The sequence below is a fragment of the Protomyctophum parallelum genome (genome assembly GCF_964188405.1).
Source record: "Protomyctophum parallelum genome assembly, chromosome: 4".
NCBI classification, from domain to species: Eukaryota; Metazoa; Chordata; class Actinopteri; order Myctophiformes; family Myctophidae; genus Protomyctophum; species Protomyctophum parallelum.
Window position 1 is genome coordinate 41,611,112 of NC_139700.1, and position 282,500 is coordinate 41,893,611.

General features: G+C 40.7%; 1 protein-coding gene across 1 annotated transcript; it reads left to right on the forward strand.

Annotated features, from left to right (window-relative positions):
- Nucleotides 1-59,004: 59,004 nt before the first annotated feature.
- Nucleotides 59,005-232,427, forward strand: LOC310857829 (chemokine-like protein TAFA-5; the record flags this gene model as incomplete). Its single annotated transcript, XM_083763757.1, has 5 exons — nucleotides 59,005-59,116; nucleotides 169,970-170,119; nucleotides 203,023-203,150; nucleotides 210,664-210,768; nucleotides 232,295-232,427. The coding sequence occupies 4 exons, from the start codon at nucleotides 59,005-59,007 to the stop codon at nucleotides 210,676-210,678; spliced, it is 405 nt and encodes a 134-aa protein (XP_083619883.1). The 3' UTR covers nucleotides 210,679-210,768; nucleotides 232,295-232,427.
- Between the last annotated feature and the right edge of the window lie 50,073 nt (nucleotides 232,428-282,500).

A 282,500-nucleotide genomic window follows, 5' to 3' on the forward strand; every position in this document is an offset into this window, starting at 1 on the left:
AAGGCTCGAATATGATACGATACGAATACGAATATGTTGAAATGAAGAAAATGCCCTTTTCATACAAAATGTATTTACCTCTGACGTTGATAACGAAGGCGTTTGGGCCTGTGTGGCCTTCGTCAGCGTCAGTGTTTCTCTTTGTGAAAATACAAGAAAATAAATAGAAATACATCACCTTTAATTCAACTGACAAGATTGATTATTTCTGTGGCCAATTGTACACAGTAAATAAGTACATAGCATCCACACATGGTGGTGCAGTGTCACGGCCTAGAAAGAAATCGAATCACTAATGTGAATTTGAGATGTTTCGCCACTCATTGAGAGTGAAAATGCTATTCCACATAGTACATTCATTCACGTAATATTTGGCCTTATTTACCTGTCGTTGCTGTCAGGCAGTAACCCCCTATCTCCACATTGTAAATGAGCACCCTACTAGTGTCAAGCAAAAGTAGCTAAAGTAGCAGCTCTACAAGTTCGAAACGCGGCTCGAAACATGGTGCAGAGCAACACATTTTGAATTTGAATTTGAATTTGAATTTGAATTCTGAAAGGTTTTGGACATACGGAATGAGGTTTCCACCTGACAGAGACGAGGTGAACTACTTTGTTAGTGTTGGTGTATATATACCCATGTACACACACACACACACACACACACACACACACACACACACACACACACACACACACACACACACACACACACACACACACACACACACACACACACACACACACATTTTGCTGCGGACACCATGGTACCCTCTCAAGTGCCAGGATCTGTCAGACATGCATTATTTACAGCTCCATTTTACAGTTGACAACAAGACATGCTTGTCAGCATAATCTCGTGATTGACTTACTGAATACAAACACATTTAGCTGTAAATTGGGACACAGGGATAAAAAAGAAGCTCTGAATAATTGACACGGTTGGGACGCTTCCAACCATTCTGTTCACATGACGTGCTCTGTCATTCCCGTATGAAATCCAGTGGTGGAAGAAACACTCACGTTTGTTTCATGTAAAAGTATCAATGCCATGCACAACAGTGCACAACAGTGGATAAAAAATACGAAATAGAAAAATACATCAGAAAATACATCAAAGTCACAACGGTATAGGATTAAAAGCAGCTTTATAAAAGTGGGTCTTCGGGAGCAGGATTTAAAACGAGCCACCAAATCGGCGAGCCTGATCTGCAGGGGCAGGGCATTCCACGGTGCTCGGATTAGAGCCTTGCCCGAAGATCTCAGCTCGCGGGCGCGGCTCATAAGGGTCAAGTAGGTCCAAAATGTAGGACGGAGCAAGGCCGGACCTGCCTTGAATGTAAAAAAGTTGAATTTTAAAATTGATTCTAAAAGAGATATAGGCAGCCAGTGGAGGGTGGCCAGAATAAGGTGTGATATGATCAAACTTTCTTGAGCCGGTTAGGAGGCGGGCTGCTGCATTCTTGACCAATATGAGTGCAGTCGACCAATATTGTAGCCTGTGGATGGATTATTTTTGGAGAGACAGGAGTAAAGGGAATTGCAATAGTCAACGTGTGAGTAGATGAAGGCATGGATAACTTTAGTTAAGTTGGGGTGTGAGAGGAAGGGTTTGATTTGATCTATATTGCGAAGATGGTAGACTGAGGACAGCATGGACAACGAGCCAAGGTTGTTTTCCAGACGCGCTCTGTCTGGTGGGCCATATATAAGGACTTCGGTTTTGGATTGGTTGAGTTAGAGCGGTCCTCTTCAATTGAATTGTAAGAAACATCCTAATTGATACTCCTATGCAATGATGTTGTCTAATAAACTTGAAGTTGAACATTAGGAATTGACCACGTCTCAAAAATATTTACGTTAAAATTGACTAATGGACGGCCGGACCATGGTCACTATGAGTCAGACATGCTGTATGACCATGAACAAACCCTATGGACAGATGACATACGCACTATGACTCAGACCAGAAAGAACCTGATAATACCAGATTATTGTGTTGTAGTGTTTGAATAAAAAAGAAAACACATTATGTAACAGGAGAATAGAGTATACTGCAATACAATAAGCCCAAGATGCATGCACAGTGCACACACACGCAAGACACACTCACACACATACTGTACATACACACACACATGCACGCGCACGCCTATGGACGCATGCACGCACGCACACACACACACACACACACACACACACACACACACACACACACACACACACACACACACACACACACACACACACACACTTTCTCAGTGTCATCTTAGGAATAGGCCTAAATAAAACTTGAATGAATTAATGATTGAGAGGTACAGTAGCGTTGTTGTTTTTTCAGGGGTATTGCTTTTCAAGCATGCATGGCCCCGGAACAATTCTCTATACCAAGCAAGACAACACTTGAAGAATAAATATAACCAATACAATACAAAATAAATAAATGCATTCATTATTTATGCTTTGCCTTGTGACACTGCCACATAAATGTGTGAAGAAATGTATTTCCTGTCCTGGCATGAGTATTGAAAGAAAATGAAACATACCATACTGGGTAATAGCAAGGGAATATATTGGTTAAATGATGGTTGAATATTCAATCCCGAAATGTAGTGTACGGAAATTATGTTTTGTTTTGTGTAGTTGGTCATTCATTTTCTGCTGACAAGGTTTGATCATAGGGGGAGCTGTGGGGAAAAAGTACAGTATACAGTATATAGCTCCAGGAAGTCAGGTATCAGGAACATCTATACAAGTACAGGAAGTGAGGTGACCAGGGGTTCCATTTTAGGTATCACAAAGAGTGTTTGGTGGTGGTTAAGAGTCTCCTTTAAGCCTTAACCCATTCTGAATGGGAATATATAAACCATAATCAGAAATTGATAAACTAGAGTAGTGGGGCCGGTAAACTTTGAGATCTGGAAGAAGACAAGTTTGGTGAAGGAACATGAGGGTTTAGCTCTGAATCCCTTCAGAGCTTTTGGACAAAGGGGAACTTGCTGTGGTCTCCTGACTTGACGCTTGGGTGAGGATCGAATATTCTTTTTGCCCTTTCTGAGCAATGCATTTCCTTTGTATTTGATGACTTTATGGATTACTTGATTTTTTGAAAATAGAATATCTACAATTTTTAGAGTTACTGACGCAGGTACAGGGCCTTTGTTTCTTTTAATTCTTTAATATAACCCAGACTTACAATTGTATGGTTCTGATTGTTATAGCCTGGCATTTTGTATTTATTGTGGGAAGTCACATAGAACTCACAGGGAAGTGCAGTTTATACATTTGAGACATTGTTTATTCTGCTGGCTCCATTTATGGTTGCTATTCTCAACTCATCACGACACACAACGTATCTGTTCATACTGCTCCAGCGAGCCTCCATTGTTCTGTGTGCCTATATGAATTAAATACTGTTGGAGGGAACATATACTCACCTGCAATGTGTTTTGTTTTGTTGACCGATCCACTGAATCCCATATTATGATTCCTTGTGCCACTTTGCATTAAGTCATCATGCAAATAGTTACTAGAGCTTTTGGGAGACAAGAAACACTTTCCTGGGGTTTTTACATGGGTATGTGTTGTTGTTTTTTTTAGTATTTCAAAGTGGCCATGACATGCTGTATAACCATGAACAAACCCTATGAACAGATGACATACGTACTTTGACTCAGACCAGAAAGATCCTGATAATACCATATTATTGTGTTGTAGTGTTTGAATAAACCAAAAAACATATTATGTAACAGGAGAATAGAGTATACTGCAATACAGTAAGCCCAAGATGCATGCACACACACGCAAGACACACGCACACACATACATACACGCATGATGTCAGGACACTGGGCTCACTTCCTTTCTGGACTACAATTCCCATAATGCTTTGGTCCACTGTTCCTCCTTGTGGATAGGGGGAGGGCTGTCTTACTGAGACAACATGTAGTCCAGGAAATAAGTGCGCCCAGTGACATCATGGAGCCACTTTGAAATACTGAAATATCTAAAAACACATATTACCCATATAAAAACCCCAGGCAGGAAAGTGTTTCTTGTCTCCCAAACATCATTAAAATAAGATCTGGTTGCAAAAGGGGTGAAGTGGCCCTTTAGGAAGTGTATTAGTAGGCTGCACAACATTTAGGTATTCATTTTTGTGCAAGCTCCATCGTTTTTGTTACAAAACAAAAATAAATAAAAAATACAGTAGAATAGAGTCCAGAGGGACTCCGCTCAACCACATCCTTAAGTGGTTCATTCTCATCTCCCCCGAGAGGAATTCCACAATCACACAATGTCTGAGTTATTTCCAGAGACAGGTTGGAGTCAAAAGGCCTGTTGTCCTTTTCCGCTGAGGCCTTGGCTTTGACATTGCCAAATAGTAGAGGTATTAGCGCTCGTTGATTCGTTGGATATCACTCTCAACACCCCTGCGTTTGCACATAATGCAGGAGGCTGCAGGACGTTGCTTTACTGAAAGTGAGCGCTTCCAAACTCCAACACTTATTTAAAAAAAAATCACAGAGGAAGATATCACATCAAGCGTTCTGGGGGCATCCATCAGAAAATGCAGCAGACAGGTCCTATAGTGTCCTCCCGTTTAAGAGTGTATAATTCCTGTTGATGGGCTGTCATGAAATATCTCATTGGCCAGATGGTGTCTGGGAGTCTTTTTTTCCTTATTTTTCTGGAGTCATTGGTGTTAACCTCTCAGTATAGGAGCAGGACTGAGTCAATGGGCCGATCACTCTTGAGAGGAGAAAAAACATCCTTGGGGCTCTGGTGGTTTGTTTTTGTGTCTGCTTGCATTCGACTGTGTCCGGCTGTGTTCTCTCATTTCTTCATTTTACTGTTCTGTCCATTTATCTGATAAACATCACTGCCAGGATTCATCTGGACCACACACAATTATTATCACCTTACACTTGCAGGGTCATTTTGTCCTCCACTGGCAATTTGACCTCCACTGGCAATTTGGCCTCTGCATTGTCGCGACAAGAATCAAAACGAGACCTATACTTCAGGCATCAGATGCCTATATATAGTTTTGACAAAATGTTGCTTGAATAAGTGTTCCTATTGTGCAAGTACAGGCGGTGTGCGGGTGACTTTATTCTTATTCTCTACTATGCTCTACCACCAGACAAGACAAGACAAGACAAGACTTCCAGCTCGCCAAAATAAATGACCCCCCCACAGTTTGTATTTTTACTTTCTTGTAAATATCCTTTGCTGCTCCTACAATGTAAACAAGCCGGCTTTTTGTGTTGTCCTTTTAGCATTAATGTATCATTGTATGTCTCTCTACTGCAGTGGTAGAGGTATTTCCTTATTTATACATTTACTTATTAAGGTTTTTTTTAGATAGTTTCCAGATTCAACTGGTTGGATATGAACGTACATTTATATTACTGGCTATGAGTACCCCTATGCAATCTGAGAATCCCATCGTCAAATATTCGGGAAAACAGCGCCTCCCCTGTTGTTCCTCGAAACAGTCTGTCTTGAGAGACTAACCCCTATGTAACCCTAGACGTATTTGAGAAACATGCTCTACACATGAACCATGCTGGCCAATGAGTAAGACGTGTTTCAGATATAAAAAAATCCTTAAGTTGTTCCTTGTCTGTAACTCTGTATTTCAATATCTCAAAAGCACAAGACACAATCAATAAAGTTATATGCATCGTGCTATACTTTATTTGCAAAAGGTCTTGGGATCACTCAATATTATGTTATTTTCCACTGGAGAAAGTCGCCTGCAAATGTCGGTCAACACTGTCAATCAATAGGGCAACAAACGTACAGCATGAACTAAAGTTTGTATTGATTCCTGTATGGAAATCCCTCCCCTGCATTTAACCACCATGCCCTGTTCTAACCCTTACCCATGGGCACTAGCAGAAGTAGCCTATACAATATGTCTCTTAAGGGATATTCAGACCGCAGTTTTTCCCCCCTCCCAACAGAGAGGACTTAATTAGTGTTATTGCTTTCTGACATGTAGCAAAAACTAATAACGTATTAACTTGGCAGCATTAGTATAAACTCATGTTCCTGAGGAAACAGTGTGTGCTCACTGTGATATCATTGACATTTACATAAAATTATTTCAAAAACTATAAGACATTTCAGAAGGTTCAAAGAAGCGTAACATTGTAATGTCGAATGATGTATCTAAGGTGAAAGTATGAAGGAGTTACTCCGGTCCAAAGGTTTCTGCATGGGAATAATAATAATGCATACAATTACATATACTGATAAATAGTGGAAACTTGAGGTCACTGCATTATTAATAACCTCTAGCATCCACATTCGTAAAAAGGCCTTTGCATCTCATATCTGTGTGAATGAAAGGACCATGTACATGAGTAATTGAACCAGCAATTATAGATGCAAGAAGCAGCAGGAGTCAAACCGTGACAGACTCCTTGTTCCATGCAGCGCTCAGTAAACACAGAGAGAAGGCTCATCTGCTTGGATGACGGATCTGTCAAAAGTTTACCTGCAATTAAGTGCTTTTCTCCATTGAAAGATGTTTGACACTGGATTCTTTCAAAATGTGTCTGAAAACACTTCAATCGGGAGAACAAAAGGGGAATCATTGCAATCTCTTTTGTACAGTGTTTTTATTTGTTGATGACATTTATTATTGTGTTACTTTTGTGTGCTATGTTGATCAATTGAATACATAGCAAAGTAAGGTCTGCACACTGTGGGCTCCATTTTCGTCACCGCTAAACCCCATATCCCTAAACTTTTTTTTTTTACTATTTTGAATTTCTTTTTTTTAATAGTTCAACTAGCCAATCTACATTGACACGTTGTGAGCTTGTAGACTGGCCATTTTAACTATTCAAAAATGTTTTGCAAAATAGTAAAAAAAAAAAAAAAAAAAGGCAAAGAAGTTTAGGGATAAGGGTGACGAAAATGGAGCCCTGTGTCTTTAGCTCCCAGTAGAAACATTTATTTAGTTGTCGTTTCAACACTATCTATTAAATCTACCATATGAACATTTCTATATACTGTGGCGGCCCCTGCTTCATCTCTCTCTCAGCTAAGTGGTCCTTGGCCTGACAACATTGAAGACCCCTGGACTATGGTACTACTCCAAAGAACCAGTTTGGGTCAGTTGGCACTTGGCATCTACCTGTAGAATTGTTTCTGCATCTAAGAAGAGGTGGTTAAATGTTCTGCACGCCATACAAACAATCACTCATGATTGATTGATGAACTTCCCGGGAGACACACTGTGGGAGTTGTACTTTTTGTTTTGTTTTTGGCTATTTAACCATTCCATCCGTCTGTGCTGCTCTAGCATGAATATTGCATCTTACAACCATGTATATATAAACACAACATTCCATACAACAAGACCAAATCAAATGCATCACTTCTCTGACAGTCACAGCGGGGAATATGGTGTCCTCCAGAGAGAGAGAGAGAGAGAAGGGGGAGAGTAAACCACTCCACACTGCTGTTTCCTGCTTTAGCTGTGCCCACTTCCTAAGCTGTTCAACAGCAGAGACATTTGTAGATCTGGTATTTCCTGCAAAGACATTAGGTGTAGAAGGGGGGGCCCTGGGAACAATATCAGGGTGCCTTTTTAGTAGTGATGCACGGGTCAGCCCGACCGCTACAGGAGCACAACCCGCAAAACAGCATAGCCTAGTAGCCTGAGCTAATGTGTTAGGTTTCTGGTCTAGAGGGGCGGGTCGCGGCAGAGATTTGCGCACGACCTGATTGGATCTCACCGATCTGTCCGTCACCCCAGGACCCTCCTCTCCCCCACAGTGCAGCGCTATGTCACATAATTTTAGCGACGCCCACCCGGAAGGGTTGACTCCCACTTCTAGACCAGAGCGGCCAATGCGTTCATCCAGGCTTTCATTTTTTGCGCCGACGAAAATGAAAGCCTGCAGGTACCGAGGCTAGTAGCCTAGCAAGGGGATGACTGACTGGGACATTTTCCCAACTATTTACTTCTGTGCAGCGTTTCGTTCATAATGTTCCGACCGTCGTAACTCACGTTTTGAGCCTTACGGAAGCATCGCAGGTCTAAAATCTGAGTTCATGTTCAATGCCATCAGTCAAGCCATATTGTAGTAGGCTCAGTCAACAGTAGCCTGCTAATAGGCTGCTTATGAAGTCTACAATGAAATGATCAACAGATCATGCCCTGCACTTGTCGTTCCGTGGCGATTTTTTATCCAGGGCATCCTTTAGTCTTTTGAGTTTAACTATGTTCAAAACAATGAAAATACAGTACATTAATTTCAAAGAACAGCTTCTGCATCATCCACTCTTATAAACCATTAAGCACAGTCAGAATTTACTATCAGTTGGGAAATGGGAGTGAACGGAACAATTCAGCCCGGTACAGGTTTAGCTCAGGATATACAATTCATATATTCCCTGTTCTTTATAATTATGCAGACTACGTAAGAGAACCTTAAACAAACCTCACTGTCCTGTCCTACAAGAATATTACATGGGAAATTCAAATAATGTTGGTGGGTATGGGTATATCAGGATATCATTAGAGGCAGATTAGGAGAGGGAGAAAAGGTACCACCGGAGAGGACCACGATAATTGTTCTGACTGTCCGCCCGCCCCGCGGTTCTCCAGGCACTCCAGGTACACATTTTTACTGTAGATCCGAGAAACGGTTGAAAAAGCATTTTCTTGTGTGCGTCTGTCTGTGTACAGTACACATACACAATATGTGTTCCATGTATGTGCTTATTGTTGGTTAAGCATGTGCAAGGTCATACGTTTTACTCCGAATGTATGTGTGCGGTAGCCTATAGTAACCACCAATGTTTAATGCATGTGCGCGTGACTTTGATTTTCCTCCTGCGGGGCCCACATGTTGCTGGATCCGTTGCCTGGCTCACGATGTGCAGCGCTCATCGTCTCCCGGTGGCTTGGCTCTCACACGCCTTGCATGATGAGGAGGAGGAGAGGAAGAGGATTCGGCCTGATTGTACTAGCTATGTCGTGCGACATTGTCGTGAGCCGAAAATAGCCAACATGCAAGCTCAAAACGTCACATCCGCGGCACATTTTGAGCTTGCAGGTCGGCAATGTTTGACGCACAACACTAAGGGGGTGCAGCGGTTCGCTTAGCCCACGGTTCGGTTCGTACTTTGGTTTTTCTGTTACGGTTTAAGTTTGGCTTCAGGTAGTATTAGCAAAAGTTAGCCTGGCGCCACTGAATCGCTAGTCACGCCCTTTAAAAATGTGTTCTGTGCGATTCAGGTCTGGTGACTCTAGTCTGTGGCCTCGGTTAAAAATCTAATACCTCGTCTATTGCCAATCAGTGCCGTTTCAACTCGATGACATCAAACAACAAACATGGCTGCCCCCACTGTGTTAATTGCGACCATATCAAGCTGGCTATTAAATTGCGCTATGATAAATAGTTTATCTACAGAAACAAAAACAAGAAAATCATCTGACATATTTTACCGTGTTTGTTTACATGCTAGTGCTCGTTGCCTGTGTTTTTTTGGTTAGCAACTGGCTTATAGCCACATTGACAATGACGTCATTTGCTTTTGCTATGCTATTTTGATTGGTTGGTGCGAACCAATCACCAAAGACGGCCGCTTTGGCAACACCCATCCCATAAACTGCTGCCTTGGGAAGGGCTTTCAGTCCTGGAGTGAAACAAAATTAAAATTCAGTGTCAGGCTATAAGCAAAAGTATTAGATTATGGATCTGCTACTTTTGATGCTTTCGTGTGACGCTGATGTGATGTAACGTGAGGAAGTAGGATGTTAATTTTACTACAAGTTTAGATATAAAGATTGGTTGATTGATTGATTGATTGATTGAAGTATTTACTAACAGTATGCAGAATAGGTACATTTCAAATGAAAGCACAACTCAATACAAAAGCTGTTACTGTGGACGAGAACATAAAGCATTACACTTGCTTACAATAGGGTCCACCATTTTCAGTTCATCAGAACGATAAGAGGTTTCTGTCTGAAAGCAACGATAGAATAGATGACAGCATTCTACTAGCATGGGTTCCAGCCTGATTTGTTGCGTTCCCCGGATGTCACTTGACATTTCACATCTGGGGAACGCAGAAAATCAGGTTGGAACCCAGGCTAGCATTCTACGACAGAGCATACATTAGGTTTTACGAGAAAAAGTGGAAGGGGAAAAACTTGACGTTCACGTGTGGCACAGCCTCGGGGAGCTGACCTGATCTGGTTTTGTTTTTCCAGAAGTATCAAAATGGAAGGATCTGGACTCTCTACAGCCTGAGGATGAAATTCTGTCAGCAGTATTGAACAGATTTTTTTTCCGCAAGAAACAAGGGGCTAGGTCTACGAAAACAACCCCAAAATAATAATATAAATTTTTTTAAGTGGTTAGAATCTAAAGTGACAAGGGTGCTTTCCCAGTTTCAATGGGATGTGGTGGTGGAGGTGGATGGGAAAGTGTGCTCGACGCAGGCCAGGGAAGGTTGCTACATTTGTTCAGCCCGGGTGAGCGGCGCCATAGACATTTAGGTCGAAACAAATCCCTGTGTGTCTCTGAAAGCTACTGAGTGATGTTGCACTTAAATGTCAAGGTGGCCCCACAAGTTCAGACACACTGTAAGGGAAAGGTCAGTGGCTTGATCCGCCCCCCGTGCCCGCGCACACATGCACGCACGCACACACACACACACACACACACACACACACACACAGAGAGAGAGAGAGCGCAGTCTTCATCAAGACCCATGTGTGTCTTCATCAGAGCCCTGTCAAAGAAGGCCAACCTCCCACCAGGTGGGAAAATAAGTGATCTTTCAGTAAAAAAGGGAAGGTCACGACTTATATAGGGAGCTAATTTGTATGCGTCATAATGCGTGGTTAACGTTGAATTAATGATGAATAGCAATGATTAACTTTAATATACATCATGAATTTGTCATTCATTCATCATTAATTTGTTAATGGTGAAGTCACTATAGACTCACGTAATTGGTCCTCACTAATGCTCATTATAATATGGAACAATTTTTTCTACTCACTCTGTTTCTCAGAGGAGCGCGGTGGACAGTTCAGAAACCCGTCTACCAGTGACATCATCGATGGGGAATCCAAGCTAATAGAACCCGCAAGCTTTGTATTCCTGGAAAGGTACAGTAGCATGCTATAATAGAAGCCACTGTTCTTGTGTTAATATTAATCTAAATAGAAATAGAAATAAATATGAATGCCTAGACTAATGATGATTACACTGGTAATGTATTGCTAATTAATTTGCATTTGAATTTTGTAAGTAAAACTAAAACTGTCAATTGTAGTGGACTAAAAAGTACAATATTTGCCTCTGACATGTAGTGGTGTACATCTAAAAATGGACTTGCTGTAGGATACTCAAGTAAAAGTAATACCTCAAAATTGTATGCATAAAGTGGCAATACTACTATGTAACCTTTTCCCCAGTATGTATGTTAATACAATACTTATACAATTGTGGTGGTTGTATTTTGTCTCCCTGCTCTTTATTGAGGCATTTAGATCTGACAGGATCTGACATAAATTAGGACCTGAAGGTCAAAATTAAGTTCATCCCCTGATCAAGCAGGCAGGCTGTATTAGTTCAGTGGTAAAAACAAAACAAAACGGCACTTGCATAGGAAGCCAGGTTAAAATCCAGGGTAGAAATTTTTAAGATTTGTTTTGGGGCTTTTCATGCATTTATTGATAGTGAACAGTATATAGACAGGAAAGGGGGAGAGAGAGAGATGGAGAGGGACACGCCGCAAAGGCCGCCGAGCTCGGGAGTCGAACCTGCGGCACGCCGTCCGGCTGGCTTGGCAGCCTGTAGGTGCCCAGGCGGTTGAGTCCGGGCCAGGAGAGGAACAGTGTTTGAGTAAATGTACTTATTTACTTGCCACCCCTGCCTCCTAGCTGCTCACATGTTGTAAATGGCTCTGGGATGAGGGTGTCAACTCGATGCGTATGAAACGTTAAATGAGTTATGATTCGTCAAATGATGGATTGGGTTCTAAATTGGCCTATTTATGTTCTAGGACCGGTGATCCATCAATAGCATGATCAATGCTTAAAAAAAATTATATCACGCACACACGGACACATGCACACACGTACACATGCAGCGGCACTGCGGCACACATGCACACACATCCTACAAAAGGTTTCTGAACTTCCTCTGAATGAATGTAACTTGCTTTTACACTATTTGTGAATACAATGATTGAAATCATTTAAAATATGTTTATTTATTGACACTCAAGTTAAATTGTTTGTTGGTCACCTGTCCTCTCCTCTGCAGGGCTGGCAATTGAAACCTATTGATCTGTAAATGAATTGGGCAGGTGAAATATAGTTCAGTGTTTATAAATTCCTTTTTTATAAATTCCTCTAGTGGTGTTGGATTACTCATGGGCCTTAGTTATCCAGGGGTGAGTTAATTGCGTTACGCATTACTGATTACTGGTATGGTTTGCCCCACCTGTTTAAAACGCAGGCATGCTACAGGTGAGGGAAGTTCTGTTTGGCTTGGGGCTTGCAGGTGACAACACCAGGGAAGAGCTGACCGGGTCCTTAGATGGAAAGGCCATAGCCTATGTTTCAGTTTCTTTAACCCATTTTGGGCGGGTGCTATTGAAAAATAGCAGATCTCCAAGCTCATAGCTCATAGCTTGTAGATCTGCAAAAAAAAAGATTATCGTGAAAATGTGGCACAAATCTTTGAATATATATTATTTCAGAGCGAACGTTTAAATCTTTGCTTCTGGGGGGGTTCCTGGAACAACATATTTTCAGATGGAGGGTCGGCGGCCAATTACATATAATTTTTGGGGTCCTTGACACTAAATATTGAGCATACAGAAACATAGGTATTTCAGAAAACTGTCAGAATTTAGAAGACATTTCTTAAATTTCTACGTCAGGCTAAAATGGGTTAAGTCGTGGTTTCTTGTTTTTCCGAGTTTAGCCACCAAGCCATATTCATCGTTATAGTATTCTAGGGTTAAGTAGCGATAAGGAACTTTACCTCTGTGTTCCCTGAACGGACAGATGTTAGTGCTCATAGTGCCTTGCTTTATTCATTGACCTACACCGCCGCAACGTACATCTATCCATTCACTGTGTCAATCTCACCACCATTATTCTGAGTAATTGAAGCGACTGCACGTGAATGAGTCTTTGCCACAGCATGACACATCTGTGAGAGCCATCTGTGATGTCACGGGGTGACATTATCCCTATGTGAGAGCCCGTACCGTACGGAATACCGTAGTAGGTTCTGCAGCAGTCCTGAGGCTGACTTGAAGGGTGAATGGGTACGCCGACGGCGTGGAACAAACTCCCACTGTACCTTCGACAGGCAGCCTCTGTAGACATTTTTAAAGCACAGCTCAAGACCCACTTCTACACTTTAACTGATCTTTTTGTTATTCATGTCCTCACTTTATTGCATTACTGCTATTATTTTTAAGGTTTATGCCTTGCTTTTCTTTTCTTTCTTTCTCCATTGCTCTGTAAAGCACTTTGAGCTGCATTTCATGTCATGAAAGGTGCTATACAAATACAGTTGTATTATCAAAATGAGAAAAAGAGGTTGCGCATCAGCAATGGCTTTCAGTGGAGTGCCAAACCCAAATCAAGTATACATCAAAAAATAGGAATTAAAAATTCCAAAAAGGTAGCACATCCAAAAATTAAACAAGCGGGGGACAAGGTACTCACATTTCCATTTCTTTATTGGCACACACCAAAAAGGAACGCTAACGCGTTTCGGCTATGCAGCCTTCATCAGAGCATTCGCATCAAGTGAATTCAAGTCAATTTATACAAAAGGGTCAGAGGCTGAGCTCACCTACAGCTGAAATCTCAAGTTAATCAACAGGGTCCAATCACAAACTGATTTGAATAAACATTTTGAGGCATATATCTCAGTTACACATTTTGAGGCATAGTATATATATATATCTCAGTTACACATTTTGAGGCATAGTATATATCTCAGTTCCACATCCAGGCATTAAAGCCAATCTTAACCCAGAAAGCATTTTAAGCTATAGTCATCATTCAGTCCATTGGGTGTCATAGTATTGAGTGTGTATATCCACTGCATTTCTCTTTGGGCTAGTCTCTTTAGAATATCACCCCCTCTGCTGGGCATCTCAATTCTCTCAATCCCACAGAATTTTAATGAAGAAGGTGAACCATGGTTTGCTTCAGCATAATGTTTTGCAATGGCATAATCCATATTTCCTGTGCGGATTGCAGTTTTGTGTTATATTCTCTGTTTGAGGGGTCGTTTAGTTTGCCCTACGTATGCCAGACCACAAGGGCATAGTAACATGTAAATCACGTGTGTCGATTGACGAATAGGAATTTTCTTTTTTCTTTTTGGTGGATTGGATAGAAGTTCAGGACGGGAGGCATTATTAGAACATTGTATGGCTTTCTGAATAGATTTTGAGGAATAGCCTCTGTCTTTAAAACGAGTACTCATAATGGTTTGTTTGGAGTGAAAATCATCAAGATTTGAACAGTTTCTGTGTGGAGTTTGCATGTTCTCTCCGTGTCCCCTAGGGTAGGTACCCTCACAAAAACATGCAGTAATCCTGGTCTCTAAACTGCCAGCAGGGGCGCCTGATGGAGGGGAATGGAACTGGTTGGAATAACGTGTTCCTTCCACGCGCTACGTCCAACCAGGGAAACTCCCCCCTGTCAGGTGTAAAGGAGCAACTTGGACACTCAGGCATGAAGGAAGCATGAGTTCAAGTCCGTTGCTCTCCCCAGGTTGGCGGAGGGTGTGTAGAGCCCAGGATCACATTAGATAATTGACACAGGGGTGAAAAATGGGTTACAAAATCGTGGGATAAAAATTATTTAAAAAAAAAAGATTTGAACAGTTGCGTTTTAGCCTAAAAAATTGACCTACAGGAATGTTGTCCTTAAGGTGTCTTGGATGGTTACTGGTAGCATGCAAAATTGAGTTGCGTTCCATGTCTTTTCTGAAAATAGATGTGTGAATCATTCCAGTTTCATCCTTGGATATGGTTAAATCCAAATAGTTAATTTTGACCATGCTTTGTTCACAAGTGAATTTCAGGAAACTTGAGCTGTTGAGATATGATACAAAGTCTATTAGTTCAGTCTGTGTCTCATCCCAAAATAACAGGATATCATCAATGTATCGTTTGTATAGTTTAATTTTTGAATAGTAGGGATTATTATTAGGGTCATTGATAACATTTTCTTCCCATTTTCCCACAACCAATCCAGTACAGTTGTATTATCATTGTTGTTATTATTATTATTATTATTATTATTATTATTATTATTATTATTATTATTATTACAATTATTATTATTATTATTATTATTATTAGTAGTAGTAGTAGTAGTAGTAGTAGTAGTAGTAGTAGTAGTAGTAGTATTATTATATTTATTTAAGTTCTGTACTATACAATTTAAAGGTACTTTACTTGAGGGTGTCCATCTTCAAATACTTCATTTCACATTGTACATTTGTGACCAGATTTGACTGAGAGACTGCCATCGCGCACATTCCAGCTTTTCACCAGAGGAGAAAAACTTCACATACTAGAGCATACTAGAGCATGTCTGAAATAAGTGTCAAAGCTGAAATTGACATGTAAATATGAAAAAGATGCTTAAACATGTAGCTATTGTAATGTTAGAGACCACAGAAGTGAACCTTTCAAGCCTGTTTTCTCAACTCGCTGTTTTCTGCAAGACATCACTCTATAAGCCATATCTCCAAAACTCGTGGGTCAAACTGAACAACCATGTCAATTTGAAGCTATGATTCCCTGCTTTGATATGAAATGAAAAAACAAAAATTCAAAAAAATCCAATGGCAGTCTCCCAGTCAAATTTGGTCACATTTTACGCCACTACAAACATTTGAAAACTTTAGTTATTAGTTAATTTGTACTACTATGGTATTTAATGTTTTGTCTAGAATAGCCGCTCCTCAAGCACAAATTGTGTGATTTGATGCGTTGCTTTACTTGCTTACATTACTTACATTTACGTCATGTGTTTACTTAGACGGGACAATGCACATTTATGAACATTCAATACATGAACAAGAATTAAATCTGAATATGATCTCATGTCATCATCATCATCATTCGAGTGCCCTCGAGATCTGCAGGACAAGCTGCTTCCACATGGTCTCTGTTTCTCATTGCCACACCAAGTTCATTCACAGTTAGATGTGTCCCTATCCTCAGAACATCTGGAAATGTGAGTGATCTCACAGATTAAACTAGAAGCTCATTTCCATCCGTGAGTACCCCATGCTGTGAACTTCAAGGCATGTAATAAAGATTTGGACACCAATTGTGAAATGGGACTACCTTATGTTACGTTTTCACTATTGGTACTTTGAGTATATTTCGATGCCAGCTATACTTTTGCACTTTTTCTCAAGTCAAATCTTGACTGCAGGACTTTTGCTTAATTCTGCTTCTTATCACCTGCCAGGGGCACCTGGCAGGACGTAGCGTGTGGAAGGAACACGTTATTCCAACCAGTTCCTTTCCCCTCCTTTCTTCATGTCGCTGGTTTCATTGCAACATAATGGTAGCCAGGTAGCTTTGTATTTTCATGTCGCTGGATTCCATTGTGGTAGCCTGTAGCTTATATTCATGTCGCTGGCTCCCATAAAAAATGCACGGTATAGAGCGTCGCAGTCCCGCCCCCTCGAGAGACCGGGAAAATAAATCCCCGTTCATTTTCCTCATAGACTTTTCAGAAAGTATTTATTTAAAGACGTTTACGCTGCGGACAAAGCCAACTCTTGTCGTGACAAATCATGATAACAAACAAAACAATTCAGGCCAAACAAAGAATTAGAAAGTAGAAAAAAACGGCAGGTTACAACACTTTTTTTGTTGGTTTTCTTCTTTGTACGACGCTTAAAAGGTCTTTAAATAAATACGTTTTGAAATGTCTATGGGAAAAATGCATTGGGATTAATTTCCTGGGCCTGGCGTCGTCATGAAAGGGGGGCGGGACTGCGACGCTCTATAGCCTCTAGCTTTGTATCTACATGGTGCCTACAAGCTAGGTTCTTCCCATTGAAAATGAAAGATAGCTGTAGCTCTGTAGCTTTGTACCTTCATGTCTCTGGCTTCCATTGGACATGAACGGGAGCTTGTAGCTTCACAGCTGCCAGTGTGAACACTTGACACACTGGCATAATCTGCTACGTGCTATTCCTCTCCTTTGCAAACAAATCAGCTTAAAGTCACTAGAGAAATAAATGGACAAAGGAAGACTCAGTCCTTAATTTAATTTGTCTGAGTGAAGGATTTTCCTATTCTATTATTTCCCTGGATTGAAAAACAATCTCTCACCAATGTTGAGGACAGTAAATCTGCATTCAAATTAGTTTTAGCTCTTGTGTTCCATGTAAACCCTCTATACGCATGATGCACCCCACACACACAACAAAATAACCTTTTTAAGTGGTTCTTAAAAAGGCTAAACCAGGTGTCTTCATAACAAGGACCCCTTAGCAGAGAGAGGAAGCAGGTGTCAATTATGAAAATGGGTGACGTGGTCCTTTAATTAAAAAAATAAAAAATAAAAAATCTGATTACTTCGTTAAATTAAATGCCAGATGCGTTAACAGCATGGGGGAGGGGTTGGTTATGGCCTGCCTTGTAATTAGACCAGTTGGCAAATATCAAAAACACAGACAAAATCCACAACGCAGCACAAATCCTCCCACTCCACATGGTCTTGGAAGGAATGTTATCATCGCTGTCTCGTGGAAACCTTGTATCATGTCCAAAACTGTTCATTTTCAGGAAATGAATGAATGAATGAATGAAATATTTATAAAAACCACAGACGCACTTAACCACTTTAACTTTTAAGATTTATTTTAATGAAAATAGCCGATCTCCAAGCTCATGACGTGTTGCAATGTGCAGCGTTGTGAACTATATTCGGTACACTGAGCATTCATTTACAAATTAAATGAAATATGAAGATAAAAGGTTCCTGACGGGCAGTGAATACATGTTTGTTCTCCAGGGAGAACTTTTCTCGTGACGACAGCATCTCTCGGAAGCCACGGGGCCGACTTTTAAGCCAAGTTTCCATTGGCAGACTGTGATCTGCAGTCTAAAATTTGTTTGGAGTTTCTCACTGACTTTTATGGCCTCTGTAAGTATAGTGATATACGTGCGTGCCAAAAAAAACAAAAAAACAGCACTCAACATATTTTCTGGCACTCCAGATTTGTTTGCGTTATATAGACGGACTTGGAGGAGCAATGCTGGAATGGGGGTGGGGGTGGGGTGGTGGTGGGGGGGTGGGGGGGGAGAGGTTGGGGGTGAGTGAAGACATTTGAAGAGCGGCAGAAATTGGATTCTCTTTTCTCTCCCCTCGCTGTGTTGTGGTTCTGTTATGAACCGCATCTTGAGAGACCCACGGAAATTGATCACGTCATGAATAAAACATGCTTTTTTTCTTTGGTAGAACTTTTTAACCCATCAAATCTGCGAAAGTGTGTGTGTGTGTGTGTGTGTGTGTGTGTGTGTGTGTGTGTGTGTGTGTGTGTGTGTGTGTGTGTGTGTGTGTGTGTGTGTGGCACATTGGTTCGCTATTCAAACATAGCGGCTATACAAGATCATGAGCTTGTAGATCTGCTATTTCTGAAAAGAAAACTCTTTGCTTAGATGGGGTACACATACAGACATAATACATATCATTTTGAGGGATCCTTAACTTGAAGAATCTGCCCCAGGTCTTAGTAGTTAGTTGGTTTTATAGCCTATAAGGCGAGGAAAGTGTGTGTGTGTGTGTGTGTGTGTGTGTGTGTGTGTGTGTGTGTGTGTGTGTGTGTGTGTGTGTGTGTGTGTGTGTGTGTACACACGTGTGTGTGTGTGTGTGTGTGTGTGTGTGTGTGTGTGTGTGTGTGTGTGTGTGTGTGTGTGTGTGTGTGTGTGTGTGTGTGTGTGTGTGTGTGTGTGTGTGTGTGTGTGTGTGTGTGTGTGTGTGCGTGTGTGTGTTTCATTGTGTGAGTTCTATGTCAGCAGCAAATGTATAAGGCACAAAGGCACTCAGACATACTTTAATATTTGTTTAATTATCGCTAGACATATCGTCATCACTATATCCAAGAATGGTATCACATGATTTCCCAACATTGTGCAGCCATACGCATGCATGATGATCACATTTGCTCTCGAGGTCAAAGATGTAATGGTTGTAACCGCTATGTGTTTTGTTGGCTGTGGTTTGGTCTTGTTTTGTTCTTGCCGTTTACATTTCCACCAGGCTTGTAATTTCTTCAGCCTTAAATTGGTTTTAAAACACCCCAATGCCATGGAGTGCGGTTTTAATTAGCTCTGGGCATGTGTTGTTGTTGTGTTCAGGACACTGCCTCTTGTTGCATAAAACAATCTGCTGGAGTAGAAGTATAATTATTTACTGACAAAACCTCCACATCTTGCCGCTGAGTTATGCCATTGCCACTAGTACACATGTCCACAAGTAACTAACTTACTTTAGTGCAATTTTGATGTAGTTTGACTATACTTTACTTACTTACTTACTTATTTAAACAATTATTATACTTTCTAAACTCCACTACACCTCAGAGGCAAATTGTGTGGTTATTTTACTTGACAGAGTTTGACAGCTTTAGTTACTGGTTACAATTCAGATGTAGATCAACTTCAAATAGGTTTGTATAAGAAGGACCCACCTACCAGTGACATCATTTTCATTTAATTTGGATTATTATAAGCACAAAGGCTTCTATTTCAGCATGCTAACTTTCCGTGAAAAGATATAGGCTGTAGTATCTATTAGCTTGGATTCCCCGTCAATGATGTCACTGGTAAGCATGGTGTCTGAACTCTGAACTGTCCACAGCCCTCATTTGAGACACAGACCGAACGGAACAACATTTTACCTAATGAGAATTAGTGAGGACCAATTATACGACAATAGCGTTTGAAAATGGGTTAAGTGGTGCTTTGTGTCCAATTTCTTCCACTAATGCAGGTGCACCTACGTAGGTTAATGTATGTCAGCTGAATGTGACCTCCGAGGCTATGGCAGCGTGAATGCACATTGTTTAAAAGACAGCCGTTTAAAACGCCACACTCGGTGGCCATTGTGCTTCCTCCAGCTAAAGACATTGAAAGCTCTTCTGCAGTAGCTACAGATGGCTCCCTTTAGGGGATGCTCTAATAAAGTAGAACACTGCATTAATACACTCAACATAATAATGTTTTGAAACAACACATCGCATTATAGAGTACCTACAAATAGTTTGTTTCTGAATGGTTCCTGGATACTCACAGGAGAGCCTGCATGCATCAGGTCTTTGTTGTTATATAAGGAGGTATGATTTTTTTCAAGAAAAGTGTACAGTATTTGTTAAAATGTTGTTTTTATGTGGGCACGCCCACCAGTTCATTAAGTATGCCTGGTTTGCCTGGTGGGTGGTGATGGGTGGTGATCCACCAGACATGAAGCCGCACCTACAGCTGTAGTTGTATGATAAAGGGGGAGGGGTTAGGGGAGGGGCTGATAGTGTGATGTCACTATATTACTGTTTATTTTATTGGCTCGTTTGACTGTCAAGGGTTCAGCCTCCAGGAAGAAACCCTACCCTACACTAGGGTGTCTAATGTACTAAAGTACTGTCACCTCATAGACACATGGAAAACTGGAAAAATACAAACATTGTGGCACTCCCTCTTCAAGTATGGTACAATGTTTTGAGGTTTAACTTTTCTTGATAATTTCATTTTTTTTTATCCTTCTACTCTAGCAGATCCACAAACGCCCAACGTGTTATGCACTACTGTATATAATTGATACTTTTACTTGTGTACTGTCAGTATAATCTTTTGCCAATACTTGTGTAACCAAGCCAGATTTTGAATACAGAACTTTTACTTAAAACTAATATTTTAGACCCATTTAGACCTGAGGCTGATTTTTATCACCTCACCTCATAATGTCAAAAACTTACTTTTCAGGATTCTAATTTAAATATAACAGAAATAGCAGATCAACAACCTCAAACCTTCGCTCTTAGATCTGCTTCTTTAGGTACGTTTATGTGATGCTGCATGTGTGATCAAGCAGGGCATTAATTTACGAAAAAATTAATATGGGATTGGAGATACGCGGTTTATGCCCGACAAATTTCTGAAAGATTTACCGTACATTCCTATATAGCTAAAATCTAAAATGACACAGATGCATTCCTGGATTGAAAGGTATAATATACTGTAAACACATAGGCTTTCCATGGGTCTAAATGGGTTAAAGCTTTAACCGGGGTAAAGCACTAGATGTGCTTTTAGTTTCTAATGGCTTACATCGACACTATGCAACTATGTGCTCTTATTTTATAAAGGTTTACCTCCACAGTATGCTACTTACATGTTTCTTTTACTAACTAATAATGTGGGGCAGGCGCTAATCTCAAAGGTATTTTGATTAATTTTGAGATGTGCATTTTAGTGGTGGGGACTCTGCTGGGTATTAAACCCCCGGAATTACATTATGTACGCTGCAACCGCTCAACCAGCGTGTGTGGCTCTCTCATGAGAGGTTAAGTGCAGAGTAATTGAAACTATACATTTGGAAAAAGGAAAGGAAAATGGCAGAGTAGTGAATCTGTTGCAACTGTAACTGCTCCAAGGTCCAATTTTTTCCATGCAGGCAAGCACATTTTTTGAGGGTACTAAACAGGGACATTTTAATTGCAGTGATATTAAACATAAAGTTGCCGTGTGAATATTAACAAAATGCATGTCCGTGATTGTCACTTGGTATATATAAACATTTGCTGTCTGTGGAATACTTGCCTTTTCTTGCCTTGTCTTTTCCCCCCTACCTGTATCTCTTCCATGTAAGTTATGTGCCCTTTTCTGTTAATAATAACCCCCCTCCCCCAAAAAATAAAATAAATAAAATTAAGCTGTTTCTCAGGCTTCTCAGCTCCTATCCCGTTCCTGAAATCACCATGAATGACAAGCTCTTTCTCAAAGGTCTTAAAAGGAGCCCATGACCTTCTCCACACCGCATCGCATCTCCAGCCTCTGCTATGCTGCCTGAAGATGAATGTTCTAGCTAGCCAATGGAAAGGCAGTAATTGGACCGCTGTCCTGTCTCCTCCGTGCATCTGTCCTTTGGCCTGCCATATGTGGGAAGTGTCATCAATACAAATGCGGCTCTCTCTGTGTGTGTGTGTGTGTGTGTGTGTGTGTGTGTGTGTGTGTGTGTGTGTGTGCCTGCCTAGTCCACCTGTTCATTGCTTATTTTAAAAACAGGGTTTAAAAAAATAGCCGTCTGTATGAAAACACTAAAATATGTCTCATCGCAAGACTGTCAACTGACTGCCTGTCAGCCTGTCAGCCAGTCTCACATGACAGCCCACACTGCCCAGGAAAAAGCTTCTGTGTTCTTTATATAACCAAATAAAATTATAGTGTGGCAAAAAAACATGACATTAGAAACTGTAATGTGACTCGATATTCAGGCTGTTACTCTGCCTTTTAAATCCAGACCTCTATTGCGCTGATCAGAGCAATGGTCACAGAGTTATGGCCGTTTGAAGTGTTAAACATTACTGTAGTGCCCCATAATATGTTCAATTTAGCCCCCAGGGAGGCCCCTTTGGTGTGCTCATGCGGCCAAAACCCCTTAACGGTGTTTGTGGCACGTTTGGTGTGGATTAGAGCAACGGTGTGCCTGTGTCCCCCAGGTGTCCCCATGTGTGCCTATATTCAGAAGGCAGTACCCTGAACGTTTTGTCACGATGTCACAATCCCCATCACTCACAATCCCGGGAATGTCCCTGTTACTGTATATGGTCACGCATTGTGATATCACGTCTAATCATGTCTCCAAGACACGCTATATATGGCCATGAACCCTGGCCATGAACCCATGGTCATGGCCATATACTCTCACGGGGGAGACTGCGACGAGCGGCAGCGTTGTCTGGCCAGGGAGGGGGAGAGAGAGAGAGAGAGAGAGAGAGAAATAGAGAGAGAGAGGTTTGAGCATAGTGCAGAGCTGTCTGTGGCTGCTGCCCATGGTTCTCAGCAGTTGCTGTCCATAGGCCTTGATTTGTCTGGTTTCCATGGCCTTGATGTACAGTAATTGTAGTTGCTGTCCATGGTGCTGAAGTAAGTCACTGCTGCTACTGCCTATTCGCATGACAGACCTCTGATCAGTGTCTTTATGCCATGTTTGGTGTGGATTGGAGCCACAGTGAGCCAGTGGCACCCAGGGTGCCCTGAACAATGTTTGTGCCAAGTTTATTGCAGGTCAGAGCAACGGTGTGCCTCGGCGAGTCCGCATGTTACGTTTGTGACATCCGCAGTTGACCCGCCCTCTAGGCCATTTCAATGTAAGTTCGGTGTTTCATGAATCTGAACTGATTATTTGACAAAAAGTTGTGATCATGCAAATAGTGTTTACCGGTATTGCTCTTGTCCACTAGCCTGCTCGCATTGACGTCATGGCTCCTCTTTGTTTCCCATGTGCCAGTGAAGTGGTGAAACATTGTGAGCTATTTTTTTGACAAAGATTTGGTGCAGACCGAAGAAAGCGGTCAAAGTACTGTAACTCATGTCCAGGTTCTCTGCGACTAGAGGGTTGTTAAGTGTCAAATGTCGTCTTTGGATAACGGGTTTACATCTTATGAGGCTTGAAAGCAGGAAATCCCATTGCCCTCCCCTCCCCTCCCCTCAATGATGAACGTAATTAATGTGTTGCTGATTATGCTCATTATCAGTTATCATTGCACTCGCTCCCAGCTAGATTGATGGAAAAGGGGCTTGAGTGTGCACGTGTCAGGACCATTGTATTAAAGTACGATTAAATTCAAATTGATTTAATTATCATGCTTGCACGAGCACAAATAAAAGAAAAAGCCCCGCGAGATGAGAATCAATTTGGGGGGAATGGCGTCGGCATGTTTTCTCCTTCCTCTGCCGCCATCGCGTGTGACCCAGAGCTAAAGAAGTCTGCCGGCTTAAACGGATTTAACAGCAGGGAGTGTGACATAGAACTGAATGGGATTTGTTTACATTTAGCTGAGCTGCTTAAACATGGCCACAAATGTGTTTATGTGTTTATTTAATTTTCTTTGCCTGCATGCATGCGAGGAAGGCCTGGCTATTTGAATACCGGTACTTATACGTGTGGAGAGACGTTACACAAGTGCGTGCGTCACGTGAGGAGATCAGCAGGTATCTTTTTAGAGTTGTCAGGCGTCGGTGACAGGTCCTTTGACTTAAAAGCGTTCCTGTGTTCCCTTTCTGTTCGCTGAACCCTGCAGCATCGCTGTTCTCTAATGATGATGATAATGATGACTGACTGCAGGGTGTACGAGTCGTTGAAAGAAAATAACATGCTGTTTAGCCTAGAACTGGAGGACTAGAACTTGGGGTCATGTGATCAGTGACATCACGCCGGTGTGTATTTTGCAAGATAAGGTTGGTGCGTGTTGTGTAGATGGAGGAGACAGATGGGAGGTCGAGGCCAATGATTTTTTACGCCGTGCGTACTACCCTTTCCAGCTGTCTCCTCTCTAAGACTGTTGTGTTTCCATACCACACTGTGACTGAGAAGACGAGGACACTCTCCACAGTGGCTCTATAGAAGTGAACCAACGCCTCCCCAGTCACACCGAACTTATTTAAGAGACGCAGGAAACGAAGCGTCTAATGGGCTTTGCTCAGGATGTTACTAGTGTTAACTTCCCATTTCAGGGAGCAGCATATAGTGGTGTCAAGGAATTTAAAACTGTCGACCCTTTGTGGCAGTGGACTCAAAAGTACAGTATTTCTAGTATTTCTATTAAAAAGTAGTGTATAGTGATCACCTTGCAAAAACAAATGGAAAAATATCAAAATGTACTCGTTCTGTAACGGTTGTTTATTTCATATTCTGTATTTTATTTTGAAAATATGTGAATTAATTGTTTCCTATGGCAAGTAGTGTGTCTTTAAAGAATACAGGAAGTAGGCTTCAGTTTTGTCATGTGACACATGTCATGTGACCTCTTTCAGGAAGTGCACTAGATTTTATTTGCAAACAATTCATGACACTGCAAACATCTGCTCAAATGTTCTCCCAGGTGTAGCATCGTTGGTATGTATTGTGATCTTTTCACCTGGTCAATCATTGCTTTTCATTATTTTTTTGTATGGAAGATAGGTTTTGTGAAGTTTGATGTAAGAGGCCTATCTAATTATTCTCACCTGTCTAAACTTACCTGTCCATCTGTGGTTGAATTACCTGCTGTAAAGTTGTTAACCCTTAGCCTGCCTGGTTCATTTCAAGTTGATTCACTTATCGTAGTTTGTTGTACTCCTGCAGCAATGACTGTTTTGTTGTGCAACAGTGTTTATGCCAATGGGACACATTTGTGTTTTGTACTTTAATTCTGACATTAGAGTGCCCTGTGCACGCATCAGTAGCATGTAAAGTAATTACTAATACGAATTTAATTTGTAGAATGTATGTGTAATGTGTGTGCATGTGCATATGTAAATGTAACAGTTACACGAGTAATTTCATTTTCATAAAATGTCATACACTTTACAGTAAGCATAGTTTGGATTATGCTTTTGTCCACTTGATGTCTTGATGAAGGGAAGGTGTTTATGCTCACCGCCAAATTATTCACTATATAACGAGGGCGGCACAGTACTTAACCCATTATACCAATCTAAGCTACACCACGTGGTTAGTCAGGGACGCCACTTTTCACCCTAGAGGAATGGATTGTTAAGACCTGAGGCCGATTCTACATGTCTTCTAAGTGCTAACAGTTTTCTGATTATACAGTATATTATATATTTGTTTTCTTTTTCAAAAAATGCTCATAGCATGGCACAAAGTGATGCCAGGATCGTGTCAAACCTATGGTCTAAATGTCTCAATGGAAGAGCATGCGGGGACCAAATACAACCACCCCAATTGTATAAGTGATATTGTATTGTACAGTACAACATACCTTATTATACAAGGCATACAAGAAATATTCGTCTTTTGACTCCAATACATTTAAGCGGCCGTGCAGCGGCTTATGAAGTTTTATGGAATGTCTTTAAATAGATTTTATGGGATTTGTTTTTTACATTAATAGTACAGGATGTGTTTTTATTATTGGTATTGTGGGGTGTGTTTTGAATTGATATTATGGGAGGTTTTTACATTGATAGTCGTACCGCCTTAATGCCTGGCTTAGAGTAGGATCATTCATTACTTACATCAAAAGCACCACTTGCATTTTATTTGTGTTGTTGTTTGTATAGGTTGCATGGCTCTTCAAAGACAAAACAATCTCCATCCTTTATTGTCTCACCCTCCTACCCACTAAACAATGTGTCTGATGTTACGAGAGGAAAAAATCCACCCTGAAAAGCTCCATATGAACAAATACAAGGATACGCATATCATCTATTATACATAATACAGCGAGCAACTTCCAGAGCATTGCAAGCATATCTGATTTTGCACGCTAGACTATTTGCAATGTATATTTTTAGGCCAATATTATACCAAGTACTGTCGAATGAATGAATCCATCTTGATTCTCTGTGGATTCTTGATTCTCTTGATTGTCAACTAGCAACTAGTTTGGTACAGTATACGAGTAGCAGCAACTACTTTGTGATATCATGATTCTTCAAGATGGAGTGCCGTGATTTTTGTACTTTTTCTGTTTTGCATGTGTCTATGCAGTTGGCTCAGGGGTAGATTAGCCGGATGGTAAGGAAGCAAGGTTGCCAGTTCGAACCCGGGCTCCCCCAGAGTTAGTGTCCTTGAGCAAGACACTGAACCCCTAATTGCTCCTGATGTGCTGGTTAGTGCCTTGCATGGTTTCTTCCGCCATCGGTGTATGAATGTGTGTGTGAATGGGTGAATGTAATGCACAATCTATGTAAAGCGCCTTGGATAAAGGTGCTAGGCTATGTACTGTAAATGTACCATTTACTCTAATAGACCCCAGGTGTGTTAATATACAAATGTCTTCCCTGTGTATTTTTGGTTTCTTCAAGTCAAAAGGCCCAATCGAAATTACACCATTTAGTGACATCATAACCCTAATCCCTCCAATAACCCCTCCCACATTATCATGCAACAACGGCTGTGGGCGAGGCTTAAGTTCAGGTGGGTGGGGCTAAGGTGAAAACCAGGTATACTTAATGAAACACTTTCTGCACTCTTTCAGAATTGGACTGCTGCTTTATCAGCATTTATGAGAAGTTATCTCATTTGAAGTAACTAGAGCGGTGCCTGGGGGGGGGCAGTGCCTGTGGGAGCCTGGGCAGAGGACTTTTGTGGCGTTGTGGACAACCATGGGAAACTATAGGGGGGACTACTATTTACTATTCCCTGCCTGTCAGGACGCAACTCGAACGGCGCTGAGTCTGCTCTGGTTGCCGTCGCAACACTCTGCATGGTGACTCGCTCGGCTAGGGCCTCGCTTGCCGGTGCCTCACGTAGGGGGGGGGGGGGGGGGGGGGGGGGTTAGTTGTCTGGGCGTCACTGGCTCCTGTCTTTTCTGCATTTTCTGCAACGACAGTTTTAACTTTTAAGTTGTAAATCAACACTCTTTAATTCACAGTCATCTCACCAGGCATTTCCTGCTCTAGCAGACGGCTCATGCTGGGTTTGTTCTGTGATGTATATAGCAGCATGAGCTGTGAAGTGTGTGTGTGTGTGTGTGTGTGTGTGTGTGTGTGTGTGTGTGTGTGTGTGTGTGTGTGTGTGTGTGTGTGTGTGTGTGTGTGTGTGTGTGTGTGTGTGTGATCACACCCGTGTGAAGTGAGGGGCACTCTAATTATCGTACATCATGATGGTGGTACATCATCATATCATTGGCCAAGGGTTCCCACCGACATACCCAGACGATTTGCTCAGACACATATGATGTAACACATTCATTGTCAATGAATTAAACATTAAACACTATAGCTGTTTATAGGAGGGGCTAGCGCCCCTCAAAACGTTGCACTCGGTTTCACCATCAGTGGCATGATGCCTCCGATGGCGAGGCACCGCCGAGTGAGCTAAAGTGAGCGTTGTGAAGTCACCTTCAGTTGACTCAGCGCCGTCGGAGTTATGTGCCGATAGGGACAAAGTCGTCCATCGAAATTACATCTCTGAGATGTAATTTCTTGAGGGGTGGAGCGGGGGGGAGTGAACTCGCAGAAAACGAGCACACCTTTTTTCAATTTCACCGTTTAAAGAAAGTTGTACTATAACACGCTCTTGAACACTCGCACACATGAACGCACGCACGCGTAGACATGCATGCACGCACGCACGTACACACACACACACACACACACACACACCACAAATAACCTATACTAACTCTCTGTTGCTCATGTTCTGTTCTGTGTAGTATGTCATCAATAACAAAGCACAGAGTAGTAAGTCTATTTTAGTGTGTCTCGCAGAGATACAGTAACTCCTGGTCGGTAGAATAGTATAACCGTTACATTTTTGATGAGGAGGATTCAATATTTATTATGGTAGTTCCCAGGAAAACAATATTCTCTCTCTCTCTCTCTCTCTCTCTCTCTCTCTCTCTCTCTCTCTCTCTCTCTCTCTCTCTCTCTCGTGCGCGCGCGTGTGAGAGTGTGTGCTGGGAGCATGGGTGGTAGGTTGTGAGTGAATGCGTGAGTGAGAGGCCTGAAACTCTTGGATTCTACTGTTTCTGTGTGGCTTTTTCTGTTGTTTTTCGCATGAGCAGGTGAGGTTATCCTTTTCTTTATTTTCGCTGGATTGTGAAGTTATTCGGCTGTTTGGCGTGACTTGGGAAGAGGCTTGGGGGGGGAGATGGCGTCCCATGGGACGCCGTCTCTGTCCATTAAGCATGGAGTTCGGCTGGTACCGCAGCCTTTTGTTACGGTGGAAGAGGTTTTGTTGGCTGTCGGAGAACTGATTGAGCACGTTAACCTTGAATATGCATCGCGCATGAATAAAGGTGTTATCGTGTTTGTTAAAGAGGAAAGATATGTGCATCAACTTGTTGCGAGCGGTGTGTTCATACGTGACCTGTTTGTACAGGTTTCCCCGCTGTATGCACCCTCTACGAGAGTTATAGTTTCAGGTGTACCGCCGTTTATCCCAAACGAGCTGTTAGAGCAAGAACTCAAACGCTTTGGCAAGTTTTCCAGCCCACTCAAGGCTGTAAGTCTCGGGTGTAAAGACGCGAAGCTAAAGCATGTTCACTCGCTTCGCAGACAGGCATACATGTTCCTCGATTCTCCTACGCAGGAGTTGGAGGTGTCATTCAAAGTGAAATATGACAATAGTCACTATATGGTCTATGCTAATGGTGGCAACATGAGATGTTTTGAGTGCGGGATGTTTGGACATAAGCGTCTTGCGTGTCCGCAAAAACAAAGTGCCGAGGCTGCAGCAGAAGGGCAGTCTGTAGCCAGGGCACCGAGGGCTAGGGTTAGGCTGAGGGCCCCGCCCCTTGATAATGACGATGATGATAGCGCAGCAGATGAGCAGCAAGTGATAGAACAGAATGGTGTTGTTAGCGCGACAGACGAGCAGCCAGCGATAGAACAGATTGATGAGACAAAAGGATCAGCAGATGAGGCTGAAGTTGTGAGTCAGACTTCACAGTTGATATACTCGCAAACTGAAGCAGACGTGGCTGATGTTGGCGTTGACGTAGGTGCCTCTACAAGCTCCGCGGGGGAGGGGCCGTCAATGCCTAGTAGTAGCCCAAGTGACACAGTGACAGGTGGAGGTAACACCTCCCTGTCTAACAGTCAGCAGAACAGTGACACAGTGACAGGTGGAGGTAACACCCCCCTGTTTAACAGTCAGCAGAACAGTGAGATGGAAGAAGAGGAGTATGTTGAACTTGAAAGTGAGCTACTGTAGAAAGTGAAGCTGAAAATGAAACCAAGGGGGTGAGGCAAAACGAGGCTTACTCCTTGCATGAAATAAATGATTTTCTGAATGAGACTTTTGGGAAATCTGTCAAAGTAAAGGACTATTTTCCTAATATAGGGAAGTTTATAAGGAGTGTCAATGTTTTACAGAAAACAGTTGGGACTGACTTATTGGACGAAAGGAAGAGGTTTCGATTGAGGAAGTTTGTAACTTCTTTGAAAAAGGCAGAGGAAGCACCCAGTAAGAGGGCAGGAAGGAGGGCTGCTGCCCTAAAAAAAAAGAAGTAAATAATGATGATTATGCACCACAAGGGGTCTTGCTCACTCTCGAGCTGGTTTATACTGATCTCTATTTTTCTGCACTCTTATTTTCTGATGGGGGGGCTTAAGATAGGTTCTTTGAATATGAATGGAGGGAGGGACAGGCATAAGAGGGCTCTAATAGCAGAGGTAGTAGAGCAGAAGAGAATTGATGTGCTTTTTTTGCAAGAGACTCACAGCGATGAGGATAATGAAGTAGACTGGGGCCTGTTTTGGAAGGGCTCCTTTTTTCTAAGCCATGGCAGCAATGTCAGTGGAGGCGTTGCAGTTCTCTTCTCAGATAAGTTAAATGTGAATATTTTGTCTAAAGAAGAGCTTGTAAAGGGGAGGGTGGCAGTGGTCAGAGCAGAAGTTGAGGGGTGTGTGTTCTGCTTTGTTAATGTTTATGCCCCTAACCAAGGCTCAGAGAGAATATCTCTTTTTAATAAATTAAAAGACGAGCTGGCCTCGAACCAGGACCTCAAAATTGTTTCAGGTGACTGGAATTGTACAACAGACTTTACTCTTGATCGTATGAGCGAGGAGCCGCACTTACAGTCATCTGTCAGTCTAAAAAACACAATTAGTCATCTAGAATTAATAGATGCTTGGAGACTGAAGCATGATAAAGCAAGGCAGTACACATGGATTAAGGTAGTGGATAACAGGGTGAGTGCAGCTAGACTGGACAGGATATATGTATCAGAAGGGCTCAGAGGTCAGCTGACTAGCAGTTGCATTAGTCCAGTGGGGTTCAGTGATCACCATCTAACCTCTGTATGTCTGAGTCTTTCTTCTGGAGAGAGAGTTAGCAGTTACTGGCATTTCAACACAAAACTCCTGCAGGACACAACCTTTTGTCAGAATTTTAAAACTTTTTGGTCAATCTGGACTCAGAGAAAAAGTGATTTTGAGTCACTGAGCATGTGGTGGGAAATGGGGAAAGCACAGATCCGTGTTTTTTGCCAGCAGTATACATCATACACAACAACTAACACTAGGGAAGTGATGGAAAGGCTGGAGACTGAAATAAAGAACATTGAAAGGGGACTACACTCCGACACAAGCTCCGGCGATGAGTCTTTGCTCCAGGAAAAAAGACTGGAGCTTAACTCCTTTATGAGGGAGAGAGTGAAGGGAGCTCTCGTTAGAGCTCGCTATATGTCAATTAAGGACATGGATGCTCCAAGTGCGTTCTTTTTTAACTTGGAGAAGAAGAAGGCAAAGGGGAGGCAGATGTCCTGTCTAAGACTGCCAGATGGCAGGATTTCTACGGACTCTGGTGAGATGAGGAGATGCGCTGTGGATTTCTACACAGCTCTATTCGGAGCGGAGCCATGTGAAGAGCAATGCCAGTCAGAACTCTTGGAAGGTCTGGTCAAACTCACGCGCAGGGAGAGAGCTGACTTGGATAGAAACCTGTCGTACGAAGAACTGACCACAGCAGTAGGGCAGCTAACTGCGGGTCGAGCACCAGGGGTAGATGGGCTGCCTATTGAGCTCTACAAGGCTTTTTGGGAATGCATGGGACATGATTTCCATGGAGTAATGATGGAATGCTACCAGAACGGCTCGCTTCCACCCTCATGCAGGAGAGCAGTTCTCTCGCTTCTCCCCAAAAAGGGAGACCTAGCCCTCCTGAAGAACTGGAGACCCGTAGCCTTACTGTGCTCGGATTATAAAGTGCTCTCCAGGGCGCTTTCCAACAGACTGAAGGACCATCTAGGTGTACTAATACAACCGGACCAAACTTATTGTGTGCCAGAAAGAACTATCATGGACAATTTGTTTTTAATTAGGGATGTGTTGGAGGTTTGTAAGGCACATGAAATAAATGTTGGGATATTATCTATTGATCAAGAAAAGGCTTTTGACAAAGTTGACCATGGCTACCTTTTCTCCACCTTGAGTGGCTTCGGTATTGGGGAGGGATTCATAAAATGGATAGGTTTGCTGTACAATGACGCAAGCTGCATGGTTAAGGTGGGAGGTGGGCTAAGTCGACCTATACCAGTGAGTAGGGGGATCAGACAGGGGTGTCCCATATCCGGTCAGCTCTACAGTATTGTTATAGAACCTCTTTTATGTAAGTTCAGGAGCACTCTTAATGGCCTATCTCTGCCCGGAATGACCCAAAGCCCACCTTATGTCGTCTCAGCTTATGCTGATGATGTAAGCATTTTTATTAGGAACCAGGAGGATATAGAGGGAATAACAAAATGCCTTGACGTGTATCAAAAAGCTTCATCAGCTAGGGTGAATTGGGGGAAGTGTGAGGCCCTACAGGTGGGGCACTGGAGGGGGGAGGTGGTTCCCAACCTGCCTGGAGGTCTACAGTGGGGAAGGCAGGGGATGAAGTTTCTGGGAGTCCACTTAGGTACGGTAGAATATCAGGAAAAGAATTGGGAGGGAGTGCTGGAAAAAGTACGTGTCAGGCTGTCAAAGTGGAGATGGCTCCTACCTCAGCTATCCTTTCGGGGGAGGGTCTTGGTCGCGAACAACTTAGTTGCCTCTATGCTCTGGCACAGACTGATTGTTCTACCTCCGCCCAGGGGCCTAATAGAGGAGGTGCAAAGATTGTTGGTCGACTTCTTCTGGTCCGGGCAGCATTGGATAAGGGCTGCAGCTCTGTACCTTCCAGTGGAGGAAGGTGGACAAGGCCTAATAGACATTTCCTCGCGAGTGTCTGCTTTCAGGCTTGAAGCAGGCCAGAGACTGCTGTATGACTGTGGGGCAAGGTGGCTGGGCACAGCCAGCCTAATATTAAAGAAGGCCGGTCGCTTGGGCTACAACAAACAGCTGTTCTTATTGAACCTGAACGAGGCGGACATTACAGGACTCACACCGTTCTATGCCTCAGTCCTTCAAGCGTGGCAGGCTCTTCAGGCCTCCAGGGACCCCGGTGACGTACCTGGGATGTGGATTTTCGAGGAACCACTGTTCTACAATGACTTTTTAAAGACTGAAACGCTGTCATCACCCAGTCTGAGGGCTGCTCTACGAGAGGCAGGCTGTGTCAAGCTGGGGCACCTGCTGAAAGCCACGCGGACATCCGTGGATGCGCTGGGACAGATGGCCAACATCAGATCCTCAAGGCTTTTGTCGAGGATAGTTCAAGAGGTCTGTGGTTCCTTATCGGAACCCCTAAGAGTGTATGCTGAAAACCATGACAATTCTGATCAATGGGATGATGATTGTGTGTACAGTTTTCCATCTCTAACTGTCACTCCTGCTGTTGGGGAGTGGCAGGAGGGGGAGGACCAACTTCTCTCATTCAAAACCCCAAAACTGGGGCAATTCAGTGAGATGGAAAAGAAGAAGGCCTATCACACCTGTGTTAAGGTCTCACATGCACGCTCGTTGACGGGGTACAGAGCATCAAGGTGGGCTGGGGTTTTTGGCCCGGACTCTTCCCCGAAGGGTTGTTGGAGGTCACTGTACAAGAGGCCAATCGACAAGCGTGCGGCCGACCTCCAGTGGAGGATTGTGCATGGGGCCATCGCCACTAATAGACACCTGACACACCTGGATCCAAGCACAGGGGAGGGCTGTCCTTTCTGCTCACTGCCAGAAACGCTTGCACACTTGTTTACTAAGTGTATAAGGTTAAAAAGTGTTCTTGACTTGTTAGAATGGTGGTTCCTAGGATTAGGCGAAGGTTTTTCTTTTGAGAAATTTATTTTTGGTCCAAAGTATGCTGTAGCAAGGAAGATGGTGCATACGATGCTAAATTTCATGTCAGGTATGGTAAAGCTTGCAATCTGGATCACCAGAAGGAACAAGCTAAAGGGGGTTGGGTCTATAGATCCAGTGCAAGTCCTAACGGGGATGGTGGCTGCCAGACTTAGGGCAGAGCATGCTTACTACAAGCTAACAAACAATATGGAAGGCTTTGTTCATATTTGGGCTGTTGGGGGGGTGTTATGTTGGCCACAGGAAGAAGGAGAGCTGGCTCTTTGCTTCTAAAAAAAAAAAAAAAAAAAAAAAGTATCCTTTTCCTGTACTTGCGTAGCTGATTGAGGGTGGAACAATTTTGTTTTGCCTTTTTGTAACAAGTTGAGCTGTTTTGGAAAGCTGTGGTTTTAATAAAGAGCTTTTAAAAATCAATCTCTCTCTCTCTCTCTCTTTCTCTTTCTCTCTCTCTCTCTCTCTCTCTCTCTCTCTCTCTCTCTCTCTCTCTCTCTCTCTCTCTCTCTCTCTCTCTCTCTCTCTCTTTCTCTTTCTCTTTCTCTTTCTCTTTCTCTTTCTCTTTCTCTCTCTCTCTCTCTCTCTCTCTCTCTCTCTCTCTCTCTGCAAACTTACCCAGATGGAACGAGTGGATACATTCAAAGGAAAGATCTTACAAAAGGCAATTCCACCTCCACAGTTCCCCCCAAGTCTGTGTTCACTTGTTACACTGTGAGATGTTAAAGAAGGAGCAGTGCAGTGCAGTGGAAGAAGTACACAGATTGCCTATAAGTAAAAGTACCAATTCGCATCCATCGTTGTCGAGGGTCTATACCAGTGATCCCCAAGCTTTTTAGCCCAAGACACAAAAAAATACACGTTTGACAGGGACCCAAGCAGAAAATAGCAGATCTACAAGCTCACAATGCGGCGCGTTGTGAGCTTGTAGATCTGCTATTTTCCCACGGCTATTTTCACTGCTTCTAAAACACTTGTTTTCCAATTTATAGAATTATCTTTGATTTCCTCATGAAATTATTGAAAAAGTTATTGAATTAGTTTTTTAATTCATTCCTTTAAAAAAAGATATATATAATTGAAAAATGGTTTGAAATAATAATGATTGAAAACAAAATATAGGAAACAAAAAAGGTGTCCACGACCCACAAATTGGTCCCGACCCAATGATTGAGAATCACTGGTCTATATACAGACACATGACTAAGCCAGTGTTCGTGAGAGGGAAGTCGGGCGGGGTTGGTGATATTTGTCACATAATACTCCTACGGGCTTGGTGTTTGTCACTGTGCACATACTCCTACAGGCTGGGGTGGCCCCTGTCAGCAGGGAGCACCTGCTTCCAATGCTTGAAATCAACCCATAATCCCCAGTAGGTTACTCATCAGGACCATGCAATGGAGCTCAAGTAGGCTCCAGAGCCTAATGGCTGCAGACATTAATTCTGAAACTAACTTACGTAGTCGGTTAAGACTGAGGTTAGGGGCCCAGGCGGTGGCGTAACCGTCTGGGCACCCGACTGGTAATCCAGTCGCAGTGTGCCGTGGTTGCGACTCCCGAGCCCGACACGGCCTTTACTGCATGTCTTCCCCCCATCTCTCTCCCGTTTCCTGTCAGCCTACTGTCTGTCCCTTAAAAAAACCAATAAAAGGCGTAAGCCGCAAAAAAAGAAAAAAAGACTGAGGTTAGGGTTAGGAGACTTACGTGGCCGGTTAAGACTGAGTTTAGGGTTAGGAGACTTACGTGGCCGGTTAAGACTGAGGTTAGGGATAGGTTAGGGTTAGATTTAGGGTTAGTATAGACGGACCACACAACCAACACCCATACGTCGGACAAGGGCTGACACCAACAACGTCTTCCTTCCCTCCAGTAGAACCTACTGGCTCCATTAAATGGGCTTGATATGGGTTGATATAACACTCGAATACGTCAAGCAGGGAGTGTTGGGTGGGAGGAGTGACGGGGGCTCTACGTCCTCACAGTGGGGTCTCTCTCTCACACACACACACACACCAGCATTTAGTTAGTGTCAGCATTAACACTAACCTCGAACTGTCTAACTAATCCTAACCCCAACCTGACCCTATAACTCCTGGACTGGGAGGAAAATGGTCCTCACAACATCTATTTCTCAAATTCTACTATACTTGTGGGGACATCTGGCCCTCACAGGTATACAATTGCACACAAGCGCGCGAGCACACATATATCTGTGTCTTTTTTTCAAAAGAAATGCACACCGAGGCATGATAAGCAAGCGAAGCAAACGGTCGTGGCCTCCCTCCTCCTCGCCAGGCGTGATTCTGACGTGGTGCGAGGGATCTGAAAAGACACGAGCCAATGCAGGAAAAATGAAAATGCGTGTTTGGTTATACCTCTTTTTCCTTTCTCTCTTCCGAGGAGACGCTTTTCAACTTCTTCCTGACAGTATTAGAGCAGTGTGTGATTTCCCAGGGGCTTGGTCCTCAAGTCTTGGGGCGGGAATGGAGGGCGGGGAGTCATTGATATGGAAGTAGTAGTAGGCAGAGGCGGGGGGGAAGGGGGGAGGGGGGGGTTCTAATGCTGGGGGGCGGGCTGTGAACAGGGGCGTAAGGGAGGATCAAACCGTGCATGCGGGGGGGTCCTCGGCTGGTAGATAGGCCAGAGGGTGCATGTGTGGAGGCCATAAAGCGCAGAGGGTGGGGGGTTGTGAGGGAACTAAAGTCGATAGCCGGAAGCGGGCAACAATCGCAATATCGGAGAGCATAAATTATAAAGAGGCGCGTGCACATGTGCAGACACACGCACACGCTGTGGCTGCCCATGAGCATGCATGTCATGGTCATACTTGCACACACACACACACACACACACACACACACACACTCGCTGCTTCTGCCACTTGGTGCCTTGTGAGTTGTGGCACATAAAGCCTTCACAGAGCGCTTCCACTTTTCACCATGATTTCCATCTTGCTTCTTTTCTTTCTCAATGGTACTGTATACGCCTCCATGTGGCCTTTGGTCTTCCTTTTCTTCTCTTCCCTTCCAGTGCCAATGGCTTTGCTATGTTGCAGTCGTTGTCGTGGTCCTGCCTTAGGATGCCCAAAGGTTAGGACCTACATACAAGGGGTAAAACAAAGGCCTACCTGATGTATAGTGGAGTAGAAGTATAAAGTATACAGAAAAAGGTATACATCAAAATTGTACTTTGAGTACAGTATTTGAGTAAATGTACTTGGATACTGTCCACCACTGCACAGAGCAGTGCTCAAAATGGTCAAAGTGCATGCACACACACACACACACATGCACACGCACACGCACATGCACACACACACACGCACACGCACCTGCACACGCACATGCACACGCACACGCACACACACACACACTGCCCCCTCGGATCTGGCCTTTGTTTTGATTCTTCATCTATTGATCCATGTGCGGTCGGTGAGACTTAATAACATGTCATAAATACAGTCATCAAAGCAGGCCGGCCGGCATGCCCTCACGCAGCCCAGCAACACACAGCCCAGCAAGTCACCGGGCCTGAGTCTCCAGTGTGTGTCAGAGGCCTCCCTCCCTCCCTCTTTAATGTCCGTCTGCTGTAGGAAACATGAAAGCCAGGAAGAGATTCTACACTGAGACACAGTGCTGCCCCTGGGCCTTTCTCCCTGCCCTTCCTTGCTGCTGTGGACATAAGCTTCACCCCTGAGTGCTCCCTGGGATCCACCCAGGGAATCCAGTGGCCGGTGGATATTAGCACTGACCACCCAACACCTTTGTTGTACGGCAGTGAGTCTCAACCTTTTCTGGGTCACTTGGAATTCCACCAGAGGCAGCTCCACTGATCTCGTAGCCCCCAAATTGGCCACAAACATGGAGGTGAAAGCATTCTACTATTCTGCCTCCAAAATGTGGAACACCCAGCCATCAAACGGTGCAACTCCCTATCCTCATTCAAAACCACCATAAAAGAGTGACCATGCTGACCATGAAACTATGTTATACTGACCAGATACTGACCATGAAACTGATATGATACTGACCATGAAACTATGTGATACTGACCATGAAACTGAAATGATACTGACCATGAAACTATGTGATACTGACCAGATACTGACCATGAAACTATGTGATACTGACCATGAAACTATGTGATACTGACCATGAAACTATGTGATACTGACCAGATACTGACCATGAAACTATGTGATACTGACCAGATACTGACCATGAAACTATGTGATACTGACCATGAAACTATGTGATACTGACCATGAAACTGAAATGATACTGACCATGAAACTATGTGATACTGACCAGATACTGACCATGAAACTATGTGATACTGACCATGAAACTATGTGATACTGACCATGAAACTATGTGATACTGACCAGATACTGAAATGATACTGACCATGAAACTATGTGATACTGACCATGAAACTATGTGATACTGACCATGAAACTATGTGATACTGACCATGAAACTATGTGATACTGACCAGATACTGACCATGAAACTATGTGATACTGACCATGAAACTATGTGATACTGACCAGATACTGACCATGAAACTATGTGATACTGACCAGATACCGACCATGAAACTGACATGATACTGACATGATACTGACCATGAAACTGACCAGATACTGACCATGAAACTGACATGACACTGACCATGAAACTGACATGACACTGACCATGATACTGACATGACACTGACCATGAAACTGACATGATACTGACATGACACTGACCATGATACTGACATGACACTGACATGACACTGACCATGATACTGACATGACACTGACCATGAAACTGACATGACACTGACCATGAAACTGACATGTCACTGATTGTTACTGACATGATGACATTGCCTATCTCACCATCACTCCACCGTGTTCTCTCCATGGACTACAGTACTTGGGTGTACAAGTACTCATGGTTATAGTCTGTGATTAGGCCTCTATGTTTTTACAGCATCCAGACAACCTGGTGGCTGAAAAGTACTTGCACGGTGCTACGACCCGCTTTTATTGCTGTTATGGCAGCAATCTAACCGGCGCCAGTCCAATAGAACATTCTATCCCAAATGCCTCGCAATTGATTGTTCCTGTAGTTAAACTAGGAATCCCAAGACGGCGATAGACAGCGGTATAGTAGCGCTACTGGCTAATGTTGGACGAGGGAGGGGAACAAAAACACAGCATTATTATTATTACAGAACCAGTCGCTGGCTCGCATGGCTGGGAAATAAAGTGAATAAGTAATGCTCCCACAGCAACTGGCATTGAGATGTCCTTGTGCACAGCACTTAACCCCCCCGATGCAGCTGTTCCACTTGAGCTGCTCCACTGCTTGGCCAGCGCTACAGGAATGGCGGTTAGATCCTGGACAGCTCCCACATGTGAAGGAAGGGACCTGACTGTGAATATGAAGTACAGCACTGCTGTACAAGGGAAAACACAAGCCTTCTGTCTGGATAGATTCTTCTTCGTCTTCGTGTGCATGAGGAGTTGAATGAAAACTAGAAAAAAGTGCCCCTCGGGGCACAGGTCTCCACCAGGCCAGGCCAGATCAGACAACAACCACAGCTTGGTACAAATTACAATTGGTACAACCAGTGAACTTCAAAAGCACCTCAGTGGTGGAGTGTAATATTGAAACAGATGACGGGTGAAATGAACAGAAGATGTTAGGTTTGGATGCCATCTGGCTAATGCACTGGCACGCTTTCTTTGTTTACGTTGCAGAAAGAGGAGGGTTTGATCACAATGAATTCCCTTTGTGGCCATGTAGGCTACGGCTTCAAGTACTTTCATACTGCCAATAATAACATGCATTCTCTCTCGCTCTCTTTGAATATGCACACACACACACACACACACACACACACACACACACACACACACACTAGATATTCTCTTTATCTCTTTGAGCTACGGTTCTTGAGGCCAGACAAAATGGATAAAGGACTCAAATTTTGGTTGAATGCCATTAATCATTGTTTGGGAAGCTCTTTCAAGCACCTGTTGCTGCTTTTGAGCTTAGCGGATACATTTGTGCAAGCTAACCCCAATACATGAATATAGGAATTTGCATTGATTAATTGATGTTTCCTTGTGAACCCTTTTAGACTCCATTTAGACGCGCATTATTCCCAGGGTTCTTTGTATATATTCCAATTATCACAATGAGAGAGAAAAGGAAAATCCCGCCTCTATGTTATATTATTTTATGCTGTATTAGCAGAAGCTTCCACAATAGCTAGTCATTATCCTTCAAGGGCAGGTTACAGCTGCAAAGAGACAAAAACAAAGAATACAGGAAAGCTCTGCTTTGATCATTATAATGTATTCCAAGTAATGGGAGCAAAAATGCATGACAGACAGACAGACAGACAGACAGACAGACAGACAGACAGACAGACAGACAGACAGACAGACAGACAGACAGACAGACAGACAGACATGCTGAGATGAGATGTATAATAATCTTTTGAGAATAGTCGGTCTACATGCATTGAAAAAAACAAGTTTGAAAGTGTACTCAATTACAAATAAATGTTACTTTCCATCAGTGGGAAAGCACAGGGATATTATGCCTGTGTCCTTGACATAATGTGGCCCTCTGCTTTCCCATTCCAAGTAATTTCCTGCCCTGACATTCAGTGTGTGAAAGTGACTGGATTAACTGTAGGATTATGACGAGATAAGGGCAGTGATCCTACATAGTGTCGATGGGGGAATATACACTCCCACATGTCACCAACAGAAAGACCACGGAGATACAGTAGAGATGAGACAGAGGATGTTTTATTTTAAACCCCTTTCCAACTGGGATCCCTATATCGGACATGCTATAGGTGACGATGGTCAATTTAATAGCCATGTATGGGTATTGAAGAACACATGACATACTTGGTGATGACGATGGTTGAATTTTTTAAGGGATATTTCACTTTCAAACATGTTCGGGTCTATTTTAACTTCTATTCAAGGCATTTGTGAACACCTGGGGTGCAAGTGAAATATCCCTTAACAACCATTATTATTATTAACAATTATTATTATTATTATTATTATTATTATTATTATTATTATTAATTGTCTGTCTGGTTTTATTTCATAGGTGGAGTTGTGGGGGAAAGGTGGTAAGAAAGTTCCAGGAAGTGAGGTACCAGGGAACAGATTTAAAGGGATAGTTCACCCCCAAATCGATTAACTCACCCTATAGAGCGATTCCGTAGCGGGTCTCTGCGGGGGTAAAACCCTCACCAGGCGCATCTCTTCCACTACAGTGAACGGCAGAGTGACTGATGTTAGTTTGCCTCAAACTTTACTCTTTTACCTGCTTTTTTACTAACAATAACATTACAAAGATGCCCAGAACATCGAGATGAACCTGTGTAGTTTATGGCTGCTCCAACAGTAGTGGCAACATAAAAAATAAAATAAAACGGAATGTCTAATATCCACCGCGCTGGCGGGGACCAGAGCCATTGAGTAATGGTTGAGACGAAGCAGTGAAAGATACATAACGCCAGTCTTACCCAATACCAAATATTTCTGTTTTATTAACACAAGGCTGCTGTACTTTATACCTCATACTTTAAATGCTTAGTATGAGTATGAGGTATAAAATACAGCAGCCTTGTGTTCATAAAACAGAAAGATTGGGTATTGGGTAAGACTGAAATTATGTATCTTTCAGGACCCTTCACTGCTTTGTCTCAACCATTACTCAATGGCTCTGGTCTCAGCCACCACGGTGGATATTTTGACATTCCGTTTTTTTTCTTTTATGTTGCCACTACTGTTGGAGCAGCCATAAACTACACAGGTTCATCTCGATGTTCTGGGCATCTTTGTAATGTTAGTGTTAGTAAAAAAGCAGGTAAAGGAGTAAAGTTTGAGGCAAACTAACATCAGTCACTCTGCCGTTCACTGTAGTGGAAGAGGTGCGCCTGGTGAGGGTTTTACTCCCGCAGCTATGTCGAGTCCGCCTACAGGAAATACGTAGGCTGCGACCATGAGACCCGCTACGGAATCGGTCTATATGGAGACTTGATTGGATTTGCAACAAAAAAAGGGTGAACTATCCCTTTAAAGGTTCCAGGAATTGAGGTGGCCGGGGGTCTGTTTTTGGGTGTGAAAGAATGTTTGGTGTTGTTTGACAAAGAGAATCTTTAAAGCCTGCATTACCAAATCAGAACTCAAAACCATTGAATATTGTGGCTGATGAATGAGACAACAAAGGAATCTCCTGGAGCCTTCTGACTTGGGTGAGAGGAATATAATTTTTGCTTTGCTATTTTTCTTCTTTGAGCGATTTGAGCATCACTTGATGTTTGAACAGACAGACTATTTCAGTTTTTGGAATATATTTTCATTGGAAGCATCCAAGAAACTTTAAAGGAACAATGTCTCATGATTATCAGTAAGCTAGATGTTTTATTTACTGAAAGACTCTGTGAGTGGGATTATGAGTGACAACGAGGAACAGACTGGGTGTGGTGACGTCTGCAGAGAGAAAGGGTGGCCATGTGGGTGTTTGTTTGTGCTCTTCTATTGAGACCTTTAGATTGTGTCAAAGGTCTTGGCTCACTAGACACAGGATCTGACGCCATTCTTTTTACCCGTGGTCAAGATTACATTTATCCCCTGAGCAAGCATCTATAGTAAACAATATAGTAAACCTTTCAGCAACATAGTCTCGCGGGACAGTGGGTTCAAATCCGGGCTAGAAGAGGAAAGTTACATGGTGCAGCTTTAAGTGGTCAAAAATACGATTATAAAAGAAGCCCATCCATTTCTATGCAACTAATGTAACTCATTGTTGTCTCCACCAGGCCGAAGGCATGTGGGGAGAGTATGTTTTGCACTCCGTCCGTCCGTGTGTCCGTCCGTGTGTCCGTGTGTCCGTGAACAGCTAATCTCGGCCACCGTTAACCCGGTCGATGCCATATTTTGCACACACACTCCCTGGATGCCAACCATGAACCTCTGCCCCAAACTTTCCAGAACGGCCTGTTATAGCACCACCAGGAGGCCGCTTTGTGCAAAACAAGTTTTTCGATGCCATATTTTGCACACACACTCCCTGGATGCCAACCATGAACCTCTGCCCCAAACTTTCCAGAACGGCCTGTTATAGCGCCACCAGGAGGCCGCTTTGTGCAAAACAAGTTTTTGCACAGTACACCTACACATTTTGTCCAAACATCACGCAAATTGGTACACAGTGTCTCTAGAGCCATTCAACGAAACGGGTCTTTCACATTTCTCAGACTCCATCCTGATTGGTTAAGATTGGCTTCCAAAGTTCACAGGAGTGCTCAGTTTCAAACAAAATGCTGCAAATCATGAACACATCGCGTGATTTCCCTGAAATTGTGCACCCACATTCCCACTAGGCCCAGGACAAAATGCCACATGAACAATTTCAACTCAGCCTCAAGGTGGCGCTATAACTGGCCAAAAAGTGTTTTTACCTCTAACTGCACGGATCTGTGGATAACCTGGTGGAGACCTGTGCCCAGAAGGGCACTTTTTCTAGTTAGTTATGAATTTGTGTACCAACTGTCCAACTCTCTAGAGACTCAGCAACTGTAATGTTGCCATTTACTTACGGTAGTTGAGTTCAATGTCCTTGTGAGAGACATTTAATGTAGGAATTTAAGCCTATTCATTTTAATTTGTCATAAATTACTCTGGATAAGAGCACTGGAAAGGTATTTGGAAATGCCTAGAGTATTTATGCACTATCTGCAGGGGTTTGACAAATGTGTAGAACTCTGTGGCACAGAAAAACGTACAGGTGTCTTATGGGGCCAGTCTGATTATACTGTAGTATGGTGTGTTGGCGGTGGGCATTGACTCATATACCAGAGTTAGACATTCGGACATAAAAAAGGAAAAAAATAAAAAGAAAGTTGATCTACAAGCCCACAATGCATTGCAGCATGACATGTTGAGAGCTTGTAGATCTGCTGCCCAAAGCTGTTGTTTTCTACTCCCCCCCCCCCCCCCCCCCCCTTTCTGTTGTAGGAACGGAGCAGAAAAACACACACACACACACACACACACACACACACACACACACACACACACACACACACACACACACACACACACACATAATGTCTGTTTTGCCGATAGGTACCCAGACACATGACACATCCAAACCAGTGGAATCTGTGCTGATAAAGAGACATTAGTCATTAGTCAAGGAGAAGGTGGTTTTATTGAACAGACATCTCTCAATTGCAAGGCGTCACAGACAAAGGCCTGTGACTTCATGGAGACACACACAGCAATGACACATAGAATTATATAATGCCGACACTTCTGATGTCCCTCCTCCTGAGAGGGTGGGTCTAGTGAACTGTCCCTACTTTCTTAGCCAATCAGATTGCTTGTCCTCCTTTGAGTCACATGCTATCACACGCTGTGAGAGCAACTACTAGATGCATTGAATAAATATCCACTCAGTAAGTTAATCACTCATTCAAAATATCCTAACCAGACAAATACATTTACTAAACAAATACAGAAACTAGTTTTAACACCTTTAGTCGAAATGACGGTCAGCTCCAAGAGTATGGCACAAATACATTATACTCATGACATGAAATAGGTTAGTGTTGAATATATAGTTAAACTTCCAGGTTTCTGAGAACTGTAATCTCGACGTTTGTATCTTAACGTTTCATCCCTACAGAGTACTTTGGACATTCTAGACCAACTGAAATATTACATATGGATTGTTAAAATAGCATGAGAAATAAGAGAAGAAGTGAAACAGCTGCTTGAGAGGTGAAGAGATAAGCCACAAAGATAGGAGGCTCAACTGGACCCCTGGGGAGTTAACTGCACCCATGGACAAAATGTTCTGTTTTGGCAGGCTAATGTAAACCAGTAAGACACCTGAGGGCGAGAAGCGGCATTGCCTTAAAGGGATGCGTGCACATGACATCGCCCTAAAGGGTGATGTCACGTGCACGCATCTGCCCCGTTGACGGCAGACTGCTGGGCGAGCGCTGCCGCTTTGGCATGGGGGGGGATCAGATCGACATGGAATGAATTCTGTACTGGCCATATAAGGAGCATGTCTTGAGTGTACAGGGTTTGATGAGGTCAGATAAACAGATGGAATGCCACAAGGGTGGATCTAAATGCAGCCCACTTGAAAGTATAGTGAGTGCGATCGGAGGGGCAGCCACTCGCAGATCATAATAGTTTATAGAAGTTGTCCAAAAAACACATTCATGTGGAATGCTTACTGTGAATAATACAGTGGAAGATTATATCAAAATGAATACTGTCACATGCCTATGAGCGTATCAGGTTTGTTCATGGTTATGTTTGAGTCATAGTGACATGGCCATGGTCCTGCCTACAGTGTATATGGCCATATCGGGTTTGTTTATGGTTGAGTCATAGTGACGTGAAGGAATGGTCCGTCCTCATGCTGGCCTTTCCTCCCATTATCCAATTTTAATATAGGATTGATAAGATTACACAGACTTTAGACTAAATAAACAATAATAAAGAAAATGGTCACAGCAACCTTGCAAGTTCCCCAAAACGGTTTGACAAGAAGAGGGTATAATAAAATATTATGTTTTTATTTACTATTTTTTTCTTTACACAGGCATATGCTGTACATCAAAGCCGACATTATCATTGTTCTGCTGTCAGAGCACAGCCTGATCTGTAATGCCGCTGAGCATCCAACGGCTCCTCGCATTCATCTCGCACCCAACAATACCTTCTTAGGGAGCAGATTAGGAGGGAGAGGGGGGGTGACTGTGGAGCAATCTTCGTTCATTACAATGACATTAACCGTCGGAGCAGTCTAGTTTTGTTCACCGCCCATCGGCTAAACATGTGTGCCAGTTGACGAATGCAGTCTGTCTGCCAGGAAAGCTTGAAGAACGCACAGCATTTGAGACTCTCTGGTGATGCGAGGTTATGCGAGTGTGGCTGTGGTACATGTGAACAAACGGAGGAACGGTTGTGTTCTGCAGCCAGACAGAGCTATTTTCATCTGAATGCAGACATTATTGCAGTGGTAGAGGTGTAGTGCAGCAAGGCATAGAGGATGCAGTGTGTGTTTTAGCAATGCATGTATTTAGTATGTAAATGAGTGTTTATACTGATCGGTGCCCCACACAGCCCAGTGTGATTCCTGGGCTAGAGTGGCGAAAACAGCCCGTGGATCTGCTATTTTCCTGCCAAAAGGTTGCCCCAACATCTATCACCATTATAGTATGGTCATGTAGAGCCTTTTTGTTTGTTTTTTCCTCTGACGATTCCCTGCGCCAAAGACAAGAGAAATGCAGATTGGAGTGCATGTTGTTTCCATCGGAACTTCAGGTAGCTTATGTTAAATAAAGATATATCTGCTCAATTTCATATACACGAGATTCTTGTGACATTTACCAGTAGTGCAAGATCTGGTTTAACTATCTTCCGGTGGCTGAAGGTCAATGTGGAATACAAAATACCACAGGGTTTCCCTGAAGACCACAAGAAATGAGAGCTTTGTGGCATGTGGTTTTGTGCGGTTGAGGGCTATCAAATGAACACCTGCCAGTAGAGATGTTTTGCTGAATTGGGCTCATAAAAACCTACGAGGGGGCTTAACAGTAGATTGATTTCACACAACCCTGTACCCATCAATGGAGCACTGCATGCCCATAGACTTAACGATGACTGGCCCGGTTAAGCTGTTCAAATATTCTATTCTATTCTAAATTAACAATGGATTTTGCTGTGCGTTTTGGAACATATCAGATTATCTTATCATGCATTCTGGCTCTTCATCTAGAATAGATTAAATGGTGCATTTATATAGCGCCTTTATCCAAGGCGCTTTACAAAGATTGTGCGTCAATTCACCCATTTACACTCACATTCATACACCGATGGCGGCGGAAACCATGCAGGGCACTAGCCAGCACATCCGGAGCAATTAGGGGTTCAGTGTCTTGCTCAAGGACACTTCGACACTAACTCTGGGGGAGCCCGGGTTTGAACAGGCAACCTTGCAGTTACCATCCAGCCACTCTACCCTTGAGCCACTGCCGCCCATCAATTATTATAGATAATAATTGATGGTCACTATAGTTCTGTACTTGGGTTACTTTCACTTTACTTGAGTAGGCTATTTCCTTTATTGAATACCTTAGTTCTACTCCACTACATTTCAGAGGAAACATTCTACTTTATACTCCACTACAATTATTTTAAAACATTAGCTGTAAGTTACTTTGTAGACTTAAATTATTATTGCAAAAATGAAAACGCATAACAAATTAAGCCTTAATGTGTTGCAATGCAACACAATCACACGTATATTCGAATTTTGAAAGACTTGACTGCTTTGACTTTAGTACTGTAAGTATGATTTGATGCCAGTACTTTTGTACTTATAAGTCAAATTTAAGGACTTTTAACAGTGTCATTTTTATTGAGTGGTACTGATTAACCCGAATAGGAGGGGCCCGGACAGGAGCCAACCCACAGAGCCTAGTCCTTCCCTAGTGGACTGATCGAGGGTAGCTACTGGGACATGCAAGTCATGACTTGATCACCCCGGCTGGGTCACCTGAGTGAGGGGTATGATGTTCGAGAGACCCAAAGCCCCAATGACCTTGGGATACATCACTCAGGATACGTCCCAGGTGCATCCATGCAATGTTTTGATTTCTATGTAAAAATCGGCCTCAAGTAATGGGTAGGCTATATAAGACATCTGAATCCTTCTTCCACCACTGCTTCTGTATTTATGTCCTGATGTTAATTGGCTGTTAATTGGTTGATTAGAAAGTGCTTTACTGTTTTAGATCACTGTTGAATCCGTCCACAGCTGGACTCCTACCAGGGCCACTTGGCAACAGTCTCTCTCCACCGTTTGCTATTATTCACAGTTTGCTCTGGAAACATTGTGCTTCATTTAATGATTGTTGAGGAGGCGAGGAGCGTAATCTAGAGAGCTAGGGTTGCTGAAACAATGGAGGAGATGAAAAAACGAAAGGGCAATCAGCCAAAATTAGGGGATTTGAATGTCTTTTGTCATTAGTCTAGGTCCTGGCTAGACTAATGTCTAGGACCTGGCAGGGGACACGGTGGCACAGTTGGTAGTGCTGTCGCCTCACAGCTAGAAGGTCCTGGGTTTGTTTCCTGCTGGGGACGCTGTGGGCGCTCGGGGCGTGTTCCCTCCTCCACATCATCAGTGCCCATACCTGAGGTGGGGTTGGCGAAAGGGCCTTTCTGTATGGAGTTTGCATGTTCTCTCCAGGACAAAAACATGGGATAAAAATTATAAGAATTATAAGAAAAAATATTTTTGTCTAGGACCTGGCTAAGATATGTATTCTCATGTGGTTCAGAAGTTCTAGATAAAAACTTTTTCAGGTGGCGGACTGGCGTCCATATTTAATTTGGTCTCTATGATGACCCGAGGGTTGCTGGCTTGGGCACGGATTCATCAAACACGAGTATTCTGAACATTTTGAGCACCTCAAGTATTTCGCCCCAGTTCCCAAGTTGTTCGCGGGGGTCATATTAGCCAAGAACAGTTGAGATATTCTCTCCAAAATGAAGTGCATACATATCTTAGCCAGGTCCTCTACTACATACAGTACAGACACTGCTGTTGTCTGTGGGTCCTGGATATCTGGAGGAGAACCGTTGAGTCACCAAAAACAATAATAATATAGCTTGTCCTGAATAAGAAGAGCAGAAAAAAATTACTTGGAACTCCTTGCAACGACCACTGCAGCGGTCTCTAAAATTGTTTTGATAGAATGAGTTGGTGTGGAATGGTCTTTTATTATAAGCAAACTTACGAACAAATAGACCCTTTCGTCTCTATTCTGAGCATGTCACAATAGACTGCAAAAATAGCAGATTTACAAGTAACCAGTCACAATGTAACGCTTTGTGAGCTTATAGATTGACTTATTTCCCACAAAGTGATTTGTTGTAAAGAAATAAAAGGAGAGGACGAAGTAAACACCCCTGGGTCACACCGGTCAATTATGTAAATGTAGGTATAGTGAATTACTTAATGTATAATGCTGTGGTACCTGGTTGTTTATTCATACCAGTAGTTTGGTATCTCAGTGCAATAGTTGAATGGATCATTTCAATATATTTTACTTATTCTCACAGCCATATTCGACCTTGAAAGTAACGTTTGATCTACCGTCGCCAAACATCAAACTGTTGGAGATCTGAGGGCCTTACGTCTATTTGAATTCCAATCCACCAACAATGTCTCTGTCAGACGTCTATACCTGTAGGCGCGGGCCATCGTTTTTCATTAATGACAGGCGAGTTCCCAAGCCGCGAACAGTGGCACCTTAGCTTTGGCTTAATGAACTAACAACGCTAGAGTCCGAAACGGCGTGGAAATCAAACCCACCTAATCAAACCCAATGTGGATCTTCAAGACTCAAACTCAAATCTCCCAGGTGTGAAGAGTGAGCCTTGCCCTTTGATCTGCTTCAGAAGGCCCCTCGAATTGAATTAATCACAGTGCTGGATGAATGTGCCCGAGCCGTGCTTGAGCCATTTTGATAGTGAACTTGATCGCCTGATGAATGACAGTATAGATAAGTCTGCCACAGAGTCTAGATTTTATGTTTTTTTATTCTTACCCCACTATCCACCTGTCCTCTTAGAAGTTTTGTGTCCACTTCAATTTGAAGTGGCACAGTATGAAAGATGATTTATTTTATTCAAACCACACCTTGAAGAAGCATTGTATTTTCAAACACAGTGTAAGTGCTGACTGTGTTTTTACTGATAGAGAGCCCTCTTTATACATGCGAGTACACAGCAAAAATACACTGTCAGGGTGACATGCAAACCCCTCCACATTCAAGTTCCCTGAGCATTAGAACGTGTGTAGTAAGCTGTATTTTTATCCACTGCTTTCAGCCCAGTTTGATTGCTCTCCCCTAATATGATGTGTTCTTCTTTGAGTATTCCAGACAAATATTGAACATCATTTTTGATGACTGTCCTTACTGGAATAGTAGAGCCTTTAATTAAAATGTGAGGAGGACAGATGGTTTGTTTTGCCTAAGAAATTGGCAAGATGGGCGCCGTTGACTGAGATGCATGTTTCATCTAAATAGGGTCAGAGGAACGTTTCGCCAGCAAGCACGGCACATGTGGCTCGGCTTGAACCAAGACGCAGGATCCATTTTCCTAATCCTGCCACTGAGTTTGTGTAACCGAAAACCAGTAGAGAGAGATTAAGAATTGATATCCCGGTGCCTTGTACATCTCTGAAAATGCACACTAGCATAATGCCATATTGATGTCAGCTGCTGTATCATTCTGTGCTCGTGGCCATCAGCTTAATTCCTGGCATCTCCATATGCATAGAAAGCAAACCTTATTCTTATAACACAAACACTGTGTCAGCTGATTATGGCATGAACCTCTACGTCAATAAGAAATAAGTGATGTGTTCCAAAATATCACAATGCTGATATTGATTCATTTGATTTATTGTTACTGTATGTCCGATTATACAATAGAGGACATGCGCGTGACATCATCATCATACCAGGAAGTTATGCGGAAATGCCTACCGAGTGGCAAAATAACTACTTTCTGGCCTTGACAACCCATACATCCAAACAGAAAGTCATATTTGATTGCATTAAATTCACTTTGTCACTCACTTTGACACTCGATTTGCCACTCGATCTGCCTTTCACTTTATGCATGTGCATACCCTCTATATAAGAGTTTAAAAATATATATAAAAAAATGGCTTTCATCTCCACCGCATTGCAGAAACGGGGAAAACAATGTGGACAATAGCAATAAAAAAGAAATATAAACACAGTAAAAAATAAATACAAAATACAATGATCAACACACAATATAAGTAACCTTTTGTTTATTTTATTTTTTTCGTTCCTGGTGCTGTGCTTTTTGCTTTGCAGCTGTGAGATTTATATGGTTAAAAAATAAAACAATAATATTCTAAAAGTACGCATTGGCCATCAAACAACCATTGAAGCACTGTTGCTTGAACGGTTTATAAATCTTGTTGTTGTCTCTCTGGAACTTTCATGTTTGTCAACCCTTATAGTTCATTGAGTCTAGAAATTCCAAGCAAACCTTGCCAGAGGAATTTTTATTAAGTAGAAGGCTGGCATGCACCTGTGCTATATGGCCATGACGTAAGGGCTGATGGCATGTTTGTTTATTCGTTTGAATATCTCTGATTTGCAACCTGTGTGGTGGTATACCGAGAGCCTATAGCATTAAAAAGTTCAGTTCCTCTGTAACATTAGCATGTTGCCTGACTTCCTCAGAAAACCAACGTGTGACCTGAAGCTGAATGCCCCCAGATGATTTCGTACCGCATGCCTGAAAAGCTGAAGCTACTGTATATATCTTCTGTTCAAACCCAGGCAGAAAGGTGAAACTATCTTTGGATAGCAGGGACTCTCCCTGGGCAGTCTTCCAATGCTGGCATTCAATGGATAACGCATTGATTTGCATTTGTTTCCCGCAGGTGTTCTGTCTCTCTCTCTCTCTCAAACAAAGCGCAACAGAATACGTTTCAATTGTATGGATCTTCAATAATGCAAGCAGTCTAGTATTGAGTAGTACAATATCAGTGCTCCTGAAGAATAGGGACACAAGTGAAGAATGGAAGAGGGATGTTGAGCCACTGTGATATACCTGTAAACGGGATCAATGTTCCACGGGTTCTATGTTCACAGTACATGGTGCCTGGACCGCTGAGCCATGGCCCAGGCCCAAAGAGTGATTTCTGATGAGGGCTAGGTGAATATATACAAGACTGAAGAGACCAAACATAATTCATTCAAAAAAGGAAATTGATAAACCATTTGTATGCTTAATACCAAGCAAACAGTCTTGAGATAATCTGACTCTATCAGAAGGGGACAGCTGCCCAGCAGCATGGTGGCCCATGTTCACTGTCTCATGTCTGAGACCAGAATGAGTGAAATACCATGACCTGAGCCCGCCTTCTTCTCCTTAGTAAAGGAACACTGAACAACTTCACCTACTGCTCAAGTCATGCAAAAATAAATACGGCAAGTGGGGAAGGCATGCAGGCCCTGTCTATTTTAGCTGGGAGGTAATGCAAAGTGTGCACAAGTTTTATATTTTTGGTGTGGTGTTAGGTATGGGTATTAGATTTTCAGAAACCATTGCAAACGACTTGGACTCGCCCCCTAGTGGTCTGTTTGCAATGAATCCAATATTAGATAGTTCAGTGCATGGTTGAAACACAAAATTATTGATGAGATTTTTCAATGGATCATGTTACTATTGGGTATGCTAATAACATACTAAAACTCTGTTTACAGTCTAAAGGTTTTTCTCCCGTGTGTATTTTCAGGTGACTTGACTAACTGAAACTCTTGTCACAATGTGCTTGAACCGCATTCATGCCTTTTGATATTTGATACAGGATCATTTCTGGGCCAGTATATATTTCAGTGTTCTGAGCTGGTGTCCCTGGCATGGAAGTGGCTTCGTGAGAATATTATTGGAGGCAGACTGAGACTGTCATGGTGAAGTGCTTACATTAAGGAACGGTATTTTTTATGGGTGCTATATACTGGTTTAATGTTTGTTTTTAGTTCAATGTTTGTTTTACATCATCATGTTGTAAGATGGATAAGAGCGCCCCTCACTTCACACAGGTGTGATTTTTCAATAATGGAGAGTTAGACCTTCATTCAGCCCAGGAAATTTGTAGACAAAACTAGCTAATGGATGTACATAGAAGGATAATTCTTTCTTTGGTGTAATGGACAGCAGACACTCAGAACTCAGAAATAGCTACAAAACAGCAGAACTACCGGTACTTGAAATATGCATTATTCTGAAAGTAAAGAGAAGTAGACAACATGTCTGGCTGTTCTGTTTCCTTGTACCATGAAAAGGTGTGTGTGTGTGTGTGTGTGTGTGTGTGTGTGTGTGTGTGTGTGTGTGTGTGTGTGTGTGTGTGTGTGTGTGTGTGTGTGTGTGTGTGTGTGTGTGTGTGTGTGTGTGTGTGTGTGTGTGTGTGTGTGTGTGTGTTGTTTGATGTTACCTATGCTGCTGCATTGTCTGAAGGAAGCCAAACTAAAAATAAGTTTTATTCGTATGCACCTGTACTAGCTCGGCTGTACACAAGTTGTAACAATAAAGTACAACTTTGAAACTTGGAACATCCATTTCTACACTTGTTAAACAGAGGATTTATAAACTTCGATTTATAATCTAGGCACTGAAAGGACAGGACGAGGGCTGTACATTCCTGCTGTGCAAAATGAATCACGACGGTATACTTGCCTGGACAAAAAGAAAGAGAGAAATAGCACAAATTGCCTAAAATACCTAAATGAAGCTGTTTTGTTACTATTGTGTCAAGCACACACACAGAAGAAAACAGGCTAAGGGTTTGACAAATGAAAATGAATAGTTTAGAGGATATACAGCGTGCTCTACTAGATAAAGTACTTCAGGCGTGTCTAATTCACGCATGCTTTATTGCTGTTTTTGCGTTTTCACAGGCCTTTTCATTTTCATGTCGATCGTCTCGGAAACCCATCAAGTAATGACATTAGCCATGCTCAATTCTCTGCCTATGATGTAATTAATGGAACCTCATTCAGCAGTATAGTGTGAATTGCGCCCGGAGTCAATTGTTTGAATCGTGTTTCCCTTTTCAAATGCTTACAGCATGCGTGGTATTTGCAACAGTCATTTAGTTAAAAACGCTGCTGGCGGAAACATATTAGAGTAGACAGCTGTTTATCTGGAGCAGGCCGGTTTCTTTATGTTGTGTAACAGCTTTGCCTTTCAGCTCTCTCTCGCCTCTCGCTAGGCAGTAAAACATCCTGAAGATAAATGTTGCTCAAACGAACATCTGCGCACTTGCAGAAATATTTGGCATACAGTATAAGCTGCCTCTGTGCTAAAGGTGTGTGCGTGTGTGTGAATAGTGAATAGTGAGTTATTGGCAGAATGTCTTTCATACGTGCAGAATGAAACCCTTTATAAGCCCCAAAGTACAGAGACCACCAGGGCCACATTGTATATTTTATAACAAACCAAACAACGAACTATAGTCTTGTTTGTGTTATATGTTTTGGTTGTTGGAGGTGAATTCTTCCAGGACCAAACATGCTTATGTTGTGAGAGGACCGCAATGGAGAAATGTGTTGTGGATTATTTGCAATTCAAATAAACAAAACAAATTGGTTTTGGTTGGTTTTGGCCCAAGGGGACATTGTAGGGTCTTTTATAGTGTTTATGATCGACAGCAGTGGAGCGCACTATCTTGAATTTTGCGTGCAACTGCAACTGCGCCCTTTCGATTGCATTTTACCTCTAATTCCTTGTCCCAGATGGCATTTCTGGTCAAAACAAGCGTTATTCGGCGGTCTATAGCCAGCGCTGTTATCGTCCCGGTAGTCCTTTCTCTCAATACGACGCGTTGTGAGCTTGTAGGTCTGCTATTTTTGCTCTTTTTGTCCAAAAGTGCCCTCTTACGGGATGTCAGCCCCTGCCTCTCTAACACTCTCTGCACGTACCTGAGCGGGAGATCAACATCCGGTCTGACAACACACAGTGAAATTAACATTTCTAACATCCGGTCGCAGGTTTTGGCTCTTCAAAATAAGGGTAAAACAGAGGTAATCCTTGGCAGTGCGAGGTGAATTAATTAAGTAATCCTGGTGGTTAATGTGTTATGTGGTGGGGTTTTTTTTTTATAAATGGAAAAAAACCACAGCCCCTCATGTATTAGACAATATCAGTGACCAGAACCAAGTGTTTTCAATGAATCTAACATGGTTACAATGGAGTTTGAAGTTACACTGTGTTTATATAGGAAGGGGGCGGGGCAGCCTGTAGCGGCTCCTAGCCAGCAGAAACGCTCCAACTGATATCTTTAAGGTAGTTTTATTTTCCCATTGGACACCGTGAAAAACTGCAACACAAAAACATACAAATATTCCCTTAAACACAATGAAATATGAACTACGAATGTCCTTGTTGTAACTGTTGTCGGTCAATCATGACTTCTGGATTATATGCAAACAAACACAATGAGACGTACACAAACAATCAAACAATCGACGGAACTACAACACTGTTTACAAACAAAGAAACCAACAACATGTAACATACCTTCTGCCGATTCTTTTAGGAGCTACTTTATATTCTCTTAACTTCTATTTAAGGACGCTCTTTTTTTTTTTTTTTTTTTAAGATATTTTTTTGCGGCTTACGCCTTTTATTGATTTTTTTAAGGGACAGATAGTAGGCTGACAGGAAACGGGAGAGAGATGGGGGGAGGACATGCGGTAAAGGCCGTGTCGGGTCCGGGAGTCGAACCCGCGGCACACCGCGACTGGATCACCAGTCCGGTGCCCAGACCGTTACGCTACGGCCTGGGCAGGACGCTCTTTTTTGACGTGAGGAGAGCCCCTCGCACCCCTGCAACTCAGCTTGTTCTGCCTGAGCCAGCTCACACCGGTGCCATTAATGCCGACTCACTCTACTCACAGGGCTCTTCCTGCATGCCCTCACCAGGTCATAATATGAACAGCATTAAAGACCAGGCACCACACACGGCATGCAAATACAATGTGTACCCAAATAAACATACCTATAATGTTCCCATATTGTATTTGCCGAAAGGTAAGTAATAAAATAGAATAGAAAATAGAAATAGAAAATAGAAATAGAGAATTACAAAATCCCATTGCTGGGACAGTTACACTGCCCCCAAAATACAGTGATTTATTACTGCCTTGAGCTATTTAGGCTGTAGAAATCTTGACAATCAGGCCTAAAATGTATATCAAATATCTAATTACTGAATCGAGCAACCTGAAAGCTATCCGAGTAGACAATGTATTTTTTTCTTTCATTTAATATCCATTTAAGTGTAGGCTAGACTTATTATTTTGGCCTTGCTTCCTAATGTTGTTTAAATCTGTGATTCTTAAGCATTTTCATGTCATCATGGACCCCAAAACGTCTGGGTTTCCGTGTTTCTGTTTTCCATAGACCTGGTAGACCAGTGTGTAGAAAATGTGTAGACCAGTGTGTAGAAAAAGACCAGTGTGTAGAAAATGGGTCTGGCTGTGAAACGGCCACCAACCTAATTTGTTTGAGAATGTACGGTTAAGACTCTTTCTTCTCTCTGGTTGATTGGTGCAGGGTCCTGTCTCATATCAGAGAACTGGGTCTATTTAAAGAACATGGACCATATGTGCATGGACCTAATAATGTGGCCTAATTAGGCCTCTTCGGAGCATGGAGTCGTTGGAATATATTTTTGACATAATCTTTCACTCTTTAATATCTTTTGCCAGATATCCCATTCATCCAGCCAATAGGGAAGGGGTCCCCAATAGGCGGCAATTTGCAGCCTGCGAGGGGGGGGGGGGGGGGGGGGGGGGGTTAGTGAAAGTTTTAGGTATCGTGTATGTGGTATGAAATGTGAGTTTAGCTTACCATAATCACAGTAATCCCTAATCATATTCCATCATATTCATGGGATTTTGGACAGAAATTAGACTTCAGTCACTTTTACTGCAAATGAGAGGTGTGTGCTGTGCGTGTGTGTCCGTGGTGCTCGTTGACACTCAAGATTGTCCATAGACTACACTACTCGAATATCAAATTGCATAGAATATTCCCCTCTGTGTGAAAAATGTGAGTCTGGGGAGGCCACTCTGCCCCATTGTTATATGTTGTGTCCCATAATTCAAAACTACTGGATCAACGTCTTTAACACAATTTCCACAATGGCACAATACTTTTGTTTCAAATTACACCAGATCCTCAAACTATCATCTTTCATAATTCACCTCTCCCACCCGCCGATGACTTGCCATTGTCTTCTAAATGTTACCTTCCAACTAATTCAAGGCAGCGGGCTCCATTTCAACTCGACAGGACAACTCAACTTTTTATTTTAATTTTCAGTTTACCAAACCCACAAGTTAGTGACAGTGTGAGCGCTATAGTGAGGGAATTAACGCCATGCAGCTGCCTGCAAATTATTTGGTCTTTCATTGTGTGTGATTAACGGATTATATTAAAAAAACAGCATGCAGATACCATAGGACTAGGTAGCTATAACTGAGGGTTTAGCATGCATGGAAGGACTGGCCCCCAAGAGTACTACTGGGTGAGGTCAGTTTGTGCAACATAGGCTAAGAACCTAAGATATCTGAGTGAGAGAGACGGCCAGCCAAGCATGCTTGCTACTATGTGATTTATTTCTAACCTACAGTACAATGTTTTCACATACATCTTTTAGTGTGCTGAATGCTGATTCAGTTTGAAATTAGTAATACTGCATGTCTGGATGTCATCTTCAATTAGATTAAAAACGTATAATTTGAATTTCTGTAATGAAAATTGGAGTAATGTGCATGCAGCTATGAATCAAGATTCATTTATATTCATAATTAGGTAAGTCTTCACCACCTTTTCATTCAAAGGGAGTAATTAAAATTGGCTTTGTATTTTTTATACAAATAAAATACACAACATTTTAAATTGTTCCCATTGTTTTGGAATCTATTGATAGGTATGCCCATATGACTATAGGGATATTAAAAGTGTGAAAACGTATTTTTCAGTTCACTATGTCTTTAAAATAATTAATATAAATATTTTCGGAAATCTTTGGGGAAATGAATGGGCTTTCTATCTGTGGCACCACAAAATTAAAATGTCCGCCACTGCTATGCCCTATCCGTCACAGATTCACGAGGTTGGAATGAACAGCTGTAGGCCTATAAGCTACATTGAGTACAGTAGAGTAGACTATAGTTATAGGAGCTGTCCACTAACACGTGGTGCTGAACTGAACAGCATCGCAATGCAGTTGAAAAGAAAACGGCACGCTTGCTTGCTTGCTGCTGCTGCCTTTCATGCATATTGTTGGATTGTCGTTTGCCAGACTTGTAAAGACTATGTGTCTACACACACATATTTTTGTGACCTAATGTCAGGATAGGCGAATCAGTCGAAACCTTCTTATACAATCCCTATAGGAGCTCAATAATAGTCTATACCTCTGCAGTCACATATTGTTGTCACTTCCCCGATTCGATTGACGTTCAAAGATCAGTCTTTTCTGTAGCTTTCTTAAAACTGACATTCATTTTCACTCCTGTCCCCGACCATAACCCCCCCCCCCCCCCTTCCCTCTCTCTCTCTCTCTCTCTCTCTCTCTCTCTCTCTCTCTCTCTCTCTCTCTCTCTCTCTCTCTCTCTCTCTCTCATTCGCTGCTCACCATCTATCCGCCTATCTTGAGTCTTTCCACGTTCCTACTCTCCTCCTGCTGCTGTTGAATTGTCTGGCGTCATTCGCGCGGCGTGATCAACCATCTCACTGCCTTACAGATAGCGTTCGTCTCTTGCTGGATTTTCCCCCCACTACTTCTTCTTCTTCCTTACACTTACTAGACTTTCTCTACTTTATTCCATTCTTCATTCTTAAGTTCTCCCGCATCTCTCTCCCACTCTCTCTGGCGCTCAGACGGAGCTCTCTCTCACCGACCGCGTTCAATTGCGCCCCAGGTGGCAGCTGCCGGTTGCCTTGCGGGGAACTGTTTCCCTTCAAAAACTGTCAGGCAGCCAAACCAATTCTCACATTATTTCTCATTTCGGATGATCGAGTATTTTTAGACTGATCAGTTTAACTATCTATGCATTGGAATCAGCTGCACCATGTTGGCAAGTCTGGATTTGCTGCACTGATATTGTAACACCTATATCGCGCTTTTGGTGAAATTTTATATTTTTTTTCCCCCACTTTTCTTTTTTCTTTCCAATGTCCACAAAATGAAAGCTCCGGCACAGCGAGCTGCCTCGAACCAACGCGGCATGAAGAAGACATCCTTCTTGGGGATTACCTGCGGCCAGAGGCGCTCTCTTGAGGGGCGGCTCGACTGGTGAACTGATCGAATTCTTTCTTCCGCTGCTGCTTGCTGCTTGCTGCTGCTTCTGCTGCGGGCGAAACTGGGACCCCATATGGCCTCTTCTCGTAAGCTTGCCCGCCGGAGGAGTGTCACCGCCTGGCCGAGAATGTCATCAACTTTCTGGGCTGCGGTGCTTCTGGTCAGCCTGCTGATCATCTACTTCGGTAAGCTGCTGTTCGAATGTTATTAAAGACACTTGTTGATATTATTGTGCCGCTCGATAGGTCTATACGGAGTCGTTAATCACGTTCAGGTTGCTCTCTGTCTCGCTCAGTGTATATTTATTTGTCCTGAATTTGCTAAATTGGCATATGATTGACTGCATAGAAAAATAGCATAACAGGCTACTGTTAACTATAGCCTACTATAAATCCCCTTATAGTCTTTGTTAAAAAAATGAAAAGACCTGAACAATATTATGCAACAAATAACCGATCTACGTGTTGCTGCTGCTGAGTTTTCGGTGGTTAAAATGGTGGTTAAAAATGTGTTAAAAAGTGTGTGTGTGTGTGTGTGTGTGTGTGTGTGTGTGTGTGTGTGTGTGTGTGTGTGTGTGTGTGTGTGTGTGTGTGTGTGTTGCGTGTGCGTGTGCGTGCACCAAATTACCTTATCCATATCCAAGAAGGTGAAGCACCACTAAAGGAACACACAATTAAACGCTTTATTGTGTTCATGTACTGCAAATTATTTGAGCACAACACTGTATTTTGACACTGCTTTGGACTTCTATATAAAGAATCAATACTAAAATGAGTTTTGGCAACATGCAGACAACTGGTTTCTTTATCTAGTTGTGGAGGCATTTTGCACCATCTATGCTCCACTTCGTGGCTGGAGGCATTTTTGTAGAAGCTGTGAACTGTGACAACACTGTATTTCGACACTGCTTTGGACTTCTACAGTATATAAATAATCAATACTAAAATGAGTTTTGGCAACATGCAGACAACTAGTTTCTTTATCTAGTTGTGGAGGCATTTTGCACCGTCCATGCTCCACTTCGTGCGCTGGAGGCATTTTTGTAGAAGCTGTGAACTGTGACTGGGCCTTAACTCATGCTTAGGATGCACTCTGACCTTGTGCCACCACATTCTCACTCTCACTGCAAACCCCTCCCTTTAAACCAAGTATGGATCAATGGAGTGTACAATCCAGAGCTTGTTTCACAAGTGTATTGGGGTCTGATTTTGATTATTGCTAATTATTGCTATTATGTTATGCTTTTTGTACTTGATTGGGTTTTGGTAGTTACTAGTGTCTTTTTCAGAAAAGCCTATTGTGGACCGGTGTTGATGTTGAACACTCGTGATATACACTTTGACCTGAGATCAGATTGACAGGTTTTCTGAAAAAGCTATGTTTCTATGTCAGTCGTTCTTAGATTTTTCAAAAATAGCAGACCTACAAGGTCGTAGCGCGCCACTCTGTGCTATTTTTCAATAGCTAAAGCATAACATAATGCTAACACCAAAAGGGATTCCCGCCGAAAATGGGTTAAACAATGCATCTGGTTTGATCCAATGTGATATTAAATTATAATATTCTAATGTGTTGAAAACCAATCCACACCATCAAGAGTCACACATTATATTCAGGTATTGCAGCAATAACACATGGATAAAAGGACATTTGAAAACGGCCCTTGTAGCATTTTGTGCATGCGACCGTGCGTGTGTGCGCATGTGTGTGCAGATACTTTATATGCACAGTGGCTCTGTGCTGTGGTCCTGCCATCTAGTTATCTATTATAGCATGTAGTTAATTGTATTATTCACTTTGTGCCTAATTTGGTGGCTAGAATGAAAGCAGCAGTACACTGCAAGTTCCCTGGAGTCAACTAGAGAACCATTGTGTATAAATGTACTCACTATATTGACTCACCTAGTGGGGACTGCAGCGCCAGATTCATATTACTGCAAATGTATTGTTTCATGCGGGCAACAGTCTTTTGCTCTAGTATCCACACAGCGACTTTGCACATATTGCTTGGTGTTTCCACAAGGCCTGGCATTTTTTTCTGTAGCTATGAGTTAGCACTTGAACGGTGAAAGTGACTGCAACAAGCTGTTGGGTTCCGTTCCGGGCTGCCAGTGAAGCCGTGATAAGCTGCGGACATTGTTTTGTGTTGGGAGGTGAATTATAGATACAGTAGGTGTGAGCTGGGTAGCACATTCATTCTCACAACCGCTTCAAAGCACAGAGGCCCTCCCTGCCATACGCACCACCTGTCCTTAAAATATATAGTCTGCCTACATTTGGTTTCTCTTTCTCTCTTTCTGCAGTATAGGCACACACACACACACACACACACACACACACACACACACACACACACACACACACACACACACACACACACACACACACACACACACACACACACACACACACACACACACACACACACACACACACACACACACACACACACACACACACACACACACTCTCTCTCTCTCTCTCTCTCTCAAAACAATTATCATCGGTTTGGAAACGTGCAATTAGATGTTGCCTCTACATGCACGTGTGTGTGTGTGTGTGTGTGTGTGTATCTTTTTTTTGGGTCTGTCTGTCTGTCTGTTGAGCCAGAGGCAGCAACTTCGATTGGACTGACTCACGCTTGGTCTGCAGACACACACCATGAAGCATCATGGCTGTATGCTACCTTTGGTTTACTGTGTGTGTGTGTGTGTGTGTGTGTGTGTGTGTGTGTGAGTGCACAGGGTGACCTTGGAGTTACACGGTTGCATGTCACATTTTGATCAACATTTGTTATTCATGTAGCCTATTACAGCTTTGAAACGCTGGCCGCAGCATATGGCTGAAGCTAGATATGTCATGTTTTATGTGTGTTTAATTAAGCAGTTGAAATGCCAGCATTCATTTACACTAATTATCCTGTTTATCCTCTGTGTTGTGGAAACCTTTGCCACATCTCAAAACTATGAGAGTTGTTTTAAAATAATGACAATAATAACTTTGGGTGATGCAGTCTAGTTTATACCTCATATAACCTTTTCAGGTTACTGACATATCTTTATTAGTTCGTTCTGAGGCTTTTACGCTTTATATTGTCTGCATGAATGGAGACACTTATTTACAGCAATAACCTTTGTTGTGTTGGAAATATAACAAAACTGTCGTCAGTAGCAGCTGTAGAGCCCAGGTGTGTCTCACAGAGAAATGTTTGCAGTCAAACTTTTATCAAATGCACAAATCAAACACCTGCCCAAGAGCATACAAGGGTTTGTGCGTTATGAAAAAAGTCATTACATTTGCAGAGTTTAAAAAGCTATTGTTTGAGTCACATGCTTAATTGGACCACAGATTTAATGTTGGTTTTTCTAATGTACCATTTGCATGGACATTTTTGTGAGAATAACCCATCTATAGTTTTTAGTGGTGGGCATAGATTTTTTTTAAATCTAGATTAAAATGGCTCATTTGAACTCTGCCGAAGGCATTCAAAATATGTGCGCTACCTAAATAATGACCCTTGAGAACGGGTTTCTCAGGCCAGGTGGCCCATTAGACCAGGAGCCCTATGATAATTGGTAATGAAAATAATGTTCAATAAGATGTACGTGTCCTAGCAGTGTTTGTTTTGGTTGTGATGCATGGATGATGCTTTAGCTTCTTAGCACAACAGCTAGCAGGAGGCAGCAGTCTGCTGCTGTCATAGATAATAGTATTTAGCGCAATTTTATGTCCCAGAACCTATGGATATGGACTCATGACTCCATCGCTGCCTCTTTCTTTTCTAGTCAGTAGAACTTTAACGTGTTGCTGTTTACCGTCCTGCTCACAGACAGTCTGTGCAGTGCTCCGCCTCCTCACACACACACACACACACACACACACACACACACACACACACACACACACACACACACACATGGCCCACCTTCTGACCGCTATGCAGACCCAGCTTCCAGCCCCAACTTTGAGAATAGATTAACGACGATATGTTTTTAAGTTTTTATCGCGCGATAACGCCCCAGCAGTAATTGTTAATTTACAATGTAGGCTTGAAGGCATTTAGCAAACAATCTTATCCAGAGCGATTTGCGAAGTGTGACCGTGTGTTCCAAGATGGCCGCAGCACCAGGAGGGGGTGGCCTTACTGGGTTTGCGTTCACACATTCAAGACACCTGTCTTGTGTCTGTGTATAATGGCCGCTCCAATGCATTTCCAATGGGAGCCCATATGGTTTGACCAAACATTTAGTTTGATGGGTCAGAACACAATAACACATCCAGCAAAGCTGTGTTCAGACACAAGTCAGGTGTCAGACACAAGGCAAGTGTCTTGAATGCAGCTCAGTAATGGCATATGTTGACCCCGCCCGCCCACCCCCTCCTGGTGCTGCGGCCATCTTGGAAACTAAACGCAATATAAACAGTGGGAGAGGGGTGGGGCCGAGAAAGGCCCTTATTAGAAAGAAGGAAAAACTCTGGGACAGGGTACAACACTTTTTGTTTTGTTTTTCTATACTATCGTATATAGGCTACACAGCATATGAACACACATGATGATTCAATTTAACTGTGATTGCATACGGTATAGTGATTCAGCACAGATCTGTTCATTTAGATCAGATGCAACACAAACCATTTTAGCTGAAATTGTATTCGTGCTCAGTTTGGTTTCAGCGACAGTGTCCTGCTCATGGATGGATGTGCTATTTATGTTTCATGGTATACACTGTATTTTTCAGATTTTACGGGGGCCAGTTTCGAATTGCAGCCGTCCGTAGATGCCCTTTGAGAGCGGTTTTGAAGGAGTCAAGGGATTTGCATGTCTTAATGACTGTTGGTAGGGCGTTCCACATTTTGGTGGCATAGGAGCGAAAATTAGTCCCTTGTTTGTGCCGAATCTGGGTTGTACACTCCCTCTGGTGTTGTGGGTGTGGACTTCGTTAACATTAAGGAAGTATTTACTATTTAGACAGGTACATGGGTATCTTGGTGGTGTATCGAATCTTGTGGACCAGACCCATTGCAAGATGCTGTACTCTGTCGTCGACCCTAAGCCATTCCAGCCTGTCAAAATGGGCAGGAGTGAGGTGGGTTCGGGGGGTGAGGCCAAGAGAGAGAGAGAGAATGTTAACCACCCTAAATTGCCTTTCCTAATTGTACGCCAAAATTGTAACCATAAAACAGCCATTTCTCTTTTCTGAGGACCAGACAAAATGGTCCACTCTCTCTATTTCTCAAGTTATACTGTACTGGACCTCGCACGCCACGCACACACACACAGGCAACAGAGCCCAAGGCAGAGTGCATACAGTGCAAACGTCTTTGGTCAAAAACTTTTCCAGATTTTATGTCTGAATCGATCTTTTGCTTGTTTGCTGCGTAAATTTGGACATGTTTGTGTTTTGTGTGATCGATACGGACGTAGGTCATCGTAGACACATGGATTCAAGGCATCGGTTGGATGGGTTATTGTTTACGCCTCTGGAAATCGCACCACAAATCCTAATACAGTAAAACTATCAGTCTTGGACCATATAGTGGACAAAGTACCGGTGTTGCCAGGTCTACTTCTTATAACTCTGCTGTCGGGGAGAAACCACCTAACTCCAAAATGTAAATTTTTCAGAAAATGAAAAATATATATTTTTCCAAGAAATTAAGAAAACCTTATATTTTGAAAACAAAGCTTGACTTTATTTTGTCAATTACTAGAAGATAGTTTGAGGGTCCAATGGAGTTAAGAGGTTTTGTCCAAAGCATTTCTTACTACTCTCTATTTGTTCGAAATATATATTATTTTGTGCCAAGGACCTGCATACAAGATTTTATTGTTGATTGATTTTATTATTATTGTAATGTTTTAAAATCTTTCAAAATATGTCACTTTTATGGTCACATAGTGGAGCTTGTAGATCTTCTAAAGTGGTAATACTTGTTTTCATAGATCTGGCTGCTTGTTTCTCTTGCAAATTCTAGCAACGCTACTGCAAACAACCCACAGTACAAATAATCCTGGTCAAATATTAATCATACGACAAAGTTGATTTTTTTTTTTTTTTTCATTATATTTGAAATTGGGCAAGTGGTTAATTCATCATAATGTTTGTCTTTGTAGTGCAGTGAATCATGATTTGTTGTGTGCTTGTAGAGCAGCTACTTTTTAATTTGTTTGATAATGTTAATGTTCTCTACAATTATAGTTAGTTTCAATTACTTTGGTAAACACACTAAAGCGTTTCAGTTAGGTTTTATTTTTTATTTTATTTGGTAAACGCTTATTTTATTATTATTTATTATTTTTAATCTAGTTTGAGTTATTTTACAACCCTGGCCACCACCACCCACCATGCACCCACGCAATCCGGCACGTCCACCCAACCACCCTCTGGGTCACCACCTCAGTGCATGCACCAATGGTGGGAGACTGCCAGCCGGGCTCAAGAGTGTGTGTGTGTGATTGGAAAGTAGATGAGAGGCTCTAATCCAATTACAGAAGTCACTTGCATGAGCAGTGTCAGCCTAAGGTCTGTCCTTATTGGGATGATACCATCATTAACAATAGAAAACGGGGATTTGAAAAGTCTCTTCAGACTCTCCTTCTTTTCCTTTCGGCTGTTCCCTTCAGGGGTTGAAACAGTGAATGATGTGAATCCTCTGCCTCCATCACCCTGTCCTCTGCCTCCTCTTCGATCTCTCACACCAACTAACTTCATGTCCTCTTTCACTACATCCATACATCTTTGGTATTTGGTCTTCCTTAGGTCTCCAGCCTGGTTGTTCCAATCTTGGCATCCTTCTACACTCACTACCCCTCCTCTGGACATATCTCAGTCTGGCCTCTCTTGCATTATCTCCAAAACATCTAACATGCGCTGTCCCTCTGATGTATTCCTTGTTAGTTACTCCCAGAGAGAACATCGCCATTTTAGTCTCGGCTGCCTCCTGTCTTTTATAAAGTAAAAAGCAAAAACTGTTTTTCAGGGGTCTTCAACAGGGGGTCCTGGAACCCTAGGGGGTTGTGAGCTTGTAGATCTGAAGTTGAATCTGCAACATACAGTTTGTACCGGGGGTCCCTGTTTCACCTCTCTCAGCTAAGCGGTCCTTAATTGGCCTGAAACACATTGAAGACCCCTGTGCTATACAGCACCTTCTCTGGACTGTTAAGTCCTTAATGCCTCATCAAAAATGATGAGTCTGGGTAATTCTCTCTATGTCAAATTCCACACCGCCATCAGCACGCCTATGGCCACTAAATTCGCGCAATGTTTGGGGGGTATTTTTGTGAACAGCTCTTTCCACCCCAAGAGCCAGAATGCTTAGGTTGAGTACCTTGCTTTAGGACACTTTGACAGTGCACCCTAACCCATTTGGGGCGTTGTCGGGATCTATTTATCTTCCATATTGAACGTCTCAGCAACACAGCACCTTATAATAGGAAGTGGGCTTGATCATCTATCTCTGTTATCGCAACTGAAGCAGAGACATTTCAGTTAGAGTAACACTCCGCCCCCTCTGCCACCCTAAATCCAACATGGACTCCGTTCAGCTGTAAAAGTGTCATTTTTCTGCCGAGTACTATGGAAGCTTGCTAAACTTTTTTGGTGGCTTATCGCCAACATCTCAAGGTGCCATCTTTTCCCCCATCCATGATGCTGCTGCTGGTATATGAGGAGAGACTGCAGCAAGAAGAACCGTCCACCATTTTGACTTTATTTTTTTGTTCCCATAGACATTTGGTCTCACTCCACATCATCAGACTTGACAGAAGGGTAGATTATGTAGAACATATCACGTACAACCGGGGAACATTGCATGATTTCTCTTGTCGCTTTATGGCCCTATATATATGCCACACAAGTCGTCTTGGGTGAATGGTTATCATTCTGCACATCACAGAGACAGTGTCCTCCGCGCCAAGGACTTCATTTTGTGTCACTTGGCGATGGAACACCCCCCCCCCCCCCCCCCCTCACACACACACACACACACACACACACACACACACATACACACACGCACACACAAAACCCAGGGCCCACAATGGAAGACATAAATGAAACAGGCACAGTTCAGGATCACTGAGCAAAGATAGTGATTTCTATTTCGCACTCTTCTCACAGTGTAAAAAGGCATATTCTATCAGGATATAGCGGTACAGACAGGACAGTGGTAAACCTCTCATTATCCATTCTCATTGCTTGGCCTTTAGTTCCTGCCCATTCATCCATGGAGGCAGTGTCCACTTCAAAGGGCGCCGTTGTAAATCTTGAACTTCCCCTCCGCCGCAGACCCTCCATTGGATCTCCACTAAGGCGAAGGATCTGTTCCTTTTTAAGGGAGAGGTCCAAGGCAGGTTTTGGAGTTATAAGTCAATGCATTATTCGAGTGAGAGAACTTTCCCCATGCACACTTTATGGTCCAAAATGTCACTTTGCTTGCGAGACACGAAAGCTGTTCTCCCGCCCACCGATTATAACCTACGAGACTGAGACGGGGAAAAAGTGGGAGAATAGGTGTGACCATATCGCAGGTTTCTAGTGGAATTTCCAAAACGGTTACTTTTCAGGAAATATACTAATAATAATAATAAAACCCACCGAAACATGTAACCACTTTAACTTATATCTGTGTCTCATCACAACTCATTGCTAGCTTTAATGTAGATTGGTTATTTTTGCTACTTTCATGTGACACTGCAAGTACGACAAAATAGGGTATTAATTCACGAAAAGTTACCAAAGGTTTAAACAATTATGGAGAAATACAAGGTTTCTGAACAACAGTGACGATATAATGCAGTGAAAGAGCGTTCAGGGAACCTGATGATTAAGTTGTGAGTGATGATTGTCTGATTTCCCCTGGGGACCAAAATTATCCTCTTATTAATCATTATGAGTTATTATGTGGGCTATTGCATTGTTCACATGTCTGCCATATGTTCAGATTGAAACGAAGATGCCGACTATAATGGACTGTTATTATCATGCACTCTCTCTCTCTCTCTCTCGTGTGTGTGCGTGCGTGCGTGCGTGTGACAAACAAACAGCAATTTGCATGTCATGGCATAGCAGACGAAGTTTGTTCAGATAATGCGACTCAGTACTCCTCTGCAGAATGTGTGTGTGAACCTGAGATACTCCAGGGGGCCTACAAAATTTATGTTTAATAGGAACCTTTTCTTTTGTAATTCCTATACATTAAACACTTGAACCCTATAGCATCCATATTCTCTGGGTAACATTCACTAGAAAATAGCAGATCTAGAAGCACAGAGCATGAAGCATTGTTAGAATTAGGGGAAATAATTAAGTTTACTAGTAAGTATGGACTGTTTGAGTGGTTAAATGTCTGAAATATTATTACAAATGTGTAGACGAACAAAAAATATATATTTTAAACTGCACTGATTACAGTTCTGTCAAACAAGTCCATATGGAGCTAACTATGAAATAATCAAACATACAATTTTTACCGGTAGGTTTTCCCTGCTTCATCTCTCCCTCAACTTGATGGGTCCTTGCCCATTGAAAATGTCAAAGACCCCGGTGTGGAGGGGAACCTACAGATCCCCTGGAGGACCCCGGTCAACAAAAATGTAAAAGGTTTAAATAGGCCTATATAGTTAATAAACCCCAAGCTAGCAGATGTTTTCAAAAATGCTTAAACTGCCACGGATTAAATCATATACAGACGTAATCGGCTCAATTAACAAGAGGCTCCTCAGTCAGTTTACACGTCCAATAACTTGGGATTGCCTACACACCTGCGTTGTCATCGCGATAAACTCCTGAGAGACCACCAGCCAGCGGGACGTGTTTGATTATTATTCTGTGGCAGACCATCCATCTGCGAAGCAGCAGTAAACAAAAGAGCAATAACAGCTCGGCCCGAGATAAGAATTTGATTCATTCCCGTTTCTGTTTTATCACCGTTGCTTTACAATTACCTGGAGTCCGGCCATTATTTTCCTCAACGACGCCGGTCCTCCTTTTATAGAGCAGTTATCTTAAGCAAAGTGCTGATGTGTTGTTTGTCTCGACAGGGATTTACATGTGAGGGAGGGAAGGTGTGAGATGAAGGGGGAGATGGCGCTGCACGCCCGCGTATAACAGGCGGTGTGGCGTTATCTTGATGCATTTTCCACAATTGAAATGCCATCGTGTGTGTCGTGTGTGTGTGTGTGTGTGTGTGTGTGTGTGTGTGTGTGTGTGTGTGTGTGTGTGTGTGTGTGTGTGTGTGTGTGTGTGTGTGTGTGTGTGTGTGTGTGTGTGTGTGTGTGTGTGTGTGCAATCTCTTGCTTTCTTATAGATTATGAATAATGATTGGCTCATTCGTTCACAGACCACCAGAGCTTGTTATTATTTCTTCCCACACTGCACTGAATTGGAGAATATTAGTAGGAGTAGGATTCAAACCAACAACTTGGCTTATGTTAATAACTAGCTTATTGGGTCAATCCCAGAATTAACATTGCAAAATGGATGCTTATTATTGTGTGGGTATAGTAAAAGTGCAAGGAGAAGCAATAATTGTTTGATATAAAGTGCAATGTTAGTTACATTGATCCAAGGTATATCATGACTGATGATTAAAATAAACATGCTCTGAAAAAGTGCATGGTCAGATGGGTGGACTGCGAACGCTTTCAATATGTTCAAGTGGGCCCTGATCCAGGAAAGGTTGAGAACAATGGTCTAGGCATGCATATCATGTCCGTCGGGTGGAAACCTGTCAACAAAACTGTTGGACATATTATATATCATATTATGAGCTCATCTCAAGACATATGAGCTGCACCTCAAGCTCCAAATACGCTGCGTCACGCCGCGTTTAGAGCTTGTGGATCTGCTACTTCCTATGCTTTTGTGTGACACTGTAGGATAGGCATGTAACGATATATCGTATATCGCGATATATCAATATTATATCCCAACGATATGTATTGTTTTATTAAAAATAAAAATCGATTTTCCAAAAAAGAATATTTTTGTAATCATATTCCATCATATTCACATGCTTTTGGAGAGAAATGAGACAGACTCCATGCAGTCACTTTCAGTATAGTACCTGCAGAGGGGAGCTGTGTCAGCATGTGTCACATGCCACATTTTAACTCGAGCTAGGTTTAAACAAGAAATTACTTAATTTTTGTGCAAGAGCTGTAAACAATTGCAGTTGTTGCACAGAAATTAAGTAATTTTACATGAAAAGTAATGCTACTATTGCAATGTAGTTTTTAAAAAATGTGAAAAAAGCTTGAGGGGGAAGATAAATCATAAAAAAAAGATTTTTTGGTCATTTGTCTGGAAAATAATTGTGTTGAAAATATTGTGAAAAATCGTATCGTGAACCTCATATCGTGATACGTAACGTATCGTGAGTTGAGTGTATCGTTACATGCTTACTGCAGATGATCAAGATGGCGTTAATTTACCTACATTCGTTTAATTTAATAAAAGTTAGAATATGTAGATAAGAGGTTTCTGCCCGACAGCAACGGTATACACATTATACACACATATACATGCATAGTGCATACATGAATGCACAAACAGAAAAATGCACACAGTCATGGCACACACGCTTGAAATACATCCGATACAAGCGCGTATATAGGTGACAAATGGCCACGGTGACAAATGCATTTTAAAATGACTTGTCAGACAATGACCATATAGCGATGACTCTTCTCCCTGTGCCTCGGCCTCTGGAACCGGCGTTGGGTATACGGCACACCAACAAGCCATTACATTAATTTAATTACCTCCAAGTTCCATATTTCCTCACTAGAGGGATGGAGGGGAAAAAAATCCCTGTAAGCAACTCGCTGCTCATTAAGCAAATTAATTCATGAGTGTTGTAAATGCACAGGGAGCATGCAGGGTCTAAGAGCCTGGTCCCAGAGTGTCTCAAATGGAGCTAGAGCATTATAGATCATTCATAGCCAGTTTATGGGCCAAGTGACACTCAAGTGCAAGTCATATAAATTCTTATATACTCAACAATATTGCCTTGTGAGTATATTCGTTCTTTCTTATCAGAACTTATGTGACTAATTGGAGATAATCTATTCATCTTGTAACAAAGCAGCGAGCTCATGTGAAGTCACTGAATATTTCACAATGAATGTGTTAATGTAAGGTTTCTCAACAGGGGCACTGGAAGCACTATTCTTTATGGGGGTGGTCTTGGAGTAGTGTACTGACAATACTGACCATAATACTGGTCAGTATACATGGTTTGATAAGGACATTATACTAACAGTCCAGTTTTATATCAAATCTGATGTTTGGAAAAGGATGAGATGTTTTCTAAAATTATATAAGCATTACGGAAGGGTGCATTACGGAACCTGGATAGTGGTAGGGGGCACTGGCTCAAAAATGGTGTTTGAAATGTCATCTGGGACACTGAATTGATAAAGGCGATTGGAAGAAACAGAGGGAGCAGATGCGTGCGCAATTCAAGGTGGCGCGCTCCAATGCTATAGCACCCCAATGCTAATGTGAGTAGCATTACGACCTGATCGATCATAAGCACTATAAAATACCAATTGCCATACATCTACTGTATGGCAATGGCGGGGAGCATGGTATTTATTAATTGCCATAGATTTACGGTATTGGCAGGAAGCGTGTTAAGACCCGCTTCTCACTGTAGTGTATAGTTCACTTGTTGCTGTGTGATGTGTGTGTTTGTTTTCTTCTACTCCCTCCTGTTGTGATGTGTGTTTGAGTTCTTGTTGTCCTAGTAGTCTTCTTTGTTTTGTCCTTTGTGTTTTTCACTTTTTATCCTTTTCTCTTTCTTCAGACTGTGTCCCAGTCCAGTACAATAACGGATGGGGGGGAGGGGGTGGGGGCGCACTAAAAAACACGAACCCATATGGTTCAAGTGTTTAAAATGTATTCTCACCGTGTGTCTGTGCATACTGCCTCATGCCTAATGATCGTCCGAACTGCCACACTGCCAAAACGACCTCGGTGGAATTAGTGATGAACAATTTAAATGTCAAATTAGAGAGCCATTAAAAGGAGGAGTGCAACATATTTATGGTCCTGTCTTCTTAGGATGCTGCCGCTCCCTGCCTGCCTGAGCTCTAGTCTAGAGTGATTCATTTCTGACTGCTTTTATAGCTTTCAATGTTTTATGCCTGTGCTCTTTTTTTTGTATTTTTATGTTGAATTTTTGTGTTAAAGCAATCCTAGAACAGGGTTTTGATCTACACCTCCACTGTGATCTTGTGGGTCTGCCATTTTCACAACTTTTGTGTGTCAGTTGATGGAGAGAGAGAGAGAGGGAGAGGAGAGGGAGAGTTAGAGAGAGAGTTAGAGAGGGAGAGACACGCTTTCTGCCCGACAGTGATGATATGCAATAGGACAACGATTGCCAACCTTATAGGTCAGGACACACTAGTGGGCCTGTGTGGTTATTGCAAGTGGACCCTCAAATAATTGGAAAACCGTAACATTTTAGCAGTTTGACTGTTTTTTACGATTAACCCGCATTTTAATCAACCCCCCTTCACTGCCGAGATTGTTGTATTACCTTTAGAGCATACGCTGAATTATTTGGGCTTTTAATCCGCGAAAATCCATCAAAAAAAGCTCCCGTGGTTTGTTATGATCTGTGTGTAGCATCCACCATCTTGGTGCACCCGGAAGACGCACACAAGATTGGTTTCAATGAGGCGTTGCACCCAATGCATTTCCATTGGCCTCAATTTCCCAGAAGCCCTAGCAGCCCACAGCATGTGACGATTTCCGGTTTCGTCATCACAGCGAAGGCATCCAGTCTCATACTCCGCGACGAAGACGGATTTTCTTTTGATTCATTACATTACGGCGGATTAAACACATAAAACAAAAGGCGGGTATGTCCGATACGGCAGCGACATTAACCTGGAGTAATCCATTCCCGGCACGGAAACTGTTAGTATAGGCAACGTTCATGTTTAGGAAAACTATCATGCTATTTCTTTTGTTAAAGCCCCTAAAAATATATTGTACGTTTTGTCACGGTTTGCAGAATGATGAACCCAAATTCATGAGCCACAAGCAGAAAGGTCAAATTAACCGAAAGTCAAGCTACGACAAAAAAGTATCAGTTGCAAAGCAGTACACCAATAATGATACCCGAAACATCAACGTAGAGCAGAGGAACGATTCCGAAGACGTATGTTCTGACAGCGTGAGTGTGGAATGACTCCAGTTATATATAGGGAGAAGGTTGATTGTGGAAGTGTTCACAGGTTTGTTTTGTGGACATGTCACTGCTGGGCTAATGAGGGAGTTTAGTTGGAGACAGGTGAGTAAGACGGACAGATTCAAAGGGAAGTGGGCGTGTCCGAAGTTGAAAGACAGACAGAAAAAAGGAACAGAGGGAGAGATACAGAAAAAGACAAATAGACAGGCAGGGAGACAGACCATGACATTTTTGTATTTATTATTATAAGTTTTTGCAATTCCTTTTGGTGAGGATGGAAGAAAATGATCAAACAACTCAGGTTTGTTTTAGACTAGACTAGACTCGACTAGAAGTGGCTAAATTGGGATTCCCTGGACCCCCCTCAGCGATCCCTGGGGTGGCCTGGCCCAGTGCGGCTGCACCCCACGTTGGGAAACCCTGATCCAGGCGGCACAATTAAAAGCTATATCTATTACGCAATGTAAACACAAGGCGTACGTTGCTGAGCAGAATGCAGATAAAGCATATTTGTGTCTGTGTTTGATCTAGTTGCTTGTAACATTTCAAAGGACTGTAGCGGTGTTGTAGCCACTGTGGAGTTGAAGGTCAGCGGCTCCAAGGTGAGACGAAGCTCAAATTAAATTAGCAGACTGTTTGCAGCATTAGTAGAGACCTCTCCTAGGGATTTGAAGGCTTTGTATTTGGGTTGAAGTGGCATTATAGTGCACCCTTTCTGCTGCCTGTTTCCAGTGTAATTTTGAATACATTAAAGAACAAAGAGAATATCAAGCCACCGGAGGATCGCCAGGTCTGCAGGATTGAATCCTTTTGTCACATAATGTTCCCCTTTTTCCCTTTTATTTATTTTTTATTTATTTTTAATTCCTGCTGAGCCACAACGGCAGGGCCAACGCTATAACACAAATGTTGATGACTGACTGACTGACTGACTGACCATCCCATTATGGGATGTAGAATAGAATTGGACGGGGTCCTTTTGCTTCCATTTTATACACTCATTCAGAGATAAAAGAACAATATACGTCTACATTACCCTCCCCCAGGCCCATGACATAATCGCAAACAATCCCCAAAACAATTATTGTCATAGGACTTGAGAGTTGTACATAATATGTCCGTGCCTGCGTGTGCGAGATGGAGAGCCATGCACTTCACAAAAGCTTGTTTTACATTTAACGGATATAGGCTATTATATGTAGCAAGTTGATTAAGGAGAAATGAGAGGACCTCACACACTTTCAGCCTTTGCTCTGCTCAGAAGTCAGTCAAGCAGACAGAACATGTAGGCTGTACTTGTGCAGCCACATTCTAGTACATGTATAATGATGGTCAAATCTGTCACCCGTTTGCCATCTTGCAAATGCCAACCCACTCTCACTGTCACAACATGATCTCCAACCCTTGGTTCCGGTCTGGCTGGCTGGCTGCCGGCCTCCAGAGCATTGACATCACATCTAGGTTAGCATGCTAGACATTGTGATGTCATCACCGGGCAGTTCCATTCCCCTCTTGCATAATGACACCAACATCACTGGCTGTTGGGGTCATTTGGTCGGCCGGCCACATGTCACTGCTTCCGGGTATCCTTTGTTACAAATCTGTCCAGGGTCCAGTCATATACTGTACTAGGTTTTGACACTGTCTCATTTATTTTATTTCATTTTTCCTGGTATGGAAACACGCACGCACGCACGCACACACCTTATTAAACATGCCTCTACAGTCTACACACAACACTCTCAGCCTCCAGGAGTCATCCATTCCACAGTCGCACAGAGAGAAGGGCACCCAGCCGGCCGAGACTTTATGCAAATGGCTCCTTCATTATTCCACTGAGGCCTTCATCAATGGGTCTCTCTTCTTCTGTGACAGAAAGCATAATATGCAGGCATCATGCAAAAACCTTGTATCTCTGTAAATTCAACTTTGTCTTTTTTTGTCAATTCACACCCTTTAAAGCCCAAAACACACCAGTTGCAACTCCTTGCAACAAAACCATTTTGAGGGGACACTTCACCCTTCTTGCTAAATAATATGTTAATGACGTTTAGAAGATTTAGAACACTTTCCTGGGGGTCCTTATGTGTGTAATATGATGTGGTTTTAGATATTTTTGATTTTAGCTCACTTCCTTCCTGGACTATAAAAGTCCCATAATGCTTTGGTGCACTGCTCCTCCTTGTGGCTAGGGGGAGGGCTGTTTTACTGAAGGCTCATTCATAGTCTGGATTTTCGGTGGTGGGGTGAAGACCGAACTACAGCGTGACGTCACGAGCCCCCCAGCCCTTCTCCTTTTTACTCGCCACCACTCAACGTTTTTTCAGCTCCGGTGGTCAGCTCACCACCGGAGCGGTGGTCACCTCACCACCGAAAATCCAGACTATGAATGAGCCTAGAGACAACATGTAGTCCAGGAAGTAAGTGAGCCCAGTGTCCATTGTGCAATGGCAAAAGGAACGGTTTTGGGCACACAAGGTTTCCACCCGACAGCAACAACGCATATGGTCTCTGTCGGCTGGAAAGGTCCATAACCATTACTTTTCAGGATTCTAATTTGAAAATGGCAAAGGTAGCAGATATACGCAGGCTCCAGGCGCACGGCGTCACGTCACGTTTCAAGGTTGTGGATCTTTTTAGTGACACTGTAGTATGATCAAACTAGCATATTCATTTATGAAAAAAATAAGAAAACGCGCACACGCACACTCACACACACAGTTCAAATATTGAGATAAGAGGTTTCTGCCCCACAGTGACGATATATGAATTAAGGAACGGACGACATAAAGAACCTGCAAGGCAGTAGTAGAGTAGGGGGAAGGGGGGAAAAAAGGAGGTTTCAAATCCACTGATCTGAGCCCAGAGAATATAAACAGTTTTGACGCCATAAATAAATGAAAGGCCTGCCTCGGCTGGGGGGCTGTTACTTCAAAGACTCACGGCGAGAGGATGTGAATGAATTGTGATTTTTTTATATTAGAGATGTTGTCTCTGCTTTGCTGCCTAATGGAATGGTTGACTGTATGGAACTAGTACTGTATGTCAAGCTAATCCTATTCAGTTGGTTGCTTGCACAGCTTTACTGTATGCAAAATGCACGTTTTGTTCACTGTATATGTATTAATCAATTAATAGTGCCTGAATTTCCATTTCTCTTCCTGGTATGGTACGGGACGGGCAGATCAGGGGAATCCAGTTGAGAGCTCATTTATTAATCTCTCTCAAATCCTATTCCACAGTGAATTACCATCATACAGTATCGTTGCTGTCGGGCAATGCCTCTTATCTCCATATTCTACGGTTTTGTGTTTAAAATTAATGCCCTTCTTGACAATTTACAATTCAGGCTTTTAGCAGACGCTCTTAATCCAAAGTGATTTACAGTAAGCATGGAAAACACAAACACATCAAATGCATTGAAATAGTCATTTAGGATCATAGGTAGACCAAGGACCGTAACAGTATAATATCAAAGATCTAAATGGTAAATGGTAAATGGTGCATTTATATAGCGCCTTTATCCAAGGCGCTTTACATACATTGTGCATTACATTCACCCATTCATACACCGATTGCGGCGGAAGCCATGCAAGGTACCAACCAGCACATCGGGAGCAATTTGGGGTTCAGAGTCTTGCCCAAGGACACTTCGACATGTAGACAGGAGGAGCCGGGATTCGAACCGCCGACCCATGGATCATTGGACGACCTGCTCTACCTCCTGAGCCACAGTCGCCCCCAAAGATCTGGCATCTGTCTACATAATATGCTATCTAAATTACATTTTAGCCTGCATGGCCGTCAAGGCTTATTACAGCAGCGTCACACAAAAGCATCAAAAGTAGCAGTTCTGCAAGCTTGACTTGTGGTGCGTAACGGTGAGTTTTGAGCTTAGATCTGCTACAGTACTTTTGCTGTTTTTGAATTTGAGTCCTGAAAAGTAAAAATTTTGGCCATAATATGAGGTTTCCACCCGACAGAGACGGTATCAACTGACTGGGTTGCGCCACCAACACGGTCTAACTTTTAAACTGGATTAAATCAATGGTTTATCTAATCCTGTTGTGTCAAACTTTAAAACCTATAGTTTAAATCTAGTTTAAAACATAATTGAATACTGATTACCCTTAAACCTTTCACCGATATCAGTTTAATTTCCACCCAGATCAAATTCAAGTCAGTCATTAAGTATATTCTAAAACTGGATTAGCAGTTATATAAAAATCCCTGGATGCCTCTGTTTTATTAAGACCATCTTCACTGGATGGGATTAGAGGAAATAGTTTCTAGCTGGAACATTTTAATCTAACAATTTAGAATTTTAGAACGATAGCAGTAGAGATTAAGAAAAGAAGGTATAGGAAGGTTGTACAGCTATGAAGCAATGTGAGATCTGCTATGCCACCACTTATTTCCTAGCCTCGGAAACACAGACGTTTTTATTTCCACAGAGAAAAAAAAGGAAGTTGAGGGGGCCGAGTCCACTTCAATTCGGCATACAGTAGGGCAAACGTCGGTCTCTCTCTGCTGATTACTGATCGTATGCACCTTTAAATTGATGCAGAAATGCACACACGTACACACACGTACACACACACACACACACACACACACACACACACACACACACACACACACACACACTTCTCTCTCTCTCTCTTTGTCGCTCTAATTAATTAGTCTCATGTCGCGCAGCTGTGTCTAGTGCCTATGCCATAGAAAGCATAGGTGAGTTCCAGTCTACTTATTTCCATATTTCAAATGTTATTGGATTTGTTTTTGTTAAAGGGCATACAACATGAAATTCAACTTCTCAAAGTTTGTTGGTGCTTGTTGCGCTCCCCTACAGGTTTTCTATCCCCACAAATCCACATATTTTAACAATCAGGCTTTCTCATCATATAGGGGCTTTCATGGAAATTGCTCTCTGGAACAGCTCAACTGACTTGGTTGTAGGCCTACGCAAGATGTCATCAGTATCACCCTACTTTGTGTAATTCCTTCCCCTCTTCAGTCTTCAGTTCCAAATTTGCATTTCCACTTTGTTTACAATGTCCGCCAATAGTTGATTTTCAAGCTGGCATATGGAAACAAGCCTGGGTTTATTTAGCATCAGTATTATAATGACTCAAAGATAAAACAATTTGCATATCAGCGCCCCCACCATCTCAGGTGTCGCACAAATGTAGTGAAAACTGACGATCTGCAATAAATTTGTGCGATTAGTCACACACGTTACGGCAGTGAAATTTGTTCTCCGCATTTGACCCATCTCTTGGAGTGGTGAGCCGCAGCATGTGTCGCGCTCGGGAATCATTAATTGATTTGACCCCCAATCCAACCCATTGATGCTGAGTGCCAAGCACGGAGGCATTGGGTCCCCTTTTTACAGCCGGGGATCGAACACTAACCACAAGGCCACTGTCTGTCACTCATTGTGGCCTGCAGACTGGCTATTTTCACTATTTCTGTACGATTATTTCGTTCCATCTCCTGGACAGTAATGGCTTCGGACATACATGGTTTTCCACGTGACAGCGGTGATATTTATGCTAGGCTGTTTAGTGTTTTGTCCTCAATTACTGCCCCAGCCACTTCCAATGCGCTCAGTTAGCAAAGTAATGCCAGATGAAAAATGTGAACTCCACAATCGTATCTATGCCATCTAAACAGGATAGAAAGCCTGATAGAAAGTCGCATCTGCGACACTCTGTGTGCTTGTACAGTAGGTATTAGGCTAGGCTATTTTTGGCGTGTGACACCGTAGTCATTAGGCTTTTTTATTGGTGTAGTAGTAGTAGTCTCCAGCAGCGACCAGTCCTCTGTTCACCCTCCAAGCGCACACAGAGACAAGAGAGAGAAAACAATCACAATCACAGTGAAGCAAATTTACATTTAAATTAGCGTTCTGTTTGCTCTGTTGTGGTTCTTTGGACATATACTGTAGCTGGCATAGCTGCTGACCCTATAGAACTCTAAACGTCCTTTTTGTCACACATCACTAAACTTTGGTACTATATTTTACCCAGTGTAAAATATTACATAAAAAATACTTCTCAAAAATATATTGAAGTATAGCAATACATGGCAACTTGAGGTACTCTTCATTATGACGGATGGATGTCATGGGGGGGCCCTATCATAGACGGGCAAAATCTGTGAAAAAAATTGGGTATTATTTTAAATGTATTTCCTACAAAAATAATAATGGAGCTGGGAACTTCTCCTTTGGTACACCCATTCCTGGGACATGTGAGAATGGCCCAGTGAATAAGAAGAACAACAACAATGTGGGTGTATGGGATTTTTCTCTATCACTAAACACCAGTGAAATTCACCCAAACACCTGCCTGTAGAAAAAACAGGGATGTGGGCAGGGAAACAAACCTACCTTCTATAATGCCACTGAAAAACAGACATAACTAATGGTTTTTGAGCAAGAATGATTATCAGCGCCGGGATTTCTTTCAAAATAGCAGCTCGGGGTGCCGCGCAGATATGGCAGGTTTTACTCTGAAAGCCCCCTTCCGTTCCGTACAAAGACCGGGAGAAATAATGTTGCTTGCTTACCTCGCTATGATTACGATAAAGTCACTCGATAATCCCTCGCGTTCATATTTTAAATGAGAGGCATGTTGAAGTCAGAAATGAAGACCTTAGCATATCCATCTGGTCAAAACCACGGAGAGCTCCCTAGATTAGGACATACAAGCCTTTCTTTCTGAGCGGTAAACAGGGAAGTGAACAGCAGCATGCATACGCATGCAGAAGGAGAGGCCAACCCCCAAAAAAATAAATGATGGAGAGTTGGTAACCAAATGGAAATGATCTTTAACTCTTGAGAGTGTAACATTAACATGCACCTGGGCCGCTATACGCCAGTGGGCGCCCCAAGGAATAATTGTTATTTTGATCAACGTTTGCCTGTTATCTTTCCTATGGTGCCAACAACATTACAGCGTGGGATTGTGGTCAGTCATATCCAATGACAACACAATATTCAATAAATCTTGCTAAATCTCATCAAATTGTGGTCCATGGCTCAAATGCTGAATACATAATGGACCTGATATGAAAAGGGTTGAAAACCACTGCTCTACCCACTACACCAGGACGGACCCTATGATTATCTTACAGTAAATGTGCAACATTTCTGTACGTCTGCAGTTCACGTACCGTAAGACCGACTTTAAATTGTGCATAGGTGTAGCACACGGCCCGAGGGAGTGCATGTGCCTGCCGCCGGCGAGTCGGTCGGATAGGAGGTCATCCAGAACCACCCATCCGACTGATACTCATACAAAAGACTCTAGCTGCGGCTCAAATGAGCCAATTGATTGCCGTGGCAACCCCAGCTTGATTTGGCAAATTCCCCACACCTGGACGAATTCCCCAAACCTGACATTTGATTAGTTAGTCACGACTTCCCTGTGCACAAAAGGGACACAGACAGACAGACGGACAGACAGACAGACAGTTACAACGTGTATAATGTGTATTTCATAACAGGGCAAGGAATGCATTCCCTATTTGCATAGTTCAAACTTGCATTGTTCCCAAGTACTATAGTACGCAGCCGGCACCATTCTACAAGTAGTAACAAATGACTTTGAAAATAAGTGGTGGAAGAAAGTACTCTTCGTAATGCTAGTCGAAATAAAGCGTGACTGAGAGCGTCGATGGGGATTTAACTGTGACCTAAAACCACCTACTGATTTACAAATACAGAAGGCATCTGTAAAGAGGTTGTCAAACCTTTTCAGCTTCAGGGAAACTATGCACTCACAGTGCCATGTGCCGACAGAATATGTCTGGATCCCACAGCAAAGGTAGAAGTCATGTATTTTCCCAGCAATATTCCACCAAAGGGCCCTGTGACATGTCCTTGAGCACCGTACACTGAATGCATACCGTAAACGTAAAGTATAAATACATGAAGAAGAAAAAAGGTGTGTGTGTGTGTGTGTGTGTGTGTGAGTGTGTGTCAGTGTGTGACAGTGTGTGACAGTGTGTGTGTGTGCGCGCGTGCGTGCACAAATGTTTGAGACACTTCATTGCCTGCCTGCATGCTGGTGAAATTTTGTAATCAACAGTTAATGTTTACGGCAGACATTCAACCCATAACCTTGATATTGATGCACGAGTCACTGCACAATGTTGACAGAAGAATCTCAATCTGAAGAGACCTCACCAAGCTGCCAAGGACACTGGCACAGATCACGCCACAGCTCTCACTCTCTCTCACATGCACGCACGCACGCAGATGTCTAGAATGGATGTTTACAACCTACGTAGGGAGAACCTTCAATCACCTTCAATCGCCGGTTCCTAACCTTTCTTCTGGATCAGGGACCACTCGAAATAATCTCGAAAGTGTTCACGGTCCACCCATCTGACCACTTAACACGGCAGCTGAATAGCTGCCGTGTTAACTGGTCACATGGGTGGGCCGCGTGCATTTTCAGAGCATGTTATACTTCAATGGTCAGCCGATACATCGTGTTCTAACAAAATATACTCTATATAATATATAAGTTTATATTCATCTGTATCGCAAATGATGACTCATGTTTCAAAGCTTTGAATAAAACATACCATGACATATTTTGACATAAATTATTTTAAATATTGATGTTATTGTCATTACAAGCTCAGTCAAGCTTATTATTCAGCGGCCCGCTTTCAATCAAATGGGACATTATAATAAATGCCACTACAATATCCGAGGAACCGGCACAAGATTATGTGACCGTTTTATATACCTGTACACAACACTTAACAATAAATAAACCTTGAACGTTGAACCGTAATCACAAAATAAAGATACTTTCACCGTCTGGCTATCAGTCTGACGTTGCCCATTCATATGATATCAAAGACTAATGACACACAACACGGGGCTGAATGAGGCAATTTCACTTGATTGTACAAAATTGCAGTCGCAAACAGCGCAGGACATGTAGCCAATACGAGTTAATCTTCATGAAATATGGTCTCTCGCATATCTTATCAATCTTTTGGAGTAAATGAGATTAAAACCAAAAAACATTGGTACCGTCATTGCATTTGGCTGGTGAATAATTCCACTGTGAACGTAAAACGGACGTAAATTAATTGTTTAATCCATACATAGTTTTAGTTAAATCCTCCTCACTATAATTGATGACAACCGAAACATCAGCCATCAGGTCCCAGGAGAGTGGAATAATTGCCTGATCGCTCTACTGCAGTCGGTCCCAAACCCAAATGGTTTGGGTACTCATGTGTGGATAACGAAGCCATATGTTGGTCACTGTAAATATCCCTTTTTGGACACCTATATATTTTATTACTTATTAGACTTTTTAGTATTAGTATTCATATTTCAGAAGATTTTCCAATTTTTCAAAAAATAAATCATACTTCTTTTTCATGAATAAGTAACATTCCTATAATCTTTTCCGCCTTCTATTTCGTTTTTTTTTGTTGGAGCATTACACCTGTGATGCGTATTCCGCCATCAACATCGCTGTCAAACTGCAGTCTATAGTATGGTAACGTGGGGCACATATTTTTCAGCGGGGGCAACTACCCCTGGATCCGCCCACCGCATCTACTCTAGATCCAAGAAGAGAGAAAAGAGAGGGGAAAAAAGTGAGAAATCAAAAGTGGTATATTTGAAATGGCAGTTCTCTTTCCCACACAGCGGGAGGTAAACCTTATTATGTTCTTAAAGGGCATGTGCTGGACTCCCTGCTGCGCTGTGTGAAACAAACAACTCTTTCACCAGCAAAGTATGAACATCTCTCGTTTTATATATGAACATGTGGAATTATCCTTGAAGTGCTCGATGATTATACAGTAGAGTGCTAAGTACCAGCTAGAATGGAACAGAACAAGACATTTTTTGACCCAGCATGACGGAAAATAGATGATCTGTCCTCCGGCAGTCGCATGCTTTAATAACGTTGTCGCTGTCAGGCGTGTGTTTTTTTTTTTACCCTGTAAAAGCCCTATTTATTGTACTACAGCGTCATTCAAAGGCGCGGCACGTTTTGATGTGCTTCAATTGAATTCCCTAAATGAGTTTTGGACATATGAGGTTCCACCAGAGAGACGATATAGGCCTACTACATCATGAGCTCTGATTTGTGTAGGTGAATGTCGCTGAGTCTGGGTGGTGAATTTACACCACTGGTCAGGTGGTTTTCAATGCTGACAGCCGGTCAGCATTGTATATAGACCATATTTTAGGCCAAATAAAAACAAATATATATATACAGTATATACCACATGTCCCACTCTGTCTATTTTGTTAGGTGGTGTTCGAGTGTATTTTAATTGCTCAAGGACACTTTGACACTAACTCAGAGATTAGAACCCGGGAACGTTCTGATTTCCTAAGCAGCTGTTCTGCCTCCGGAGCCAATGCTGCCCCCAAGGGCAAGGAATTATAGGGAATTAGAATTGTGGATGGTTTAATTACGAGGAATTATAAGGAATTATGACTGAATTAAAACTGCTAAGGACCTTATATTATCCACATGAACCCTATAGCGGCCCAGTGCTGGGCATGTCATGACAGGGCAACATTGGTGAAAACCGTATATGTCAAAATTCCAAAATGACCTTTTTCAACAGCAAAAAAACATGACCTGTGTTCCAATGTAGATACAAGCTCTTGTTAATATCTTTCATTGGTTTGACTAGACCGGTGCCCGGCTGTATAGAGCACAGTCTGTAACGATGGAAGTTGGAGATCCATGCCCCATCTGGCTATGCAATACCCATTGAACCCGTGTCAGAGTACCGGTTCCACCCATCTGTCTGTGTCCATATATGGAGATTTATGTATCTCCCTTAATACCTATATATGGAGTTCTATGTCAGGCATGGCCAGATATGGAGTGTTGTGATGTCAGTACAGGCCAGCTCCATACAGTATATGGAGCCTGGGCACTGCACTCCCTGTGGGGATGTGTGTTGTGTTGTGATGTCAGAACTTGGCCAGCTCCATATATGGAGATATAGGGGTGATCAGGTTCAAAGCCAAGGCAGAGGCCTTTTGTGGTGGTAATGGACAACCGTGGGTCCGACCGACTCAACACCGGGCACTGCACTCCCTGTGGGGGTGTGGAATGCGTGTGTCGAATTTGAAGTCGTGGGGCGAACGGTTCTCGAGTTACGTGCAGGATTACAGACATATACAGTATACGTACACACACACAGAGAGATACTTGGTGCATTTTTAGAGAGATAGATGATAGATAGTTGTGTCTAAAACTTGCAGTTTTATTTTTTATTTCATGTATTTATTAGCACAATAAAAAATCTGTAGAAAAAGGTAACATCAATATAAGAGAAAAATATGTGCAGGTGAGAAAAGAAACCCTTAAAGGGTTAATACATGGTTCTCACCTAAGATAATAAACACATAATAAGTAGACAAAGTAATCAAACATAAGGTATGGCAAACAACAAATACGACAACAAATACACTTGTATGTGCAATTGAATATGTGGGTGTGTGAGTCTGAGTGTGCCTAAGTGTACAGTACATGCATGTCTGTCTTTGTCTGAGTATGCACAATAAAACTACATACGTTCGAAGCAAGTGGAGAGAGTCTAGCCCTTAATCTATCTTTTAAGGTACAGAGTGGAGATGAAGAGTTGGCAATAAGTATGTGTATTCCAGAGGAAAGAACCTCTGACTTTAATGGAGAACTGGCTTAGACTTGGACGTGGTATACTGTAGCTGAAGGGAGGATGAATATTGTCAGATTGTCTAGTATTATAATCATGAATTTAAGAGTTGGTCTTAAAATATTCCTTGAAAGGTATTGGATGCATAATTTGGAAGGTAAGTGCTTTTAACTTGTTTGCAACATGTTTGCACAAAAGTAGCAAAGATAGTTGATCTACAAACTCACAACACATTGTGAGCTCGTAGATTGGCCATGTTTGCTACTGTTGTAGTATGGCAAGTTTGGACATTAAATTACATGTAATTGTAATGTAATTATGTATACAGCTACCACAGCTATACAGCTATACAGTGTGCGTTCAGCACACTGCCAGCACTATCGCCGCTGCTCCCATAGTCATAAGGCTGCTCCCATAGAGTCATAAGGCTGCTCCCATAGAGTTATATGGCTGCTCCCATAGAGTTATAAGGCTGCTCCCATAGAGTTATAAGGCTGCTCCCATAGAGTCATAAGGCTGCTCCTATTGAGTTATAAGGCTGCTCCCATAGAGTCATAAGGCTGCTCCTATAGAGTTATAAGGCTGCTCCCATAGAGTCATAAGGCTGCTCCTATAGAGTTATAAGGCTGCTCCCATAGAGTTATAAGGCTTCTCCCATATAGTCATAAGGCTGCTCCCATAGAGTTATAAGGCTGCTCCCATAGAGTTATAAGGCTGCTCCCATAGAGTCATAAGGCTGCTCCCATATAGTCATAAGGCTGCTCCCATAGAGTTATAAGGCTGCTCCCATATAGTCATAAGGCTGCTCCCATAGAGTCATAAGGCTGCTCCCATAGAGTCATAAGGCTGCTCCCATAGAGTTATAAGGCTGCTCCCATATAGTTATAAGGCTGCTCCCATAGAGTTATAAGGCTGCTCCCATATAGAGTCATAAGGCTGCTCCCATAGAGTCATAAAGGCCTATTCATAGTCTGGATTTTCGGTGGTGAGATGACCACCGCTCCGGTGGTCATCTCACCACCGGAGCTGAAATAACGTTGAGCGGTGGTGAGTAAAAACAGAGCGAAGGGCTGGAGCGGTGGCGGTGGTTTGCTCTTCACCGCGGCGCGTGACGTCATGTTGTAGTTCGGTGGTCACCCCACCACCGTAAAACCAGACTATGTATGAGCCTTAAGGCTGCTCCCATAGAGTCATAAGGCTGCTCCCATAGAGTCATAAGGCTGCTCCTATAGAGTTATAAGGCTGCTCCCATAGAGTCATAAGGCTGCTCCCATAGAGTCATAAGGCTGCTCCTATAGAGTTATAAGGCTGCTCCCATAGAGTCATAAGGCTGCTCCTATAGAGTTATAAGGCTGCTCCCATAGAGTCATAAGGCTGCTCCTATAGAGTTATAAGGCTGCTCCCATAGAGTCATAAGGCTGCTCCTATAGAGTCATAAGGCTGCTCCCATAGAGTTATAAGGCTGCTCCTATAGAGTTATAAGGCTGCTCCCATAGAGTCATAAGGCTGCTCCCATAGAGTCATAAGGCTGCTCCCATAGAGTCATAAGGCTGCTCCCATAGAGTCATAAGGCTGCTCCCATAGAGTTATAAGGCTGCTCCCATATAGTTATAAGGCTGCTCCCATATAGTTATAAGGCTGCTCCCATAGAGTTATAAGGCTGCTCCCATATAGAGTCATAAGGCTGCTCCCATAGAGTCATAAAGGCCTATTCATAGTCTGGATTTTCGGTGGTGAGATGACCACCGCTCCGGTGGTCATCTCACCACCGGAGCTGAAATAACGTTGAGCGGTGGTGAGTAAAAACAGAGCGAAGGGCTGGAGCGGTGGCGGTGGTTTGCTCTTCACCGCGGCGCGTGACGTCATGTTGTAGTTCGGTGGTCACCCCACCACCGTAAAACCAGACTATGTATGAGCCTTAAGGCTGCTCCCATAGAGTTATAAGGCTGCTCCCATAGAGTCATAAGGCTGCTCCTATAGAGTTATAAGGCTGCTCCCATAGAGTCATAAGGCTGCTCCTATAGAGTCATAAGGCTGCTCCCATAGAGTTATAAGGCTGCTCCTATAGAGTTATAAGGCTGCTCCCATAGAGTCATAAGGCTGCTCCTATAGAGTCATAAGGCTGCTCCCATAGAGTCATAAGGCTGCTCCTATAGAGTCATAAGGCTGCTCCCATAGAGTTATAAGGCTGCTCCTATAGAGTTATAAGGCTGCTCCCATAGAGTTATAAGGCTGCTCCCATAGAGTTATAAGGCTGCTCCTATAGAGTTATAAGGCTGCTCCCATAGAGTCATAAGGCTGCTCCCATAGAGTTATAAGGCTGCTCCCATAGAGTTATAAGGCTGCTCCTATAGAGTTATAAGGCTGCTCCCATAGAGTTATAAGGCTGCTCCTATAGAGTCATAAGGCTTCTCCCATAGAGTTATAAGGCTGCCCCCATAGAGTCATAAGGCTGCTCCCATAGAGTTATAAGGCTGCTCCCATAGAGTTATAAGGCTGCTCCTATAGAGTCATAAGGCTTCTCCCATAGAGTTATATGGCTGCTCCCATAGAGTCATAAGGCTGCTCCCATAGAGTTATAAGGCTGCTCCCATATAGTTATAAGGCTGCTCCTATAGAGTTATAAGGCTGCTCCCATAGAGTCATAAGGCTGCTCCCATAGAGTCATAAGGCTGCTCCTATAGAGTTATAAGGCTGCTCCCATAGAGTCATAAGGCTGCTCCCATAGAGTCATAAGGCTGCTCCCATAGAGTCATAAGGCCGCTCCCATAGAGTTATAAGGCTGCTCCTATAGAGTTATAAGGCTGCTCCCATAGAGTCATAAGGCTGCTCCCATAGAGTTATAAGGCTGCTCCCATAGAGTTATAAGGCTGCTCCCATAGAGTTATAAGGCTGCTCCCATAGAGTTATAAGGCTGCTCCCATAGAGTCATAAGGCTGCTCCCATAGAGTTATTAGGCTGCTCCCCCACGCTGGATCTGCTATTTTTTAGTCTCCTCCCACCGAATGGTTATGAAACTGTTGGACGACCAAAAACACTAGCTGGGGTTCCTGTGTTGCGTTACATTGAAAACGGTGACCTATGAATACGGTTTTGACGGAAGCAACAGCTGTACATATTTGAAATAGTCTCGCATAGGGCCCTGCGTTTAAACTCCAGTAAATTCAATTGTTAATCCGGGCCTTATATACCGGTATAATAGTTTAATATTAATAGCTTAATATGACTTGATAGCATACATACTTCTGCCCCCGCCCCTTCTTTTATGTTCGAAATTGGAATGTTATCCCATGCATAATTCATTAATTTATCAGGGACATTTAAACCACACATGATTGTGTGGCTTTTTATCTTCTTCATGTATGAATATTAATCATGACCGTAACACTCTTGACTTTGCTTTGACTGATCTGTCCTTGTATCATCATTCCACAGTTGGTTTACTTATCCTTACAAAAGTCTTCATATTTGAAGTCATTAGACCTTAACTACACAGGATAATTAGCATAGACATGGAAGGTACTGTAGAGTATTACCGGGCAAAAACCTCTTATCTCCATTTATTTTTTTATTGTTTTTCATTCTTTATCCCACCCAGTTTTATTCCGACCAGTTCCTTTCCCCTCCATCAGGTGCCCCGGCTGGCCAGGGAGAGGTAGTTTATAGAGACCAGGATTACTGCATGTTTTGAGGGTACCTACCCTAGGGGACATGGGGAGAACATACAAACTCCACACAGAAAGGCCCATTCGCCAACCCCGCCTTGGGTATGGACACTGATGACACGGAGGAGAGAACACACCCGCTTTTGTTCACGTCGGTGGTTAAACCCCCCATCGGTGAATTATCTCCCGACAATGACCACCTAGGCAGATATTATCCCGCTTATTATATGGCTACTTAATACATAAATTAATACATTGACCCAAAACACAACAAAACAAGGCATTTCCTTGCAGTAATGAAAGTATTCCATAAGTCTCACTTTTGCCCAGCTGCAGCACTGTTGGAAAACAAGGAAGTGAGTTGATCAAATAGAATCCATTTTCGGGTATGCCTACTGCTTCGTCTATTTCGCGCTCAAATGTTTTCAAAAACATTTGAGCGGACACATAGGTGAACACATAGGTGAACACGGACATTGCTGTTCCTTGGAGTGGTTGCACCACTCAAAAAAGGTTGTAATATGGAGATGCAAGGTTTATTTTAAAACACGACAAAAAAGAAGGAGACAGGGGTCCGGGGGGTTAACAGTCTCTCTCCACGCTGCTGCATCATCAGGGAAACAGCCGTAAAGACCCCCACAACCCCACCCCCAGAGTTTCCCATGAAGCTAATCTAATAGGCACATTATTCAGCCCGCGCCTCTATTAAAGTGGGCCGTGCTTTTGGATTTATTGCCCGGCTTTAAGCCTATGGTAAAGGCTCCGCATTAGGCAGATGATATCGCTCTATGTATGGGAATGATTATGCACACACTTGCAAGAAGAGAGAGAGGGCGGATATAAGGGGGGCTTGGCTTAATTAAATGCAACGCCTCGGTTATACATCAAAAAAAGGGGCGGGGGGGGGTGTCTCTCTTGGTGCGTTGCCGTAACCCACTGGACCCCGAGTGAGGCAGCCCTACAAGAGCCACAAGGAACAGTAATGGTTTCTTAATACCATTTGTTTTCCAGGCATTTGTTTAAGTTCAGGAGGCAAATTGTATGTTTCCCTCCGTGCAAATGCTCTCGAGTAAAAATAATGGTTGCTCTCGTATTTTGTAGTTATTCATAATGGTTCTTGTTTATTTTTCCGCTGTGCTCGCAGCTTGTGCACAGTTCTTCTTGCGCCACGTTGCGTGGCACATGCTTAGAAGCTTGGATATCATGTGTCAGTTATGGGTGTCGAGTATACGGAAACACCATATTTTGTACTTTCTTTCAAAACAACATGTGTTAGAAACATATGGTGGCAGCCTCACTTATCGCTATTAGCATATTTACTCTAATGGCTCTATTTCCGTCCATGCTAAACCCCTTAACCCTAAAGTACTTTGCCTTCTTTTACTATTTTGAAAAACATTTTTGTACATCGACACGTTGTGAGTTTGTAGTCAAAATGGGCAAAATAGGCAAAGAAGTTTAGGGACTATCTACACGACTAGATATTCCGGCCGCTGCACGCTTTTTTGGGCTGTGTGTCCTCCTCAGTCTCAACAGCCCGACGTCTAGCATCCTACTGATGGCTTTGGGCATGTCGCTGCTTGGTTATTTCCTTGGTGTCTCTTGCCTGGTCCTGCCTCTTGCCTGGTCCTGCCTGTTCTGTTCTCTCTTTGTCTGGCCCTTTAAAGCCTGCATTTCTTTAAAGCTTTTATTTCTTTACTTAGAAGCTGCAGTTGATGATGTGAACCAGATACGGTTTAATGGTTTCACTTTGGTCGGGCAGAAGTAGACCTGTTTGCCACGGAAGGGAATACTCCCTGTCCTCTGTGGTCGTCACATGGTTACAGGTTCACTTGGAATGAAATAAAACGTAGGTTTATGTACGTAAACCCGGTTTTATGAATGAAAAGTGAACCTGTAATCCTTCATTGTCACTCGGCAGTGAAGGCTGGCCCTGTCATGCCTTTCCAGTCATCAGAAAAGAGGAAGAGTGTGTGGGATGCACTTATAGAGTGACATCGCACCCACAGGTGTGATTAATTAGCTATAATGCTCCTGATCCGAGGGTTATTGTCACATGGTTAGAGGTTCACTTTTCATTAAAACCGGGTTTACATGCGTAAACCTATACGTTTCCTGTTCCAAAAATATCTTTAGATGTTGGTCCGCAGCCAAATCAACTATATTATTATTATTATGGGTCCTTGACAAAATAATGAATTGCATTTTTATAGTGCTTTTATATGCACTACGTTGCCGACTCAAAGCACTTACTGTACAAGGGTTAATTCATTATTCATACATTGGGAGCTGAAGCAAACAGGAATACGTTTGAGAATCACTGCCTTACAGGCACATAAGAGCGGGAAAAAACAATTTCAGTGACAGTGATAACCAGCAATAGAAACAAATGCCTTGCCGACATATGAAGAGCCCCCCTCTGAGCGCTGTGATGGACCTCCTTTTAGAGGGCAAAGGTATCCATTGTTTTTATTTTTTATTTAATTTAATTTTGTTCTGTTACTGTACCATCACCTCGATACATTTTTCTGTAATATCGCATCACACCGCTCCCTGGGACACAATTTCACAACAGGTTAGCACGTTAAAAAGTGTTGGCTTTGTACCACCCGCAGGCTCAGAGCGATATTGTGTAGCATGGGTCAAAACGTGGTGGAACCAGACTCCCAGATTGAATTATCCGTCAGTGGGGGGGCTTCCTCTGTGAAATATATATAGAATGTGACATATATATATATTTTTTTTTTATTATGTTATATATTATTATATGTTATAAGTGTGAAGGGTGAAGTCGTCCTTTAAGTAAAAGGGTTAATAACACGTTATAGAAAACGTATTGGCATAAAAACAGTGTAATAAAATACAGTGCCAAAGTACAAAACCATTTCCAATGGGTTTTATTTTATTTTATTTTTATTTTATTATATTTTTTTTGGGGGGGGGGGTTAATAGATGTGACACATTGTGAGCTTGTGTAAAATAGGTCATGAATAGACATTTTGCTATAAGCGCCCCCCCTGGGGCATCCCTCAAGGACCCCCACTTTGAGAACTAAAGTGCTGTAAAGCACCATGGTCTCTTGGGTGCATGCCACCCCATGGCAGCATGCAGACCCTCTGCTGGTTTACTCCTGTTAAAATCACCGTAAATCAAGTCCAGCTCGATGAGCGTCAGGAGTGGCCAGCGTTCTCTCGCCCGCTGCTGAATAATGTAAAGAAAATGCTTCTGTGTCATGTTCGCAAAAAAAAGCTGCTCAGGGTTGATGTCATTTCAGGAATGCTTTCACAACAGTGACTGTACAGTACGTGCATGCGTGTGTGTGCGCCAGTCAGAGTGCATGAAGGTATGAGCAGTACTATGTAACTTTCCTCTTCTACCCCGTATTTGAACCCGGTTTCCTGCCCAAGTGCTGAGATTTTTGACCATTGAACTAATAGAGCCAGCCTGCTTGCTCAGGGGATGAATTTAATCTTGATCATCAGTTAAAAAGTTCTGTCAAATCCTGTGTCTCTAGGAGAAACATGGCCTTTAAAGGCAGCTCCAGACAGCACAGACGGTCGGCTGTCGGCCAGTTTGAAAGCGCCGGGAGCGTATCGCCAAGCTCCCATCCCTTGGCGTCTATATCGCCTTCCCGACGCGTATATGGCGACCAGATCCCAACTCACCAGATGTGGGATAAAGAGTGTGTTTGTGTGTGACAATGTGGGACACATGTGGGGTAATCTGAGTTCCCAGAAGTTTTATTTTTCGCCATATGTGGGGTTGTGTCGCATGTGTGAATAATGTGTACACAAAAACAAAAATATTTACATTTCCACCCCTCGAGTCCTCAATTAGACATTTATATCCCGTCCCTTCACATAGCATCACTGTGCTTTGCCATCTGGTTGATTCAGAAGCACATAATAGGACTGTGATGATAATAACTATAATAGAACTACTATGAAAAAAAAAACAGAACTACATTTAAATGAACAATTTACTGGACAATACAACCAACCAAACAATACAACTGGATAATACACCAACCAACCAACAATACAACCAACCAAAAACAATACAACTGGACAATACAACCAACCAAAAACAATACAACTGGACAATACAACCAACCAAAAACAATACAACTGGACAATACAACCAACCAAAAATAATACAACTGGACAATACAACCAACCAAAAACAATACAACTGGACAATACAACCAACCAAAAATAATACAACTGGACAATACAACCAACCAAAAACAATACAACTGGACAATACAACCAACCAAAAACAATACAACTGGACAATACAACCAACCAAAAACAATACAACTGGACAATACAACCAACCAAAAACAATACAACTGGACAATACACCAAACAACCAACAAGAGGCTTTGATTTGATTGTGAAGACATGAATTCCAACCAATAAGGAACCAATAAAGAAATCAAAGCATCCTCCTCCTAACAAAGCCAACTACTGCAACTGAAAAGAATGGAGTGTGGGCAGTTTTGTCACTTGGGAGTTCTTGAACAACTGTTGTTTTTTTAATGCCTTGGTACAACCACATGCCATTATCTTTGCAATATCATAGTCTGGAAACATGACTGATGAGAGCTTATTGCCACAGACTTCTGATCTGTATGGCTGGGAGTGTTGCACTGTGTGGTAAACACTAGTTATTTCAGCTGAAAGCTATTTGAAAGCTCTTCAAACCGATTACCACATAGAGGCACCCTGATCTTTTAGTCCATTCAATGTGCTAATTGGTGCGGTTTTGTTTTGGCAGTTTTGTTTATCTAAATTTACTTCCCAAATGAGTCATTATGCTGATTGCAATCCACCACAGGGCACATGTTGCTTCTAACAGGTTGGGTCTGGAAAGGTTTTTGATTGATTGCATATTGAAAGTTTCAAAGTGCTAAACAAAAAGCTATGAATAATCCCTGAATAATTGTTTCCATTGTGGTCCATACACATGGCATTAGCCGTGGTGGGCAGGCATTTAAAGGAGCATTCAGTGATTTGGGTGATTTGGAATTTGGATTTTGCAGAGCTCCTGTAAGGCGAACACCAAATCCAAGTGTTGCCTTCCAGTCGGCTTTCCTAGAGAGTGTTCTGGACGTATCACTGCCTTTGATGCCAAATTAGACGTGCGGGGGCTGCGGGCGCACACACACGCATTTAACATCGCTTAAGAAACCCCGAAACATTTCTTTTATACCCAGTTTTGTCATGCTTTAGTTATTCTCCTCGGATGTGTTTTTGCAGTAAGCCTACAGCACTTAAAATCTTAAATGAATATAGTGGGAAGTTGTATTTTGTCTCTTATCACCTCGTATCTAATAATTATTTTGCAGTAAAGCTAACACCACACACCTCTCAATACTCACCCCGTATAGTATACCAATACCCATGACTGTATGTTTCAATATACACATCTTATACCCTGCCACATCTGTCCTTGCACGCACGTCGCACGCACGCACACGCACACACACGCACACGCACACGCACACACACACACACACACACACACACACACACACACACACACACACACACACACACACACACACACACACACACACACACACACACACACACTTGTGATTATTTCATTCTCATTCACTACTCTTATACAAGTTTTTTTTATATAAATTGAACCCTAACCATAAATATTCCCTTTCTCTGAGCTCCAAACAATGTTTTAGTCAAACCATTGTTTTAGATCCATAATATCTCAGAAGGAATATTGCTGTCTGAAGATCTTTTAGTTGCCTGCTTTTAAAGCCATTGCTCATTTTCATTGCAGGTCAGGTCGCTAATGGGTCATTTAACTGTAACACACACTTAAGTCAATCTGTTCATGGAAGTTTCTCTTAAAACGCTATGCTAAAAAAAATAACTCACTGGGTAGAGTATATTTGCCATTGCTTTGTTGTCCATTACAAGATCATTACAACAGTACTGTGTCCTATGGATCTGACACAGAGCTTCAGTAAATGTTGCAACGAGTATGGCTACAGGCACTTTACTGCTTAAAATGAGCGCTTCATCCATTTTCATCTTCATTGGTCCTCACTAATGCTCATAAGGTTATATAATTGTCTACTTGCTCTGCATCTCAGAATTAGAATCATCTTCAAGTCTTTTTTAGGTGTAAAACAATAAATATACCACATCCATCCGTACAGTATGTGCATGAGGTATAGGGGTATTGGTGCGATAGCTGCTGTGTGCAAGAAGAATATATCAGCGCGTTGTACATGAGACTAAGGTGCAGAGTATCAGTGTGTGTGTCATGTTCAAAGTAAACCCATTGTCCAGTGTCCACAAAAGGTAAAGTTCACTCTAGTGTATAATTCACCGACCTGAAGACAGGCTGTGGTATTGTTCAACAGTCTGAAGGTGTTCATAAACCTGGTGGTCTAGCCCTTGATACTGCAGCAGACCGCCTTGCTTGGCCATGGTACAAACAGTTTGTGGCTGCATGGGGTGGTGCCTGTCTGTCTCCGAAACCTGACTACCAGTGATCGCTGGGGATTTCAACAAGATTTGAAACAAACATGATTTTGTATTATTATTGATGCGAGAACAATGGCTTCCATTTCAATATTTTAGCTTTCCAGACATAGAAATGCTGCATTCAGCAAAGGAGTTCCAGATGATGTCTTTGGTGAGATTCAGAACGAGGTGACGGGAGTGGTTCCATCTTCTGAAGAGCATTAGTGTCAGGAATGCATTACGGGTGGACCCAAAAGCAGGCAACAGGATGCAAAGCAGACTATCTTCAAAGTGTTTATTTCACTAAACCAAGATAGGGCAAAACAAAGGCACAGCAAAACATATACACTCACTTGACAGAGGTCTATGGACCAACAAGGACACGCTGCAAACAAAGGGCTTAAATAGACAGGGGTAACAGGACACAGGTGAACTCAAAATACAATCAACCACAGGATAGGCTAGGGGACTAAAAGGACACAGGTGGAAACACTGACAAGTAACACGGTAGGATAGACAAGCTGGTAACTAACAGTAACTAGGAAGACAGGAAACACTAGGAACAATACTACAAAATAAGATACACAAAACTATGGCAACAACAGAGTAACAGAAAACCAAAACAAGAGAGAAACAGTCAGGAATACAAGAGCAAATACATATAAATGACAGAAATACATATTATAGTCCAAACTCTAAATAAGGACAGTCAAAGTTCACGGTCCGAGGAGCGGATCGTGACAATTAGTGAGGACTAATTATGATATCATTCATATTCTGTTCATTGAACAGTACCACCCACCTGTCCGTATAGTGTTTGCAGACACTTTTGCAGTGGCAAATATCACTCTCCCCGCCTTGGCTTCCATCCCTCGAACATGGGCCTATTATGCTCGTACAGGCTATTGACGCTCGACAAAGCCGGATGCACAGCGGTGGATTCAAACCAACTACGCCAAAGCAGGCCATTGATTTTTGTTTTTGAAAGACGATCTGTGGGCCACAGTGTGCTTCCACTTCTCATAAAGTTCATGAACTGTTCAATTCATATTCGTAGCCTGAAAACCCACCTTTTCAGACTCCATCATGGCCCATAGCACTTACCCTACCCCCTTAGATAGCATTTCTGTAGACTTAGATAGCATTTGATACAGACTTATAGCATGTTATGTAGATAGCACTATAATTGCATTGTATGTAGTCATAGCACATCATAGTACAGTACATATGTATAGCATAGTAGTATAGATGTATAGTTTATATGTATAGCTTCACTATATAGATATTCCACTGTTACTTTCTTAGCTTACGCATGCTTCTTGATAAATGTTTTTATGTGATGTATTCCCATGCTTTTTTGTTCTTGCTTAATGTAAATCGCTCTGGATTAAGAGCGTCTGCTAAATGCCTAAATTGTAAATTGTAATTGTAAATTGTAATATTAAGAAGATAAGGTTGAAAAATATCTAAGCCCTATATACTTCATCATCTATCCATCTATCTATCTATCTATCTATCTATCTATCTATCTATCTATCTATCTATCTATCTATCTATCTATCTATCTATCTATCTATCTATCTATAAATGCACCAAGTCTCTGTCTGTCTGTATGTCTGTGTTTAACTCGAGAACCCACCGACTTCAAATTCGAAACACACGTTCCACACCACAGCAGGGGGTGCAGTGCCCGGTGTCGAGTCGGTCAGACCCACGGTTGTCCAGAACCGCCCCAAAAAGGCCTCTTCCCGGGTTCTGGATCGGGCCCCTGCCCAGTGTCCATATATGGAGCTGTCCTGTTCTGACCTCACAACACTCCATATTTGCCTGACACAGAACAAGCTGGCTGCATTATACTCCGTATTTGGGCATGCCTTACAAAGAACTCCATATAGAGTGTCTCAGTCCCGCCCCCTTTCATGACGACGCCAGACCCAGGAAATTATTCCCAATGCATTTTTCCCAAAGACATTTCAAAAAGTAGACAAAGCCAACTTGAGTTGTGACAACTCATGACAACAAACAATATTTTGGACCAAACAAATAATTACAAAGAAGAAAAACAACAAAAAAAATGTTTTTTCTTCTTTCTAATTTTTTGTTCGGCCCAAAAAATTGGCTTTGTACGAGGCTTAAAAGGTCTTTAAATAAATACTTTTTGACATCAGTGCCCATACCCGAAGACGGGGTTGGCGAAAGGGCCTTTCTGTGTGGAGTTTGCATGTTCTCCCCGTGTCCCCTAGGGTAGGTACCCTCACAAAAAACATGCAGTAATCCTGGTCACTAAACTGCCTCCCCCTGGCCAGCCGGGGCGCCTGATGGAGGGGAAAGGAACTGTTTGGAATAATGTGTTCCTTCCACGCGCTACGTCCAACCAGGGAAACTCCCCCGTCAGGTGTAAAGGAGCAACTTGGACACTCAGGCATGAAGGAAGCATGAGTTCAAGTCCGTTGCTCTCCCCTTGTCCCCCATATATGGGGACTAGGTTGGTGGAGGGTGTGTAGAGCCCAGGATCACATTAGATGATTGACACAGGGGGTGAAAAATGGGTTACAAAATCGTGGGAAAATAAATATATATAAAAAATAAATAAACTTTTTTAAATGTCTGAGGAAAATTAACAGGGAATCATTTCCTGGGCCCTGGTAGGGGGCGGGCATGCAAAGCTCTATATGGGCACAAAAGGGAGACAGACATAATATCTGGGTGGGGCATTAATTTCCAACTAGCATCGTTCCAAGTAGGCCAGTGCCCAACGGGCACCGCTGAAGAGGCCCCACAGGTGCCGTTCTAGTATGACAAATAGCACAAAAAAGGCCAAATTAGGCTAATCTACAAGCACACAATGTATCACATTGTGGGTGTTTTTCCTCCATGCGGTTGTTTTTTACCCCCTTTTCTCTCCATTTTAGTCATTGCATGTGTGTGTTGTCACTGCTGTTATATCCCACTGACTCACCTGCTAGTGAGGAGCCCCCACCGGGTGGATGTAGAACCTCTGTCCTACTCATGGTACCAGGTACCACCCACAGGTACCACCCACCAGTCCGTATAGTGTTTGTAGACACTTTTGCAGTGGCAAATATCACTCTCCCCGCCTTGGCTTCCTATGGGCCTATTATGCTCGTACAGGCTATTGACGCTCGACAAAGCCGGATGCACAGCGGTGGATTCGAACCAACTACGACAAAGCAGGCCATTGATTTTTGTTTTTGAAAGACGATCTGTGGGCCACAGTGCAGCTTCCACTTCTCATAAAGTCATGCACTTACCATGCACTTAACTGTTATTATGCAAACACAGTCATGCCCCAACAAACAATGCAAATGGTTATTATGCTCTTGAAAAAAGAAAAACTCATCTGTGGGCAGGTCATTTTTTATTGGTATAGCGAAAGTTAAGGGGTTTCAGTCTGTTCCCGTTTTCTGTGAAGTCTGTCCGACAGCAGTCTGTTCCATTGTGCTCTCCACCTCCGTCGGTGATGTGCGGCTGAGTGATGGACTGTGCTGTCACAGCTGTCATTGGCCGAATGATGACGGTGGCAATTTATCACCCTGGGTTTGAATTGGCTCCATGCCAGTGACACAGGAAGAGGCTCTTTCAGGGCAAGGGATTGAACACACCCACCCACCCAGCCAGCCTATACAAAAATAAAAAAGAGGGTCACAATGACATTGTAAGTGCTCCGCAGGACTGATACTCAGGGGTGAGATCTTTTCTCTCCATTATGTCTGATCGGTGCTGGACAGCAACTGAGTATATATATACTTGAGTAGGCTTAAATAAAGGTTTTAAGTATTGTTTAATTATTATCTTTTGTGTTAACATTAGCTGATGACTTTCACGTAATAGAAAATAGCTGACAATTTATGAAAAATGTATACTTCGTAATTTGTACTTGATTGTATTTGAATATTTGAGTATTTACTTGAGTATGCTACATACTGTACTTTGTCCACCACTGCTCAGGGGTGATCACTCTTTTGGAATAGTCTCGTGAGTCTGATTCATAAAGTTTTACATTTAGGGAGGTATATGGCCTGTATAGCCAATATGCACTTAACACTTATACCGCCATTGGCCGAGATCTACGTCATTTAAAGCTCATTATTTAATAAAACCCTCAACGCCATTGCTGTAGATTAATGGCAATTGCGCTTTTATAGCGCTTTCGATCGATCAAGTCATAATGCTACTTATACGTTAAGGTTGCTAGCTGGTGCTCTCAATAACACAGGATCGCGGCATTAAAATCATCGTGGCCATTCACCCATTCTATCCGTTTCTTTCAATCACCTGTATCTCCTATTCCTTGTCCCAGATGGCATTTTTGGTCAAAGCAAGGTTTATTCCAGGGCCCAGAGCAGACGATGCGATCCTTCTGCATCATGTTAAAGCAGCACCCGCGGCAAACATGGAATGATACAGCATCGTCACCCAAACCGCATCTCCCCCGCAATAATCGCATATTAAAGAAAGGACCACAGCATGTGCATAAGAGAGGCCCTTCACCTCAGTTCAGTTCAAGTCTGTTTAATTAATCAGATTTTTCATACTTTCCTGTTCGTTCGATACCGTTGCATAGAGACAATACAATCAACAATCTATATATATACCAAATCATAACTGAGCGAGTTATGGCTTAATGAAATGAGGAGTGTTCTTGGATGTTATGCATCCATACTATGGATGCATAAACAGCCAAGAACACTTATTTTTCTTATTTTTCCCCACCGTGCACAGAATCATATTATGATTCTGTGCACGGTGGGGAAAAATAAGAAGTGGATGATAGACACAAAACTCTGTATCAAATATAAATGTATTTGTAGGTAGCGACACATTGCTCTTCCATTGGCCAGATGGTATAAGGCAAGATATCACTGGGAATAATGGGTAATGGATCTGTACGGTGGTTGGTTTCATTATTGTAACGGCCAAACCACACCTATGCATAATGTGACGGCCCTGCCCCCTCTGCCTCACTGTAGACTAGCCGGCAGCTTCTGTGATGGCAGGAATGGAGCTCGTTAATTTTTATTGATAATTACCTTACCGATCAGGCTTATCGAGTCGGGTTCTTATCGAGCCCACTATCATCGAGCATTTTCTATTATTTTGTAGAAAGACTGGAGACAATACATTCTGAACAGAACCAGTATCTTTTACTATGGGGCCTTTAGATACAGTATACTTTTCTAACAGACGGAAGGCAATTGACCTTTTTACAATTAAAATAATATTAAAGAAACGGTTAACTGGTTAATATGTGTACCGTCACTTTAAAAGTGTAAGGCCTAAAAAAAAAAAACTTTGGTTTCCGATTGGCTGTCATTTTTGGGCTGAGTAGGTAGGGAATTTATTTAATTTTATTATTTATTTTATGTTTTCGTGGGAAGGATGGGTAGCAAGGATTAAAAAATATATGGATAGGCTTCTACATATTTCATATTTTGTGAAATAACTGTGGCAGTTTTAATGGTTAATACAACTTTACATTGTTTTCATTACACAGTGACATACCTGGAGTAGAGGCAGCAGGTTTAGAAAATAGGGTTGCTGATATTTTCTGCTGCCCTGTGGTTGGCTTTGGCAATTTTTTAAACAGCTCTAGTCTAGAGGCTGCGCTCCGCTCCGCGGTCAGAGCTGAGCAACATGGCGGCGCACAGAGTGCTGTGTTGACAGTGTTGTTACAAACGATAGTGGTTCCTACGTGGATTAGATTTTTTATAACGTAGGATGAGGTTGCTTGTCCCGATGGTCTCATCAAAGAGAATTTTAATGATCAAAGACCTTTTTGGTCTTGACTCGGTCGTATTCTGAGCTTTTTTTTTTCCCACCAAATGCCAATAAAATAATATGGGTCGCGCATATTTAATAGAGTCGGTCGGCAACCGGAAACCAACGTTTTTTTTTTTAGGCCTAATGTTTCCCCGGGCAGCGCTGGTTGGCAGGTATCAATACCCTTTTAGATCGATATGTTTGTGCCAGAGTGGGCGATTATATTTATTTCTTGATCGCCTTTTGTCTTGATTGTTTAATCATGACGTCATGGGCTCGATAACAGGCTTGATAAGCCCAAAGCTCAGATTTATCGGTTATCGAGCTCCATCCCTAGCATAATGTTACGGGTAGCGGAGGTGTTTTAGGGATTTAGACTGTGGCACACGATAGCAGTTTTTACTGGGGAATGCCTCTTACGCAATGCTAAATCCCCAAATTACGAAATTATGGCCTCTGACGCAAAATGGGGCCCTTAATATATTTGCCGAATGTTCACCACGGGATAGGGTTGATAAGGTTAAGCAACAAATAAAACATTGTCCCAGGCTAGAGTACAGGTGTGCATTGACAGTGGCACGTCCACAGCATTAAGCCTGTGGCCATTGTTCAATCGAACCATGAAATTAATTCAGACAATATAAAAAAGTAATAATGACACTTCTCCAGTCAGTGTTCACATTAATTGTCTGGGAAATTATTCTCAAATTCTAATAGAGGCAGTTTAGAAATATCAACCTGCAATGTCATAGTTTGAATCACTATCCACCCATGTTGAAACATAAACTAAATAGTAAACATAATAGAATATCAGCTGCAATGGCTCTCCTGCCTTAGCTTATTGCTCCCCAAACATTCCACAATACCAATTGCAATAATGATTGTATGATACAAACGTTATGTCCGGATCGCATGCCGTTTTATGCAATATTGTAAGTTCATATTTACGGTACAATAGTGAATATATATCAACAGTCCATCCTGCTAATACATAACATCCAGTTGGGTGATAAAAGGGTCTCGGATGAATTCATATTTAATCAACCAATCAGTTTTAGTGCTACTGGGTAATAACTGGCTAATGCTGTCACCCGGCCATACTTTTAGGTGTTTGGCTGCTTTTTGTTATATCCGGGTTATGTGACAAATAGCGACTGTATAGCCAAACGTCTACGCACATGCTCAGTACTAAGGGAGGTGTGAAATTCTTTGCCGGCAGACACCACAGGGGGTGCATGCAAATTATCGTCTCAGGGATGTTTATGTAACAGTATGATCAGAAAATCAGTCGGATTGAGAAGTTGTTTTCTTCGAGTTCACCACCTGTGCAACGTTCGGCTCGTGAACTATCGCTCAGCGGTGCCTGTCGTGGCTCAAGTCTCCTCCAGAGGCAGGCCTTGCCGCCGCCGGTCATTAAATAATTTTATTTTGCGACAAAATAAAAGAAATCTCCATGAATTCAAGTATTAATGGGGTGTGTAATTGATAGAAACGAATTTTCATAATATCTATAATGACATGCCGAAATTGGGCACGCCAGCTTGGAAGTGCTTAACAGACAAAGGTTTGATCCCTGAAGCAGCTGATGTGTCTGTCACTTTCTGTTCGTCTCGGTACAGTAAAATTCCTGACGTATTCAGAATCCTCATCGGCCTTGTGCTCTGACCCCTCACGGGTCGGGAGGAAAATATATTTATGAATTCCTGAAAGCATAATTTCTTTTAGTCCCACTAAGGTTTGGGTTCAAAATATTCATTGTTCCCTCTATGGAAATGTTTTTCTCAGCCATTGGGTGCAAAGTGCACCTTAGCCTAACCCTGTGTGTGTGTGTGTGTGTGTGTGTGTGTGTGTGTGTGTGTGTGTGTGTGTGTGTGTGTGTGTGTGTGTGTGTGTGTGTGTGTGTGTGTGGCAGGGCAGCTTCAATACAGTGAATGTATTTATATATCGTTCCTAAAGGCCTCATATTATGTTCAAGACTTTTCAAGATTCAAATAAAGAACAACTAAATGCTAAAGTAACTATAGCTCAAAGCACGCTTCGAGCTTGCGGATCTGCTACTGTTGATGCTTTTGTGTGATGCTGTAGTCGTGTGATCAAGTAGGGCGTTAATTTACGAAAACAACACAAAGTTAAAACATGGAGATAGGAGGTTTCTGCCCGACAGCAGCTGAAAAGCTACTAAGCTTACAGCGAGTGAAGGCAGGAGGCAAGGGTCCAAACCAAGACAGCAGTCCAAACAGGCAAACTCCTACGAAAATGGGAGCAGGCCAGAAATCTAACATCCAAGATACAAGCAGAAGTTCAAGGCACACGTCAGTAGAACAGATCTCTGAAACGATACTCCGGATACTAGAAACACAGTGGTGGAAGGGTGGCTAAGTTCATTTAAGTTCTGTACCAAAGTACAACTTTGAGGTACTTAATTTTGTTATACTTTACAATTCTACTCTCAGCTACATATCAGAGGCAAATCTTGTACTTTTTATTCCACTATGATTATAGTATTATACTTTAGTTACTTTTCAGATTTAGAGGTTCAAGCTCATCACAACACGTTATGAGCTTGTATAGATCTGCTTAAAAAAAAGAAAGAAAAAAAAACAGTTACACAAGTACTTATACTTTTGTTCAGTTGGTATAGTTTAATTCCAATACTTTTCTTCTTTTATCCATTCATCCATCTTCAACCGTTTGTCGGGAGTCGAGTTGTGGGGGCAAGAGTTTCAGCAGGGAGCTCGAGATTTCTCTTTTCCTGTTATATTTTTACTCAAGTAAAATGTTTAATTTGGCTCACTACTTTTACTCATGTTTTAAAAAAAAAAGGAACAGGGTTCAGAGAGAGAGAGCTATACACGTAATGCAGGAAACACGAGATGACAATTTACAATTTCTGCATTTAGCAGACGCTCTTAATCCAGAGCGATTTACATTAAACAAGAACAAAAAAGCATGGGAATACATCACATAAAAAGCATTTATCATGAAACATGTGTAAGCTAAGAACGTAACAGTGGATTATCTATATAATGAAACTATACATATAAACTATACATATATACTATACTATGCTATACATATGTACTATGACGTGCTATGACTACATACAATGCAATTATAGTGCTGTCTACATAACATGCTATAAGTCTGTATCAAATGCTATTGAAGTCTACAGAAATGCTATCACGTCTAATTCATGCTCCGTCTGTCACAAAATGGTGTGGCTCGGCAAAACCAGCAGACAATATCAGACCTACAAGCTTAAAACATGTTATCACCTAAAAACTGGAGTATGCATGCATGGCACTGGAGGCAGAGAGCTGCAGGGCTTTGAATAAAGGCCTAATGGCTATACTTGGCAGCTCTACATTCTTGAAGCATGTCTCTGCTATGGACAGGAACCCCCTTTTGGGGTTCTTGTTGCTATATATACAGTATATAGCACGGCCTCAGTCCTAAATGGGTTAATGAAACATGTTTCTCAGCTGAGTTAAGTGTCATGGATCTTCATTTACCACATGAACCCTGGTGTCTGTATTCTTGGGTAAATCTTCGGCAAAATTAGCAACGCTGCAAGTCTGCAAGTTAAATTGCTAAGCGGTGTGAATTTGTAGATGGGTTATATTGAGTGTAGAGGGAAAAACGGATGGGAGGTCATGTACAGAGTTTAAAGTAATGGAGTCAAATTTTAAAGTTAGCCTGGCAGGTAATTAAGAAGCTGATCAGTTGTATTATACATAATGCATTGTCAGAAATCTCCGTCTTCGTGGCATCACACTGCATTTACGGATGATTAACATTTCAAAAGGTTATCCATAAAATGTGAAAGGCACTTCCAAGTACATTAGTTAGTTATTACCATGATGTTGCTTTTAGAAGGAAAAAGAAAATGGCATTCTGTCCCCTCTCATCCGAATGAGCACTATCTAACTGTTTAAAGGTTAAAGTAGTTTGAATAAAACAAAGTAATATAGTTCCCAAATGGACCCTTATGGTTCACTTGAAGTTTTATATTTGTGATCGGCAAAATAATTCAGTGTCTTTTAAAACCTGTGATCATACTGAAAGTTGAATAAACAAATAAACATAAACTTTTACATTCTCAATGTGTAGCACATTTGTACAGTCATAGTTAATCAAAGCAATAATTTTGTCCATATACTGAACGCACGCACGCGCGCATGCACACTCACGCACACACACAATGCTCACTCATTACCCGTATTGTCCCGAATACTGATTATAAGACTAATTTGTGGATTAAAAGAACATTGAATACCAAATAGTCTAGTCCCCGATTATAATACGACCCAATGTTTTAGGATATTTCCATTGGGGGAAAAAAAACATATTCAGGCCTGTTGAATCATGTTCGTGTCAGTGCATTGCTTCAGCCCTGGTGCTGGGAGAAGAGAAGGTGTGAGGTCGTGTTAGAGCAGTGTTACTCATCCTTTGTTGGGCCCATTATCCAATACCGTGACTCACCCCCCACCTCCACCTAATTCAAAAGTATGTTTATTTGTACATGATACTTACCATGTTACTGACATGATACTGACCATGATACTACTGACCATGATACTAACATGATGATACTGGCATGATACTGACCATGATACTGACATGATGCTACCGTGCTATACTGACCCTCATACTACTGACTATTATACTAGAACATGATGATAATGACATGATACTGACATGATGCTAACTTGATACTGACATGATACTGACCATGATACTGACCATGCTACTACTGACCATGATACAGAATGATACTGACCAGTATCATTCTGTATCATGGTCAGTAGCATGTTCAGTATCATGATCAGCATCAATGCTGATCATGTTGTTCATCTGTTGATGTGTTCTTTTCCTATTGTGTTCTTCATTCTGTATAGATGGCTTCATGTAGTTAACCTTTTAACATCAACCTGCAAACAGAAAAGGGCATGTTTGTGTCCTCCATGTAGCGAGAGAGAGAGAGAGAGAGAGAGAGAGAGAGAGAGAGAGAGAGAGAGAGAGAGAGAGAGAGAGAGAGAGAGAGAGAGAGAGAGAGAGAGAGAGAGAGAGAGAGAGAGAGAGAGAGAGTCATCTGATGAGTGATTCATCAGGTATGATTTGAATTAGTTTGGACTTATATTTGATAATGGACTCCTATTCTTTTTGATTATGGGTGTTTTCCTCCCCCTTTTTGAACCTTTCAGAACACTTTCCACACAATACATGAACGTTGTAGCCCTCATTTTTAAATTATTTGGAAGAATGAAGTATAGGTCGGCATAGCTCAGTAACAGAAGACGGGTATCAAGACCCCTATTGGGGATAATGAAATCCTATCTGCGTGAGAGTGACAAAGGACCCACACATCGTCTCTGTCGGGTGGAAACCTCATTGTGTCCAAAACTGTTACTTTGCATGATTGGAATTCAAAATTAGTCAAAGTTGCAGATCGACGAGCTCGAAACGTGTCGCTTTGCATTTCGAGCTTGTTGCTGCTACTTTTTATGCTTTCGTTTGATAATGTAGTATGATCAAGTAAGCCATTCAGTTACGGAAAAACACAAACACTTGGAGATAAGAGGTTTCTGCCCGCAACAATATGAAAACTAGAAGAGTCGCTTATTTAGACCCCTCCCACAAATTTTGCTAGACAATTACAATGTCACGTCACCCCTGTGATCATGTGTAAGTAATTTGGAGGAGATTTATCCCCAACCAAAAATCATTTTTCTGCCACAAACGGTTACACTTTTTGCATATGCGGCGCCCCCTATGGATGAAAATGGAATTGCTTTTGGCTCTTGGTTTATTGTTTATTGAATTGATTGTACATGTTTATTGGTTGATTAAACCACCCGCGATATCTGATTCAAATTTGGGGTGGATAATTTGGACGTTTGGTTCATGATTTGTGGCATTCTTTTGTAAAATAGGCCCCACCCACTAACTTCGGAAGCCGATTACGGCCAAACGATACGCACTATCAAAATTATGCCTGTGGTGTTTTAATTGGATATACTAGTATGACTAAATACTAGTATGACCCTTTCACAGTACGTGATACTTTATGCTGATATATAATGGCTGGAAACCCTAAACCTGTTACTGTCAGCACCTCCCAGCTGGACTGATGGACCTGAGCAAGACACGCAAGTCACTTACATTCAGGGGCGCAGATAGCATTTTTTAACTGAAGGGGACATATTTGGGGCCTATCTATCTGCGCGCGCAAAGCGCAAGTGAAACATTTCATGAGGATAATTGCGCAGATTTTCCACGGCAAAACACTGCCAACACAGCAAAACACATGCAGCCACAGCAAAGCCAGCCATCCTTACCTGATTGTATGGAGGGGATAATCCCCCCTCCTCATGAAACTGAGGGGGTCGATCCCCCCCCCCCCCCCCTATCTGCGTGCCTGCTTACATTTGCATGTTATTGAAAATGATCCACCAAGTACTTATAAATAGTATTTATTTGCAGGTAAGAACGTGGTTTAAACATTATTCAATATTTATGTATACTGTATGCCTACATTGATAGGACAGGAAGAGACTGACAGGAAATGGGGAGAGAGATGGGGAGTGACACGCAGCAAATGTCGCCGGGATCGGGATTTGAACGGATGTCACGCTGTCAGGCTGGCATTGCAGCAACCCAGGCCGTCCTGCTTTATATTTAGTTGAAAGTTTAGATCACAAATAAACACACTTTCAACATTAATTCTAAAATTGACTGGGTAGCCAATGAAGTGTATAGCTAAAATTGGGATGGTCACATCTTTGAATGTTTTGAAGTGAGGACTGAGGATTGAGGACTCAATACATACCTGTGCAGGAATTACACTATAGTCCAGTGGAGAGGATATGAAGGCATGCATTTCCATCTCCGATTGTTTCGGAGGAGATGGAGCCGATTTAATCGGCGTCCATCTGCAATGTCTCCTCCTGTCACCGCACAGTGCTTCTGTCCCCTTTCTGACGCTCCCTCACACCCCAAAATTAGCCCCGGGAGGAGGGGAAGGAGATTGATTTTCCGGGCCCTTTGTGGATGGGAGAGTTAAGAGGAGACCGGGAGGAGTGAGTGAGTCTTATCAAATCCCTCAACACTTCCCCGGATCTGTCGCGGAAACTCCATCAAAGTTGACTTTAAGATTGTGATCTCATCCCCCTCCCACCGTCAGGTTGCAGGCCCCCATGGAGTCTCTATAGCATGCAGGGCCTCTCGCCTGGCCGAGTGATTATTGCTGATGCCTTTTCTCCTCCCCATCGATTACCCTTCCACAGGTCCGTCCGTCAATGGCCACTCATTTCATGTGGGTGGGGTGTGGGGTGAGTGAGATATCAAAGCAGACCCACCCCCCCCCCCCCCCTCAGACCTCATCTGTCGTCTTGGAAGTGCAGTGGAAATGGAACTGTCCGGCACCAGGACATATGGCCTCTATTTGCTTGGATGGAGTATCACACAGCTGTGTGTGTGTGCTCATACGCATCTGTGCGTGCGTGCGGCTCAAGGGCAGCGGTTCAGACAGGTCAGTAGGTATGCAGACGGCCGCTGCGCTCCCACAGCATGTCCGACTTGAACTTTTAATTATTTGTTTGTTGGGAATCCAATATGGTTCCCATAGATCTGCTGAGTCTGCCTTATTATACCAAGCGATGGAGTCAGCAGAGCCCACGCTGCGCCCGCTGTTAAGTCTGATTGTTTGTTGATATTGTCGCTGTCGGGCAGAAACCTCTTATCTCCATAGTTCAAACTTTTTGAACTTGTATGTATATTAACTCCCCACTTGATCACACGGAAGCTTCACACAAAAGCGTTGAAAGTAGCAGATCTGCAAGTTTGAAACACGCCGCAAATCAGCGCGTTCTGAGCTTGTCGATCTGCTACTTTTGATCATTTAAAATTTGATTCCTGAAAAGTCACAGTTTTGGACATTTTTGGACAGTTTCTCTCCCGACAGTGACTATATGGTTGTTTTTGCTGTTCATTTATAGTGTGCTGGGGTTGCTGCAGTAACATAGTTATAGTTGAAGCTAGCTTTTATTATTTCTTTATAATAACCCAGTGGCTACTTGCATAAAGACAGCAAGGTTTTCCTTTCTTTCAAATATCCGTGTGAATGGATGTTGTAAGTTTGTAAAAAATAAAAATAAAAGTTCTAATCTATAAGGTGGAAAGTTGGAAACTTCATAATGTCCAAAACGGTTACTTTTCTGAATTCAAATAATAAAATAATAAAAATAGAGCTTGAAATGTGTCGCTTTGTGATGTGTTTCAAGCCTATAGATATGCTACTCTTTTGTGTGACGTTGTGTAGTACGATCAAATAAAGTGTTCATTTAAAGGAGAATTCCATACTAAAAGGCTTTCTTACCTTTCTTTGTAGTTGTTACGTCCCCACCAAAGAGGTCCAGGTGTTATTTTGTGCAAAAGCTCCTTATTGGCTATTTCCCCTACCATAAGCCCTAAATGAATTGCATTGAATTGAATGGGAATTGAATGGGGCTATGGGGTGTTGTGCTAATTCGCTTATTTTCATTGCTCAAAATTATAATTTCTTTGTATATACTGTATCCTCTCTTCATAATATCCCAAGTGGCACACTTTACTACTTCTTTCGATGGAAATAAGCGAACTAGCATAACACCCCATAGCCCCATTCAATTCCCATTCAATGCAATGCAATTCATTGAGGGCTTATGGTAGGGAAAATAGCCAATAAGGAGTTTTTGCACAAAATAACACCTGGACCTCTTTGGTGGGGACGTAACAACTACAAAGAAAGGTAAGAAAGATAAGAAAGCATTCTAGCATGGAATTCTCCTTCAAGAAAAGATACAAAAAGTTAGAATATGGCGATACAGTGAGAGGGTTCTGCCCAACAGCAACAAACAACAGCTTGTGAAATAATAACTACATTGGAAAACAAATATTTTTTTTTTTTCCTGAAAAAGAATGGTTTTAGACATACAAGGTTTCTACCAAACAGTGTAACAATGTTTTCCAGCTGTTGTTTATTACATTGAGATTTCCACAGACATCACCTGTGCTTTGCAGAATAGTGGTATATTTGTCATGGCTGAGGGGAATGCTAGCAGGGTTTATAGCAGCAACAATAGGGGGATGCACCCAGATGCACAACTGGCTAAGCAGGTGCAATTCAAAAAGGATTTATTGACAAAGCGGGTAGTGGTTCACGGCTTATACCGTAAAAGGTAGCGCAGTCACAGGTACAACACAGGCAACAAAACAAACACAAGCAGGTGATAATCCGATATCGAGGGACAAGCCAAAATGTCAAAACACTCTCTTGTCTGGGTTTTTGTTGTCTCCACCAGGTCGAATGGGGAGAGAGTATGTTTTGCACTCCGTCCGTCCGTCCGTCCGTCAGTCCGTCCGTCTGTGAACAGCTCAAGTCACAAACTGACCTGTGCCCCCACTAAGGTGCAATATGCAAGAGAATAGAATCACTTACAGACTTAACAGTATTAAAAGTATAACGTTTACCCGTCGTCGCACGGATCAGTCAAGTGCTTTCGCAGTTCAGTTGTGTGGTGGAGCCTGATCATCTAGCTGCGTTCTGACATTGTTGATGAGATTGCTCTTGTAATCCATTCTTCTGCTATATATTTACTGCACACACGTGCTGTTTAGCGCTATGTGATTCAATCTTTGTAACTTTATTATTGCCATTGAAAAAAATGCTGCTGTGACGATGATGATGATGATGATGATGAATAATAAGCGCGCGTCGTCGTCGTGGTTAAATCCGTCTTTATATAATTGGCTCAGTTATCAAACCATGACATTGTTGTCAGAAGCTCAAACACTGATTCAGATTGTAAGTGTAGTGCAATTCTTAAGACAAAGACAGAGTTTGCAAACTAAAGTAGCATTAACACAACACCAGCGCCAAAACAAACATCCTGAGGTATTTTTTTTCTCCCCGAGTTCTGTCGGTAAGGCTCAAGGCTTTTGTCTCATGATAGCCCAGCTGATTCCCGGCATCGCATTAGGGGTAAAAAAGGTACCACGTGTATATAGCAATAATAATAATTACTATTATTATTATTATTATTATTATTATTATTATTAATAAACCATAGAATGAATTAACAGGTTACATGCAGGCATCACTTTTGGGGTAAAAATGTACCTTTGCACATAATAATCCATAGTATTAATTAACAGGTTGCCAGTCCCTTAAGGTTTACAGGTTAAACAGTTCATATTCTTATTTTTACAGGTTAAACACTTAACCATAAACATCCCCTCTTTGAGTTTTTTTGTATTTATTTGTTTTGCTATGTAGCCTACAGCAAATATCGGATCGGCAAATATCGGATATCGGGAAATTTCAAAATTAATATATCGGATCGGATCGGAATTGAAAAATCAGTATCGTTGCATCTCTAATCTGCGAGTGCATCCAACTTGGCTGCACCGCGCTCAAACGAACACAAGGTGAGTGTGTTTGCAGTTTGCATTTTCATGTTTTATTCAATTGTTACTATCACCTACATCTGAACATCTGAAAGTGGATGTGCGAATATCCTCTGCATAGATTACACCAAGAATTGTCATACCAGTAAAAGTCCTGGTGAAACTGGAATTACAGAAATATAGCTTGGAAAGAGCTTGTGTAGTGCTATTTTCGTCACATCTTCACCATTATGGTTAGTGTGGTTAACAATCAGGTAGGCTTCAGTAGTCAAATACAAATAATAGCAAAAGTAGCAGATCTACAAGCTCAAAACGTGTTTCAAGCTTGCAGATCTGCTGTTTTGATGCGTTTGTGTGACACTGTAGTACGATCAAGTATAGTGTTATATTACGGGGGGGGGGGGCACAAAAAGTTATAATTATGGAGATAAGAGCTTTCTACCTGACAGCAACCAAATCCAGGTCTGTTTGCTAATATGCCTGAACAGCTGTGCACTCAACAAGCAGGGGAGTTCACATGCTAAAAAACAGACGGCAAACCCAGGGACACCCGGCGTATACAAAAGAACACAGCAGTGCTACAGGAGGGGAAACATGACAAACATGTTGTGTAAACAAATGGACATGATGGTCCAAGACAATGGAGACAGGAAACAGAGGAGAGAAATCACAACACCTGGGAAGGGAATTGGATATCATTGTTGTCGGGGCAGTTATGCAACTTTTGAATTTGAATCCTGCAAAGTAAAGTGCCTTGCAGAGTCGAACGTAATCAACGCAAGAATACATACGCAACGGAGGGTGAGAGAAATTTCTCCCTTGCGTTGCGTCAGTTACGTGATCTGTCTCGTTCCGTCGGGTTGAGATCTGATCCCGAGCTTACGCAACCATTTTGCTTGCGTTGCATACCTTGCGTCGAGGACACCCTGCCCACCTGGAGGCAGCAGAGAGCAAGGTTTTGTTTCCTGCTCTGCTCCTACCCCCGAAGCAAGAGGGAAGCCACTCCGTTGTAAAAATAAACACGAACATGCATGGCTATCTCACATTATTTCACTGGACGCCAACATGAAAGTTAAACAGGACAACGTTGTACACGCTATTGTGTATAATTTATAGTCTCCTACATACTTCCATTTGGTGACAATGTGATGTTTACAGACACGACCAACATGTACTATTAAAAATGCTGTTTGGTTTGTTGACAATTAAGCTAGCTTGCCAGATGCTGTGATTGAAACAAGCGACTATGAAAACAAACCCAAAATAAGTAACCAGTTTCACCACTTATACACTGATTACATCAGCTATTTTCAAACATAATCATGAAAGATGAAAGCAAGTCCAAATATGCTACTACACTCCAGAAATAATCCCAAACTAAAGAAACGGGCAACTATGGATATTAAGCTATATGTACAGGATAACTAGCCCATAGTTGCTTATATTAAGCAGAACAGGCAACACTGCAAACAAGCACATAATGTTTACACTGCATTATTATTATTATTATAACACAGTACACATACAGTACATGCAACGTTTGAAAACACCAACAGTTAAAAAAGGCATGGATAAGTCAATGATAATTGTTTATTGAAATATATATTACGATGACGATAACTGCAAAGCTTTGCTTGGTACATCATGGTCTGCATGGGACCGTTGCCGTTGCGACCACATATTACACAGATGTACAGACAGTGAGGAGTTTGAATTTTAAGTGAAAAGAATGATTACTTTTAACAGAGTATTTCTCCATAATAAAGATGGCTAGCCAAATCTAGATGGCTAACTAGCCATAGCTGCTGTCACCGAGCATAGATAAATAATATACTCTAAAGGTTGTCACCTGTCTTAATGATTGCTGTTGGTCCTTCTGCTTGATCTTCTTCCTCGGGAGTTCTCCATCACAGTTTATGATGGCATAAATACTGGTGTAGTTTTGACAACCAACCATGCCATCAGCCCTTGCAAGTTGCAACAACGGGGAAAAAAAGACCAGATCTATTCACTTCCTGAAAATGCAGAGTTGCTTTCTGGGACAGCTTCATAGTGTCACAGCTTCCATCTAGTGGACGAGTAGATGCTTGCACATTACAGTGATTTATAATCCGACGCAAGAAAACAAAGACAACGCAAGCAACGCAAGGACTATGTAGGCCTATGTATAACATAACCTTCTTTGTGTCCTTTTGACTCCCCCGCGCAAGGAACAAAACGGACTATGTAGAGGCCTTAACAGTTTTGGACATATGAGGTTTTCACCCGACAGACGATATGTATAAGCTGATTGTGAAAATATTGCAGTTATGTAAACTCCACATTGTATTGTAGTGTTCTGTCGTCAATGGTGGTGTGTTTTAAAGATGGGGTGCAATGGCCTTTTATGACATTTTATTTTGAACTTTCAGTCTGAAACGGAAGTCTCTGTGTTTCTGAACCAATCAGAGCGTTGCATAAATACGGAGTAGTTCTGTAATCAAAATGTGACAGCTGTGTTTGTATAGGAACGTGCAGCAATGTGAATCAAACAGGTGAATGAAATCAAGATGAGTTTGTATTCATGCAGGCCTCGACACGCAGCACGTTTCCGTTCAAAGCAAGTAATTCAAATTGGATTAGATTGGCATCTATTGTTAGATGCCAATTGTTTTGACATAGGTATTCCCATATGATGAACACATATATGCCCTAAAAGTGTGAAAAATACATTTTGTGATTATTTTATTGTTCATATTTGCTGTATTCTGACTGTACACTTTTTAATCTGGTTGTGTGAAAGTTTTCCAATAGTTCTATTCCTAAATAAAAGGCCAAATCATGTAGTGTATTGACTAGGCAAACAGCCTTTTTTAATATATAAATGCAGGTCTTTGCCCAACAGCATTTATATAGATTTTTGTGAGTGTCCTGCTTTCACATGGATATAGGAGATTACTTTTTCAAACCTTTTTGTTCTGGTGTGTGTGTGTGTGTGTGTGTGTGTGTGTGTGTGTGTGTGTGTGTGTGTGTGTGTGTGTGTGTGTGTGTGTGTGTGTGTGTGTGTGTGTGTGTGTGCGTGTGCGTGTGCGTGTGTGTGTGCGTGCGTGCAAGGCTTGTTTCAGCATCGTTTTATTATTTTAATTACAATTCATGCAAGGCCCCTTTCTATTGCTAGGCCAAGTTTGGTAGAAGGTAGAAACTTTATCTGAGAGTTTGGTTGAGACACTGCGAAGGTCACAGCTTTGTTGTTCACGTGTGTTGATATGATGTGATTGTGTGAGTGCTGGAATTGACAAAAATGTGGACCATTTTTTTCTCATACTTAGCAGGCAAATCCATGGACACTTGTCAGTTGTCATTTATGCTTGTAGATCGGCTGTTTTTGGTGATTTGCTGCAGTGTTGGGTCAGACTTGCTCCCATTGTATTCGTTCAGCCTATATCACCACAATGGATGGGGACTCGAGTCAGACTCAAGTCCCAGAGTCGAGTGATTTATTTATGCATGCACACACACACACACACACACACACACACACACACACACACACACACACACACACACACACACACACACACACACACACACACACACACACACACACACAACAACATCCAACCATGGGTACCATGAAATATTATGTAGATTCCGAAGAAGAATATTCCACACATTACATTAGCACAGGGCATCCTTCATAAAACTGGATTTATTGAAATGAGTCACAGGGAGAGTTTGTGTGTGTGTGTGTGTGTGTGTGTGTGTGTGTGTGTGTGTGTGCGCGCGCGCACACTCGTGCGTGCATGCGGTGATGAGCACTGCAGTGTCAGCTTAGAAGTGTGTCTTTGGCCTTCCTCTGTCGTTTTGTTCCTTCTGGAGACGGCCAATTAATTTAGTGTTGGTGTGAGACTCCTCCTGATTAATGCTGTTTAATTGGCAGAGGGAGGGGGGGGGGGGGGGGGAGTGGCTGCACACAGATAAATAATGGTTCTGGTTCTTTAAAAGGCTACTAGTCGCATATACAGTATGGTTCTAGAGATTTTTTTTGTCAAAGTTCTTACCTTTAACCACAATTAAACCCAACTATCGCTGAAGAGATCAAGTAGATATAGGTTCCTAATACTACTACTACTAATAACAAACTTTATTTATATAGCACCTTTCATACATAAATGCGGCTCAAAGTGCTTCACATGCAGGGCAGAACATAAGAATAGCAAAAAAAACACAAGCAAATAATTAAAATGATAAAACCATGGCAAAGAACATAAAAAATAAAAGCATAAAAACAGAAACAGAAAATAAAACATAACATGCAGTAGAAGCATTAACATTAATAGATAATATTAAAGAACCTTTGACTGAAAGGTTCTTTCTGCAACCATAAATGGTTCTGCTATGACATGGCATCACACAAGAAGGGTTCTTGTTGCCGTGTGTGCATGCATGCATGCATGCATGCATGCATGCGTGCGCACGTGCATGCGTGTGCTGAAGCCCCTGAAATGGAGACCAATGCAGAGAGAAAAGTGGAATCCGTCCTTCTTTAACCTCTTCCTGTGTTCACCTTCCTTCTCCCACCAGACATGTCACAACCTTTTATAAGACTTCTCACTAAGTATAGTGTTAATATCTCTGTCTCTGTCTCTCTCTCTCTGTCTTTCTCTCTCTGTCTCTGTATCTCTGTCTCTGTCTCTGTCTCTGTCTCTGTCTCTGTCTCTGTCTCTGTCTCTGTCTCTGTCTCTGTCTCTGTCTCTGTCTCTGTCTCTGTCTCTGTCTCTCTCTCAATTGGTTGTCCTCAATTGGATTTTTGTGTGTGTGTGTGTGTGTGTGCGCTCGCTCATACATACGCACGTGCACACGCACGCCAGGGGCGGATTTACTGTAGGCAAAGGCAGGCAGCTGCCTCACATGGCTACGTTTCTGCCTCCCCTCCAACAAAATTAATTATGATTAAATGATCTCCTATACGCCGCCGCCTAGCCGCTACTCAAGGCCGACAGACAGTGTATCAGACATAAGAATTCACATCTATTCTCTCTGTGTCCTGTGTGTCTGGAGGGGGTTGAGTCTGAAGTCTGGTGTGAAACGTGTAGGTCAAGTACCTGCCTGCATGGCATCCCCCCCATTCACAGAACTGGTTTTCACGTGACGACATATAAACACACCACACACACACATCCAATCTTCATTTAAGTATTGAGAAAGCAGAGCAGAGACACAGCATTAGCACCGGAGAAAGACAAAAGTTTGACCAGGGCAAACTTTTTTTCGACTCGAGCGAGGACGCCTAAACCTGTAGGCTACCACCAAGGCACTGCTTACAGCGAATGGCCATCAATCACACCAGCCCCGCTCACCACCACCCGTGCTGGGGGAGATCTAGAGGTCCGTCCCTGTTTGCATCCGTTGGACTGTCGGTCTATACAGAGACAATCGGGATTCTATCAGCTATCGAGGAGCTACCAACACAGCTACTGTAACACAATTCCTAGCTACTTAAATCAAGGGAAAATTACGCGCATAACAACAGCAGCTGGTATCTTGGCTTCAATAGGCCTATAGCAAAAAACGAGACTCTGTTTTGACTGACTGGCAGACAGATTATGACGCTATTATATTATATTACGCTTTGTTTTCGTCTCATGTATAGGCTCCATTATATCTGACTGGTGCTTGTGGTTCAAGAAAGTACAAAATAAAAGTGTAAGATATGTCGCTGTCAATATTGTCATGGTTTATCATTTACCATTCATCTAACTATTGTATAACAATGTAAGCTACAGCTACAAGTTACAACATAAATATACATTGTAGGCCTATTTCGGTAACTTCTGCCTATCAATCTGCGTCGACCGAGCCCCCCCCCCCACACACACACCCCCCCACCCCCACGTGCGCGCGCTGTGTGGGGGAGGGGGGGGGGGGTGCCTACCTCGTATTGGCTATGCCTTACTCGCAAATAATTCCTGGCGCCGTGCTTGACGCATGTGCGCGCACACACACACACATATATATACACACACACACACACACACACACACACACACACACACACACACACACACACACGTCTGTATCTCTCTACATCTCTTTAAATCCAGAAAAATAATTCTGCATGCATATGTAACATTTTCAGCTATGTGTTTACGCGTTTCCAAATCCACTGCAGTGACATCACACAGTGGTGTGTTTGTGCATGATGTGTATGCATGTTTACGTGCAAACAGATAGATCATGCATATTGACGCTGAGAGCAACACAAACGGAACAGAAACTTCTATTTGCACAGTGCTTCACACTGTTTACCTTTTCGGAGGGGGACGTTTTATTGCTCATGAATAAATTACGGGGAGAACGCGTCTCGCAGAAAAAGCCACGCCGTTCATCTATTATTATACGAAAAAAGAAAACTTTTGAGATGATCCCCCCTCCCCCCCGCAAGGCAGTGAAGTCTGTACACAAGCAGATCACTGTTACTGATCACCTCACACACACTTCCACATGCACTGCATAAGAATTTACTTTAGTACCGCAAACTGTATTATTATTATTATTTTATTTTTTTACAATTCTGGCAATTAGCAGAAACTCTTAATCCATGAGATTTACAGCAAGGACAACCTGAGATATGTATTAGAAAAAAGCATAGCGATAGTGATCTTGGATCATGGGTATCATCAGTCTAAAACTCTAAATGGTATAATATCCAAAGATATATGATCTGTATACATTGAATCTATACAAAGTATAGGATTCCTGAGGTCAACAAATGAACCTGGCATGATCTGTCTATACATAGCATGCTTTTTCATGTCAAGAAACCCCATATAGGTTAATTTGATCGTTTTAATTTCAATAAGGACTCAGCATTTCCTCCGCGGCGGTGGCTCAGGGGTAGAGTGGCTGAATGGAAACCGCAAGGTTGCCAGTTCCCCAGTTCCCCCAGAGTTAGTGTCGAAGTGTCCTTGAGCAAGACACTGCTCCCCAAATTGCTCCTGATTTGCTGGTTGGTGCCTTGCATGGTTTCTGCCGCCATCGGTGTATGAATGTGTGTGTGAATGGGTGAATTGATGCAAAATCTAAGTAAAGGCGCTATATAAATGCACCATTTACCATTTGATATTGGGCCACGAAAGCTTATTTGATAATTGATACCATTTTGATCTCCGGGTCCACAGTCTATAGTGTATCATCAGTGTAGTCTATAGTGTATCATCAGTGTTAATTTTACTGTACAAATAGAACCAAATGGACAGGTCCATTTGTGCCATGTGTTCACTCTCTGTTAGAGTTTACATTTCTGCCTATAAAGTACTCAATCAGGGTCAGTTTTGGTTCCTACTGCAACTATCAATCATGTGGACTGCCTGGAACCCCTTCAAGGACCCCTGGTGGTCCCCGGACCCTACTTTGAGAACCAATGATAATTGAAGGGTTGTTTCACCCCCAAAATGACTTTTTATAGCATTTACTCATTTACTCATGAAGCCTTGGATTCATGGACATGCTGTTGTATTACCGATCCAATATTTGATTAATTAGTTAGATCGATGCAGATAGTGCAGGAATACACACAATGACTAGTCTTTAGGGTGGTTGTGTTCCATTTGATGTCCTCCTATCACAGCAGCTCACAAATCTTCAACCAGCAGATATGGGAGTTTATTATTGTCATTAGTCATGTTTTCTAAATCTCCGTGGGTGATTGTCAAATGTATCTCATGCACGCACGCACGCACACATACACACGCACACACACGTGCGCACACACACACACACACACACACACACACATACACACGCACAATACGGAGATACAAGGTATCTGCCAACAGCGACAATTATTCATTTGGAAGACCTTGGCACGAAAAGAGTTTGAGAACCACTACCGCATAATAAGCCAGTCGGCAAAGTTGGCACCATTAAGTTTGACGTGTGTGTGTGTGTGTGTGTGTGTGTGTGTGTGTGTGTGTGTGTGTGTGTGTGTGTGTGTGTGTGTGTGTGTGTGTGTGTGTGTGTGTGTGTGTTGTATTCAGAGAGGCCTGCCATTAGGAGTCCCAGATGACACAGTGAATATCATCTCTGTCGGGCAGAATAATGTCCAAAACAGTTTTCAGGTTTCAAAGTGGCAGATCTACAAGCTTTTTGTCAGGTGAAAGCTGACTAATGAAAGCTCTTGAAATATAGACAACCTAGTCATACTGAGGACCTATAGTCATACTGACGGCCTAGCCTGATTGGCTGCCACACACGCTGCCTAAGCCAATGGGAGCCAATTGCCTCCTGCCTGCTATGCCACACGCAGTGTCACGCACCCTGAAAGGGCTGATTTCAGCACCGCCGAGCGAGCTGTAGTACGACCGCAGCCTCGAAGCGACAAAAGCTGCTAGTGCTGTTATGAGCTAACTGCATGGACGGACAGCAGGAAAGCCACAACAAAACACAGTCATTGAACCACGAACAGAACGTCGCAAACGAACGCAAACAACGGATGTGAGTTTGTGACACACAAACATACTGTACACGTTACTAAAATAATACTAATATGGGGGGGGAGAACACAATGGATCCAGCGCTTTTTTCACCTGACAAATATTACTATGTGATCATTTCTTGTTTCAAACTTGCAGATCTTCTACTTTTTATATTTTGTGTGACGCCGTAATATGATCAAGTATAGGGCGGCATTCATTTACAACAAAGACAAAAAAGGAATAAATAAATAAAAAAGTTAGAAAAATGGAGATAAGAGGTTTCTGCCCAACAGCAAAGATATGTTGATGACTACAGGGATTTGGGATACGAAGATGAGATATGACGACACTCGGGGAGGTACTTGAATGCGTGCTTGGTGCTGCTTGCATAGGGCCGATCCACGCTCCGATACGGGACTGAGTTGGTTGACCTTGAAGATAGCGGGCTCATTCTGGTGAGCACGGAGCCCGGCTTTGGCGCCATAAATCCGCTCCGCACTGTAATCTGTCATAGGGACACATGGGAAGGCCCTGCTCAAGAGGTTGGGCTACAAGCAGATAAGCCCTCTTTGCTGCTGCTGCATGTTTGACGTGTGCGCGCGCGCTCGTGTGTGTGTGTGTGTGTGTGTGTGTGTGCGTGTGTGTGCGTACATGCGTGTGTGTGTGTGTGTGTGTGTGTGTGTGTGTGTGTGTGTGTGTGTGCGTGCGTGTGTGTGTGTGCGTGTGCGCGTGCGTGCGCACAGAACATATTAATGCTGCATTTACACTGGCAGATACAAAGATTTACAGCATATTTGTGGCTTTGTATCTGAAGTTGAAGCCAGTTCAACTTATTTGTATAGCTTTGTATCTTTTGCAGCAGCTACAAACGTCTGATTCGCTTTGTAGCTTCACATCGCTGGCTTCTGTCAATTGTATCTTTGGATCTGCCCATGATGTGAACGCATATCGCATGGTAGAATTCCTTGCCTCGTCGTTCCCGCTTCCAGCTGTAATAAAAAAGAGCGGACAGAGGCTTAAAGCCTGTCACTTCTTGGTATGACAAATAGCTAAATCAATTGCAGATATGCCTAAGCTGCTGTTTGTTTGTTTTTTGTGTGCAGACTCCGAGAGAGAGAGAGAGAGAGAGAGAAGAGAGAGAGAGAGAGAGAGAGAGAGAGAGAGAGAGAGAGAGAGAGAGAGAGAGAGAGAGAGAGAGAGAGAGAGAGAGAGAGAGAGAGAGAGAGAGAGAGAGAGAGAGAGAGAGAGAGAGAGAGAGAGAGAGATATTTATCATCACATAAGGAACATCAGACCGTCTACATTTCTTCAAAAGGAAATGCATGTATTTTACTCTGACCAGAAGCAGGGATATCTGCCTCCGGCCATAAAAAAAACGACCAGATTGGATATCAATTGCAGAAGCATGTAACCCCCATATGGTTGCTGAAACTCCTTTTTTTCGTTTTTGTTTTTTGTAAATTATTAACACCCTATACTTGATCACACTACAGCGTCACACACAAGTATCAAAAGAAGCTGATCTACAAGCTCGAAACGCAGCGTGAACCTTGGTGTTTTGAGCGTGCAGATCTGCTACTTTCGCTATTTTGGAATCAGAATTCTCCTGAAAAGTAACAGTCTGGGACATATGAGGTTTCCACCCGACAGAGACGATATAAACTCTGACTGTTCATCATCATGTTTTGTAAATCACATCTGGAATTTGGAAGCTCTAGTTAAATACCAGAGCTTTTGTATAAAATGTACTCCCTTGCCTTGTTTGACCCGCCACTTTACCACTAGTACAGTAGATGTGTAATAATAATTGAATTATGCATAAACTATGCGTAGAGTGAGTGCACAAACTCCATTGGACAATTCGGGTAAAAGTCCAGATTTTAATGGAGCCAAAAGTGTAATTTTCTGCTCCGACGGTTGACATTCTCCTGACACGATTACTTCCACAATGAGAGTTGTTGCTAATGATGTTGTGTGAATTCATTTGTTTTGTCCGTGTAAGCTACTGTCGTGTCCACAGAACGGGATGCAGCCAGAGCAGTTAACTGGCATTATGTTAAGTCAAAAGGTGAAGTCTGCTTCTTGTGGTGATGCGTCTTGGATGATGTGTTTGTTCATTTATCAGCCATGTTCCCCGTCCTGGCATCACGCCTGAGTCTGCTGAGGGATTTGTGTCTCTAATGGATCAGACAGCAATGAAAACAATCTTCAGGAGCCAAAAGTTTGTGTTTTCGGGGCATATATGGGCTTTTACTGTTAAATGGATTTCATATGTCTTCTGGAGTCGTCGTCGTTGTTGCATTGCTGCTGTTGGAAAACAGTGGCTGAGAGAAACAGGGTTTTATGAAACAAACAACATAATTAATGAGCTTCATACTTAGCTCAGGATGAAAATATTGTCGCTTGGGGACTATAATTAAAAAAAACTGTGAATAATTGTCCATACTACATACTACTAAAGTATTACGTTTTGTGTTTGTTTTGTTTTGCCTTCTTTAGTTTTAAATGTTTTTGCATATTTTATTTTATTTTTTTATTAATTTCATGTTATCTGGAACCTCGTGACTTGATTTGAAAGGCAGATTGTAAATCCTTCCTTCCTTCCTTCCTTCCTTCCTTCCTTCCTTCCTTCCTTCCTAATGAGTTATAAAATGCAGTAAATAGCAGTTTCTTGGGGGGAATTTCAGCACGTTCAGTAAATTGACAAAGCTTCTCCTAAAATTATGCATCAATGTAATTTTAACCCATTCTGGGAGGGAACCCCTTTTGGTGTTTGAGCTATTGAAAAATAACAGATCTACAAGCTCATAGCGCTGCACCAGTGCCGTGCTACGAGCTTGTAGATCTGCAATTTTTTAACATCCGTGAAAATGTGGCGCAAATCTTTGAATATATATTCTTTCAGAGCGAACATTTTTAACTCAAATAATTCCTTCTGGGAAGTCCCTGGAACAACATATTTTCAGATGGGGGTCCGCGGCCAAATACAGATAATTCTGGGGGTCCTTGACATGAAAAAGGTTGAACACCACTGACATAGAAACATGGGTTTTTCAGAAAACTGGTAGGATTTATAAGACTTTTAAATCGTCCTCAGTTCTAAATGGTTAATTAGATTTCACGGTCTGTGTGAACATGATTTCAATGTTGGGCATAACCCTTATAGCGGGCAAGATCCTGAGAATAGTGTTTTATTATTTATGAAAATTATTCTCATGCTTACATCATGCTTAGCCCATTTTTTATTTAGTCTGCATTAGTGCCATGATATTGAGACTTTAAATGAGAAAAAGCACAAGCTAAAGAGATGCTAATATTGTACTGTGAGACTTCATTGAAAGTCATTTCAGAGTCAGACCATAAACACATTTCAATCTTTCTTTCCGATTCAGTCAGTTAAATGTTCTTTGCTGTTCAGAAAACACAAGGGAGAATATTAGCTAACGATCATAACTGATACATGAGAAATGATCATGATAAGTTATAACTAATGCTGATATACCCATGCTTAATCTCATACAATTCCACAGAGTATTGAGAGTAATGTAATACATTCTGAAACTAAATTAAAATGCACTCCATAACAAATGATGGTGGGCTTTAACTGCCTTTGCAGTAAAAGTCGATAATAACATGCCATCTGCCTTTTAGAGTATGAAACCTTTTTTTTCTCCCCTGGACTATGGCCTCTAAACAGAGGAGACAATTGTTATTCATGCCAGAATATCCCATTGCTTGTTTTATTTTTCCTCTACTGCCGTGGTCTTGTGGGTCCTCTTGAAGCTCATTTGCTATGAAGGGTACCGATAATGCTTCGGGCTAACAGCAACTTGTACAAAAGCACTCTGACCATTCCGATAATGTACGATATATAAATAAATAAATGAAAATGGAACAAGTTGAAAGTGAAGAAAGCTCAATTTGAAGACGTGCTTCATTGACTACCACTAAATTAGATCAGTGTTGAAACTGCCTTGCAGCGTGTTTCCTGACTATTATAACATTGCACCATAAAAATGGCGAATTTGTACTGTATCTGTATGCTGCGCTTGTTTGCGAGACCTTTTCATTTGTGTGTGTGTGTGTGTGTGTGTGTGTGTGTGTGTGTGTGTGTGTGTGTGTGTGTGTGTATTTGTGTTTGCCTGTGCTCTGACTTCTAAGCTGCTGTCTGCTGGTTTTCGCAGATAAACAAAGGTCAGCCCCTCAAGGTAACTGGGTATAGACTGGTGCAAGGAGACAGACAGACGGACAGTAAACATAAATCAGGGGCCTCAACGTGTCAGTCAAACCGTTGGGAAGACACGGTTCAAGCTGTGGAACATGTGCGGAGCGTGATTACTGCACAACCGGATCCATTACAGGTGAAATAGTTGACTGAGTGCGAGAGAGAAAGATTCCCGAGAGAATGAGGGAGCGAGTGGGCTGGAGAGGAAAAGAGTGACTGAGTGAGTGTGTGCTCTCGAATATAATGATTCAAATGGCTGGACCATTCAGTCTTTTGCTTTAATGCAGGTGCTGCTTCTAATGTCGCATCTATGCATAATGCACCGCATTGAGTCATGTGCTGAGTGAGTGAGTCACCGTCCACCAGTCATAATGAGGTTGACCAGGAAGTTGTATTATATCATAGAGTACCAAAGTCCTGACGTCACTCGGGTTCACAGAATATGAGAATAGCATTGGGTCACCATATAAACGTCTGCATAAGAATTGTGGTCCAAAAATAATCAGATTGTCCCGGCGAAATTGTCAGTGAGGTGGCTCTGTATCATTGAGTCGCTCATATTTGGTACAGTCTGTTTCTGGCTAAATTGTTTTACTAATTCGTCGGCGGTAACATTAGTGTTTTCTCGCTGTCCGTTGATCAATATGAGTCAAACCGCTCATATTCTGCTCATTTATTTATTTTTGACGCAATATTAAAAGTCAATAGGAATTCAGATTGGAGGAAAAACGTGAAGCAGGTAGAATGTGTAAACAACATCAGACTTTGGTGCTCTCTAACACACACAAAAGTTACTACAAGATACTGTCAGATAGAGATTTCAATTTTTAACATGACATGTTTTGTTTTATTACCAGAATATATCACTACACTACCTTTTAATGAGTTTAATTAGTCTTTGTGAGACATGCCATTGTGTGGCATTTAGGCTACTTTTGAGTAGGCTATACTGAAATTGTGCACTCTGCTAAGAATCTTTTTCTTTTTTTTTTATAATTTATATTTTTTTGTCCCACGATTTTGTAACCCATTTTTCACCCCTGTGTCAATCATCCTGTGATGTGATCCTGGGCTCTACACACCCTCCGCCAACCTAGGGAGAGCAAGGGACTTAACTCATGCTTCCTTCATGCTTGAGTGTCCAAGTTGCTCCTTTACACCTGACAGGGGGGAGTTTCCCTGGTTGGACGTAGCGCGTGGAAGGAGCACATTATTCCAACCAGTTCCTTTCCCCTCCATCAGGCGTCCCGGCTGGCCAGGGGGAGGCAGTTTAGAGACCAGGATTACTGCATGTTTTTGTGAGGGTATCTACCCTAGGGGACACGGGGAGAACATGCAAACTCCACACAGAAAGGCCCTTTCGCCAACCCCGCCTTCGGGTATGGGCACTGATGACGCGGAGGAGGAAACACGCCGCCAGCACCCAGCGCCCCGAGCGGGAATCGAACCCAGGACCTTCTAGCTGTGAGGCGACAGCACTACCAACTGTGCCACCGTGCCCCTTCTGCTAAGAATCTTTTAGTTATGCATTGTTGGACAGTGTTTCCTTAGAAACAATACATAATTTAAGATGAGACGTATAGCGCAGTAATTGGGGCATAATGCAAAGACTGCCAGAATACAGTGTACACATGTGCACTGTGTATATCTAATTTGAGAGAAAATGTTGTGTCCTACATTGCTGCAATAATTGATGCCGGTGCCGCCAAGATTCTGTTTCACAACAGCAACAATATTTGTTATTGAGCATAATAAGCCATCCCTGTCACTATTAATAAGCTAAAAGCTTAAGAGAAGATATTTGTGTCTAAATTAAGTTTTGTTTTATTATTTGTGTATAGTGAGAATGACGTCTACAGTGCCCAAGACCGTGAATGTTTCTGTAGTGTCATTGTAGGTTTTATTTGATGAAAAAACTAAACAAAAACAACTTTTCATATTGGACATCCAGCTATTTGGCCACGCCCGCAGACAAACCCATTTGAAAATAGTCTGTGGCCCTGTGCCATAACCACCATACAAAATGTGTTATACGGTAGACCTATGTCAAGATTATTTTTAATGAAAATAGCCAATTGTCAAGCTCACACCGTATTGTGTGGAACGATTTTGCAGAAAATAGCAGTAGACGCTGTCAATCGGCTATTTTCAGTTAAAGCTTCCCCCACAATAACAGAAAACAGAAAATACACTACTAGAGCCCTGAGGGACTCTGTTCAACCTGCCACATGGGGTTTTAAGTGGTTAATGCTATAGTAACACATTTTCACTGAGGACCCCCTGGAACCCCATCCTGGGGGGTCCCCGGAGGCCCGGACCCCACTCTGAGAACCTCTGAGAACCTCTGCCCTATCCCTATGCTGTTTTGTACTCAGTCAGTTCGGAAATGAGAGACATGTGTGTCTTGTGTCTTTGACTGTCTTCCAAAGGGCATTATTTATGCCCTGTACTAGCGTGCTGCTGTGCGGTGTGCAGAGCCATATCATCAACTCATACAGCCTGTGGATTTGCCCCCGAGATGCACATTATAAACGACGTGACGTCAGGGCTTGCTTGCCTTCCAGGCGAGTGTGAAGTCTCTATGCTTCGTGCATGCATGGTGGTGGTGGCGAGGCTGCTGCGGCTTTTTAAAAAGAATAGGGGCAAGCCCAGGAGGCACGCTACAAGGCTACACCACACACTGCAGTCATCTCCATAAACGGTCCATTAATCATTTCACAATGTGTCGTTAAACAGCGAGGTCTGGACGGGGAACTATATAGCCTACACGGGACAAGCATCGTGGTCGGTGAAGTCCAGTTTGACCCGGTTTCGTCTTCTTTACTTCAGAGTTTAGACAGAGCATCAGTTAGTTGAGACTATAGGGGGGGGGGGGGGCATTTTTACGCGGACCAAAATCCCGGAGAATGCGAATAAACACAGTCTCCAATTAAATGCAGCATCAGCGCAAAAAGCTGTAACTTGGAAAGGAGAGGAGACAATAATTAAGATAACACGTAAAAGCCAGCCTCCCATACCCAGTATAACCCCCCCACAGCCAGCCTTGATGGAGAGAAGTATCTCAGGCGTAAAACACTGAGATGAATTACATTTCTGCAGTAAAGTAGTCGTGTGGCGCAGCCAGAGAGGAGCCAGGCACAGCTAGCGCACGCTGCGAGTCTCGGTCTCGCTGCCGAAGAGCCTGCCTAGTGCCTGCGTCGTCTTGTCTCGATCGGGGGAGTCAGTCAGTGAAGTATCAGTGCATGGCTGGCCACGTCGCAGCGCGCTGCATGCGTCCCTCCATCCATGGGTTGATCGAGCCAGGCTCAATGAGAAGGAATCTAATCTCACGGTGACAAGATCAAGAAGCAGCTTCATCTCGAGCGCCTTTTAATGTTTCGCTTCGACTGGTGGTGATGATGCGACGGGGTTGTTTTGTTGTTTTTTGCGAGATGCAACTTTCTCCTGCTTGATAGAATATAGCGTAATATTGTTCCCGACTGCCTGGACTTCACGCGCGGCCGGCGGGGATCTTATAGCCATTCTCTACTCCGTCTCCTTTTGAGATGATTACACCCAATTGTGATATATTTTGGGGGAACTGAAATCTCCTTTAGTTTTTTTCCGTATAACAATAAGGGACATGCCACTTCTTTCTCCCCGCACTCACCTGCAGTGAATCAAAATGGATGTGACAGTCACAGTAGTGTGCTGCTGCTGCTGCTGTTAAGCGCCGGACCAGTGCGCTCTTGTCGGGTGACTTTGGGGCTTTTTTTTATTCCATTCCCGGCGATGCAGATCTTACGCCTGGCCTGGGCTCTGACTGGAGCGGCTGTCTGCTTTTTCGTTATTCTTCTCATCCATTCTAACGTCTTGAAAGAAGGTAAGAAGGCTGCACAACAGTTTTACGTTTAATAGCCACTTAACCCCAGTATAATTTGCCTTTAGCCTGCTATTCTGGGGGGAACAGTAGCCTACAAGCTCAAAAAGTGTCGTGTGGAAAAGGGAATCGGGATTTGGACCCCATAGTTTATACTCGGGTCCGTTGGTTTTTCCAATTGGCTAGAGGATTTAAATTGTTTTAAGTCCACTGGATTTTGGGGCGGTAGAGATTTGAGAAAAGCTCGAGCCTATATCGAGTCCTCCACTCCTCCATTCGCAATCAATGCGTTTGAAATAAAGGCTATAGCTATTATGCTTCAACAGGTAATTTAGCCTATGCGTTATATTGATCAGGCCTATTCATTATTATGTGCGAGGCACGCGCGTTATGTGTTTTCCTAAAAGAGAGCAACGCCGAATTAGCCGTGTGTGTGTGTGTGTGTGTGTGTGTGTGTGTGTGTGTTTGTGCGCGCGCGGGCGGGGTGGGTGCGTGCGTGCGTCAACGCGCCCATGTAAAAGTTGAGGGGCATTTGTTAGCTCTGCCAGTTTGGTTTAAAGGTGTAAGAGACAATATTACACATTGTTTGATTTATGTAGGCAGCATTCCTCAATAGATGGCACCAGAGCCTTACTGAAAGGCAGCAGCACTGGCCAATGACTATTTCTCTTTCACTGTATAGCATAGCCTACATTTATTGCAGTGCAGACTATAGCCTGCCGAGTGCCCTGGATGGTTCACAGCATCTGTCAGCCTTTTTGTCTTATTAAATATGTCATATAGTCATAGGATTAGCTTGAGCAATGAGTAGGCCTTTTATAACGTTGATTTTCCCTTGAAGGTGATTAAGGAGATTACAAAGATAAAAGAAAGGGAACAATCCAATTGGTGCATGGCAGTGATTTGCTTTGACTGAGTGAAAAGCCTTGGTCTGAATGTTCAATCTCTCTCTCTCTACTCTCTCTCTCTCTCTCTCTCTCTCTCAATACACACACACGCACACACACACACACACACACACACACACACACACACACACACACACACACACACACACACACACACACACACACACACACACACACACACACACACACACACACACACACACACACAGTAGAAATATTCATGCGGTGTAGTGCCCACACAAGCATGCTCTTTCACTTCATCTCTCTCTCTCTCTCTCTCTCTCTCTCTCTCTCTCTCTCTCTCTCTCTCTCTCTCTCTCTCTCTCTCTCCGTGTCTTACGCACACTCAGGGGTACATAATATTCATGTTGTGTGTGTGTGTATGTGTGCAGTCTGCAAGCCTTTCAGCGCATGTCATTTTAAGAGTGATTTCTTGTGGGGGGCACGCAGGCACTAAACAATCCAGCCTTGTTCCCTGGCTGAGTGGGTAGGTCCACTGCATTGTGAAGGACACCTCCAATGAGAAAACGGGGTGACGTTTTCATCTCTCTCTCGCTCTCTCTCTCTCTCCCTCCCTCTCTCTCTCTCCCTCCCTCTCTCTCTCCTTCCCTCCCTCCCTACAGTAAAGTATAGGCTTTGTGTGTACACGCACGCACGCACACACACACACACACACACACACACACACACACACACACACACACACACACACACACACACACACACACACACACACACACACAAGGGGTGGGGGTGTATATTACTATATATTCGCAAACCCCAGCAGCATGCCATAATCCTCTTCTCCCCATGTTCCTTCCGCATCTTGGCGTGAAAGGCGGTCAAAAATGACCTATTGTGCGAGGTAATTGCTCTCCCATGCCCGCCTTCTATCTGACAGTGAGATTTACTGGAAGTTTCTAACTTTGTTACGAGATTAGAAGGCATACAGTATTTCTCATATGCGGTAAGGCACACGGGGCCTGGCAGATGTAGCCGTATATACTAACACTGTATAGAATTGCTTCTGTTTGATCCATTTGTCTGGCACAGGCGAAGCCTACGCAGATGACGCCTTGGTTTCCAGTACGTCGTGCGTCGGTGTCTCGCACAACGGAAATAGCCAACCTACAAGCCCACAATGTGCCACAGGTGCGATATGTTGCGGGTTTGCAGATTGGCTATTTTTGATTAAGTATAAATTGGGGTTTTACACTACAGTATATTTTGCTGGCAAGGACAGCTTTTCGAGCTAGTACGCATCATGCATCACAATGTGATGGAGTATAAAAAATTAAGCTTTACTGAATGTTCCAGGCTGGCACCTCTCTACACACCTCAGTGGAGCTAGCTGTCATTTGGCTGTATACTTGTGGTATCTACTGTCACTGTAGAGAAGTGTCTTATTCCTTCCTGTACATTTTTTGTTTCTTATTTTATGCTGCTATGAATCAAAATGACTCTCCACCAAAGTAATGCAGTAATATAAAGGGATTTAATGACATTGCTGCAGAGCCAATGCCGACTGGCTTGCATAGTAACACAGAGAATGTAGATGAAGGACAACAGGGCCTCCACCTGACCTGAAGTGCAAAAAGGATGTTGCATGTTTTACACAGTAGACAGTTGGTTGGTTGATTGATTGATTGATGGATTGAACACTTTATAGTAAGAAATATAAAATAGTGTGGTACGTCATTAAAAGCTAAAAGGACAACAAATCAAGACCTGGTTTCCATATGTGGTCCTATGTATTCAATTCATCAACACAGCATACGCAGTTAACACAATACTACATGTGATCAACATGTGATCAACAAATACAAACACTATCGTGTACAAAAGAGATGGGAACATTACATATACTTCCCCTTAGGGTCTCCTGATAGATGTTTTTTCAGGGAAATGTTATTAGCCCGTGTGATTAGATTTGGCATGTTGGTGGCGGAGCTGTAGAATGAGAGAGAATATGGACGAATACATATCACTCTTCAAATATTCAATAGGTTTCTGAAGGATCCTGGTACGCGTTTACATTGTTGTAAGATGACCAAAGGGAAGGGGAAGCTCGACAAAAGTCGACATAGTCCACTGCACTTGGGTAAGATTAATTGAACTCATTTGAAAGCCAGAGAGCAGTTTGTGCGAGAGTCAGTGAGCTTCAGGATTGAGGGGATTGGGTGAACAACGGAAGCCACAAAGGTCCGGAATGCTACTATTTTAAAAGGTGCTGTGAGTGATATTCTTTAGTTAAAAAGTGTTTAATATGTCCCATGGCAATTGTTATACAATGCATGTGTGTTCACTAACAGGGATCTAGATCACTGTCTCTTTAGTAAACAGAAAATACATTTTCTCTGCAATTGTACCAAAATTTAATTGTATCGAATCAGGAGAGAGTGTTAACCTTTCAACAAACTTACCTGTTTTTTCTCTCTCGGTTAATATATGACTTACACTGAATCAGAGTAATGTAGTAAGAGAGTGGTGACACGCTTTGATCTCACGGCAAAGCGGGGGCCTATGGGCGATAGTTCCAAACATTGCTTATATGGCTGGAACTATTCCATTGAGATAGAATGAGCACTTCCGCATTCCATTGTTACAATGAGAGTCAAAGGGAGTGTCATTACTCTCTTACTAGATTACTCTGCACTTACTGTAAGCCCTATTTCATAATTTGTACTATGACAGTGGCATTGTGATCTGCTATTTTAGAAAATACACAAATTCAACATGACTTGCCAAAATTAGGGATGCCAGGTTGAAAGTGGGTAGCATATGTGTCAAACACAAACCACTCTTGATCTCAGCATAGAGACATTTGTGGATCATTTCTGAGAATGCATGCACACACTCAAAGCCAAAGTAAAACATAGTACAATATGCAGAAATAAATCACATTAGTGGCCAGTTTATGGAGATTACTGCAGTAGACTGCAAAGCATAACATCCTAGGCCTGCCCCTGTTCTTCACTAATATTGTTATTGCACAAAACATCGTTTTCATCTACTGGGGTGTGTGAGGTCAAGACCTGTACCGTTACAACCACAATTTCTGGCTTACACAGATATGCTTTTATTCAGAAAACTTGTATTCTTTGTGGGGATTTTGGGGAGGCAATCAGGAACTTGCTGTGATGTTTTTGGTATAACATTTCCACAATTTCCTTTGCTGGGTTGGAGAATATCTTCGAAAGCGCAGCTTATGCTGCACAATGTCCTTCAATGTTGTGCTACAGCAGTACGGTATAAAGAGGAAAGATCCGAGCACAAAAAAATTGAAGGAGAGGTTGTGATTAAAGTACTTCAATCATTCAAACATTCAAAGTCTTTATCATGGTCCTTCAAACGTGTATTAAAATATTTTAACAGAAAAATCCACTCCAGTGAGCCATGGAGGTTTTTTCTCTCTTTGCAGGTGCAATGAAAAAAAGACCCATTTGCCTGCAGGCTTCACTGTTGAGTTATTTTGACTGTCAATCATCGTCTCTCTACTTTTGGTGCTTTCGAATTTGAAACCTGAAAAGTAATTTTTTTTCCCGACGGAGACGATTTACTTTACTTTTAGGTACTTCCATTTTTTACAATGCATGATGTACTTCTACTCCACTACATCTCAGATGCAAATATTTTACTGTTTACTCCATTACAATTATTTGACAGCTTCAGTTAAGGATTGCAACAGGTAACCGGATAGCCGGTTAGCCGACCATTAAGAAATATCTGAATATTCTTATCGGCTTTGCGGTTAATTTGCATAATAATAAATGCGTGTTCTGATCTTTTTTGTTTTTTTTTTGATATTTTTTTGCGGCTTACGCCTTTTATTGATTTTTTAAGGGACAGATAGTAGGCTGACAGGAAACGGGAGAGAGATGGGGGGATGACATGCGGTAAAGGCCGTGTCGGGTTCGGGAGTCGAACCCGCGGCACACCGCGACTGGATCACCAGTCCGGTGCCCAGACCGTTACGCTACGGCCTGGGCCGCGTGTTCTGATCTTAAATCCCTTTATTTTAGATGTTTTTTGAGTGGTGTAACCACTCCTACAACCAGCAATGTCTGTGTACACCTACAGTATGTATGTGACGTTCATGTATCTATGAGCACCAGTATAACAAGTAAGACGCGCAAACGCGTGAAGCGAACGCAGCTTGTGTGTGTGTGGTTGTGTGTGCGTGTGTGTGTGTGTGTGTGTGTGTGTGTGTGTGTGTGCGTGTGCGTGTGTGTGTGTGTGTGTGCTACAGCTGCGCCCTGTGTGTGTGTGTGTGCTACAGCTGCGCCCTCTGGTGGCGGGCGGGTGGTGTAACAGTGGGACAGACACACACACAGACACACACACAGACACACAGACATTCAGCCCTTGCTGTCATAGTAAGTGGCTCACTGCGTTCGCAATGAGTACCAGTAGGGGCGCTGTTTGCCAGAAACAGAGATGTTTTTTTTTAGTAATAGTTCAACATAACCATTTAAGACACTTAAGTTGTCACTGTCGGGATCGGAGGAGCCCAGCTGCACAGACAGATACATGATGAACAACATGGTGGAGGGTCGTGTGTCTGGTGGTGCTATCTGTGGAAGATATTGAAGATGTGTATCTGTTTGGCTTTATGATAACGGGTCTATTGCTGATCGGAGTGAGCATTGCCCTTGTGTATCGCAAAATCGGAACGATGGGAACTAACTATTAATGGGGCCCCTACGTTGCCTGTCATGATTATTGACCTGAGCAGAGCAGTAGGAGCTCAGACCGGAGCGATCGCAGAGCTGAATCGAAAGGTGGACACCATCCTGGGGGGACTTACTGCTCAAAAACCGTTGTCATGTTGCACACATGCCTGTAATTTGCGCCGCCCGCGTTGAAAACAATGTATTTCAAACTTCAGCTTGTCCCACTCCGAGTGCTGTTTTCTGCCCCCTCAATGGCGCAAAGATCTCTGTCATTAGTGTCATACTTCAATCATGGCTCTGCACATGCACAACGGTAGTTTTGCGGTTGTCAAAACTAAAAGCGAGTGACAGACAGCGATGTCGACCGTATCGGTGTATCAATGAAGTGGAGAGACCTACTTGGTATGAATCCATTACTGGCCTGGAGAAAGTTTACAGCCGCCGCCTCCTCCCGAGTCCTCCGTCTTTCTGCTACTGCTACAGTATCTATTATGTTTACCAGACGAACTGAGAGAGGTTTCTTTTCTCGTCGTCAGCGAAAAGTCAACAAACAGCTGAACACGTTGACATGCATGTTGATCTTCCCTAATAATAGTACAAAAAAGGCTTAGCCCAAGCGGCCAGTGGCTTTATAGGTAGAGATAGCCAAGGTAGCTTGCTCAGATATGGAATGGACATGACAGCATTGTATTTATTTATGTTTTGGACTTGCGGATGCATGCGTGCAGATCAGGATGCGTTGTTTATTGATGATTAAGCCTAAATAATTTATTTGTATTGTTAAATGTTGCTTTTTTTGTTTGTCTTTTAAAAGGAGCATACATAAATGTATACCATTCGTTTACCAACGTTAATTATGTACATACATGCACCGTTAATTAATTAACCGGATAATGCTGTCAGCCACCCGGCTGGGGAATTAACCGTTACCGACATCCCTAGTTACAGTATAGTGACTTTGCAGATCATTAATACAAAACATACATTAACTGATCAATTATGATACCTAGTAAAGTCATACAAATCGGTCACACCTTGGCTTATACAGTTAATGCATTGCTAATTACATTGCTACATTCTACATAGGACTTTGACTTTCAAAAGGGTATTACTACACTGTGTTATTGCTACATTTACTTAAAGCTAAGCTCTTCTAGCCCGGATTTGAATCCGGTTTCCTACACAACTGCTGACATATTTACCACATAAAGTCAAAATACTTCCTTAAAGGAGAATTACATGCTAGAATGCTTTCTTATCTTTCTTACCTTTCTTTGTAGTTGTTACGTCCCCACCAAAGAGGTCCAGGTGTTTTTTTGTGCAAAAACTCCTTATTGGCTATTTTCCCTACCATAAGCTCTCAATGAATTGCATTGCATTGAATGGGTATTGAATGGGGCTATGGGGTGTTATGCTAATTCGCTTATTTCCATCGAAATAAGTAGTAAAGTGTGCCGCTTGGGATATTATTTACATTATGAAGAGAGGACATATACAAAGAAATTATAATTTTGAGCGATGGAAATAAGCAAATTAACACCCCATAGCCCCATTCAATTCCCATTAAATTCAATGCAATTCTTGTAGGGCTCATGGTAGGGGAAATAGCCAATAAGGAGCTTTTGCACAAAATAACACCTGGACCTCTTTGGTGGGGACATAACAACTACAAAGAAAGGTAAGAAAGCCTTTTAGTATGGAATTCTCCTTTATTGCCAACAAAGTCCACAATCACAACACCAGAGGAAGTTCAACAAACTATGTGCGACCCAGATTCGGCTCAAACAAGGGGTTAAATTAATTTAGCTCTCTAACTGTATATATGATGATTTCCTTTTTTTCCTTTTTTTGTCTTTAAATGTTCTGATGAATTGAAAATGGAGGACCCTGATGTAAACAAGTCTTAGGTCAGATTCTCACCTAATACTTCGGTAGACTCGGATGCGTATGGGAGGGGAAATTGAGGTTCTTGCATATTTATATGGCTGCGGTTTGCCTTCACACTGTCATTCGCAGCAATTGGAAACGCAACAGGGGGGACCTTTATCAATGTGTTCCATTCATAAACTAGCCTACACAGTGAAATCTATGTGATAAAATTACACTCATAACGTGCATGTGTCGTGCCGTCTGGGACCCCCCCCCCCTCTCTCTCTACGCACGCAGCCGCCACACACTGTTCTTTTGGGCATGGAGGCACAGCGCTGAATGCACTGATATAACTCCCCAGTCCCCACACAGTGACAGCACTCCATGTTTATGGCACGCACAGACAGACAGACAGACAGACAGACAGAATATTCTGTAGGCTATAATAGGCTACACTGCAGTGTTTTTATGTGTTTTCTTAAGCAATTGATTAATGTACACGTCCTCATTTCAGGGCTTCAGTCTCCTTATTCGACCACGTCTATCCACAGTAATGGGACATCTTTGCGCTGCGTAAAATATGCCTTCTCCGTCTCCAACTGTGTTCAGCTCCTCACCCGCCACATTATGTTTGCTTCATTTCCTTTATTTACTGCGGATTGCATTCACACCTGCACCGAATCGTAGTCAAGTGCGATTGGAAGCGAAGCGAAACCCCCGTTTTTGGGCGGAGTAAAATGCGGTTCTTTGCTGCACATTAGGATTCGAATGAGCCTTCACACCTGCCAAACGAAGCGCACTTTCTGAAAATGCGCAGCAGGATTCGTTTTAATCGCAGCAAAGCTCTCTGGTGAGAATGTGACCTTAGTGTTTTCCCTGGTTATATCCTCAGCAGCAGTCTTTTTTTAACTGTACCCATTCTACAAAATGCAATCAATCAATCAATCAACCAATCAATCAACAAATCAATCAATCAATCAACCAATCAATCAATCAATTGAGCTAAAAGAGGCTCCCTGCTTGCTCAGGGGATGAATTGAATCATGGAATTAATTGAATCTTGACCATCACTTCAAGATTTAGTCAGGCCAGGTCAGTTTGTGTCAGATCTTGTGTCTAGGTGAGACATGACCTTTGACACAATCTAAATGTCTCAATTGACGATATTCAGACCGCAGCCATCTTGCCAGCAAGGTGCTAACTAGGTGCAACTTCCCATAGACAGCCCATTCATCCAAATAGAAAAGTCCTATCTAATTGTGTTAAACAACGTCAAACTCACCAACATTGCAGCTGTATGGAAAGCTTGAATTATACTCTTTCAACCTGTAAAGTTCTTTTTTCATAAAAATCCACCGTAGACATGTTATGAGCTACTTCCTGTCAAGAAATTATGTGCAGGTAATTTTTTTAAGTGTCAGAGTTTGGGAGTGTCTTTAAAAAAAGCAGTTCTGGTTACGGACTGTATCACAACCCGGGGTTAGTTTTTAAACAAACCTCTCCATGACAAAAACATAAATAAATAAAAAATAAAGTAGTTCATCCAGATCTGTGTATGCTATCCTGTGGTTTTGCTCAAACCCAGAGTCGCTCACTTAGCATTCCTTTTGTAGATGATTTAATTCAAATCCAATTACTCCGTTGCAGTCCCTTTGCTCAATTAATTTTTGTTTGTTTTCCAGCCACTGATTTTCGACTCTCATAGCGTCATTCATGGGCCTCGCATTCAAATGTTCAGTGTTCATAATTCCCATGAATATACATGATACATGATTGACGTAACAGAGCATAGAGAATGCATTTAGACTCTGAAGACTCCTGTAGGTATAAAGCTTTATAGACCACGGGTACGACTGGTGTCTTGTGTGCATAATCGGCTTGTTTCCAGCATCTAAATGAGTCTCTTAAACACCAAAGAAAAGACGGGTAAACAGAGTCTGTGATAATTAGATTTAATTCTATACGGTTTCCGTTCCTAAACGTCTTTTTCAGATACTGAGATGCTTGATGTAGGTCTGTGACTACCGATGGTATTCTTAGTGTCTATTCCATCGATTGCTTTTTCGATCAATTGAATAGTCAGGAAGCATGACTGTGTTGTTTTTTTTTATAAAAAAAAAATGTATCAACATATTTTGATTCACGACTTAAAGGGCCACTTCACCCCTTTTGCAACCAGATCTTATTTTAATGATGTTTGGGAGACTAGAAACATTTGTCCACACAGTCCATGATGTCATGGACACTGGGCTCACTTACTTCCTGGACTACATGTTGTCTCAGTAAGACGCGAAGACTCCCAGCGCACACTGACCCAGGCAGCGCACGCCCCGTGCCTCCGCCTCCCAGCTCTTCTGCCCCTTTTTCCATACGGTTGTCACATTTTCCTTTTACTTTATACCTGATGCAGAGCTACCAACCTGCACACATTTTGTGTACCAACCACGCAATTCTAGGCGTATAGACACCTAGAATTGCGTGGTTGGTACACAAAATGTGTGCAGGTTGGTAGCTCTGCTGATGTAAAGAGGCCTTAGTGCCTTTCTGGTTTCATCCTCGTAGCAGTTTTTGTATTGACCTATTTACAAATGTCAATCAAGCTTGTTTGTTAAATGTAGGCTAAATAATTGTACATATGCGTTAGACTAATGTCTGTAGTTATTAATGCCTGTATGTATATGTACATAGCCTACTTTATCCGCGGGATTCAGCGTTTTAGCCAAAGCGATAATTTAAGCATAATGACAATGTAATTTTAAAATATATATGTCTCTTCAACAAATGCATGGGAGCCGTGGCGATTTTTCCAATTGCAGTCCTTGATGTGTGTGTGATTCTGATCTGTCAGCTCTGCGTGTGTTGACACTACACACACGCAGAAGAACTGGGAGGCGGAGGCGTGGGGGGTGCACTGCCCGGGAGAGTGTGCGTTGGGAGTCTTCACCAGTAAGACAGCCCTCCCCCTATCCACAAAGATGAGGAGTGCACCGAAGCATCATGGGAATTGTAGTCCAGGAAGGAAGTGAGCCCAGTGTCCATGACATCATGGACACTTGGAAATACTTCAATCTAATCCCGCAATAGGAATATCTGGGCATGATGTATTGGATGGATGCTATTGACGGTAGAAAGAAAGAAATGCTCTATTCTAATGTATGTAACTGATCGGGAAAAAAAGCCTGACGTCCCCAGCAACCTACATTAGCTGTGCCTGTGTTTAAACAATCCCGTAATTGTTTTTGTAATTGCTAGTCACATTGTGGATTGCTAACAGAGAAATTATTACACAGTCCCAATCTGTAATTACCCACCGGTGTGATGTGAGGTGATCAGCTGTGATTTTGTGCACCTGCACCATGTCACCATGTCCCTGTTCAAAAATGCAATACATATTTGTCTCCACCAGCCGAAGGCTAGGGGGAGAGTATGTTTTGCACTCCGTCCGTCCGCGTGTCCGTGTGTGTGTGTGTGTGTCCGTTCGCAGCTAATCTCGGCCACCGTTAACCCGGTCGATGCCAAATTTTGCACACACACTCCCTGGATGCCAACGATGAACCTCTGCCCAGAACGGCCTGTTATAGCGCCACCAAGAGGCCGCTTTGTGCAAAACAAGTTTTTGCACAGTACACCTACAGATGTTGTCCAAACATCACGCAAATTGGTACACAGTCTCTCTAGAGCCATTCAACGAAACCAGTCTTTCACATTTCCAGAACGGCCTGTTATAGCGCCACCAGGAGGCCGCTTTGTGCAAAACAAGTTTTTGCACAGTACACCTACAGATTTTGTCCAAACATCACGCAAATTGGTACACAGTCTCTCTAGAGCCATTCAACGAAACCGGTCTTTCAGATTTCTCAGACTCCATCCTGATTGGTTAAGATTGGCTTCCAAAGTTCACAGGAGTGCTCAGTTTCAAACAAAATGCTGCAAATCATGAACACATCGCGTGATTTCCGTGAAATTGTGCACCCACATTCCCACTAGGCAGAGGACGAAATGCCACATGAACAATTTCAACTCAGCCTCAAGGTGGCGCTATAACTGGCCGAAAAGTGTTTTTACCTCTAACTGCACGGATCTGTGGATAACTTTGTATGCCAACTCCCTAGAGGCCAAGGAAAAACCTTTGCCTGGAATTCTTCACATCTGCTCATCCTGGTGGAGACCTGTGCCCAGTAGGGCACTTTTTCTAGTTTTAACTGAAGTCTTGGTGTGTGCGACCCACTACCGTTATTTTTGTTAGCACTTGGAAATACTAAAATATTTAAAAACACATATTACCCACATAAAACCCCCAGGGAAGTGTTTCTTGTCTCCCAAACATCATTAAAATAAGATCTGGTTGCAGATAAAGCTTGCAGAATGGACCCGTTTGGTTCCATTTGTACACAGATTTATCCAGAATTGCACGACAGAACATAAGGAGACCAGTTCAACAGCAATGTGGGAGTTTGTAACTTAGGGTACTTGATACAGTAGAATATGCAATAAGGTATTACCATGCATACAAAAACATGCTTTTTGGGGCATAAATCCCGGACTGGAGCCACAGGTTGTTTTTAACCTGCCTCGTGTTAGTTTTAACCTGCTGTGCATGTCGGGAGCGACGGTGTTGTCGAACTAATGCCCGTTGGACTGTTAGTATGTCTAACCAACGTATGCACCCCTGTAATTGGCTAGCAATATCAGTGAGAGGGGCCTATATTTCCGAAGGCGTCTGTGCGATCGAGGCAACCACACTTTGCAATTTCCCCAGAATTGCAACTTTCCTGTACTACTTGCCCAACGGGCAAGTGCCTCTGAGACCAGACTGATTACACCTCAAAATACATACAATCTATGGATCTATTAAATCACATTACCCACACTGTACATCATTTGGTGTGCATATATTCAAACGGGTAAGGACTAGTTTACATTAAAGCATAGAATATTGTCTCGACTCCTACTGCTTCATCAGTTACTGATTTATCCAGAATTGCACGACAGAACACAAGGAATCCAGTTCAACAGCAATGTGGGAGGTGTAACTTAGGGTCTGGATTGATATAATTTGCCATAAGGTATTACCATGCATACATATATTGTTCAGTAACATTTGAGCAATCTATACAATGTTTATTAACGTTTGGTTGAATGCTTGATTCTGATTCGTCATTCACTGAATGTCTAATTTTGCCAGGTGCTTGAAAAGCATCCTGTGCTACATTCACTACTACCTCTAGGACAGGATGCTTTTTCATGATTGCCTGCTTCGTCTCTAGGCGGCCTCTAACCCAATGGGAGATGTGCCCATAAAACCCATAGTCTGAACGGTGCAACGTGTAGCCGTGAGCTGAGACACAGGCTGCGGCACACACACTGATTATAGATATTCCTAAATGAGAGTTTTCTGCACCTGGCCCGCCACTTTTGATGCGTATGCACCGTCCCAGCAAATTGTGCCTGATATGGCAGTGGTGCCAGATTACATGGTGTGTATATGTATAACTAGTTCTCAATGATGACGTAAATAATATGTGGATTAAAGGACCCAATGCCAGAGTGTAATTGGTTTTCGATGGTGACGTAATGACGATATATTTTAGTGTTGGGAGGATTAAAGGTAATGCTCCTATGTACACATGTATGTAATCTGGCACCACTGCCGTATCAGGCACAAGTAGTCATTACTGAGATTTGACAGTTTGTAGCGGTCAAAAGTACTTGCGCGCTCTGCTTGCGCACTAGTAGGCCATTTATGGCCTACTAGTGTGCAACAAGCAAGTATGCACTCAAGTGCAGTTCTAGTTTTTACTGTTTTAGACTGATGATAGGTTCTTGGTTTGAATTGCAATAGATTACTATTTATATGCATTTGATGTACCTACTACCTCATGTTTTCCTTGCTTACTGGCAAATATCTTTGGATTAAGAGTGTCTTGTTTATTTTCCCAGAAGTGTTGCACTATACGCACCTGGTATAAGCTTACTAAGCTTACTATTCTTCTCTTTTTTTAAGATCTTGAAAGTGTTGAACAAAATGTTCCTCTTTTGGTGGTCCCTTAACAAAACATTTTCAGATGGGGTGGTCCGCGGCCGAACATATCAATTTGGGGGTCCTTTGCAAAACAATAAGTTTGAGAACTACTGATTTAGAAGGCATTTGTAGAATCATCCTCGGGTCTTAATAATTGGTTGACTTTTTGGATATTGATGACCAGTGCAGTAGTACATTCTGAACAGCGAGTATGCCTCCCAATGTCCCCCCCCCTCCCCCTCCTCAGTTTCATCAAGTAGAATAGTGCCCCATTGATTGTGTTGCAGCAGTTCATTTCCCTGTCTAGTGGAATCTCATTATTGTCTCGCTGACCTGTGACTGAATCCTGCTAGGAGCTTCTCTCTCATGTCTTAACGTCTTTTTCTTTTCGCAAAACAATAAGACAACAAGCACAGACTCTGTACCAGACCCTCTGACCTTCACTGTGTGTGTGGAAGCACTGATGATGCATAATGCAGTTGCTGTTTTTGGGGTCGGCCGTGAGTTTGGAACAAGTGGTTCTCAAACTTGTTTGGCTTTAGTGACCCTTTCCATTATTCCTGAGTCCACCTTTGCATAATGTTGTTTTGCACAGAAAACCGAAAGAGAAAACCATAGCTAGTATAGGCTACTGCTATGAATGCTATGAATGAATGATAACCCACCTTTTCTGGAATATCTACAGTAGATACCGTGATATCTATTATGTTCCATTATTCTAGTTTAGATAAGGAGTGATTCTTATTATTCTTCTTATTATTGTTGTTGTAGTAGTAGTAGTAGTAGCCTATAGTAGTATCCTTTCGTGCAACATTGTCATGTCACGTAATATGCCTACTATAGTGACTTCATACAGTATGACCGGTCATATGCCGAAACCTTTTACGTGACAGGGATTTTAACCTTCACATCATTCGACACCATCGCAAATAAGTATAGGGTTAAGTTGTTATAAGTTGTTAAATTATGTTACAATTTATTTATATAAACTATATCATTAGCCTTATATTAATTGTGTTGTAATTACCGGGATCATTTGGTAGTGGATGTCTAGTATATTATGGTGATATCATACGTGGAATGAAGTTGTACTGTAAATTATTGTTGCTGTCTGGCAGAAGCTACATTTAAACTTTTTAACATATCTTTTCTTCCGTAAATGAATGCCCTACGTCATCATACTACAGTGTCACACAAAAGTAACATAAATAGCCAATGAACAAGCTGAAAACGCTTCACAGTTTTAGCTTGTAGATCGACTAATATTGCTACTTATTTTTATTTGATTCCTAAAAGTAACAGTTTTGGACAGCGACAAAATTGTAACCACAAATATTGGACTTGCACTTCACATAGATAGACCTAGGACTATTCAGTTACCTGGCAAGGTAGAGATCGTTAGCTTTAGCATTAGTGTGTGAGGCAGCAGAAGACAAAATACATTTCATTTACCCTGACACTATAGCATGACTGAAGTAAAATCAGACAGAAGTAGCATGTGCTTAAATTCATATTAAATTCATATTTAGAAAATGTTTCAGATGTCAAACATTTCTGAGATGATGGAATGGTGATGGATGATGATGGTCATGGAAGGGGAACCTTCTGAAAGCTTCATGGGAAAATAATCAACTTCAAAATAAAATAAAAACTGTCAAGATGACCTCTCAAGACATGCTAAAAGCTGCCAAAAAAGGGTGCGTCCATGGATTAGATGCATATTGTTTCTGTCAGGTGGAAACCTGAAATGTCCAAAACTCTTACTGTTCAGGATAAAATAAAGAGCTTAAGTGCAACTGCCACCTTTGATACTTTCATGTGAAGCTGTAGGCATTCATTTATTTAAAAAAAAAAAGAAAAAAAAAAAAAGATAAGATAAGGTTTCTGTGATGCTACAGTGATGATGTATACCAAAGGTGGCATGCAGCAGGTTCTGAATATTAACCAGAGTAATCGTCAGTGACTTGCTTCATGGCACGGTGCACATATACAGCAATGTTTGGAACTCTATTGATTTTCGGGCTCAGTTAAAGATATGTGTGAAGACTGCCTGTCTGCCTGCCTGACCTAAATCCGCTGTTTGATGCCCCCAGCTGTACCGCAGGGGGGGAAGAAAATGTATTCTCCTGATACTTCACCCATCTCTAATTCCTGAAATCCATCCATTTCCAAAACATACACACGGTTCTATATATATATATATATATATATATATATATATATATATATATAATATATATATATATATATTATTGTGTAAGAACTTAATGTCTTGACATACTGTTACTGTTAATTAACTCAAGAGTCGTAACGTGTTTTTGCTTCAACGCCAACAACAATTTTGGTAATGGACTAATGGTCATTTTTTTGCAGTCCATCTCATTTCGGAGTGAAACGTTTTCGCCGGCATTTGGTGTATGTATGGCCTCATTATTTAATTTTATGACGCTGTTGTTCCCCCATCTGTGCTTTTCCCCAGCAGAATGGGTCACTGCAGCAATTAAAGCCACTTAAAAAGGATGCTGATGGCCTTAGTTAAAGCGTATACCACAGATAGGCTTTAATGCAGTCTGACTTGCGAGTCAAGGGTTCAATTTCAATGCTACCTAATTTACAAAAAATCTAAACAAGAAAAACACAAAGTGTATGCTTAGTTGACTGCCCCTCTCTCTCTCTACTGCAGTATACACCAAATCTATTCGCCAACATGTTGTGTTGTGAGCTTGTAGATCGGCTATTTCCATGGAATGTATGCCTACAATTTAGGCATTTAGCAGACGCTCAGAGCAACTTACAGTCAGCAAGAACAAAACATGGTAGTACATCAAATACATGAAAATAGTCTTCAAGAATCATGCGTAAGCTAAGAACCTAACAGTGGAATATCTATAGGCTATAAAAAAATTAAGCAATAAGCCACGAGAGGTATCAGGTTACCGGGTATTTTACACTGGCTGGGGGCGTAGGCAGACCCGAGGCGCAGCTAAAACGGTTACAAACATAATATGTTTGTAACGCTTTGCGCCACCAGAGCGAGCCACATCACTTCCTTGTTTTGCTCGGAGAGTAGCCCCAGTGATTGAAGGAGTGGGTTATCGGTGGAATTTACACCGGTCACGTGACGGTAACCAGCCAATCAGAATCAAGTATTGGGACTACCCGTTTTAGAACTATGCGTATACACTATAGAGTGCTATGACTAATGCTATCTAATTTACATAAGTTTAGCCTTTGCAATTGCATATAGGCCTGTAAGGTCCTCGAAGGCTAGGTCAAGTGCTACGGGCTAAGATGGCGTCTGAAGAGGTGGGGTTTCCCCCCCCCCCCCCCCCCCCCAGTAGAGGGAAGTAGGCGTCCGTGTGGTTATTAATCACTGACCTCTTAATGTGTGAAGTGTATTAGAGGGCAAACAGCTTGGTGCGCCTGGCATGCGGCACCTCGATAACATTCCCCACAAACATGCTGATGGGATTATGGATTTTGCTCATGCTGCACAATAATAGAGTTGTTAAGCATCATAAGGAGATGAGCAATGGGTGCTAGATTGTGTCAAAAGCAATTTCAAACTAATCACTGTTTCCCCCTGTCTTCACTGTCTGGCGAAACAAGGCTTTGTTTTTTCGGTGGCACACTGCACGCCTGTGTAATACGCAACATGATTGCTGTTCTTATTTTCAATTTACGGGAAATTAAAAAAAGATTGTGGCTTAATGAATACTCACATCAACTAATGTCAGTTTCTCTTTATTCCCTGATCCTTGAATAAATTGCATGCCAGTTGCAATTGACGCCGGCCAGGCCTCGCAAGGCAATCGGGGGGGATTTGCGATTCGGTGGCCAAGAAGTGGGTGCCATGTGAAAGCGATCTCTCATATTGTGCCCATGATTTCATTATTTGGGGATAATGAGTTGGCTTTTGATATGCTCGAGCCCTTTCAACCGCTCAATAGGGAACATTCCATTGTCTCCGCTCGGTTTCATTTACATTATGATATTCTTAGGATTCTGTCATTGTCCTTCATCATCTGAATGGGATGACGCCTCGCTTGATCTGCATGTTTCACGAAACCTCCAAGAACATTAGAGGTAATACCGTTTTGATTGAACATCGCAATAGACAACAGAGGTCGTAAAAGAGGACATTCTGAGTTGAGCTACACCTCAATTATTATTATTATTATTATCTATAAATGCACCACGTCTCTGTAGGTCTGTACGTGCGTACTGCTGTAATGCACGTAACTCGAGAACCGTTCGTCCACCGACATCAAATTCGACACATGTGTTCCACACCCCCACACAGAGTGCAGTGCCTGGTGTCGAGTCGGTCGGACCCACGGTTGTCCAGAACCACCACAAAAGGCCTCTGCCCGGGATCTGGACAGTGCCCCTGCCCAGGCTCCATATATGGAGCTGGCCTGTTCTGACATCACAACACTCCATATTATTATTTGGGCATGCCTGACACAGAACTCCATATAAAGGGACACAGAGAGACAGATAAAGAAATCTCTATGGGCATAAAAGGGACAAAGACAGATGGGTGGAAAGGTCTCTCTAGAAGCATTAATATTCCAAACGAGAAGTCAGAAATGAAGACAGAAGTATGCCCATCTGGTCAAAACCATGGAGAGTTACCTAGATTAGGAGATGTGAGAGCCGCAGACAAGGAAATTAACGGCAGTGCACATGCGCAAATCAACAAGGGGTACATTGCAGAAGGAGAGACCAACCCCCCAATGTTTCCTTTTTTTGTATCAATAAAAAAGACCAAACCCCATGATTTTGATATAAAAAACGTGTATGCACGTCCTTGGCACCCCATGATTTAGATATAAAAGACGTGTATACGTATTAGAGACCTGCAAGCCCGTCGGGTACCGACGGGGCCCGGCCCGGCCCGGCCCACCAAAACGGGCCGGGCCCGGGCCGACTTTGTCACTGCCCAACGGGCCCAGGGCCGGGCGGTCTCACGCGCCGTTACATTAATTTTCCGATTTCACCCAGACTGGACTTGCTTCAGCAGCGCGGCAGCATGCTGCTGTCTGCTCCATAGTGACGTGACAATAACCCCTCCACACACACGCACACACACAAGCACACTAAAATCTGGTCAAAACTATAAAGACTTTGAAACAACGTGTTTTACATTCTATCTCTCTCGCTCCGCGCCTATAAACTCTCGTCCTCTCTCTCTCCTAAATTATTGTGCAGCGCAGCTGTACACACACACACACACCGAGTACTAAGTAGCCTAGCCTATATATGGCTACGGCTCTCCTCTGACAGAATTCATCTCAGCTCCGCAGTCCGCAATAAAAACAATTGGGGCTTAGGGCCGGACGGGCCTTAACTCCACGGGCCCCGGGGCGGGCCAGGGCCTATATTTTAGGCCCGTGCAGGGCTCTAATACGTATTACACGTCCTTAGCAAAAATGGTTGTTAAATGGTTGTCTTCTAATGTGCTGAGCACGTAATGTATAGCACAGTCTGAACTGAATTATTATTCACTTTTTTCTTTTTCTCGTGTTGCAGATAGATCTTGCCACGCTAGTTGCTTAGTTCCTCTTGATTCTTGACTCCTTTTCTCCGTTCCTTTTTCCCCCTCGAGCTTTGAGCTTGTAGATCGGCTATTTCTGCCGAATGTCCCCCCTCCCCTCAGAATAGGGAGGAGGTATCACAGGGTGCGCCTCTGTTTAATATCCATCGGGATGAAGCATGAGCTGGCACAAGGGCAGAACATTCTTGTCATCATTTGGGGCATAGCTGCCGTACCGTACTATACACACACGCCGGAACATTTATTGCCCTAGACTTGGCGATTTATGTCAAGCTATTTTCGAATCTTTCCCCCAGTTCTATTTGGGACAAGATATTACTAAGGGTCAAAACGGCCATTCATGTTCCAATGGACACCGTCTGTGCTTACTCTACCGGGCTATTGTGCTTCGGTCAAGAGACATTTTATTTTATCATTGTTTTGTGCCTGGGTAAAATTAAATGACCTTCATTTCAAAGTATGATACCAGCCTGGGTCTTAAAGGGAGAGTGCAGGCTCACAATGGGCCATTTAAGCAGATCCTAACCTCCCGCCTAACAGTGTTGTTTTCGTCGACTAAAAAGACGATTATTTTTACCACCTTTTTTTACTTTTTTTCTTTTTTTTTACTACCTGAGGAAAACTAAATGGAAACTAAGCTAGATGTATTGTCAATTTCGTCTTCAATTGGAATGAGGATATTAGGCTGAAATTCTTAAACAACGGAAGCCATTATTGTAAAAATATAAAAAAAAAAAAAAAAAACAGCCAATGTCAAAACAGATCGCTGTTTTTACCTTGTGTGTGTGAGAGTATGTTTGTGAGCCACAGCCTCCCTGTTGCAGTTCATAATGAAGTCAGTTTATTTTTAGCCTCCACTTCTCTTTAATTGTGTTTACAAAGTTTCTATTGATTGAGCTCTGCCTCTTTCAAGTATTGTCTTTGGGCGACCGGGGGTGGGGGGGAAACAACAACTCTTATTACTGCATGGTATAGCAGCGGAATGGTGGCAGATGGTGGAGAAATGTGATGCCGATGAACTGGAGGTAATGAGCAAGAGACAGTGGGAGAGAGAGAGGGAGAGAGAGAGAGAGAGAGAGAGGGAGAGAGAGGGAGAGAGAGAGAGAAAGAGATCGGCACATAGAAGGGGGGAACGCGAGTTACGCGACTGCCATTCTCCTCTCCTCTTGGTTACCATGGGATACCCATTACTGGAGCCTTCGTCTTTTGGCTCTCCGCTGCGTCTTATATCATCTACATGCAGACAGAATGCCAATTACTGCAAATAATATATATGGGCTTTAGCTGCTGCTGAAGCAAGGCCTTTTTTCCTCAGCACCCATGAGTTGCAGCATAATTTAAGTAAAAAGAAAGAAAAAACAAACAAACCGGAAAAAGCACCTCCCTGTGATATTAAAAAAAAATGCAGTAAAGCGAGATGGAAATGCAATCACCCTCCCCCCAACCCCCCACACGCACGCACGCACAAACGCAATTTGTGACAGTTCCTATCTGGGTAGTCGCTGAGAGAATAGATCTGCTGAACTAAGCTGCTTTCTGTCGAGGCTTTTGTTTTTTCCCCTGTATTCGGTTCATGACAGTTAGCCCCGTCTAAACTGTACAGTATTTGTCACTGAATGACAATCATTCTGTCATTCACTCTCACTGTACAGTATATTTTAATGACACGTAAGAGATAGATGTGGTAAGAGATGAGAGACAGAAATGCCACAGAGAGATGCCACTTTCAACTGGCAACCCTATTTTGGGCATGATTTAATTTTAGGCAAAACATACCTGTACAAGTCATACTGTGGTGATGCCACAGGGTGGCATTATTAGTATCACTGTTATTATTATTTTGTTAGGTGTTTCAGTGCAGTTGCTTCTGGTCTTGATGTAGTGTTTGAGTGGTTTGGAGAGCATCTATGTATTGTTGATGTTGTAAGTGTATTGTTCTGTGTCGACATGTTGTGTGTGTGTGTGTGTGTGTGTGTGTGTGTGTGTGTGTGTGTGTGTGTGTGTGTGTGTGTGTGTGTGTGTGTGTGTGTGTGTGTGTGTGTGTGTGTGTGTGTGTGTATGTGTGTGTGGGGGGGTGAACGTGAAGTACATTGTAAAGCACTTTCAAGGGTAGAAAAAGGCGCTACAGAAATGTAGTCCATTTACCTTTTTTTACCATTTATGTCAGAACAGGAGGACTTGACTCTTGCGTATAGATTCCAGTTGTCCCTTCATGGATGCCGACAAATAGATGCCAGCTGGGCAGCCTTTATGGCTACCGTAGCTTCCCAGCACATCATCCCACTGCCACGCTCCATCAGCTTCCACGTTAACATTTAACCCCATGCAGCTGGGGCGAAATGAAGTACATGAGAAGCACAAACAACACTGCCTCTCGCTCGCATGAGGAGACATGCATTGAAACACCACATCGCAGGGCCTTATTTCTCCTCCCAGCACATAGGTATTTTTGAGGGGCACCAGCCCCTCCTATCAGTCCTATGTCCAGCTTTGAGGGTGCGTGTAAACACAAATATTGTCCTATAGCAGCACAAACATTAAATGTCATTGATATAATGAATGGCCATTTTTTCGTCATTGTCCCAACACCAACCTTAAATGCTATTGATATTGAATGGCCAGTTCTCCAGTTTTGAGTGTTTGTCCCAACACAAACCTTGAATGCCATTGACAATGAAAGGCCAGTTTTGAGTGTCTGTGTAAACACAAACATTGCGTAAACCCAAACATTGAAGACAACGCTGAGGACGCAAATTATATTTGGCCGGAATGAGACGATGTATGATGATAAGAGCGCCCCTCACTTCACACGGGTGTGATTTCTTTATTGCATGGAGAGATGTTCTGCATGCAGAGCCGCTGACTGGCAATTAGGGATGCTCCGATCAATCGGTGGCTGATCGATCGTGGCCGATCACCGATCGATCGCATTGGATCGGCCGTGCAAAATCCACCGTTCCTTGAAACCGATCTCCAAAGCAAAAATCTGCGCCGTTTACATCCAAAAAAACTTTCTCGGTTCTGCACCGCTTAATGGAGAAGTGTAGCACTGGCAGCGCAACGAATCCCCCCCCCCCCCACACACACACACACACACACCCCAGGGAGGGAGGGGGGAGAGAGAGAAAAGAGAGAGAGAGAGCGAGAAAGAGCACGCACGTCTTCACCCCAGCGAGGGAGGGAGACGGAGAGAAAGGGAGAGAGCTCCTCAGGCTCAGCTCCAGTCCAGTCGTTACCTTTTTTCTCATTGACCAGCAGCAAAGGGAGCTAACTATAATCCAAATTGTTAGACAAGTACATAGTGTGCCCTGGCCCCTGATACAACTTTCTTAGAAATGTGCATGTTGCCTGCAGTGGCAGTGAGTTTCTGCAGCGTTAGTTTTCGGGAGGGGGGGGGGGAAGTCGGTTTGGGGGGGTTCCCGACGGCTGCGCGTTGCTTCCTCCTCTGACAGAGGGGAGGCGAGTAAGCGACGCCGTCAGAAGCCCCCTTGCTCAGGAAGGCCCCCTCACTCAAACACACAACGTGTGTTTTTACGACAACATACAGCCTATGTACCAGGAATATAAACACAGGACCGTGGCGCAACACTTCCTATTTACCCTGCTCTAATGCAACAAAAGTGTGTTCTTACATCCTCCATTTCACGATTTCAGCACTCGTGAGTAAATTAATTTAATTGCTATTATGAAAGTTTTCAGTGACGTTGCACCCACAGGATCTGAATAGCTTTTTTCAGGAAGGTATGATATGCGTGGTCCATCAATCAGCTGTTTGGCTGTTGAATACAGTAGGGCGTAGGCTATAAGAAAATGCATGAAACAGCATCGTTTCTTCCCCATCTCATCATTGCCATGCATGTTTCATACATTTTATTGTATAAAATACATTTTTGTATATACATATAAAAATACATTAATTGGGGAAAGGAGGGGGAGGAGGTGATCAAGCTGCAGCTCCACAAGACCACAACATATTTGGTAGGCTCAAGGCTGCATTTCTTTTCCTTTTTTTTTCTCTCTCGAGTGCATGGGAGCCCCTCCAGCAGGCTAGGGAGCCCCGCTCAGGTTAGCGGAAAATGACCGCGGGGCGCGGGTTGCCAGGTTTTTTTATAAGTAAAATAAAAATATTAATAAAAATATTAATACAAATATTAATACAAATATTAATAAAAATATTTAAAAAGATCGGGATCGGGATCGGAATCGGCCGATCTTTAAAAAAAAAGATCGGTGATCGGGATCGGCCCCCAAAAAACGTGATCGGAGCATCCCTACTGGCAATAAACCTTGAATGTCCCTAAACCCTTACCTTTCAGGAAATGGGTAAAACATCAGTCCTAGAATGATTCTAATGTAGTTATTATTTAGTCACAAGCTTGTGTTTTTCATGGGTTCAATAATATGTATAAAAACCCACAGAAACACTTAACCACGTTCATTTCATAAATAAAATAGAAGCAGACCTACAGTTTGAGCTCAAATTGTGCTTTTGTGTGACACTAGTAGTATGAAAAAGTAGGGCATTAACCCCAGCATCCCATGTTCTGGGGTGAACATTTAGCAAACACACACACACACACACACACACACACACACACACACACACACACACACACACACACACACACACACACACACACACACACACAACAAGGAGTTACAAGGTTTCTACCCTACATCGACGACATGTCGAAAGGTACACCGGGGCAGCTGGAAGCCTGTTCTACCACATTGAAACCAACATTGCAGGGCCCTTCCTTTTCCACCGACTATCACAAGGCTTCTTTTTTTTTCTTTTTCTTTTTTTCATGGAGAGACTGCTTGCAGAGCTGGCCGTATGTTATCACCACGCAGGCAGGCAGAGCGGTGGAGGCAGGCTGGGGGTTGCATGGTGGAAGGAAGGAAGAGAGAGGCTTGATAAACCCTTATCAACACTGTCTTTCACTGGGCCGCCTGTCGCATGCAGCGAGGAGGCCTAGGAGGAGGACGTCTGATGAGATATATTAGCTCCCATGTAGCCCTGGGGGGCTGGGGGGGGGAGGTACCGGGGGTAGGGGGTGCGGGGGGATCACAATAGAGATGGACCAGTGCTGATTGGAGTGGGCCCTGCGTCATAGCTTAATACGGTGCTGTCAAACGCAATTATGAGCTTGGTTAAGGTTGGCAGGCAAGGCAAGGCGAGATAGGAACGTGCACTGAAAGATTCTTCACGTGTAGAGTTATTTATTAATATGCACTATGTTGGGTTTTTTTTCTTCTTCTTTTTTTGTGTCGTGTTGCAAATGTATTTTAGGCTAAGCTGTGATTCTGTTCTTTGGCCTTTGCCATATAAATGTCTTGGCAAAAGATAAAAATAAGTCTCTAGTATATTTTTGTCGTTCTTTCTGTGAATCTGCACTTCCTGCTATCGGCAAATTAACCGAAACGTGCCGTGAGTTTGTATATCTGCTCTTTTCATAAAACGAAATTGATAACTCTGACTTTGAACCAGGCAGTGGTACAGACATTAATTTGTGAAAATAGCCAATAAGCTCACAATGTTATACTTTTATTATCAAATGATCGTAATATTGATGCCCATTCCAAAAATTGCAACACATTATGAATAATTCCCCATGGTACAGTACAGTATTATATGAGCATATCGTTGCTGTCAGGTGGAAACCTCACATGTCATTACATTTCATGATTCAAATTAAGTAAATCGTGAAGCTCGATTTCCCCTGAGTGATCAGGGCAGAGTGAGGCTATATACAGTACATGAGGACTCAGAGCCACAGCCAATGGCTGGCTAGGGTGTGGACGAGGTTGACGAATCAGGAGTGGGGGCAGGGCCAGAGGCTGGACCTGTCAATCTGCAATACTACCTGCTTTTTCCTTCACTTCACACTCAATCACCACCACACTCAACTCTCCAACATTATCACAGCATTCTCCTCACCAGTCACTACTTTATAGAAACACAAAAGGAAAACCATATATGACCAGATTTGACTGATAGCCTGCCATCACGCAAATGTACAGCTTTTCAATGAGTTAATAGCACAGGCAGAATCTTCACATACTAGCATACGAGCCAGTGTTCTCAACTCGCCGTTTCTCTGCAAGACATGACTCTATAAGCCATATCTCCAAAACTGGTGGGTCAAACTGAACAACCAATATGTCAATTTGAAGCTATGATTCCCTGCTTTCATATGACATGAAAAAAAAAATTCTAAAAAATCCAATGGAAAAATTCCCTCGGTCAAATTTGGACACATATAATACAAGCCACAAATACTACATTCCAACTCGTCACAAAATATAACCAAATACCAATAGCTTGCGGATCTGCTACTTTTTTATGCTTTGTGTGACGCTCTATGTCTATGATCAAGTATAGGTCGTTAACTTACGAGAAAACACAACAAGTTATGAGATAAGAGGTTTCTGCCGGACAACAACGATGCAGCTGAAAGGACGGACGCGTGTGTGTACGTGTGCGCGTTAGCGTGCGTGCGTGTGTGTGAACCCCGGTTGTCACGCTACGCTGCTGAACACGGAGATGGACACATCTCCTAACACTCTCGCCTGTCATTTTTGTGTGGCCCCGGTCAGCGTGTCCTCCTGTGGGACGTGTTCCATCCCTTGCACTATCACTGCTGTCTCTTGGCTAGCAGGACGGGGGCTGCTGCCTGCCCTGCCTACACTATATACCCTTCCTCCTGCCAAAATGATCTGGCACGGAGACAGATAACCAGCAGACTATCACCGGCGACAGTCTGCCCGGGCCGGGCCCTCCGACAGGGTCAGGCGGTCAGCACAGCTCAGCCACTTCCTCTCTCGCTGAAGCAAAGCTCGTTTTCCCATTTTATGCCATTTAGACCTGAGGACGATTAAAAAAAAAGTCTTCTAAATCCTAACAGTTTTCTGAAAAACCTATGTTTCTATGTCAGTGGTGCTCAACCTTTTTCATGTCAAGGACCCCCAGAATTATCTGTATTTGACTGCAGACCGCCATCTGAAGATATTGCTGTTCCAGGGACCTCACCCAGAAGCAAATATTTGAGTTAAAAAAAACGTTGCTCTGAAAGAATATATATTCGATTTGAGGCACAGTTTCACGATAAAAAAAAAAAAAAGCAGATCTACAAGCTCATAGCACGGCACCGAGTGCTGTGCTATGAGCTCGTAGATCTGCTATTTCTCAACACCAAAAGGGGTTCCCGTTTTGAATGGGTTATAATGGGCTACCCGCAGCTGTCGGGGCGGAAAACCTTGTATGTGTCACCGAAACTGTTTATTTTCCATTGGAACCACTGTAGTTATGTCATCGCTGTCGGGCAGAAACCCATCTCCATATTCTAATTGTTGTGTTTATTTTTTGTTTGTTTATCTTTATTATTATATATTTATTTTTGTTAATTACCGCTGTGTTTCGAGTTGTCGATCTGCTACTTTTGCTGTTTTTGAATTTGGACTTAATGAGGTTTCACACCCGGCAGAGACAATATAGTCACAAGCTTTTATTAGTGCATTTCCTTTAACATTTATAAACCCTTAACCATGTTTGTTCACCTTCAAACAAAAATAAATATAAAATGACTATCTATACAAGCTTGCAGATCAGCTATTTTCGCTAGTAAGACATATGGCATTTAATATGAAAAATCCATGAATCCATGAAACGTAATTAGAAATATGGAGATACAAGGTTTCTGCCCGGCGACAGTGACGATCATTCATTATGCATTTCAAGTCAGTAAACGCTGACAAAACTGACAGCTTTGTCAGTTTTTTTAACGGTTGGTAAATATTGTGGCCATGTTGGCCGGCGACAGTTCACTGGTTGCTTGTTGTTACCGTCGCAGCAGATGCTCAGGCGTTGTGATTATGCGTGCTTCTCCCTCTGTGGTCGGTTCATTGTGACCAAGCATCCCTGACTGACTCATACCCATAAGATATCAGCTGGAACAGATAACCCACTAGAAATTTATGAACCGTTCCCTGCAACATTTACGCCAGGCGTTATAGCCTAGAGAAATAGGCCCTTCAATAAAATAAGCAAGGGATAATCAATAGGGAGCCACTCATTGTTGAGAAATGACAAACCTAATCACCCAGACAGGGTCATTATAGGTCTTCAAAATTGACCCAACAGTAACAAAACAAAGATTTCATTGCTTGCGATAATTCAAGTATCTTGCCACACTAATTGAACGCCCAGCGCCCGTTTATCCGTTCCGCCTTTGTCCGCCTTCTCCTACCAGACCACTCCGTTTGCACACATCTCTCCATGCACAACACCTACTGCATGCCTGTCCGGACATAACGCACTATGTTCCATCCATGCAACTGTTATAATTGAGCAGTTGAGACGAATAACAGTACATATCCATAATTTATACATTATGGATAATTAGTGTGAACTTAGACTGTTATTCGTCTCAACTGCTTTACCGTACAGTTGGATTTGCATGAAATACCATGTTATTGCGCAACATTTCACAGTGATGCAAATTACATCACATTTTCCATTAATTTATGCCTGGTGTGTAATGCAACGCAGTCGCCTCAGGAAACAACCGGGAAGTGTTGCTAACATTGAATCGACACATGGCTACTACTACATTGTATTGTCTATTTCTCGTTCAAAAACATTCTTGAGAGCAATGTTTAGCTGTGAATGACATTGTGTGTTTGTTATGGAGCCATGTTGGATACGGCACAAAATGAGGCAGCACAGATTGATATGAGCCAGGTGCTCTGAGCCTTTGATTAGACAGCTGGTCTGTTATTCAGTTCAGCGTACATTGTTAAAAAAGTATAATAATACAAATTAAATTATCAAGTGGTTTTAGAACCACTGTGATAATGCAGTGTCCACACCGCTCCCATTAGGTATAAAAGCACACTTTGCATCTCCTCTGAAATGCTAGCCTGTCCTTCAGCAGTTACAAAAGGGTGTTTTTTTTGTTTTACTGTATTTCTGTCTTTTGAAATACATGACATTGTCAGGGCAAAAAGCCTCTTTGGATGACACAGTTGTCAGACTGAAGTCTATGGAAACATGACGTGTCAACTGAAGGTGTGTGTGTGTGTGTGTGTGTGTGTGTGTGTGTGTGTGTGTGTGTGTGTGTGTGTGTGTGTGTGTGTGTGTGTGTGTGTGTGTGCGCGCATCCGTGTGTGTGTGCTCGTGTGCCGGACGCAGCGGGCCTGCTCCCAGCCCCTGTCCCTGCTGACAGCCAGCCCGCGTCTTTGGTAAAACCAGGCCCCAAGTTATCTTCTCGATTCTCTTAAGGCATGCAGTTCCCGTTAATTCATTAATTAATGTCCAGCAGGTGTCGCTATTTTACCTCCTGTAGTGCAGGCTGCAGAACAATTTACTTACTAAGTCTCAATACAAGTGAACAAGGTTTTGGCCAGACTTTACACTTGCAATTGTATTACCTAATAGTAAACATTTTCCTACACACTGTGTTTAATCGCTAGTTTTTATTTATTATGTTGTCACATTATTTTTTTAATTAATGATAAACTAGATTATGTTTCTAGGGCTTCTACTGGTTCAGTGAAGAACCGCCCTAGCTGAGGTTGCAGCCAATAACTGTCGTTTCTGGTTTAAATTGGGGACGGGAAGTTCAAAGATGGCAGGCCAGGGAGGAGAGCTTGTACAGTACGTACGTACAGCACAAGTACAGTACAGCACCACTCACTTCAAACGGGTCCGATTTTTACAATCTATGGGTGAAAGACAAAGTGAAGACACATTGTTTATCCGGACAAAGTCATCTGCATTGACCATGCATGCAGTTTATGACTTTGGGGGATACTTTGGGAAAGGCTCAGAGGCATTATCGCTCAAGATGTGTGTGGATTAGTGTGTGTGTGTGACAAGCTATGTCACTGAGGATTATTATTTTCTTCTTACATTACAGCAGGGTCCTTGACTTCTACTGTAAAATGAGATTCGAAATGCCCTTTTCTTTCCCTTCACACCTTCAGAGAAAAGTCAAGTGTAGTTGTAGTTTCAGAGTAATGCGTTTACGCAGCGGCATTAAATGGGGTTGTCACTTTATTACAAAATAATTATGCTGTATGAATTTTTATGTGGTTTATCCTCAGCAATGTTTCATGCAGCACACAGATGGAATTCATGCAGAACTGCTGTGTGTGCTTTTCCGACAGCTAAATTATTATCACTCCACATTCATTACAAATTATTATGGATAGAATAGAATTCAAAGTGATGATTTAAAAAAAGTGCCCCTATGCTGTTTTGGGGATTACACATTTTTCTACCAAAATAGTTTTTTTTGTCTGGTCCCACTCTTATGTAATTCTGATGCAATAGTTCATACCATACCCAGTTTGGTTTAAAGATGGAGTGCCACACTTTTTGTATTTTTCCAGTTTTTCATGTGTCTATGAGGTGACAGTACTTAATTAGACACCCTGGAGTTGTTTTTATGTGCAATTGTGTATTGACTTTGTATTTAGGGTTTCTTCCTGGAGGCTGAACTATTGACAGTCAAACGGGCCAATGAAGTAAACTGTAATATAGTGACACCACACTATCAGCCCCTCCCCTAACCCCTCCCCCTTTATCATACAACTACAGCTGTGGGTGCGGTTTTAGTTCAGGTGGATCACCACCCATCACCACCCACCAGGCAAACCAGGCATGCTTAATGAACTGGTGGGCGTGTCCACATAAAAGCATGATTTTAACAAATACTGTACACTTTTTGGAAAAAGGTCTTCCCCCTTATATTGTAATAATACCTGATGATCATGTTTTAGGGTGGAAATAAATGGTGGCACTCCATCTTTAAGGACTTCTTCCCCCATTTTCAACATATCTTCATGTCATTTGTCCTCACACATCCTCAGTACCATTTTCTTCTACTAACTCTGTGTCACAGAGGAGGGCTGTGGACAGTTCAGGAACATACCCACCTGCAGTGACATCATCGATGCGCAATAAAAGCTAAAAGAAAGCTAAAAATAGGCTTTATATTCCTGGAAAGTTAGCATGCTATAATGTAAACCATTGTTCTTGCATTAATAACAAAAAGAAGAATATTTATTTAATCTTGTTTGAAATGACGACATTTGCAGTGGTGCACTGGTGTGCAGGTTTCTGAACTGTCCACGGTCCTCCTCTAAGACTTGTCACCCTATCTTCCACAATTTAGTAACCCGCACGTTTCCACCGCGTGCAACACAACTTACAATTCACAGCGCCGTGAGCCAGTTTTTTGTTCCTGGAGGTGTGCTTATTTAAAAGAGGCGACAATGCTATTTTACCCACATACTGCGTGTTGTGAGGCTTGGTTGTACACAAGAGACGGCAGTCGGCAGACATTTCACAGCGTGCGTAAACGTGGACACCGGTACTTGTGAATTAAGCCATTGTGATCGTTTTGTGATTCAATCCACAAACGTGTGAGTGTTAATTTACTGTGTCAGTTGTGTTTTTGTCACCAGTTACGCTAATCCTACACACTGATTTAAAATACTGTTGTGGCTCTGCATTCGCTCTTCACACCATTCGGTTTCATTAACCCCCCCCCCCCCCCACACACACACACACACACACACACACACACACACACACACACACACTTGACCTCCAACTGCTCCCCAGGCGCTGAAATTAATAGTGTCCGCTGCTCCTAATAGTTGGGATGGGTAAATGCAGAGGACAAATGCAATTGCAATTGCTACTGTGGTTATTTCATTATTATATCCATGACGAATCTTCACCTAATTTCACCACTAGCATGCCGGAGGGATACTGTAGGTCTGCTAGTATTCTCTGCTAGTATTCATGTGGTTAACTTAAAGATGGAGTGCCACAATTTTTTTCCACCCTAAAACATGATCATCAGGTATTATTATAATATAAGGAGGAAGCACTTTTTCCAAAAAGTGTACAGTATTTGTTAAAATCATGCTTTTATGTGGACACGCCCACCAGTTAATTAAGTATGCCTGGTTTGCCTGTTGGGTGGTGATGGGTGGTGATCCACCTGAACTGAAGCTGCACCCACAGATGCAGTTGTATGATAAAGGGGGAGGGGTTAGGGGAGGGGCTGATAGTGTGATGTCACTATATTACTGTTTATTTCATTGGCCCGTTTGACTGTCAAGGGTTCAGCCTCCAGGGAGAAATCCTAAATACAACGTTAATACACCATTGCACATAAAAACCCCAGGGTGTCTAATGAAGTACTGTCACCTCATAGACACGTGAAAAACTGGAAAAATACAAAAAATGTGTCACTCCATCTTTAAGGAGGTAAAATAGCCTATATGGGATTGTTGGTAAGGGAAGAGAGTGGATGAATGGATGTAGGAGTGATTCACAATGAGGATTGTATCTACTTTGAGAAAACACACATTCCAACTCAAACAATGCTGACAATATTCACTTGTGTCGTCCCAAACTATAGACAGACGGGTCTGTCTCTAAAGTGATCATCATTTAAGTGTACGTCTGTGCGCGAGAGTGAGAGGGAGGCACTGGAATTGCATGAATTGTATAGGAGAGAGAGAGAGAGAGAGAGAGAGAGAGAGAGAGATGTTGGCCTTGAACTGAAATATATTGGGAAGGAGGGAGGGATGGATGGATGGATAGATGGTGGCATGAATTAAGGGGGTGCGAAGCGACAGGCTCGCTAGAGATTAAACAAGCCTCAGGAGTTGGACAGTCAGCATTCAGTGGCTTCAGTGACCGTTGGATGCCTCCACGCATGCTGATGAAACCCCATCAATGGCTCCATGCACTCTCCTCCACCGCTCCAGAATCAACCAGGCCCCGAAAACTATGGCCGCTATGCAGGGAAGATAATCACAGGGCAACAGGGGGTGTATAAGGGAGTAGGGCTCGCAGAGGAGAGGTCGAAGTGGAGCTATACGATCTGGACAAAAAGCAAACAAACATTCCGTCTATCCACCAAGAATTGTATTGACTTGTTTTCTGTCACATGTTCTGAAGGCTCACGAGAATATTGTTTCCGTTCTGTTCATCGTGTCATATACTGTATATGTGTTGCCGTTCCGAGTTCCTTGAAAGCAATAATGCAAGACAATTGGTTGTTGGTTGAACACTTTTATTACCGAGATTGTTAACAGTAGAGGTATCACAGTCAAAAGTTGTGCTAAAAGGATAACACAGAATGCCCCCATAGGTTGGTTTCCTTTGTGGTCCATTCAATTCATCAGTAAGACACAGCATATTATATAGGATGCTACTATCAAGGTGTTCACTAAAGCTCAGTTGTATTTTAAGCTCAGCTATTCGGTGCATGTCTGCCCCAACTTTTGTTCCTTTCATAGGCTAATGCTAATGCACAGAGAATGGGAGAACGGCACTACTGAGCTAAAGTAGAAAACAACTGCGGAGACATAATCCAAAAGCGAAGTGCCATTTCTGTCAAATTGGAGAGAAATAGCCAAGGTCGAGCGGTGCATCGGGCTACCTTGGCTGAAATAGAATATTGAATTTGTGTGTGATTAGATGCAAAAGGTTGTTTAAAAAACAGGTTTTTACACTCAGTCAATGCCATGAAGAATTCCTTCCAAACTTCCTAACCAGCAAAACAGACGTTTTGATCTAAACAGATGTTTTGAGATATTGGTATTGGTATTGAGATATTGGTTAACGATTGGTTAACCACTTCCAGCATCCATATTCTGGGGGAAATGGCTCCACGAAATAGTAAAAATAGCTGATCTACAAGCTCACGATGCATCACAAGAACATGAAGTAATTTATGCGAATACATTTGGTGTAGACAGCGGAAAAAGTACAGAGAGAGAGAGAGAGTGGCGGTGGAGGCTCAGGGGTAGAGTGGCTGGATGGTAACCGCAAGGTTGCCTGTTCGAACCTGTGTCCTTGAGCGAGAGAGAGTGAGAGAGAGAGAGACAGCAATATAGCGGTAACCACTGGGAGCTTTCGATTAACGGGGTGTTAAGGAGGGGAGGCTGGGGGTGAGTAGAGTTTGCAGAGGTCGAAGGGGGACGGCGACAAAAAGCCAACACACATTCTAAGGGGAAGTCCTTCATGAGGATGACAGCGGTCCATTCACAGAGAATTGTATTGACTTGACTTGTGACTTGTTTTCCGTAACCTTACAAAGGCTCGTGTCAATAGCGTTTCCGCTCTGTCCACCCTCTGCACGTGTGTCATGTTTGTTACCGTTCCTTGAAAGCAAGAGTGAGAGACAGAGAGAGAGACAGACAGACGGGCAGAAAGAGAGCAGTACTGTAGCAGTACTTTTGGGTTTGAGGTAGCCTGGGCACCATTTCATTTCGGTATATGATCCGAGAGGGAGCGGATGATATGGTTACGTCATGTTGTAGTATTGTTTTGTAGTCGCCAGACAGGACACCTTGGCGGCGGCAACTTCCTTTTCCCTCTTAATAAAAGCTCTCGTAGCCTGTAGCTTTTATTGAGAGGGGAAAAGGAAGTTGCCGCCGCCTGGTGTCCTGTCTGGCGACTACAAAACAATACTACAACATGACGTGACCATATCATCCGCTCAAGCCCGGATCATACAGACTTTTGAAACAGAGACCAGGCTTTCCTCCGAGGTGGTGGAAAGCCTGGTGAGGCGAGGTTAGGTTTGAGGTAGGCGCTATGCTGTGATTTGTTGCACAGGGCAGCTAGGAGTTGTGTTGAATGTGAGAATCCTTCTTGTAATACATTTTTCAAGGTCTTCGACAGAGGCACTGTTTGCGGCATGCCAAAGTAGCCTTGTGCTACAGCCTGGGATCAAACGGAGTATTTGCAAGAGCATAATAGTATTTGCAAGAGTAGTCTAGCAGACAGTCAGGGCTGACAGAGGACAACACAGTGTGAAAATGTTGTACTAGGGCTGGGTCTTTTATGATTTTAACAATTTAGGTTCCTTAATGATTCCCTCTTAATGCTCCGATTCCTTAACGGCGCCCTTTAACCATTCCTATATAAGAATATAAGTTTTGGCCTTCTTTGAATTTCTTTATAAACACAAATGCAATCATACATAAAGTATTGCATACATATTGTTGTAGTGGTTCCTTAAAGGTAAATTCAGTGATTTCACTTAATTCAAATATCACTTATTTTTTTGTTTTGTTGTGATAATCCTCCCTACTATAGAGTGTGCTGGCCATATAAGGAGTTCCTCCCTGTCCCCAGTTAACCCCTGGGGGTCAAAAAACCTTAGGTTTCGTTTTTGACTCTCTATCCTGATTGGACGAAAGGCTGGGTCCCACAGCCAAAAACGAAACCTAAGGTTTTTTGAGTGAAATCACTGAATATACCTTTAAGTGAGGTTCTGGGAAAATCTGGGTTACTTGAGGAGGTCCCAAATAGACAAATGGAACCAATTTGTACACTCTCAGAGTTACGGTAGTTCCTTGAAATAAAATAAAAAATAAAAAGAGAGAGTATTGTAATTTCATAGCAGACATGACGTCCAGCGCTGATAGTGTAATAAAGCCATTAAACACGTTTACTCTCCAAACTAAACCCAAATGTGTTGACGAGTCACTCCTCAAGTAGCAAACGGGGCCTGTAATGTTCACCATTTACCTTGGTGTGACAATGAGATTTGTCACACCAAGAGAAATCAATTTATTTCGCTGTGTGATTATGATGATGATGATGGAGTAAAAGCTTAGGTTGAGAGCGGCACTTAAGATCAGCGGGCTGGGTAGGCGGAACAAAATGGAGCTTGCTTGTGAAAAGGCACGCAACCCTGCAGGTGACACGGGGATTTGCAGACAGAAATGACAGGATAAATGATATGCCATGGACCTTAGCTCCTCCACTCGGTCATTCTGGTCACTTTCTGGTTTATTCGATGCAGATGTATATTAAAAAGCACCTAGTGATGATGAACACCTGCTGTGCTTTTAGTCTTGAATTGTATTTTGCTCAGATAATTTGAAAACTCTAAAGGTCACAATGTGTGAGCGTGTAAATCGCTAATTTTGGTGAAGATATTTGGGGCCCTATCTTGCATGCAGCCTTTCTCCTCATGCTGCGTTCACACGAGGCAGATCCATTTTAGGCATTTAGCAGACGCTCTTAATCCAGAGTGACTTACATTAAGCAAGAATGCATGGCGATACATCACATACATAAAACATGCGGCCCGCAAGTGGCCCGGAACAGAATTCCCCATTCATTGTTCCCATAGATGTTTAAGAAAGTATTTATTAAAAGTCCTGTAAGCCAACTTGGATGGTAACAACTCATGACAATAAACAAAAATGTTTGGGCCGAACAAATAATTAGAAAGTAGAGTACACTTTTTTTGTTGTTTTTCCTTATTTGTTCAGCCCCAATCTTTTAAATTCATCGTCATGATTTGTCACCAACAGAGTTGGCTTTCCCAGAGGCTTACAGGTCTTAAATTAATACTTTATGAAACCTCTAATAGGCTTCAACTTCAGATACAAAGATAATAGAAAATGACAAAACAAGTTTACGCATAAGGGGTAATATTGGCCCTGTTGGTGTTCATGAAAACAAGTTGTCCAGTTGTAACTCAAGTCAGTTTCGGACATGTGTAGTGGCTAACAAACATGTAAACATTGAATGTCCAAACTGAAGAAAACTGCTGTTTGGGCGAGGTTCCCATTTATTATGTCAACAACAGGAAACAGCATAGTTTATAAATGCATGTAAAATAACGGTAAAAAACGTATATTCTCCCCTTGTGTGTGCCCTTGCCATGCCATTCCTCCCGTGGCTTCCTTCACCTGTGATTCTTATCACTGCCTGGCACCTGCCGATTATCGCAGCACCCCTCCCCCAAGGTGGACCAGCCCACAACGGGCTCCAGACACTTGGGCAGTATTGGCTCCTGCACTATGCTTGTGTATTTTCTGTTTCATACGGACACTAGCAATACGGATTATGGGGTTTAAGTGTTTATTAGTATAGTGATTATGCGTGGCTATACCTCTGGGAGAGTGACCATGTGCATAGATTTGTTGTTGAATGAAAAAGAAGCGTTGTCCGCACACGAATGAAAAAGAAGGGTTGTCTGCACACTGTGTATCAGCTGTATCAAGTACTGGACCCTCGTCTGGTTTGACAGACAGGTAGTGTGTGCCGGCTGGGTGGTGTGTGACAATCCGGTTGAAGTATACCTTTGGTACGGCGACAGCGGCGGCAGGCCCGGGAGAACAATAACGTGACACGAGACAGTATCACGCTAAAGGTTCACAAAGTTTATTACACACAACAGGAACATATATAGAGCTGGATCCCTACTGACGTGACCACAAGATATCAGACATAATAACCGCTAACTGCAGCAAATCTGACCCTGCTGTCTGAGATGTCTCTCGTAGCCTAACTATAAACTATGCTACAGTTCAGGCAGTACACAATACATATCAAGTACACTGTGATCTCACGTACAAGTACACAGCCATGGGCGATCAGATTATAACACCTAATAAAGGACAAACCCTTCTTTTTCATTGTACGTATATATTTTTTATTCAGCACCTGTAGAATTTCCTGAGATGTGCGTGCTTCCTTTTGGATCCTATCTCAAGATTTGCTATTGACCCTTCGGACCAACTGATGATATTGTGCCATGTCTGTGTTTGTGGATTCGGGATGAAATAGTGAATACAACTAATAAAATAACCAAAAATAGCCAATCCACAAGATCACAACGTGTGAAATCTTTCGTGACATGACACATTTCTGGTGAAGTATAAATAACGTTTATTGATTCATTGTTAAATCGATTCGTTGATCTACAAAATATTAAACACACAATTATTCAGTTCCATCAGAAAAGAAACGTATGGATAATGGATGGTCGCTTAGAAAATAAATCCATAGCGGCAGCCTCTACGTTGTGGATCCTTCGCTTTGTAGCATGCCCAACACATAAATCCAACTGAACACAGAGACTGACCCGAGCACCAGAGATTGCATAAAAAAAAAGAAAAAGTGAAGATGTCAATAATCATATTGATCTTGCCGTACCGGCGGCCTAAACCCCTAATCCGTCTCCATTCCGGGGATTTTGATGGAACATTTTTTTGGCCCCCAACAATCCCCCGTCTTCACACATATCTTCATCTAGCCGTCATTAACGTGACATCTCAATTTTATGAGCCTATAATGTATATTTATAGCCCCTGTCTTAGTCGGGGCGCCTTCCGCTCTTCCCCCTCCTGAAGGCAGAGTGGGGTGAAAAAAAAATGCTAGGAGGTTTGGTGAGAACCAACTTGCTAACATTCATGCCTGGCTTAGCATGAATGATGGTGATCTCATCCAGCTTTCTCAGGAGGGTGGTGTGACAGTCCGTCTACGTGTGAGGAGTGTCATTTCTCTTGTGTTATTTTTTTGGGGAGAGGCACAGAAAGATCACCACCTGCCTCATACGTTATCTCGCTGTGCAGAGCAGTGCTAGGTATTTTGGTAACCTTGAGTCGGAATACTTTTGAAAAGTTGAATGGAAGTGTAATATTTATATATATATATATATATATATATATATATATAGACAAAAGGTATCCTTCCAAGTTGTACTGCTTGTCAAAGTGTAAATTTGCAGACTTGTCATGTGTCATGTGTCATGTCACGAAAAGAAAAGAGTCCAAGGCACTCCGTCTTTGGTGGAAAATTAAATAATTTATTTGATGATGAGCAAGGCAAATAAATAACAGGACCTATGCGTTTCGACCAAAAGGTCTTCGTCAGGGTCTATCTGAATAGAAACGCGTAGGTCCTGTTATTTATTTGCCTTGCTCATCATCAAATAAACTATTTAATTTTTCACCAAAGACGGAGTGCCTTAGACTCTTTTCTTTTCAAGTCTGCAATTTAGTCTGCACTTTGACAAGCAGTACAACTTGGAGGAAGGCTACCTTGTGTCTATATGGTTTTACCTGTATCACCAAAGAGCACCCATCTAGCCACTAACAGATCTCTGCAGCGCTTTCATTCCTCTATGTATATGTTTGCATCATTGGAGTGTGTTCAACTAGAGCCAAAACGGGCTCTTCAGAGTGATACCGCAGAAGAACCGTAATGCAGAATGAACCGTTCAGATTGCGGTTCTTTAACCCATTTAGGCCTGACCTCAAAATCTTTAAGAATTCTTCTAAATCCTCCAGTTTTCTGAAATAAATATTTTCACGATTTAAAAAAATAGCAGACCTACAAGCTATGAGCTTGTAGGTCTGCTATTTTTCAATAGCTAAATTATAACATAATGTTTAAAACACCAAAAGGGGTTCCCGCCCAAAACTGAGTTTAACCTACTACAACTCAGCATTTCATCGTGAGATTGTATGCTCCCCCCCCCCCGGCTCCACCTGCCATTTTTGGTAAACAAATTTTCCCCAAAATCCATTTTACCTCCATTTTACCCCATTACTCACACTAACCTCTGTATGCATGAACCAACCTGGATGTACACTCTCCGCAAAGATATCAAAAACATCACACACACACGCACGCGCGCACGTTGTATGTACTGTATATCACATGGCTTTGTTACCTTTGATAATGTTCCATTCCATATGCTAACTATTTGCTCAGCATGGAGGTAAAGTCTCTCATGGTGTTTGATGTTAAACATTTGGATATACATAGATGACTGGCCCCCAGCCCATTCTAATGGCATCGTGAAGCCTTCCTCGCTCCGTGCAGGGGGAGGATGGTGTGCCCTTCTACATCCGTCATTAAGAAATGAACACAGCGGCGCGCGCTGTACCCCCGTTGTGTCTCGCTCCTCCATCAAAAATGTTCAAACGCCATTTGATCTGCGAGAGCAGCACAGCTGGGAGTCCATGTTATACTGCTGCCGCAATAGAGACTAGACAAATATGAGCATTCCGCACATGCACATGCACTTCCACACACACACGCACACACACGTGCACAGCCGCACACACATGCATAATAATGACAGACACCCGCACTATACAGCGACAAATACAAATCAAATCACACAAATCACGTGCATAGAGTCAATATTTCCTAGAGATTATATGCAAATGATAGGAGATACGTACGTTGGACATCGATTTCTCATGTTGTGTTTATTGATTTTGCATTACAGCTGTGATCCCCCCCCCCCCCTTCTTTTTTTCAAGGTATCTCTTTTGGGAGGAAACAAATGTATTATATAACTGTGAAAGAACCTAGCTAGACTGCATATTCTGCTGCAGGGATGCATCATTCTACGATACCAGACAGCCTGCACATGGTGGACAGTAACAAAGTACATGTAGTTGAGTACTACGTATTGATTGATTGTTGTTTAGTCAGAAATGTAAACAACATGTGGAACAGTAATTAATAGTACTTAAACACAGTCCCAGGACTGTGGTCCTATGTATGCAATTCATCGACAGTATTAAAAAAATATATAATAACAATGCATGTCATCAACTTAATGTAAAGAGGAGAACATGGATAAATGGCGGCAGTAAATGACACGTCCGTTCTATGAGGATTTACATTTACCTCCCCTTGTGGTTGATCTTTTTTAGTACCAGTACATTACTTTGGATTTCCCTAGTGGGATCATTAAAGATCTCATCTTAGTGGGGTTTAGTTAAAGGAGAAATCCACACCAAAAACCGTACCCTGAATGAACCTATAATCCTGTCCCAACATACATGTTGGCCTTGAATTGTTTCATAGATGCCCCCTGGTCTCAATGTTCCCCACCACTAGTGCTCTAAAGATTTAGCTAGGGTGCTTGAGCCGGCGACCTTCGGGGTCGCCACAGTGGCCAAATCCATATGGCCGCCATTAACAACCTATATAAGGCACCATTTTCTGTCATTAGTAGCAAGTAGCATGTGACGTAGCAGTTTTCATGATTCTGATTTAATCCATCCAAGCATTGTTTTGCATGAAAAACACTCCTTGGGCAATAAACGGCCAGAGCTGTCATCACAAAATTTGTGATGACAGCTATGACCTCATCACATTTAATGTGATGAGGGCAGCACATTTGGGCAAGTGGCTAAGGCCAGATTTCTGTGTGTGTGGGTGTGTGTGTGTGTGTGTGTGTACGCTGCTGGGATTGGGATGCGTTTCATCCAAATCGCCATGGCGTGACTGTAGAATAGCCTTGAGCGAGCGAGGTGAAATGCAAAGCAAGCTACAAATCAAAGAGAGCAATGTGGGACAGTTTTGTTGTGATTGTCGACAGTTCTGGTAAGAATGTCGGTGCTGCTAAATGCACTAATATATTACGCAACCCTCCGCTCCGCTGTGTGCTCACATACGAGCAGTCTCATCTCATGGTGAAGATGAGCATAATATAGCAGAGGACACACTATGGGTCCAAATGGTTCGGATCAGATCAGAGCCTTTTTGGTCGGACCGGGTCCAAACCATGCAATCCTTCTCGGCTCCGTTTCGGACCGGATCCAATCCTCCTCTGGGCTGTTTCTGGGCGGGCGTGACAAATTAGAATGTTTCTTTGGCTCCGTTCGGTTTGGTTCGAATATCACCGGTCCGGGTCCCATTTTATGGACCCGTTCTACACTCTGGGCTCCATTTTGCGCCACCCCTTACCCCTTATCCCTAAACTTATTTGCCATTTGTTTACTATTTTAAAATATAAAAAAATTGTTCAACTAGCCAATCTACATCGACACGTTGTTAGCTTATAGATCGGCTATTTGTACTATTTTAAAATAGTAAAAAATGGCAAATAAGTTTAGGGATAAGGGGTAAGGGGTGGCGCAAGATATAGGGCTTCATCCCCAGAACACATTCTAATTTGTTCGTATAGACTATAGATGCTGGAACCCACAACTTTTGCGATGGTGGGCATGCACTTTAACCGCTACGCCCTGCTTGATGACTGTTTTCTTTCGTCTAGTGGAATTTTCCAATTATTAGAATAACACGCACATCAGAGTCGGTGTGCCTCGCAGGCTACAGAAGGTGTGTGCATAATGATTTCCAAATTAAATAAACGTATCCGTTTCCGGAAATATGGATTGCAGTGTGAGAAAACAAGGTGTGAAGTATACAGGGCCGGAGGAGACTCACTGCTGTTTGTTGTAATCTCTCTGGTGACAGAGCACCATTACTTTAGATGTGTCTCTGCCGTAAATGTAATTAACTCTCCTTGATCCCCCACACTTTGACTCAGGGCCAGATTAAATCACTGTGTGTGTGTGTGTGTGTGTGTGTGTGTGTGTGTGTGTGTGTGTGTGTGTGTGTGTGTGTGCGTGTGCGTGTGCGTGTGCGTGTGCGTGTGCGCGTGCGCGTGCGTGTGCGCGTGCGCGTGCGTGCGTCTGTGTCGCTCACAAATTACACATGGGCATGTAGCCTATGTACGTGGTCCACGCCCTTATTTTGTGTCTATGCGTGTTGGTCATAAATTACACGTGTGTGTGTGTGTGTGCAGTGGTCACAAATCACAGCTCCCCACAGACATGGCCTTGGCTCTGCTCGCCACTCATTGGTTAATCTGCAATCAGACGGACAGTTCAATATGGAGATACAAGGTTTCGACCTGACCGTACAATTACACTTTAGGCATTTAGCAGACGCACTTAATCCAGAGTGATTTATAGTAAGCAAGAACAAAACATGGTAATACATCAAATGTCATCAAGAACCATACGTAAGCTAAGAACCTAACAGTGGAATCTCTTGAAACACATGAAACAATGCATTCCGATGCATTAATTTCTGAGTTGTAGAACTGCTATGATCAAAAGATTAATTGTGACATTGTGTGTATAATGAGCACTTTCTACTTTTGATACTTTAAGTAAATTTTTATGTCAATATTTTTAATAATAATAATAATAATAATAATAATAAACTATTATTTATAGAGCACCTTTCATGACACAAGTGCAGCGCAAAGTGCTTTACAAGACAAATAAAGTACAAAGTATATAAAACTAAAAATATCAAACAACATAACAATCAAGGCACAATCAAAGTACAAAAAATGCCAAAAACGGCAAACAACATAAAAAAAGGCATAAACAGACCATGAAATAGGTAAAACAGTGAGTCAACATTTTGGAATTCTGGATATTTGCTTCTTAACAGAGCATTTCTACACTGCGGTATTGATGCAGTATACACATGCGAGTACGTTCTTTCCACCACTGGCCCTCTTCCTATACCTCTTGTGTCCCTGTCTGACATCACTTCCTCTTCCTCTCTCCCCTCATGGCGCCATGGCAGGTCAGCTGGCAGCGGGGACGTGTGAGATCGTCACTCTGGACCGCGACAGCAGTCAGCCGAGGCGGACCATCGCGCGGCAGACGGCGAGGTGCGCCTGCAAGAAGGGACAGATTGCCGGCACCACAAGAGCCAGACCAGCCTGTGTAGACGGTAAGATGCCAATACGTTATCTCACGCACCCTTCTTCTCTAATCTTCCTGATGGCACTTCGGAGCCATGGGTGAGAGACCAAACAACGTGTGAGTATAGTGAGAGTGAGCAAGCAAGCAAGCTAGAGGAAGGGAAACGTGAATGAAAACAATATGTCATGAGGATTGTCTTTCGGATTTGGGATGGGGGATTGTAGCAGCCTACAATATTATTTGCTTCTTAGATGTAGTGAAGTTGAAGTAAAAGTGGAAATACTCTAGTAAAGTTAACAACCATCAATATTGCTCTAAGCTACAGTGCTTAACCCATTTCGGTCGGAACCTCCTTTTGGTGTTTCCAGCATTATGTTGTACTTTAGTTATTGAACAATAGCAGATCTATAAGCTCATAGTGCGCCACCGAGTGGCGCGCTACGAGCTTGTAGGTCTGCTATTTTTGAAAAATCGTGAAAATGTGGCGCACATCTTTGAATATATATACTTTCAGAGCGAACGTTTTTAACAAAAAAAATCGCTTCTGGGGAGGTCCCTGGAAAACATATTTTCAGATGGGGGTCCGTGGACAAATACATATAATTCTGGGGGTCATTGACATCAAATATTGAGCACCACTGATATAGAAACATAGGTATTTAATCATGAAAACTGTCATGATTTAGAAGACCTTTTTTAAATTTCGATGTCATGTCTTTGTTACTTTCCACATCTGGTTTCTGGGAGTGAGTTGACTCACAACTCTCATAAAGAGTGGAGTACCAGGGCATCATCTGGTTTTGGATGACAGCAGTTGCCTGGCATTTCATCACCTGCGTTCCTCCCCTGCGTTTCGCGATGCCAACCGGGAACAATGGCAAACAGCTGGTAGAAACATCATCATCAATCTCAGTGGGATACAATGTACTGACTGTGCTCAGTCCATCTATATTTGAGGTTGTGTACAATCTGTATGCATTTGTTTTATATTGTTGTAGTTGGGGGCAGAATAACCTCATACTGTATGTCCATAATTCAACTCGGTATGCTTCTTTCTTGTTTGTTCCCGTAAATGAAGGTCCTACTTCGTCATATTACAGTGTCACATGGAGGTAGCAGAAATGTGCTGATCTACATGTTCACAAAGCCTGTGTTTACCTGTTTTTGCTCTTTTTTTAAAAGAGTGAAAGTCAAAGTGGTTTAATTTTGCCTGTGGGTATAGTATAAATATTGAACCAAAGACAAGTAGCTTCAACAAGAGCTTGTGACTAAATGCGTTGGAACCCCGGTCCTTCTTTTGCCCCCATTTCCTGAACAGTTTTGGACATAACAAGGCTTCCTCCCAACAGCAACAGTATTCTTTAGCTTGGCGTCTATTATTTTATAGTGGATAATAATAACAAAAGGCCAATGCAGGACAGGTTCTGGCACACATTCTTCTGAATTTGAAAAGGTTAGGACTTGAGAGATGACGGCTGGGACTAAGAAGCATGTTTGTTTGTGCTCTGGCATGATGAGGATTTATTCTATTCCAGGTATAGTCACAGATTTTCTTTTGATGCGTGAAAATGCTACCTGATTACTGTGACCTGGTTTGTTGCCAGTCACAGAAAGGGAGTGTTATGCCATTTTATCTCAGTTGTTCTATTGTAAGAGTTAAGAAAAACACATTGTAAATTGCCACCAAGATGGGGGACGCTTTGAGCATAATCTCTCCGTACGATTATTTTTGTAATTTCCGTAATGTTGCTGATGTCTGAGGTGGGTGGGTCTTTCAGTACCTTCATGATGCTCAGTGACATAGTGTGATAGAGAAAGATCCCAATACATCCACAATAGACATTTTTATTTTTATTTATTTTTCTTCACTGGGTTATTCTCACATGTTTTAGGATTGGGTGAACCAAAGGAGAAGTTCCCAACTTAATTTCTCTTTTTTTTAGGAATATATATTAAAAAAATATATGCACGTTTTTCACCAATTTTGCCCCCCCATGATAGGGACCACCATGAAATCAAATTTTAGTTTTTTTGTGAAAAGTCATGATGAAATATTGAAGAAGAGTAGCTCAAGTTGCCATGTATAGGGCTTGCAAATTTGGTGGGTGCGCCATTTTGGCTGTGATGAGTCACTACTATACCTGGCCAACGGATAGGCATAGTGGTGGAAAAAGTACTCAATTGTTTTACTTAAGTAAAATTACCAATACTGCAATTTAGAACTACTATGTTACAAGTAAAAGTATGGAATTGAAAATGCACTTGAGTAAAAGTACAAAAGTATCGGCATCAAAATGTACTTAAATTACTAAAAGTAAAAGTACTCATATTGCAGGGCCAGCAGACCACCATGGCCCATCACCATTACTTTTTTTAACCTATATTGATAACATCCTGCTTCTCAAGAGCGATACCGATAACTGATAATAAATTCAAATATATATATAAAAAATTATAAAGATATTGGCTATTTGTAAATGTATATTATTAATCTGTGTAGTATTAGCACACCTGAAGGTAACAAATACTAGTAGTGGGCAAAGATGGATTTAACATAGCTTTGACTTAACCAAATACAGTATATCATTATTCATTATTGTGACTATTAAAACAAAACCCAGAATAGTTCTGACTGAATGAACATATATATTTGTCCTATGACCCACAAGCAGGACTAAAAACCTATGGGTGCTTTGTCACTTAAAATAAAATGGACAATAAAAATATGGTACAGTTTTCTTGAAAACCCCATGTCTCTATGTCAGTCGTTCTCAAACATTTTCATGTCAAGGACCCCCAAAATTATATGAAATTGGCCGCCGACCCCCATCTGAAAATATGTTTTTCCAGGGACGCCCCAGAACAAAATATTTTAGTTAAAAACGTTCCCTCTGAAAGAATATATATTCAAAGATTTGCACGACGTTTTCACGATTTTTCAAAAATAGCAGACCTAGAGACATTGTAGATCTGCTATTTTTCAATAGCTAAAGTTTAATATTTACACCTGTGACTGTGATCCCTTGGAAAGGGGGTGCATGACATCTCTATCTAATCACAACGTCAACAGCTGTCACTCGACATCACCCACACTGCGGGAAATTGAATAACAGGGACTTTATTTTTTGTATTTTATATTTTTGTATATTTAGTCTTGAAGGCAACAGCAGAAGAATGAAAACAAAAACACAAGCAAAACAGATAAACATTTCTCGTTTTGTGTGGATTTGACACAGACGACACCGGGAAGCGGGTTATTGATTTTGGCGCGAGAAAGTGGAGAGAGACATGAAACGGTGTTATTGCGAGCGGGGGATGAATGAATGAACGAATAACAAAGGGAGGCCATTAACCACTGTTTTTGCTGAAGTACGGTATTCTGTTGGATGTAATCATATTACTATAACCAACATAGCCAGCAGTAAAGGGCTGGGAATGGACACAAAAGAGACCTCTTGCTCAGCAGGAAAAAAAACACTCTGACTGTTAATTTAGCATACACACTAAAAATGGATTCATTTTTAAAATGTGTGCCTATATCTGCCATCTGGTTGCTCTCCAAAGCTACGAATTGGAAACAGTGTACGAGACCTTTTGTGGCAGACAGAAGGACACCGAAAGGACATATTTTGCATATAGCAGGTGCACTTGTTTCAAGTGTTTTCTGGCTGGTGCTTCTGAATGTTCACAATGTGTTTTTCTTTCTGAATCTGTTGAAGGCCAGAGGTCTTTTCAAGTCAAAGACCCCCTAGCTGAGAGAGAGATGAAGCAGGGACACCCCACTGCATACTGTATAACATTGTGTTGCAGATTAAACTTCTGCTTGCTATATGCATCCCATGTCTATAATGCAGGGCTTTGTCTCCACCAGGCCGAAGGCATGGGGAGAGAGTATGTTTTGCACTCCGTCCGTGTGTGTGTGGGCGCGTGTGCGCGTGCGTGCGTGCGTGTGTGCACTTTTGTGCAACTTTGCACACATGTCACAAGTGGCAAAAATACCTATTTAAAAAGCGGTGTGGCCTAATGGCTCAATTGCCCCCCCCCCCTACAAAGGTCTGCTCTGCGAGCCCCACAATATTGTTTCACTTATATGTATGCAACTTTGTACACACCTGTATCATGCCCTGAAATACTATAAACTAAAAAGGCTCTTGGAGCCATGACCTATAACCAAGAGGAAGTCAGCTATTTTACAATTATAGTGGTATTTGTGTGTATTTCATACCAGCTCAGTGGCCTTGTGGTTAGAGTGTCCGCCCTGAGACTGGGAGGTTGGGGTTCAATCCCTGGCCGGGTCATACCAAAGACTCTAAAAATGGGACCCAATGCCTCCCTGCTTGACACTCAGCATCAAGGGTTGGATTGGGGGTAAGTCCCTGCAACATACTAGCGTCATGTCCAGGGGGTGAACTTGTACATCAAGCTGCCTCACGCTACAGAAACAGGATATAGGCTCCTGCCCTATGGGCCTCATGGCTCGGCAAGGCTACTTTATTTGTGTGCATTTCAAGCCATTTTCATGGGTTGAACTTTAACAAACTCCTCCTAGGAGGATTGTCACATCCACCTCAAACTCACTCAGCCTATACACACAGAGACCTTAACGATGACAAAATGCAACTTTCCGTAAAACGGAGTGTCCGTAGCGAAGCGTCAAACTTCAACACCAAACAAAGTGAAAATAGCCAATTTACAAGGTCAAGTTTTTATGTTTTGCTATGCAGCCCTAATTTTCAGCTGATTTCCATGCAGATTTGTGGGCGATGGACTCAGATCATAGAGTAATAAACTAGATAGCCCCGCCCCCAGCTATTCATTTCAATGAAAGTTGCTCAGTGACGTTTTGAAGCAACCGGACATCTGCCGGAAGTACCTCTGTTGTCTCGATATAAGGAGGGTGGTGTTGAATTTTCTGGTTCAAAATTGAACGTTGTAAAATAAAGCTTATCTGGGTGTTAAACCTCTGCATTCATAATCAATGGAGCAACTCTAGAAATGTCATTGCAAATTGGAGTACGGGTTTTTCAAGCTTTTAAAATAACATATTAATGTATTTATTAGTCTATCCTACATTAAAATGACACATCAGTATTTGTATTATCACATAGATACAGTACCGGTGGTGTATCATCATAAAATGTATATTCCTTGAGTCGATAATTAAACAATAAAATAGCTCTATAATATTCAGTATATAAATAGGTTAATACATACTTATAAATAAATACGGTAAGTCATAAATAGGTTGCTGAAATGCAAAAGCAGTGCTTTTATTTAGCTGGGAGGGTATAGAGTTGACAAGTTGACATAATGCATTAGCATTACACTGAACACATTTGTAATGCTATGTAGCTTTGATGTCAAGGCAGGTACAGTAGCTGTAACCCAGTCATTGTGATCTTTATGATAGACTCACATTTCAGTGTTTCATTTTATTTTATTGTATTTATTTATTTGGACGTAGATCAAAAATAACTTGTGCCAGGTACAAGGTTTCTACTTTCATATGCCTGGTGTTCGGTGCTGTGAACACAGCTTATTCTGCTAAAGAGAGTGGTGGGAAGAAGTACTCAATGTTTTACTTAAAGCTACACTATGTTCCTTTCCTCTTCTACCCTGAATTTGAATCCAGTTTCCTTCGCAAGTTCTAAAATGTTTGCCGGTGAGCTAATAGAGCCTGCCTGGTTGCTCAGGGAATACATTTAATCTTGACAATCAGATCAAAATTTGTGTCAGATCCTGTGTCTAGGTGAGAGGACATGGCGATCTACATGCCAATAGAAGAGCAGGAAGACACAAAATACAACCACCCCTTTAGGGCGAGGTCGCTTCTCGCCCTCAGGGCGTCTTACTGTTATAAGTTATTATATTAACTTACTCTACCATACAGATTGGACAAAATTATATTTTATTGTGTCCTATGTTACTCTCTGCCCATGCTGTCACATGATAGCTGTGCAGTATAAGTGTAGCCGGTGGCTGGACGGATAGTGCGTTGACCACACAATCAACATCAACATGGCCCGGGTCAATTCCAGCAGGGGCATGGATGAAGAAAGAAGCCTGCACGCACACAGGCTCTGCTCCAGTGGTGTTTTGTTTTATTTAAAACACCATTAGTTAAGGCACACAACGTTTCGGCCGTGAACGGCCTTCATCAGGTGATAATAGTTAGTATGTGACACCTCCCTTTTATCCAAGTCGTCACATCACGTGACTGATGTTGACTGGGTAGGTGATTTACACTAATAAGTGACATGACAATAAATATGAATAACCACCACAGCAAGCAAGTTTACAATAAGGCAACACAGTTTCAAAAGAACAATTTCAAGAAAACTTGCAGGTTTTGCTTGTTTGTTACAGACTGTTTTAGTATTTTTTTAAATATTTTTATACACTTGAGATTTAGATTTTTTTTGTTTTTAAGATTATTTAAAAAGCTTTTGGTAATTCCAGCAGGGGACCTCTGCTGAATGTCCTTCCCCCCCTTCTCTTGCCCTCACTTTGCTGTCTCTTACTATTGCATCTAAATAAAGCAGAAAAATAAAGAAAAAGCCCCCAGCTCCATTTATTATACATTATTCTAATGTTAGCCATGCAGTCAGCAGATCCATCAGAATAGCAGGACAGGACCGCTCCCTTAATAAAACTATAAAGAGGTAAAAGCTATTACCTCCAGGAAAAATAAAACTGTGTTTCTTTTGGAGTTGTTCAAGGGTACTTAAAAATCATGGAGACTAGTGCTGCAAGGATTACAGATTTGGGTGTAGGACATTAAGTAGAGCCATTTTTTAAAAACTTTTTGATGACATTATTGGTACTACTTTTGCCGGGGGTTTTTTGGACATACAGTATGAGGTTTCCACTTGTCAGAGACGATTATCTTAAATAGTATTCTCTTAAATCTGTACAAATTATGCATTAGTACGGAGCCCATTAGTCCTTTTGTGAGAAAATAGTGAGAAAACCATTTCCGATAGATCATGTTCCTCCTCCCGGGCGTAACACGCTGCAGTATACCTATTATCGTCCAGCATGTTTATTGCATTTCAGTTCCCCCTCTTTGTTCTGGGTTCTCTGTACAGACACATTTGAAGGACCCCTGATTGGAACACAGTTTCTTTCTTTTTCCAGACATAAAGTAACAGTGTTTGACATACAAGATTTCCGTTGCGACAGCAACGATCTAATTGCAGCCTGGTCTGTTCTGCTTGCCTCCAATCTCCAAATGTAGTCATTTTTATTTTTTTCCCCTCTCTCTCTCTCTCTCTCTCTCTCTCTCTCTCTCTCTCTCTCTCTCCACTTTCCTCCAGCTCATTTCTGTCCCAAGGGACAACAAACACCACGAGAACTCTTGGATGAATGTAACCGTATTGATGAATGAAGTGATTACAAATGTCCCCTCTCTCTCTCTCTCTCTCTCTCTGCGGTCATATGTTCCTATAGATCTGCATGCACACCAGGCATCAATTAATCAGAAGGGTGTGCTGGTGGTGGTGATGCAGTGTTTGCAGGTGTTTCAGGTGTAGTTCATTGATATGGGACATTAATACAGCTCAAAGACGCACGTATGGCTCTATACGGTTCATTAGGTGTGCAATTAGACGCCGTCTTGGTTTGGTCTCTGTTTGTTAATTGTTATCTTCTCTATGTATCAACAGTGGGTACATTATTAAACTCAAGTGAATACTGATCAAGTGGAGATTGTTTCCAACATCAAGAACTCGTCTCAGAACTTAGATTTTTGACTTAAGTAAAAGTTATGCTAGCTAACCCAAATAGTTTGAGAACATTGATACAGCTTGATAACAACGAGCTTGTAGATCTGCTACTTTTCAATAGCTATAGCATAATGCTTAAAACACCAAAAGCGGTTCCCGCCCTGAATGGGTTAATGCAATAGGCATATAAACGGTGACATTGGTCAGGTGCCCCTCCTGATTTGAAATCCAGGTAGTCGGCTGGTTATTTACTATACATCAACAGCTGTAATGACATGTTTAGCATTCAAGGCTGGCGGATACTGTCGTCTTTACAAGCAGCGCAACAGAGTGTTAGTATACATTACAACGATAAGTCCTACTGACTTATCTGCCCGCTTACTCTTCAAGACATTCTAGAGACACCTGTCACTGCCACACAAGACACTTAAAGCAAACTGTCAAAGCAAAACTCATTTCTCATCACATTTGTGCGAGAGCCAGACGGAGACGAATGCATAGGGGGGGAAAAAAACACAATTTCTCGTTGTGATTGTATTGAGAGAAGCTAGCGAAATTGATTATCTTTCCACCCAGTGAACACTTATCCAAAGCCAGCTAATGGAAGATTTCTCATATAGTTAGTTATACACCCAGGCTGTGACAGCTGTCTCCAATTTCCTTGCATTTCTTTTTTTTGCAAAGTGACACGTGCTGTTATGTGCATTTAGCCCTAAGGAAAATAAATTGGGAAACGCTACTGTACATGGAATATTTGGATGTTTAGACATCGTTGCACTTATGCGTAGACGCCCACTTTGATGTCCAATTAAGAACCCTTGTTTTTTTATTGTGCCTAATGTTTGAGTGTTCATAGAACACTGCACATGGCTTTGCAGGAGTTTATCAGCGCTTCTCTATTCGGTTGAAATCCAATGATATTGTCGTTAACAATAGATTATTGCACGTTGGCTTTTGGAACACATTTGCATGCCTGTGTGCACACGGGCAGGACACACGCGTAGAACACACACGTGCGCCCGAGTGCGCTCGCGCACACATGCATGTGGACACCGTGTTGTGTGTTACCGTGTTGCTGCCATTAGTCAAACTGACATATTTGATTTCAGGTCATTTGGTAATCGTCAGAGATGATCTTTGGGTGGTGCTTTGATTTGTGCGAGGAGGCAGGTAATGACTCACTGGAGCGTGTATGGATGATAAAAGCCAGCAGAGCCATATGAGAATGAAGACAACTGGCATTAGACACAAACCACATATTACAAGAGCTGCTGGTCAAGCTAACACATCATGATCATTTTCACTCTGCAGTCACCTCTGGTTGAGATATTAATACGTTAAACTCTATATTTGCCCTTCTCCAGGGTGGTGCCATTGTCCTCCTGCTAAGCAATATCTAATATCCAACCTAGTAAGTAATTGGAGCCACTAGAGGTCAAATAGTACACAAATCCTACAAAAAGTGCCAGTGTATGATGATGGCAAATCTTGTGAACGTCCTATGTTTTTTTTTTCTGGTCAGTGTGTTGCTGGGACAGAGAACAGTTGATTATAAAGTAGATTTTCTCCTGATGTGTCTCCAAAAGCTAAACAACAACTAAAAAGCCATTTTTTGTATGAAAATCTTGGGAAGATTGTGTGGCGTGTGGCAATTGGGTCCAATATTTAGTTCAGTGGCCATGGGGCTAAAGAATGATTCAGAAGCATGTGTTGACGTTCACGCTTTTCTTCCATTGGAAATAATAGACTCCAACCTGCTTCGAGTCTCCTAAAGAGGTGTCTACCTACTTCATGCAGATCAGGAAGTGATACAGCACTCAGCAGTGTTGCCAGTAGACTCGCGGACTCAGGCGTTTTGTTTTCAAAAGAAAGGAAAAGGCCTGGGTGAATGACCCAGGGAATTCAAGCTTGTGGATCTGCTACTTTTGATACTTTTATGTGTTGCTGTAGTATGCCTAGGGCATTAATATACAGTTAAACTATGGAGATAAGAGGTTTCTGCCCCTCTTTTTTTCCTCCCCTCACCACCAAGGAAGCTTAGGAGGAAAGTTCTCCAATGCCATTTTCTCTACCCTGCAATTCAAGCTGGCATATTTGTCACACTGGTTGGCAAACTGATGACTCTGGTGGAATACATTGGAGTCAATGGAGCCGATTGGACAAGCATATGAACAAACACTATTTCTGAATGATTGAGAGACCATTATAAAATAATAGCTTCTGGAAAAAAGAAGACATATAGCACATTGTTGTCTGCTGTGTTGCTTTTCAATACTGTGTAATTTTATAGAGGTATATCTAAAGAGCACAAAGTATGTTTCTGAACGTGCCAAGTATCGAGACCGTCCATCGTTTCCTGTCTGGCAACCAAATCTCGCGATTCCTCCAAGACAGAAATGATACCTGCCGCTGTTTAGAGGCCTCAATAAAGTGATACTGTGCACATCGGAAAGCAAGTTATTAGAAAACAATGTGATATGTTTAATCGTTCATAATAGTGTTTGTTCATGAGCTGGTCCAGCCGGCTCCATTCACTGCCAGTCTGCCACGTATTTCATCGAACATCCGGTGCGAGGTGTGCCACCCATGAGCATCATGGTGCATCCCCGGCGTCCAGTCACATGACTCACGTCCCTTCCTTTCGTAAGCTTCCTTGCTCGCCACCAAAAAACTTTCTTAGCGCTATAGGGATTCTATGGTACATTCAGAATGGAGACTAAATGGTTTTCTTGTGGTAGCACTGAATGTTAGTGGCCAGCCGTAACGGTGGATTCTAATCGAAATGTGACCAGTGAATTGGCAAATGCATTAGCATTTTGCCTCGCTGTCATGTGGTCCTTGTAAATGTAAAGCTTTTGCCCAGCCCATACAGTAGATATGGCTGTGGAGCTTAGAGTGTATATGAATAGAGAAGACACCCGAGTTCTCCTCCCATCCACTTGCATTAAGTTGCTCAAAAGCGCATGAGGCGATTTCACTCCTCCTTCCTGGTAGGAACAGAGTGCATTCTGGGATGGATTTGCCCCAAACACATGAACGCGCTGCCGTTGTCTATCATTGTGCCGTTTGTGCGCGTTCACGTATGAAACATTCGTTCACTTATCATGGCCCCAATCACATGAACGTGCGCAATGATAGTCAACGGACCAGCGCTGGCTCGATGACAAAATGACAAATTCGGCCACTATGTCCATTTCGCCTCAGGGTTTCCTCTGGGTGCCTTCTCTATTCATATATACTCTATGCTGTGGAGGACAAAGAACTCACTCAGCCCCAGTACTTAAATACAAAATAGCAAAAGTAGCAGATCTACAAGCTCAAAATATGTCGCTTCGCGCCATGTTTCGAGCATGTGGATCTGCTACTTTCGCTGACTGACGCTGCAACATTTTTTCTTTGACTGGAATGTACTGGAGTGAAAGTCATCCAAGTATACAAAGACTCAAACAAACAAGTAAAGTATAAAAATAAATAATAATATGTTGAGAACTCAACTAAATTTGCCACTGGCTGTTACTGACGCTCAATTACTCTCCCCTGTGCTACAAAGGCAAAATGGAAGGCCAACTGGTCATTGTCTATGGAAACCCTAACCTCTCCTAGCACCAGGTCATCAGATCTGAAAGTCAGTTGTACATGAAGTATAAAAATGGCTGACCGTACGACCGTGCCTTTGCCGTGTTGGCACCGAAGTTGAAGTTGAGTTTGAGTATCAAAGCTGCTTAGCTGCCCCCACCCTAGGGATTCTGTAAAACATGCTACCCACTAGAAGAATCATAGGTTCACTTGTTTTGTGGCTTGTGCGTGTGCCGTGTGCGCATTGACTGCATTTGCATTCCCAGACATAATGTGTGCATTTCGCAATATGTGCGCACACGTGTGCAAGTGTGCATCAGTGCACGTGAGTGACTATACACTGTGTACAGTACGCAGCTGTGTGTTTGCATATTAAGGGATGTGTATGTGCGTCTGTGGGCGCGCGAGCGTGTGTGTGTGTGTGTGTGTGTGTGTGTGTGTGTGTGTGTGTGTGTGTGTGTGTGTGTGTGTGTGTGTGTGTGTGTGTGTGTGTGTGTGTGTGTGTGTGTGTGTGTGTGTGTGCGTGTGTGCGTGCGTGCGTGTGCGTGCAGCGGCATCTGCAATAGGCACATGTGGCAGTGGGGGAATACATGGAGGATGGGAAGAAAATAAAGGACAAAATTATTATGGACGACATAGCGGAGCACTCAGAGGGAAGAGTGATGCATTGAATGCACTGCAAAGCCACTCACCACGGATTATTTCCCCACGCAACTCCCTTCATCTGCATGACGAGGGCTGCGCTTTATCAAGTCACAGCTCGTCAAGAAAGAGAGAGAGAGACAGGGACATAGAGAGAGAGCCGAGCGGGATTATTATTATTATGATGCCATAATGGTTCCATACTTAACACCCCAATCGCCCAGGACGAAGTTCACCGTCCTTTCTATTAGTAACACCCAGCGGCCCAGGACGAAGTTTTATCCAAAAGACGAAGTTTATCGATATGAAAACCGATCGCATCGCTCCACAGCCTAGGAGCGCCTGTTGCGCAATTCTCGATGTTGCACAACACAGGGACATCATCGAAAATGTTCCCCCCTAGCCGACGACAACGAAAACCTTAAAACGTTAATAACTTGCGTTCTAAATCATCCCGTCCCAATTCTAAGACAAGATCCTGTGTTAGACGCCCCCCCCCCCCCCCCCCGCTGTCCAGTCGCTAGTCGCGTTAGATTCTAATCATGCCTCCTGTTGTTGTCGATCGCCTTTAGAGTGTTTTGGCTAAATTTAGCTGAAGAAGACTCCGCTTAGCTGGATACTGCCACAGAGCAAAAGACCAGGTCAGTTCGGATATTCTTCTGTGGAGACTACCCTGCCCATCAAGAGGAACAAGACCTCTCACATTTCCAGATGTGAGAGGTCGGGACACAGGACTGACTGTGAATGAACTTGGTGTGGCGATGACCAGCCACATCCGGTATAACTTCCGGTCCGTCGGCAAAAGTGCTCCATTGCTATAAATCGATTGAGCGCTATGATTTAATGGATTAAATTACCCCGGGCAATCGGAGTGTTAATAAATAGACAGGTGTCAAGAAGTCCTTCTCTGAGTTCAGAAATTGTCATTGAAATATAGCATCGGTAACAGGGTTTATATATATATATATATATATATATATATATATATATACACAGGTATATGCATGTTTCACTCACGCAAACTTAGTCAACTTTGCATTCCATTGTCAGCAAGTTATACAATACATTTCAACATGTGATTTAATGAAGACACACTGCCGCACACTCCAATGTGTGGACATGGGCACTCAGATATGTCGCATTGACTTAATTATGTATTTTCCGGTGATCTTTTTTTATAACAAGGTAGCATGGACACATAGAGAGAGAAAGATAGAGAGAGTTCAATAAAAGCATGATTGTTAAAATACACATATTGCAATAAAACATACTGTCACGTTTTTATGCCTGATTTTGACTTCGTCATTATGTTGGTATGAGAATTGACAATTTACAAGCTCACGCCGCAGTGCAGATGTAACGTGCCATGAGCTTGTAAATCGGCCATTTTTGCCGTGCGGTTGGAGCATCCATTAAGGATATTGCGATTTCTGCCACAAGCTTGATTTCCCATGTGCGGCCGACAGATCGGTTAACAGCACCAAATGACACCGTGGCATAATATTACCATTAGTCACTCAGCCAGCCATACATCTTGAACAATGATTGATTCCATGGACCTTGATTATTGTAGACAGTAAGGAATCAGTGACTTGAGAAAAAGGAATTAATCCTTTGTATAGGAAGGAAAGATTAGTAAGATCTCTCTGGGTCGTTCTCAGCCGAGCCTTCCATCATTGCCTCCAGCCAATTTTCTGGCTGGCAGTTATTGATGTCTTTGGCATGGCAGTGTCCTGCTAGTCTCTTTGCCCTTGTTTCCATATGTTGATCCTATGTGTGAGAGATGCCATCAGGCTCCTACAGATCTCTAGCATATGTTTTGTTCTTGTCCTTCTCTCCATTCATTCCTGGAATCGGGGCGTGTGTATCTCGAGAGGAGGCAAGACGCACGCTTACGCCACGCGGAAGCATAGCTGAATCTTGCCAAGCTTCCGCATGCGTCATATAGAAGGGGGCGTTCGGTACGCCAATCAGAGGCAATGTAAACATTTGTTTTCTCATGCCAATAATGCTCCTTTGGATTGAATTGATAAGTCCCGGAAAAGACGTGCTGTGATTGGCCAGTAGTCACTTGAGCGTCAGCAATGCAGCGTGCCTTCCGGACTGCCGCTTGACTTCCTCCTTACAATGCGATACACATAGCTCCAATGAACTGCAGCGGCCAATGAGGCATCTATTGTTTTGAGGGGCACTAGCCCCTCTATGTCCAGCTTTTAGTGTGCGTGTAAACACAAACTTTGTTCTAGCACAAACATTGAATGCCATTGATAATGAATGTGTTTGTCCCAACACAAACATTAAAGACGGGTGAAATGGTTAATTTGAGCATTTTGAAGTTTCAGCCTCAAACGGCAGGCACTGACTTTCTGAACCAATCAGAGCGTTGCATCCCTTCAGGCTATGGGATGTTGCTCCGTCTCATGCATGGACATGCACGCACATACAGTACAGAGTGTTGTTTACAAAGTGACAGAGACACAGGCAGCAAAGCTCATGGCTTATTTATAACCTATAATGATTTCAGATACATATTGTAGCGTGATGATTCAGTTTAAAACGAGTAATACACTGTCTGGATGTCATCTTGGATGGGATTAAAAACGGAGTAGTTCTGTAATCAAAACCACCTGTGTTTTGAGGACGACGCAGCAATGGGAATCAAACAGGTGCATTTAATCAAGATTAATATATGCATGTGACCTCTACACTCTTCATCACACAGAGCGTTTTCATTTGATACTTTTGATATGAAAATACACACAAATGAAAATGTTCAATTTTTTTTGGCTATGGGTATGGCCATGACCACGGATATGGTCTAAAAGTGTGAAAAACATATTCTTTATTTCACTAGGTCTTTAAATGATATTGATAATGAATGGTCAGTTTTGAGTGTTTGTGTAAACACAAACATTGAAGACGAAGGTGAGGACGCAAATTCTAATTGGCCGGAATGAGATGATGCCCCTCACTCCACACGGGGGTGATTTTTATATCTATGTTCAGAACGCTTTGACTTCCATTATAAAATTGAAGATAAGTTCTGCAATGTGTCTGTCATGAAAAGGCACACATGAGCACAATACGTGTGATTATTATTTTCTTTCACTTGTTTTCCCCAATATCTTTGAATGTTGAATATCGGTAAGATTTTCATTCCAACAGCTATAGGTGTTTTAGAGTCATTAAATGGTTGAAATTACATTGTAAACAACGCTGTAGTTTATGTGTTTTCCGTGTCTTGTGTGGGCGGATAGAGTAACAGTAGCATGCAGAGCCAACAATCAAAAAGTAACTAAGTACAACTCATACTGTATGTGTTACTCTAAGTATAAATCATACTGTATGTGGTACTCTAAGTACAACTCATACTGTATGTGGTACTCTAAGTATAAATCATACTGTATGTGGTGGTACTCTAAGTATAACTCATACTGTATGTGGTACTCTAAGTATAAATCATACTGTATGTGGTACTCTAAGTATAACTCATACTGTATGTGGTGGTACTCTAAGTATAAATCATACTGTATGTGGTACTCTAAGTATAAATCATACTGTATGTGGTACTCTAAGTACAACTCATACTGTATGTGGTACTCTAAGTATAAATCATACTGTATGTGGTACTCTAAGTATAACTCATACTGTATGTGGTGGTACTCTAAGTATAAATCATACTGTATGTGGTACTCTAAGTATAAATCATACTGTATGTGGTACTCTACATAAGTATAAATCATACTGTATGTGGTGGTACTCTTGTGACTTGTTGGCAGCTTATATAAAAAGCTTTGCCTTTATCCATCCAGTCATTTGTGAGATTAGTCACATTTAACAGCAAATGATGTACATAGTTTTAGTCCGTCTTCTGAATAAAATTCAAGTTAGTTTTTAATTGTCACATTGTATTCTTTTAACATATTTTAGTTTTAGTCTGGTTTTAGTTGACTAAATGTCACACGGTTTTAGTTGACTAAATCAACAGTTTATTTTAGTTTGGTTAGACTGGTTAAGTAATCAAATGGCAGGTGTGGGGTTGCCATGGCAATCAATTGACTGATGCAGAGGCTGGGAAGTCTACAGGTGAGGGAACATAGGCCCATTAGGTGCACTGATTGGCGGTTCTGGACAACCGTTTATCCTACCAACTCAAGGCTGCTGGGCATTTCACTCCCTGTGGTGGTGTGGAACGCGTGTGTCAAATGTGAAGTTGGTGGGGTGAACGGTTCTCGAATTATGTGTAATACAGACGCACACACACACACACACACACACACACACACACACACACACACACACACACACACACACAGAGAGAGAGAGAGAGACGTGATGCATTTATTGTAAGAGTCTATCTAAATGTGGCCAAGGTCTCAGCCTTATCAGAATTCAGAACCCCTTTGACTTCCATTATAAAATTGAAGATACGGTCTGCAATTTGTCTGTCATGAAAAGGCACAAATTATTACGTGTGATTATTCTTTTCTTTCTCTTTTTTACCCACCACCGCAGGGAGTGCAGTGCAGTCATTTGAAATGTTTTAGTTTTGGCAGGCGCACTGTGCCTCACACGCATGGTATTATATGTTTGTGTCGCCCTTAATTCCCCCCCCCTGACGAGAGTGTCGCTTCTCTCATGCAGATTGGCTACTTTCTCCGCTTGAAAACTTTGATTTGTCCTAATGTTTGTTGCTAAATAACACTTCAACTCACTGGTAGACCAAAGAGCTGCTGCAGTGCTTCAGCTCTGAGCAGATCCACATCGAGTATGCAACTCGATGACAACGCACACACGGGCGCTTGTTATTAAGACAAGAAAAGTATTATTATGAGGATCGGCTTGGCACATTCTGCTGCCCCCTCTGTGTGTTGCCCTACACACAGTGTGTCTTAAGCGTATGCCTGGCGACGGCGCTGATGTTTTCACAGGTTTTCAAAGAAATCTTTTGAAAATAGCATTTCTACAAGCTCCCAATGCGTTGCATCATTCACATTGTGAGCTTGTAAATCGGCAATTTTCAAATGGCTGAAAAGTATAGGGCTGAATGTGTGTTTTGTAATTATGATCTAGTAAGTTTTCAAATAATTGTAGTGGAGTAAAAGTATAATATTTGCCTTTTCACCACTGGTTTCAAGTGAAACCATGACTCAGTCAACAAAGAGGAACCCCTGCTGTTGACTTAAGACATGGCGCAGCTTGGCTGAGAACAAACTCTCGAGATGTGACTTGAAAATGAAAACAATTGACATAATGTTGCACAGACCATTTGTTTTTCCGGATATATATATGAGCGACTGCCAGGAGCTCTTCATGGAGCACGGCTGCAGGTTTGTCCTGCAGGGACCGGGACCAAAGCAGAGGAGCAATACAGCTGCCAGCATATAGCTTTGAGCTTCAGGCTTTACTTGTTGTTTGCCATCCATCTAGTCCCCCAAATGCCTAGTGGTGTGTGACCCGTCCTCCTTTTGACTGTTTGGTGTTGCATACATTAGTATGAATTTACTTTTATAGAACCGATTTAATTTCTCTTTTCTTTTTTACTATGCATCAGCCTTAAGTTTTGCCTCATTGTTGCAACACTTCATGCTTTTTGAAGATATGGTTTCTTGTGTCTTTGTTACTGAGATTATGCTAACTAGAGTTCCACAAAATCCACAACAATGTTCAGTATTTTTTATCCTGGCAACTCAGTCACAACACAAGTCATAACATGAATATGCTTGGATGTTCTTGCCTGGAAAAAATAACAGTCTCTGTGTCCTCCTCTCCAAGACCCTGAGGGTCAAAGTTACTGTACCAGCACAAGCTTGTGTGTTGTTTCAAATCGATCCGCGAGTAGAAATCCCTCCCTGCACGTGACGCGTCGGAAGATGGAGCTGTGTTTAGGCCAGGGCCAGAGTTCACGCCAAAGCAGACTGACTCCATTTAGCTTTCAACCTCAGCCTGGAGTGCTGCCGCTGTAACCTTTGCTATTGATTGCGAGCTGATTTGTGTGAAAATGTCAAGTACAACAGCCGGGCAGTTAGCAGCCCGCAGGATGTTAGCACTCCAACGCTGTTAGGCTTGTACTGAACCCGACGCTTAGCCTTTTGACGGTCATTTGTCTTTGTAGTGGAAATAGATTGTCTTAATACACTGTGCTGAAAACTGTTTACATGGGAGGCAGCTGTGTGATTATTAGCCATGAGATAACACAAGATTACACACACAACTGAGCAGTGACCAAGATTGCAACTAAGAATATTGACCCCCCTTCCCCATAGAAATCAGAAAATATGTCTGTGTTACTTTTTTAACGTTCTGTTTATTGAGCTTTTTCCAGCACATGATAGATAGACAGATGAAAACATAACATTAACATCGTGTGTTAAATCAATGACAGGAGATATGTGAGGTAGTTCTGACATTATAGTTTTGGTGGAAGAAAAAGCCTGCATATATGTTGATATACAGTTGATCATTATCGTAAATTAATAGTTGGACACTATCAGAAAATTGGCAAAAAGGCCAATATTGCAGCATCCCTAAATGCAGGTTAAGCCAGGTTCATGAAGTGAAATGAGAAACGTATGACAGGAATAATGACCGGCTATTGATAACCTAAACCAAGTCAAACAGGGAAAATACAAGAAACATAGCCCAGAATAACAGAAAAATGCCAAACAATAGAATAAAACAATCTAGGAAGCAGTCATTGGCCCTTATACTTTAGCTGTGCACACAAAACATCTTTGTGTGCACTGTGTGGACAAAGTGGAGCCCGAGACATGGTGGACACGTTTATGATGTTTGTTTGCTTCTCCAAAAAAGTAATGTAAGTGTCACATATGATAAACAAACAAGCATGCAGTGCATGGGGTTGCATAACAACGCTCAAGCCAAAGACTTTATTGAAAAGTATAAATAATCTGTCTCGCCGCTGTGATGCACTTTACCGTTTATCGGCTCCATAAATCTTGTTGACAGGTCTCTGCATCGGTCATCAGTCAGGGGCCGGTCTTAACTGGGTCAAGACCGTGGAAAGCCCAGGAGACCCCTCCCCCCCCCCCCCCCCCCCCCCTCAGCTATCAGGACCCAACTGAGCTCACACTGAGGCTGTTCAGCCAGGAGGACCCACAGAATTCAGGACAGGGTGGACTGCCCCCTGTGGACTAGCAGAGTAGTGGCCTGTGAATGTATTGTCCTCAACTGTATTAATTCAACAGTGATTGAAATTAATGATACTGACTGAGTTTATCAACTCCAGTAAGATATCCTTGATTTCTATGAAAAAAGTACACAACATATTTGACTGACAAAGACATATGCATATTATAAGAGAGTAAGCTTACCTTTTTTTATTACATTACAATATGCTTACAGTGTATATCATTATTCATCAACATAAACTAGCCTATAGGCCTACAGTGAAGCTGTGAAAGAATAGGAACAAAGACAAATGTTCACTTATTTACAAGTTGTAAATATCACACATTGTTACATGCTATCCTACGATTTTCTGTTGCTCCATTATTCAATTAATCGTTTCCTCCATGATACACTCGAGGTTCTTTTCTAAAGGTATTTCTTACTGTTTATTTTTTTGAACGGGTCTTTATTGATAGTGATAGTAGACGGATACAGACAGGAAACAGGGAGAGAGCAGGGGAGTGCCGGCCCAGGAATCAAACTGGGGACTCGCTGTTAGACATTGGAGCATGTGTGGCACACATACTGTACCACTCTGATTTTCAAACGCCACTACCACACACTGAATGTTTTATTACACATTTGTATGTGTGTATTAGATTATTTCTTTGTTTTAAATGTCGTTTTTTTTTTTTTTTTTGCCTTTTCTGACCAAAACTGCTAGATGGAGATGGAGGCATGGTAGTTATTATTTAGTCACAAGCCCTTGTTAATACTTTAACTTCAACTTTGTATTAATGCTTCCTTAACGTATTTCATTAACATTAACACACACACACACACACACACACGTAACCACTTTTGCTTAATGTATTTGCTTTTCATGCCGTATACAGTATAGCACATTATAACAAAAATAGCTATTTAATATAATAAAATAGAAATGACATAATATTACATATCATAATAATACTAATAAGTAGTATTATAGCGTGTGCCGCTGGAGGTGTGTTTAGCTGATACAAATCCCTTGTCTTCCCAGCAGCCGAGTGGCTCTTAAGGTGTGTCCAATCTTTCCCGAGCCTCTCCTGGTATCTAAACAGCCTGTCCGTTCCCCTGCATGCTGATACCATGAAAGGCCGCAGCACATGAGGGGCCCTGCTGCGAGAGCCTCTCTCAGATAAAAGCCATCTTCTGTAGAGCGTCGCCGCCGCAAAAAAAAGAGAAAAAGACACGGCCTGAATTAATGAAAGTGTTATCAAGGGAAGCGTGTGGTGTGCACACTTAGCGAAGGTGTCCCGGGATGATGGAAGATGGAGACGTCGCTGTAGAGACGTTCCTGGTGGAATTAGATTAAGGGAGGGGAGGGGGGCCGCAATGTCTCTCTATAGCGAGAGAGACAGAGAGAGAGGCACCACACCAAAAAAGAAAAATGTCCCTATCCTCTTGTCGGGTTCAATACAACGCCTCGCCGCGGGAAGTAACGAGAGAAAACAGGGCCTTATGCATTGGAGCTGTGATTACATCTTCCCAGGAAACAGAAACAAACAGGTGGCTGGGCTGAGAATTCCTTCGCGCCTCTCTCTCTCCCTCTCTCCCTCTCTCTCTCACCATTTTTTTACGTTTTGACATTTTTCATTATTCCTCAGAGTAACACGGCAGATGGAAAGTGAATATACATGGAATTGAATTTTGGGTTTTAGTTTTAAAAGGATAGTGGACATGTTTGCTCTATACCAATAGTATATGTTTCCCCCCCCTAGAGGTAGACAGCATCAAAGTCAAGACGCAAAGGAGACAAAGCGTGAAATGTAATTTTTCCAGGTATGAGAGAGAGAAGGCCCCCTTCGGAACCCCTCCAGCGCGGTGTTGTTGAATTGTTTGCATTTTGCCAGCTTATTGCAGTATAAAGGCAGAAGGAGCAAAATGATCTCCCCTGTGGGTAAACTCCTGTGTGGCTGTGCTGTTTTATTTCCCCCTCGTCAGAGCTACCTACTTCTTCAGGGTTTGTGGCCGTTAAGCAGGCAGCTCTGCTCCGGGTTCAGACGGAGGAGCTAGCTTTGATCTATCGATGCCAGCGTGCGGAGAGAGCGCCGGCACGGGAACCAGCTGTGGCGTTTCTCCCGTATAGTTCTGTCTAATGTCCCACTTGTCCTATATATAGGCCTATAGCACCCACTGAGTGACTGACGGTATACTGTTTCACCCATTAGACCAGTGGTTTTCAACCTGTGGGTCCGCTGGCAGTCCCACATGGTTGTTTTTTTTTGGGGGGGGGGGGGGGTCGTCCAGATGAAGGTGAAGGACTTTTAAGACCCTTTTAAACGTAAAATAAATGTTAAATATGCCACATTGTCCTGATAAGAGTAGAGTCAAATATATACAGTAGCCTACATAAGGTGCATGGGTAGAAAACAAGCAACGAAATGAGACAGCTAAAACAGCAGCCGGTAACCTATAGCAGATATACACACTGTGTGTGTGTGTGTGTGTGTGTGTGTGTGTGTGTGTGTGTGTGTGTGTGCGAGCGTGCGTGCGTATGCAATAATTGTGAGAAATATATAAAACCATCATGCACACCATCCAGTCACGTTAATAATAGAAAGCAGCAGTGACTGACGCTGAATTTACATATTCTTGCAATGAAGTTAATTATCTGACCCTTCAGAACACTAGTTTGTGTCGTCATCATCTGAGAAAGGCTGGCAATTGTAATTCCGTGCATTGAAAGACACTGACCGACACTGTTCGTCACATTGCTGATGGAACACAGCCTGCGTCCGTTGATTTGTGACTCACTGTGCCGTGAAGATCAGCTTTCTGCCAGGACTCCAATGAAAACCACACTTATCAACAGACACTGGACAGTAGTGAAGTACATTTACTACTGCTAAAAACAACTATTAGGCCTATTTGTATTTGATACTCATGACTATATTCTACTTTTGACTCCACTACATTTGGAGTACATTATGAATTATCCACAATACCTATTTCAAATAGAGTTAAAATAGCCGATCTACAAGCTCACAATGCATTGCAATGTGATGTGTTGTGAGCTTGTAGATCTGCTATTCTCACTATTCTCTACATTTTGGTAGACTCCATTGGCTGAACCTTTGTTCGCTTGTAAAGCTGTCTTCATATATATAGAACACTTTAAGTACAGATGCGACTAGGCCTACATATTTTCCTTTTCCTTGGAGAGTTGGTATAGAGGGCATATATGATATGGGTTAAAACAACATTTGTTATGCTATGTAAACACAGGGCAACATAGGTAGGGCCTACCCTGCCTTTAAATTAATAAAATAAATAATAATAAATAGATCAGCACGTCCGCACACCAATACAGAATTATGCAAGGCCATATATATATATATATATATATATATATATATATATAATTCCCCTATGGTTTAACTCTGAGTATCATGAATCAAACTCCTGAAAATAAATACATGAATAAATTAATAATTAAATAGCACCACAGCACCGGACATTGATCAAGGATGCCAAATGAGTAGAATAACCTAATTAGAAGAAAAAAAAACATCGCTAATTATGTGGAAAACCAGTTTTCTCCCCCTTCACCAACATGAAACAGTACAGTGTCAGGCCATGTGATGTGGAGAGAGAGAGAGAAAGAGAGAAAGAGAAAGAGAGAGAGCAAAAGCACCAGCTTGCACCACTGGACTGAGGAAGATGGAGAACACAGTTAATTAGATGAATATGCGCGCGAGCAAAAAAACACAAAGCATGCCTCTATCTCTGCAAAGCTCTTTCCGTCTTGTTCAAAGTACAATAAAATATGATTGCTTCGAAACGTAGCCTGACTCTCAGTCGATAGGAGGAACCTATGGATCTTTTCTAATGGCATTGCTTCCTGTGCAAATGAAGACTATAGATACGTATAAATTAGAACAAGGGATCTTATGTGTGTGTGTGTGTGTGTGTGTGTGTGTGTGTGTGTCCCTCCTCAATGACCCAATCAAGGGGACTTTACTATCAAAAGCTAGACGGGAAATGAAGATACACTGAATTCAATTAAGAGGTTATTTGGCTCTGCCATTATTAGCTTTGACCTTTGGTAGTGAATGCTAATGTTTTAAGAGAACTTACAGGACTGTAAGGCTGTGAGTACAGGATGGAGAATCATGCTAACGAAGATAAATACGAGTTTCTGTTCAGGTTTTAGTTACAGTATAAGTAAAGGAGGAGCAAGCATAAACAATAAGACGGTATAATTGGTTTAGTTTTCATGTTTACTTGTAGCTCAAATTGTTAATTTTTTTACATTTGTCCATAACTGAATGCTCTACTTTGTCATACAAGAGTGCGGCACAAAAGCTGTGAAAATAGACGATCTACAACCTCTCAGCACATCGTAAAGTGATGCGTTCACTATTTAAAAATGTTTTAAAAATAATTAAAAAGGTTTCAAACCGACAGCGACAATATGTTGGTGGGAAGGGGGATACATTTTAACATTTTAAAAATACATTTTAATCACGTGCAAGGCTGAGCACATTTTGTCCTTTTATGTGTTACTATGTGGAAGAAGGTGCAGTAATTATTAAATGATGAGTAGTAGATTGATGATAATGGATCCATTGAATCGTTGACAGTAGCCGTCAGCATATTTGATGATAGCTCTCCTTTATAAGATAGCATACTATGAGAGAGAGAGAGCGAGAGAGAGAGAGAGGAGTGGGGGGTTGTGAAAAAGGTCAGGAGAACATATAACTACCTCAGCAAAATCCTCCTTTTAGCCATTTTTGTTCACGGCAGCAATCTATTCTAACAACAATATACCGGAAGACATTTTTAGAGCTGTATGTTGCTAGCTTATATATTGTCGTAAATCTGACGAAATTTGTTCCACACTTTCAGAGACTCAGTGAGGTGAACATTGGGGTTGGCTAATTTACATAATATCCAAAATGTTGTTAATGTTACTTAATGATAAGTAGTGCTGACTATGGTTGTGATAAACAACTGATTAACCAATGTTTTGTAAAAAATAAATAAAAATAAGATAATAAACCTAGATTTGATAGAAACACATCTTTTTTGATCATAGGCCCATATGACACTCTGAGGCACATTCCTTAGCCAATTCAAACAAGTACACGTTTGATCTAAAGAGGGCTCAGAGTCATTATTATTAGAAAAAAATAAATGGTGTAAAACTTAGTTGCCACTTTAGCCCTATTTCCAAAATAGTGAAATTGTCAATGTTGTGAGCTTGTAGATCCACTATTTTCACAATTTGTTGGAGGGAGGGGGAAAAGAAAACGAAAAGTTTAATGTGGTTAATGAATGTATGTTTGCAGCTAAGAAAACATCGCTCTACAACATCTGTCATGTAGATGGCCTAGAGACACACTCCAAGTGCTGATCTGGAATCAGATTAATATGCAAAAAAATAAACGATAGAGGAGAGAAAATTCACCAGTCCTGTTCAGTTAACAGACTGAAGTGAATCTCTTATAGTATCCACTTTGCTTAAAAGGGAGAGGTGAAGGTTAGGAGACGCATTATAAGACAGATTTCTACGCCTTGGAGACAGTTGAAAGATGGAGTATGCTGGAAAAAGGCTGGCGGCAGTGTTTTTCTTTTTTTTTTTCTTTTTTTTTGCGGGCAGAGTCTGGGAAGACAGGTGTTAAAAGATGTATTTTTAAGCCTCGACACAGTTGTAGCAGATTGTGCAGCGAAGGGGTGCAAAGCAATATTTGTATAGCAGTTAATTTGGTGCACTCGGTTGCATATAGCCTACATACTGTAGCACTGCCTACACCTGTAAAATGTAAAAATAAATGAATAGGGTTTGAGTTTCTTGGGGTGGGGGCTATCCCTGCTTCTGCTTTTGATTTCCATGTTTTTTTTTATCAAATATATCAAACTGATAATATATTTGATACTTTCACAATGTAACAATGAATAAAAAATGCAGCCAAGCATAGCAGAACCGCACTCACGCACGCACGTACGCACGTTGTGAGCTTGAAGATCGGCTAAATTTGGCAAAGACATGTGGTGTATAGGTGGGAAAAAAGCTGTCCAAGTACAGTTGCATCTCAGGCCCCTTTCACTATCAATAATAGGTTTAAATTGTTCAGATTTTCTTTTTTTCCTTTTAAAATTCGAACCTTGAAAAATGTATGAGGCTATCATGCCATGGAAGATGGTGTGGTCAGCTTGTTCTCCCCATGCTGTCTTCTGCTAGATTAACAACCCAGAAGCCCTCTCTGTTTTGCCAGTGATCCGCTGTTGCACTGCATTAAGGGAAATATATAAATCTATAAGGCTAGTGTAGCAGATGTTTTTCACATTAACAGGGGGTCCTCTACGTACTGCATTCTGGTGGGAACATTAGCCGAAATTACCCGTTCTACAAGCTCTTGAACTTGTAGATTGACTATTTTCAGCAAAGAGGTTTGATGGTATGTAGAGTAGAGGGAAAGAAATGCAGACCAAGTACAGAGTCAAAGGTCGTGTTTGGTAATTATGGAAGGTTTAAGTGTTTAAATGCTCCACCTCTGGATGCAAACACATTGCTGATGTCTTCTCGTCTTCTCGTTTGCTGCGAGATCTCCATGCCATCGCATTTAAACACGTGTGCGTGGCACGCCCACGTCCACGCTAAGGAATGTAAGTATCATTGCCCTCTCTCCCTACGTCTGCTTTATTGACCTTCATTATTGCATATAGCACAGAATAAATACGCAGGGCCCTCCCTACATGCTGGCCTTCTTAAGCCAGCTGGAAACTGTGGATGCTTGCTTCAAGCAGTGCACACTACAGCCAGCCAGCATCGCTGGAACCCATGGTTAGATGAATACGTTGATATTGCGACCCGCCTTGGGGAGTTTCTGACAGAGGTACAGTCGAGTGCCACCGACTTTGTCCCTCATCCTTTTCCTATCCTTCACATCTGTATGAGGTTTTGTCCATTCTAGTGATATGTTGTGTTTATGAAGGGTCGCTAGAGAGAATTCAGAGGTGTTTGTACCTCCTGGAAGTTGTGCTGTGTCTCATGGTTGCCTATCTACAAGCTCTCAACAATATGAGGTACAGGTCGGTGGAATGGTTTCTACAGACCCATTTTGAAGTGGCAACTTTTAAATCCAGCATCCTGGAATTTCCGGTAAAGTAACCGTAAACAAATGATATTATTGGCTGGACGGCGGGTCTTCAGTAGAGCCGGTAAAAGCCCTGGAAGTATACCCTACTTTATCATACATTTTTTAATTAATGGGACCATCATTTATAAAAATGCATATCATGGTAATTGAAGAAGTTCTGCAGGGAAATATCCACTTCCTCAATGGCTTCATCCTACTATAAATGCAACACGTCTCTGTGTGTGTGCATGTGTGTACGGTTGTAATGCACGTGCCTCGAGAACCGTTTGCCCCACCGACTTCAAATTCGACACACAGGTTTCACACCCCCGCAGGGAGTGCAGTGCCCGGTATCCAGTCGGTCGGACCCACGGTTCTCCAGAACCACCACAAAAGGCTCTGGTCAGGCTCTGCCAATGGGCCTAATGAGCCAAAGTCCCCTCACCTGTGCAATTTCTAGCCTCTGCCTCTGCCTCAGCCAATTGATTGCCATGGCAACCCCACACCTGCAAATTGATTACTTAAAGGGATTGTGACATTAAAAACAAGGTTTTGGAATTGTTCTTGTTTTTTTTTTGGTTTTCTAATCTCAATTGCACCCAAAAAACATGAACTTTTAACATTCAGTAGATTTTCTGTGATCTGGGGTTTTCTGGCTCAAACAGGTGCTCTGATTTGCCGGCAGTAAGTGACATCACTTACTGCAAATCCCATATTATGTCAATGGGATTTGCCAGCAGATGTCACTGTTTCACTGTGTTGCCTGTTTTCATTGTAGCTCAAAAGGCCCAAAAAACCCCAAAGAAAACTTCAGACCACAGAAAATCCACTGAATGTTCAAAGTTCAGGTTTTTTGGGTGTAATTGAGGTCATAAAACCTAAAAGAAAAAAGAAAAATAAATGAAAATGAGTGTCATAAAACCTTTAACCACTCCACTTTTCCGTCAGTTTGCACTCTTCAGACACAGGCAGACCGGCAGATACAGAGATCTCCATGTGGGACACAGACACATAGTTAAAACGTGCTATGACAAGTTGACAACAGGTATTATTAGGTTCTCAAGTCGCATCGTTGTCAAGTAGGCCGATGGCCGACGGGCGCGTACAGGTTTAGTTTTTTTTTAAACCCGATACCCGATCAACCCATATCAACTAGTAGGTTACTTATAAAGACCATGCAATGGAGCCAGTAGGCTCTACTGGAGCGGAGAGGTTGTTGTCTTGTCGTTGGTCGCGTTGTCCAACTACTAACTCTATTACTAACACTAACCCTAAATCTAACCATAACTTTAACCTTAACCCAAACCTCAGTCTTAACCAGCCATGTAACATACAGCAAAGTTGTTGTATAGTGATGTTTAGCTTCAGCCGCAGTAATTTCACTTTCAATTTCACTAATTTCACTAATTTCACACGCAGGCAGTATAGGCTCCAGTAGAGCCTACTGGCTCCATTGCATGGTCGTGATAAGTAACGTACTGGTGATTATGGGTTGATATAGCATTCGAAGCGGGTGCACAAATGCAATTTTTTGGCAGGCAGATTTAGTGCAGATGTAAAAAAAGAAAGAAAAGGCTATCGTAACTCAAGTCCAGTTCTCTCTAAGCGTGGGAGCTTTAATGTTTCCCAGGCAGGCAGTCGACGCTGCTGTAGTGTTAGTGTGTGTTGGGCTAATGGTGCAGACAGTAGAAACAGCAGAGAGAGAGAGCATTGATTGGAATTATTATGTAAAGAGCTCCTCCTGGGGGAGAGAGAGGGGGGGTGTTTGTGGAACACTAATGCATTCTGTTCAATGTGGAGTCTGGAAAAAGCCCAAAGGTATAGCCTTACATGATCACACTGCAGTGCACACACACACACGCATGCACATGTGCTGTAATTACACACAGACAGTGCAGTGCAGTATATATAGCTTGAGGAAGCGTTCATTGGAGTTCAATGGACAGGTGGCGGCACCGCCATCTTGGGAGGTCTTCAGCTATTACTTTCAATGGTGTGACGTCATGTTCTCTTTCTGCATAGTAGGCCTATAGGCTATGCCTCCTCTCTGTCTCTATGTATATTGTCTGTCTCTCTGTCTTTCTCTGTCTCTATCTCAAACACACACATGCACGCACGCACACAATCATGCACGTGTGCACACACACACACACACACACACACACACACACACTCTTAATCTCTTTTACACATGCGTGTCACCTGCACGTTCACTCATTTTCTCCGTGTCATCGACACACATATTCCCCCTCCCTCTGTGTCCCTGGGCTCTATTTTCGTCCATGCTAAATCCCCTTATCCCTAAATTCTTTCCCCTTTTTTATACTATTTTGAAAAACATTTTTGAATAGTTAAAATAGCCAATGTACATCAACACGTTGTGAGCTTGTAGAACCCCCCCCCCCTCTTCCCCTCCCCTTGCCGATAGAACACAGTGGAGAACACTGACGTCAGTGGTTAGTGAAATACATGGTTCACCCAGGCTTTTTTTTAAACAAAATGCCTGCCTGCCGGGGCTACCTGTGTCTCTCTCTCTCTCTCTCTCTCTCTCTCTCTCTCTCTCTCTCTCTCTCTCTCTCTCTCTCTCTCTCTCGTTCACAGTCTGACCAACCCCATCTTGATAAAGATAAAGATATATATGAGAGACTTAAGGATTTAATTAAGTACTGGTGACTGAGAGGGAGACAGGTCCCTCCTGTGTTGTTACAATTGACAATTGGAATTGATAATTGGGGGATAACGGGCTATCACAATCAGATTACCGGTTTCCCCCCCACCCCCTGCAGCAGCAGCCAAAGGAGAGCATTACCTAGTAAATGGCTAGGCTGCATGAGCCCTGTCTAGCCTTTCATTTTCTTTATCTTCCCAAGGAACCCCACACATGCAACGCAATATACAAGTAATTGTAATTTGGTCTTGAGTGATCTGAAAGTCTTTGGAATCGTAGAAATCATTCGGCCCGGTTTCCAAGCCCCATAATGTGTCAGCTGCACTATAGCTAGAAAATCCCCCCCGAGGGAATTGTTCATTTTCAAATAGATTGACGCGGCGAGATATTATTGAAGTTGATTGAGAAGCGGCGCTGAATGGAGAGGATTTCTGCTGAGGTTGACAGATCTAATGGTTAGACCATTTTAAAATGTCCGCCTATCCCGCACGTTAATCCTGCCTCTCAGCAGCCACAATGTGACACATTTTGACCTTGTATGACATTTCTCCCCAGAAAATCTTGACAACAAAAAACATTGCAACAAGACAGTAATATGGGCGTCCCTGGCACAACATATTTTCACATGGCGAGATATTATGATAATTTAGGACCTCAATGGAAACGGGTTCCCAGGTCTTTTGTGTGTTATCCTTTTAGCATGTCTGACTGTACCCCGACCCCGTGCTCTTTACAATTCTGACTAATTCAATTAGGCTTTTCAATCAATCAATCAATCAATCAATCAAATGGGGGTGCTTGGCATGAATAGGTTTGAGAACCACCAATCTGCCGTATCTCTGACTGCCTGGTCTTACAATGACTCTTTGTTCCGTATAGAGCGTTAAACTATATTTTATTTCATTCTCATGTAGATACCTGGGGCGGCGGTGGCTCAGGGGTAGAGTGCCTGGATGCCAGTTCGAACCCGGGCTCCCCCAGAGTTACTGTCGAAGTGTCCTTGAGCAAGACACTGAACCCCTAATTGCTCCCGATGTGCTAGTTGGTGCCTTGCATGGTTTCCGCTGCCATCGGTGTATGAATGGGTGAATGCAATGCACAATCTCTGTAAAGCGCCTTGGATAAAGGCGCTATATAAATGCACCATTTACCATTTACCATACCTGTTGTTCATTTTTCCTGCGATTGTTCATAGTGCCAGCGGTGACCCACAGCCTTCTTTGATGAGATTGCCGCGCTTCTGTTAATTGCTTACAGATGTTTGCTTCGCGTTCGTTTTCCTGAATACATTAGCCACCCCCACCTCTCTCTCTATCTCTCTCGCACACGCACGAACGCACGCACGCGCACACACACACACACACACACACACACAGACACATCTTTCGTGTCTGTCAGGTGGTAAGCTCATTATGTACAAAACCATTAATTTTCAGGATTCAAATTCAAAAGCATCAAACGTAGAAGATCGACAAGCTCAAAGTGCGTCGATTCGCGCCACATTTAAAGCTTTTGGATCTGATACTTTTGATGCTTTCGTGTGACACGGTAGCATGATCAAGCACATCACAACAAAAACATTTAGAACATGGAGATAAGAGGTTTCTGCCCAACAGCAACGACATGAATTTCAAAGTTAAAATCTCCTGCCAAGTACGCGGCGGTGGTTTTGGAAGTGGACCTGCGTTGTGGGCGGTTCTCTCCCCACATTACTCACTGCCCGGTGTCTTATCTCTTCCTTTATTTTTTCTTGCGGCAGGAAAATCTACTGTAGTCTAATTGAGCTGCTAGGAATTGATTTGTTTGTGCGGTGTGTGTGTGTGTGTGTGTGTGTGTGCCTGTGTGTGTGCGCGTGTGCGAGTGCGCAGGGAGGTAATTGAGTGTTCTTCCTTGACATCACATGCAGCTGAGCTTGAATTCAACGGCATCGCCCTTGGCTTTTTATGTTATGCGCATCCTCTCCTCGCCGCCGGTGTTCCACCTTACGTGTGCTTAGCTTGCACGGATATTTCTGTTTGTTTGTTATTAGCTATTTTCTACTCAATTATAATTTCCCCCCGGACCCTAAACATGAGACCCCCCTTCCCCCGCGTTCACCCCGCCTCCACACACACTCTCCTCATATTCCCTTGCTCTCTTCCTCACTCCGTTTTACCTCTTTCTTCCTTCTCTCTTCGCTGACTCTCCCTTGGTTCCTTGTTTTTTCGCTATTTTCCCCCCTTCCAAGCCCTTCTACTCCCCCCCCCCCCCCCCCTCTCTCTCTCTCTCTCTCTCTCTGTGGGCCAATTGGGGTGCCATGAAATGCAAATGCGATTGTGTGGAATGTCCTATTTCTTTATAAATAGATCTGCATGTATGATTGAGTTTATACAGTAAACAGGAACTACTTTAATGGGAGAGAGCTCTTTGTAGTTCAACAACATATAATATCAATAATAATTACTAATACTGTATATGTTGTTGTGTGTGCCTTTGATCAGTTTGTCTTCGTGCTATTTTGTGACCTAATCCTTATTTATATTGACCATGAAAATAAGACTCAGACAATTATTACTATGAGGCTTTAGCTCTATAGAGTTTAGCTTGTTGAAATGGCAGGGCTCCGTTCCTGACTTAGTTTATCTTATTCTTTATAAAACTGTTGGTTTATTTGTGCATGTCAGAAACTGTCTAATGGGCCCCCCACATTAGCTCTTGAAACGTGCCTCCAGATCCTTAAGGCCTCCTCTGCATTTGCTGTATACTGGGAGAAGGCAGACAGCATACTAAGAACTTTAGCATGGCTAAAATTCCCATTCACTAGGATAATGAGCTACAGGGTGTAGTGGGTCTGCTTGCTACAGCGGAGAGAATGTTGTCATGAGCGGTCGTGCCACAGGCAATAAACTGCTACCAGGACAACGCAGGGAACCTTGCTCGCTCGGGGGATAAACAGGGAGATACACATATTTGCATTTGAGTTTGAGTTTTGCTATAATGGGGAAAAGAATAGGCTCTATCCATACATGCATGTATTGAGTCACCTGGTTGTACTGTACAAGTGACCTTTCCTTTGTCCACCAACTTCTTGGCCAGATAGGCTTTATTTGTCCAATAAGGCATGCAGCTGAGCTCAGCTTAGAAGAGCCTATTGACCAGGAGTTTCTATGCTTTGACTCAAGCAATTGAATTGAGTAGTTCCACCACCGGTCACTTTAATATGGCTTTTATTCTGATGGTAACACAACACGCCGTACGCAGGCAAGCACGCACACACACACACACACACACACACACACACACACACACACACACACACACACACACGCACACAAGCCCTAAACACCTATAAACACCATGTATAGTATGATATTATACCTTATCACCAGTGTTGCTTATTAAGCACTTCATGTAGCATGAGCCACCAGTGGAAGTAATTATATATTTAACCCTCTCACCAGGTACCAGTAAGAGTCTTGTAAGACACAAAAGGCTTTAATGAGTCAGAGATTAAAACAGGGTGCAATTTGCATAAAACGCAGTTTATAGTTAAGGGACGCAATAAAACAACGACCTCTGCATCCACAGGATGCACTACTGTACTGTTTTTTATTCTAGTTTATTTTTCTAGCTTTAGTTATAATAATAATTTCTTCTTCTGTTTTCTACATGAATATAACAACATTATAACCATATCAAATTCAATGGGAGTTAAATGCTGCAATTTGTAAAAATGGCAAAATATGACTCCTAACGTCGTTGAAGTGGGACTCATCTAAAAGACCATGCATCCCTGCATCCCGGGACTCATTACATTGAAAACCTATTTACATCACTGATGAGTAATATACCTCATAATTAGGAACTGTGTGTGTGTGTGTGTGTGTGTGTGTGTGTGTGTGTGTGTGTGTGTGTGTGTGTGTGTGTGTGTGTGTGTGTGTGTGTGTGTGTGATATTCTATTGAAGCAAAAGTATAAGCAGTTGTCTTTACTTTTGTCTTTACTCTAGGCTGAAACATGCATGGCACAAAACTGAGATTTTGGATTATGACCTCCCCCTCCCCTGTCCTCTCCTCTCTCTGCAGCTCGTATCGTGCGGAGCCGGCAGTGGTGTGAGATGATGCCATGTTTGGAAGATGAAGGCTGTGACCTTCTGGCCAACCAGTCGGGCTGGACTTGCACGCAGCCAGGAGGTCGGGTCAAAACAACCACGGTGAGAAGAGCAGGACCAAATCTGGGGCTATACGCTGAACACCCTATACGTCTGTGTGTGTTTTTGAAAATAGTGAACAAATGAAAAGTAGTAAAAAGCGCTTGGGACAAAACCTCTTAACTCCATTGGACCCTCAAACTGTCTGCTAAAACAGCTAACTCCACCACCTCTCCCCCTCTCATGGAAGTAATTGACAATATATAGTCACAACACCAACTTTGATGAGGCTGTATTGCTTTGTTTTCAAAATATAAGGCTTTATTAAACTATAAACTGTTTGGATGCCCGCCCGATATAAGGCCTAAAAAAAAAAAACGTTGGTTTCCGGTTGCCGACCGACTCTATTAAATATGCGCGACCCATATTATTTTATTGGCATTTGGTGGGGAAAAAAAGAAGAAAGAAAAAAGCTCCGAATACGACCGAGTCAAGACCAAAAAGGTCTTTGATCATTAAAATTCTCTTTGATGAGACCATCGGGACAAGCAACCTCATCCTACGTTATAAAAAATAAAATCCACGTAGGAACCACTATCGTTTGTAACAACACTGTCAACACAGCGCTCTGTGCGCCGCCATGTTGCTCAGCTCTGACCGTGGAGCGGAGCGCAGCCTCTAGACTAGAGCTGTTTAAAGACAGCGAGTGACGACAATGGACTGATCAATGACGCATGCAGCCCCACGAATAAGCAGTGAACGGAGATGTCGCAACTCTCTCAACTAAACCGCGCTGCCTCCGACAGAAATATTTAGGGGAACATGTTTTAACGTGACATGCAGACCCGGTTCAATGGGAAACACAAACACACATTGAATAACACACGCCGATATTGTTGTGTTTCTGTTGCGTGTGTGTTGTGGTGCCACTGCCACCGCACATTAAAATGCCACCAAAAAAATTGCCAAAGCCAATATCAGCAACCCTATTTTCTAAACCTGCTGCCTCTACTCCAGGTATGTCACTGTGTAATGAAAACAATGTAAAGTTGTATTAACCATTAAAACTGCCACAGTTATTTCACATAGCCAAAATATGAAATATGTAGAAGCCTATCCATCATTGCCGTAGGTTTTTTTTTTTTTATCCTTGCTACCCATCCTTCCCACGAAAAAATAAATAATAAATAAAAATAAATTCCTTGCTACCCATCCTTCCCACGAAAAAATAAAAAATAAAATAAATTCCCTACCTACTCAGCCCAAAAATGACAGCCAATCGGAAACCAAAGGTTTTTTTTTAGGCTTAACGAGATTAATCTACCTTTGTCCAGGTCGCTCCGCCCGAAATAACAAGATTTGGTTAATTAATTAATCAAGCTTTTTTTTAAATAGCATATTTTTTTAGCTTTGTTGCTAGCCACTGCTAGCGTCCACGTAAGAAACAGCCAAATCCCCGAGTACACACATGTTGCACACCGTCTTTATTGACATTATGGCTCAAAATGATCATCGCCTAATAAAACATTAATCCAACCTGAGTAGTTTTACTTTCAGCCAAAATGACAATTAAGGCCTCCTTATCAACGACACCAATGCAACTCATTGAGTTGCAATGAGTTGCGTTGGTGTGGTTGACGTTAAAATGGTTTTGTCCCAAAGAGTCCCTACCACTGTGGTTTGGGCTTAATAGAGCAACAAAGTCTGACATCACTGCCGCTAGAGGCCGCCATTCTTTCTATTGAAAATCCCAATCAGAAATCTTAGATTGCGCCATATACAAAAAAAAACATAAACAAATCATCCCGCAATTGTAGTTACATATGGATATGAACCTAAATCAGAATTTGCTGTCACAATTAACACTGCTAGTATTGAGCCCTGAGGGACTCCGGTCAACCAAGTATACAATGAGGTACAGTGTATCTAAAGCAATACCCAGGCAAGAGCCAATTGATTAATCGTAATCAAATCAATTATTAAATTAGGTGTCAACTAATTTAGTAATAGATTAATCGAATCGGCAACTAATTGCTGGAGTTTTTTGCAATTAACCATGGGTGTTTTCCACATAGCCATATTTGTTTCCAGTGTTAATTCTAACTACACTAAATAGGAGTGAGTCATCTCTCTTCCCTTACAATCTGATGATACTTTGCACATGCACAGCAGCGACTGCAAAGCGATATATAACACATAACAATGCATAATCACATGGTATCCATGGAGGCCATTTTACCATCATTGTACATGACCATAGAGCACCGAAGTCCTGACATAACTCGCTCATCCCGACGATTCCCCTGGTTCGCGGAAGTAATTTCTCTATGGAGAATAACATGGGGTGATCTTAATATCGTCTACTATAAGCGTTGTGGTCCAAAAATAAACAAGCTGTCTCTGCGTTATTGTCAGGGAGGTGTCTCTGTATCGTTTGCAACAGTCAGTCACTCATATATGATACAGTCTGCTTCTAGCGAAAATCTAACTAATTCAGCAGCAGTAACATTAGCGTTTTCTCTCAGTCAGTTGATTCTTCATATCCATATGAGTGAAGCGGCCGGGTTGACATGTTTATTTTTCAAACACAGTTGTTATATGAGGCGATCTAAAATCGCCTCAATGGGGATTTCAATGCAACTAAACAAATACATGAACCTGGGGACTGACGCCCTCTACTGAAAGTGATGTCAGACTTCGGTGCTCTATTAAAGCCAATACAATATGTCTGTACCTGCATGCAGGATTTATAGGATTATAGTATCAAGAACAAAACATAATGACTTGGATATTTATGTTTAAATCACCTATTTGAGTTTAAAAGAGTACTGTTCCTTTTAGACTGACACATGTGTAGCTATTCTTTAATCAAATGTATGCAGTCACAATAAGAGTAAAGGTAACATTTTACCTTGCTTAATCAGCAGCTAAGCACAATTGTAATAATGTATTTTTGAATTAATTATTCATCTTTAATGTCTTTTTTTGTTAGTAATTTATGTCTAAAATAACCTAAAATATATATTTTTATATGATAGCTAAATAAGTGGCATAATCCGAATAATCGATTGATCGTTTAAATAATCGGCAGATGAACCGATTATGAAAATATTTTTTAGTTGCAGCCCTACAATTTATACAGCAAAATAATAATAATAATAATAATAAAAACTTGGAAACAGGATTAATAATGGAATATAACTCCATCCTCATAAGTTTGATTATGAGGATGGAGTCATTTTGGCAAATTTCCCAGCCAATATGATTTTTCATTGTTCATTGTTTCTTTCCATGTGTCACATTATTCACAAAAAACACACCAAGAGTTAGAAAAAGTGAGTCTATCAAAGAAATTGTTATTATTTGCGGACCCCCTTGAAAACGAGATGGTTCATCTCAAGGGATTGTTCCTAATAAAGAATTTCAGACATTTGAATCTTTTCTCCTCCTTCCTTTTTACCTTCCTTCCATCCATCTTTAACTTTGTTCCTACAACATAAGGGCCGGATCAATGGAATAATTTAACAATTGTTTCCAGTGTGTATCATTTCCATTTACGATACCTCTGATACAGTCTCTTTTGAAAGTATTATTAACGTGTCATTTCAATAGGGAACCGAAGTCTGTAGAAGCCACTATCGCCCTGGGTCATGTAATTAGGTTTTTACATTGCAAATACCATGCGGTCTCAATGGCATTGTGGCATGGGCATAGGTTGCGCACAGGTGGTGAAAAACAATCATGTTGTTTTCGTGCTCATACCCAGCTACCCAGCCACACCCACCCACACACATAGCTCCGTAAGGGAGTGGTTGCACCACTGATAAAAATAAACAAAGCCCAGCGATTTAACTCATTGTGAAGCATCAGCTGACAGTGAAAAAATACCATTCTAAAACGGGTAGTCCCAATACTTCATTCTGATTGGCTGGTTACCGTCACGTGACCGGTGTAAATTTCACCGATAACCCACTCCTTCAATCACTTTGTATCAAACTGCAGCCTTCTAGCTGAACTGGGAAAGGGGAGTGCTTGATTGCTTTACAAACACATGCCGTGCGGGCGTCTAAGCACCGCCCTGCTCATATGACTGTGAATGTGTGGCTCCAGGCAGCCCCATAAATACATCAAGCGCTATTCTCCCGTCACATAGGCTACTTACGGAGCAAAACAAGGAAGTGTTGTGGCTCTGGCTCGCTCGCTCTGGTGGCGCAAAGTGTAGCTACTTTTGTGAATTTAATAGTTTTATTAGGATAATATTGCTATTATGTTTGTAACCATTTTAGAAAAGCAATAAGCCACTCGAGGCCCCAGCTTACCGGGTATTTTACACTGGCTGGAGGGTAGAAGACCCTCCGCTTCGCGTCGGGTCCACCTACGCCCCCAGGCAGTGTAAAATACCCGGTAACCTGAGACCTCTCGTGGCTTATTGCTTAAATACCAACTAAATAAAATAAGCTGTGGTATGGGTCACTTTATTTATGTTCCCTACATTAAAAAAAAACATTGCCAAAAAAGCATTTTATGAATTAAAAACTAATTCAAGAAAGGCCATGAATAGAAAACAAACTTTTAAGTAGTAGTGAATTTGCACTTCGTTATATGAGCTTGTAGATCTGCTATTTTCAGGTCCTGGGGATACATCAGAGTTCTCTTTTGGGTCACTGGCTGAAACAGTTTGGGAACCACTGCATTGGATCCATTAGAATCGAATGGATCCAATGTAGTTATTATTTAGCCATAAGCTCTTAACCCATTTAGGCCTGACCTCGAAATTAAAAAACAAATCTTCGAAATCCTCCAGTTTTCTGAAATAAATATTTTCACGATTTTTCAAAAATAGCAGACCTACAAGCTCGTAGCGCGCCACTCGGTGGCGCGCTATGAGCTTGTAGATCTGCTATTTTTCAATAGCTAAATTATAACATAATGTTTAAAATACCAAAAGGGGTTCCCGCCCTTCTCATCGGTTCAATATGAACATAAAAATGCCCTAACCAGCCACTTTCACTTTTACTTTCAAATTGTTTAGAAAATTGCAGATTGACAAGGCTCACAACACGTTTGTTTTGCAACTTGCATACTAATTTGGGGTCAAGATTTACAAACACAAATAATTATTTATGCCTGCAGCACCTGGCCTATGAGTGCAACACACAGCATAGTAATTTATTTTCTGAGTGGCCACTTTGGAACTGATTAAAATGTTTCAGCCTGATTATGAGTCATCAATAGATATGCTGTTCCCCCATAGAGTTCCATGCTGTCTTTGATGTTGAAATTAAATACAACTTGTACGTCTTTGCCAATGCACAAATAACTTGTTTTAGAGTTGACTTTATACAGTGCACCAGTGTTCAACATCTTTCAGGCAAAAGACCCCTCAGCTGAGAGAGAGAGAGATATGAAGCGTGTGTTTGTGTGTGTGTGCGTGCGTGACAAAAGAGACATCAAAATAGATATCCCAATTAAAACCTGGCTTAAAATACTGGACTCTGTGATAGAACCAATTTCCCTCTATGGTTGCGAGATCTGGGGACCATTAGCAAACCGAGACCCTACACACAGAATTCTGCAAATCCATTCTCCGGACCCAGCGACCTCATAATCAAAATTAAAAAAGAGCACTTAAATTCTACAACCACCTAAAAGAAAGTGACCCAGATGACACACAGCAACACTCTCTAGAGAGATACCCCCTCAGCCAGCTGGCCCTGGCATAAACACAAACGGAGCCACCAGATCGAAAACCCATTGGACTAAACCAAATTATAAAACAGCAAAAGAAAAAAGCAACACAAAAGCGGAGTAAACTAGAATGCTATCTGGCCCTAAACAGAGAATACACTTGGCAGAATACCTGAGCACCGTGACCGACCCAAAACAAAGAAAAATTGTAACTAGGTACAGACTCAGTGAGCTATCGAAAAAGGCCGGCAAAGGCATCAGAGACACATACTTCCCACAGATTACACTCACCCACTGAGATTTTGAAAACATGACTAATGACAAAAACCTCCCATATCTTCTGGGTAAAGTAGGCCTACAACAAATAAAATAATGTGACCAAATTTGACTGGGAGACTGCCATTGGATTTTTTTTTCATTTTTGTTTTTTCATTTCATATCAAAGCAGGGAATCATAGCTTCAAATTGACATTATTGGTTGTTCAGTTTGACCCACCAGTTTTGGAGATATGGCTTATAGAGTGATGTCTTGCAGAAAACAGCGAGTTGAGAAAACAGGCTTTGAAAGGTTCACTTCTGTGGTCTCTAACATTACAATAGCTACATATTTAAGCATTTTTTTCATATTTACATGTCAATTACAGTTTTGACACTTATTTCAGACATGCTCTAGTATGTGAAGAGTCTGCCTGTGCTATTAACTCATAAAAATAAAAAAAGCTGGAATGTGCGCGATGGCAGTCTCTCAGTCAAATCTGGTCACCAATGTGCAAACACAGCAGCAAGATTTGTGAGCTGCTGTGATAGGAGAAGGATATCAAATGGAACACAACCACCCTGAAGACTAATCATTGTGTGTATTCCTGCACTAGCTGCATCGAGTGATCTTGATAGATAGAAATTGATTTATTAACGAATAACAAGTGACACAAAAATCTGAATATGTCATATCAGAAAAATGCCTTCGCCACCATGGCAGAAAAACACTATGTGACTCTGTGGTGCAACGGTAGCCCGTCTGACTCCAGATCAGAAGGTTGCGTGTTCAAATCACGTCAGGGTCAGTGCATGTATTTATAGTTCATTTTAACATGAGTGTGACTAGGTTGATTGTTTAACTTCTGTTCAATAGACTAGGTCTATTGTGTAACTCCTGTCTCATTCCTGTGCCATGACTGCATGACAGGCCACCACAGAATACGACTCTGTGGCGCAACGGTAGCGCGTCTGACTCCAGATCAGAAGGTTGCGTGTTCAAATCACGTCAGGGTCAACATTTACTCACCCCCACAAAACAAATTGTTACTTACAGATGGAAAATGGCAACTAAGAACTACAATTATGTTGACTTCACTGAAGAGATATTCTGAAGACAATCTGGTTGTTCTTTCAACAGTGGTCTAGTAGTGCTGTCTTTGTGAGTATGATAACCAAAACGGTTCTGTTTGAATGTGACTCTGTGGCGCAACGGTAGCGCGTCTGACTCCAGATCAGAAGGTTGCGTGTTCAAATCACGTCAGGGTCAGTGCATGTATTTATAGTTCATTTTAACATGAGTGTGACTATAGGTCTATTGTTTAACTTCTGTTCAAGCTCACTCCTGTCTCACCCCTGTGCCATGGATGCATGACAGGCCACCACAGAAATTGATTTATTGAAGATTCTGACTTTCAAATGTACATACATTTTGTTTTGATTGTATTGTATTGTTGTATTGTGCTTTTTGCATTGGTAAACGTATGTTTTCTCATGCCAATAAAGGCCATTGAATTGAGAGAGAGAGAGAGAGAGAGAGAGAGAGAGAGAGAGAGAGAGAGAGAGAGAGAGACAGACAGACAGAGACAGAGATGCCTAGAGAGTCTAATCTAAATTAATGTGTAACCCACAGACTACCCAAGACTAGCGCTCCAGCACACCCTGGCTCCATCCCATCTACCTGTTTGGCTGCTATTCCTCTGCATTGTCCCGAGGTTAAGAGTTCCCTGCACCTACGGTATTTAATGTATACTTCTTTTTATCCTTCCTTCCTTCCTTCCTTCCTTCCTTCCTTCCCTCCCTCCATGTTTATTCCTTCCTTCTCAATAATAATCTTCCATCCTTCCTTCTCTCCTCCCTCCTTCGTTCCTTCCCCTCTGTCCTCTGTCCTCCCTTCCTTGTGTCCTTGCTATAAAACTGATAGATATCTTTATTCCCTCTCTGACTTTATTCGCTCGGCGTGGGCTGAGCAGTCCGTCTTCACACTGAATAATAAAGCCTGTCAACCCACAGTTCATTTTGCCAGTTTCAGACATTCCCTACAAGCTTTGTCAGCCTGAGAATCCCATTTAGTATCCAGCTGGAGGCTTGTTTTATAGATTGACAAGCGGCTCCGGCCGCTTATATCCACGTCAGACCATTTCTGTCTTTGTTGTCTCAGAGAGATGCTTGACCAATCCGTTTAGTTTTTCACTCTTTTCTGTCAATATATCGTTGTTGTCGAGCAGACACCTCTAATCTCCTTTTTCTAGCCTTGTGTTTGTTCGTAAATGAACTTGATCATACTATGATGTCACACAAAAGCATCAAAAGGAGCAAATCCACAAGCTCTCTGCATGGTGTTTTGAGCTCGTCAATCTGCTATTTTGCTACTTTTGAATTTGAATCCTGAAAAGTAACAGTTTTGGACGCATGAGGTTTCCACCCAAATGAGACGATATGATGTCATTATAGGAATAATTTATTGTAATCAATAGACATGAACTTTATCGAACAAGAAATAAGTTTTACGTTTTAACGTAAAACGTTTTAACGCTATACTGATTTTCACTGTATAGTGCAAGAGGGTTCCCAAACCTTTCAGTTAATGATCATCTTTGAACTGGATTCCACCCACTCTGACAAGCACATGGAATTGTGACTATTGGTTGTCTGACTATTGGTTGTCTGACTATTGGCTGTCTGAGTATTGGTTGTCTGACCATTGGTTGTCTGACTATTGGTTGTCTGACTATTGGTTGTCTGAGTATTCCCATAATGCACCTGTGCACAGTGTGAAGCTCAACAGCACCACTTTGTCACCTGTTGGTACCCTAAACAGACATAGGGACCCTAAACAGCCATAGGGACGGACAAAGGGACACACATCGCTGGTCTTTGGAGTGGCTGCACCACTCAAAAAACCCTGGTAACGATCCAGGTTTCTATAGACCTGTTTGAAGTCATTATTTGAGCAAATTCAAATCCACCATCTTGGAATCTCCAGTCCCGAAAAGCAACTGAAACAAATGCTATTGGGTGGAAGGGGAGCGAGGGTTGGGTCTTCACCAGTAGAACCCAATCACAAGCCACGGAACATACAAAAGACTTGAAATTAGGGATTGAAAGCATAAAGTCTTTATGCAAATTTTACTACGGTAATAAATCCAAATCACAAGCCCCGGAACATACCCTGCTTTATCATCCATCTTAAAAATGAATGGCACCAATATTTACAAAAACGCAAATCACGCTGAAGGAAGAAAACTTGAAATTAGGGATTGAAAACATTAAAGTTTACTACGGTAATAAACCCAAGTGTAAAGTTGCAACAAGTCATCATTGACTCCAATGGAATATAAGTTATTTAGCGACTGGAGTAGGGGTCTAGGGAACATATTGGCTTATATTCCAAGAGCCTTTCCTTGTCGCTCTGGTAATGACCTTATGCAGAGCGTGTTTATTAGGGCCTTGTTATACTTCCCCTGAAGCTGTCTTTTTTGAACAATTACAACAAGGGGAATGTAGAAAGATCTACTAAGCGTCAACACAACTTCCTTGGACCGTACCCTTACTCTTCCGATACTTCTGGTTAGACACTCTCAGGTGGTCTTTACACGAGAATGGTGTTCATAGAAACGGCAAAATAAAGTATCGTTTGCTGGTGTCCCTTTAGACGAGAACGGTGTTTTCAGGAGGTGAAAACGCAACAAAGTGAAACCACCTTCCAGAGTGAGAATGCCGTTTTATCCCTTCTCCATGTAAACAGGCAAAACGGTGAATCCGCAAAACTTATGACATCATGGCTCACGTTGGCTCACAGCGCATATGTTTATTACACTGATGCAGAGCCATATGGGATAATGGAGTTCCTGAACAAGCCTCCCTCCTCGCCTACAAAGCGCTGCTCATCAGCGATGGTGAATGTAAAACCATGATGTAAATAAAATGCCTTGCGATAGGTGGCAGCAGCGTTTATGTAGCCTAATGTATTCTAAAATATATATCCATCCAGTGGCGCGCTCTGCCTGCATGCTCTGGGCTGTCTGTCAGCTTGTCTGTCACCTCGATGCGAAAGCAGGCAGCGAGCGACGGCCACAACCACGTTGTGTTCTGGAAGCAAAACCCCGATAGGGTTGCGTGAAGGGGGAGCTGGCTCTTCTCGTGGGTGACTGGTCTATTTGGCAGCCCGTTACCGCCACCTAGCGACATTCTAGCGTTTTCATAAAGTGTGCGTTCTCATGTAAAGGGTCAATAAAAAATGAGAACGCAACTGGACTTTGACGTTTTATCTGGAGATGGTCGCCGTCTAAAAGAGGCATTAGTAGCATGTCTTGCACAGCGGCGCACAGATGTTATGCACTGGAATATAGTCTGTACAAATATTATATTGTTGCTGTCTAAACCGTCATACTTTCATAAATCAATGCACTACTTCATCACGCTACAGCGCCACACGCTGCAAACGTAGATCAACAAGCTTGAAACGTGGCACTAAGCTTGTAGATTTGTTACTTTTGCCATACTACATTTTAATTTGAATCCTGGACATATGAGATTTCCACCCGAGAGAGACAATATGCTCGATGGGTGTTAGATAAAGGATTTATTCCTGCATTCAGTACAACAGTCTACCAATTATAGGATGAGGTTATGTGTAGACTCTTTCCTGTTATGGGATATGACTTTTTTTCTTTTTCTTTTTTGCAGAATGTTATGCATCTAAGCGAGGGTGGTTCATATGACCTAGTGATGATTAGCGAATCCGAGTGACTGACATTTTGTTTTACGGCTGACATGTACAGACTTGTACTGCATAATTAACTGAGTGCTCAGTGTAGTGAGAGGAAGGTATTGTCAAGACAGAGATGTACAGAAGTTCTCATCTTTTATTAAACAATAAAGGAACTATATAACAACCACAATGTATTTTTAAAAGCCCTCCTCCATCAATATTCATAGACGACAGTATTGGCAGTATAACATTAAGAGCATTCACATGGCACAAGTTTGTCTTGTATTTCAAAAACCCACGCAAAAACTCATTAGATATTAACGTGCGAGCAATCCTTTTCATTTTTCTTCCCGTGCAGTCTTGTAAACTACGATTTTTTCACACAGTGGAATTTCCATAAATTTCTCTCCACTGATCCATGTTGCCGCTTGACCCTAGTTTTTAACCCATTTATAGGCTTGACGCCGAAATAAAAAAAAACGTTTACTCTGAAAGAAGCGAACATTTGATCATATTACAGCGTCTGAAAGAATATATATTCAAAGATTTGTGCCGCATTTTTACGATTTTTTCTAAAATAGCAGAACTACAAGCTCGTATGAGCTTGTAGATCTGCTATTTTTCAATAGCTAAAGTATAGCATAATGCTTAGTTAAAACATCAAAAGGGCTTCCCGCCTAGTATGGGTTAATGAACAGAGATTCCGCTCGGCTGTAAACACGGAATCCGTTGTGTGTCAGAACTCGCCCACTCTGTCTCATGGCAGCTGTAAACTGCCCTTGATTTAATTTGCCTTGCAGCGTGGCAATCATATCTCCTGCCATTCATTAGCCATGCATCTCGTTTCGTGCAACAGGATCTATGAATGCGGAATGTGAAATGTGTAATCATGCCCACTGCCGACTTTCAGCCAAATTAGACAATGTGTGTGTGGTGTGGTGGTGGTGGTGGTGGGGGGGGGGGGGGGGGGGGGTGGGGGGGTTTAATTTGTACACACAAATTAAAGGGGGTGTATCCGGGGGAGATATATTAAAACTATTTACTTTTGTTAACAAGTTAAAAGGTCCATCATCACGCTCTGTTGAGTGTTTACTCTATACGAGCACAATTAGCCCGTGATCGGGGGAGAGAAGCCAGGGGCAGGGCGGGTGACATGTATTTGTCAGTGCACTACTATGGCAACACCTGTTAATGTCCGGCGGGAGATGTAGAATGAAGGCTGTATGCGTCCTCACTGGCAGGTGAGCCAGTAGGACGCGACAGCAGTGACGATACACAGAAAGGTTTGTGGGGATGAATCGATTGGCGTAACGACTAAAAAAGGGGTAAAAAGCTAAATAGAAAACCAGGGCCTCTCCTCTTTTACCCAGCCCCTCTATATACAATATATAAAATTCAGACCAGGGGGAATGTATGTATGGGTATGCATAGTGGATCCAAAAGGTCCTAAGCCAATCTCCACCTCTGGTTAAGGGTTTCATGTGTTTTATATAAGAGTGTGTGTCATTACTGTTAGCAGGTAGAGTGCACTGAAAAAAGGGGAGAAGTGGAGCATCATTTAGAGAGTGCAGGCCAGGTAGTGTTCACTGTAAAGAAGAGAAGGAATTGACGATGACGGATACAGAAGAGAGGAGTAGTCGAGCTTGAGGCAACATCTTGACACAGGGCAGACACGTCACCTGCAGTCGTGTCTCGCTGTGGAAAGCCTTTATCCATTGTCGTCTGGCCCGCGCCGCACACTGGAAAGAGACTACTAGTAAATTGGCTATATTCGGCACGTGACATAATTGAATGACGGAGCATAAATTGGGCATTAATCAGCCTTTTAAATAAATAAATGAATATACTCAGTACATTAAATATCCAACAATATCTATTGCACGCCCGGAATATCGAAGGGGGTATCTTGTAGGATTCTTTAATATTTTAAAGAGCTACACTGGGAGACTTCTTTTGCAATATTAACGAGACAATTTCCTGCTTGTTTTGCCATGGAACTGAAATAAATAGGAATTGAGCTCAGCCCACATTGCTCGGCTCTCGAAACATATTCATTGCCGGCTACAATTTATCAAAAAGCAATTATGCTCCTTCCCCCAGCCAAACAAGCCCTTATGCTTTCCAATTTACGGGGAAGCAGCATATTTATCGTGGAAATGGCTTTATACATTGTATTGAAATCGAGCAAATTACTTTTGATCTGTCTGTTTACACTCACTACCGCTACGGTACTTCTCTCTGCTACTCGTTGATTAGGTTGTTAAAGTACCGAGTTAAACTTCGTTGGGTTAATGTACGTCTGGCTGTCCGTCCGTCTGTCTGTCAGAATTCAGAATATTCTCCCCTCGCCTGATATCATTGAGGCTGCGCTAGGACGTGTACACACGTCCTATGAACGCGTTGTTCGGGACATTAATATTATGTCGAATATAGGGAAAACAAATACTATTTTCCTGGTCCTCTCTGTACATCCAGCGGTACCAATAATCACTGATTGTTGACGGCGCCTAAAGTATATTGAGGCGCAGCTGTGGGCAGATTGCTGTGATTGTCTGACGCTGGTTAGTATGTGGCTAGAAGCTTCTGGTAAACAGTTCTCTGTCTCAGGGGTCGCGTGGGCCAGGAAAGTGGGGGAGAGGAGCGTTCATGTGTTAAGCAACATATTGGTGACAGGCAGAGCTTGTAATCAGCCATATCTGGCACTATACGCATGGCCTGTCAATGGGAGACTCAGCACAGCACAACTTATATGGGTTCATTCTCATGCACTGACAGGGTCCTATAGTTCTGCCTCAGGCGTCTGCTCAGTCAGTGTAAAACAAGCTGTAAAACATAAATCACACTTGTGTGAAGTGATGGGGGCCGGGGGGGAGGTGGCATGAATTAGACAATCATTAAAAGTCCATAGACTTGGCTGCCACATGACGTCATGTGTGAAAGCCAGACGTTGGAGGGGCTAGGGGGGCTAGTGCTAAAAAAAGAAGAGAAAAAAGGGGTCAACTGGCCCAGGCCGTAGCGTAACGGTCTGGGCACCGGACTGGTGATCCAGTCGCGGTGTGCCGCGGGTTCGACTCCCGGACCCGACACGGCCTTTACCGCATGTCATCCCCCCATCTCTCTCCCGTTTCCTGTCAGCCTACTTTCTATCCCTTAAAAAATCAATAAAAGGCGTAAGCCGCAAAAAAAAAAAATCTTAAAAAAAAAAAAGGGGTCAATTCATATCCACCATCTTGAAACGTGCGGTATGTATGACAATATTTAATATTAGGTAAGCGAATGGCCATTCGATCACATGGTGGGGGCCTACTGTATGTGGGACTGTTATGGGAACCTCCCATGGTTTGCAGCAGGCCATTAGGATTTTGCTGACATCCTCTGGGGCCACAATTATGGCAGAAGGGTGTCACCCCCGCTGTGTTCAAGCACGGCCAGCGGCCCTTTCGACATGCCCATTTGTGCGCTCACCCTCGGAGAGTGGGCGCGCGTGGGGCTGCGCCGCATGTACAGATAATAACACTATACCTCCTGAGGGGTTGTCTGTGGAAGTGTTAATGGTGTTGTCAGCCTCAGAGGGGTAATCCCTCCCCCTCCCCCCTTCTCCCATGGGAAACATCAACATGTATTATAACAACGCAGGTCTGGGGAATAGAAGACGTTAAAGGAATTAAAGTGTGACAGCATGACTTGTGAAAAAAGAAACAGGATAGAGTGGAATTCATTGATGGATTCATTTAACAAAAGTCGAGAGCTCTCGGAGACGGCCACATGCAAGATGCAGCCTCCCGGATATGAGACATGTGTTCATAGCACACAACAGGAGAACACACATAGATGGAGACAGATCCATGCATTACATAGCTCTACATGACCATGCTATGACGATTTGCAAATAGTGACTAGCAACAGGTGAGAACATTTTGCTTATCTGACATGACAAAGTCCAGCACTAATGGGCTTCACCAATGAGATGGCAGCAGTGTTACCAAGTCTGCTTATTATTCATAAGCGACGTTGTGCTTGTTTTTCTGTAAAGTCACTTAAGTAACATAAATGTTGGTTAGTTTGGTTGTAGATTCTTTGGGCTTGTTCCTAATGTGTACTTGCTTTTTTGAGCTTGCTTCGGGACAGCTAGTTGTAGATATGTTGTGACCCCTGCACCAGGTTACCGTTTTCTGAAAAACCTTTCTATGTGACACCGGGGCTCCACCGTCAGCGCCACGTCTCGGTCACCGTCAGGGAATGTTCCCTTTTTAATCAATGAAGGGTGGCTCCACTGCCCGCGTTGCGTTTGCGCCCGGTGGAGCCCCGCCGTCAGTGGTTCTCAAAGACCCCAGAAATTATATGAAATTGACTGCCGACGCCATCTGAAAATATGTTGTTTCAGGGACCTCCCAGATGCAAAGATATGAATTAAAAACGTTCGCTCTGAAAGAATATCAACCACATCAGCCACATTTTCCCAATTTTTCAAAAATATTTTGCAATAGCTAAAGCATAACGTAATGCTTAAAACACCAACAGGGGTTCCCGACCAGAATGGGTTAAAAGGCAAATAAGTTGAGGGTTGACGCAAGCTATAGCCCCTCGTGTATTGTCTTGGTGTTGTGTCGTGTCTTGTGATATGTTGTTTTGTGTTTTTGTTGTTGCTGTTATTGTTGAAGAACAGAATGTGAAGACAAATATCCCTTTGGGGACAATGAATAAAGACCATTGCTATTGTATGATCAGGTAGGACGTTAATTTCCGGGGGGGGAAAAACAACACACACAAAAGTTAGAATATGGTTTCTGCCCATAAACACAATTGATTACTGTAGACAAGTCTTTTAGTTTCCAAATAAGGGACAGTTCTGTGTTTCAAGGGACGATTGACAGCCCTGCTGCAGTGCTCACTGATACCTTGAGTCTATAATGTCTCAAGGTATGTCCTCAGCACTAAAACATATACAGTAAGCCTATATATTTTATATTCCTGCCATGCACAGATTTCTTTCTTAAAGAGTCAAATTGCTGTAAGATTGCCGTGTGTATTCGGTCACTTAAGATGCCATTAGCTTTGCCAATACTCTCTTTCGACGGGTATAAAGGTCAATATTTGCTCTGGAAATATGAGAAGATTACCTTTTATTAATCGCCATGGAGGAAGGTCTTTCATTTGGTGGGCTTATGTATTATTATATTTTTTTGCCTATGAATAAGCTTTCTGTTGATTCTTTGGACTTGTTCCTAATGTGTACTTGCTTTTTTGGGCTTGCTTCGGACAGCTTAGTTGTAGATATGTTGTGACCACCCCCCGTACCAGGTTTGTGTAGTTAAAAAAACGTTTCAAAAGAATATTCAAAATGTTTAACTTATTTCAATAGCAGATCTATACAAGCTCATAGTGCATCACATCACGGCATGTTGGCCTATTATAGTCGCTTTTTTGGGTCTTGTTTTCATAGACCTCGTTGCTTACTGTATCTCTGACTGACTGCAGCACCATGAGCCAGTCCATTCCCTACAGAGCACTTCTCACAATGACAGAATCTCGCCAGTCCCTCCGGGGTCCATGCAGCGAGCGACAGCATTCAGCAGCTGGCACTTTTGCACGCAGAGATAAGCACCAAGATGGAGTGGTAGTATTAGTTATTTCTGTTAATGTACACAATTGAATCTGTAATCTGTAGACAGGGCCTTATAGTGCAAGTCTACAGTAATCAAATTGTGTTGGGGTTGGTAGAGATTGATTGCTGATTCCCATGTTTTGAGTGCCACTTGAATATCGTTGCTCTCGGGGCAGAAACCTTGTATCTCCATAATATTATGCTACATTTTGTGTGTGTTTCCCCCCCCCCCCCCCTCCCCCCCGGAAATGTACGTCTTACCTGATGATACAATAACAATGGTCTTTATTCATTGTCCCCAAAGGGATATTTGTCTTCACATTCTGTTCTTCAACAACAACAAAAACTATATATCACAATATCACACGACACAACACCAAGACAATTACACGAGGGGCTAAATCTTACCCCTTATCCCGAAACTTTTAAAATAGCTCAAAACGGGTCGATGTAGATCGGCTAGTTGAACTATTTTAAAATGTTTTCCAAAATAGTCAAAATTGGCAAATTTCTATTGGGGCAGTTTGTTGAATGCCGCATTGGCTGAGGGAACGGGAACTCATGCAAAAATGAACCTTTTCCCACTTCAAGGTTCTGTATCTTTGTCCAGATGGCATGAGTTCGAACTAGCGATAGAGGGAATGATCAGTGTCATTTGCCATTGTGTTATTGTATGTGCTATGCTAGGCCACGAAGCGACGTGTTTTGAGCGTGTTGATCTGCTACAGTACGTTTGACTCTTTTGAATTTGAATCCTGAAAAGTAACAGCTTTGGACACCCCCGACAGAGACGATATATTCACTGTGTCATGGTAATTCCATTTAACCCATTCTGACCTGAGATCAGATTAACACAGTGGGCATCAGTATGCGGCACATGGAGCAGGTTTTGGGGACATACAAGGTTTCCACCGGACAGCGACGACATGTACTTGGCATGCAAATGGTGTCATAACTTCATACGTATTCATATCTGGGTTCCTTCCAGAGTTAGGCTACATCTGGCCATCTGGCAGCCCGTTCTCACCACTGCATGTGTGGCTGGTTAGCTTAGTATATAATCTAACATATCGGCGTTATCGGGGGGGAAACCTTGTATGTCCAAAACCGCTACTTTTCAGCATTAATTAAATAAAAGCTATTCCAATGGTTCCAATGTTTCATGTTCATTATTTAGTCACAAGCTCTTGTTAATACATTTCATTGGTTCAATCATTTATACAAACCCACAGACACACTAACCACTTTTACTTCCACTTTAAAAATGTGTTTAGTAAATAGCGGAAATTGCCAGCGGAAAAGCTCATGATGCACGTAATGCGATGTGACACATTGCGAGCTCGTAGATACTCTAAGGCGATACTCTTGTAAGACGAAGTAGGGTGTTAATTAAAGAAAAAAAGAAACCCCAAAAGTTGAAATTATGGAGATACAAGGTCTCAGCCAGACAGCAACGCTACAGTATGTAACAGTCATGTATGAACTCTTGTTATCGTGTGTTTCTGTCTGTATACCTAAACCGCCCAAACAATGCAGAGAAAAAAGCGCTTCTCCCGTTTGGGGAGCCATAGCATGGAGATGAGCACATGACAGGCGTGCTGGGCTGATCCACTTCCAGCTTAATTGATCCCATTGGGCCGGCCCAGGCTTCAAGTTGGCCAATCAAAAATGCTTCTTTACTCACCAAGCCGCCATGGCGAGGACAGCTGCTCGTCTCGTGCCAAACAACACAGCAGGCGTGGATCACAAGCAGGGAGAGGTTCAGCACACTGCCGAGGAAAAAAATCACTCAGCCTGTCTCGCACCGGTTGTGCCGAAAACGATATCCACCAGGGACCTCCAGCTAACGATGCTGTAGGTCACTGCCTCGCTGACTACCTTGAGTCAATAATGTCCTCGTTTTCCTCGGCGCTTAAAAAAAACATTACGTTCCATCTATATTCCTGCCACAGACTCATTTAAACCACTTGCAACCCCGGTGAGAAGTGGGAGCGTGTGGGCATTGGGTGTTAGGCAAAAGAATAGCAAATCTACAATCTACAAGCTTCCGTAAACGGTTCCTTAAAAATTGTCTGTATGTTACATTTTGCGGGATGTGTTTGTTCCCATTGACGCGTAGGTTTTGTTGCTGTCGGGCAGGAACCAATTATCTCCATATTTTAACATTTTGTGTTCTTGTTTTTTTGTAAATAAATGTCCTACTTTGTCATTCTACAGTGTCACACACAAGTTCTAAAACCCTCACAAGGCATTGCGACGCCTTAAGAGATTCGTTGTAGACAGAAAAGGTACATAGACAACTCAGGTCCAGTTAACTAGGTCTAGGGTTTATGTGGTTAAAAACCTGTATTTATATCATCTCTGTCGGGTGGAAATCTCATATATCCAAGACGGTTACTTTTCAGGATTCAAATGAAAAAAATGGCAAAAGTAGCGGATCTACAAGCTCAAAATGTGTTGCTTCACGCCACGTTTCAAGCTTGTGAATCTGCTACTTTTGGTGCTTTTGTGTGATTCTGTAGTATAATCAAGTAGGGCATTCATTTACGACAATACACAAAAAGTTTGAATATGAACATAAGACGTTTCTTCCCGATAGCAACGATTATGTACTGTATGAGCTGTTTGAACTGAAAATCTGTGCCATTGATTGATTCCCAGAATACGGAAGAAAGTGAGAAGTTTATATAATTCTATATTTGCTCTGCAAATATGAGAAGATTACCTTTATCAATCTCCAAGGGGAAGTTATTTCATTTGGTGGGCTTATGTACTTTTGCCTATTAATAAGCTTCATATTAACTTTAGAAGAGATTGGCTTCCTTCTGCGTTTGGAATGTGAGAACTTCTTCATGTGCCCAAAACGAATATTCAAATTTATTCATGTTGTGCATTCAATAAAGAAACAGAAAAAAAGTAATAATAATAATAATAATAATAATAACATGTGTTAAACTGCTTCTATATTTACATATTTAAAACACTTACCCCGCCATTGCAGTAGATGTATGTCAATAAAACCATCCATCCATCCATCCATCCATCCATCCATCCAGAAACAGCTCCACCAGAGTGTGAGACGTTCCAAGGCCAGTGAGTCGATGTGTTTCCTCCAACTGCGCCTTGGTCTGCCCCAGGGTCTCATCCCAGTGGGACGTTCCTCGAGGACCTCCCTAGGGAGACGCCCGAGAGGCATCCTAACCAGATGCCCGAACCACCTAAGCTGGCTCCTTTCCAGGCGAAGGAGCAGCGGTTCTACTCCGAGTCTCTCTCATGTGACTGAACTTCTCACCCTATCTCTAAGGGAGATGCCAGCCACCTGTCGAAGAAAATTCATTTTGTCCGCTTGTATTCGTGACCTTATTCTTTCGGTCATGACCCACACTTCATGACCATAGGTGACAAAGATTGCTCGGTAGACAGAGAGCTTTGCCTTCTGACTCAACTCTCTTTTCGTCACAACAGTGCAGTACAGCGACTGCAATAGCGCCCCTGCCACTCCGATTCTCTGATCTCCTTCTCCGTCTATCTGTTTCTTTCAATCGCCTGTATCTCCTATTCCTTGTCCCAGATGGCATTTTTGGTCAAAACAAGGTTCATTTGATAGCACAGAGCCGACGATGTGGAGCCCTCCAGTGCACCGGATAGATCCGTTTGGTAAACAAGACCTGTCCAGGACCCGTTCAACCTCCTAGTTTGTGTTCAGAAGTCTAGAAATGTGGCTTTTCAAAATAAGTGGGGAAAATGCTGGCGTGAATTATATCATAATTGGTCAATAAATGCTAGCGTGTCTAAGTGTTAAAAGGTGTCCCTCTTTATTTTCTGAAGAGATTGAGTTCTGATTAGAATTCATATTTATTTATTTATTTAGCTCCTCTCTCTATGCATACAACCACAAAACGAATGAATGCAAAGTACCTTCATTTTGATTTCGGCACAAACTGCAAACGAGACAGGGAAGGCACTGCCAGGCTGCAAAGATAATCAGACAAGCAGGCAGACAGACAGCAAAAGTCAAAAAGTACTTTTCAAGTGCAGAGCTGTGGAAAACAACAATAACTGCAGACTGCAGGCTAGTGAACCACACAGAACGTTGTCATTGTCCGGTGGAAACCTTGTATGTCCAAAACCTTTTTTTTTAATTGTGAAAATAGCTGATCTTCAAACTCACAATGTTGTGTCGCGCTGTGAGCTTGTAGATCGTTTATTTTCACTACATTTATGTCACACTCTTGTGTGATGAAGTCGGGCATTAATATACGACAAAACAGAAAAAGATGAAACGCGGAGAAATGGGGTTTCTGCCCAATGGCAACAAAATGATTTTTGAATACTCCCGTGTGACAGCAAATTACCCCCTTCTTCCTTCATCCGTAACGATCGTGTGACTCTTGACTGGTGAAATATCGAGCGGTCCCACATATTGTCAGACGTGGAAGCAGAATTTTAAGCGAGGTTGAGGAATGGTACAGTATCTTCCCCACATGGACTCTAGAGTGCCCCTTATTCTGTAAAAAAAACATAATAGGTGAACATGCCATAGAATGAGCACACAAAAACACAGAGAAATAGAGAGAGAGAGAGAGAGAGAGAGATTAGGCAGAAATATAATGGGACATTAGGCAGAAATAGAAGATCCTCAGACAAAAAATAGAAGCACATACAGCAACAAACAAAAGAGAAAGTGAAATGGTGGAACATTAGGCAATAATTATTGATTAATATTAGATAAAACCTACAGTATACAAATCATTGGGCAAAAATGGATGAACATTAGGCGAAACAGAAAAAAAGCATTATGTCTATGAGATACCAGATTACCAGAACATCAGGTAAGACAAACGTATAAGAATATTCAGCCAAATTCAAAAAATAATTGGCAAGAAAGAACAGAAGAACATTTGGCCGAGAAGAATTAAGTGCCAAAAACAGGCAGTTCTATACAAGTTCACAACATTGTGAGCCTGTGTAGACTATGGATACCGGTATTTGACATTTTGGTTACGAAAAAAAAACTGTGTGTAGTCTGCAAATGCCACTCGATGCCTTTTGTTTAAGCAATTTGAAATGGAGCGTCGTGAGGCGATTAAATGTGTGGAGGTGTTTCCAGAAGACAGGGGGATACAGGAGGAAACTGCTAATCCATGTTGTCCTTGTGTGACTCTTTTTGGCTGATTTTCAGCTTTTTTTTTTACAAGACGGCAGTCATGAATAATTCAACATGATTCCCGCCCCCTAAAGGTGTACTTAGACACTGTCGGGCAGAAACCTTGTATCTTCAACTTTTCCTGAGCCGCACTAGACTGTATCTTCAACTTTTCTTTGCCTGAGCCGCACTACACTATTTTATATAATTGTTTCGGCTTTGGACTTACAATGTTTCCACCTGAAAGCAAGACTTGTTCAAGAGTCCTCTTCACCTGGAAGCAATTATGGAAAGCTTCCATTAAAAACACACAGAATGCACTGTCTGCTTTTCTGTGTCTCCTCAAGTGATTCTAATTTATTTTACGTGAAATATGTGGAGTGTGTTTTGTTGTAATTTTACTATGGAGAGTGCATTCTCTCCACCGCAGGAAAACTCAAAATGCTTAGGCAAAACTACGGAGAAGAAGTTCTGAGGCAGAAGCAGGCAGTGATCTTTCTTGGTTCAGTGGGGGTATTAGAATGTAAGTGCTATAGCCTACTATCTTGGGCAGAGTCAAGAACTGTCTAAAGAGGACGAGACGCGAAGACCTTACGGGCGATGCCATGTTGCTTGCTCCATGGTGCTCCATGGAAGGAAAGAAACATGCGCAGTTGAGACCAAGGAAGCTGAACGCGGAAGTGTTGGCTGCATATAGCCCATTGCGCATGTTTCTTTCCTTCCATGGAGCACCATGGAGCAACATGGCGTCGCCCGTACGGTCTTCACGTCTCGTCCTCTTTAGACAGTCCTTGGGCAGAGTCAGGAAGACACAGTGGGACGGATACCGGAGAACTCGCCGGTTTACCAAATCGCCGTGGTGAAAGTTCTTCATCAATGTCTTCATCGTTATGCTAACTTGCTGTCTTCATCAGTGTAGTATGTCAAACTCACAGCTGTTATAGTTCATTTCCAAAGTGATCAAATTATTTTGTGCAATTAAATGGTCAGCTAGATGATGATAAAAAGGTGAGTATCTGAATACCAATGATAAGTATATACTGTATATATACTGTATATATATATATATATATATATATATCTATATATATATATATATATATATATATATAGTTAGCCACTGGACTGGAATCAAGATTCTAGGTATTCTAGAACCTGACTTACTGGTAAAATAAGAGTGGCAGTCACTTTGGAAAATGGCTGCCATGATTACCATGGGACAAATGCGATGGCCCTATAGCCAAAATTGGTTCTCAGGGCATCTGCCACATTTCATGCTGGTATTGTAAAGTGCACGATTTTTTTGCCCACAGCTGAACCTAATGCATGTGTTTTCTCAGAAACGGCGAGCGCTCTACAGTTGATGTAACTGTGTGCTGTGTTTCATGTCTGTAAAATGGTGTAGTTGGTTATGAGACATCTCCGCCTGCCCTGGGGATTATATATGTCTCTGTTGGCCTGGAATCCAATCCCACCAGAGACACCTCCCCCCTGGGCCCCTGTTACAACCACTGTCTCCCTCTCAGCACTCCTATCATAATCGTTTCTGTCGGGTGGAAACTTTGTATGCAGAAAACCGTACCTTTTATTGTTATTATTTAAATAAAGCAATGTCATTAAAATAAGCAAAGTCATTAGAGACATTTTCACTACTTTTGTGCAACAATCTTGTGTGATGAAGTAGGGCGTTAATGTATTAAACATTTTGAAAAACTTTAAATATTGGAGATATGAGGTTTCTGCCTGACAGCGGCAATATAGAAGGAACACTGTTAAACAACATGATCTGTGCACCCGATCCTGCCTTCAAACAGTGATATTGTACGGTTCTGTTCAGTTGTAATCATTTGCTGTTTGGCGGAAGAAACCTTCCGCCAAACATGTACATCATGTACACCATATTTCATCTTGTGTACATTATGTCTTTTTACACATACATTATTGCCATCAGTCATGTACTCTACATGTACACTATGCTGTTGTTTGACAGTGCTGAGCAAAACATAGGAAAAAAGTAGTTATCTGGACTCATGTGTGAGAATACTATTGAGCTCTGTAAACATAGCTGAATAAAATCACTCTGGAGAACAGATGCCAGAGAATGTTCCCTCTCGATTTATTGGGATGCAGGGGTTTAACAAGTAAAAATCTGAAGCTTGACTGCTTTTATTTCACTTGGCTTTGGAAGAGCCCTCGGCATCCAGCTCCAGCACGTCCGATGCCTCAGCCACAACCCCTACCCCTGAAATGCCCCCCCCAAATACACCTGGTTCTGCTCACATTCACAAAAAGCAGAAGACCAGCAGTGGCACTGGTACTGGTACCATAGTGGAGTTTCTGAGGCAGGAGAGTGCGAAGGAACAAAAGAGATTTGAGGAGAGTGAGGAGAAGACGGACCGTTTTTTGGGCCTATTTGAAAAAATGTTGGATAAGCTGTGAGCAAATGTGATGTGAATCACATCACATTTGCTCACAGCTTATCCAACATCATGTGATGTTATGTGATGTATGTTTTATTTTGTTTGTTTAATTTGTTCCTGTTTGCTGCTGTTTATTGTTTATTTGTTTACAAATTTAACTCAGGGCGTTTTTTATTTATTTATTATATGGCCGATTTATTATAAGGTCTATTTTTTAATACTGTACAATGTACATGTCTATTTATTATAAGGTCTATTTTTTTTAATACTGTACAATGTACATTGGGATGGGTTCCCGCCCAGAATGGGTTAATATATTCATTATTCATTAAATGAATGTTTAAGAAATCAATTGTTGTGATTGTAGTTACTTTAACTATTTATTTACTTTATACACTACCTGCCTTTATCCAACCTTTCTTGTACCTGCAAGTTAATTCAAACATATTTATTCCTGTTTTCAAAGGTGGTATACCTGTGTCTCTTGAACTGGAAACGCACACAACACATTCATGTTTCCTGTTCAAATGTGATGCTGAAACAATCAAACAAAGCCATGGGGAAATGTAATGGAACAAGAAACAAACTTCTGGGACTACAGTAATGTACAGATCAGTGTATAGTTCCTAGAGAAGTTGTTGTCCAAGCATTGTTATTGATATTCATCAGGCCTCCTGTGCGATTGAAAAAAAAAATACTTTAGTCACTTTGAGCCAAGCATGTCAGTTTATTTTTCAATTTCGTAGTAGTAGTAATAAACAAAAAAAGCCTCATTGGTAATGGAATAGTCTCAAAATAATAGATTATTTGGCTTTGGCTTTATTAACCCTTGGAATGCCAGGACCAATTTTTTTGTTTGGGTAACAAATTGGCATATTTTTAATTCATCGTTTTAACATACAAGAAAGATCTGGTGGATTGAAGAGATGTTTTTTTTTGTTCATTCATAGCAAATGTATTCTCTCGATTCGCCACCAGATGGCGGGAAAGCATCATTATGCTGATTTTGGCTAAAATAGACGGATCTTCCTAAGTCACTTCCGGTTGAACGATCAACAACATCCTGTAGTAGTTTGACCCTAGTCAATAGTTTGGCTGGTCCGGATTGCTAAGCTAATGCTATATTTTTCATAACTAAGTCAAATTAACCTCAAATCAACCCCAAAAGATCGCAAAATATCACATTTTTTACACCGACGCACATAGAGACGGCGCGCGTGCACGATAGCGCACGATCACGCGGATTTCGGCCGTTTTTTGGTAAATTACATCCAACATTAGTGATATTAGCGAAAAAATATTAATTTTTGCTCTTTTGACCCCGCGATAACTGATATTGATTGTCATTCCGTTTTTTCCGTTAACGGGAGGTTTAGATTTTTCGATTAATTCCGTTTTTTCCGTGAATTGTAGGCCAAGGGTTAAACTGAAATAATAAATGTGGTTACTGACCGATAATAATAAATAATTATATTATATTACATTATATTATATTATATATATTATATTATATATATTATAATAAAATATAATGTATTAGACACCGTCTGCATGGGCTGTAACCAGAGCGGCTAGCCTGTCTCTTATGTCGTTCCCTGAGGTTTCACCATTGGCCAGGCCCTCAGGGGGAGCACGGGGTTCCAGAAGGTCTGCAGCAATATCGTCACCTGGCTCCAGTGTGTCTCCATTGTCCATACAGGGGGGGGGGGGGGGGTACTGTCTGGCCCTGAAAAATGTGCTGTTCTTCATGATCCGGGTATCATGAACTGCCCCCGGGTAACCCACAAAGATGTCCAAGAACCTCCCCTCCGAATCACAAATTGCCTGCATGTTGATTGAATAAAAGTTCTTGTAGTTGAGGTAGTCCAGGTGGTGCTTCTTGGGGGGTTTGATCCTTACATGGCTGCCGTCTATCGCACCACCTACATTATTGAAAGCAGGGGTTTTGGATAAGTGGGCAAATCCTTGGCCAACAGCATGGAGCTCATCTGCCTGAGGGAACCGGATGGCGAGGCTCTGGTGGCGACAAATGTGCTTGGCCACTCTGTGGATAATCCGATGACAGGTCGAAATGGGGATGCTGAACGTGTTACACACACACCGGTATGAGAGTCCATGAGCCAGCCAGTAGATATAAACCAGGACTTCCATTTCATTACCCCAGCCATGGTCCTGGTCTCTCTGCAGTAGCCTCATGACGGCATTCATCGACCTTCTGGTGAGACGGAAGTCAGCTCTCAGCTCCCTCTCGACGTCAAACCATAAGCGCAGGACAGGCACAGTGGTGTTTAACTGGCAGTAAACTGCACGTCGACCTCTCTGAAATTGAAAAAAAGCTTGTTTAGTTTGTCATTTTTATGTTGTAGGCTACCAGGTGTAATGATAATACATTTAATACGGTTAAAACAGCATACTAACAATAAATAACAGAATAAACAGCAAAAAAATAATAATCTTATAGCAAAAGCAGAAACCACTTTTAGAAGCGATTTGAAAGAATACACTGATTCTGCTTGCTAGCCTCAGCTACACAGGTAGAAGACAGGGGTGTAACATCAGGTTGAATATCTCTGAGCAAAAATAAAATTTGTACAGAGTACCGTAGGCCTACAGCAAAGGATTCCCACCTCCCCCAAGGCAATAATGTGTAGGATAGCATTACTCAGTTCAGTTCAGTTCAGTTTTAGTTTATTTTGGTCATAGAATGAACATTAAATGCATTAATTCCATTTGATCATAACTTTGCACTATAAAGAGTCGACAAATAGTTTATGTTAAGCCAGTTGCTTATTTTGCCTATACTTTTTACACCAAGCAGGAAATAAATAATAATATATGCATCTAACACACACACAGGGGGGGGGGGGGGCAGTAAACAAACGGGAAAACAAACAAACAAACAAACAACGTGCGTATTTCACAAATGGCTATCAACGTTACATCAACCAACAGGTTACTAGTTAAACAAATAGGCTACAAATCAATCGTTGGTTAACGTTAGTTCGAAACTGTAACGTTATAAGTTACAACATTGCCAAGCTCGAGGGCTTATGAGCTTATTATTTACATTGCTGCTACGGGTCTACATACCTCTAACTGCGCCACCAATACTCCCACATTTCAGATGAACCTTCGTCTTCTTGCTCCCGCTTGTTTCTCCGCCCTCAGCCGCAAAAAAATAGTCATCGCCCACGCTAAAGACACAATAATAGCCGGAGAAGGCATTATACCTGTTGCTTGTTGCTAAAGTTGCACTGTCTCAGTGTCTGTCTGAGAATCACTCTTGTACAGTAGGTGACGGTATGCACTTTTATGTTGGTGCGATCCGCCATAAAACGCAGAGAAGAAGAAGAAACTGGTTGCTAAGTTACCCAATAAACACTGAAACGGGATGTTTACGTCCAAGGGTTTCCGTCGCACAATTGCGTCGCACAGCGATGACGTAGAAATCTATAAGGGACATTCCAATTCCTAGGGGGATGATTCATCTCCCTACCCCTTGACACTCATTATGTAGGGACAAGGGGAAGGGGTAAGGGCTGAGGGGTAGGGTTAAAAAACGAATTGGGATTGGGCCAAAGACCATAGTCCTCACAAAGCTAATGCAATTACAAGGAAAGTAAGGTCACAAGACTATTGGGGGCATCTTATTTTGACTCTGTCACATAGATTTCTTTTTTTACGACACGCCATTATCCTAATCGCTAGAGGGGAGTCTAAACCTCACTGACACGCTCTGTGCATTAAGAACCGTGACTAACTGTAGTCTATCAGCTAAAGAAGGGAGAGAGAAAAAAACCTGATTGCTTTTAAAAGCTATGGAGAAGGCGCTGTCACACTTCTTAACCCTGTGTTAATATCAGGTCATCGCAAAGTGAAAAGGAACAGGCAGGGGGGGCCCGCCGCCCAAATTGAATTAGGGGACTTTGCTTTGCTTGAGACAAAAGGATTTTGGCCCTAGCAGGTGGGAGATCTTCTTCCACGGTCATTTACATGTTTTGCGCGTGTCGTAATTAAACACCTCGACCCCCGAACAAACAGCTTGGAGCTATTAGGGGGACATCATTAGTGGGAAATTAGTCTTATATATGAGGATATGAAAGAAAGACAAAGAAAACAACATATTATTTTATCCAATTAACCAGATACTGTAATTGAATCAGAGACTAACATGCAAAACGCTTCTTATAGCATGCACATTCTGATGCGTGGGAGAGCGTCTGTCTGTCTATCTGTATTTCCGTCCGTCCATCTGTCCATGTCTGTCTGCGCTTGTGTCACTATGTGTGATGGCCAAAATGTTCTCGCAAGTATACCCCACTTTGTGAGGGTCATTTATGGTTGAAACCAGATTTTTAGAGTAGAGTAAGATTCCGCCTGGGATTTGGTTTAGACATTTTAGAGGTCCAGGGATGTCCATTTCAAATAAGAAAACATGTAAATGTGTGTATGCACGTGTGCTTGTGTTTGTACGGGCAGTGAGAATGGCCAGCGTGACATATGTGACCAGATTTGACTGGTCACATATGGTCGCGCAAATTCTAGCTTTTCACCAGAGGAGAACAACTTTGTTTTATTTATTTTTCCCCAAAATGAGTTTATAGCACAGGCAGACTCTTCACATACTAGAGCAAGTCTGAAATAAGTGTCAGAGCTGAAATGACATGTAAATATGAAATAAATGCTTAAACATGTAGCTAGGTGTAATGTTAGAGACCACAGAAGTGAACGTTTTCTCAACTCGCTGTTTTCTGCAAGACATACTCTATAAGCCATATCTCCAAAACTGGTGGGCCAAACTGAACAACCAATATGTCAATTTGAAGCGTGATTGATGATTCCCTGCTTTCATATGACATGAAATTAAAATAAATCCAATGGCAGTCCCTCAGTCAAATTTAGTCACTTATAGTATTGTTAATGGCACTGAGGCCTTTAAAAAGCCAATACCACACACTTACAATGTAAGCGCTGCAGAGTTTGAAATCACACAAACGCAGACGCTACAAGCGAGTATCCTTCAATTGAAGTGACACATTGCCGTTTTATCGACGGCAGCTTCCTCCTCCACATTGCTTACACAAGCAAGAAGTTCCTCACAATTGCAGCAGGGCCCCAGATGTAACGCACCGTCTGTAAAGCCATGATTTATACGCGAGAGACACCACAGCGGTGTCTCTCGCAAACCCCTAAAATAGCCGATCTACAAGCTCATGTCGAGCTTGTAAAATCTGACTTTTTTCCCCTGCGTGTCACGGCCACACGGTCGTGTATAAATCAGGCATTATGGATTATCTGTGGTCTTCATCCCCCTCCCCCTCGTCTCCTCTCCCACCCACGTAATGCTTTGCTCTGCTTCTATCGATCCCCCCTCCCCAGGTGTCCTGACGATGGTGAGGACAGACGCTCCCCAGAGAAGGAATGGCGTGCCACCGCGAGACTCTGCTTTCTCATCATCCAACAACAACATCGTCCCGCCGGCCAACAGCAGAGCATCCGTCGTCCCATTCGCCTGCCCGCCTGTCCGTCCGTTCGTCCGTCCGTCCGCCCGCCCGCCCGCCACCTTTCATGTCTTTGCCCACCAGAAAGGCACCGGAGGAAGGCAGGCTGGCGGTGCACGTTCCCTCCCTCCCTCTCTCCCTCCCTCCCTCCCTCTCTCCCTCCCTCGTCTTTGCAGTGCTGAACCGAGCGCAGATCAAAAAGGCCTGCCATACTGTACCGTAGCCGCACAAAAGGAACTAGAACAGAAACCCGTCACAGGAACACTCGGATATTAGTTCCACTGGAGATACTGCTCTCTTTTTTTATGCTCTAGATTTTTTTTTAAGTGGGTTATACGCTGAACCTTTGGATCTAAATCCCAAGCTTGATTCAAGAAGAGAGACAAGATGAGATGTTTTGCTTTTGGAATTTTTTCTTTTTGGTTGTTGTTGTTTGTTTGGCACATGTTTTTACAGACCAAAGATAAATATAGCCAACGACACAGGTTTTTGGAGAAGTCTATGGACTAAAAGGTGAAACGGGGGATCGGAGACTGCTGTTTGCATTAAGTCCCCCTTTTTTCTCCACTTAAACCACTTGAGACAATGATCCGTACATGTAAACAAAATGAACACATTGTGATATAAAGTGACTTATTGCGCAGAGTATTATTGTATACAAGTTAATGATGAAAAAAAAAAACATGAGACAAGAATAAAAGGGGTATTGTATAACTTGATGGCAAGTCTCTTAAGACAAACCTAATTGTACTTGACTGTGTACTCACTGCTCTCTATTTTGAACATTCATGAAATCAAGAATTAACATTTTCAAAATGCTACATTTGGACTATAATAATGCAGTCAGCATGGCTGGGTATAGTGAAACAAGCGAAAACAACCATTTCACACTAGAGACAAATGTGTAGAGGGGGATGGATGATGAAGCAAAACTGTCATATCTGTTTGAAGGGGGGGTTGGGTTGGAAGAAACATTAAATGTATTTTCAAAAAGCCTAAAGTTATATATTTAACAGTTTTGTATGTTGTACCTTTGTAGAAAACCTTATTTAACACTGAAACAATGTGGTCACATTTCTCATCATAAACTGTGGATATACACAACCAGATATGTATAATTCTTCAACACGTTTGCTGGTCTTATGTCCTGTTCATTTGGAACAAAGTCAAAGTGTTCTTTGAATCTCTTATCCGATGACTGACTTTCACAGTCGGGCAGTGTTGGCGAGTTGTGAGAAGATCTATGAGACACAATAAGCATAATATTCTCTGTCGGGTGGAAACCTTATAGGACCAAAACGGTTACTTTCAAAATCAGCAAAAGTAGCAGATCTACAAGCTCACGTTTCGAGCTTGTGGATCTGCTAAACCTTTGACACTTTTGTGTGACCCTGTAGGCCAGGTGTTAATTTATGAAAAGAAAAAACACACAGTTAAAATAAAGATAGGAGGTTTCTGTCCAACAGCGAGGATATATGTGTATACACATATAGGGCCCACTCCATCCTAGGACAGATGGACAAAATCAAATATACGTGACGATACTATCAACTACTCAAATCAGAGTACATTCAAGCACTTCGTCAAAAAGGATAACATCACCAAAAATGTCCTTGCGGCAGTATTTCCAAACATTTAGAAAATACAAAAAAAAGGGCTAAGGTAAGTAAATGACGTTTATGAAGTCATTTAAAACCACGAAAGGACAACACTCACGTCATATAACGCCGACCCAACCTCACAAGGGTGTCGTTTGCCAAAGCTCCCTCAAGGAACCATGAGGGTACCTATACTACCTGGACCACACTTTGAGACCCACCGGTGTAGCAGAGTGTTTCAGTTCCGACATGCTATCGGTCCGATTGTCATTAGACCGACAACCTACCTCAAACCCTAACCGCAAGCACGGAGCAACGCATGTCGGACCAACGCATGATCAGGAGTGACGGGTGATTTCTGCATGTCGGATCATTGGTGTGTCGGATCTGTGTGCATTCCCACAATATCAGCACCCGGACTCTGTTTGACCACAATGGAACAGAGCCTGAAGGGCCATTCACACTGAGCACTATAGCGCTAAAAATATATAGTTTTAATAATCGTCAAGTGGATGGCAGAGTTCACACATACAACTATACAAAACAAACAAAAAAACAATGCTGAACAATATAGTTAAAGTGCTCAGTGTAAATGACGCTTGAATCAGTATCAGTGGTAACACGTGTGAAGGAAGAGTCCCAAATGTCTTTCTAATATATAGCTGCTGTACTGGAAACAGGTATGATCGGTCGTACTGATTGTATGTACTGTATGCTGCATGCATTGTTACAATGTTGACTTTGTATCACTGCTGTACTCACAAAACAATCCACTTCAAAGCCATTTCAGCTTTTAAATGACCATTTTAATGTCATATTCTTTATTTAGTTGACTGACACGTGTCACTCCATAAGTCATTGATAAAACACATGGCCTTTTGTTATGAAAATTGACTCGATTAGACTGTTTGACTGTTACATTATATGACATATCGCGAGACATGGACAAAGCCTTTCTGGGGGTCCCCAGCCCAAAACGTTGAGAACCCCTGGTTTAGACTGAAGAAGGAACAAACCAAAGACAAAGTTTTATAATTATGGAGGGTGTATATCTGCAGGGAAAAAATACACAATGCTGGTAGTCAATGAAGGCAGATATCTATGACTACATGTCCTTGGCCTGAAACCCTGTTCTTCAGAGTGTATTTACGCATTATTTCTGCAGTGCATACAGTACAGTATTGTACTCACTCATGCATCCCAATTGATGCTAGAATATGACAGCGTCAGCATGTCCTCTCAGATCACTCCCATCAAGATGCTAAAAGCCTTGACGCAACGGCCAGCTGAGAGCATTTACTGTCCCACTTTTAAACAGATCTCTGCCATTACTGGACCACCATATGCATGAAAGTGAGAGTGAAAGTGACACATGGCAGTGTAACTAACATCGGGGAAAAAAGAAGACAAAAATTACATATGTATATGTGTGTGTGTGTGTGTGTGTGTGTGTGTGTGTGTGTGTGTGTGTGTGTGTGTGTGTGTGTGTGTGTGTGTGTGTGTGTGTGTGTGTGTGTGTGTGTGTGTGTGCATATAGATATGTGTTTTAATGCTCAAAATCAGACCCGTCTGAAGTGAGTGATACTGTACTGTACTGTACTGTACTGTACTGTACTGTACTGTACTGTACAAGCCCTCCTCCCTGGCCTGTGTGTGTCTGTGTGTTAGACTGTGCAACAGTGACACTTGGTGGTGAACAAACGCTATAACGCTATTTTGGTGCTCGGACACAGCCAGGAAACACAGGGCCGTACGGACCGAGCCACACACATAGCTGTCTATAGGAGTGGTTGCACCACTCAAAAATAGCAGATGTAGAACTGCACTGCATGTGGTACAAAGTAATCTCTCAAGAACATATTCTGTACTGCACTTTACCGAATCTGTCAGTAAGGCCGTTCAGAATGTGTATACACTGTTAATAGTGGGAATGAAAACAAACCACAGGAAGTGGAGGGCTGAGGCCTGGCCACACGGGCCAACTTCCTGTTATACACATTCTACTGGGGCCACGCCCCCTGAGGCAAATTCAAATGAAACAAACAGCAGAGGGTGCTGTTTTTTCATTTTTTTTGGCGATGAGTTTCTAGATTGGGTTAAAAGTGATATGCTGTGAGCTTTTACATCTGCTATTTTTCAATGGCCAACGTATGAAATATGGATAAAGTCGTTAAAATGATTGTGATGCTGTACTAACACATTTAGCTGGAGAGCCCCACCAAGGACCCCTGGTATACAGTCGTGCAAATGTATACTGTAATAAGTGTAATTAAATTACTTTGTGTTGCTTGCATGGTAGCCTACTGTGGAAAGTTACCAGCAGACTAAGGCACATATCACATGTCCCACCTCAACGGACTCAGACATTCACATTCAAAGCATTTCCTAATAAAATATTCAGTGAATACATTAAGACTTACAGACTTAATATAACAGTTGTAGGGCTTTGGAAATAATTAAAAATAGTAGAACAGTCAAAATGCAGGACTGTGCTCTCAAAAGGCTTATTTTTTTGTATTAACTTTTATTCTGGCCTAGTTTTTATGTATTTATTCCACACTACTATTACTCCATTTTTATGCCAAGAGAAACAGTTCAAAATGTAAAGGGATATTTCACTTTTAAACATGTTTGGGGTCATTTCAACATCTGCTCAGGCTTGAGTTGCTTGATTCCATATTAATGTTCATGGTTTTCTATACTATAGTTATAGTATGTCATTTTTCATGATTTTCGGAGATCAGTTCCCCTTCTGCATGAATGATCGCCTTGATCGCCTTTGGTTGTGTTTGCTTGTGACATTCCAGCAAGTCGGAGATGACACACAGGCCTTCTTACATTATATAGCTGCTCTCTAGGGGGTCATTCAATATATATATATATATATATATATATATATATATATATATATATATATCGGGGCTTAAAGATGGAGTGCAGTTTCTCATGTGTTTATGAGGTGACAATACTTCATTAAACCCCTTTGTGTGGTTGTTATGTGCAATGATGTCTTCCCTTTTGTATTCAGGTTTGATTGATTGAAATATTTATTAACAGTTTGTAGAATTTACAGTACATTTTAAGCACAAACTCAATACAAAGACTGTCAACTGTGAGTGGACGACCCAATTAAGCATTACACTTGTTTACAACAGGGTCCACATTGTTCAATTCATCAAAACATTTAAAGACATACAGACATTTAGAGACATACAAATAGACATTTCTATGTAGCTAAAGTACAGAACAGGAATTCATCATATGGGAAGCAAAAAAGGGAAAAGATACAATATACAGTGAGGGAAAATGGGGGGGGGGGGGAGATTCAGATTTTACAGAGGCCAGTTTCGAATTGCAGCCATCCGTAGGTGCCCTTTGAGAGCGGTTTTGAAGGAGTCAAGGGATTCACATGTCTTCCTGGAGGCTGAAACCTTGACAGTCAAACAGAAATAAACAGTGATATGGTGACATCACAATATCATCCCCTCCCCTAACAGCTGTGGGTGTGGCTTCAGTTCAGGTGGACCAACACCCACCATGCAAACCAGGCATACTTAATGAACTGGTGGGCGTGTCCACACAAAAACAACCTTGATCAGGGTATGATGATAAGATCATGGCACCCCATCTTTAAAATACGGCATAATAGTGTAACTGCAAATTGCAAATCTTTGCTCTGAACCAGACCTAACAAGGATAGATCTAGATATGTCAAATATCTATTTGTTGTTCTTGATTGTATTCCAATACCTCTATCCTAAAACAAAGTGTCCATTAATGTGGGTCTCAGCCTCTCAGGGGAACAGTGCAGGGTTTCCCCTAGCTATTTATTTATTCAGGTGAAGCAATGATGGTGTCCATTTAGGGTCCACTCAGGGGATTTCAAATGGGTCAGGTATTAATAGAGCGCCAAAGTCCTGACGTCACTCGCTCATCCCCTGGTTCACGGAAGTAATTTCTCTATGGAGAAGAACATGGGATCATCTTCAAAATAAATCGTTTCATATAAGCATTGTGGTTCAAAAATAAAATAAACAAGGTGCTGTCTACAGTACTTTAACTTACATCTAGAAACCTCATTCTCAGCTTTCCATCTCTTTCCAGTGTTCTTCTGGATGTTATTCTCCAAAATGCTGCGGAGTGAAAGTAGGAGGAACTCAGCTGGATTTGAACTCACAACCTCTGGATCACATGGACATCATCTTAACAAGGGTGACACTGAGCTCTCTGTGATTTTAGGTTTTAAATTGTTCTTCTTGGTGTCACTTTTCAAATGGGGCCTTGGGATCATGCACAGAGCATTTTAATGGTGTTTGCTGTGCACCAAATGTGACTTTAGTGCTTTTAAGTGTTAAAACACTTTCACCTAGAAACTCCATTTACACATTTTATAATTCAGCTTACTGTGGGCACACATGCTGGAACCTTTTACTTTGAAATGTTTTGTAGTTTCTGAGTTATTTAACTTAAACGCCCAATGCATTCTCAATGGCAATAGCACAAACTTTGGCATGCTACTAGTTCTACATACTTACACCTAGAAACCAGATTCAAACCTATTTAGGTTCATCTTACGGTGGACATGTTTGCCTGAAAAGGAATCTTTGAAATGTTTCATAGTTTTAGAAATATAGTGCTTTTAAATTTGAGAAATTTAGAATGGGGGTCAATGGCAGATTTTGGCAAGTAAAGATTTGAGTGGGGTTTGAACGCACAACCTCCAGATCATGCAGCCAGTGTGCTAAGTCACTTATCTACTTGCTACCTGACACAATGCAGTCTGCTGTTCCCTTTGAGTAACAACATTGATACAAAAATAAAATACAAAAAATAAAATAACAGGAGATTTGTCTACTGTTTATTTTGGTGTTGTTTATCTCTAGACGTTCGAAAGTTTATGGACCACAATGGAAATAAGTCTCTGGCTCTTCTGTCATTATCTAATCAGCCTTTTGAGTACAGTATGCACAGTGGCTCACTGGGTAGGCTACAGAGCCTGCCTGGAAATCAGGAGGCTCCAGGTTCAAGTCCTGGCTCTGACATAGTGTCCCAAAATCACGAAAAACGTCATGCTATAGTATAGTATGGCGTCCGAAACCAAATATGAGAAATGTTTAACTTTGGCATGCTACTAGTCCTACATACTTAAACCTAGAAACCCCATTCAAACCTATTTAGGTTCATCTTAGGGTGGACATGTTTGCCTGAAAAGGAATCTTTGAAATGTGTCATAGTTTTAGAAATATAGTGCTTTCAAATTTGAGAATTTTACAATGGGGCTCAATGGCAGACATTGGCACGTCAAAAAAGCACTTTCACCTAGAAACTCCATCCACACTTTTTATTTTTCAGCTTACTGTGGAGACACATGCTGGAACTTTTTACTTTGAAATGTTTTGTAGTTTCTGAGTTATTTAACTTAAACGGCCAATGCATTATCTATGGCAATAGCACAAACTTTGGCATGCTACTAGTCCTACATACTTACACCTAGCAACCCCATTCTAGCCTACTTAGGTTCATCTTACGGTGGAGGAATCTTTGAAAGTTGTCATAGTTTTAGAAATATAGTGCTTTCAAATTTGAGACTTTTAACATGGGGCTCAATGGCATATTTTGGCACGTCAAAAATCACTTTCACCTAGAAACTCCATTCTCCATTCTAACCCAAACTCCAAAAACTTCTAAAAACGTCTAAAACACGTCTATTTTTAGACATGTTTTAGACGTCTATTTTTAGACGTTTTTTATCCCATTTTTAGACGCTCGTCTAATAGTCCATATCGTATGGCATACTGTAGCACGCCGTTTTTCGTCATTTTTGAGGATTTGAAAAAAAAACAAAAAAAAAACGATGGGTTATAGCACATCGTTTTTTGATTAAAAAAATAATTGAATCCTCGTTTTTCTTCATTTTTGACCATCCCACTGAGCAATAGCCGGCTATTAGACGTGCGTCAAAAAATGGGATAAAAAACGTCTAAAAATATACGTCTAAAAGACGTCTATTTTTAGATGTGTTTTAGACGTCTATTTTTAGACGTTTTTTCCCCATTTTTAGACGCTCGTCTAATAGCCCATATCGTATGGCATACTGTAGCATGCCGTTTTTCATCATTTTTGTGGATTTGAAAAAAAAATTAAACAAAAAAACGATGGGTTATAGCCCATCGTTTTTTGAATTTTTGATTTTTTTTTTAATCCTCGTTTTTCATAATTTTTGACCATCCCAGTGAGCAATAGCCGGCTATTAGACGTGCGTCTAAAAATGGGATAAAAAACGTCGAAAAATAGACGTCGAAAAACGTCTATTTTTAGACGTTTTTTATCCCATTTTTAGACTAGTGGGATGGTCTAGTGGACTAGTGGGATGGTCAAAAATGATGAAAAACGAGGATTAAAAAGAAAATCTAAAAAGGATGGGCTATAACCCATCGGTTTTGTTTTTCATTCTTTTCAAATCCTCAAAAATGATGAAAAACGGCGTGCTACAGTATGCCGTATGATATGGGCTATTAAACGAGCGTCTAAAAATGGGATAAAAAACTTCAAAAAATAGACGTCTAAAATACGTCTAAAAATAGACGTGTTTTAGACGTCTATTCTTAGACGTTTTTTATCCCATTTTTAGACGCATGTCTAATAGCCGGCTATTGCTCAGTGGGATGGTCAAAAATAATGAAAAACTAGGATAAAAAAGTCTATTTTTAGATGTTTTTTATCCAATTTTTAGACGCTCGTCTAATAGCCCATATCATACGGCATACTGTAGCACGCCGTTTTTCATAATTTTTGAGGATTTGAAAAGAATGAAAGAAAAAAAACGATGGGTTATAGCCCATCGTTTTTTTTAATTTTTTAATCCTCGTTTTTCATTATTTTTGAACATCCCACTGAGCAATAGCCGGCTATTAGACGTGCGTCTAAAAATGGGATAAAAAACGTCTAAAAATAGACGTCTAAAACACGTCTATTTTTAGACGTGTTTTAGACGTCTATTTTTTGACGTTTTTATCCCATGTTTAGACGCTCGTCTAATAACCCATATCGTACGGCATACTGTCGCACGCCGTTTTTCATCATTTTTGAGGTTTTGAAAATAATGAAAAAAAAAACGATGGGTTATAGCCCATCGTTTTTTGAATTTTTGATTAATTTTTTTATCCTGGTTTTTCATCATTTTTGACCATGGGCTATAGCCCATACCATACGGCATACTATAGCACGCCGTTTTGCATAATTTTTTATCCCATTTTTAGACGCTCGTCTAATAGCCCATATCGTACGGCATACTACATGTAGCACGCCGTTTATCATCATTTTTGAGGATTTGAAAAGAATGAAAAAAAAAACGGATGGGTTATAGCCCATCGTTTTTAGATTTTTTTTTTAATCCTCGTTTTTCATTATTTTTGACCATCCCACTGAGCAATAGCCGGCTATTAGACATGCGTCAGAAAATTGGATAAAAAACGTCTATTTTTAGAAGTTTTTTCCCCATTTTTAGACGCTCGTCTAATAGCCCATATCGTATGGCATACTGTAGCACGCCGTTTTTCATCATTTTTGTGGATTTGAAAATAATTTAAAAAAAAACCGATGGGTTATAGCCCATCGTTTTTAGATTTTTGAATTTTTTTTTAATCCTCGTTTTTTTATCATTTTCGACCATCCCACTGAGCAATAGCCGGCTATTAGACGTGCGTCTAAAAATGGGATAAAAAACGTCTAAAAATAGACGTCTAAAAAACGTCTAAAAATAGACGTCTAAAACACGTCTATTTTTAGACGTGTTTTAGATGTCTATTTTTTGACGTTTTTATCCCATGTTTAGACGCTCGTCTAATAACCCATATCGTACGGCATACTGTCGCACGCCGTTTTTCATCATTTTTGAGGTTTTGAAAAGAATGAAAAAAAAAACGATGGGTTATAGCCCATAGTTTTTTTTTTTTTTTTTGATTTTTTTTTAATCCTTGTTTTTCATAATTTTTGACCATCCCACTGAGCAATAGCCGGCTATTAGACGTGCGTCTAAAAATGGGATAAAAAACGTCTAAAAATAGACGTCTAAAAAACGTCTAAAAATAGACGTCTAAAAAACGTCTAAAAATAGACGTCTAAAACACGTCTATTTTTAGACGTGTTTTAGACGTCTATTTTTTGACGTTTTTATCCCATGTTTAGACGCTCGTCTAATAACCCATATCGTACGGCATACTGTCGCACGCCGTTTTTCATCATTTTTGAGGTTTTGAAAAGAATGAAAAAAAAAACGATGGGTTATAGCCCATAGTTTTTTTTTGATTTTTTTTTAATCCTTGTTTTTCATCATTTTTGACCATCCCACTGAGCAATAGCCGGCTATTAGACGTGCGTCTAAAAATGGGATAAAAAAACGTCTTAAAATAGACGCCAAAAATAGACGTCTGAAACACGTCTATTTGTAGACGTGTTTTAGACGTCTATTTTTTATCTGTTTTTTATCCCATTTTTAGACGCTCGTCTAATAGCCCATATCATACGGCATACTGTAGCACGCCGTTTTTCATCATTTTTGAGGATTTGAAAATAATGAAAAAAAAAACGATGGGTTATAGCCCATCGTTTTTAGATTTTTTGAATTTTTTGTTGAATCTTTGTTTTTCATCATTTTTGACCATCCCACTGAGCAATAGCCGGCTATTAGACGTGCGTCTAAAAATGGGATAAAAAACGTCGAAAAATAGACGTCGAAATCACGTTGAAAAATAGACGTGTTTTAGACGTCTATTTTTAGACGTTTTTTATCCCATTTTTAGACGCTCGTCTAATAGCCCATATCGTATGGCATACTGTAGCACGCCGTTTTTCATCATTTTTGAGGATTTGAAAAGAACAAAAAAAAAAAAAACGATGGGTTATAGCCCATCGTTTTTTGATAAATTTTTTTCTCGTTTTTCATCATTTTCGACAATCCCACTGAGCAATAGCCGGCTATTAGACGTGCGTCTAAAAATGGGATAAAAATAGTCTAAAAATAGACGTCGAAAAACGTCTAAGAATAGACGTCTAAAACACGTCTATTTTTAGACGTGTTTTAGACGTCTATTTTTAGACGTTTTTTATCCCATTTTTAGACGCTCGTCTAATAGCCCATATCGTATGGCATACTGTAGCACGCCGTTTTTCATCATTTTTGAGGATTTGAAAATAATGAAAAAAAAAACGATGGGTTATAGCCCATCGTTTTTAGATTTTTAGATTTGTTTTTGAATCTTTGTTTTTCATCATTTTTGACCATCCCACTGAGCAATAGCCGGCTATTAGACGTGCGTCTAAAAATGGGATAAAAATAGTCTAAAAATAGACGTCTAAAAATAGACGTCTAAAACACGGCTATTTTTAGACGTGTTTTAGACGTCTATTTTTAGACGTTTTTTATCCCATTTTTAGACGCTCGTCTAATAGCCCATATCATACGGCATACTGTAGCTCGCCGTTTTTCATCATTTTTGAGGATTTGAAAAAAAATAAAAAAATAAAATGATGTATAGCCCATCGTTTTTTGATTTTTTTTAAAATCCTCGTTTTTCATCATTTTTGACCATCCCACTGAGCAATAGCCGGCTATTAGACGTGCGTCTAAAAATGGGATAAAAATAGTCTAAAAATAGACGTCGAAAAACGTCTAAGAATAGACGTCTAAAACACGTCTATTTTTAGACGTGTTTTAGACGTCTATTTTTAGACGTTTTTTATCCCATTTTTAGACGCTCGTCTAATAGCCCATATCATACGGCATACTGTAGCACGCCGTTTTTCATCATTTTTGAGGATTTGAAAATAATGAAAAAAAAAACGATGGGTTATAGCCCATCGTTTTTAGATTTTTAGATTTGTTTTTGAATCTTTGTTTTTCATCATTTTTGAGGATTTGAAAATAATGAAAAAAAAAACGATGGGTTATAGCCCATCGTTTTTAGATTTTTAGATTTGTTTTTGAATCTTTGTTTTTCATCATTTTTGAGGATTTGAAAAAAAAAAAAAAAAGAAACATGGGTTATAGCCCATCGAATTTTTGAAAAAAAAGAATTAACCTCGTTTTTCATCATTTTTGAACATGGGCTATAGCCCATACCGTACGGCATACTATAGCACGCCGTTTTTCATCATTTTTGAGGATTTGAAAAAAATGAAAAATTTAAAAAAACATGGGATATAGCCCATCGTTTTTTGAATTTTTGAAAAAAATAATTATCCTCGTTTTTCATCATTTTTTACCTTGGGCTATAGCCCATACCGTACGGCATACTATAGCACGCCGTTTTTCATCATTTTTGAGGATTTGAAAAAAAATGAAAAATTCAAAAAACATGGGTTATAGCCCATCGTTTTTTAATTTTTTTTAATTTATTTTAACCTTGTTTTTCATCATTTTTGAACATGGGCTATAGCCCATACCGTACGGCATACTATAGCACGCCGTTTTTCATAATTTTTGAGGATTTGAAAAAAAAACGATGGGTTATAGCCCATCGTTTTTTTTTTTTTTTTTTTTTTTTCAAATCCTCAAAAATGATGAAAAACGGCGTGCTATAGTATGCCGTACGGTATAGGCTATAGCCCATGGTCAAAAATGGGATAAAAAACGTCTAAAAATAGACGTCTAAAACACGTCTATTTTTAGACGTGTTTTAGACGTCTATTTTTAGACGTTTTAATCCCATTTTTAGACGCTCGTCTAATAGCCCATACCGTACGGCATACTATAACACGCCGTTTTTCATCATTTTTGAGGATTTGAAAAAAATGAAGAAAAAGAAACGATGGGTTATAGCCCATCGTTTTTTTACTTTTTTATTTTTTTCAAATCCTCAAAAATGATGAAAAACGGCGTGCTATAGTATGCCGTACAGTATGGGCTATAGCCCATGGTCAAAAATGGGATAAAAAACGTCTAAAAATAAACGTCTAAAACACGTCTATTTTTAGACGTGTTTTAGACGTCTATTTTTAGACGTTTTTATCCCATTTTTAGACGCTCGTCTAATAGCCCATACCGTACGGCATACTATAGCATGCCGTTTTTCATCATTTTTGAGGATTTGAAAAAAATGAAGAAAAAAAAACGATGGGTTATAGCCCATCGTTTCTTGATTTTTTAGATTTTTTTCAAATCCTCAAAAATGATGAAAAACGGCGTGCTATAGTATGCCGAACGGTAGGGGCTATAGCCCATGTTCAAAAATGATGAAAAATTAGGTTAATTTTTTTTTTCAAAATTTCAAAAAACGATGGGCTGTAACCCATGTTTTTTGAAATTTTGAAATGTTTTCAAATCCTCAAAAATGATGAAAAACGGCGTGCTATAGTATGCCGAACGGTAGGGGCTATAGCCCATGTTCAAAAATGATGAAAAACGAGGTCATTTTTTTTTTCAACATTTAAAAAAACGATGGGCTATAACCCATGGTTTTTGAAATTTTGAAATTTTTTCAAATCGTCAAAAATGTTGAAAAATTGCGTGCTATAGTATGCCGTACGGTAGGGGCTATAGCCCATGTTCAAAAATGATGAAAAACGAGGTTAAATTCTTTTTTCAAAATTTCAAAAAACGATGGGCTATAACCCATGTTTTTAGAAATTTAGATTTTTTTTCAAATCCTCAAAAATGATGAAAAACGGCGTGCTATAGTATGCCGTACGGTAGGGGCTATAGCCCATGTTCAAAAATGATGAAAAACTAGGTTAATTTTTTTTTTCAAATTTTCAAAAAACGATGTGCTATAACCCATGTTTTTTGAAATTTTGATTTTTTTTTTCAAATCCTCAAAAATGATGAAACACGGCGTGCTATAGTATGCCGTACGGTAGGGGCTATAGCCCATGTTCAAAAATGATGAAAAACGAGGTTAAATCTTTTTTTCAAAATTTCAAAAAACGATGGGCTATAACCCATGTTTTTTTTAATTTTGAATTTTTTTCAAATCCTCAAAAATGATGAAAAACGGCGTGCTATAGTATGCGGTACGTTAGGGGCTATAGCCCATGTTCCAAAATTATGAAAAACAAGGTTAAAAAAAAAAAAAAAAATCAAAAAACGATGGGCTATAACCCATGTTTTTTGAAATTTTGTTTTTTTTTCAAATCCTCAAAAATGATGAAAAACGGCGTGCTATAGTATGCCGAACGGTAGGGGCTATAGCCCATGTTCAAAAATGATGAAAAACGAGGTTAAATCTTTTTTTCAAAATTTCAAAAAACGATGGGCTATAACCCATGTTTTTTTTAATTTTTTTCAAATCCTCAAAAATGATGAAAAACGGCGTGCTATAGTATGCGGTACGTTAGGGGCTATAGCCCATGTTCCAAAATGATGAAAAACGAGGTAATTTTTTTTTTTAAATTTCAAAAAACGATGGGCCATAACCCATGTTTTTAGAAATTTAGATTTTTTTTCAAATCCTCAAAAATGATGAAAAACGGCGTGCTATAGTATGCCGTACGGTAGGGGCTATAGCCCATGTTCAAAAATGATGAAAAACGAGTTTTTTTTTTTCTTCAAATTTTCAAAAAACGATGGGCTATAACCCATGTTTTTTTAAATTTTGATTTTTTTTCAAATCCTCAAAAATGATGAAAAACGGCGTGCTATAGTATGCCGTACGGTAGGGGCTATAGCCCATGTTCAAAAATGATGAAAAACTAGTTTTTTTTTTCTTCAAATTTTCAAAAAACGATGGGCTATAACCCATGTTTTTTGAAATTTTGAATTTTTTTCAAATCCTCAAAAATGATGAAAAACGGCGTGCTATAGTATGCCAAAAATGATGAAAAACGAGGTTAAATCTTTTTTTCAAAATTTCAAAAAACGATGGGCTATAACCCATGTTTTTTTTAATTTTTTTCAAATCCTCAAAAATGATGAAAAACGGCGTGCTATAGTATGCCGTACGGTAGGGGCTATAGCCCATGTTCCAAAATGATGAAAAACGAGGTTAATTTTTTTTTAAATTTTTCAAAAAACGATGGGCTATAACCCATGTTTTTTTTAATTTTTTTCAAATCCTCAAAAATGATGAAAAACGGCGTGCTATAGTATGCCGTACGGTAGGGGCTATAGCCCATGTTCAAAAATGATGAAAAACGAGGCTAATTTTTTTTCAAAATTTCAAAAAACGATGGGCTATAACCCATGTTTTTTGAAATTTTGATTTTTTTTCTAATCTTTAAAAATGATGAAAAACTGCGTGCTATAGTATGCCGAACGGTAGGGGCTATAGCCCATGTTCAAAAATGATGAAAAACGAGGCTAATTTTTTTTCAAAATTTCAAAAAACGATGGGCTATAACCCATGTTTTTTGAAATTTTGATTTTTTTTCAAATCCTCAAAAATGATAAAAAACGGCGTGCTATAGTATGCCATACGGTAGGGGCTATAGCCCATGTTCAAAAATGATGAAAAACGAGGTTAAAAAAAAAAAAATCAAAATTTCAAAAAACGATGGGCTATAACCCATGTTTTTAGAAATTTTGATTTTTTTTCAAATCCTCAAAAATGATGAAAAACGGCGTGCTATAGTATGCCGTACGGTAGGGACTATAGCCCATGTTCAAAAATGATGAAAAACAAGGTTAATTTTATTTTTCAAAATTTCAAAAAACGATGGGCTATAACCCATGTTTTTTGAAATTTTGAATTTTTTTCAAATCCTCAAAAATTATGAAAAACGGTGTGCTATAGTATGCAGAACGGTAGGGGCTATAGCCCATGTTCAAAAATTATGAAAAACGAGGCTAATTTTTTTTTCAAAATTTCAAAAAACGATGGGCTATAGGCTAACCCATGTTTTTTGAAATTGTGAATTTTTTTCAAATCCTCAAAAATGATAAAAAACGGCGTGCTATAGTATGCCATACGGTAGGGGCTATAGCCCATGTTCAAAAATGATGAAAAACGAGGCTAATTTTTTTTTCAAAATTTCAAAAAACGATGGGCTATAACCCATGTTTTTTGAAATTTTGAAATTTTTTCTAATCTTTAAAAATGATGAAAAACTGCGTGCTATAGTATGCCGAACGGTAGGGGCTATAGCCCATGTTCAAAAATGATGAAAAACTAGGCTAATTTTTTTTCAAAATTTCAAAAAACGATGGGCTATAACCCATGTTTTTTGAAATTTTGAATTTTTTTCAAATCCTCAAAAATGATAAAAAACGGCGTGCTATAGTATGCCATACGGTAGGGGCTATAGCCCATGTTCAAAAATGATGAAAAACGAGGTTAAAAAAAAATATCAAAATTTCAAAAAACGATGGGCTATAACCCATGTTTTTTGAATTTTTTAATTTTTTTCAAATCCTCAAAAATGATTAAAAACGGCGTGCTATAGTATGCCGAACGGTAGGGGCTATAGCCCATGTTCAAAAATGATGAAAAACGAGGTTAAAAAAAATATCAAAATTTCAAAAAACGATGGGCTATAACCCATGTTTTTAGAAATTTTGATTTTTTTTCAAATCCTCAAAAATGATGAAAAACGGCGTGCTATAGTATGCCGTACGGTAGGGACTATAGCCCATGTTCAAAAATGATGAAAAACAAGGTTAATTTTATTTTTCAAAATTTCAAAAAACGATGGGCTATAACCCATGTTTTTTGAAATTTTGAATTTTTTTCAAATCCTCAAAAATTATGAAAAACGGCGTGCTATAGTATGCCGAACGGTAGGGGCTATAGCCCATGTTCAAAAATGATGAAAAACGAGGCTAATTTTTTTTTAAAAATTTCAAAAAACGATGGGCTATAGGCTAACCCATGTTTTTTGAAATTGTGAATTTTTTTCAAATCCTCAAAAATGATAAAAAACGGCGTGCTATAGTATGCCAAAAATGATGAAAAACGAGGTTAAATCTTTTTTTCAAAATTTCAAAAAACGATGGGCTATAACCCATGTTTTTTTTAATTTTTTTCAAATCCTCAAAAATGATGAAAAACGGCGTGCTATAGTATGCCGTACGGTAGGGGCTATAGCCCATGTTCCAAAATGATGAAAAACGAGGTTAATTTTTTTTTAAATTTTTCAAAAAACGATGGGCTATAACCCATGTTTTTTTAAATTTTTTTCAAATCCTCAAAAATGATGAAAAACGGCGTGCTATAGTATGCCGTACGGTAGGGGCTATAGCCCATGTTCAAAAATTATGAAAAACGCGTTTTTTTTTTCTTTCAAATTTTCAAAAAACGATGGGCTATAACCCATGTTTTTTGAAATTTTGAATTTTTTTCTAATCTTTAAAAATGATGAAAAACTGCGTGCTATAGTATGCCGAACGGTAGGGGCTATAGCCCATGTTCAAAAATGATGAAAAACGAGGCTAATTTTTTTTCAAAATTTCAAAAAACGATGGGCTATAACCCATGTTTTTTGAAATTTTGATTTTTTTTCAAATCCTCAAAATTGATAAAAAACGGCGTGCTATAGTATGCCATACGGTAGGGGCTATAGCCCATGTTCAAAAATGATGAAAAACGAGGTTAAAAAAAAATATCAAAATTTCAAAAAACGATGGGCTATAACCCATGTTTTTAGAAATTTTGATTTTTTTTCAAATCCTCAAAAATGATGAAAAACGGCGTGCTATAGTATGCCGTACGGTAGGGACTATAGCCCATGTTCAAAAATGATGAAAAACAAGGTTAATTTTATTTTTCAAAATTTCAAAAAACGATGGGCTATAACCCATGTTTTTTGAAATTTTGAATTTTTTTCAAATCCTCAAAAATTATGAAAAACGGCGTGCTATAGTATGCAGAACGGTAGGGGCTATAGCCCATGTTCAAAAATTATGAAAAACGAGGCTAATTTTTTTTTCAAAATTTCAAAAAACGATGGGCTATAGGCTAACCCATGTTTTTTGAAATTGTGAATTTTTTTCAAATCCTCAAAAATGATAAAAAACGGCGTGCTATAGTATGCCATACGGTAGGGGCTATAGCCCATGTTCAAAAATGATGAAAAACGAGGCTAATTTTTTTTTCAAAATTTCAAAAAACGATGGGCTATAACCCATGTTTTTTGAAATTTTGAAATTTTTTCTAATCTTTAAAAATGATGAAAAACTGCGTGCTATAGTATGCCGAACGGTAGGGGCTATAGCCCATGTTCAAAAATGATGAAAAACGAGGCTAATTTTTTTTCAAAATTTCAAAAAACGATGGGCTATAACCCATGTTTTTTGAAATTTTGAATTTTTTTCAAATCCTCAAAAATGATAAAAAACGGCGTGCTATAGTATGCCATACGGTAGGGGCTATAGCCCATGTTCAAAAATGATGAAAAACGAGGTTAAAAAAAAATATCAAAATTTCAAAAAACGATGGGCTATAACCCATGTTTTTTGAATTTTTTAATTTTTTTCAAATCCTCAAAAATGATTAAAAACGGCGTGCTATAGTATGCCGAACGGTAGGGGCTATAGCCCATGTTCAAAAATGATGAAAAACGAGGTTAAAAAAAATATCAAAATTTCAAAAAACGATGGGCTATAACCCATGTTTTTAGAAATTTTGATTTTTTTTCAAATCCTCAAAAATGATGAAAAACGGCGTGCTATAGTATGCCGTACGGTAGGGACTATAGCCCATGTTCAAAAATGATGAAAAACAAGGTTAATTTTATTTTTCAAAATTTCAAAAAACGATGGGCTATAACCCATGTTTTTTGAAATTTTGAATTTTTTTCAAATCCTCAAAAATTATGAAAAACGGCGTGCTATAGTATGCCGAACGGTAGGGGCTATAGCCCATGTTCAAAAATGATGAAAAACGAGGCTAATTTTTTTTTTAAAATTTCAAAAAACGATGGGCTATAGGCTAACCCATGTTTTTTGAAATTGTGAATTTTTTTCAAATCCTCAAAAATGATAAAAAACGGCGTGCTATAGTATGCCATACGGTAGGGGCTATAGCCCATGTTCAAAAATGATGAAAAACGAGGCTAATTTTTTTTTCAAAATTTCAAAAAACGATGGGCTATAACCCATGTTTTTTGAAATTTTGAATTTTTTTCAAATCCTCAAAAATGATTAAAAACGGCGTGCTATAGTATGCCGAACGGTAGGGGCTATAGCCCATGTTCAAAAATGATGAAAAACGAGGTTAAAAAAAAAATCAAAATTTCAAAAAACGATGGGCTATAACCCATGTTTTTAGAAATTTTATTTTTTTTTCAAATCCTCAAAAATGATGAAAAACGGCGTGCTATAGTATGCCGAACGGTAGGGGCTATAGCCCATGTTCAAAAATGATGAAAAATTTGGTTAATTTTTTTTTTCAAAATTTCAAAAAACGATGGGCTGTAACCCATGTTTTTTGAAATTTTGAAATGTTTTCAAATCCTCAAAAATGATGAAAAACGGCGTGCTATAGTATGCCGAACGGTAGGGGCTATAGCCCATGTTCAAAAATGATGAAAAACGAGGTCATTTTTTTTTTCAACATTTAAAAAAACGATGGGCTATAACCCATGGTTTTTGAAATTTTGAAATTTTTTCAAATCGTCAAAAATGTTGAAAAATTGCGTGCTATAGTATGCCGTACGGTAGGGGCTATAGCCCATGTTCAAAAATGATGAAAAACGAGGTTAAATTCTTTTTTCAAAATTTCAAAAAACGATGGGCTATAACCCATGTTTTTAGAAATTTTGATTTTTTTTCAAATCCTCAAAAATGATGAAAAACGGCGTGCTATAGTATGCCGTACGGTAGGGGCTATAGCCCATGTTCAAAAATGATGAAAAACTAGGTTAATTTTTTTTTTCAAATTTTCAAAAAACGATGTGCTATAACCCATGTTTTTTGAAATTTTGATTTTTTTTTTCAAATCCTCAAAAATGATGAAACACGGCGTGCTATAGTATGCCGTACGGTAGGGGCTATAGCCCATGTTCAAAAATGATGAAAAACGAGGTTAAATCTTTTTTTCAAAATTTCAAAAAACAATGGGCTATAACCCATGTTTTTTTGAATTTTGAATTTTTTTCAAATCCTCAAAAATGATGAAAAACGGCGTGCTATAGTATGCGGTACGTTAGGGGCTATAGCCCATGTTCCAAAATTATGAAAAACAAGGTTAAAAAAAAAAAAAAAAATCAAAAAACGATGGGCTATAACCCATGTTTTTTGAAATTTTGATTTTTTTTCAAATCCTCAAAAATGATGAAAAACGGCGTGCTATAGTATGCCGAACGGTAGGGGCTATAGCCCATGTTCAAAAATGATGAAAAACGAGGTTAAATCTTTTTTTCAAAATTTCAAAAAACGATGGGCTATAACCCATGTTTTTTTTAATTTTTTTCAAATCCTCAAAAATGATGAAAAACGGCGTGCTATAGTATGCGGTACGTTAGGGGCTATAGCCCATGTTCCAAAATGATGAAAAACGAGGTAATTTTTTTTTTTAAATTTCAAAAAACGATGGGCCATAACCCATGTTTTTAGAAATTTAGATTTTTTTTCAAATCCTCAAAAATGATGAAAAACGGCGTGCTATAGTATGCCGTACGGTAGGGGCTATAGCCCATGTTCAAAAATGATGAAAAACGAGTTTTTTTTTTTCTTCAAATTTTCAAAAAACGATGGGCTATAACCCATGTTTTTTGAAATTTTGATTTTTTTTCAAATCCTCAAAAATGATGAAAAACGGCGTGCTATAGTATGCCGTACGGTAGGGGCTATAGCCCATGTTCAAAAATGATGAAAAACTAGTTTTTTTTTTCTTCAAATTTAAAAAAAACGATGGGCTATAACCCATGTTTTTTGAAATTTTGAATTTTTTTCAAATCCTCAAAAATGATGAAAAACGGCGTGCTATAGTATGCCAAAAATGATGAAAAACGAGGTTAAATCTTTTTTTCAAAATTTCAAAAAACGATGGGCTATAACCCATGTTTTTTTTAATTTTTTTCAAATCCTCAAAAATGATGAAAAACGGCGTGCTATAGTATGCGGTACGTTAGGGGCTATAGCCCATGTTCCAAAATGATGAAAAACGAGGTTAATTTTTTTTTTAATTTTTCAAAAAACGATGGGCTATAACCCATGTTTTTAGAAAATTTGATTTTTTTTCAAATCCTCAAAAATGATGAAAAACGGCGTGCTATAGTATGCCGTACGGTAGGGGCTATAGCCCATGTTCAAAAATGATGAAAAACGAGTTTTTTTTTTCTTTCAAATTTTCAAAAAACGATGGGCTATAACCCATGTTTTTTGAAATTTTGAAATTTTTTCTAATCTTTAAAAATGATGAAAAACTGCGTGCTATAGTATGCCGAACGGTAGGGGCTATAGCCCATGTTCAAAAATGATGAAAAACGAGGCTAATTTTTTTTCAAAATTTCAAAAAACGATGGGCTATAAACCATGTTTTTTGAAATTTTGATTTTTTTTCAAATCCTCAAAAATGATAAAAAACGGCGTGCTATAGTATGCCATACGGTAGGGGCTATAGCCCATGTTCAAAAATGATGAAAAACGAGGTTAAAAAAAAATATCAAAATTTCAAAAAACGATGGGCTATAACCCATGTTTTTTGAATTTTTTAATTTTTTTCAAATCCTCAAAAATGATTAAAAACGGCGTGCTATAGTATGCCGAACGGTAGGGGCTATAGCCCATGTTCAAAAATGATGAAAAACGAGGTTAAAAAAAATATCAAAATTTCAAAAAACGATGGGCTATAACCCATGTTTTTAGAAATTTTGATTTTTTTTCAAATCCTCAAAAATGATGAAAAACGGCGTGCTATAGTATGCCGTACGGTAGGGACTATAGCCCATGTTCAAAAATGATGAAAAACAAGGTTAATTTTATTTTTCAAAATTTCAAAAAACGATGGGCTATAACCCATGTTTTTTGAAATTTTGAATTTTTTTCAAATCCTCAAAAATTATGAAAAACGGCGTGCTATAGTATGCCGAACGGTAGGGGCTATAGCCCATGTTCAAAAATGATGAAAAACGAGGCTAATTTTTTTTTCAAAATTTCAAAAAACGATGGGCTATAGGCTAACCCATGTTTTTTGAAATTGTGAATTTTTTTCAAATCCTCAAAAATGATAAAAAACGGCGTGCTATAGTATGCCATACGGTAGGGGCTATAGCCCATGTTCAAAAATGATGAAAAACGAGGCTAATTTTTTTTTCAAAATTTCAAAAAACGATGGGCTATAACCCATGTTTTTTGAAATTTTGAAATTTTTTCTAATCTTTAAAAATGATGAAAAACTGCGTGCTATAGTATGCCGAACGGTAGGGGCTATAGCCCATGTTCAAAAATGATGAAAAACGAGGCTAATTTTTTTTCAAAATTTCAAAAAACGATGGGCTATAACCCATGTTTTTTGAAATTTTGAATTTTTTTCAAATCCTCAAAAATGATAAAAAACGGCGTGCTATAGTATGCCATACGGTAGGGGCTATAGCCCATGTTCAAAAATGATGAAAAACGAGGTTAAAAAAAAATATCAAAATTTCAAAAAACGATGGGCTATAACCCATGTTTTTTGAATTTTTGATTTTTTTTCAAATCCTCAAAAATGATTAAAAACGGCGTGCTATAGTATGCCGAACGGTAGGGGCTATAGCCCATGTTCAAAAATGATGAAAAACGAGGTTAAAAAAAATATCAAAATTTCAAAAAACGATGGGCTATAACCCATGTTTTTAGAAATTTTGATTTTTTTTCAAATCCTCAAAAATGATGAAAAACGGCGTGCTATAGTATGCCGTACGGTAGGGACTATAGCCCATGTTCAAAAATGATGAAAAACAAGGTTAATTTTATTTTTCAAAATTTCAAAAAACGATGGGCTATAACCCATGTTTTTTGAAATTTTGAATTTTTTTCAAATCCTCAAAAATTATGAAAAACGGCGTGCTATAGTATGCCGAACGGTAGGGGCTATAGCCCATGTTCAAAAATGATGAAAAACGAGGCTAATTTTTTTTTCAAAATTTCAAAAAACGATGGGCTATAGGCTAACCCATGTTTTTTGAAATTGTGAATTTTTTTCAAATCCTCAAAAATGATAAAAAACGGCGTGCTATAGTATGCCATACGGTAGGGGCTATAGCCCATGTTCAAAAATGATGAAAAACGAGGCTAATTTTTTTTTCAAAATTTCAAAAAACGATGGGCTATAACCCATGTTTTTTGAAATTTTGATTTTTTTTCAAATCCTCAAAAATGATTAAAAACGGCGTGCTATAGTATGCCGAACGGTAGGGGCTATAGCCCATGTTCAAAAATGATGAAAAACGAGGTTAAAAAAAAAATCAAAATTTCAAAAAACGATGGGCTATAACCCATGTTTTTTGAAATTTAGATTTTTTTTTCAAATCCTCAAAAATGATGAAAAACGGCGTGCTATAGTATGCCTAACGGTAGGGGCTATAGCCCATGTTCAAAAATGATGAAAAACGAGGTTAATTCTTTTTTCAAAATTTCAAAAAACGATGGGCTATAACCCATGTTTTTGAAATTTTGAATTTTTTTCAAATCCTCAAAAATGATAAAAAACGGCGTGCTATAGTATGCCATACGGTAGGGGCTATAGCCCATGTTCAAAAATGATGAAAAACGAGGTTAAAAAAAAAATCAAAATTTCAAAAAACGATGGGCTATAACCCATGTTTTTTGAAATTTTGAATTTTTTTCAAATCCTCAAAAATGATGAAAAACGGCGTGCTATAGTATGCCGAACGGTAGGGGCCCGCCCATGTTCAAAAATGATGAAAAATTAGGTTAAAAAAAATTCAAAATTTCAAAAAACGATGGGCTATAACCCATGTTTTTTGAAATTTTGAATTTTTTTCTAATGCTCAAAAATGATGAAAAACGGCGTGCTATAGTATGCCGAACGGTAGGGGCTATAGCCCATGTTCAAAAATGATGAAAAATGAGGTTAAAAAAATTTCAAATTTTCAAAAAACGATAGGCTATAACCCATGTTTTTTGAATTTTTGAAATTTTTTCTAATCCTCAAAAATGATGAAAAACGACGTGCTATAGTATGCCGAACGGTAGGGGCTATAGCCCATGTTAAAAAATGATGAAAAACGAGGCTAATTTCTTTTTCAAAATTTCAAAAAACGATGGGCTATAACCCATGTTTTTTGAAATTTTGATTTTTTTTTCAAATCCTCAAAAATGATGAAAAACGGCGTGCTATAGTATGCCGTACGGTAGGGACTATAGCCCATGTTCAAAAATGATGAAAAACAAGGTTAATTTTATTTTTCAAAATTTCAAAAAACGATGGGCTATAACCCATGTTTTTTGAAATTTTGATTTTTTTTCAAATCCTCAAAAATTATGAAAAACGGCGTGCTATAGTATGCCGAACGGTAGGGGCTATAGCCCATGTTCAAAAATGATGAAAAACGAGGCTAATTTCTTTTTCAAATTTTCAAAAAACGATGGGCTATAACCCATGTTTTTTGAAATTTTGAATTTTTTTCTAATCCTCAAAAATGATGAAAAACGGTGTGCTATAGTATGCCGAACGGTAGGGGCTATAGCCCATGTTCAAAAATGATGAAAAACGAGGTTAAAAAAAAAATCAAATTTTCAAAAAACGATGGGCTATAACCCATGTTTTTGGAAATTTTGAATTTTTTTCAAATCCTCAAAAATGATAAAAAACGGCGTGCTATAGTATGCCATACGGTAGGGGCTATAGCCCATGTTCAAAAATGATGAAAAACGAGGTTAAAAAAAAAAAAAAAAAATTAAAAAAACGATGTTTTTTGAAATTTTGAATTTTTTTCAAATCCTCAAAAATGATGAAAAACGGCGTGCTATAGTATGCCGAACGGTAGGGGCTATAGCCCATGTTCAAAAATGATGAAAAATTTGGTTAAAAAAAATTCAAAATTTCAAAAAACGATGGGCTATAACCCATGTTTTTTGAAATTTTGAATTTTTTTCTAATCCTCAAAAATGATGAAAAACGGCGTGCTATAGTATGCCGAACGGTAGGGGCTATAGCCCATGTTCAAAAATGATGAAAAATGAGGTTAAAATTTTTTCAAAATTTCAAAAAACGATAGGCTATAACCCATGTTTTTTGAAATTTTGAATTTTTTTCTAATCCTCAAAAATGATGAAAAACGACGTGCTATAGTATGCCGAACGGTAGGGGCTATAGCCCATGTTAAAAAATGATGAAAAACGAGGCTAATTTCTTTTTCAAAATTTAAAAAAACGATGGGCTATAACCCATGTTTTTTGAATTTTTGAATTTTTTTTCAAATCCTCAAAAATGATGAAAAACGGCGTGCTATAGTATGCCGTACGGTAGGGACTATAGCCCATGTTCAAAAATGATGAAAAACAAGGTTAATTTTATTTTTCAAAATTTCAAAAAACGATGGGCTATAACCCATGTTTTTTGAAATTTTTAATTTTTTTCAAATCCTCAAATATTATGAAAAACGGCGTGCTATAGTATGCCGAACGGTAGGGGCTATAGCCCATGTTCAAAAATGATGAAAAACGAGGCTAATTTCTTTTTCAAAATTTCAAAAAACGATGGGCTATAACCCATGTTTTTTGAAATTTTGAAATTTTTTCAAATCCTCAAAAATGATGAACAACGGCGTGCTATAGTATGCCGAACGGTAGGGGCTATAGCCCATGTTCAAAAATTATGAAAAATGAGGTTAATTTTCTTTTCAAAATTTCAAAAAACGATGGGCTATAACCCATGTTTTTTGAAATTTTAATTTTTTTTCTAATCCTCAAAAATGATGAAAAACGGTGTGCTATAGTATGCCGAACGGTAGGGGCTATAGCCCATGTTCAAAAATGATGAAAAACGAGGTTAAAAAAAAATTCAAATTTTCATAAAACGATGGGCTATAACCCATGTTTTTTGAAATTTTGAAATTTTTTCAAATCCTCAAAAATGATGAAAAACGGCGTGCTATAGTATGCCGAACGGTAGGGGCTATAGCCCATGTTCAAAAATGATGAAAAACGAGGCTAATTTTTTTTTCAAAATTTCAAAAAACGATGGGTTATAACCCATGTTTTTTGAAATTTTGAATTTTTTTCAAATCCTCAAAAATTATGAAAAACGGCGTGCTATAGTATGCCGAACGGTAGGGGCTATAGCCCATGTTCAAAAATGATGAAAAACGAGGCTAATTTCTTTTTCAAAATTTCAAAAAACGATGGGCTATAACCCATGTTTTTTGAAATTTTGAATTTTTTTCAAATCCTCAAAAATGATGAACAACGGCGTGCTATAGTATGCCGAACGGTAGGGGCTATAGCCCATGTTCAAAAATTATGAAAAATGAGGTTAATTTTCTTTTCAAAATTTCAAAAAACGATGGGCTATAACCCATGTTTTTTGAAATTTTAATTTTTTTTCTAATCCTCAAAAATGATGAAAAACGGTGTGCTATAGTATGCCGAACGGTAGGGGCTATAGCCCATGTTCAAAAATGATGAAAAACGAGGTTAAAAAAAAATTCAAATTTTCATAAAACGATGGGCTATAACCCATGTTTTTTGAAATTTTGAAATTTTTTCAAATCCTCAAAAATGATGAAAAACGGCGTGCTATAGTATGCCGAACGGTAGGGGCTATAGCCCATGTTCAAAAATGATGAAAAACGAGGCTAATTTTTTTTTCAAAATTTCAAAAAACGATGGGTTATAACCCATGTTTTTTGAAATTTTGAATTTTTTTCAAATCCTCAAAAATTATGAAAAACGGCGTGCTATAGTATGCCGAACGGTAGGGGCTATAGCCCATGTTCAAAAATGATGAAAAACGAGGCTAATTTCTTTTTCAAAATTTCAAAAAACGATGGGCTATAACCCATGTTTTTTGAAATTTTGAATTTTTTTCTAATCCTCAAAAATGATGAAAAACGGTGTGCTATAGTATGCCGAACGGTAGGGGCTATAGCCCATGTTCAAAAATGATGAAAAACGAGGTTAAAAAAAAATTCAAATTTTCAAAAAACGATGGGCTATAACCCATGTTTTTGGAAATTTTGAATTTTTTTCAAATCCTCAAAAATGATAAAAAACGGCGTGCTATAGTATGCCATACGGTAGGGGCTATAGCCCATGTTAAAAAATGATGAAAAACGAGGTTAAAAAAAAAAATCAAAATTTAAAAAAACGATGTTTTTTGAAATTTTGATTTTTTTTCAAATCCTCAAAAATGATGAAAAACGGCGTGCTATAGTATGCCGAACGGTAGGGGCTATAGCCCATGTTCAAAAATGATGAAAAATGTGGTTAAAAAAAATTCAAAATTTCAAAAAACGATGGGCTATAACCCATGTTTTTTTTAATTTTGAATTTTTTTCTAATCCTCAAAAATGATGAAAAACGGCGTGCTATAGTATGCCGAACGGTAGGGGCTATAGCCCATGTTCAAAAATGATGAAAAATGAGGTTAAAAAAAAATCAAAATTTCAAAAAACGATAGGCTATAACCCATGTTTTTTGAAATTTTGAATTTTTTTCTAATCCTCAAAAATGATGAAAAACGACGTGCTATAGTATGCCGAACGGTAGGGGCTATAGCCCATGTTAAAAAATGATGAAAAACGAGGCTAATTTCTTTTTCAAAATTTAAAAAAACGATGGGCTATAACCCATGTTTTTTGAATTTTTGAATTTTTTTTCAAATCCTCAAAAATGATGAAAAACGGCGTGCTATAGTATGCCGTACGGTAGGGACTATAGCCCATGTTCAAAAATGATGAAAAACAAGGTTAATTTTATTTTTCAAAATTTCAAAAAACGATGGGCTATAACCCATGTTTTTTGAAATTTTGACATTTTTTCAAATCCTCAAAAATTATGAAAAACGGCGTGCTATAGTATGCCGAACGGTAGGGGCTATAGCCCATGTTCAAAAATGATGAAAAACGAGGCTAATTTCTTTTTCAAAATTTCAAAAAACGATGGGCTATAACCCATGTTTTTTGAAATTTTGAAATTTTTTCAAATCCTCAAAAATGATGAACAACGGCGTGCTATAGTATGCCGAACGGTAGGGGCTATAGCCCATGTTCAAAAATTATGAAAAATGAGGTTAATGTTTTTTTCAAAATTTCAAAAAACGATGGGCTATAACCCATGTTTTTTGAAATTTTAAATTTTTTTCTAATCCTCAAAAATGATGAAAAACGGTGTGCTATAGTATGCCGAACGGTAGGGGCTATAGCCCATGTTCAAAAATGATGAAAAACGAGGTTAAAAAAAAATTCAAATTTTCATAAAACGATGGGCTATAACCCATGTTTTTTGAAATTTTGAAATTTTTTCAAATCCTCAAAAATGATGAAAAACGGCGTGCTATAGTATGCCGAACGGTAGGGGCTATAGCCCATGTTCAAAAATGATGAAAAACGAGGTTAAAAAAAAATCAAAATTTCAAAAAACGATGGGCTATAACCCATGTTTTTTGAAATTTTGATTTTTTTTCAAATCCTCAACAATGATGAAAAACGGCATGCTATAGTATGCCTTACGGTAGGGACTATAGCCCATGTTCAAAAATGATGAAAAACGAGGTTAATTCTTTTTTCAAAATTTCAAAAAACGATGGGCTATAACCCATGTTTTTGAAATTTTGAATTTTTTTCAAATCCTCAAAAATGATAAAAAACGGCGTGCTATAGTATGCCATACGGTAGGGGCTATAGCCCATGTTCAAAAATGATGAAAAACGAGGTTAAAAAAAAAAATCAAAATTTCAAAAAACGATGGGCTATAACCCATGTTTTTTGAAATTTTGAATTTTTTTCAAATCCTCAAAAATGATGAAAAACGGCGTGCTATAGTATGCCGAACGGTAGGGGCTATAGCCCATGTTCAAAAATGATGAAAAACAAGGTTAATTTTATTTTTCAAAATTTCAAAAAACGATGGGCTATAACCCATGTTTTTTGAAATTTTGAATTTTTTTCAAATCCTCAAAAATTATGAAAAACGGCGTGCTATAGTATGCCGAACGGTAGGGGCTATAGCCCATGTTCAAAAATGATGAAAAACGAGGCTAATTTCTTTTTCAAAATTTCAAAAAACGATGGGCTATAACCCATGTTTTTTGAAATTTTGAATTTTTTTCAAATCCTCAAAAATGATAAAAAACGGCGTGCTATAGTATGCCATACGGTAGGGGCTATAGCCCATGTTCAAAAATGATGAAAAACGAGGTTAAAAAAAAAAATCAAAATTTAAAAAAACGATGGGCTATAACCCATGTTTTTTGAAATTTTGAATTTTTTTCAAATCCTCAAAAATGATGAAAAACGGCGTGCTATAGTATGCCGAACGGTAGGGGCTATAGCCCATGTTCAAAAATGATGAAAAATTAGGTTAAAAAAAATTCAAAATTTCAAAAAACGATGGGCTATAACCCATGTTTTTTTAAATTTTGAATTTTTTTCAAATCCTCAAAAATGATGAAAAACGGCGTGCTATAGTATGCCATACGGTAGGGGCTATAGCCCATGTTCAAAAATGATGAAAAACGAGGTTAAAAAAAAAATCAAAATTTCAAAAAACGATGGTCTATAACCCATGTTTTTTGAAAATTTGAATTTTTTTCAAATCCTCAAAAATGATGAAAAACGGCATGCTATAGTATGCCGTACGGTAGGGACTATAGCCCATGTTCAAAAATGATGAAAAACGAGGTTAATTCTTTTTTTCAAAATTTCAAAAAACGATGGGCTATAACCCATGTTTTTTGAAATTTTGAATTTTTTTCAAATCCTCAAAAATGATAAAAAAACGGCGTGCTATAGTATGCCATACGGTAGGGGCTATAGCCCATGTTCAAAAATGATGAAAAACGAGGTTAATTCTTTTTTTCAAAATTTCAAAAAACGATGGGCTATAACCCATGTTTTTTGAAATTTTGAATTTTTTTTCAAATCCTCAAAAATGATGAAAAACGGCGTGCTATAGTATGCCGAACGGTAGGGGCTATAGCCCATGTTCAAAAATGATGAAAAACGAGGTTAAAAAAAAAATCAAAATTTCTAAAAACGATGGGCTATAACCCATGTTTTTTGAAATTTTGATTTTTTTTCAAATCCTCAACAATGATGAAAAACGGCATGCTATAGTATGCCGAACGGTAGGGGCTATAGCCCATGTTCAAAAATGATGAAAAACGAGGCTAATTTTTTTTTCAAAATTTCAAAAAACGATGGGCTATAACCCATGTTTTTTGAAATTTTGATTTTTTTTCAAATCCTCAAAAATGATAAAAAAACGGCGTGCTATAGTATGCCATACGGTAGGGGCTATAGCCCATGTTCAAAAATGATGAAAAACGAGGTTAAAAAAAAATCTAAATTTCAAAAAACGATGGGCTATAACCCATGTTTTTTGAAATTTTGATTTTTTTTCAAATCCTCAAAAATGATGAAAAACGGCGTGCTATAGTATGCCGAACGGTAGGGGCTATAGCCCATGTTCAAAAATGATGAAAAATGAGGTTAAAAAAATTTAAAAATTAAAAAAAAACGATGGGCTATAACCCATGTTTTTTTTAATTTTGAATTTTTTTCAAATCCTCAAAAATGATGAAAAACGGCGTGCTATAGTATGCCGAACGGTAGGGGCTATAGCCCATGTTCAAAAATGATGAAAAACGAGGTTAATTCTTTTTTTCAAAATTTCAAAAAACGATGGGCTATAACCCATGTTTTTTGAAATTTTGAATTTTTTTCAAATCCTCAAAAATGATAAAAAAACGGCGTGCTATAGTATGCCATACGGTAGGGGCTATAGCCCATGTTCAAAAATGATGAAAAACGAGGCTAATTTCTTTTTCAAAATTTCAAAAAACGATGGGCTATAACCCATGTTTTTTGAAATTTTGAATTTTTTTCAAATCCTCAAAAATGATAAAAAACGGCGTGCTATAGTATGCCATACGGTAGGGGCTATAGCCCATGTTCAAAAATGATGAAAAACGAGGTTAAAAAAAAAAATCAAAATTTAAAAAAACGATGGGCTATAACCCATGTTTTTTGAAATTTTGAATTTTTTTCAAATCCTCAAAAATGATGAAAAACGGCGTGCTATAGTATGCCGAACGGTAGGGGCTATAGCCCATGTTCAAAAATGATGAAAAATTAGGTTAAAAAAAATTCAAAATTTCAAAAAACGATGGGCTATAACCCATGTTTTTTTAAATTTTGAATTTTTTTCAAATCCTCAAAAATGATGAAAAACGGCGTGCTATAGTATGCCATACGGTAGGGGCTATAGCCCATGTTCAAAAATGATGAAAAACGAGGTTAAAAAAAAAATCAAATTTTCAAAAAACGATGGTCTATAACCCATGTTTTTTGAAAATTTGAATTTTTTTCAAATCCTCAAAAATGATGAAAAACGGCATGCTATAGTATGCCGTACGGTAGGGACTATAGCCCATGTTCAAAAATGATGAAAAACGAGGTTAATTCTTTTTTTCAAAATTTCAAAAAACGATGGGCTATAACCCATGTTTTTTGAAATTTTGAATTTTTTTTCAAATCCTCAAAAATGATAAAAAAACGGCGTGCTATAGTATGCCATACGGTAGGGGCTATAGCCCATGTTCAAAAATGATGAAAAACGAGGTTAATTCTTTTTTTCAAAATTTCAAAAAACGATGGGCTATAACCCATGTTTTTTGAAATTTTGAATTTTTTTTCAAATCCTCAAAAATGATGAAAAACGGCGTGCTATAGTATGCCGAACGGTAGGGGCTATAGCCCATGTTCAAAAATGATGAAAAACGAGGTTAAAAAAAAAATCAAAATTTCTAAAAACGATGGGCTATAACCCATGTTTTTTGAAATTTTGAATTTTTTTCAAATCCTCAAAAATGATGAAAAACGGCGTGCTATAGTATGCCGAACGGTAGGGGCTATAGCCCATGTTCAAAAATGATGAAAAATGAGGTTAAAAAAATTTAAAAATTTAAAAAAAACGATGGGCTATAACCCATGTTTTTTTAAATTTTGAATTTTTTTCAAATCCTCAAAAATGATGAAAAACGGCGTGCTATAGTATGCCGAACGGTAGGGGCTATAGCCCATGTTCAAAAATGATGAAAAACGAGGTTAATTCTTTTTTTCAAAATTTCAAAAAACGATGGGCTATAACCCATGTTTTTTGAAATTTTGAATTTTTTTCAAATCCTCAAAAATGATAAAAAAACGGCGTGCTATAGTATGCCATACGGTAGGGGCTATAGCCCATGTTCAAAAATGATGAAAAACGAGGTTAATTCTTTTTTTCAAAATTTCAAAAAACGATGGGCTATAACCCATGTTTTTTGAAATTTTGAATTTTTTTTCAAATCCTCAAAAATGATGAAAAACGGCGTGCTATAGTATGCCGAACGGTAGGGGCTATAGCCCATGTTCAAAAATGATGAAAAATGAGGTTAAAAAAATTTCAAAATTTCAAAAAACGATGGGCTATAACCCATGTTTTTTGAAATTTTGATTTTTTTTCAAATCCTCAACAATGATGAAAAACGGCATGCTATAGTATGCCGAACGGTAGGGGCTATAGCCCATGTTCAAAAATGATGAAAAACGAGGCTAATTTTTTTTTCAAAATGATAAAAAAACGGCGTGCTATAGTATGCCATACGGTAGGGGCTATAGCCCATGTTCAAAAATGATGAAAAACTAGTTTTTTTTTTCTTCAAATTTTCAAAAAACGATGGGCTATAACCCATGTTTTTTGAAATTTTGAATTTTTTTCAAATCCTCAAAAATGATGAAAAACGGCGTGCTATAGTATGCCGAACGGTAGGGGCTATAGCCCATGTTCAAAAATGATGAAAAATGAGGTTAAAAAATTTCAAAATTTCAAAAAAACGATGGGCTATAACCCATGTTTTTTTTAATTTTGAATTTTTTTCAAATCCTCAAAAATGATGAAAAACGGCGTGCTATAGTATGCCGAACGGTAGGGGCTATAGCCCATGTTCAAAAATGATGAAAAACGAGGTTAATTCTTTTTTTCAAAATTTCAAAAAACGATGGGCTATAACCCATGTTTTTTGAAATTTTGAATTTTTTTCAAATCCTCAAAAATGATAAAAAAACGGCGTGCTATAGTATGCCATACGGTAGGGGCTATAGCCCATGTTCAAAAATGATGAAAAACGAGGTTAATTCTTTTTTTCAAAATTTCAAAAAACGATGGGCTATAACCCATGTTTTTTGAAATTTTGAATTTTTTTTCAAATCCTCAAAAATGATGAAAAACGGCGTGCTATAGTATGCCGAACGGTAGGGGCTATAGCCCATGTTCAAAAATGATGAAAAATGAGGTTAAAAAAAATTCAAAATTTCAAAAAACGATGGGCTATAACCCATGTTTTTTGAAATTTGGATTTTTTTTCAAATCCTCAACAATGATGAAAAACGGCATGCTATAGTATGCCGAACGGTAGGGGCTATAGCCCATGTTCAAAAATGATGAAAAACGAGGCTAATTTATTTTTCAAAATGATAAAAAAACGGCGTGCTATAGTATGCCATACGGTAGGGGCTATAGCCCATGTTCAAAAATGATGAAAAACTAGTTTTTTTTTTCTTCAAATTTTCAAAAAACGATGGGCTATAACCCATGTTTTTTTAAATTTTGAATTTTTTTCAAATCCTCAAAAATGATGAAAAACGGCGTGCTATAGTATGCCGAACGGTAGGGGCTATAGCCCATGTTCAAAAATGATGAAAAACGAGGTTAAAAAAAAATCAAAATTTCAAAAAACGATGGGCTATAACCCATGTTTTTTGAAATTTTGATTTTTTTTCAAATCCTCAACAATGATGAAAAACGGCATGCTATAGTATGCCGTACGGTAGGGACTATAGCCCATGTTCAAAAATGATGAAAAACGAGGTTAATTCTTTTTTTCAAAATTTCAAAAAACGATGGGCTATAACCCATGTTTTTAGAAATTTTGAATTTTTTTCAAATCCTCAAAAATGATAAAAAAACGGCGTGCTATAGTATGCCATACGGTAGGGGCTATAGCCCATGTTCAAAAATGATGAAAAACGAGGTTAAAAAAAAAAATCAAAATTTCAAAAAACGATGGGCTATAACCCATGTTTTTTGAAATTTTGAATTTTTTTCAAATCCTCAAAAATGATGAAAAACGGCGTGCTATAGTATGCCGAACGGTAGGGGCTATAGCCCATGTTCAAAAATGATGAAAAATGAGGTTAAAAATAATTCAAAATTTCAAAAAACGATGGGCTATAACCCATGTTTTTTGAAATTTTGAATTTTTTTCTAATCCTCAAAAATGATGAAAAACTGCGTGCTATAGTATGCCGAACGGTAGGGGCTATAGCCCATGTTAAAAAATGATGAAAAACTAGGCTAATTTCTTTTTCAAAATTTCAAAAAACGATGGGCTATAACCCATGTTTTTTGAAATTTTGAATTTTTTTCAAATCCTCAAAAATGATGAAAAACGGCGTGCTATAGTATGCCGAACGGTAGGGGCTATAGCCCATGTTCAAAAATGATGAAAAACGAGGTTAAAAAAAAAATCAAAATTTAAAAAAACGATGGGCTATAACCCATGTTTTTTGAAATTTTGAATTTTTTTCAAATCCTCAAAAATGATAAAAAAACGGCGTGCTATAGTATGCCATACGGTAGGGGCTATAGCCCATGTTCAAAAATGATGAAAAACTAGTTTTTTTTTTCTTCAAATTTTCAAAAAACGATGGGCTATAACCCATGTTTTTTTAAATTTTGATTTTTTTTCAAATCCTCAACAATGATGAAAAACGGCATGCTATAGTATGCCGTACGGTAGGGACTATAGCCAATGTTCAAAAATGATGAAAAACGAGGTTAATTTTTTTTTTCAAAATTTCAAAAAACGATGGGCTATAACCCATGTTTTTTGAAATTTTGAATTTTTTTCAAATCCTCAAAAATGATGAAAAACGGCGTGCTATAGTATGCCGAACGGTAGGGGCTATAGCCCATGTTCAAAAATGATGAAAAACGAGGTTAAAAAAAAATCAAATTTTCAAAAAACGATGGGCTATAACCCATGTTTTTTGAAATTTTGATTTTTTTTCAAATCCTCAACAATGATGAAAAACGGCATGCTATAGTATGCCGTACGGTAGGGACTATAGCCCATGTTCAAAAATGATGAAAAACGAGGTTAATTCTTTTTTTCAAAATTTCAAAAAACGATGGGCTATAACCCATGTTTTTTGAAATTTTGAATTTTTTTCAAATCCTCAAAAATGATAAAAAAACGGCGTGCTATAGTATGCCATACGGTAGGGGCTATAGCCCATGTTCAAAAATGATGAAAAACTAGTTTTTTTTTTCTTCAAATTTTCAAAAAACGATGGGCTATAACCCATGTTTTTTTAAATTTTGATTTTTTTTCAAATCCTCAACAATGATGAAAAACGGCATGCTATAGTATGCCGTACGGTAGGGACTATAGCCAATGTTCAAAAATGATGAAAAACGAGGTTAATTTTTTTTTTCAAAATTTCAAAAAACGATGGGCTATAACCCATGTTTTTTGAAATTTTGAATTTTTTTCAAATCCTCAAAAATGATGAAAAACGGCGTGCTATAGTATGCCGAACGGTAGGGGCTATAGCCCATGTTCAAAAATGATGAAAAACGAGGTTAAAAAAAAATCAAATTTTCAAAAAACGATGGGCTATAACCCATGTTTTTTGAAATTTTGATTTTTTTTCAAATCCTCAACAATGATGAAAAACGGCATGCTATAGTATGCCGTACGGTAGGGACTATAGCCCATGTTCAAAAATGATGAAAAACGAGGTTAATTCTTTTTTTCAAAATTTCAAAAAACGATGGGCTATAACCCATGTTTTTAGAAATTTTGAATTTTTTTCAAATCCTCAAAAATGATAAAAAAACGGCGTGCTATAGTATGCATACGGTAGGGGCTATAGCCCATGTTCAAAAATGATGAAAAACTAGTTTTTTTTTTTTTCAAATTTTCAAAAAACGATGGGCTATAACCCATGTTTTTTTAAATTTTGATTTTTTTTCAAATCCTCAACAATGATGAAAAACGGCATGCTATAGTATGCCGTACGGTAGGGACTATAGCCAATGTTCAAAAATGATGAAAAACGAGGTTAATTTTTTTTTTCAAAATTTCAAAAAACGATGGGCTATAACCCATGTTTTTTGAAAATTTGAATTTTTTTCAAATCCTCAAAAATGATGAAAAACGGCGTGCTATAGTATGCCGAACGGTAGGGGCTATAGCCCATGTTCAAAAATGATGAAAAACGAGGTTAAAAAAAAATCAAATTTTCAAAAAACGATGGGCTATAACCCATGTTTTTTGAAATTTTGATTTTTTTTCAAATCCTCAACAATGATGAAAAACGGCATGCTATAGTATGCCGTACGGTAGGGACTATAGCCCATGTTCAAAAATGATGAAAAACGAGGTTAATTCTTTTTTTCAAAATTTCAAAAAACGATGGGCTATAACCCATGTTTTTAGAAATTTCTATTTTTTTTCTAATCCTCAAAAATGATGAAAAACGGTGTGCTATAGTATGCCGAACGGTAGGGGCTATAGCCCATGTTCAAAAATGATGAAAAATTAGGTTAAAAAAAATTCAAAATTTCAAAAAACGATGGGCTATAACCCATGTTTTTTGAAATTTTGAATTTTTTTCTAATCCTCAAAAATGATGAAAAACGGCGTGCTATAGTATGTTCAAAAATGATGAAAAACGAGGCTAATTTTTTTTTCAAAATTTAAAAAAACGATGGGCTATAACCCATGTTTTTTGAAATTTTGATTTTTTTTCAAATCCTCAAAAATGATAAAAAATGGCGTGCTATAGTATGCCATACGGTAGGGGCTATAGCCCATGTTCAAAAATGATGAAAAACGAGGTTAAAAAAAAAATCTAAATTTCAAAAAACGATGGGCTATAACCCATGTTTTTTGAAATTTAGAAATTTTTTCAAATCCTCAAAAATGATGAAAAACGGCGTGCTATAGTATGCCGAACGGTAGGGGCTATAGCCCATGTTCAAAAATGATGAAAAATGAGGTTAAAATTTTTTCAAAATTTCAAAAAAACGATGGGCTATAACCCATGTTTTTTTAAATTTTGAATTTTTTTCAAATCCTCAAAAATGATGAAAAACGGCGTGCTATAGTATGCCGAACGGTAGGGGCTATAGCCCATGTTCAAAAATGACGAAAAACAAGGCTAATTCTTTTTTCAAAATTTAAAAAAACGATGGGCTATAACCCATGTTTTTTAAAATTTAGATTTTTTTTCAAATCCTCAAAAATGATGAAAAACGGCGTGCTATAGTATGCCGAAGGGTAGGGGCTATAGCCCATGTTCAAAAATGATGAAAAACGAGGTTAAAAAAAATAAAAAAAATAAAAAAAACGATGGGCTATAACCCATGTTTTTTGAAATTTTGAATTTTTTTCAAATCCTCAAAAATGATGAAAAACGGCGTGCTATAGTATGCCGAACGGTAGGGGCTATAGCCCATGTTCAAAAATGATGAAAAACGAGGTTAATTTTTTTTTTTTCAAAATTTCAAAAAACGATGGGCTATAACCCATGTTTTTTGAAATTTTGAATTTTTTTCTAATCCTCAAAAATGATGAAAAACGGCGTGCTATAGTATGCCGAACGGTAGGGGCTATAGCCCATGTTCAAAAATGATGAAAAACGAGGCTAATTTTTTTTTCAAAATTTCAAAAAACGATGGGCTATAACCCATGTTTTTTGAAATTTTGATTTTTTTTCAAATCCTCAAAAATGATAAAAAATGGCGTGCTATAGTATGCCATACGGTAGGGGCTATAGCCCATGTTCAAAAATGATGAAAAACGAGGTTAAAAAAAAAATCTAAATTTCAAAAAACGATGGGCTATAACCCATGTTTTTTGAAATTTAGAAATTTTTTCAAATCCTCAAAAATGATGAAAAACGGCGTGCTATAGTATGCCGAACGGTAGGGGCTATAGCCCATGTTCAAAAATGATGAAAAATGAGGTTAAAAAAATTTCAAAATTTCAAAAAAACGATGGGCTATAACCCATGTTTTTTTAAATTTTGAATTTTTTTCAAATCCTCAAAAATGATGAAAAACGGCGTGCTATAGTATGCCGAACGGTAGGGGCTATAGCCCATGTTCAAAAATGACGAAAAACAAGGCTAATTCTTTTTTCAAAATTTCAAAAAACGATGGGCTATAACCCATGTTTTTTAAAATTTCGATTTTTTTTCAAATCCTCAAAAATGATGAAAAACGGCGTGCTATAGTATGCCGAAGGGTAGGGGCTATAGCCCATGTTCAAAAATGATGAAAAACGAGGTTAAAAAAAAAAAAAAAATTAAAAAAAACGATGGGCTATAACCCATGTTTTTTGAAATTTTGAATTTTTTTCAAATCCTCAAAAATGATGAAAAACGGCGTGCTATAGTATGCCGAACGGTAGGGGCTATAGCCCATGTTCAAAAATGATGAAAAACGAGGTTAATTTTTTTTTTTCAAAATTTCAAAAAACGATGGGCTATAACCCATGTTTTTTGAAATTTTGAATTTTTTTCAAATCCTCAAACATGATTAAAAAAAACGGCGTGCTATAGTATGCCATACGGTAGGGGCTATAGCCCATGTTCAAAAATGATGAAAAACGAGGTTAAAAAAAAATCAAAATTTCAAAAAACGATGGGCTATAACCCATGTTTTTTGAAATTTTGAATTTTTTTCAAATCCTCAAAAATGATGAAAAACGGCGTGCTATAGTATGCCGAACGGTAGGGGCTATAGCCCATGTTCAAAAATGATGAAAAATTAGGTTAAAAAAAAATCTAAATTTCAAAAAACGATGGGCTATAACCCATGTTTTTTGAAATTTTGAAATTTTTTCTAATCCTCAAAAATGATGAAAAACGGCGTGCTATAGTATGCCGAACGGTAGGGGCTATAGCCCATGTTCAAAAATGATGAAAAACGAGGCAATTTTTTTTTCAAAATTTCAAAAAACGATGGGCTATAACCCATGTTTTTTGAAATTTTGATTTTTTTTCAAATCCTCAAAAATGATAAAAAACGGCGTGCTATAGTATGCCATACGGTAGGGGCTATAGCCCATGTTCAAAAATGATGAAAAACGAGGTTAAAAAAAAAATCTAAATTTCAAAAAACGATGGGCTATAACCCATGTTTTTTGAAATTTTGATTTTTTTTCAAATCCTCAAAAATGATGAAAAACGGCGTGCTATAGTATGCCGAACGGTAGGGGCTATAGCCCATGTTCAAAAATGATGAAAAACGAGGAAAAAAAAAAAATCAAAATTTCAAAAAACGATGGGCTATAACCCATGTTTTTTGAAATTTTTAATTTTTTTCTAATCCTCAAAAATGATGAAAAACGGTGTGCTATAGTATGCCGAACGGTAGGGGCTATAGCCCATGTTCAAAAATGATGAAAAATTAGGTTAAAAAAAATTCAAAATTTCAAAAAACGATGGGCTATAACCCATGTTTTTTGAAATTTTGAATTTTTTTCTAATCCTCAAAAATGATGAAAAACGGCGTGCTATAGTATGCCGAACGGTAGGGGCTATAGCCCATGTTCAAAAATGATGAAAAACGAGGCTAATTTTTTTTTCAAAATTTCAAAAAACGATGGGCTATAACCCATGTTTTTTGAAATTTTGAATTTTTTTCAAATCCTCAAAAATGATGAAAAACGGCGTGCTATAGTATGCCGAACGGTAGGGGCTATAGCCCATGTTCAAAAATGATGAAAAATTAGGTTAAAAAAAAATCTAAATTTCAAAAAACGATGGGCTATAACCCATGTTTTTTGAAATTTTGAAATTTTTTCTAATCCTCAAAAATGATGAAAAACGGCGTGCTATAGTATGCCGAACGGTAGGGGCTATAGCCCATGTTCAAAAATGATGAAAAACGAGGCTAATTTTTTTTTCAAAATTTCAAAAAACGATGGGCTATAACCCATGTTTTTTGAAATTTTGAATTTTTTTCAAATCCTCAAAAATGATAAAAAACGGCGTGCTATAGTATGCCATACGGTAGGGGCTATAGCCCATGTTCAAAAATGATGAAAAACGAGGTTAAAAAAAAATCTAAATTTCAAAAAACGATGGGCCATAACCCATGTTTTTTGAATTTTTGAAATTTTTTCAAATCCTCAAAAATGATGAAAAACGGCGTGCTATAGTATGCCGAACGGTAGGGGCTATAGCCCATGTTCAAAAATGATGAAAAATGAGGTTAAAAAAAATTCAAAATTTCAAAAAACGATGGGCTATAACCCATGTTTTTTGAAATTTTGAATTTTTTTCAAATCCTCAAAAATGATGAAAAACGGCGTGCTATAGTATGCCGAACGGTAGGGGCTATAGCCCATGTTCAAAAATGACGAAAAACGAGGCTAATTCTTTTTTCAAAATTTCAAAAAACGATGGGCTATAACCCATGTTTTTTAAAAATTTGAATTTTTTTCAAATCCTCAAAAATGATGAAAAACGGCGTGCTATAGTATGCCGAACGGTAGGGGCTATAGCCCATGTTCAAAAATGATGAAAAATGAGGTTAAAAAAAAATTAAAAATTAAAAAAAAACGATGGGCTATAACCCATGTTTTTTGAAATTTTGATTTTTTTTCAAATCCTCAAAAATGATGAAAAACGGCGTGCTATAGTATGCCGAACGGTAGGGGCTATAGCCCATGTTCAAAAATGATGAAAAACGAGGTTAAATTCTTTTTTCAAAATTTCAAAAAACGATGGGCTATAACCCATGTTTTTGAAATTTTGATTTTTTTTTTTTCAAATCCTCAAAAATGATGAAAAACGGCGTGCTATAGTATGCCGTACGGTAGGGGCTATAGCCCATGTTCAAAAATGATGAAAAACGAGGTTAAATCTTTTTTTCAAAATTTCAAAAAACGATGGGCTATAACCCATGTGTTTTGAAATTTTGAATTTTTTTCAAATCCTCAAAAATGATGAAAAACGGCGTGCTATAGTATGCCGTACGGTAGGGACTATAGCCCATGTTCAAAAATGATGAAAAACGAGGTTAATTTTTTTTTCAAAATTTCAAAAAACGATAGGCTATAACCCATGTTTTTTGAATTTTTTTCAAATCCTCAAAAATGATTAAAAACTGCGTGCTATAGTATGCCGAACGGTAGGGGCTATAGCCCATGTTCAAAAATGATGAAAAACGAGGTTTAAAAAAAATTCAAAAATTCAAAAAACGATGGGCTATAACCCATGTTTTTAGAAATTTTGAATTTTTTTCAAATCCTCAAAAATGATGAAAAACGGCGTGCTATAGTATGCCGAACGGTAGGGACTATAGCCCATGTTCAAAAATGATGAAAAACGAGGTTAATTTTATTTTTCAAATTTTCAAAAAACGATGGGCTATAACCCATGTTTTTTGAAATTTTGAATTTTTTTCTAATCCTCAAAAATGATGAAAAACGGCGTGCTATAGTATGCCGAACGGTAGGGGCTATAGCCCATGTTCAAAAATGATGAAAAACAAGGCTAATTTTATTTTCAAAATTTCAAAAAACGATGGGCTATAACCCATGTTTTTTGAATTTTTTATTTTTTTTCAAATCCTCAAAAATGATGAAAAACGGCGTGCTATAGTATGCCGAACGGTAGGGGCTATAGCCCATGTTCAAAAATGATGAAAAACAAGGCTAATTTTCTTTTCAAAATTTCAAAAAACGATGGGCTATAACCCATGTTTTTTGAAATTTTGAATTTTTTTCAAATCCTCAAAAATGATGAAAAACGGCGTGCTATAGTATGCCGAACGGTAGGGGCTATAGCCCATGTTCAAAAATGATGAAAAACGAGGTCATTTTTTTTTTCAAAAAAAAAAAAAAACGATGGGCTATAACCAATGGTTTTTGAAATTTTGAATTTTTTTCAAATCGTCAAAAATGTTGAAAAATGGCGTGCTATAGTATGCCGTACGGTAGGGGCTATAGCCCATGTTCAAAAATGATGAAAAACGAGGTTAAATTCTTTTTTCAAAATTTCAAAAAACGATGGGCTATAACCCATGTTTTTTGAAATTTTGATTTTTTTTTCAAATCCTCAAAAATGATGAAAAACGGCGTGCTATAGTATGCCGTACGGTAGGGGCTATAGCCCATGTTCAAAAATGATGAAAAACTAGGTTAATTTTTTTTTTTTTTAATTTCAAAAAACGATGGGCTATAACCCATGTTTTTTGATTTTTTTTTTTTTTTTTTCAAATCCTCAAAAATGATGAAAAACGGCGTGCTATAGTATGCCGTACGGTAGGGGCTATAGCCCATGTTCAAAAATGATGAAAAACGAGGTTAAATCTTTTTTTCAAAATTTCAAAAAACGATGGGCTATAACCCATGTGTTTTGAAATTTTGAATTTTTTTCAAATCCTCAAAAATGATGAAAAACGGCGTGCTATAGTATGCCTTACGGTAGGGACTATAGCCCATGTTCAAAAATGATGAAAAACGAGGTTAATTTTTTTTTCAAAATTTCAAAAAACGATAGGCTATAACCCATGTTTTTTGAATTTTTTTCAAATCCTCAAAAATGATTAAAAACGGCGTGCTATAGTATGCCGAACGGTAGGGGCTATAGCCCATGTTCAAAAATGATGAAAAACGAGGTTTAAAAAAATTTCAAAAATTCAAAAAACGATGGGCTATAACCCATGTTTTTAGAAATTTTGAATTTTTTTCAAATCCTCAAAAATGATGAAAAACGGCGTGCTATAGTATGCCGAACGGTAGGGACTATAGCCCATGTTAAAAAATGATGAAAAACGAGGTTAATTTTTTTTTTTTTTTTTTAAACGATGGGCTATAACCCATGTTTTTAGAAATTTTGAATTTTTTTCAAATCCTCAAAAATGATGAAAAACGGCGTGCTATAGTATGCCGTACGGTAGGGGCTATAGCCCATGTTCAAAAATGATGAAAAACGAGGTTAATTTTTTTTTTCAAAATTTCAAAAAACGATGGGCTATAACCCATGTTTTTTGAAATTTATATATTTTTTCGAATCCTCAAAAATGATGAAAAACGGCGTGCTATAGTATGCCGTACGGTAGGGACTATAGCCCATGTTCAAAAATGATGAAAAACGAGGTTTAAAAAAAATTAAAAAATTAAAAAAACGATGGGCTATAACCCATGTTTTTAGAAATTTTGAATTTTTTTCAAATCCTCAAAAATGATGAAAAACGGCGTGCTATAGTATGCCGAACGGTAGGGACTATAGCCCATGTTCAAAAATGATGAAAAATGAGGTTAATTTTATTTTTCAAATTTTCAAAAAACGATGGGCTATAACCCATGTTTTTTGAAATTTTGAATTTTTTTCTAATCCTCAAAAATGATGAAAAACGGCGTGCTATAGTATGCCGAACGGTAGGGGCTATAGCCCATGTTCAAAAATGATGAAAAACAAGGCTAATTTTCTTTTCAAAATTTCAAAAAACGATGGGCTATAACCCATGTTTTTTTAAATTTTGATTTTTTTTCAAATCCTCAAAAATGATGAAAAACGGCGTGCTATAGTATGCCGAACGGTAGGGACTATAGCCCATGTTAAAAAATGATGAAAAACGAGGTTAATTTTTTTTTTTTTTTTCAAAAAACGATGGGCTATAACCCATGTTTTTTGAAATTTAGATTTTTTTTCAAATCCTCAAAAATGATGAAAAACGGCGTGCTATAGTATGCCGTATGGTAGGGGCTATAGCCCATGTTCAAAAATGATGAAAAACGAGGTTAATTTTTTTTTTCAAAATTTCAAAAAACGATGGGCTATAACCCATGTTTTTTGAAATTTATATATTTTTTCGAATCCTCAAAAATGATGAAAAACGGCGTGCTATAGTATGCCGTACGGTAGGGACTATAGCCCATGTTCAAAAATGATGAAAAACGAGGTTTAAAAAAAATTCAAAAATTCAAAAAACGATGGGCTATAACCCATGTTTTTAGAAATTTTGAATTTTTTTCAAATCCTCAAAAATGATGAAAAACGGCGTGCTATAGTATGCCGAACGGTAGGGACTATAGCCCATGTTCAAAAATGATGAAAAATGAGGTTAATTTTATTTTTCAAATTTTCAAAAAACGATGGGCTATAACCCATGTTTTTTGAAATTTTGAATTTTTTTCTAATCCTCAAAAATGATGAAAAACGGCGTGCTATAGTATGCCGAACGGTAGGGGCTATAGCCCATGTTCAAAAATGATGAAAAACAAGGCTAATTTTCTTTTCAAAATTTCAAAAAACGATGGGCTATAACCCATGTTTTTTTAAATTTTGATTTTTTTTCAAATCCTCAAAAATGATGAAAAACGGCGTGCTATAGTATGCCGAACGGTAGGGGCTATAGCCCATGTTCAAAAATGATGAAAAACAAGGCTAATTTTCTTTTCAAAATTTCAAAAAACGATGGGCTATAACCCATGTTTTTTGAAATTTTGAAATTTTTTCAAATCCTCAAAAATGATGAAAAACGGCGTGCTATAGTATGCCGAACGGTAGGGGCTATAGCCCATGTTCAAAAATGATGAAAAACGAGGTCATTTTTTTTTTCAAAATTAAAAAAAAACGATGGGCTATAACCAATGGTTTTTGAAATTTTGAATTTTTTTCAAATCGTCAAAAATGTTGAAAAATGGCGTGCTATAGTATGCCGTACGGTAGGGGCTATAGCCCATGTTCAAAAATGATGAAAAACGAGGTTAAATTCTTTTTTCAAAATTTCAAAAAACGATGGGCTATAACCCATGTTTTTTGAAATTTTGATTTTTTTTTCAAATCCTCAAAAATGATGAAAAACGGCGTGCTATAGTATGCCGTACGGTAGGGGCTATAGCCCATGTTCAAAAATGATGAAAAACGAGGTTAAATCTTTTTTTCAAAATTTCAAAAAACGATGGGCTATAACCCATGTTTTTAGAAATTTTGAATTTTTTTCAAATCCTCAAAAATGATGAAAAACGGCGTGCTATAGTATGCCGAACGGTAGGGACTATAGCCCATGTTCAAAAATGATGAAAAACGAGGTTAATTTTATTTTTCAAATTTTCAAAAAACGATGGGCTATAACCCATGTTTTTTGAATTTTTTTCAAATCCTCAAAAATGATTAAAAACGGCGTGCTATAGTATGCCGAACGGTAGGGGCTATAGCCCATGTTCAAAAATGATGAAAAACAAGGCTAATTTTCTTTTCAAAATTTCAAAAAACGAAGGGCTATAACCCATGTTTTTTGAAATTTTGAAATTTTTTCAAATCGTCAAAAATGTTGAAAAATGGCGTGCTATAGTATGCCGTACGGTAGGGGCTATAGCCCATGTTCAAAAATGATGAAAAACGAGGTTACATTTTTTTTTCAAAATTTCAAAAAACGATGGGCTATACCCCATGTTTTTTGAATTTATTTTTTATTTTTTCAAATCCTCAAAAATGATGAAAAACTGCGTGCTATAGTATGCCGTACGGTAGGGGCTATAGCCCATGTTCAAAAATGATGAAAAACGAGGTTAATTTTTATTTATTTTTTTTCAAAAAACGATGGGCTATAACCCATGTTTTTTGAAATTTAGATTTTTTTTTCAAATCCTCAAAAATGATGAAAAACGGCGTGCTATAGTATGCCGTATGGTAGGGGCTATAGCCCATGTTCAAAAATGATGAAAAACGAGGTTAATTTTTTTTTTCAAAATTTCAAAAAACGATGGGCTATAACCCATGTTTTTTGAAATTTATATTTTTTTTCGAATCCTCAAAAATGATGAAAAACGGCGTGCTATAGTATGCCGTACGGTAGGGACTATAGCCCATGTTCAAAAATGATGAAAAACGAGGCTAATTTTTTTTTCAAAATTTCAAAAAACGATGGGCTATAACCCATGTTTTTAGAAATTTTGAATTTTTTTCAAATCCTCAAAAATGATGAAAAACGGCGTGCTATAGTATGCCGTACGGTAGGGACTATAGCCCATGTTCAAAAATGATGAAAAACGAGGTTAATTTTATTTTTCAAAATTTCAAAAAACGATGGGCTATAACCCATGTTTTTAGAAATTTTTATTTTTTTTCAAATCCTCAAAAATGATGAAAAACGGCGTGCTATAGTATGCCGAACGGTAGGGACTATAGCCCATGTTCAAAAATGATGAAAAACGAGGTTTAAAAAAAATTCAAAAATTCAAAAAACGATGGGCTATAACCCATGTTTTTAGAAATTTTGAATTTTTTTCAAATCCTCAAAAATGATGAAAAACGGCGTGCTATAGTATGCCGAACGGTAGGGACTATAGCCCATGTTCAAAAATGATGAAAAACGAGGTTAATTTTATTTTTCAAATTTTCAAAAAACGATGGGCTATAACCCATGTTTTTTGAAATTTTGATTTTTTTTCAAATCCTCAAAAATGATGAAAAACGGCGTGCTATAGTATGCCGAACGGTAGGGGCTATAGCCCATGTTCAAAAATGATGAAAAACAAGGCTAATTTTCTTTTCAAAATTTCAAAAAACGAAGGGCTATAACCCATGTTTTTTGAAATTTTGAATTTTTTTCAAATCGTCAAAAATGTTGAAAAATGGCGTGCTATAGTATGCCGTACGGTAGGGGCTATAGCCCATGTTCAAAAATGATGAAAAACGAGGTTACATTTTTTTTTCAAAATTTCAAAAAACGATGGGCTATACCCCATGTTTTTTGAATTTATTTTTTATTTTTTCAAATCCTCAAAAATTATGAAAAACGGCGTGCTATAGTATGCCGTACGGTAGGGGCTATAGCCCATGTTCAAAAATGATGAAAAACGAGGTTAATTTTTATTTATTTTTTTTTCAAAAAACGATGGGCTATAACCCATGTTTTTTGAAATTTAGATTTTTTTTTCAAATCCTCAAAAATGATGAAAAACGGCGTGCTATAGTATGCCGTATGGTAGGGGCTATAGCCCATGTTCAAAAATGATGAAAAACGAGGTTATTTTTTTTTTTCAAAATTTCAAAAAACGATGGGCTATAACCCATGTTTTTTGAAATTTATATTTTTTTTCGAATCCTCAAAAATGATGAAAAACGGCGTGCTATAGTATGCCGTACGGTAGGGACTATAGCCCATGTTCAAAAATGATGAAAAACGAGGCTAATTTTTTTTTCAAAATTTCAAAAAACGATGGGCTATAACCCATGTTTTTAGAAATTTTTAATTTTTTTCAAATCCTCAAAAATGATGAAAAACGGCGTGCTATAGTATGCCGTACGGTAGGGACTATAGCCCATGTTCAAAAATGATGAAAAACGAGGTTAATTTTATTTTTCAAAATTTCAAAAAACGATGGGCTATAACCCATGTTTTTTGAAATTTTGAATTTTTTTCAAATCCTCAAAAATGATGAAAAACGGCGTGCTATAGTATGCCGTACGGTAGGGGCTATAGCCCATGTTCAAAAATGATGAAAAACGAGTTTTTTTTTTTTTTTAATTTCAAAAAACGATGGGCTATAACCCATGTTTTTTGAAATTTTGAATTTTTTTCAAATCCTCAAAAATGATGAAAAACGGCGTGCTATAGTATGCCGAACGGTAGGGGCTATAGCCCATGTTCAAAAATTATGAAAAACTAGGTTTAAAAAAAATTCAAAAATTCAAAAAACGATGGGCTATAACCCATGTTTTTAGAAATTTTGATTTTTTTTTCAAATCCTCAAAAATGATGAAAAACGGCGTGCTATAGTATGCCGAACGGTAGGGACTATAGCCCATGTTAAAAAATGATGAAAAACGAGGCTAATTTTCTTTTCAAAATTTCAAAAAACGATGGGCTATAACCCATGTTTTTTGAAATTTTGATTTTTTTTTCAAATCCTCAAAAATGATGAAAAACGGCGTGCTATAGTATGCCGTACGGTAGGGGCTATAGCCCATGTTCAAAAATGATGAAAAACGAGATTTTATTATATTTTTTTTTTTTCAAAAAACGATGGGCTATAACCCATGTTTTTTGAAATTTTGATTTTTTTTCAAATCCTCAAAAATGATGAAAAACGGCGTGCTATAGTATGCCGTACGGCAGGGGCTATAGCCCATGTTCAAAAATGATGAAAAACGAGGTTAAATCTTTTTTTCAAAATTTCAAAAAACGATGGGCTATAACCCATGTTTTTTTGAATTTTGAATTTTTTTCAAATCCTCAAAAATGATGAAAAACGGCGTGCTATAGTATGCCGTACGGTAGGGGCTATAGCCCATGTTCCAAAATGATGAAAAAGCGAGGTTAAAAAAAAATCAAATTGTCAAAAAACGATGGGCTATAACCCATGTTTTTTGAAATTGTCATTTTTTTTCAAATCCTCAAAAATGATGAAAAACGGCGTGCTATAGTATGCCGTACGGTAGGGGCTATAGCCCATGTTCAAAAATGATGAAAAACTAGGTTAATTTTTTTTTTTCAAATTTTCAAAAAACGATAGGCTATAACCCATGTTTTTTGAAAATTTGAATTTTTTTCAAATCCTCAAAAATGATTAAAAACGGCGTGCTATAGTATGCCGAACGGTAGGGGCTATAGCCCATGTTCAAAAATGATGAAAAATGAGGTAAAAAAAAAATCAAAATTTCAAAAAACGATGGGCTATAACCCATGTTTTTTGAAATTTTGAATTTTTTTCAAATCCTCAAAAATGATGAAAAACGGCGTGCTATAGTATGCCGAACGGTAGGGGCTATAGCCCATGTTCAAAAATAATGAAAAACGAGGTTAAAACAATTCAAAATTTCAAAAAACGATGGGCTATAACCCATGTTTTTTGAAATTTTGATTTTTTTTTAAATCCTCAAAAATGATGAAAAACGGCGTGCTATAGTATGCCAAACGGTAGGGGCTATAGCCCATGTTCAAAAATGATGAAAAACGAGGTAATTTTTTTTTCCAAAATTTCAAAAAACGATGGGCTATAACCCATGTTTTTTGAAATTTTAATTTTTTTTCAAATCCTCAAAAATGATGAAAAACGGCGTGCTATAGTATGCCGTACGGTAGGGTCTATAGCCCATGTTCAAAAATGATGAAAAACTAGGTTAAAAAAAAATCTAAATTTCAAAAAACGATGGGCTATAACCCATGTTTTTTTTAATTTTGAATTTTTTTCAAATCCTCAAAAATGATGAAAAACGGCGTGCTATAGTATGCCGTATGGTAGGGGCTATAGCCCATGTTCAAAAATGATGAAAAATGAGGGGGGTTTTTTTTTCAAATTTTCAAAAAACGATACATTGACATAACAACGCGTCATCAGAGCGGAGGGAGGGGCGTCAGCTGCGACTCCGCGGCTCCGCCCACCCCCCGGGGTAAGATTTGTGATTTGTGATTTGCTCTCGTTCACTGCAATGCAATTTGCGGCATTTTCAAAACAATATTGCGCAGAGTAGCGATTATCTAACGTATTTGCAATGCCATACGTTGAAAGATCTGTTGCCCGCGGACAAGGCACGTTACCTCCGCAAGTTAGATATTATCGGCATAGGTGTTTGCCGTATGTGATTAAGGATTGGAAAAAGTTGCATTGGCAGCCATAGAAAATTCTGCCCAGGGTAAAACACCGGATGTGATGTTTTTGGGCGTTCCTGTCTTGTTAAAAAACCGGCTGTGACGTTTTTGGGCGTTCCTGTCTTGTTTCGTGTCAGTGTATGGGCTATAACCCATGTTTTTTGAAATTTAGATTTTTCTCAATTTCGGAGGATAAAAAAAAAGGTGAAAATATCGGAGCACATGCGGTAAATACAACACATTGAGCAGGACACTGCAGGGAGTTGAACCCCGTTCTGGTAAACCAGGAAGTACCACACCAGTGCCTTAGTATGTTTTGTTGTAGCAATCACATTCATTACATTTCAACAGTTTCGGAGGATTTGAAAAAGAAAATGAATATATCGGAAAAGCACCAGGTTATAGTCTATCGTCTTGGAGCGCATGCTAGAGGGTGCCATTTTTCACGATTTCGGAGGATTTGAAAAAAAAGGTGAAAATCACGGAAAAGCGACAGGCTATATATAGTCCAAAACGATGGGCTATAACCCATGTTTTTTTTTATTTTGAATTTTTTTCAAATCCTCAAAAATGATGAAAAACGGCGTGCTATAGTATGCCGTACGGTAGGGGCTATAGCCCATGTTCCAAAATGATGAAAAAGCGAGGTTAAAAAAAAATCAAAATTTCAAAAAACGATGGGCTATAACCCATGTTTTTTGAAATTGTGATTTTTTTTCAAATCCTCAAAAATGATGAAAAACGGCGTGCTATAGTATGCCAAACGGTAGGGGCTATAGCCCATG